Here is a 288,358-nt window from a genome sequence, read left to right on the forward strand (position 1 = left end):
GGATAGTTATTAACAGAGACTATGCTTAGTCACTTCATTAGCACCAGTCTCCAGCTATTAGTATTAGATCTATTACTTGCCAACAGTCTGTTCTCATTGCTAAAAGCACCACGCAACATGTAGTAAATTAATGAAGATAACAAATCATTCTAAAGGTTCAGAGAGTGCTTTTAGAGGGATTTTAGCTGCACTGTAGCATCTCGTGACCAGCCGTGGGCAGTCTGCTGTGTGGGTAGTCTTCACTCGCCTGCACACTTACCTTTTTACCTACCTTTTGACTTCTGAGATACTTGACCAGTCCAGGAGAGAGCACATATTTTTTCTTCTTGTCTTTGCTACAATTGATTTCTGGTGTAAGCACCGAGGTTGAACACACCACTAACTGATGGACCATACAAGTTTTATTTTTGATGAAAAGTAAAGTCCACTGTACAGCTTGCATGGCAAGTGAGCGTCTCTCCCCAAAACACATCATATGTGTTCCTGAGCGATAACAAACATGTTAAATGGGTAAAACATGTGAAAAGTAGGTGGCAAAACAATCCCACTTGAAGATCCGTGTATTAACTATTCTGGAGATTTCCCTCACATCACATAATCTTCATCAGCAGATGAGGTTTCCATGATACCTTAAAAGTTGAGCTTCATTCTTGACATTAAGAAAAACAATTGATAAAGCAATCTCACCTTTCTCTTCTAGCTGCTCCTCAGCTCCTAACCTGAGCTCCATCTGCTGACGAAGGTCCTGTGATGTGATCCTGACCTCTTCAATTGATGCTAAAAGGACTTTGAGGTGAGATTGTTTGGTCATCTGCTGTTTCCAAGGTCACGAATGAAAAATGAAACTCAATTTGAAAAGCATTCTTTGCAAAACTTCTGTGGTTTTGCTGCTCTTAAAACACCATCCCATGAGATCACGATGATCTGGTAGCAACGCAGCACCAGGAAAGCATGTAGAAGGTCTCATATACATTACATTTTGTGATTAAGACTTTGATATATGGTTTTAATGTGTGGGTTTCAAAGCCTAGTGAGCCTATCACATCCGAATCCAGGCTAAAAGCATTATTTCAGTAAACATCTTGCCATTGGTTAATGTGACCAAGGCTTGTATTAAAGCATGAGTGGGACTGTCAAAACCCTACCCACTCACCACAGCCACATAAAGCCAGCCCATTGTCTGATATGCCTTTGCATGTAACTTTGCAAGTCAGCCTTCTTTTTCTGTGATATATTATTAGCTATGCGTTATTGTTTTAAGTCAGTGCATAGAATTGGTGAGCATGCAACCTTTTCCTCCACGGTCATTAAAGCAAGTATGATAGTTGGTCAAATATTAGCCTCCCCCATCCTCACCCTCACCCACTGCCTAGGGGAGCCTTTTAGTGAGATGAGATGTTGCAAGAAAACCACGTTCTAGGTATGAACATGCCTTTTAAAATAGCTCATAGATGTTGCTCAAGACAACAAAGTTTTATGTTTTCATGCAATTACTTATTTATAATTACTGTTTACTGTTGTTGTTAATCAAGACTGCTATAAAAGTCTGCAAGATCCTAATTATGAATTACAATGATAGAATGTACTGTATTATAGTGACAGTCTTGATTAAAGGTTTAACGCCTCACTGTTTCCACTCATGTATAAACAGATAGGGGCTGGCTACAGTTAGAGAACAGCATACTAACCTTAACCACAAGGCCCCAAAATACATTTTTCAAAATTCAACGAAGATTTCGGTGTCAGGAAGTCTTAATTCAAACATGTGATCATTTTTCATCTTAGCACCTGAGACTAAAACAGCTTTTGCTTTTTTGGACCTCTTAACCAGCAGAAGCATTATTAAGAAACATTTTGCTCAGTGTATACTTCCTGCAAGATTTTCCTCTGGCTCGTTTCTTTTGTATTTCTCAATGAAAACAAGAGAACAAAAGACAGCAGCACAAAGTGGGCTGCATTGATTGACCAAGGGAGGTCTCAGCCGTACGCATCCACTGAAAGTTTTCCAGTTAATTTCACTCGCTGGGCTTCAGTCAGTTTGCCCTAAAAATAATCACGCTTGCAACTGCTGCAACATAAGTGAATGACATTAAACCCTGTAGCCTACCAATTACTCTTCAGACGATGTTAGCTTGACCTCAGCTCTCACTCTCACCTCTGCTGCTGAGTTTTCATGGCAACACAAGGCAACAAAGTGGTCCTGCAGTCACTGCATGGACTGCTGGGTCGCCAAAAAGCTGTTAAAATGCAGCAACAGCACCAACATGACCACAGCACCTCACACAGATCAACTTTGACACACAGTCTAGCCTTTAGAAGTGCTGTCTTGAATTATTGTCATGGAGTCAGATGTTGCTGCCTTTTGGGATCTATGCTAAATAATACCAGACTGCAGTGTTCTCTGTGTGGACCAATGGGTGACAGTTTGGGGTGCCCTTGGTGTGACTGTTAACAAGTCCTGCAGCTCCACTCTCTAATGTCACATTTGCACACTTTGCTCATTTCCAAGGGTTTTGAGGGCTCGTTCTGTAGGACGCAGGGTTTTGTAGGAGTACTACTGAACCCTGTGCAGGAGAAGCTGAATTTACTCGTGCCTCATCGTCCATCCTCTTACTTTTCATTCTTTTTGGAGGACCCCCCTCTGACTCGCACTCCACTGACTGCACAGCCAACCAACGTGATGAATTTCAGGCGAGCTGCGCCACCTTGACGGCATTTAATCATTGAGAAAAGCCAGGAAACGTACTCATTCTTTATCCTCCTACACTCCCACCCCGCCTTTCCCTCCGTCCCTCTGACTCTCATCTCTCCTGCAGTCTCCGGTGCGTCTGTTTGCTGTACGGAGCGGCGGTGTGCATGTGTCGCGGAGCGGGGGGAGCGCTGCACTGTTCTGCGCACTGGTTCACTGAATAACGGCGCTCGACAGCCGGGTGGTGGTGGAGGGGGAGAGTGGACCCGGACCAGGAGCAGGAGAAGCACCGTGGCTCTTGATAGCCCGCTCTCCGAAAACATGTCCGAGTTTTTTCTACTCGCCTTTCTAGCCCTGTTATCGGGATTATTTCCGTGCGCCGAGCCCTCGACAGTGTCGGACGAGGATAAAGGTAAGGATGAACCCGGGCCGTCGGGGATGCGCAGTCCGATGAAACTTGGCACCACAGGCCAGTGCAGTCTGGTGTTGTTACGGGCGCCAAACGTTGTGCAGTTGCTGGATCCCTGTTTGCCTTAAAAGGCACAATTCATGACTGATAAAGAGTTGATCACCTAAAACTGCTAATTCATTATTTCTCGTCCAGTGCGGGATGCCACGTTGGAAGTCGGTCTCCTTTCTGTTGTTGCCATTCGGGATGTTAAAAATGTTGCATTTTAACGCGTCCCAGCTGATAAACGCCAAATAACGGCGCCACCTTTGTAACGAACTTGCCCGTTTAGCAGAGCTTTTGCAGGCGCGTAGCAGCGCAATCCCACAGTGCAGCAGGTGAAAATATACCCGTGCCAAACTGTGTTTTGTTTCTCCCGGAGCTGTAGCCTTCATTTCTGCCGTGGGATCATCTCAACATCTGATGGAGACGCAATTCACAAGACCGGTTCTGCTCGGTCAACTCCAGACCTCCAGCGCAGTACCTCACAGTGGCACTCATTCTTGTGAAGCACGTTGACTGTTGCATGTCTGAATTTGACAGGCTGATGGATTTGAGGTCTGTTACTAAATTGCAGCATATCTGTATTCATGCTGAGTGCTGGTTCACGGGCTTCTCACATTCAGCGCTCTTTCCTTTTGGTGTCATATGGAATGTGAGGATCATTGAGGGTAAAGCCAGCCAAACTTCCTTCACCTATCAGGCTGTTTTATTTGCAGACTGGAGTTCAGTTTATGTTGCCTGTATCTTCAACAGCTACAGTCATTGAGCATTACTTATTGAAAGTAGTTTTATGGATCCTCAAAGCATTTAAAATCAGCAGGCTACGTGATTCCAATGGAAGTCTGAATTTTAGCTTAAATATTTGTGCTCAGGCCTATACTTCAACTTCTTTTTGTCCAGCCTTTAAATTTTTCAAGGCTCCCGTTTCATTAGAGACATGCTGAATGAATTATGAGCACAGGGTAGGCTATGTATAGTGTGACAAAGATTGCAGTCAAAGCATTTTTCTTCAACAAAAAAGCAAAAATGAATGCCTTTGTAAAACTTAGTATACCCTTTACCGTTCCTTCACTTCTTCATCCTTTAGCATAGCATTCATTCTCAAGACCTGGCTTGTTGCGAGACCGCCCCAAATGTCACTAAATGCCCCCCAGCACAGCATGGAAAACAGTGGCTTAGTTTGCTTGGCAGTCGCAGTAGGCAAGAAAAACACTGTTTACCTCTCTCTGTGCATGAGATGAAAAGATGAATTTGGCTCTTGAACTCCCCGAGGATGCCCCTGCTGTGAGAGGGGGTGAAAGAAAAGAACACACCCACCTGAAATTTTAAAAGACTCTTTGGAGTTTGCATTTGTCAGCATTGCAGCACTGGGCTTTATTAGTGCAGCTTGAATCAAAGTGAAGAATTATGTGCAGATTGGATTGCCTCATTTGGGCTACAACAACATTTAAATTGAGAACAGTTGTGCTAAGATGTATTCGGACACATACTTGGAAACTGCATCGTTGTCTGCAAACCAGTGCCGTCCTGCTCCTCTGCATTACAGCCAGAGGAAATGAAAGCTGTGTCTAAATGGACACTAATGATAATAGCATTTCTTATTTCTTCCTACACCAAAGCTGGTTGTTAGCCAAATTAGTCAGAAATTAATTTGCTTTGTGGTAATGGCGTCGTGACGTTGAATGCCAAGCAGTGAGCCCGTGGTTTCCTCTACATGAACTTGAAGCATTTCCAGAGCTCATTCATAGAATCACATTGTCTCTTTGAAGTGCCTCCACTGCGTTCCACTCCTTATCACTTGTTTCCATCTAACATTGAGCACGCTGACCCGGCCGAGCCGGCATGGCTGCGCACTGCTGATGTGACAAAACGACGGGCCCGAGAAGTTCAGACACGCCAGTATGTTTATTAGAATTGTTTTAAAAATCAAAATACCCTTGATCTCCGTCAGTGACCTCGGCACCAGATAAGCATCATGTAGCACAAACAGCTCAAGGTTGTTTGAAATGTATACCGCGTTTAATAGATGATGGTATAGTGGAAGACACAGATAGGTCCTTGCACTAATGCAGGGGAGGCTGCCTTTAGGAGCTAATTAAGTGAGATAGTATCGCAGAAGTGTGTGTGATTGCCTGTGCGTGCGTGTGTGAGTGTGCAAAGGGCAGCCACAAAATCTAGATGAAGTCATAGAGTGTCTGTGTGCAGTTTGATGACCAGTAGAGATTCACATACAAAGGAGTCTGTTGGTTTTCTTCATTTTAAACCCCTTAGACTTCCTTTTTATTTATAACGAGAGCCACCACCTGTTTAGGATAATGTTTCCAAATTAATTTAAAAAAAATGGACTGAACCAAAACTGTGAGCGTTGAGGATACTAGAGAGGATACTGTACCATCTGAATATAGTACAGAGAATTAAATTGTATATGGAAGCATGGATCTTAAAGCTGGGAGTAATAATGTTGGAGAAACCAGCAAGTTAAATGTTGGAAGTCTACAAACAAGAAATCCCATCCACTCCTTTCATGCCTCCTTCCAAAGCCACTCCTGGAAACACGCCTGAGTGCTGCTGAAGGACGAGTCCATGAGAAAAGCATTGGGGAGTGATGAGAAGACCGTTTTTTTTTTTTTTTTTTTGATAAAAATGCATAAGTAACTCTGTTAAATGCCGCAGTCAAATAAACACCAGCGAAATAACCGTCATGAACGTACCTTTCAGTCTGACTCAGCTGCCCGGCCCAGCAGGTACCGCTCACTGCTGTGGGTGTGTGCTCTGTGCTGCTGAACCAGAGTCTGTCAGCCGAGGGAGTGCGAGCTACGTGGCGCCAAACCTGAGCAAAGCCGAGCAAATATTGCGAGAGGAAGATGTTGAAGCGCTCCTGAACGTAAACGATGAACCTGGCTATTGTTAGCGCTCACAGCTCTTAAGCTAGCATGTTAGGATTGAGACATTTGGGCTGCACTTTCTGAGCCATTCTTATGTGACTAGCTCGCTATAGCTTTAGCAATATATCTGTGTTGTTTTGTGGAATGAAATGGTTGGATGGGCTTATTACAAGCCGGTAACAGCCACAGATACTGATTTATTTATTTATTTATTTAATTTGTTACAGCATTTTATTTGTTGACGTGAAAAAACATTTTAGCAAATATTACAAAAATGCTTCTAATATACATTACCCACTCCAGGCTTAATTTCTCTGTTGAAATCTGGTATTTTTTTACCACTCAGTAAATGCTTTACTGTTAGTAATTGATTGAATTGATTTGTTCATTGCTGGCCTATGACCTTAATGATGCATTTCATTGTGTTTTCTATTGTATTATTGTTCTACTTTACTGGAAACCACACAGTCCTTTGTTTAATAAGATTAAAACAAACATAAATTGATTTTTTGTAAACATGGATGATGTACAATGACTGGCTTTTCATATTAGAATTTAAAGGACAGGGCACTCCATGTTCAGTATGCTCGTCAGAAGGAATATAATTCAACCTGAAGAGCTTTCTAAAGTCTGATGATGTCATGTTCTCTGCTCAGGCCCAAGTCTTTTTCTGATAGCCTCAAGTTTCATCGTGGCAATTGCAGGATGCAGTGTTTTTGGATCTTGAGCCATACTTGGGAGTAGAAGTCAAGATATTTCAGCCTATGCTGCTTCGATTTTGACCGTTCTTTTTAAAATCTGTCCCTTGTGAGTCCTCTAACTTTATGGAAGTGCAACAGTACTGGAGTACCACTTAAACTCAGCCAGTTATGTGGAAAAAAGCCTGGGAGAGGAGGCAAAAAGCCTTAGGATAAACTTCAGGCTGTAGCATTTATTTTCTTATGCTAAGTGGTGTACAATTTTGAGTAATTTTACAGATAAATATGTTTTTTGGAAGTATATAGAATTAAAAGTAATGTTAGAACTGTTGTTTTTCTAGTTTGTATATTTGTTACCAGAAGATTCCTTATGAATTTATTAATTTTCTATATACTGGAGTGACTACAGTAAATGTTTGGCAAAACATGGAAATAAAAGCAATTACTACAAATACAGCTACTTCAAATAATAGCAATCATAAGTACTGTCATTGTGTTGATAAATATTTGTTAGGCACAAAAATGCTTGACTAATGCTCTTTTTGAAGTTAAAATTGTCCTAATTTCATTGAATCGCTGTCTAATGAAAGACAGGCTGTTGGCACAGTGTACCATTCAACAATTCATGGATTTGGGCATTCATAATCTGACATGTGCTCACTGACTATCTATAATTCTGCTTCTTTAGTGATGCTCAGTTAAATGAACGTTCATTCTCACCATTGTATCCTATCCCATTTAACAGATGCCTTGGAAACAGGAAATTGGTCACTACATTACAGTTAGACATGAAAAATTGCAACCAAATGGAGATTATGTAAATCACTTACCTTTAGCAACACTAAACCAAGAATTCATACTGTTTTTAGTGGTCATGAGGCCTTTCTATGACATTCAGTTGGTGTTATATGAAGATCAGGATGTTGTTTTTACAAAACTGCAGGGTAGTGACTAACAGTTGACCTTCAAAGGTTGGGCCGAGTTCTGTTTTCATAGCTGTTTTGCGTCTTTTTCTGGAAGGCATTGACACAAAATGAGCCCTCCAGCTGCAAGGCCTCCTTTGTAGCTCGGTTTTTCTCTCCGCATCCTGTTCTGACACGGCAGCAAAAGTGTCCACCTCAGCAATAGGTGATTCTCAGGACGGAAAGTGGCCCGCACTCACCCGGCTAACATGTCTTCACCCAGAGAGTGGAGAAACCACATGTGGTTTCCAGTTAAAGCAGATTTAGGAAGAGTAAATAAAGAGAAGGCAGAGGACGGGATGAAGGGACGGGTGGTCTGAATAGGAGGCGATGCACCAGTCAGCACTGCGTTTCTTCTTGTGCAAGTAGAAGTCAGCAAAAGGAAACTTGTGGAGTGGGCACTGGCTGGTGTTGTTATTGGCAGTCATGTCCCTCGTTCTGTACTTCAGGTGCTTTTTATTGACTGTTGCCTCACAAGTTTATCTTGGCTGGAAAACCAGACGAGTCGTCGGATCAACCTGTCAGCTGGTAACATGCTGAGAAGGTCAGCTTCAGTTTGTACACGAGCAGATGAAGCACTTATATCAAACCTCAGTGTTTTTCCCCTCAAGTGTTTCAAACATCATCCTACTCATTACTGGTTTTCAGAGGTTTGTCTCAGCTAAATGCTTAGACAGCATTTTTTGCAGGATTGCATTCAGTCTTTACGAGGTATGAAAAGACATTAAAACAGCTGACACGTCTATCCGGTGATGTCAGCTAAGTGTTGCTGTCATTGAGCTCTTACATCTTTCTCAGGGCAGAGGTGAAGTATTGCCTCAAGCTACAGGAGGCAGCAATGAAGCAGCCCCCACGCGTCTCATTACGGAGTACACTATGATGGTAGGGCTGGGCTGACTCCTGCAGAACAAAGTTATTGAATGAAGCCATTGGATTTTGATAGTGTCACCTTTTAATATCACCTCTCGCAGTCTTAATGGGTGACAATTGAATCAGTAATGGATTGGCTCAGGTTGTGAAAGCCATTGGCTGTAAATTGACTTGCGGCATTGATTAGCAGTGGCAGGAGGAGCTTCATTTTTGACCCACATGATTTGTTTGTCATGATGTTCTGCTCAGAATCAATTATGCAGGTGGCATGAAGCTTCATATTAGATTTTTCCAAAATATAATACAATCTAAAATGTGAATGACGAATCGATAAGTCTTTTTCTCAGAGAAGCCCCATCTTGCAGTAGAATCTAAGAGCTGGGCTCCGACATATACTGAAATGGCTGCTTGATAAAGAAGTGTAGATAAATTATTAACGGAGGAAAGCATAACTGTTTTATTGCCAAATATGCTAATGAAAATGGGGCTCATAAGGGCAGTGGTGGGATAAACCGCTTCTCTCGCTAGTCGAGTTGAGTATGAGGTCATTAGTGGGTGATGGATAAGATAGAAGGCATCATAAAAGGAAATGTAAGGGTGATGTAATGTGCTCTGAGACGGGGAGAAAAACCTATGCACATGCACAAGCAGGACCATCTGCTGAAACACAAATTCAGCAAACTATGAGGCAGTCTTGTCCTGTATATCTGCTCAGCGCTCAGCGTGTGTCAACGTCCAATGCAGTAGCAGCGGATGGCAGCGTTGCTCTCACCTTCCTGCATTCTGTCCAGACTGGCCCAAAGAATTGCAATTGTGGCCTTCTCTTTTGTTTATTTAGCTTTTGACCAGCTGGCTAATGTATGCACTGCAGCATACACCTCAAACATTCACCTAAATACAGGCTTAAGGTAGCAAGGACCTCTTCTGCAGAGGTTGTGTTACCATGGGAATAGGTGGTGGAGAGCACTGTTTAAATATATACAGTACAGAGAGGGAGCTGCAGTATTAACTTCACTGTTTTATAGTCTAACTTCACACTTAATTGTCAAGTCTCTTTTTTTTTTTTTCTTTTAATCTCCGGCGTCTATCCTTGCTAAAAGAACAGAGCCCCTTTGATTGATTAGCTGACTGGTTGGCATGCAGTTGGCTGACCTAAATCATTTTGGTGGAGGTGTTTTTCTATTGTTCTGGACTTCATTGGAGTGTGCAGAGTGACAAAATGACACAGAAAACGTTATATTAGTGTTATGAGCTGTCAGAGTTAACATGATGAAGCGTGCTGTTAATTTAAAAAGAGTTGAGGGCCAGGCGTCTTTGGAGGGAGCTATTCACCCTGCACAGAGAGTTTGCTCGTTGTTGTTTGAAGAAGCTGTTATACTTCTTGGCACACTCGCGTCCAAATATTAAACTGGCAATATGGACATCCCCTGGTTAATGTATGAGCCCGTGTGTACCGAGCCTCGCCCAGCCCCAATAACAAGCATCTTGCTGATTAATACTTTAAGATTTGATTCATCACTTTGTGTGGGAAGAGAACGTTTCCTGCGAGTTTCCATACCAGACACAGCAAGATTTAATTTAGGTGAATAGATTAGAGATGGATGCTCTGCTGTGTTGCAGCACAACTTTGTGATTTAAAGTGGCCAACTCTGAAATTTTGCGGACTATATATATTGCCTAGCATAGTTTTAAAATGATGATTTGCTGAATGGTGGGACACACCTGAAATTATTGGCCCACCAAATTGCGGGCAAAAGACAAATTGGCTATTGCAGACGGACCATGACCAATCTGCAGGTCAGAAGTGCTGGTGTCGAGCCCCGAGTGACAACGGTAGTGGCCAGAGGACCAGAGTGAGGGCTGCTGAAGCCTGGCTGGGGACTCTCTCTCCCAGCTGCCACCTGGCACAGACCGAGGGCTCAGGGCCCCATCATGCAGACTTGGCCCAGAAAACCAGAACAGGGGAGGGATTCATCCGTTCCCCAACAAGCTTCATTCAGCAGACAAACCTAAGGCCAGTTGGTGATGCTGCGCTGTGTCCTTTTTTAAAAGAGAAACTAGTGCACTTAAGCAATTAAAAATATTGAGCTATCTCGGTGATTCATTTTAATATACAACTCTGTAATAATCCATAATTTTTCCTTCATGAATTTAAACATAAAATGGTAATTTGGGACCAGCTGACCACAGAACTGAAGATATTTTCGTTTTGCCTGATTTGTTTTTCATTCTCACAAGTCATTGGTTTTAAAGAGCTGCAGTATATTTCAGTCATTAACCAGAAGATGAACACGCAGAATGAAACCATCTTTAGCAAAGATGCAGGGCAGTGCGTGGTGTACGGTATTTACGGAAGGCACGCAGCATTTAGGCTTTCTTGGTTCCCGAGATGCGTAAAAACCTTTTCTCATGCAAACTGTGTGTATTGTAGAGGCACACAAACGTGCAAACAGACAGAAAAACACATGCACATATCACAAAATAAGCTTTTCTAAATTGAATGTCTGTGCCCTGTCTGTGTTGTGGCTGTCTTCCCTGGCAGAGCTCTCTGTTGTGCAGTCCAGTTCGATGGAGGATAGAAAGGGAAATTACTGGCATCGTTTTCATGCCTGTGTGCAAGGCAACGAGTTGCTACATGAAAGTCATTTTTTTGTCAACTGCTATGAATTTTTGGGCTGCACTAAGAATATCCACCAGGCTGATTGTTTCAATATGAATTTGGAGGAGTCAGTTTAAGTCTGTGTCCAAGCCTGACAGTGCATTAGAGAGGTTTTTGGGCCTAAAATATTTGTGAGATGGCCACTAAAGATGAATAATTTAATGCACTTTCGTAGCATAGTGCATGAATTGAAAATCAAAGATATAACCGCACTGCTGCCCCTACTTACACCTGCAGCAAGCACACAATTCATTCAACAGCTGTGATGCCGCTGGCCCACGAGGATTGAGTTCAGACTTGTGGCAGCACCATCACTGAGTTACTTTGTGTTAAAATTAGATTGCCAAATACATCACCACCAGCTGTCATCAGTCTGATTCAGTACGACTCCCTAACATGCTTCCTAGCTGCTATTGATCTCTGATCCTCGCCACCCTCCCTACTCACACAGTGTTGGATTGGGAGTCCTATTAACTGTGTTCCCATCAATCACAGCTCGCCCATGTTTGTTTGCGGAAGTCTTTGATACGATTAAAGCAATGCTCTCACTCTCATGCTACGCAGTTTTCTCCCTTTCCATTTCTTGTGTCGGCTGATTTGAAATACATGCAGGCACTCCCCTCTGGCTTCAGTGATGTGCTTCACCGCTTCGCACCAGAGACCAGAGATTAAGCACTTGGGCCTCAAACATGTCAGCTGTCACAGGTATCTCTCACTGCTCAATGCCTGATAAGGGCAAGTTGTTTCTGAAACAGCCCTCACCAAGAAGAAAACCCCAGAGAAATAAAACCCCCTCTGGACTTACAGAGATTTAATATGTTTCTCTTAGAGTACATTCCTATGATTGCTTTTGTGGCGTTAGACATGTCAACAGTTGAAGAGTAGTGCCCACATTTCTCCTTTTAAAGAAGAAGAAGAAGAAGAAGAAGAATGGCTGGATTTTTTTTTCTATTTACTGTTACTGTTAATGTTGACTGCCCATTCTTTTAGATCAGCCGTGTCATACCTCTCTCATTCCCATGTAAAACTTTTCCCCGGGCTCCCAATTCAGGCAAAAGCACAAAGAATGAGGAGCCATCCGCAAGTAGGAGGTAGTTCCTTCTCATGGGGAAAAACAGCAAAATGGGAGCACACTGTCAAACAGACATGACGTAAATCACAGAAGTGATGCTCAGTATGACGTCCAAACTGCTAACGCTCGAGTATGTTTTCTGCAGTAACATTAGAACAGACGTCATATGTGTTTATTTATGGAAAGGTAATAAAGTTCACAGGGAGCAACTTGTGATAGTTGAATTTAGCATTGCTTCAAAATATTAAAAAAAAGCTTTCAAATGTTTTCAATGCTTATCATAGCTGCAAGTTGCAATCAAGAATCAACTGGTTTGAATGAACCATTCCAAAAATGTCCACCTCAAATCAAATAACTAACATGGAAAATATTTACTTTGCAGCCCTTATCGCTTGATCTGAGTATGAGTCATGCGCTCTGTCATGGAAACTGACTCTATAACCACAGAGTAACATCATAACTGCCTCTGTTGCTTACTGATTATATCATAGATTGAGCTTTTTAGCATACAGTTATAAATCATGAATATCAGTATTTGCATTACTGCCTTTTAATAGAATTTTACCAATAATCTGCATCTATAAATCAAAGACTTGCAAAACAGATGTGTCTGCAGAAACGCCTTCAAACATCTGTGTGTGTTTGTGTGTAACGCAGGCATGCATGTGCGTGCAGATGTGTGTTTGGAATTGTGTTGGTATGGTATGCAATAGTAATTAGGTGTAAATTGCACTTCATGCAGTAGGAGGTGGCCAATCAATGATACACAATTATCCAGTAAAGGTCACACCAGGACAGTATTCGGCTATTGGAAACACATTAGCTCACAGTCACAGTCATCATGAGACGACGGATGAAAATGTGGAGTTAATACCTGAGGTCATGACAAGATTTGATAAACCCTGCTTTGTTATAGAGAGGAGGTTGTTGGCTGAGCACACGAGACCCCTGTTGTGTGAATGTCTCACCTGATTGGTGTCGTTTGGTATTTTCATTTGGCCTCACTGACTCATCATAAGTGTGTTATATTAAGTTTTATCAAAGAAAACAGTTGCCAAGGAGTAGAAAGACTTACTAAGGAGAAATGATTTTTTTCCACCTGGCCTTGTTTCACTCACAATTAAGCATCCAAAGACATAGAAAGTGAATTATTTGTACGATTGTATAACTGTGGAACACACAGTGCCTGACAACCTGTATTAGCATGGCAATTAACTATATAATCACAGTGTGCTGCAGTCCTGTCTGCAATTATGCTGAGTGCTATTTTCAAACATTGGACAACATTTGTACATATAGTGACCAAACATAATTTAAACTTTGGCTTGTTTTATGTAATCCAATAAGTGCAGGCTGGTTTATGTTTAGCCGGGGCTCATGTGAGGTTAATACTCTATTTTATGAGACTATTGTCTCATCGTTTTAATATGCTCTCTGTCTGCCTCTCTCTCGCGCTCGCTCTCTCATGTCCTGCTCCTCTTTTCATCCCTGTCCAAGGAATTAATAGCCTTTGGTGGATAAAAATCAGTGGCATAATTCCAGGAAAGAAAATTTTACAGTTTGATGGGGCCAGGTGAACAGAAGGCAGCACAGACAGCACCAGTGAAGGTATTTTAGGATAGAAGAAAGCGGTGAAGAAGTGCACCGTTCTCTCGGAAATGTTTAATCACTATGCCTTCGTGATCCATTTCTCCATGCTGGGGAGACATTTATGTTGATGTGCAACATGCGCACTCGTTCGAAGCAACAGATTGCGCGAGGGTTGCTTTGCGACATAGGTGTTATCGCTGTTGTAATCGGTGTTGTGCCATGTTTGTTTGCTTGCTTTTGAAGTAACGGTTTGAAATTGATGTACAAACAGCAGTTAGTGCAGAGTTTGATGCTTGATGAATCATTGTCAACTCTGATTGTTCAAGCCCTTGAAGCCAAAGACTGTGTCATGTTTGTCCCAGCAGACATCACATCTGTTCTGATCATTACAGAATCACTTTATCCTCATTAACCAGGAAATGGCAGTTGTTGTTTTTGCTGTAGTTTCTGTTTATTGTCATATTAAAGAAAATGTATTATAGTATAATGCACTTAATCAGAACAAAGTGGAATAACAGAGACAGATAAAAAGAAAAAAGAAGGAACCTGTTTAAAACAGCGTGACGAATAACCAAATTAAGATGTTCTACCGTGGCCCACTGTAGACCTGAGCATATGAGGATTAAAATGAAAAAACACCTCGAGTTGAAGTAGCTGTGTTTCGGTCGGAGCCACAGAAAACTAACATCTGCAGGGTGGTTGTGCAAACGTTCACTGACAGCACAACTCAAGTTGTTGCAAGTCACGCTTAACTGGAGCTAATTTAAAAATCAGTTCACACAGATTAAAAAGAAGAAAAGAAGTTCCCATTCATAGTTCAGAATTTTCAATTTTAAAGTTTACAGTCATGAAAAATGATCTAGTAGTTCATCTTCATCTCTTTTCTTTTTTTAATGAGTTGCAAAGGCTACTAACCATGCCAGCATGCCAGTTTTTTTTCCCTAGTATGGCAAAGTCATCACCTGCTCTACTTTACCTCTGCTTGGCTAGTACTTGTTGACTTAATTGGTTGCCTTGATTAGGTTTGGGCATGAGGAGTGAGATGGGTTAGGGTTAGGGTGAGAATATCATTGTGAGCCAACCAACGGTGGAGTGGGGCGGCTCATGCTTTGAGTGTGAGCATCGTTAACTCTCGCAGGAATTAATGAAATGCAGGAATTATGGAGTGTTCATGCTCAATGCTGAACACAGGCTAGTTCAAGTTGAAGGTTGCAATCTTTATACATTTTGATGTGCTACTGTACATAGGCATAAATTCATAATTCAAACAAAAGCTGAATGAAATGCATGAATAACATGTAGACTAAAGCTTAGTTTTTCCAAGCACCACACATTGATGGTGCACTGAGCACCCTGTGCAACAGGGTATTATCAGTGTAATTTACTGTAGATTATTGGTTATTCCAGCATTTTTCTCATTTTGTCTGTAATAAAATGTAAGGAGATGGAGAAAAAGGCCCATCAGAATTTCCTGTAGTCCAAATACTTTCATCAAAGAGCTTTATTTGTCCAACCAGAAGTCCACAACCCAAAGATATTCAGGTCCTGATCACACAAGACAAACGCAACAAATCTGCAAACTGGAATTCTGTCATCTGTCTGCCGAATAGTTGCAGATTAGTTTCCTGTCGATTGACTAATCGATTAGGGGACAAATTGCTCGCCTGCATAAACAAAAGCACATTCTGATCAATGTGTCAGGTTACCAGCAGATATAAATCACAACCACTCAATAAATGTCCTGCCACATTTACATTTTGACTTTTATTCAGAGCAATAAATCCAAAAGCTGTGCCTAACGGTGAATTTGATTAATATGACAGAGTGTTGATTTAGTGGTGACTGTTCTTAAAGTGTTTCATCCCGTGGCTCATGAGTTTGGCTCAATCAAATGTACAGCAATTACATTTCACCCCCTGTTATTAACCTCCGAGATTGTACAACAATCAAGATGGATCTGTCTTCTGTGCATTAATGTGGCGAGACATGGTGATGACAGTAATTGGCTGTGCGACTCTTAGCCTAATCTCTTATGCAGAGGTAGAAATTACCTGACAAGTGGCTTCTGTAACTGAGCGACCTCTCCTGAGATGCAGCTCACCAAAGCATCCTATTAACTATGTTGACAAGTACGGCGTCTTGTCAGGTGTGTCAAGTCTTTTTGTGTGAAGCTCCTTAAAAGCGACTACAGTACATGCCAAAAAAAAAAAAAAAAGAAGGAAATTCTAAAAATAAATAGTCTTGCAAGAAGAGTGTCTTCAAGGGCTGTCATCATCAGTTGTGGCAAGCATGACATGACAGTTCTCATTTTTAGATACTCTCTTCTTGACCTTAGTCTTGTTCAGCTAACCAACATTTTCATGTCAGACTCAAATTTACCTCAGTGCTCTGATTCATCATTCGCAACAGCCGGTCAAGGCAAGGAGTACTGTATCAGCTCCCTGAAGCCTTTGATGCAGTAGCTTCAATCCAGAAATTAAGTCTGTGGAGATATTTCCAGGCAGCGTGTGTTTTCTGAGTGCACCAGTTTTTCGATTTCTCTGCCATGACGCCAAGCTCCCTGACACAGTTATCGGAGGTCAGGCTCCAGCATCTGTCTCCCCGAGACACTCACTCACACAGGACATGTCGCTTATCTGTGTGGGTACAGTATCCCCGAGGAGGTCTCAGGGTGATGTCTTTGCCAGAACTGAACTTTACCGGTGGCTAAATATAGAGATCTGAGATGGTTACTTGTGGTGACAAATGGGGATGCGCTCATTCAAAAACAATGACACCATATTGGCAGCACTATTAACCTCATTAAATCGATCTGTATCAATGAGAATGATCCGCATTAAGTAAATTGCTTCACATTATGGAAAATGGTTTTATTTGCTGTCTTGCCAAGAGTTAGATGAGATGATCGATAGCACTCTCGTATCTGTCCATTAAATACAAAGCTTCAGCCACGAGATGGTTAACTTAGCTTAGCACGGAGAGCAAAGGTAAACCGCTTGCTTGGCTCTATTCAGAGTCAAAAAAAAAAGAAAGCAACACCTAGCAGCACCTCTAAATCTCATCATGAACACTATATGTCTGGTGCCCTTGCAGTTACAGCTACAAAAGTCTAAGAACAACACATTGTGGTTTTATGAGGGGCAATGTGCCACACTTGTCCCAGTGCAGTAACTTCCTGGAGTTTTGACGTCACTTTAAAAAGTTATTGCGCCCGACCTAGAGGTAGTCTGACACATATAGCTCCCTGTGAAACCACGCTGTTTTTTGATTATATTTCATCATATTTTACAAATCAAACAAGCTGCCGCCAGTCTTTATAAGCTCCTGGCTGCAGCTTCAGTGGACAGATATGACAGTGGTGTCAATCTTCTCATCTAACTGTCAGCAGGAATAAGCATATTTCCCAAAGGAGCTGCTGTTTCTTCAGTTTTTTTATTGGTGTAGAAACGTTCGGAGGTGATGTGCACTTACAGCCTCTCGTTACCTCATATGCAGGCGAACGATCCCAATCAGGTCCACACAGCGAGGTGTACAGATTTCTAAGGAATAGATAAAGATAACCTGAGAGGACGTACTGGGAGAGAAGAAATGGGATTGGACGAAAGCGGTAATGTTAATATAACAGTACCCTTTGCAGGTCTTTATGCTATAAGTCACTGGTTTTATTGTTAAAGATATGAAACGGGGAGGAATAAGAGTCATGTTGCTTTGTTATTGCTCAGAAAAGACAAGCATACGTATTACACAGGTCAGCTCGAGTGTGATAGGAGCTTATGAATGTGGCATCTGATAGTCAAGCCCCGTTGCTCACACTGTGACATGAATACAGTCCTGCTGCAGAGCTGTTTGAGAATATAGAATGTGCAACGGCCAATGGAGCTGCGGGTCTTTTCCTCTAAATTGCTACCAAGGTCTAAATTTGGATGTTTATTCAAAGCCTGGGAGAGTCGAGGGGGGGATTTGTATCTGGCCAGTATTTTGATGTGCCCAATCTGTTTTCTGCAAAGGCAGGAAGTGTCTTCTCCTGCATGTCGAACTTGCTTATTTTGGTACAGATCATTTTTTTCCCAATAATTAGTGGGTTTTATTGATAACTTTGACAACTCTCCATGCACGTGCAAACAAGAATTGTGTCCGTTATGCGTGATCCTCAGTGAGGAAAGAGAAATGCAATTTAGGGTGTGATGCTGTCAGAGATTAAAAACGTCGTCAACCACATCAAACAACTATCACTTTAAGAAGTGTTAGCCAGCCTGTTTCTTTTAGATGAGTGGTGGGACCTTTCTGCACCTCAAAATCTTTCATTTCCATAGCCGCCTCGGTGTGAATGTCTGCTCCAGGCAGTGTTTCCCTGTGGATCACAAGCTCTTCATTATTAAAGGCCCCTTGCCGACCATCCTCCACACTTCTATGACCTAATGACTTTCTGGAGAGCGGAGCCACAGCTTAAAGCTCATCCCTGTTTTGCTCTTTCTCTGTCTTCTTCTGGAACAGCAGCCAAAGCGCTGCATCCTTGTTTTTATAACAGTTGGTAGGATGAGAAAATGGAATTGCCCTTTTGTGGCATTAAATATTGATGTATTCTCACACACAGAGTAGCGAACTAACGTTGAACTAGACAAAAGAAAGATAAGTGTCTTTTTAGGGAATGTGCAGTTTACATGAAAGAGGCAAAGTGTGTTTAAGTTTCTTTCTTGCCATCTTGTTACTTAATTTAATTGTTGCACAGAACTATTTTTTATTTCTTTTAAATATTTTTTGTGCATTTTTTACTTTCATTTGATAGTGACAAGTGAAGAGGCCTGCTGTAACTACTCGACTACCAAAACTCTCCAGGAAGTCTCATTTCAAGTGAAAGCTGACAGGTTACACACTGAATATTGTTATTGTTATGTGTTTTTAGGACATCAATCTATCTTTGTGAAAGTATTCAACACGGGTGTCTTCTCAGCAAGGGCTCTTAAAAGTAATGATACACCAGAAAGACTTTAACAAGCAGCCAACATTGTTATCTTTTTCAGTCTTTGAAAATATTTGTCTTCTGCTGTGGCATCGTTTTGCTGCTTTCAACTGGAATTTCTTTTATAAAGGTGTATAATGCAGGATTTTCCATAAAAACATTGTATAGACTTATAGAAAAGTAATCCTTCTCAATCATCACCTATGGCTGACTGGAAGTGTGTGCTCTATTTATCTGCAGAGGCCTGCCCTTTCCCTGCATTTTCTTATTTCGCTGTGCTCAGGATGATTCTGGGCTGTAACCTCTGGGCAGTGAGTGTGCAGCCATCAGCTGATAACAGCGCACTGCTGAGGTCGCAAAACGTTAGCGACTAGTCTGATACTGTAATCTGTGTCATCTGTGTGTGAAGCTCGGGAAGTTCTGCTCAAGTCTCCAGTCTGGACACAAGGACACATTGTTAATGCTGCAGTTTGATTGTTACCTGCTGTCCGTTACTTTAACTTAAATTACGTCATTATCATGACACGTGATTACTGCCTCCGGCGAAGGCTATCAGCGAGCTAGACTGAAGGCCGCGGACCTTGGTGGCTAATTAAAGCCAGTAAACCAACGATTAGCAGAACTGTTCATTCATATACACAAACAATGCCATTAAAACTCAATCAGCACATTATTTGATGAAATATTTGCAGGATACCTCATGGCTCATTGTCCTGCAGGTAGTCAGGTACACCACTCTTGAGTCGATAGCCAACACCCTTCATACATGCTGCACTTCAAGCACTCACACCAGTTTCAGTTGCTTTGCACAGTAAAGGCAGTTAATTGTTGGTTGCATGGATGCAGCTTTCCACCACTGTCCTCCGGCAAATGAGTCACTCTGTGATGAGACAGGTCTGCAATACATTTTTAGGTGTCATTCTGCAAAAAACTATATAATTTTCATTCTGTATATTTCTTATAATCAAAAAGTGTAATTTCAGAGCAAGTAATCAATTTAATGAGACGTTTTGAGTTTTCCTTTTGTTTTTGAGTTCACTCTCGACATTCAGACAGACTTGCGTGTGCACCCAGACAAGCAACACGTAAGTGATTTTTATTCAAATCACCTTGTGAGATTAAAAGAAAATCAGATTGGAAATCAGAGTCAATAGCTTGTGCTGTATTTCTTCTTTCTGAAATATTGTTTGTTATTGGGAAATACTGTAACCTGCGAGAAGCCTGCTGTGTGACTGTGGCTGAGAAGTGTTATTGCTGAGAGGAGCGATGCGGCGCAGAGGCCTTCAAAGCTTATTGAAAATGTTGAAATTAAACATCCTATTAAGTAAATAATCTTTATGTATCACTTGAATGTTGTTCTGTCTTATAACTTTGCACATATTCTTATTAATATTTGTCTTGCATATGCTTAAACTTATCGACTTTTTTTGTATTCCCCGCTCTCAATAGCACCAACCTCTGTCTCTCCCATTGTAAATACCCTGCCCCTGATATTTGCACAGTACATTACTGCATGTACTTCCTAATACACGGGCTGACTGTAACAACACTGATGCAAATAAAACAGAAGAGAAAGAAGATGTCTGCAGCTCACTCCACTCCTTCCCTCACGCACAGAGAATGTCGAGCTAAAGGATTGTGGATTGTGGTCGTATTGGATGGTTATTCATGCAGAATATAAGAGTAACTTTTGACAATTTAGCCAGTTATGGAAGTTTTTGATAGCGTTTTTGTCATTCTATTCTCTTTACAGTCTAGTGTAGCTTATGTACTGTGCTTGTCTTTTATACTGGCAGTACATTGGCAGTTCAAGAAAACAAGAATTCAGATTTCACATACACGCACAGATGGAGTTAGACTGAGAGGATGTTTTGTTACGGCTACGTTACGTTGACTTTGTGTGAATCCCCCAGTGTGGATAAAGCAATATTAAAGCCTTCAATTTCAATATTTAATGTCAGCCACCATGGTCTTGGAGCGTGCTTTAGGCCATATACATGTATTTTATGTCTGCGGCATACTTGACATGTTTTACAGTCTGGAAAATGGCATCCTACACTTTTCTTTACCCATGAGTGCATGAAAAAATCAACTGTGGCCCTTTTATAAGGAGTATATGTGCCACATTTGGTAAAGATTGAGCTATTACTATCTTTTCTACAGAGAAAACACAACAGGAGTGATATTTGTTAGTACATGTTAATACTAGTTCAACTTTGGCCAACTAAACCTTAAAACCTCATTTTGCAAGATGCATTTAGTAGAGCTAAACAATACAACAATAATATTTTGTTTCAGATTATCATTGCAATGTGCCAATCAGAAGCCTGACAAACACTATTACAGGTAGGCTATGTGCAACTGGAGGTCCGACTGCTAAATTACAAATCCTGCAATGGCGACAGTATGACCCGTCTTCACAGTAGTAGGAAGGGGTTTGTGTTGTGGGAGTGTTGGTTTATGTAGCAATGCGTTCTGATCCTCTGTTCCTCAATAAGAGGAAAAATAACTGTATGTTTATGTTTAAACGTATAAAATGTTCTGTCAGCAAATTTAGCACTAGCGCTATTTTGACCGTTGCTCTGTCAAAAACTCTGATGTCCCTGTCTACAAGTCAACGCTGCAAACAGAGTTTCTGAAAAGAAGTTTTCTAAAAGGTCAGTTTTCAGTATCCAAAAAATGCACGAGTGTGGATGAAAGGCCAAACTGCATAGAAAAACATGGATTTTGAAAAACCTGTGTACATGGGGACTGGACCATTATCTCAGCACTGATCTACTCGTCCAGTGCAAATAAAAACACCTGTGGGTTGTGAGTCTTTAAGGCAACAAAGGGCAACCACGGCACATTATATCAACCATGTCACTGCTCTAAATAGTGTTTTAGCTTTCACTACTTTCACTTTTTAGTGGAGCAACATTAATTATGATGTTGTAGAAACAACACCAACACACTGATATCAAATAATCGAAGAAGGTAGTGCTTTGCACAGTGTTTACCTGATCACAATAGCTAGCTGGATTCCTCTGTTAACTTAAAAGCAGCCCAGAAAGAAACCATGAGTTGAGTTTAGACATGTAACCAGCTGCTCATTAGCATGATGATGATTTTATTTACTGAAGTGTACTGCAGCACATGGTGCCCAGTGCGTATGGGCTTACTTGTGTGTATTTTGCGTGGCTGCTTTATATTTGTGTGGAGTTTATTTGTGAAACTTGAGTGCATACTAGAAACTCAGTCTCCATCCCTGTACAGTGCCACAATTTCCATAGAATGTGCAGTCAACTGTTAATCTCACCAAAATACTCCGAGGACTAGGCGAGAAGCATTAGAACAGCTGGAATCAAGCTGTAAAATGGAGAACCAGAGGGTGAAAAATCTCTCCAAAGACAGCGCACTGAAACATTGCGAACCATTTCAATCAGCCAAGAGCAGCAGGAGGCTGCAACTTCCACATTCAACATGGTCATAGATGGGTGCAATATGTGCAGCAGTGATAACAACAAATACCATCGTGCAAAACCCCGCTGCTGGCATGGACAGTCTGAACTTTTCACATTTCTTTGAATAAAGATAGTGTTTTGTGCTTTCAACATGAGCAATATTTATCTACATTTCTACAAAGGCACAAAACACCAACCCATGCTGAGAAGAGGACCAAGAACCCAGTCTCTGAAATACGAAACACCTCGTGTGTACATTTACACTGCTGTATGTTTTATTGCCTTCATGTTAGGATCACTTTTACATTGAACTTGCTCAGGTCATTCATTGAAGATGTGGGTCATTTGAGAGAATCAATGAGCTTCGTATACAGCATGGCAAGAAAAAACAGCTGAGGGATCCTCAGGCTTTAGTATTGACAGATGAGTCAAATGGTCATCTTCCTGGCTGACATAAGCCTCATTATTTCTAGGGAAAACTGACAGTGAGAATGTCAAAGAAGGTGGTTTGTTGCTTTGGGCTATTTGCTGGTTCTGGAAAGGGAAATCAAAAGTGTTTTTTTCTAGGAAATGTCTCATCTATAAATGAAGCCACTGCAACAAAGTAAGAGCAAGGCTTCATCAAATGGACAAAGAGAAAAAAATATCCCGTTTTGACATAAAAGTGCAGGTTGAACTTTAGTTTTTTTCAAACCCTTAATTGCAGCATCCAATGATGAACTTAATGCTGCATTTTTTATTTTGTTTTTTATTAGCAATTCAAATTCTGACTTTAGCATCACTGAAAATTGCATTACAAAATTGGTTTGCCTGATTCTGATATATTGCACCTGCCCCATAAATAAAAAGGTATGGACATTGGCTGCTAGTTGTCCCTATTACTCAACGCCTGGTTTGTATTTAGGATCATTCAGTTGAGAGTGCAGAAATACCGAGACTTAATTAAGATGTATGTTGTATATGGAGGAATACCATTTAAATAACAAAGGAGCTATATTGTAAAAGCATAGCCTCACCCTTCAAACTCAACTACTCTGCCATCGTGAATGACTTACCAGCATTTACCTCATGTGCAACAATGCCACAGATTTTTCACATTCAGAGTACTCTGACATGGCATGATGTTTGTTGCTACGCCTGACAGTGAGGCACTGTATTTTAAGCCTGTGTAGGTGTCAAACTATATGCCATTGTCATCCAGACTGACTGGAAGACAACGTACTGTCTTCAGTCGTGCCGTGACGCAGCTTTTGTGATATCATCACATCATTTTTGGCTCCGCAGAATGCCAGCGGAGAGCCTAGCTGGGGCTTTGCCCACAGCATGGGTTTACTGCTGTGTTACTATGATGGGATTTACTGATAATGTTGATGTAGTCCAAGAACCCCTCTGTACACCAGCATCCTGCCTTCCACCCCCACCAGTGCCCACCAATGAAGAAGTGGCCCTGGACCAGAAAATGGAAACCTGATACAGTGAGCCAACACATTCAGTGTGAAACATTGTGTTTACATTTAAATGGTGCCAATTTACTGCTTAAGAGCAACCATTATCAGTTCCATTGAGGCCAAGATAATTGACTGAGAATTTGATTTTCTCAGTCCAAACATGATTATGGTGTTGCTTAGTGGGTGTCTGCAAATGCTGATTTGTTGCAGGTTGTTGAAGCTGGAATTCAATCAAAGGGGAACTATTGATAAAGCTATTGCTCTGGCTTTGAGAAAATTGCACCTCAGCAGCTATTCAAAATGTTCGACAAATAGATATTGGTGAAATAGAACAACAACATAATTAGTACAAATCAAATATCTCGGAGCATGTATTTTTCTATGGGAAAAGAGGTTTTCCTCCCAGCCCTGACTGGATAGTCCTTTTTTTCCCATGGACTTGGCTGCAGTGTATAATTAGATTAGTAAAATGCATGAATATAAACATTTCGGGGGGTTTTTTTTTATTCAGATTATTTATGAAGGAAATTGATTATAAATGTGATATGCTGAGAGTGAAGGGCTGTGACACTGGGCAAATCCTCTCGCTGCTCAAATAACTGCTGATATTGACTGAATATTCTCCAGCTTTAAATAATCCGTGTCTCCGTACATCATTACAGTATCTTGTGGTTCTCTGAAGGAAACCAGTAGCAGCTGACATTGAAGCCTGTTATAAGATGTCTCAGGTGACGTGCCATAAGGGCAGAAGCAGGTGGCGTGAAGTCTTCGACACTGTTTTAGAGGAAAGTGCGCATTACTCGGTGTGGGACACTTCAGGCCGACTCTCACACTGCCTTTACACTGCACTGAAATCGTTCCCCTCTTTTCCAAACCTCGCCTTGATATCTTGGCCCCTGTTTCGTGCCAAATAAAACACAGAATATTGCCGCTCTCGCTCCACTGCAAACACACTTCCTTATTAGCTTGGCAGTTTGTGTTGCTTTGACTTTGCTGTAAGCCTCATGGAGACACACGCACAAAAAGGCAATGGCTCTAATTTAAGTGGGGGATGGTTGGAGGCAACATGGTGTAACCCTCACTTTTTTCCTTAAACAGCGTTGCTAATAAAGGAGCTTATTCATAGTACTTGCAGCAGAGTTACAAATCTGCACCACATTGTGTGTTTATGCTGCACAAATGCTGTTGCGTTGCAAAAAAACCCCCACATTTCTAATATTATTTGACAAGAGCAGGGCCTTGTTTTGTCAATCTGCTGCTTCATGGCACTGGGTGCAATGAGAGTGAGCTTCAGGAGTGTTTTTAGTGCAGCTTTTGAATTCAGTGTTTGACATTTTGTATGGTGAGTGTTGTGAGCGGGCTTGATCACAGGTGGAAATAATAGTTATTTCAGAGATTGATAAGATGCTGATGTTCACCCACAACACTGGGTGGCACATATGTGAGACGATAATACGATCATCAGTCACAAAATGCAAGTTAAGCCTCTCAAGCCAAATATTTTGAGAATGTCTAGAAATTCTGGCTGATTGATGATCATCAACTCGCGCTCTGGCATTCGCAGAACAAATTTTACATATTTCAGTGAAAAACGGATGAAATATTGTAATTTGGCTGATGCAGCTTTTTCATGTACACCCTCACTGCATGCAGGTGCATTTGTTCCTGGACTTTGACACAAGCTGTTTTTCCACCTAATTGTCAAGATCGAAAACAAACTTTTGAATGTGTGACTTTGGCGGTTTGGAGCAAATAAATCAGACTAGGCAAAGAATAGTTTCATCAGAAGTTGGAGGTGTAGGCGACACGGCTGTAATAGAGATGAAGCTTCTACTTCAGTCATCAGTGAGGTAAATGGTTGCTACATCAGAATGTGTCTTCATCTTTTTCGTTTTTACACAAAATTTTCAACATTTTCCATCAAGCTGTTCTAATGCGATACCTCAAAATGTGCGTAATAAGCGGTTGATAGAAGCACAGCTGTTTCCTTGTGACGTCATCAGCAAAGTTTTTAGCTCGTCATGCCACGTGTCGCAGTGAAGAATGAACCGGCCGTCCGCTCTGACTCGGCTGTAATGCTGTGCCATCGGAGTGGCAGAGGCATTTCAGGGAATGGTTTCTAATCATGTCTAATGTTCCATGTAGAAGTCTACCCTGTGTCTGTCCTCCCTCATCACAGAGGCCACACTATGCCGGTGTTAAGTGTGTGTGCGCGTACCTATGTGTGTTTGCAAGCCAGGGCTTGACAGCAGCACATTTGGCTTCTCAGTGGACCATGGAACTGCAACTCAGACTTGGAAGTGCTCAGATGTCTCTTCATAGCCATGTCTCTTGGCGCGTGACCTTATTCCCTGTGACATTTTCAGCCATTAATCTGCAGACGTATAGTGATGGAGTACCTCTCTGGGGTTACATTGTGCTCATGTCACACCATTTTCTAGATGGCACAGAGGTCGTGCAACCCATGTGGTGGTGATGCTACTGTAGGATGAAATTTGGCTTTAATTCAGCCAGCTGCAGGAGGAGGCTGCTGCTGAGATATTGACATGGACAGGATATTAACAGGATAAAGTGAATGGTGACTGATCCATTGTTAGTTTTGGCATTGCATTTTCATTTATTGCCACATTTTAGTCGCATGATTATGGGTAGTTCTCGTCTTGCTTTGGTCAAATTAAATATTTTTGTAGTTTTTCCACAGTGTTATGTGTGGAAGAGATAGAATATGGCATAAACACATAAAATAAGCTATAGCAGTTAATTTCTAAAATAAATTAACATTGAAAGAGATACAAGAAAGCCAAGATACATAGTGTCTATTGGATATTTGTATTACTAATTGGCTCTTTTAAAAGCTGTGCCTGCTGGAAAAAATAGTTTACATTTCCAGTAAATGATCAAAAACATTATTCTTACTCTTTAAACACCAGCCTCTCTCTTTCATATGTATTTGTTTTGAAAGATTTCTTCTTTGTTGGACTTGGTACCTCGCAGCTGAGTCATTCTCAAAAGCGATTAGCTATTTATTGAATATTTATGAGATGTGTTTTGACAAACGCATCACTTTGGAGTTGTCAGAAGTGTCATCCTTGTCCAAGGAGTGTAATCTTCCCATCACTGACGACTTCTGAATGCCTCTGCAGCAGAACATCTTAACGGAGCATCGAATAATTATCCTGACAGTTGTGCTACTTTTCCTGACTACTGACCACAACAGCTGTATTAAGAAATTCACACGCAACTCACATTTGTAGCCCTAATGGTAACACTTCAAGTCCTATTAAGCTGTAAGTAGAATATAAACATTCAATACATGGATTATTAGACATTAGCGTGTCGGTATGTCGGGAAATTAATGCATTTTAACTGCTTATCAATGCAAAATATTTATGAAAAACACTTATTTTATACCGTTTTTTGCTATATTGTCATTCATTATGTCTCCACTTAATGGAAGCTCACAGAAAGAGATTGTCCTCAAAATAAATGAATCCACAACTGCAAAGCCTTTATTAAATGTGTATATACTGCACATAAATGCCAAACAGAGGGACTTAAAGTAAAATGTTTTGAAGTGGTTTCTCAAGAATCTCCTGCAGGCTGAGTTTGTTCGTGATTTACTGTCTCTTGCAGGAGAGAAGTACCATCAGGATAACCAGACAAAGTAGGCAGATTTAGGCTGTCAGGCATGTTTCACTGGCAGTGAAAGGTTAGGCCTGTCACTAAAACAGGGGCGGAACAAAGACGACACGTACTTACAGCAGCACATCTGTCCCTTTGCTTTATCTTGAGCAGTAGTAACATTTTATGGATCTGTTGCAGACTGTCCGGGGCAGTCGTTACACACTGCTCCTCTTATCACCTGCATTCATGTCTGCCTCCTGCTCAGTGGGCATCATGGCCACAGGTTGCTTTAAGCCAGATTTTTGACAATCAGTGAAATCAGTGCTGCCAGTGGAAGACTTAAAATTGCAAACGTCTTCGGCTTTGCATGGAATATTTATATTTTGCCGGTGGCAGCTGTTGCTACAGTCTTTTATAGAAGCTTTGGCACCAAACATTCTGGCAGGAGACAAAAGTCCCTCCTCCCTCAAAAACAGAAGACATCTAATTGCACAGTGATAATGGCTCCCTCAGTCGTCGACTTTTTGAGCCATATTGCATTGTTTGCTTGTGTGAGAAATGGTGAATAATAATATGCCTTGCAGAGAGGGGACGCACACTTCGTCAGGAAGTCGGATACTAAGATCTGTTTGCTTGAGGGACAACTTTCAACTTTCAAAAACTACTTTTGTGGCTTTATTTTCATGGACGTTTGGAAAAAAAAAATTTGGATTCCAGAGGCACTCCGTCTTGACCCTACATGTGGCTGCAACCTCCATCTTTTTTTTTGGTGTGGGTATTGACAGGTGGGCCAGAGAGAAAAGCCACAGTATTACACCTCCAGCTGTTCCAATTTCTCATCTCTGCTTCTGAAATGATGCTGCCGCTGCTGTAAGCTTGAAACTGAATTAATAATGAACAAAGTCAATAGGTCTCAGGATCCTATTCTCCCATGTATCACCTTCAAGTGACTTTGCTCAGGTATTGAGGTACCGCGTATAAAAGGAAATCCTACATATTTACTGCTGCAGTTGGGACTCTGTACCCCATTACTGTGTGAAAATGTGTTTGTCACTGATGGGGAATTATAGTGCCAGACCTCAGATTTGAGCTCCTAATGAGGGAGTGAAGGGCTTTTTCCAGGACAATTAAACTCATGTCCAACAGCAAGTGACCTCTTTGCATTTGTCCCCTTTTTAAAGCTTAAAGGGAAACAACTTCTCTACTGTCTAACTTTTCTGTCACATTGCCTTTGTAGTCAGTGTGCTGAGAGGCATTTCAATTTCAGTGTGTAAGTACTCGGAAATGAGATTGTTCTGCGTCTGTTTTGTTTTGTGCAGACTAATAAAATATGCATCAGCTGGATGCTATTCGGAGCCCTGCTGATCAATACACGTGCCTGTTTTTATGAGAATTCTCAGAAGAGAGGCCTTGTCAATCTGTCAGAGATCATTAGCGAGGCTGGTGGTGTGATAGATTGTGGCTCTGATTGGAAGGAAAATCAGGTAGGCCTGACATTAACATCCCATAGCCAATTTTGCATCCGTCTCATTGTTACCAATCCATGCCGCTGAGAAACCGTTTCAGTAAACACACGCTGAGCATTTTGCATTGCTCACTGCACTAGACCAGCAGCTCTCTCTTTGACAAATACAAGGATATTCTAGAACCCAATATAAGCCTCTATGCATAATCCTCCACATATATCACTGCTGTTTGATGCTTTTTTTATTTCATTTTATTTTTTCACCCTTTATTGCAAGACAAAAGACAGAACAGGACCACACGAGGAAAACAAGACAATGAATGCAGGGTGATTCCAAAAGTTTAGTCAAATCACAAAGTGATGCTGGTGTGGTGCAACTAATAAATATAGCAAGAATGATGATACTACTACTAATATAACAACTGCGGTACTCCTACAACAGCAATAACAATAATAATACCAGTGATGCTGTCAATAACAATGCTACCATATATATGAAAAACAGACACAATTCACCATTCATCTATATTAAATAAACAATCACTGAGCCAACATGGTGAACTCTTAAGATGTGGAGATCACGTTTACTTCCACTGTAGATGACTGAGGTTCAATTCCTGACTCCGTTCAGTTCAGTCCTTTTGTCTCCAGCCAAAGATCCTCTCCTTCAGCATGACCAAAAGCATCCTTTAACCTTAGAAATTGTTTCTCCTGACACTTTTATGTAACCAGCAGGTGGAAATGCCGTATTCAATTTGTGCTGCTGTTACATTACCCCTTTTTCTCTTTTTTTCTTTTTTTCTTTTTTGTTTTTTGCAATATGTAATCTGTGTTTGTATTGTAGAATGCAGTATTCACTTGCAGCTTGGTATACTCCAGACAACATTGTGACTATGACTAAAGCTGGCTCCGGTTTATTGTTTTTATACTGACAACAAAAGATGATAGAGGAAAGTAGAATGAATGTTCATCCATTGAAACCAAACAAGGAGGCTGGGTGGAGACTCAGTTCAGAGCAGTGGAGTTCAGAGATAAACCTTTTTTATTTACCAGCGTGTGCTGCATCTCACACTCATCTATGATTAGCAAAAAGCAGTTCACCACAGTGAAAATGCATCTTAATGACCCATTTCACAAAAATTCTTTTTCACAAACACAAATCTATTGGAGCTACTTCTGCAACCTTTGAGGGTGAATGACCCGAATTTCACATCTAGACATTTAGCCTTCATGCAAAACTGCACCTGATTTTTTTCAGATTACACCTACTGCACATGAAAATCAAATTTCCAGTGTTCCAAGTTCTCTCCAATCTAACCTGCTTAAATACACAATAAGTACAGGTATGATGCATGTGTGTCTGCTGTTGCTCAATGTACAGCCATGATGAATCAGGGCAATATATTAACCGCAGTTATTTTCACAAACAAGACTTCACTGCAGATGCATCAGCCTGATTCATCATAAATGTGCACCGAAACAGCTGAAACCACCTCGAAGGTTAGCACATAATGTACCCTATGACCAATATAGATCATGGTGCATCATCAAGAACCAACTCAGCGTCTAAAATGTACAAATTTCAAAACAAGGACAAAACGTGCTGCATCTCAAACACTGGATGCTTTAAATCCACTAAAACTATATGTGATGTCGACATTAAATCAAGCTATAGAGTGTTAAATAAATTTTTTGTTCTCTTGTGAGCACATTTATTTTAGTGTGACAGGAGGAAGAGGAGATGTGACGCAACAGGTGAACATGGCCGCATGTAAAAAGTGAAGCACATTACGATCCAGAAAGCCTCTGCACAGTGATGTGACAGAAGCCCAGTTCTTTTTGGTTGCACTCATCCACTATTGATTTTATATGGAGGATGGTGTATTGCTGGCTTTAGCATGTACTGCACATGGTCTCTGCTTCAAATATTGTGCTCGTGTCATGTGTCTGTGTTGTGGCAGATTTGGATTGGATTAAAGGTGGAGTGAGTTATTCTGGAGAAGGATTGTTGATATTGCCATCTCTCCCTCTTCACACTGTGATAACACATTAGCTTGCCAGATTTAGCGTCCCTCTCGCTCTCCCTTCTCCCCTCCTCTTCCTGTGCACGAGCATGAACGCCACCTGTTGCTGATTGTCTGGAGGAGTGTGGCTCGGTCCGAAACGGCTGTGCACAAAAAAAACAGATCTTTTCTTGGCACACGCGCACAGAACGAACAGCAAGCGGACTGTGAAGAGATATTCACTGAATTTCAAATTCGGCAAATATCTGCAATCTTTCTCCAGAATGATTCACTGCACCTTTAAAACCATGGACATGCCGTGGTGATTTAGCTCCCTTCCTTCTCCTGTTAAACTAAACCCATCAGACATTTTCACACAGTGTCCAATAAAACCACACTCTTGTGCTTTTGGGCACCGAGCAGCTTCACTGGAGCAGTCGCAGATTCAATAAGTGTCTTGCTTTAGGGCACCATAATGGTACAGTAGTATTTCAAAGAAAGGGGACCTGCTATGTCTGTATTATATCTGGCACAAACAGAACATAATCCTAACCGCAGAACTGCTTGAGACTGTACCTTTACACTGGGGAATAGTGTGTGTGTGAAGAATTTCATCATGGGACACAGCAATATAAGGACTTGAAAGTAGATTGCTTTGTGTCTGGCATATAAATGGCTTGGGTACAGCAATGCATAAATTCATACAGCAGAGGACATGTGGGCGAATTGCTCCTTGTCAGTTTCATTGAAGTAAGAATTTAAGAAAAAATCATTTTAGACCGTTTTGTGATCACCCTTCATACCTGCTAATTTGGAGATTCCAAAAATGAAAAGGAAAACTTCATTCATACATTTTGAATTGTATGTCACTCAAAATAGCTTCTATTTTTCGGATGTTTGTTGGACCTTGTAGCCTCTTGTATGAAACTCGCTTTTTGACATCATTCAAAAACAGCATTGACAGTATGCCATATGAAGGCTGGCGGATGTGTTCATCAAACACACCTTGCAAATCCTGAGCACTTTCATGTTTTTTTAATATAGTTGGACCCAGCGGGAGTGGAACTTTTAACCTTGCTTTTGGCGTTCGATGTTAATGGTGTGCTCTTTTCATATTTTGTGATGTATTTTTGTGCTGAGGACCTTGATTAGACGAAGGTGCCTCTCTTGATTCTCTTTCTTTACTTACAACATTTCTAAAGGATATATTGTGGTCAGGATATGCTAATGGTATCCTTCTATCTTTCTCTTTCTCTATCTTTTTCCTTTGGCTGGAGGCAATGAAGTGTGTGTGTGTGTGTGTCTGCTGCCTGAGTGAGAACCCTGGTCAATTGGCCTGCTCAATTAATGTCTGGCTGGGTCTCTCTCCCAATATACTGTAGCAGTGAAGGGGGGAAAACACATGCTCATTATCCCTCCTACAAAACTCTGCCTCTTCCTCATTACTCTCCCATGCGCAATTAATTAGTAAAGATACAAAAGGTGATTCTCTGACAGTACAAAAGCCGCTGAAATGCTCTTATTTACATACGGACATTTTGAAAATGACAAACATGAAATCTGAAGTAGTATTTTTAATGCTCACTGCAGGATAAATCATCAAATCTGAAAGAAAATGTAGCATAAATTTCACTCATCATGGATGCTAATTACTTTTTCATCATAATGATAGTAGTGTGAGAAGATGACATATGATAAGATACAAGACTGCTGCCAATCTCAGTGGACCTCGCTGGGCCTCATTCATGGAGGAACTAAATTATGGGTGATCAAATTAAATTACTCCCCTACTCATGGAACAATTATGGCATGAATGCAGCGTGACACAGTATGACAATGGAACAAGTGCCCGATTGAATTTAGAACTTAGATGTAATTTCTTTTTAGTTGTAATTTTCACCCAGGGTTTATAATTGAAAATGAAGACAGAAAAAAGTGGTGATTGCGTGTACTTTAAAGGAGCAAATGTTTCTGACTGCTCAGCTGAGAATGCCTACAAGGGCATGAAGAATAGAAGACAATGTTCTATTAAAGCAGAGGAAAGTGCTTTAAATGTGGCATAGCCTACATGGACTCCTAACATATGGGCTGGTTGGAGAGAGAGAGGGAGAGAGGCGCTTTAATCCTTTTCTTTAGTCCATTTTAAATTAGGAGACTTGGCTAACATGTTACAAGGGGATGGAGACTATACAGCAAAAGCATCATGTCTACAAAGTGCATTGAGTGTTAGCTGTGATTACAACGCTGAAGTAATTCAATAAAGTAGTGAGACTGCTTGGACTCCAACTGTGCTTGATACTTCAAAAGTTGCAATCAAGCATATTCTGCCTGTTTCAACAGCTTTTGTTAGTGCTATCCAACTTAACACGTTTGTTAAATAGCACAAAACTGCAGCAAAATGTCATCCGCTGTGTCTTGCGGTGGAGTTTAAAGGTTGTTTTAGGGGCCAAGCAACTGCTAACTGATTTCCTGTGAGATTAGCTAATCATTAAGCAGCGGGTGGCTCCTGGCATTTGCTTCAACAGCCCACAAAACACTGCTTTTACCCGACCAAGCTGGACTTGCTCAAATTGACTTTTGACTGAGTGAAACTGCTGCTGCTGTGTCAGCTGATATGATTTGCTGACTGCCCTTGCGGAGATTAAAAGGAGGATGTATTGCTTAGCCATTAACAATCTACTCTATCCCCGGATTTGTCTATTCCTTTTAGTTAATGCCATCCTCTGTCTGAATGCCTGCAAAAAAGCCTCAATCGTAAGAAGACTGGCAAACAGCAATGACGTTCATCATTTTACATTTTATTGGTGTGACACATTCGCTGCTGTTTGAGTGTATGTGTGTGTTTCTCTGCAGGAAATATAATAAGAAGCATATAGCCACAGGTGCATGGAAGTGTCTGGCTTTCGTCCCACAGATTTATCTCGACAGCAAGGACAAGAAGGAAAAGAGAGTGTGTGTACTGAATGATTGGCAGCACTAGTGACAATTAAATTGTAGCTGTTAAGCAAAAGAGAGGATTTGGATCATGAGAGATGTCCGCTAATGTCCCTGTGAGTGTCAGCCCTGCCTCTGTCTGCTGTGCCCCTCCAGGCTTAAACGGACAAGCTTTCCTTGCGGCCGCCGACTGTAGTGGGCAATTACGCTATCGCAGCTCCGCGTCTGCTGTATTTTACCGCTATCTTTTAATTGAAGGAACGGAGGAGTCATTCTACACCAAGGATGAAGGAGATGTGTTTTACCTGCCTTCAGCTCGCTAAGAATAGAGTGGAATAGAATAAGAATCTCTAGCCGCTTCTGTAATGTGATTTCACCCTCAGGCCACAATTTTAATAGTCAGGGATAGCTCTCCCATTGAGGTTACTTTCATTTCACAGGCGTGTTGCTTCTTTTGTGCTGGCCTTGCACAATGTGTATGCGAGGTATTTCAGCTTCGTCATTAACGGTCCTGTATTTAAAAATTGCCATCACATTTCTGGAGGGGTTGCATTTATCATATCAGCAAAAGCAGTCGAGTCCAGCCGTATTTAGTTTTTTTAAGAGAACGGAGCATACAATTTAGGGTTAAAGAGATAAATGATAGAATCAGGTTATAGACATATTTTATATTTTTCCCTCCCCTGTCCTTGGCTTGCCGAAGGAAAATTCCCAAGAATTAATTGCAAATCATATTCAATTTGATTGTGCTGGCAAATGACATGCTAAATTATGCATAACTTTTTAATTGGCCGGTGGATTGTGGTGGTGGGATTTCTGCAGAGAATGTGTGACGTGAAAGGTGAGGTCATGTTGTGTCTTGCAGAGGCAGTGCTGGATGGTTTCCAGAGGTCACATATCTGAACGGTAGGGAGCTGGATACCTGCTGCGCTGCCTGTTCCCTCCACACCTCTTCCACTGCCCCACCTCACCTGCACTGCCTCTTGACAGCAGCCAGTTTACCCTCAGGCCAACAAGCGGGGCATTAACCACATGTCCATGCAACTCTGATTCTCTTTCTGTGTAAATGGTCTTAATATAGTCGCCCTTCTGACAATGAAGGTGTTCGAGAAAGGACGTGCTTTTAACCTTAATTGGTTATACTACAAATACTTTAATGGAAAAGGCCGAGCTACTTGTGACTGAACCGTTACACTTGAGATTTGAGCAATTTTTATCCAAATGTAAAGGATTTGTCAGTCACTTCCTTTAAAAGCCCAGTTTCCTCATGCATTTCCACATAAAACAGGGAGCTGCAGCAAGACTTGCTGTCAAGAGGGAGTTGAGATTTGAGAGCTCAAAAGTAGGCGGAACAAATACACAAGGATCCATCATGTCACGGAAGATGTGGAGGTGGCAAACGTACCCAAATGTGCACCTCCGATCCACCCACTGATCCTGTTAGACTGAAGGCAGACCTGCAGTTTTGTAAGACTAGCTTTATAAACTCCCCCCAAACATGATGTACATGGTCTGAACTGAAATATGTGTCTGTGAAACCTTTTTTTTACTTTTATTTTTGTTGAATTCCAATAAGTGATTCCTGACATTTAGTAAATCACTGTAATGGGCCATTACAAACTATTGCAAAAAGCTCTTTAATGTGTAAAAACAAGTGCTAATATCAGCTCCAATAAATTGCAATTAACAGACCTTTGTAAATGACTCCATTAGCTTCTCTATTGCATCGTGTGATTGTGGTCCAGCAATAGCCATCACGATGCATTCAAATTTATGGCAATAGAAAAGAGACCCCAGAGTATAGGTCCAAAATGGACAGCTAAATGTTCATTAGCAAAGTAAATCTGTGCTGTTCAGAAAAGATGTTTATAAAATGTTGCGTCTGCAGTGAGAGGCGATATTTGAGAAACGCAGTGAGGCGTGTATCCTTAAAGCCCATTCTGCTGCACAAAATCAGAGCTAATTGAATTGTGAGGAAACAAGAGAGGTTTCTTTAGATAAGGCTCAACTAAATTAGCAAAGTTGGGCAGAAAGCGTAATTGAGGCTGATAACACGACTTATTGATGAGGAGGCATGAATAAAGAATTTCCGATCTCTGAAATTTAGATATAATTAGTTACTGATTGCAAATTTGATAACATTTATAGAGTTATATGTGCACCAATTTCATGAAAGTCCATACAAGGTGCTGTCATGAATTTGCAATACAGAACCTAACCTGCCTTGTGTAAGTTGACTTTATGTAGTGGGAACAAAACGACATCTTTCTTTGTCCATCCTTCTTGGACGGCTTGAGAAGTCATTTCCACGAGCTGCAGAATAGTCTGGATGAAATAAGTTGTTTAAATACGCTGAACTGGCAGGCGCTTTCTTTTAATGAATGAATATCCCACGACTGTTTGTAAGGCAGGCTGCACACAGACATGGAACAATATATGCAATAATAATGAGTGCGTGTGAGCACAGAGGCAAAATGGCAGAAAAAATTGGCTAAAATCTGTTAAAATTGTCTTTCCCGACTTTCAATGCTGATGTAAAATTTTTGAGAGGAAACTGTGGTCTGCTTTTGAACTGAGATACTTAAGGAACAGAAGTTGCAACATCTGTGTATGCGAGCAGAGCCTCAAGCATCCATAGACTCAATTGGGCTCTTGATGCTATAATATTGTTGAAGGCCGAGTGCTTTTACAGGAATAATTAATCCTCAAGTCTCCAACTTTTTTGTAAAACAGTCTCACTGCATATATTTGCATCAGGACAACCATTAGAAAGATAATGGTTAGCTTTGTTCATTAATATTCCTGTCTCCTTCCTGCAGAACAGTCAGATAAATGGACAAAGATGCCTCCGCATTGTATTGCAACATCCAATACTTAACCCCGAACCCAATCCCTCTGTCATGATGCTGAGGTGCTACATCCTTTGGTCGATTGTGTAACACTTGCAGCAGCACTGTGTGCACTTTCATAGTAGTTTCAATACAGCAGACTTTGGACCCTGATTTAAAGTTTTTTTGAGTGTTCAAAAGGACAAAAAGAACAAAACAGAGTGAAGTGTCTCTGAAGAAAAGCTTTGTCATGCATCCTCAAGCAGCCGGATTGCAGTGTGTCACTGAATGCAGTGAAAACTGGGATAAAGAGTCATGCTTGAATTATTTGCTTGGTTAAAATGCCCTTCAGTAATGTGACTATAATGGGAGTACACGTATCTCGAAGCTTAATCCAACTACGAGTATAATTACATTAACATAATCAGTTTGACGTTTACATGGACTCCATCTTACTCACATTATGATTGGATTATCTGTGTGCATTTAGACCAATGTCAAGTCTGAAATGGCTAGTCAAGACTCTTTAACACGACTCCGGTCTGGTCATTTTTTATTTGTTGTTTCCTTTTTGGCTACTTGCTTTGTGTCTGTTGTGGCTTTTTTCTTCTTCTTCTTCTTCTTCTTCTTCTTCTTCTTTCTAATATTTTATGTTGTTTGAAGATTTAAGAAGCACGTCAATGGAGTTTGTCTGTAACAAGGTGTTGCTTCTGTTGGACATAAAGAACTGAGCAGGTACAGACGGCACAGATCAGCCTTTTGTCTGATGTTGGCTGGTTTGATAAAAGCGCTGTCCGTGGTGCTGAAGCTCAGGGCCTTGGGTGCATTGCACAGTATAGTATAAGAGGATTTTACACACATGATTTATGTGATCATCTAAAAGAAAGAGTAATTATGAGTTGTTATCTTTATCTCGTTGCCCTTTTTTTAAACAATATCACTAAATCATAGTCACAATCTCTGCAATGACGATTGTAAGACTATACTTAAAAAATGTGTTAAATCAGATTATGTGTTCATCTGAGCCTGCAGCTAAAACTGACATTCGTGTTATTTCACTGCACCTTATTTAGGCTAGTTTGACTGTATGTTGATTTGAAGTAATGTCTTTGAACCTTATTTCTATTGATGCTCACTTTACTAATGAGTCTCTTAAAAGCCAACACATGGCCAGCACACCTTGCCAACTGCTGCATAAACGGTGGACATGATGAAGGATGTTGTGCCAAGGTGCAACTGTTGCTGCCTCCCCACCTGCCAGTGACATAGGCTCCCCTCTCTCTTTTGAAGCAAAGCATGATGGGAAGACCATCTGATGGTCTTGGCACAGCACACTACGACTGAACAACGTATCGAAATGTTACCGAAAAACCGCATTGTCCAAATCGCAGGAGCAGCAAATTTTTTGATAAAGCCAAAATATGTCACAACATGCCCTTATGAATGAAGCTTTGTGGGCTCAGCAGATGAAAAAAAAATCCTGTTCTACAGACATAAGGGAACGTGCTTGTTTGGTACAAGCCCCAGCAAACATCACACTATGATTTTTACTTTTATTTTGTCAGCAAAAATGAAATGGAAAAATTCCCATTCCCGCTAAAATTGTGACTCCTATCACAATATCTGTCAAAAAAAAGTGCAGTATGATTTTCCCTTTGCACATTCTACACATTTCTGAGACACTCTGTCTATTAGTAGTGCTATCCTTGTGCAATAATACCACCTTCTGCTTTGTCAGTTATATGGAGAAATACCAATTTAATGCTGTGAGTACGAGTGGCTCTTCAAGAGTGTACTTGGTCTCTCCACAGTCGTATCAAGTGCTCATGCTGTTGGTCTATCATTCTCCTAAACATGGCAGTATAGCATCCATAGCTCTTCTGGCTGCCTGTTATAGAACTGCAAGCACTTTAAATACATTCGGATGGAGTTCAGTTGTTGCACACCTTTTATTGAGATAGGGACTATGTCAGATACTTCATATTTTTGTATTGCGATGCATCATAGGATAATGTTATTTGGCAATTTCTGTGGCTGAACTGAAACATACTTTTGCTGCTATCATCTCAGATCTAAAAGATTAATATTCTTAATGCAGCAAATAAGATTGTGCGGTAGCAATTCCAGAGACAAAGTGATATCATAATGCTGATGCGCAGAGGGAGGCCAGGATGAAACGTTTATGCCCAAAGCAGCCTCCGAGACCCAGCTAGCCTGCAGCCACACCCGCAAGGCACCAGTGCACGCCTTTCAGTATACCCTGGGGACTCGCTAAGAGGTGTGACAACTTTATTCCTCTTACATGCTGCTACATTGTGACTTTGGGTCCAACCGTTAGTCTTCAATAAAAGGAAATGATCCAATCCGGTAATGGAAAAATATCTTTTTCAACGACTACCCCTGTCAGCACATTAATCACACCATATGCCAAAATCTAGTGCAGTAAGACTTTGCATTAGCAAACGTGTTAGAACATAACTACCTAATCCCTTGCATTACAGTATTGATACAGAACCCATTGAGATCATGAACTGTGGGTTATTTTCAATATCTTGGCTCAGATTCTCAAAGACTGTGAAAAACTGCAGTCAAAATGGGTAAGGATTAACCCCCTTCATCCTCCTCCTTTGTCATAATAATTTTGAAATTCCTTCATTTTTCTGTATGTCGTGTGTGTGGAAGAGCCCGGATCTCAAATAGCTCCCCGGTAAACTGTTCACCTGAAAGCACATTTATTGTCTTGGTCCAAAACATCACAGGGTAACTCTTTTTGTCATCTCCACAACAGAACCCTGTGGCAGGGATTGATTGCTGCTCTGCTGATTCCTATGGACCCCGCTGGGCTGTGCAAATGCCTTTTGACGTGGGGTGCATTTTTAATGTGTCAACTGAGACCAAAGGCAGAATTACCACAAACTAAATTACAGGCACATTACTGTGGTAGTAGAAAAAAAGATGCATTTTTTTTAGCCTTTTGGGTGCAGTTCTCAACGTTAGGTATGGCTCATTGCCTGACTCCCTAAATGGCAAATGGTGCGTGATGGATGCAGACAGCACACAACATAATGGTGGTTTTTAAAATGCCTTTTTTTGGCTTTATGTTTTAGTCTGACAGCAGTGAAAGACACATTTTTTGAAGAGAGATGAAGACAAACAGGTCCAAGTCTTGATTCACACTTAGGACTCCACATAATAATAACTAAAAATGAAAAATAATTACTTGAAATCTTGACTGCAGGCAAAAGAGGCTCATTTATCTGATGAAGGCTGTTTCAGTGTCATGTGACCAATTATCATCTTAACATAGTGAAATGAAAGTGACAAAAGGGTTTTAAGAACTTATTTTAATGAGGTACTATTACATCAGCGCAAAAAGGTGACATTGAGTTTCATTAAAGGCTGCTACGAACAGTGTGCACTACATTTCTGAGGAAGGTTTTACAGGCGAGGCCCAGCAGTGCGCTGGGAAGCATAACTTGCCTAGCTCCCCACACCGGGGGGGGGGGGGGGGGGTTGTAAAGCGCTGCTGTTTGAGCTAGCACACTGAGACCTGACCTGCATTCTTCCCACAGCTAATGGGTTTATCCTTCACGTAGGTTGATCCCGTGGTAGGGAACTGGCGAATATGGCTTGACATCACTTTATTTTGCAGTGGCTTGATGAGCCCTGTCATGCACCATAGTTGGCTGTCCTTGGATCTGCTGAGGGCCCGGACAAAACAAAACCACCTGAATAGCAACAAAGGCTTTTACTGTCATTGAGATGCTTTATAACGTTGCATTTTCTTGGATGGTGCAGTCCTCACAGCGCTGAAGTAGTACTTATCAAAACAAACTCCTATAATGAAGCCGATCTGCGACACGTCAAATATAACTCTAATCTTTGAGAACAAAACACAGTTTTCCTAGTACACAGAAAACAAAAGGAACAGTGTGTTTACAAATGCTGTCCTCATTATTCCCAATTTCCTTTTAGCGTTCTCATAAGCTTAGCTGACCTTCAGGTGATTCTAATCATCTGTAGCTAATTACGGGTCTACCTGAGTAAACAATGTGTTTTTTCTCACACTGCCAAATAAACATTAATCATCACACACACTGAAAAGTTGTAATGAGTTAGATAACAATAATTAGAGTTTGAAGTAGGGACTATTGGTTGCACTAGAGAGGACACTCTTAGCACTGTTAATTATCAAAGGTGATATTTTCCAGACAGACAAGGGTACGTCGAGCTTGTTTCCAATGAGGGCTTTCAAGAAACTTCAGAACTCAGACAAACTGATCATAATTCAGATCAAACTGGAAATATCTCCTCCTTCATGCACGGCATTATGCAGTATGTCAGCTCATCAACTGCAGAAGAAACATTTTCTTGCTTACCCTTAGTGGCATCCAGCTCCAGTTTGTGCCTCATGTATTATCATTTGACCATACATTCCAGTCACGGAGCAAAACATCCAGTTGTCTGAAATAAATAAATATGCCTTAGTATTACAAAAACAAAAGAAGGATGCTCAACAAAAACTTAACCGCTCTGAATTTTACAGAATCCTCAAATGCTCTTTTAACTAAAAATATTCTGTCTGCTGCATGATAAAAATATTGTTTTACCCATTTCCCCCAATTATGTATAATCCAAACAAAGATGCTGCCCGGAAATGACGTTATATCCGTGCTTAGTTCACACAATGTGAAAGGGAGCTTAAAGAATTAACTATAACTTGCCTTTAGGGACGTTGCTTTCCATTAATCTTTGAGACAAAATAATGTGCCCAGAAAATGGAGTCACAGTTTGAAGAAGCCATGAAGCCCTTTGGCTCCAAAGTGATGGTCAAACAGGGCCATGCAGACAGTCTGTTTTATGTGATGAGACTTTGCAGTACAAAGTACATAATAATTCATTTGTATTGCCTGATTTGCCATTTCATGTCACTCCGTTCATTCAGACACACGAGCAGTCAGTGGCTTTTCACATGTCCATCCCGCTTATGTCATTTTCACTGTGGCAGCTGCTGCTACGTGCAGTTCGCTGTTTTCTCAACTGATGTGCTGAATTAAGAGTTGTTAATTCTGTAAGTGGACTTATAATTAATTGCACAGCTGCATTTATGTCATCCATGATAGTCACCATTTTTGTGGCCATTTTTTCATCAACGGCTTTCTAATTCTTAACCCCACAAACGACTCTATAACTGGTGACACTGTCCATCTGGTGGAAAAGACCATCAATGGGCACAACACCAGACCTATTTGAGTGGCAGAGCAATTGAGGAATTCATACAACAAATGAAAACATCTGGAACCAGGTGACTCCTGTTTCTCTTATCTACTTATGTTAATTTTAACCACATCAGTTTTATGGTTTACCCCAAACACACAAACCCGTGTTTCACTTTTTAACATGCATTTGTGCACTAATCTGGTATTTATGACAGGCCAAGGTGGCAGTCGGTGAATTGCTCACATCCAGTGTACTGTACTAACACCGCTTCAGTCCAGCACGTCCACTTTTGAACACTCTGTCCTTACATTCTGATGTTTGAGTCATACAGAGTTGTTGTATAGAAGCAGGCAGCGGGGAGAGCATTGAAAAGCTGTTACCTTGTGACTTTCACAGCAAAAGCAAAACTCTTTCATAAACTTTCATGACTGAGCACAGCGGAAGCACTGACAGTGAACCTTGCAGCTTCTTTGGTAAAAAAAAAATAAATGTGCCGCATGGAGCATGCTGACACGTCTGGTGATTTCTGAATATTCAAGTTCAAAGTTAATTTTAATAAGAAACAAGCATTTCAAGGGTAAGTCAGCTGGATGCAGGTAATACTTCTCATCCCAATATGATTATTACAACATTAATGTAGAGTAAAACTCCAGCAACGGATTGGACAAGGGGACAGGACAACTTTTGCCAAGTAGGCAAGTGGTCCAGCTGGAAGGGCATTACCAGATGGTGGATGCTAGTGGAGGGGAACGGGCAGGGGGTATGTCATAAAAAGGGAGGGAGTCTTTCAGTGTTTGGAGCTCTTCTTCTGGCAGAAGAGGAGACGTACAGCTGCAGAATCTTTGCTGAGTACTATGAATATTTTTTGTTCAGATTTGAATGTTATTGTTTGAGGAAGAAACTTTTTTTTTCCGACTTTAAACCATTAACTTCAAGGACCCTGGGTAAGTCAGGGAATAGCAACGAATGAGCTGCAGATGTTTTGTGACAGATGGGCCAACTTGTTCCTTGTGTGGGAGGTGATCCGCATTCCTATGGTAAAAAAAAAAAAAAAACAGGTCACATGCTCATAAAAATGCCATTGAAGTTCTCTGTGGTCTCCTCCATCAGACAGACTGCCATGTACTGTCGCTGTTTGCTGTTCCCTGTCACAAGGTAATAGATAAATTGATTCAAGCTTGTCCATTTTAGTCAGGTTTTTTTTGCATATGTGAACATATCTGGGTCTATAACCACAAGTTGCAAATAGTAACACTCATCCAATGACTGTCAAGTAAACAAGGGAGACCAGAGAGGAACAATGAGCGTATTAATTCTCCATTTGGTGTTGTTTGCCATCACTGTTATTAGGTGAAGTCTGTGTGGAGCCATTTCAGTGGGGGACATCACTTGATTAGAAACATTCATCAAGTCTGCGTGGAGTGGAGGGGAATGATTACCACACCAGGCCGTGTGTTTCGTCTCAACACTTCATTTCATCTTCACATTTGACAGACCTGCTCTACCAACCCCATCGCTCATGCTGTGCCAACCTGTTCAAATAAGTCATTTCGGAGTGAATTTGAGTCCCTTCAGCCCATGAAAAACATTCAAACCAATTTCTTGTTATGCACCAAAATAATTACTCTCACATTGTCACTTTAGTTTCAGCACTTTGAGTTTTCTCGCAGGACTAGCGCAGTGAGAGATTAACTAAAACATGCAAAATATATTAATTCCAGACCTCTATCATTCCATTTCCATCCATCCCTCTGAGGATGCTCGTAGCTAATTTACCCTTGAAGCTACACTTTCCTTGTTAAGACTGGAGGGCTTTTCTTTCATCTCAGCCTCGCCTGTGCTGCACTTTTCGAGTACGTCTGATGCATGTGCAGCGAAAGGCCAATGGAGCTTTGTATAGAGAGAAAATTGGATACGCTGTGGCTGCTACGTTTGCCTAACACCTGCCATCAGGTCGAGCAACATGCTTCAGTGTTGCAGCAAATGTCTCTCCAAAGGTTATTCTAAGAAGCGTGCATCCAGTAATTAGGCGGTTACCTTTCACTCCCCGCTTGTTAGAGGCATTATTCAGAAGTAAGTAAACCTGACAGAAGAGACATATTGTTGGTCTTGTGAACTATGACCAAATCTGTGAGAAGCCAAATCTGTGGGGAAACAACTGAGCTACAATGCTAGCTGTAATAAAAAAGGTCGTATGATAACATCTAAGTTTGTTTTCATCCACAGTGGGTCCACTAATATGCTATCACATACAGCACGCTGTGTTAGTACTGCTGTTGTATTTAAGTAACATAATGCTAATTTTTTTTAGTTAAATGCATATTTTGTTGCTCTCCATTAAGCTGATTTTACATTTTAGATGTGAGACAAAACTGTTCTTAAACAAAAAAAAAACAAAAAAAAAACCACATAAATACTTTGCTTGAAGAACTCTGTTCTCGACTGCTTTAGGAGGACTATAATTACACGTACTTAACAATAAACTGAAATGTGATTAAAACATGGAAATAGCTTCTCTGTGCATCTTCCAGCCATTTGCAGCCGAATCAGATCAAGGACAGGAAAGTTGGAAAAAAACGCACTGAAGCACACATTGATTAATTAAAAGCATTGAACAATACAAACAAATTAACAGTTCGCGCTTTTGACTCTGCGGAAGTCAAACATGCAGCAGAGGTCACAGTAATTTTTTAGTCTGTAGCCTGAGAGCCAAAACACAGGGGAAATAAAGTCCATAAAGCGCTCGCTGCTGCTTGTAAAGCTTACTGCTGTGAGCGTGTGGTAATGACTGAAGGCAAACTAGATGAGCGCACCGTTTTTTTATCAACCCAGAGCTTTTCTCATCTGGAGATGAGTAGGCAGTAAGAGGGGACTGTTTAGAGAGATTCTCCAGTGCAAATCAAATTTAAAATGTGAAAGACATGGGGCACATGCTCCTCCCTGCCCTCAGCGTAAATTACATCCTTGCTTTCCATCACCAATTAACACCACGCAACAGTGATTTAACAGCATGTGAATAGACAAACTAACCAAGCAACAAACATACAGAAGCATCACTGATCTATTTGTGATTTTCTTTCTGTTTTTCCTTTGAGGGTCATGGAAATTCTAGTCATTTACCAGGAGAAGTAACAAAAGAGAAGATGGTTTTTGTGGGGAAATTAGGAGCTGACAGCGTTGTCAACATTTAAGTAAAACTAGCTCTGCTGGTAAAAGGGTACGATAGCATGCTAACATGCAGCACTGAAGTTGTCTAGAATCCTCTGGGCACTCCATTAAACATAACTGGTAGTTTTCATGGTTGGAAAGCTGGAGAGAGACTGATATTAACTAATTTCTGCTTTCATGATGGATACTTTTTGGAACAGCTGAACCAAATTGCAAGCGTCGGTATCAAAATAATCTAAGCATTAAGGTCCACTTACCTGCTTTCAGAGAATTCAATACCATCTCACTGTCTTTATCCGTGCTGCAATTGAAGCTTGACTGTAAGCTCAAAAAAAGCGTTTTTTGTCAATACTGTGTGTGTTTGAATGGTTGAACACTGGTATTATTCAGGCTCTGTGCTGTGGGCACTAAGAAACTGTGACAAGTAGTGTTTCGGCATCTGGTCCTGGGGGTGGTGAGGGTTCAAGATGCCAGGTGGGAAAACATTTTAGGCAGGAGGAGAGTCACCTTGCCTGGAGGGAAGGGGGTGGGGGGGGACTTGTGCAGTTTCTAGAGTAACTCGGTGTTGGTGCTGAGGACATGGAGTCAGTGACTCATGCTGGCCCAAGGCCACTAGAGTCTATCACCTTCAGATGGCCATTTGCCCATTGGTGGAGAGACACTTTGACTGCCGGTGCCCACAGGCTCGGCCTCATGCACAGAGCAGGTGGCACGAACATGCTGCCAACAGGGACGTCTTTTTTTGGCATCAGTCTTTAATGAACTCGGAAGTCTTATCGGGATATTTCTGCTCTGCAGTGAGGACATTCACTGAACTGATTTTTAATTACAGATAGTTGTTTGAGACTTTTGATACCTTAACAGTGTGGTAATAGTATTTCTCTCCCGATGATGTCTTGAATTATTACAGAAATTATTACAGAAACAGATTCAGGCTAAAAATTGAACATTTTAATAAAAGAGACCTGGTTCAGATCATCAGCTGCAATGCGCTGCAACGCCTGCAAAGCTTTTTGCCTTGATTTGAGATTGCTAACATGAATAATGACCCGTAAATATACGTTGTTCCTCATGATGAGTGTTTAAGGGAAGATCCCACACAATGTCTGATAGCTGTTTGTTGAGATGCTGCAGTGAGCTGAGCGGTGCCTGTGTGAATCCTTGGTGGTACGTAGGGTTATTAATTGAGAACATCAATAACAACAGGCCCTGTTTCTGTCTCTCTTGAGGAGAGCATTCATCGTGTGAGGTCAGTGCAAGCAGGCAACAGAAAATAGGGCAGATTCGGTCGTAGTATGCAGGGTCTTGTTCAACTGGAAATCTCTCCTACCCTCACCAAAATGACAAAGTGCCATAACATCAGCCACGCTTTGGTGTGAAATTACTACAGCATGTTTCTGCCTGTAGTCATGTGCATGGGTGACAAATCCAATCAGGTATTAGACATGTCTTCTTTTTTTTCCCCTTTGTCCTTTTTTGTCTTTGCACATTTGCAGCACTTGTAAAAACTGGAATTAGAACATGCAGGACCTGGAACACATTACGGATTCAAAGCCCCTTTCACACGTGCAGAGCTGCCCTGACAGTTTCCAGCTACAAACTCTGTGTAATGTCCATTTGAGTGCATGTCTGAATAGAGCAGGTCATTGTCCAGAGAATTCGCAGTGAGTAGTGTAATACTGGTATTGGTGTCAACGCAAAAACAGTCATCATCCCTCCTGAACACTCGATTTCTAGTATGAGAACCAGTTGCGTGCTTCATGTGAGGGCATTTATGTACAGTGACCTGATTGTCCAGAGTTCAAAAGTAAAACAGCTTAAATTTAGAAATTCTGCTTAAAGTCCTTCACTTATAAACATGAATACAAAGTAATGAAGGAAGATATTTACACATACGTCCACATTGGGAACCTCAAAAGTGTTTGTGAGCTCAAATATCTATCTCTCCAAAACTAAAAGCTTTACGATAAAAACTTTGACCCACTGTTGAAATGGGGTCAAGTATTGACCAGATTTTGATAGCTGACTAACACAGTCCAACCAAGTAAAATGTAATTACTGGCATTGACACTGCATTATTTACCTAAGGCTCCATTAAATCAATAGCATTCCCACAGCAGCTATTACCCGGCAAGCTAAAGTGCTGATTATCATTGCATATTTCTGCATTATAGTATAGAAAGGTTGTAGCCCACTCAGAATTTGTGTGTGTGTGTGTGTGTGTGTGTGTGTATGCATATATATATATATTCATACATTTTTTGCGACAGCTCTTCCATAGCCAATGATGTTAGAATAGATTCTAAAGCATTAACGTGACTTTTCTGCCGTATATTTTAAGATGCAGACACTTGAGGTGGAGCGCTTGGATGTTTTTAAGTCGCTGCATAATTAGCATGACATTTTATTAACTAACAAGGAACTGTGACAAGTGCATCCGAGCAACATCATAAACTTTAAAGTGTTGTGCACAATAAGTGCATAGCAAGACAAGACCAGGTTTGCAAAACAGATGTTTGTGTATCTTCATAAAACTGTAATTCTCTGTGAATGCATCAACTTATCAGAGGCTTGTTATTTACCTTGTGTTGCATATTTGTGAGCAGATGGATGCGGCAGAACATTTTGTGAAATATCGCATAAATGGAATTGGGATTTTTTCCCAAATGAGAAAAAGTATGACTTTGTAAATGGTTTTATGATGCTGGTATCAACCGTCAATCACGTCATATCAGTTATTTATCGTGTTAAAGTTTAGCACAGGAAGCCCGATACAAGCCAAGAGCCATAATAAATGGTATAAATGTTGTCTCTGGTGATGAATATTCTGGCCTCATCCCTGACTATAAATTGTCATTTGAAGCACACACTGACTCCTCGTAAGAGAAGGAACACTGACTGTATTGCCTAAGGAAGCTCAATTTCCTCAGAACTGACCAAACTTTGATTGTGTATCTTTTTCTGTCAACTGTGAGGTTTTCCATGATTTGTTTTACGGCTGCAAATACTACATGCAGAAATACCCTAAACAGCATACTTTACCAGTCCAGGAAGATCATAGTGGCAAGGCAGACATCTCTGTCAGAGCTCTGTGATAGACAGGCCCCGCCAAAGAGTCTTCAGACAGACTATCCACTTCATGATGAATTTGCTCCTCTGATGTTGAGTACCATCTCCCTAAGGTCAATTAAATACACAGTCTTTTACCCATCATCCATCTAATTACTTAACACGACTCACTGTTAGATTCTATGCACAAGGTTTGCACAGTTGATTTCATTTGCTTGTGTTTCCTGTATCAAGTGCAAACCAATTATAATTCATAAAAAAAAAACTCAACAGAACTGAACTGAATGGAAATGTTTTGCTAATTTTGTACATCCCTCAGCAACTGACAAGCGTTTTCTTCCAGAGGTTTATTTCAAATCTGAAATCATATTGAACTATAATGACAACGTGGGCATTAGCTGTACATACAAAATCACATATCCGGTTTATTCATGTGTCACGTCAGCTACTTTATTAAATATCCCCCTCCACATCCACAGGAGTTCAGTCCCCTTCTCACTGTAACATTTTTGTCAAACAAAGCCTCTGTTCATGCTGGTGAGGAGGCCAGAATTTGGCATAAACAGCATGAATCAGTAGATCAATCTGACCCCATGTCACAGGTGCAGTGGTGGACTCAGGCTGCCTGAGGGGCAAAAATAAAAAAGGGCACCAGCTGCATGGGGTGGGGTCCAGCCTGCAGGAAGTCACAATGCATCTATGGTGAGACAGTTCCACACCCTGGCTAAGATTAAAATGTTTAAGATGAGCCCGATTTTAAGTCTAACCTCTGTTATAATAAATAGATAATACACACACAGGGAACTATTTATTATTTAACCATTTAGAAGAAAATTGAAGCCACCTAATTTCCTAGCATGTAGGGCAGCCTATATGGCACTGCACCATGGTTTATCCACTGGAATGGCACCCTAGAGGGCACTTGATCGTGTTTTCTTGCACATTTGGCCACCATAGAGGGCACTTTATCATTTTTTTTATCTACCACACAGGCATCGAACAGGGCACTTTTGCAGCTTTTTTTTTTTCTTTTCTTTATTGGTTCCCCAGTAGCGTCCACAAAGAAGTCACCAGTCTTCCGAGGATCCTCAAACATATGAAATACCTCTCTACATAGAACAACCATCAGCAGTCAGTCCATAATAGAAACAAAGCAAAATTGTCAGAAACATGCTCCTAAAAATAAATAAAAGGCCCCAAAAACACCAGTAACATCTGTGAAAGATCACTCAGTTTAACCATGGGGGCACCAGAGGGGCCCCTGCTCCTCAGTGCTGAATACAACGGCTGCTTGCACTTATAATGCTTCTATGCTTTCAAGAAAAACCTTTAATCACCTGTACTTTAGAAAATAAAACAGAACCACAAAAAGCTCAAATTCTAAGCAAAGCACAACTATCAGTAGCTGCTTGGAATTTGCTTGCACATGCAGCTTTGACCACATAATCGAAAGAACCAAAGAGAAACCCTAGATGTTGATGCTGAGTTTGATTACAATCTGCCAGCTAATATCTGATCTATTTTCATATTAAAATGCATATGGAGAATGATTTGCATTTAGGTTCACACGGCTCTAGCTTAAGTCAAAGCACATCAGATCCCAGCATGGTGGACTTATTGCTGCTCTCTGTGGTTGCTCTTATGTTGTTGCTCTTTGGCTTTTAAGCATGATGAATTTCTGGCTGCCAACATCTATCTTCTTTTACCCACAAAGCCCTGCATCTTAGGGTCGTTTCTTTTAGTCAGTAAAATTTTGTTTTCATGCCTCACAAATCTCTGTGGTTGTCTGGAGGACTGACACGCATTTTTGTTTTAACTGTTGTTGAAAATTACTGTTTAATTTCATCGTTCAAATGTGGCTAACTGAAAATGTCGGGGATGCTATGTGACGGTTTTTGAAAGAAACGCCATTCGAGGCTTAACTAAAGCAAGGCAGCCCGCTGCATGATCAAATCCAGGAGAAACGGTTCAGTCATCATTTCCACTTTTCTAATGTTTACATGCAGTCTGGTGGTGGATAGAGAGTTACCGCAGGATCCCAGCGGCATGCTGTAAAAGCAGTCGCTTCACAGCTACGTTGGCTTACAGGTCGGAAAGTCCAGTGGTAGAAAGTTATCCAGTGAAGTCATATGTTGAGTCTGGTGACAGCACACCTGTTTCCTGTGCAGACAAGAAAAGCAGATGTTTGGTGAGAGTGAGTCACGGCTGCGCTGCACACTGGACGGGAGTGTGTGTTACCTGTGGGGCTTTTTTCTACAGGATTTAAGTGAGACAGGTCTCTGTGCCCGAATCATTTAAGCTTCAGCGTATACCAGCTGTAACATGGTTTTTACATCTTGTGCCTAATGAGGTCTTTATCAAAGCAACATTCCCACAGCCTTGTATTAAATATGTATAAGCTTAAATTCAGGTGTTGACATAATGTTGCCTTGGGAGTTGAGTGAAGAATATGTTTTGTGCCTGAGCCATTTAACATTGAACTGTATTCCTTTGAAACTCCTCATGTTGCTTCATCACTTTCTTGTTTAGGCAATATCGCCCACAAGGAGGATGTATCTGCACTCACATGAGCATTCCCCTCCCTTTTTCCCTTTTTTAACACTGATTCACTTTGAACCACTTCAGTTTTCAATTTTGAATGACCATTTCATGTCTCCCTCCAACACCCCACTGTGCTCGCACCGCGTTGGCATCGCAACAGTGTCTTCGAGGAAGAGCAAAATGCCAACCCCCATTCAAGCCTCACAAAACAGCTACCAGCTATCTTGTACCTCTGAAAAGCGGCCGTGAAACAAGCCGTAGCTTATATTTTGACATCGCTGACAGCCAAGCTTTAAACAGTCCGGAGAAGGGAGAGGACGAGAGGGGAACATACACCATGTTCAAATTCACATTTTATGAAACATCATTTAAGGCAAAGTTTTAATGTTTTACATTATTTCTGCAGTGATTCATTAGATTCAACCTAATAAAGAGTGTTTTTTGTGTTTTTTTCTGCAGTCTGTGGAGTTTTTTCCACACCAGTCAAGGTTTGTTGTCATGGCTCTCTCCTTAAACTTAATAGAGAAGCTTCAAAAAGAGCATTTCCATCTCGCTGTCCTCCAAACTTTGCATCAAAGTACCATTATAGAATCTATCTGGTTGCCATCCAATAAGTTGTGTACCCATACAAAGTACAAAACCCACTCTTTACCTGTCATGTTTGAAAGCTTGAAAGCCTTTCTCATCTTTTCAAGAGCAGGAATTGCTATCATTTGTCTTGCAAAGCTTTAAAGCTTTCAGCTTCTTTCTCCAAGCAGGAATTGCTGTAATTCATTGAGCAACAATCAAGACGAAGCTGCAAAGTGTTTGACAGCACGGTGAGAAATGTCAGTGAAGAGTATAGGGAGGAAAGATGCTGCTTATGGTACAGTAGATGGACTGGAGCTGCCATTATTTAAAGCAGACAATGAGCAGTAATAATTGCTTTAACATTTACTTACATGGCAAGCCCACTTTGACTGTGTAAACAGGATGAGGACTAAGACTAAGCTCATACACCGTGCGTGCGTGCGTGCGACTGTTTCATTCTTAATTGGATTCCATTAAAAATGCAGTGGGTAAACAGGACTTTCATAAGGTACAGAGAGAATCAACACCTCTGGAAACACCTTGTCTGCAAAAAATGGTTATTACTTCAAGTACTCGCACTAAGGAAAAAGAGGGTGTACAAAAGCTGAAAAGTCTCTACTTTATCTGCATCTTTCAGCCACTTAATTTTGCATTTATTGATTTGTACACTATAGGAGCTGAGATAAAACTTTTTTATAGCACATGGCTTCAGACATTCTTTATGCAGATTTGTTTTTACTCTTAAACAGTGAAGTAGTGCAGCATGAGGACTGTACATTGGTTTGGTTTGATGTTTGGTGTGTTATAAATGTAAGGCTGCAGTTTTCATTCCAACAATAACAGAATCTTCCATTTGCGCTGTTCATTAACGCTGCTGTGGCATCCTGCAACCCTGATGAGGTTGTGTTGACTAATGCATGACAATGAAGTTATTGTTAAAAGGCTGAAAAGGGACAAAATAAAGCTGGATGAATTCAGGGATATTTAGTTGCAGTCAGGATAGGTTAAAGTGTTAGTGAAGTAGATGAAAAACTATGGGATATTTTCAAAGTCAGTATTATAAGAATGTGAAATTATGCAAGAGTTCGACTGCTTTACACTTTTATTGTTCATTATGCACAAGAAATTGAAATCTAAGCATTAAATGTGACATAAATATACAGATATTGAGATTCTGGGTAGGTGTTGACTCTGTCGGAGGCATCTCATTAGTCAACTTTTAAGTGCTCTAAAATGAAGTTATATCAAATTGTGATAAGGTTTTGGTGAATATGTCGCTTGAATCGCTGGGAGCCTCCACAACTCATTATTTGCATCCTTTAATCAGCCTCACCTTTTCAGCCTTGACCTCTTGTAATGTTTTCAGAAGTACTGTTGCATTAGATATCTTGCAGCCCATAATTGGTTAACACTGTAACCGGCTATGGATCGCTTAAGTTAACGCAGCTTTATGAATGGAGCTTCATATCAGGAGTGACAGTGTCCTTGATAGAGAGACAACGGAGGCAGAGAGAAAAGGAGCTGCTGGAGGGAGAGCGTGGCGCTGGTTTGAAAGCAGCAGCCAGCCAAAAGCTGATGAACGATGATGAATCTTTTGTGAAAATTTGGAAGCAAGCACGTTTTATGGACTATAAAGCATTACAGCCTGTTTTGTAAATTAGGAGCTGTTGTTTCGTGACAGCGTTAAGTGTCATCGCTAATCTGTGTGGTGATGTTCTGTTCCGTAACTGGAACCTTATCCTCAGATCAGTTTGCATAATTAGAGGACACGAGTGTGTGTGTGTGCGTGTGCGTCAGTGTGTGAGACATGAACGTGTTTTTTTTTTTTTTTTAATTGATCCGCTGCCCCTCAGAGTGTCTGGTCACGTCCCTGCCTGATATCTTAAGTCCCGCCGTTGATAGATTATCCCCCTCCTTTGGTCTTACCACGTCAGATTTTACAGACTGCTGCTCCCACAAATCTGTGCTCTATGTTGCCATGACAACTTATTACTCCTATGTGAAAAACCCCATAGTTCTTCCTGAGGCGCTGTGAGAAGACATGTCGAAGGCAAAATAATTTACTTCTGGGGGAATGTTTATTTGTAATCGCCAAGAGTTAAATTAACCTGATGCACTAATATGATTGGCTGGATTTATTTTGTTTGCATTCATTATATGTCTTTGCATCAGGACAAACACCAAAAGCTGCTCGGTGCATTCATGAATACACACACTTGTTTCCTCTCTCTGCTAACTTCTTACAAGTAAGAGCTCGCGCTGCATCGGCTCCGTGTGCTGCCGGGTTTCTGAAAACAAAATGAGGTTCTTACATCTCACTTCGCTGCTCTTTGCTTTGCTACAGTAGGGTTGTGTTTGTGCTGCATGTTTAACAAGGCTCCTAAAAGGTCACATAAGTTGTTTTACCACCTTTTCTGCTAATCAGATTTCCCCATGCTTTATTTAAAGAGAGCACATACAGCTATGCGCATCCTGCACATAAATCCACAAGTTGTTGACAGCCTTGTTAATTAGCTGTATAAAGGTCGTATACCGAGTAATAAAGGGAGCTCCGCCACAACTAGACATTGTTCTTGGTAATTTGGAGCGGTAACACTGGACTGTTATTTTCACACTTAATTAGACTGGATGGTGTATGAAAAATCACAGCTTTCAGTGGACGTTATTTAGCATTTATTGCTCATTAGCGCTGCCATATTTCTCTGTCTGTTTGGCTCAAATTTAGCGCGTATTATTTTATCATTAATCATTAAGAAGGTGATCAGCCTGGAAAGCCCGTTGCATGTAACAGTATTATAGTGCTGTTGAAAATTGAGCGAAAACACATAATTGGATTAAGTGAATTTGATCTTGCATGCAGCGCACAACATGAGGGGCTGTTCGTTTTCATATGGGAGCGATCATTAGCCTGCCATGTCAAAATAGTCATCTCATAATCTTTTAATCGTATCTGTCTGTTTTGCATGACACGGCACATCCAATGACCTTTCTATTATATTCATATATATTATTACATTTTTTTCTCCCACTACATGTCATGACTCATCCAGCTTTGACCCCTCATGCTGCACTAACTCAATAGTACAGAAAGAAGAGACGTGAGAGAGGAGGAGATGCTTAACAATCTCCCATTGCTCATTCCGTCCCTCCACCTTCAACATCGGACACACCAAATTGATTTTAATCAGGCAATAAAGTAGATTTGATCCTCCCTCTGTTGATTCACTTTCATGCCCCAGAGAGGCCGACCTGATCGACTTTTCTGATGGATTTTGCTCATAACTGCCTATAGCCCTGTTCAATACGGACAATCTCTTTCATTTTAGCTGCATTAAGAGAAGACTGATGCTGTATTGGTGTTTGCGGTGAGGTTTCAACAGTTTTATTTATTAAATACTTTGATCCTTTAATTCCCGTCTGCCTGAACAGCTCTAGAGGAAAAAGATGCGCAGGTCTGATAATGCGAGAGTAAGCTTTTTCTGATGGCTCGTTCTGAAAGGAGCTCGGATATATATACAGTCGCAGCAAAGTGACACTGAAATAATCAGTCTGCCTGCATTCGCTTGCAGATACCTTTATTCATTTTCTCTTCTTCATGATGCTGCCTGTAAATAAGTGGCTGCTCAGGGGATCCGAGCACTAAAAATACTGTAATAGACATTTTTTAGAGACTTTTGCAAGTGAAATTAAGGGGCACTTATTTTAAGATAGTTAGTTGCTGATAAGAATTGCTGTCTTCTCTCCAACGGGAGGGCCAGGTGCGATATCATAAACGAAATCTCCAATTACCTCAGACAGAACAAGTGTAACTTTCATGTAATGTAATACTCCAGTGGAATTTGACTGGATCTGTCTGTTATCCATCCTGTAAATAGCTTTCTTTTTTCTGCTGTGCTTATGAAACAGTTCTGCCTGTAACAGAACAAAGATAAGTGTGAAACAGTGAACAAGATCCTAAGGAAAGCCTTGGGGTTTTTTGGGGGAAATTAGTGAAAATAATGCCACCACTTACATTCCATCTCTGCTATTCGACAGAAAGCACCGAGTTTAGAATCAAACGCTCTGAAGGCATACAGTAGGCTGACACGCAATCCCCACAGCTACCATCTTCAAAGTCCCTGATTGAAAATCATTTCCATTTTAAAACATGACCTTTATGCAAAGTTAAAGGGCAGATGCAGCCTTCAGGTCCATCATTTCATTGCACTTTGTCCATCTTACTTTTTGCTTCAGGTTAGGATTTAAAGTCCTTTCGGAGATGTTTGCAAAACCTGAGCGTTGTGAGAAAATTGTGGGCAGTGGTGATACAGCTGCTGCAGGGAGCGCTGCGAAAGTTGACGGCAATGAATTCAGATTAAAATGTAGCTGTATAAATTTACCACTATGTTCAGACTGTGTAGGTTTGCTAAAACACAAAAGGAGCTAATGAGTGGTCATAAGTCACAATCAAAACCACAAGTGTCTAGATTTGCTTTTCCGTTGTGGGTTCATTCATGAGATTCTACAAAGGCTTGCATATGAGCCTATAGTACAAACCACATTATATATATATCTGCAGGGCAACATGGCTGTTCTTCCTGTCCTACACCTTTGGAGGGGAATTAGATATGTTTTCTTTTAGGAGCCAGATTAGTCTTTGCTTCAGGCTGAGATGTGGAAAGCATTCTGTTCTCACCTTTGTTTAACAAGTAATATGTGTTGCTTATCATTTCCTTGCTTTCATTAGCTTTGGGACCTGTGCCGGATACTAAACACACAGCGCACCCACAGACACACATACAGTAATTGAAATGTAGGGGGCTCCGAAATGCCCAAAAGAACACCACTATTTCAATTTCTAACGTGCAGGACATCACAGTAATAACATCTGTTTCGTGGTGGGGCTCTTCAGATGTTAATTTGTCACATCAACGGATCATCTCACCATAGTTCTGACCACATCTTTTTTTTGTCACTGTTAAAGGAAATCTGCAATTTTTAACAACTTGGGTTTTGTTTTCTCTGCGTCATTGCTTTCACTTCCAGCAGTTCAGATAACATTGCACTCGCCTATGTAATTGCTGAGATGTAATCTGAACATTGCTAAAGAAAAGGGCAGGCAGGGCAACAAACAGAAGCGGTCAGACGATTATAGTGGTTGCAAATACGCAGATAGTTGTGGTAGATTAGCTACAACCTTATTCAAATTTAAATGGAAAGTGAGCACACCATTTATAATTCCTCATTGTGCATGAAAACTGCGTGTGCACACCCAAGTGCAGGAGGTCAAAGTGGAACCAAAGCTGCAATTGATGTTTAAAAAGATAGTTTGGGCTGTAGTTGTACTTTCTGTGTTCATTTTCTTAAACTTTGGGGTTTTTTTACAACTCAATTGTCTGATGGCGCATGCTTATTGCCCTTTTGGCTTCATTTGTAGCGATTTAAAAGAGATTTTTTAGATCTCTGAAATTTTAGAGCAATTACTTTGAGTGCAAAATGATCACAATCAATAGAACAACAGCAGAGCTATGAGAATAAAAGTCAAGGTTAATAAACTATAGTTATCCTTTACTGGAAATGAATGTCTCATTTACAAAAGTCCCATCATTCGATTAACATGTCTTAACAGAAATTAAATCTTTACCGAAATACCAATAATTAAAAAGACAATACAAGCTTGGGTTTAACACACTTTCACCTTTACCAGAGGAAAAAAAGTTCACTTACAGTATGCTTATTGCCATATTCATAAAATCACATTCAGGAACATGCAGAGGCTTCAGTGGCTAATCTGAAAGATTTCACTTTCAGATATTTTTCTTCAAGCTATCTGTCAGTCAGCAATATATAACAAGAGGATGATGACAGCATGAAGGGAAATAATTCAATAATAGGACAAAAATAATCTTTATTTATAGCACACTTTTCATTGTGAAACGCTTCACAAAGGCAGCAAAATAAAACAGACAAGTAATTAAATAATCAGGTTTTGAGAGAAAACAGATAAAATGCACTTAGATGTATGAAAAACCAACACAGTGTAGGGAAATGTGAGAATGGGGAAAGAAAAACATGTTTTAAAGTAAATTAAAGACTCAAGCAAAATCAGCCGACCTGATTTCCTCCGTTTGTTGTTTGCTCCGGAGCCTCTGCGTCCTTGACTTCACTGTAGGGGAAGAAGTTTTGACACTTTGTAAGATGTTTGAAGATTGATTCAACTCATCAGGTTTATGCTTGATTTTAGTGCTGCAGCATATAGCAAAGTGACATGGGAAGGTAACCTTTTTATATTTGCAAATGTCCCGTAGTTGCCACATGCTTAGCATTACATGTACATGAGCATGAGATGCTGTACTGAACCACAACTTGGATTACAATTGAATATTTTACCTCTTGGCTGTACAGTTTGAACATTGCAGCTACAAGAGAAACAAATGTACTGCTATAAAATGCAGTATTGGATTTGTTGACAGTATTTTTCTCATGACTTTCTAGTTTCTTTTAGGTCCCATTCAAAGAAGATGCTATATAAGCGCATGAAATCTGAAATATATTCCCTATTTGCAGTGTCGTTACTGTGCTGTACTGGCGTTGTAAATGTGATGCAGTCAGACTAAATTAACATACTCTGATCCACAACACATGTTTTCTCAAACGCCTTATCACTGAAGCTCTTTTGTCACCCATTAAACCTTAAAGGAGAGCTGGGTGACATTTTTCAAATCAATTCCTTGTGCTGATGATGCAGAGGTATAGCAGCGGTATTATGTATGCACCTGCAGTAAAAGCTGGCTCTTGCTTTTATCTGGATTAGCGACTGTAGAGCTTCCTGAGCAGGACAATGATCGTAATCACAGCATTATAAGTCCTCTGATGACACCAGTGGAATATACGTCCAACAGTCATCCAGGTGTGACGGCAGATAGTACAGAAGCTATAACTGACAAGTGTTTACCCCTTAGTGCAAAGACAATATAAGACACAAGGCTAGTTGGCACATTATAGTCTTTTTTACCCAGTTTTCAGTGCCTATTACAGCAAATATATAGCAAGATACACTATATTTTTTTGCTAATTGATGTCCCTGGTTGGCATTTTCTCCAGTTCTTTGTTTATATCAGAGCTTAAGCAGACTCCGCCATCATGGCTAATAAGGCTGGGCTGTGTCATGAGGCACATTGGAGGAGACACGTTTCCCCGTTTCTAATGGAACGAAGCTAATCAGATCTGTGTAAGCTGACTCCCAGCTGTGCAACTTTGCAGAATTCACTGAGGAGTAAAGCGGAAAAACTTAAATAAAGGGCAAGTCCATCTTGATCACATGCTTCTATGGTCTGGTGGCAGGCAATGAGACAGAAATGTCACATTAGCAATGCGAAGTGGTTTATTACACCATATAGACAGTTAAACCTAGGTGCTGTTTGCTGATTTTAGTCCTTTAATAAACACTGCATTTTGGCTTGTTTTGCAATAGGAAATGAAAAAGGCCAAAGGTTTCTTTCCTGTGGGCTTAGTAACAAAGAGCAAAATGTACCGGATGGCAAATCAGTCTCAAAGAAAATCCTTCTGTCAGTCTCACTTAGCCATTTATCTCTTCTGTTTCAGCTCTGTGATTGCTCCTTGTGAAGAGCTTCATGAAGATGTAAACGAGTAGGCCTGCAGCATGATTCAGTATTTATACTTGATTAAAATCAACTCCAGTGGGTGATTAAGGGATAACATAAACCTAACACAATGCTTTCTCTATTGTGCTGCTTTAATCTGATTTTTTATTTAATATACTTACAGTACATGGTGGACTTGGGACTATTAAAGGAACTATTGAAATACGTTCCCCTCGTATTTTTTACACTTTCAGTCATTGCGCCATATGTGCAACTTTCGACTTCTCAACTTATTTGTGCAGTTTTAATGAGGTATCTATTTTTAGGTTTGGAGGTGCATGGGGAGCTGTTAGATAATGGACAGCTCACTTGGTGTCTGCAGTGGTACAGTGGGAGCCGGGGAGGATGTGATCCCTCACCATAACAGCTCTCAGTTCACTCCGATAATGTAGTTTAATCTGGAGGCTACACCCAAGGCACTGACATGCCCCACAGAGTATCAGCCCGCATTGGGCAAACTCAGTTGAAACCTTGACTGGCACTTCACCCCTCAGTGATGACAGAAACCCTGTCTGCTTAAGCAGCTATTACTCCACCTGATTGGTAATCATGACATGGAGTGGGGCATAAATCCCTCCGACTGCTGCTGGTTAAGATAGAGGTCTTTGAAGGGACACGGTGATTAGGTGACCTTGGATGGAGCATGGAAAGGGGGCCAGGCGAGAGGAGGCTGGGGGGGATGTACTTTTCTATTATTGGCAGTATAATGACACATTCTCATGCAAATGAAATTCACATACGTAGGCTACATTCAAACCAGTTACCACCTCAGAGCCCTTAAAAATGTGTTGAATGATTTTTTTTTTTTACAGGAGTGTCAATTCACATCAGCCTTAGATATAATGCATTTTATTTGCACAGAGTGAGATGCATTATGTTCGTCCTGTTTTCCCAAATTCAGTTGTGGTGTTGTGTGAACACTGTGGCCACAAGAACCAGGAGTCCTACATTTTCCTGGTAACCAACACACTGAGTTAAAGTTCCTGAATTTTTAAATTGGCACAGGGTTTAGCACATCTACGTTACATATATTCGGCATGGGACCAGCTGCTCCCTTAGGAGATATTGTGGATATATAGTCCTACTGTGCATTCATGGGATTAATAAAGATTTTGACATCAGACATATTCTGGAAGGTTTCAGTTTTTATATTCATTTGTTAAGATTAAAGCTTAGCCTACTTGTTCTTCATTTAATTGAATTTAATTATATATATGTGTATGTGTATATATGTATATATGCGGTTTTCTTATCTAAATACTTGGGAATAATTATAAATACATGTCATTATTTCTGCGTATGATCACCTGGAGCTGAATTAATCATCATTTAGCCCCCACACCTGTGCAAAAAAACTTCCCCGGTTCTATGTGGAGCATGCCTGATGCAGATGTAATGTCAAACGTGGTAGCTGTGCTAAATAAAGAAGCTGCTAAGAAATAAATGTTCATGTCAATCAACTGGTTGTGTTTACAGATGCATATGTGGATTTTTAGTCTGTGATATCTTGACTGGCGTCACAAATTGCAGAAGTGTGTCAACACAAGCAGTCAACATAGCACAAAATTCTCTGATATTGGGAGTCAGAAATACTTAAATTCAGTCCTATTTTTAGGTTCCTGCCAGCACAGTGAACTGTACTCATACAAAGTGAGACATATATACAAATAGTGAGACGTAGGGTTGATTCTAAATGTATAGATCTATGTGATGTACTGTGCAAGCAAAGTGAAATGCCGTCACTCACAGGTAGCAAACAGCAGCCAGCAGGATAAATGCGGTGGTTTTGAGCAATGTGAAAGAAGTATCAAAAGGACAGTCCAAATGACATTTTTGCTATTTAAACGTGTATCTGCAGTGTGAATGTGTCTGTGTTGACGAGATCATTTAATCACAATTTGGAATTACCTGTGTGCTGTATGTGTTTATTGAGCAGCTGCACTTAGACTGGAGCGAGTGTGTAAGTGAAGTATTGAATTGTTGGTAATAGTCAAATGCTAAGAAAATAATGGCCACGGTGAAAATAACTAAAATGATCCTAAAATGATTTGGACATGCTAATCCACCTGGTAATTATTTCATTAATCTGCGCAATACCACTGTTTATTAGCACAGTCCTCCAGACCCACTTGTCCTATATGTTTCTTACACATCTGATCCAATTAAGGGTAACACATTAACCCGACACCTTAATCAGATCAGGTGTGAACAAGCTTGGTTCAAGAGCACAATAGAATACTTTTAAAATCCTTGCATGCTGCGCAGTAAAAAGCATTCAGTTTACGATCAGCCCTATTAATCATTCATTGTTTACTGGTGCAGGGATTTATCCCAAGAAGCAGTTCAACCAACGTCTTCTGAAACTTTTCATATGGTGCTCCCTTTTAATAATTTGTTGACATGCCCCTGCTGTTGTAGAGAAAATAAAAGTGACCTTGCTCTGTGGTAAAGGTCAGACAGCATCTAATGAAGGCCCCAAAGTCTCATAGCATTGATTTTTTTTTTACCGACTTCACGGCAGGAATGCAGAGTTGTTCAGCGTTGCCATGGGGGATGGCCTCGGGTACGAGCTGGTTTCCCAGAGCCAGTTATACCTCAAATTCTGTAAACGCAATTAGTTCTCTTTTCCATCATTGCTTTCTCTCTGGTCTAATATAGTTTGCTACTTTGAGTTGGTTTTGTGATTTCTAAGAATTTCTTCAACTGTGGGAGGGAGGAGGACGAGATACTGGAGTGCTGCAAAAGTGACATGCACAAATAACTGGGGGCACGTGTCCAGAAGTGCTGTGACATTCTGAAATCGTTCATCAGTGAGCAGAGTCACGACGCTCTCTCTAGTCTTCATATTCTGATCAGACTTGACGTGGATGGCATTTAAGTCTAAATACCACATGGCATATGTCACTTCTAGAGATACGCTCGTAATAAAGATTCATTATGCAGGTGTGAGGCATCATTGAGATGCATCGCACCACGTTGCATCTTTTGGCAGATTAAAGATATGAAGATTAAGGGAGAGACTGCATTATACTGTTGTTATACTTAATAACCTGCTTAGTTTGGCTCATAGCCCTCTGCTCATCCATAATGCATATGACCTGCAGCTGGCCAGGACGCTAAGTCTGCTCTGACAATGTGAGGGAGTTTAAAGTCACTAATCTATGTGTGTGCATGTGCACATAAGTGGCTTTCTAGTGTGTGTGTGTGTGTGTGTGTGTGTGTGTGTGTGTGTGTGTGTGTGTGTGTGTGTGTGTGCGTGCCGGCACACTTGCAGACTTTTTCCACCCCAATACATTTGTCCTCAATAACTTGTGAAACATCTGCATGTGATGTAGTTTAACCTGTAGCCTGCCTTTGATTTATGTTACACAATCCACGTATCTTTGAGCAGAACAGACTGTAAATCACGAGTCTGACATCAGTGCTTTCGAGGAGTTACTTTGTCAAGTGTTTTGATTTACTTTTTGGGAGCACCCACTTTCTCTCCACCTATCCTGTCTACGTTTGCTTTGGAGAGTCATTTCACACATTTCCCAAAATATTCCCAGAGAGTACGAGGATGAACTTTTTACATGCGACTCTTGGTTTTACATGTGCTGCAGGTGGAAAGCAGAGCCAGGCTAGCCGTTTCCCTTTGTTTACAGTCTTTGTGCTACGCTAAGCTAACCATCTTTTTGCAGTAGCTTCATATTTAAGGTATGGACTTGAATGTGACCAATCCTCTCTTATAATGCTTGCCGAGGGAGCAAAGAAGCAAATGTAGGACTGTTCATTTTAAGGTTGCAGTGGTGGTGATTCATTCTGTCTCCAAAACAAAGGCATTTCCTTTTTTTTTTGTCTCAAACAGAAAAAGCCTAATGCATACCACATAACTGTAATGTCCTTGGTTCAATTCTGACTGGGGACATTCATTTCCTGTCTGTTGCCACACTGGCAACTATAAAATGATGGCAAAAATGTCAAAAGCAGCTGAAATAACACCACCAGCTGCAATTTTTAGTTTAGTTTTTTGGTCTTTTGCCCTTTTTAGGGGTTAAATTATCTGTATGTGTGTGTGAGAGAACATATATTTATTTATGTTTGCATATTTTCATTTGTTTTTCAGATATACTGTATTCAGTCTCTTTTTTTCTCTTTTCTCCCACACTGGCTGTTGGCTGACCTTGACCTTTGTTGAATGCAGCGCTGGTCTAATGGACTATCACCGCCATGACAAGTGCGCACACGGCTTTCTATGTAGAGCGGAGCGAGTTGGATGAGCTGCAAATACTGTAGCCTCTTCAAGGAGCAGCTCCTTCTCAACCTGCAGCTGTAAGATAGGCCTGACTGAGGAATATTCTCAGATCTGCTTTTTTCAGCTGTACAACATAGATGACGTTTAATTCACCACTCTGAGCTGTGCACTGCACTGCTGCTTTGATAACACATGTTTTGTTTGAATAGGCCTGTGGCTTACGATTTATCCACTGAACCACATTGTGAACTGTGTGTCTGATGCAATTCAGGGGATTGTAATGCCTTCGTGGTTTGTAGCTTACCTCATTGGAATATAATATTGTTTAGAAAGATAAATGAAGACCTAAGCTCTCGTGTAATTCAGAGTTTAATAGGAGAGTCGATCTATATTTCAAAATGCAGGATGAAGAGATTTGTTGTGCTGTCTAAACGCTCATGTTGCAGTATACCGGACGTGTTTGGTAATTGGGTCAACACTCTACCTCATCTAATGCAAAAAAAAAAAAAAACTTGATCAAAATATATGCTGCATGGAGTGCAAGCTGCATGGCCTTCCTTAAGCAGGCCAGCTTCCCTGTCTCTCTGCCTCCAAATAAGTCTTTGTTCCTCTGAAAATCTGGCACATTTCAAAGGCTCAGTGGCTTTTAATGAGCCACAATGTCGCACCAGCGGTGGCTGTTGGGTGTCAGGAATGAAGCTCATGATAATGTGCCCGGCTGAGTGCCACTATGTGTTCCCCACTGTTATGGTAATGGAACGAGTTTGGGTTTTTTTCCCCACTCACTGAAGGCAGCTGCTGCCTTTCTTTCTGTTTGCTATTCCTGCCATCGCCACTCATTTGATGTTTGCATAGAATTACGTGTAAAATACATAATGCTGTGTAATACCGCACCTAAATGTATCTCGTACAAATACGGCGGTGTATGGAAGAGGAACAAAAGAACAACAGAGCGGTTGCTTTGCCTCAGTGGTGTGTTTGTTCCACAGCTGCAGCAGGAGAAGCTGCTTGGAAAAAGAAGGGGAAGATGGATTGACATAAGAGGTCATTTGGTTGCCTTATATTTGGCCCCTTAGCTTTCAAGGTGAAGTGAAGTGAAAGGAGCTAAAACATCAATAGGCAACCGGTCTGCTCCGAGGTCCATGGGCAGTTTCTTTCATGGCTTCCATCGCCAGCTGAGGACATGGCCCCTCTGTCACCAACCCTCTGCTTCTCAATGGCAATCAATTCAGCTCTAAAGGTGCAGGAGACTTCTCTTTACAGACTGAGCATGCCTCTGCCAATCTCAAGCCAAGTGCGTCTTCATTGATGTTTCACTATTTCTTTTTTAAAGGGAATGTAAGTAATGCAGTCAGCATATTCAGGTCATATGCAGTATATTTGTTATGTGCTTTAAACGTTTGATTAACCTAATTATACATTACCAACAAGCTGTCAAATCATGCAGTCCATCATACTATTGAAGGCCAGTTCTGTGTTAATATTTATTGAGGATAATCAATATGCATCAAGGTTGACAGCATGTTTTGCTGAAGATCACAATATTGTGTTGCTTGATGATGGTTAAAAGAAGCATATTTGAAAAGCAGTCTGTTATTATGAAGTTAAGAGCGCTTTGGGAAATATTTTGATGCTGGTGCTGTTCAACTGAATCCACATGAACACATTTCTTATGCAATAGGCTACCTTGAGATACCCCTTTCCCCAATCAACATGACTGCATGCATTTAAATTTTTTTTTTTGAAAGGTTTGATGGCTTTGGTGAGCAATTTAAGAACGTTCCCCTTTAAAATCTTTAAAAAAAAAAAAAAAAAAAAGAAGAAGAAGAAGAAGAAGAAGAAGGCTTTGAATATTTAAAAAGAGACCTTGATTTAAATTGTAAGATTTCAGATATATTGCATCAGTGGGAATAGGAGAGGCAGAATGGATGAGATGTTTGACCTTTTCAGATTTGTCCCTGGGTAGTGAATTTGCTGGAGGGTGCCGGGACAGGGAGCAGCGGTGCGTTGAATTATCACTCAGACTGTTCAAACGCTGCAGACCTGATCTCCCACTTGCTCCACTCCCACCGCTAATGGGTTAGGAACACACCGGGAAAAAGATGGAGATAGTGAGAGAGGGTGGGAGGGGGAGCCGGAGCCTATATATCGTCACAGCATTGCGATGTGCGCATGTCCCATCGCAGAGGCGCGATTTCAAGTAAGGCAAATGACCTCAAACACATCATCCTGAAGCTATTTTGCTACTTGCTACATGGCTCTTCTTTTCCATCACATATCTGCATGAGACGTCTGCCTCATTTGGGTACATGGAGTTTGTTGCGGGTGCGACGTGCAGGCTCTGTACGCACAGCAAACTGTTAGTATGTCTCTGAGCCGTGGTCAGTGGAGGAGAGATACACCAGCTGTCCCCTCAGCATCAGATCGTGTTGAAAAGTCCGCGTCACTGTAGCCAACTTGTGCTAAAACATGAGTCTTGTCTCTGGAGTCTGTGTTAGGAGGAGGAATAATCCGGTGGATGTGTGTATTTCCCAGGCGGAGTTTCTCGGTGAGCCGGTTCTTGGCGGAGCTGTTTTGTGGGGATCTGCAGTAAAACCCTGAGAGGACTTTTGAGTTGTCTTTCTTTTTGTGGTTGCAGGTGGATTGGAACTGAACTGCTCTGGGTTTGTGGGGACAACAAATCGGACCGTTGACCAAGTGTTTTGAACTCTGGGAATGCGGGATGAGTCTTTCACGCACCCACAGCACTGCTTTGCTTGCTTGATCTAATACACCCACTGAAAACTGAATGGAGCTGTGGTCTGTTTTTTCTTTTTCGGGGCTGGTTTTTGCTGACTATTGTTTCTTTCTTTATTGGAGTTATTTCATTTCTGTTTTACTATTTCTGTTTGTCAGATGAGATTCTGATGAGTATCCCTCTTAATTTTAAAGCGTTGAACCCTCTACAAAAAGCTCTAGAATGAATAAATCTTTCCAAACAGAACCATTCATAGCATCTGGTGAAAATTGCTGTATTTTTCAATGAGAAAAATTGCAATGTCAGTTTTATGCCGATATCGTGCGGCCCTGGTCTGGTTGTCTGTGGGTTAAGCTCAGAAACAAATTACCGTTTTTGCTCACCGCTCAGGAGAAGTAGCAGCAGGTCACATTGTGGTGTCAAATCTTTAGCAAAAGCTTCTGTCATTCTGCAGTATGATCGAGCTGAGTCTCTGACAGCTACCGGCAGGAAATATGTCAACACTTTGACAGATGCTTGCTATATTGAAAGGCCATGATGACTTTTTAGTTGACTGGGCTTTCACTGAACTCCCCCAGTCCCACCATCAAATGAAAGCACAACACCAAGAAGGCAAAAAGATAAGAACAAACTTGCCAAACTGCTTTGTAATAGTTTGCCAAGGCGCGAAGGACATCATGTCTTTGTTAGAGGAGAGGAGCTGTCAAAATCACAATGCCTGGGCAGCATCTGCCTCGTCTGCCTCTTTTGGTAGCATTTTAATCTCATGGAAAGAAAATGTATGTCCTCCTGTCCTGACAAAGAATTGTGGTTTACAAAAGATGTGCTTCTGACAAAAGGGATACTGCACAGCACTCTATTGATTGCCTAAAATCATTCATTCAGCTTCACGCTGCCGTCAATGATAATGTAATAATGAGAGTCTAGCAATATGTCAGTGCCACTTCTTCTCTACTCACACTCATGTACATCTAACACACATTTTCCACTGAAATACGTGATCCACCTGTTCACTATCATCACCTCATGCTGCATCTTTTCTGTCTCCTTCTCCACCCTTTCTTCATGCCATCTGAGAAGCCATCTTGTGTGACGTAGGGGAGTTTCACTGTCTTGATGAAGAAACCTGCATCCCCGAGGCCTGGCTCTGTGATGGCGAGCCCGACTGCCCTGATGATTCAGACGAAACTGACAAAATTTGTAAGTCACTCATTCCACCCATTACTCACTAATGCAAAGCTTTCATATGAAATTCTGCCACAGCACGTCATCCGTCAGTCACGGTCACCTTTATAGAATAAGGACCCATGTTAACATGCATTAATTGTTGCTCCAACAAAAAGATATCCTTTTGAGCACCAGACCCTCCTCCCCAAAAAACAGCCTGTCAAGCAGCTTATGACAACCTATATTCACATGTATTGTTAGGCAGCGACTCTAGTGGCCATAGTCATTATGACGTCAGGTGATGCATCATTTCTGTAAACAAATATCTGCATATAAATGCAGAATGTGTAGGCATGGGACAAGAGACGTTCTGGTTTTGTACTAATCTAGTTTTGCCCAATCATGTTTGAGCAGGCTTTGACTGTATGCAGGTAAACAGTGTGTGTGGAGAGCAAAGGAGACAGAACACATGGGCTGAAATGCATTTTGCATTCTAATTTACGCATGTCAGTTCACTTACATCATATACAGAAGTTAACTTATGTATGTAACAGAAATTACTTAATGTATGCATTTTAACCCAAACCATGATCTTTTCCTGAAGCTAACCAGGTCACTGCAGTTTAGCACCTTATTTCAATGGGTGGGTTTTTTAATCCATTTTACATGATGAAGTGAGTGCTTGATGATCAAGGTACATTGAATTGATCAAATTTACAATGTAACATCAAGCTGTGATAACAATTGTCAAAGTCAGATGGACTGTGACAGACCAGTCACATACAACCTAGAGATGAAAGTATTTCTAATCACATGCTTGTTTAAAATCTTTGCATGATACCTGATTGTGGTAAAAGTAAAACAAACTTTTACTGATTGTATTTAATATTTACCAACCACAGGAACATGCAGTAATGCAGATACGAATTCTAGTTAGTTGTTTTTTTTTTTTTAATATTCTGGGATAAAGTGGTGTCAACATCTGTAGATTAGATTAGTTTAACCTTTATTGTCTCCCTTAGGAGACATTTGTTTGAGGCATTTGAGAGACGAGTAGCAGCACACATGTACAGTCAAACTTCAATTAATATGCAGTATCACACCCAGATCTATAAAACGTCTCATTATGAAGAATTCTAAAAGTGACATTGTCTGTAAGTGGCATAGTTTATTCTTCAATAAATATTTGTCCTAATAGTTTCTTCCAAAATCCCATTTGTTTTCAATGTTGGTCCTTCATACACATTGCTATGGTGCTTTGTACTCCAACAAACAAGACTCTATTTGACTGCTACTTACTTCCAAGGACAGGACAGCACAAAAGATAGCAAATCATTTCAGATGAAAACAGAAGACTTCCAGTCTATTTGAAAATGAGGTATTGGTTGGGGGTGCTGTATCATTAGGTGAACAAGTGGAAGTGCTGTATTATGCTGTGAAGGATCTGCGTGGCATATCCGACTGCAGTCATGTAAACCTTCATTCGTCCTTCAAGTCCAAATAGGTTGTGGCATGCATGCTCCTGGGTATTATTTACACTCTTCTGGGACATAGATTTCCTTTAATGGATAAACAGAGCAGCAATTTCACATTATTATGAACTGAATTAGCTTTTGTATATCACGATGAGACTGCCACTGCTGCACAGTCACAGCCGAAAAAAGGCAGCAGAACCAGATTATTAACATTCACTCCAGGTTTGCCATCACTGTGAGTTATTGGCTATAATTAGGGCTTTATAGTTTTGGCAGTGGCATCTGTAAATTGACCACAGTGCACAATAATTATTAATGCCCTAGTTTGCATGAGGTCATATATCCAGTAGGCTACTTGTGGTAAGCAATGTTTGTTGCAGAGAAAGCTCATTTCTTATGTCAAAACTATGTAATTACAGTCACCAGCTGTTAACATGTTCACAGTTGATTGCATGCTCTCTGATGTATGAATGCAACAGAGTGGTGGCTTGTTGAGTGTTGTTGTTGATTAACATATTCCCATTTCCAACTCGTCACAATGGGGCGCTTGGTCAGGACCCCTCGGCGTCACATTTTAAGGCACCACGTACCACTTTAGCGTAATTTTTCAACTTACAGGGCTCACCAGTTAGGTTTGCAGCAATAAATATGCAACATCAGGTGAGCAACATCCAGGTAGACTTTCAAAATAAAGCTTGCAGTGAACAATAATAAACACATTGTGTTTCAGTCACACTTTGGTAAGGTTTAAGTACCAAAATGACTTGGTTAGGTTTTGGTAAAGGTCATGGTCTGGCTTAAAATAAGTGTGTTACTTCTGTTATTTATGACATAAACCTGAGATGCTGCGATTGGCCAATCCAACCACCCAAACCTCCTCCATAGGTGGACTTTTGTCGCTCTTTATTTGACACATTGGGAGTGAGTACGGGCTGTCTGTAGAAGTCTATTGGACTACCCTGCATGTTGAGAAATGGCGCTAAAGGCGTACCCACTGCCTTAAAAAATTACTCCAAAGGTTGGTGCATGCTGAGATAATATAACACAATGCTGTGCCTCGAGATAAGAGGCAGGAGGTTTAGAAAAGAGATGGAGGGATGGACAGGCAAACGCAGACACAGGTACTGCTGCATATTTTCTCTTTGAGGCTTTGATGTTGATGAAGTGAGCTGCTGCTGATTTTTTTTCATGGCTGCGTGTATCGGTCCACCTTTAAGATCTCATGCTTCTTTTATTGAATGGCTAGTTTTTTTCTCAAGTTATTCCACACGCGTCACCTCATGTACGTCAGATTTATTTCCCGTGAAGTACTGTCGAGGAGTGTTGAGAGGAGCAAATGTTTTCGTTTTTAAAGGATCACTCCATATATTTTACTGATGGCCTTTGGTTTCTTGGTCACAGGGAGTTCCACTCAGTCTGTGAAAACAGTTGAAAATTAATGGTGTCATCAGGTTGCTCTTATCTTGGCCTTGAGAGTTACATTTTTTAACGGAAAGCTTGAGTTACAAATTGGAGTTATGGGCTTTGACAGACGTGGGGATTTAGGAGGCAGAGCGCTTCTAATGAAAAGCAGTATCCAGTTCCTATACATGAAATGTAAGATCAAGTTTTTTTGACGCTTGACCCACATTAGGGACTAAAATTCATGATATTTCGGCCTCTGCTGCATAAATTTGGACCGTTCTATTTTAATATGTCTCCACAAGTCCCTTAACTTCATGGAAATGTAACATTAAATCACTGGAGGGTTCCTTTAACACCCTGTCGGCTGAGCAAAACATTAGCAAAAAGGATCATGTTTTCGGTAAATAACATGGATTAGTCTTTCAATGTGAAGGACAAAGGAGAGCAGTGACATGGGTTTGGTGGATGGTAGAAACATTTAAGTTCAGTTTAAAGTTAAAATCCCATTAATGCCATAGATTCTCTGTATGTAAATCTGGGTACACTGGCAGCAGATTTCTGATATTCTCTCTGATTGGATTCTCTGTCATCTCTGATCTTTCATCCTCTGTTTCACCTTACCTTTGTGAAACATGTTTTAAATATAATAGATATAATATAACCTCTACATGGTTGCTGTGGGCCAAGTCGTAGGCAATTAATTATCACTTCAATTAATGTTGGCTCCATTTTATTTACAGTGCCTGCAGAAAGAAGCTTTTGCATATTCATCTAAGGAATTTGGCACTGCTCATTATCATGGATTATGTATTGATAGAGGGGGGAATTAGATCAGCTTTGCCCTGCAAACAGATGACGGGATTGGAATGTATCCTGCCTTTTTAAATGATAGCAAAGGCTGCAGTAACCTTTGAAAAAAAGATCCTTATATAGGTTGATATGCAGTGAGCGAAGCCATAGAGGATTAAAATAAAAACGCAAAAAAAATCATGGTGCAAAGCCATCAGTGCTTAAATTTCACTGTGAATATTTGGGGCATTATACAGAGGAATTTATTATCTTCTGAAAACAGCACGGTAATGCATTACACTCTCGTCATCTAGAAGTATAAAAATATGGGTGCCACTGATGGCCCCGCTCCTCCCTGCTCTGGCTCGGTCAGGGAGATGTAATCACTGCATCTTCAGGGCCTGTGGGGAGGAGGGAAGGGAAGGTGGCCTTGGATTGCAATACCTAGAGACTAGAAGGAGGGACCGCTTTATCCACTCAGCCGCGGGCCTCACGGGACTGGACAGCTGACGACAGTTATTCAGGGAGCCGAGACAACAGCCTGCGTTCAGGAATGGCTAAAGAAAACCAAGCAAAATGGCAATTCTCCAATTGTGTGCAGTTCAAGCAAACGCTTTCTGTGCAATAAAGAGTCCAACCTCTCGGATAATCACATTCCTAGTTTGTGCATCATACTTCAAGGACGTTGAAATGTCAGAGCTGTCTGGGGACATACAGATCGGCTGTTTGCTGTGCATTTGAGATAAAGTGGGACAGCTATAATTCACTTTCTGTAAATATCTTTTCTAATATAATTTTATAAAAACTGTCGCTGCTAATGGCTGTCAACACGCAGCTCTCTCCCTGTACTGATGCTACACGCTTGCAAACACTGTCTTAGAACTTAAATCCTTCATGAATCCTTCAGGAAAGGATTTCATGGACTTTTGGCTCGTCTCAGTAGTGCTGCCATGAGGAGCTTTGTGAATCTGGTGGACGTGGAGGCCAGCGAATCCTTTGATTGAATTGTCACTCCCAGAGGAAGAGACAATAAAAGGGGTCAGTAGCTGACTTCAAAAACATGGTCCCAGAAGCTGTGTTTCATAGCTGTAGCTTGGCTCGACCCAATCAACACCGATGTTGATCTCAGTGTCCTCAAGGCACGGGGGAGGAGAACTGTTCAAAGACAGCTCTCTCTGGGGTTCTTCCATTTATTCCCCTTCCACGACAGGGGAGGGCATGTCTCCGTATGCCATCCTCTAAAGTCCTCAGATTCTCTATACTGAACTCATCAGCACCCTACAGAGAGCTTGAAAACAAGCAGCGTGAAGATCCAACATGGGGCGCAGCATCTTTATCTCATGGTTATGCTACTGAGTTTATTTTAGTCACTGATTTCTTGTGCAGCTCGTGCTACATATTTAACAACGGTAATGTCGTTCTGAAGAATCAACAACCCTGATTCCAGAAAGATGATGTGCTGTGTGAAATGTAAATAAAAACAGAATGCAGTCATTTGCAAACAAGCTGTGTTCACTGACAACAGTTTCATGCCGTGTTCCCGAGCCCATGTAGTACTGTATATCCAATCATGTGTTCACAAAGTGGTGAACCTCACTCCATCCTCGCTTGTGAAATCATGATACTATCACCACTATCAACTTTCCCAGTCTTCTGTTGCTCCTGTCCCAACTTGTTTGAAATATGTTGCTGCATCAAATCCATAATCAGCAGATATTTACAAAAACAACAAAGTTGATGAGGGAAAACATTAAATGTATTGTCACTGTACTGTTTACAGTTGAGTATATGTCAAAAAAGATTAGCAAATTATCACATTCTGTTATTTCGCACAGCATCCCAACCTTTTGGGATTGTATATTTGGAGTATTGTCATGGGTGTAGTTTGTAGAACAGGTGAACCCATTTACCAGCATGAAGTCAGTTTGTCAACTGATCAGAAACACAGAAAACACACATTTTGGATTTTTTGTTTTGCAGAACTGTCCCATATCAACATTCTGGTTAACAGCTTTTCAACAGCTTTGTTTGTCTGTATGCTGTTCTGGCTGTGCCTTTAAGGACCACTCGTACAGTAAGCGACAGACAATCACAGTTACATTCCTCTAACCATATTCAACCAGTGCACTTGTTTTAATTCTGATTGTGAAGTGCATTTCTTACATGTGAAACTCACATTGCCATTTAAACATTTGGAAGTCGCTGACAAAGCCCCTCTGAAAACACTGCTTAGAAGTGCAGAGAATATTTGATCTGTCTGTCTGTGATGAAGCTGCAGTAACTATAGTCAGTGTATTTTGGGCTGCCTATCAACATCCTGCAGGGTATTTTATCTGGCAAGTCCCATATTGAAATAAATGTATCACAAATGTGTGTGCTTCCCATGAGAATTGGCGCCAGCAGGATGGAGGTTTAGGGGGTAATGTAGCGTAGCACCTTGTTATTGAGCTGAAGGACAGGGCCTTTTGCATTATGTAACATTTATTTTTCTTCTTCTCCGTCTCTCCCTCACCACCAACATGTAACTCTTCAGTTGACTCATCAAAACCCCCTAAAACATGCCAGTATTACAAATGCAGCAGGTTTAAATTCAAGTATCACTCCTGCATTTTGTGAGAATTATTCACTGTCTATGAGACCATTAAATCTGCATGAGTCTGCGTTCACGTTGTTGTCTTCTGTTAAGATGAACTGCCCAATTTATCAGAAAAGCACAGGTTATGTTGTCATCGCACTATCTCTACAACATAAAGAGTGACTGAGTGTTAGTGCAGGGAGCGTTAATGGATATCATGTTTGCTTTCTCAGGCCTGTGTCTGACGCCTGAATCTGATTTAAGATCAAATGCAGCACATTGTCCTTGCTATCAACGTATTTAACCTGCCACACATGTATCTTGTGTGGAGGCATCATAATCAGCTGACTTTCGGAGCAGGAGGCATAAGGCTTTGAAACAAGACTTTTAATTTAGTGTTTCTTTGCCTCTCCCTCCTTTGCATTTGGAACAGAACTTATGTACACTTCCTCAGGCGTGTGCCATCTGCTTTACCCGTAGTTTCAGTGGGCGGGGAATAGACACAACAAATGTTGTGTGTACTTGTGTGCATGCGTGCTTGGAAACATTCATTCCTGTGAAGGCAATATATACACTGAAGTCTCTGTGATGAAGACCGTTTTTTCTGTCAAAATGTCAGAGAAGAAAAGTAACCTTTTCCCTTAGCATATCATTAGCTCATATTCAGTCCTTTGCTTGCTGCATTGCCCCTGTTTCTGTGTGTTTTCAACAGGTCTTCATACCAAAACAATAGAAAAGATTCCCAAAGCAACACATATAACCATTGGAGAGTACGTGGTTAACCTTGTGAAATGGTCACAGTTTGGTAACACACCAAAAATACTTGGTTAGGTTGAGTAAAAGATCATGGTTTAGGTTAAAATAAATATTTTAGTTACATAAGCTCTGTACTTACGTTAACTTATGTTACGCACATGATCTAAGTTAAGTATGTTATGTAAGTTAAAATAAGTTTTGGTTTCATACGGGACACCAATAACAGTCTCGTGAGTCAAAGACTTCTGCATGTGGACTTTGTCCCTCTTTGTACTATGTCAGCTGATTTCCTGCTTTGCTCCCTTCATAAACACTACAGCCCCTAGAGGTCACCACCTCACAATAAACATAAATATGGATCCTAATAAGTTGCTTGCATACTTTAATCTTGCACCTGCTCCATGTCTTATCTGCATCAGAAGTGACGGACTGATAGGACTACATTACAGCTTTGTCTTTGCTCTCATAGCCCCAATCTCAACAGTTACACCTCGCTGACACATTTTCCTTTTCATATTCCTTCATAGTACAAGTATTATAAAGGACAGCATAACAGGTTGTCACCTGAAGAACCAAAGAAAAAGTCTTATTTTGCAACTCGACATGCTCGATGTCACGTACCCAGTGTGACATTTAAGTACTAAAGTCTACATTATCCCCCTGCTGCTCTGGCAGAGAACAAAGCATCACAGCAATATGAGCTTTAAGTCAGAGCAAACACAGTGACACATACTTAACCATGACACCCAATGAGAATAATAGCCTGTAACTTTGGCAAGATGAGTGCTGTTCATCTCACAGTTATACAGTATCCAGGACTTTGACTCTTAATGAGCCTGACTCAGTGACATTGGCCTTTATTTATTTAATAATCATAAATAATGGGTCGTGTAATAGATAGTGAAGGAATGAGCCAATGCCTTCTCTTACAGCCACCCTATAAACATGGTCATAGCTCGGTGATTATTTCAAGGGAGCTGGGTTAGTGCCAGAGGATATTTAGAGAAAAATACATGTCCTCCCACTCGCTGTGTGTATTATACCATAAACATGGTCCTCGTTAAAGATGCCTTCAAGCCAAAAAAGATGGATTTACTCTCTTATGATCAATTGATTTACACTATAGGCCTGCATAGCAGTTTGGGCCCCGAAACTAATTACATCGTGTGAGATATAAATAAAGGCAAAGGTCAAGGATTTTCACCAAAACTATTGTAATTTAATGGAGGGATCCGAGGCCAAGTGAAGTAAGGGCTCTTCTGTTTTATTTGACATGGTTAATTCGCAGCATCACCCACTTACAAAATTCAAACCATGCTTTCTCCTGCCTTGATCAAAGATGTGGCCAAGTCTTGACAACAATAGCAACAAAGCAAGCTTGGAGATTTCCACCTTCATTGAAATTACAGTAGAAATACTATTTGAAGATGAAGATGGACTGATCTCCAAAAGTCATATAGATGAAACTTCCTCTTCAGCAATTTCAGTGCATTTTGTTATGTACAATTTTAGAATTAAATAAATGAATTGAAGTTTGGGCACCCCAAGAGATTTGAGCTCTCAGATAACTTTCACCAGAGTCCTGACCTTAATTAGCTTGCTAGTGCTGTGGCTTGTTCACGCTCATCGTTAGGAAAAGCCAAGTGATGCAGATTTCATGGCTTTATAAACGCTGTGACTCCTCAAACCTTGTCCCAACAATCAGCAGCAGTGGGCTCCTCTTAGCAGCTGCCTAGCACTCTGAAAATTAAAATAATTGATGCCCTCAAAGCATTTTCATGTAGGTGTAATTAAGAAATGGCAGTTAACAGGAACAGTGGTGATCAAGTCGAGGTCTGGAACACCTAGAAAACTTTCAGAGAGAACTGCTCAGAGGATTGTTAGAAAGGCAAATCAAAGCCCCTGTTTGACTGCAGAAGACCTTCAGGAAGATTTAGCAGACTCTGGAGTGGTGGTGCACTGTTCCACTGTGCAGTGACACCTGCACAATTATGACCTTTGGGGAAGAGTCATCAGAAGGACACTTTCCTGTGTTCTCATCACAAAATTCAGCACCAGAGGTTTGCAAAGGAACAAGCCTGATGCATTTTGGAAACAAATCCTGTGGGCCGATGAATTTAAAAATGAACTTTTTGGCCGCAATGAGAAAAGGTACGTCCGCAGGAGAAGGGTGCTGAATTTCATGAAAAGAACACCTCTCCAATTGTCAAGCATGGGGGTGGATCGATCATGCTCTGGGCTTGTGTTGCAGCCGGTGGCACGGGGAGTATTTCACTGGTAGAGGGAAGGATGGATTCAATTAAACACCAGCAAATTCTGGAAGCAAACATCACACCGTCTGCAGGAAAGGTGAAGATGAAAAGGATGGCTTCTACAACAGGATAATGATTCTAAACACACCTCAAAATCCACGATTATTCACTGGGCAAAGTAACTTCATCAGCACCACTCATCAGTATCACTTTTAAATGTCTAAAATTTCAAAATCATATTATCAATAATCCAAGAATGGGTAAAGAGGTGGAGCGTGGGTGGAGCTGAGGCAGCCAAATGAAGCCTGTTTGCGGAAACCGAGCAGCCAGCTGTCACTCAAAGCAGCCATGCCCATAATTATGCATAACTTGAAGCCTTAATGTCATTTAAATGAGCTAGTTGTATAGAAATTCACCCCCTGTAAAGTTGTCATGAATAAGCAGATTAGAGCAATATAATTTTTTGTACCAGGCTGTAAACAACATGTACATCACAATCTCATTGCATCAGTGACATTAGTTTAGATGACATTATCACAGTTGTGCATTCATTTCTTTGATAAGCATTAAATACTAAACTGTATATTATATCCTAATGAGATCATTCTTCTTTGCGAATATTGGTTTTAGCCTCTCTAACTACAATATACTGAATGTATTATTCATTTGAAGCTGGCCCCAGAACAATTAGATTTGAACATTTGCATAATGGTTGGTCACAAAAATATCTCTATTGACTAATTATGTCGCTGTTTTCCAAATAATGATAAATTGGCCTTTTTGCTGTTTTTTTGTTTGGAGTTTCTGAAGTGCAGCTTTACTACATGGTCCCGAGGCTGCTCAGTGCTCTCTGTGGACTGATGTATTGATTCTTTATTATACAGTAGAGCCTGGATTTCACAGATGCCAACACGCAGCTTCATTCCGCTGCACAGTGGCAACATTTTTCCTCTTTTTCAAATAGATCTGATTGAATACTCAGCATCATTTACAGCAAATAATAAGCTACAGCACACAGGAAATGAGGTGTCGGAGGAGCTCCGTGCATATTACTTTTGTGATTTTGCTCTCAGTGAATCCACACAGTGCATATAACATTTAGCAAATAATATTGATTTGCCTTGCTGAGGTGGCTGAGTTTGAGTGAAACCATGTACTATGCTGGAGCAAATCACTCATTTTAAATGTTAGTGTGATAGAGTAGAGCTAGATATCTGCACATCTGTATGAGTGCTGCCTTTTAGATGGAATGCACACACAGCTATGAGCATACTATGCAGTAATATACTGATATATTTAGGAGGAGAGCTTTAGTAGAACTTTTTTTATATTGAAGAGGATTGACACAAAACAATACATAACACATCTTTGCCTTTGAAGAAATCAGGACCAGTGAGTGGGATTTGGTTTCGTGTCCGTACTTGTTTGCTGTTTGCTGCCTGTTGTTGAAAATATGTAGTTTAGACTTTGATAATCAAAAAAAGAATCAAACAAGTAATCATGGTGTGAGATGTAGACTAGAATCTGCATGTAAGGCATGCAGTTTGCCGTGGGAGTGTTGTGTGGAATGAATTTCTTATTACAACAGTGTAGTGGAGTGTGGTGTTTCTTCATTAATAACCTAATTGTAAAGATTCAAATGTGAAATTCACTAATCACATTTACTGATCCCATTAATGCTACTTTATTTTGGCTTATTGGTTTGGGCTTGTTCTCTGCGTTCCAATAAGTTAGATGGGAGGGTGAATTTCGTCTGTGTGTCGTGTGCATGGAGAGACTGGTTGGACATGTATTAGCTTGGGAGCTTGAGATGGGGAAGACGGCTGTATTGCATGGCCAGATAACTTTTGATGATCAGTTAATGTCATCAAAATGGCTGTTTTAGTAATATTTGACCTTTTTGATGTGAAATTATGCGTTGTAAAGTAACTACTGCTTTCAGTAACTAATCAAATAATACAGTCGGCTTTCCAGTAACCTGAATAAGTAGAATTGGCCAGTTATATATATGTTTCAAATAACTTGCCCAACACTGTTAGCAAGTTGGATTTGAAATGAAAGTGACTTTTACCCTTTAAGGCTGATTGATGGTGTTCTCACTAACTGTATGTTAACAGTGCTCAACAGTGTGTCAGACAAGTAGCCAATGCAGCACAATACAGAAACACAATGAGCCTTAATGTACAAACAAGGCAACCAAAGATATTTTTAGAGCCAAACATGCCACTCTTGTTGATTGGCCAAGTCTGTCTGGCCTCAGTCCACGTCAGCATGTGTTTCGTGTGCTGAAGACCAGACTGAAGGTGTAAAGCTGCCGAAACGAGCAGGAACTGAAGATGGCTGCAGTACAGGCCTGGCAAAACATCACCCAATGCGAGCCATGCATATCCACAAAACATGCAAAGGGATGCGCCTTCTCCTACCAGGTAGCCAGTTCATACTGTGCCATTGGCTGTTTCTCACTAGCTCTGTGTGATTAGTTAGGAGTCTAATTATTTCTCACCGTCCTGCATCTACATCCTCCTCTAAGCGTGTTGAAAGTCACAACATTCAGTCCCATGGCCACACAATAAGTTTGTGTCTTTCAATTTCTGTGAAGAATCTCAGTCCTTGGAGCTTCTGACTTGTGGAAAATATATGTCTGGGATCAGACAAATACAGCGAAATAAGCCCTTTTGGCTGAGTAAATCATTTCAAATGCCAAGGATGTAAAGGTCACACAGGAAAATAATTCTTTAAAGAGCCCTTTGTGTTAAGACCACTGCATCTCTCAAAAGAGGAACATGCTGGTATGAGCTGTAGTTCACAATTGGTCAAATGCAGCTGCATTGTTGCTAAATTCCACTCTTGTTTACCTCATTGTACTTTATTATGTGTGCATTCCAGCAATCCACTTCATTGCCATGGAACTGGAACATCTATAAGTTTCAGCCTTATACTTCAAGTGACGCACATTGTTCAGGGGAAGCTGGGGGTCAGAAGGTAGAGTGGCTCATCCACTGATTACAGGTGGTGCTATCCCCACCTCCCCCTGTCCACATGCTGAAGTGTCAACATGAAGAACCCCAAATTGCTCCCGATAGTCAGGGCAGCATCCTGCGTTGTAGCTTGCTGCCATCGGTGTGTGGGGGTGTGCGTGAATTGACAGAAACCTTGTAAAGTGCTTTGGATAAAAGAGCGATATAAATGCAGCCATTTATTTATTTACCATTTCACGACAAGCAGCAAGATAAGCAGCGTGCCGCCACACATCCAGAATTTGTCCAAGGATTGTTTGGGTACAAACGGCCCATGCACTGGATTCAAGCTGAGATATGGAGAAAATGGCCCGCCAGCAGTACTGTTACATGACAGTTATAAATATATCATCCCTTTCCATCAGTTATTCAAGTTAAGCCACAGCATCGGAGAGCCCAGACATTTTATAATCCAAACATCCTCAAGCTTTACGCATGACAACAATAATGACATCACCAGGCAGACAACATGCAAAGGTGAAGAGTTCATTGTTTTCCATGAGTTCTTGATGCTGCAGCTTGCATTCACACACACACAAATACACAAGGAGGCACACAAGCAGAATGACTGCAACATTCATGCCTTTTAAACGTTGTATTTATTCTTCCACACCAGTGACACAGTTTATGAGCCCAGAGATTAATGTTAACAACATTGCAGCACTTCTGGGAATTCCTTCTCTGTCATGGTTTGCTTTCATGAGCTGCTCGTCCTTGAATTTTGTGAAAGTTAGCCGCTTACCAGTTAACAACAGCAAGAAGTGCGTGAACGTTTCAAAATGCTGATTAGCTTTCATTTCATGCACATGTGACTCCTCCCTAACCAAACATGCTGTACAGTAATAATCAGTGCTTGTGTTCATTGTGCAACTGACAGACAAAAATCTAAAATTGTGAATTTCTCTCTACACTGTTGTGAGAGGTGAAAAAAATACATATTCTCTGCTTCCTGCCCTGGTGAATTTGCGATAGAGTGTAAGACATTATGTTAAAAGGTTAGTCATCACTTGCCTACAGGCAAAGTAGCTGCACCGAAGCACAGTGCAACCAGTGAAAACTATTCCTGCCTGTGCTGTTTTTGATATTTTGGCTTAGGTTCAGATTCACCTAAACGATTTGCACTGCCATCATGCTCATGATTAGATCGGTGATTTATGTAATAATAATGAGGTTAGGGTTGAAAAATTGAGCGCATACAGTAACTAATGTCATTGTAATTGTGGCATTCACCAGAAAAGAGCCTGTTGCCATTAGAAAGCCATTATGGGAAGTCCACATTGTATCGGGACGCTATTTTGATGATCAACTTTAGCTATAAATGAAGAAAATGACATCATTATTTCTCAGCGATCTGATGAATCCCCATAAGTAGAAGTTCAAGGAGCTTCCCCTGCTGATAGGTCCTGGGTTAGTTTCTTTTATGAATTCATTATTCCGCACAAACTGGCAGTGGTTCAGATTAACATGATTATCATAATGAACATAGCTGTGGAAATTCTCCCCTAGAAGCCTTTCATTTTACATTAAATAGAGGTATTAGTTTGGCCCAGCTGATTCCTCCTCATTCACTCCTCAAAGTAGGCAAATACCAGCATGATTTTTAATTAACATGTCCTAAAATCTAAAAATCTTGCTAGCAGCCCCGACAGACTGCAGTGTTCATTAAAGCCACAATGCAGAGGTGTTGATAGGTGTGAATGTGAAATGTGATTCTGCTTTCACCCTTGACGCTGACCTGCTGCACCACTCGTGTCATTTCTTAAAAGTCTTTGCTGCAGATTATGTTTTAGGTCTGAAGCTCATCTGCAGTGCAATTATGACACTAGTATGAGTTTGCTCGCAGTCCTGCCAGTGATACATGTGCAGTATTTACACTAGATGGGGATGTTTTATCTAATTTATAGTTGTGTTACTGTAAAATAAGACATTAATAAATATTTATGCTGAACTTAAATGTTTCCCGCTTTTCCTGAATAAGCATATCACAGTGTCATTTTTTTGAGCTCACCAAGGGAACGTCTGCCTTCCACTCAAGGTGTTATGATTAAACTGGTATTTAAGTGTGCTCGCCCATTTCAGTTCTGGACATTATTCATTTATCAAACCATTACTGGGACTGTGCAGTTTTCATCTAAAATAATTGGAGGTTTATACGTCAGAGATTGCCTTATACAGCAGGGACCTACTACGGTTTATCTGTTTCCAGCTTTTTTTCTATCTATCTATGTATTTATCTGTCTGTCATGAGCCATTTGTATGTTGAACTTTGTTGTGTTAACGAGCACAGTTCTAGCTTGCACCAGTGTGTGTGAGAGTAGAAGTTTCTAAAACATGACCTGATTTCAAGCAACTTCACAGTCATTGCAGCGCAGGATATTTAGGGAAGTATGAAACCAATGTGTCCTCAAGTTCTTTTAAAACCTGCTTTTATTTGCTTCTGTTCATGTGTTTCCATTAACTTTGTGTGCATTTGTGCTCCCTCTAAATTCTAATAATGACACTTAGCTTGCTACAGTATAATAACTTAAAGCTGTATATTTATAGTTTCACTTATTCCGGCTAATTTGACCTCCTCTATGGACAGCGTGGGCGTGTACAAACTGTATGCCGAGTTAGCTTGTAAGTTATTCATTCTTAATAGGTCATGATGTGCTGTGATCTCTTATAGTTTCCAGCATGGCTCAACCAAATGTCAACCTGAGCAATCCAATCAGCCAGAATGAGAGAGAAAAAAAAAAAAACAGATGTGTGAGTTTACTGAGTTTTTAAAGCAGAAAATATTCAAGAAAATTACACACGTCTTTTCATAAAGGACATTTTGATATGTCACAGTAGGAAATGAAAATGATGGCTGAATTTGATTTAGCTACTTGAGTTTCAGGGTCTTTGTGTTGTGTGCATGTGGACTCACCTTCACACTGTCATGACTTACTGGGATACTTGAATATAACAGCTGCTGTAAGTGGCACCTGTGCTTTCCCTGCTATGACCAGTCCAACTATCTGCTGTGAAAAATACCCATTCTACAGTACTGAAATAGATTGCAGTACATTTCAAGGCACAGTTAGTAATTAAAGCCGCTATAGGTAAGATTTGAAAAAGTCTGACTTCGGTGCCATCCCAGTGGTTATAAGAAAAAAGACATTGTGATAGACAGGCAGTGCAGGCTGATCTGTTCCTCCCTCTCTAGCCGACCACTGAGATGACTAGAAGCAACATGCAGACTGCACCGGTTTTCACCACAAGATTAACCTGAGAAATGATAGAAATAAGAAGAATTCAATGCCGGTGGTTTTACAAACTAAATATATTTAACATCTGCTGTCATTGCATTTGTTTAAACACTGTAAATCCAGAAATGCAGCTTTGAAATACCTGACCTTGCAACATGCTGTTGTAATAATGTTGTATGCATTACCTTCTGAAGATGCTCATCTCAGCTTATCACTAATGGTCTCCTGGGAGTTGTAACCACTTGTGTATTTTTTATTTGCCTAGAGCTAAAACTGAACTCATTCCTCGCACATGAGATTCCACCTTTGGTCAGGCTGTAACTGAGTGCACTGTGGATTGCTTTCAAGGACCTTACGTGAACTGAACATACAGTATGCAGGTCGCTGCCTTTAAGCATCATTCAGCCATCATTCCACACCTTGGAACGGGAAGCTAAGGAGAGAGAGGCTCCAGTGTAGCTGTCAGAGGATGTGTTACACGGCACAGTGTACTATCCTGTATGTACGACTTTGAGCAATCATCCAACATAGTACAGTAGTTTGGGAATTGACAGAGGAATTCTGAGCACCTCAGCCGTTGAGAGACCATCTGTGTATCCCTGCATGACAGATCAGAGCCGCTGAATATTCATGCGCCATCCCTCCCCTTATCACATTAGATTAGAACCCATGTGGCGAGAAAGCAAGGGGAGAGGCTGACAACACTGTTACTTTGTCAGAGACCCTTACAGCTGTGTGTTAAATAGTACATTTGCCAAATGGACATGTGCTATGGTGCGGCACTGGGTTGAACGTTCTGTGGCACTGTGCTCCGAGTGAAAATTTCCTGCATAGTGTGTAACGGTTTCACACTAGGATCCACCACTGATTTCAGTTTGAGTCCAAATGTGTGACATTTAAGGAATGTTAACACTTCGTTTTCATAAATAAAAGAAATAAAAGAGCAAAGTGTGGAAATGCAGCATGCACATTTACACTTTTTAAGACCACTGGCGATATTTTGAAGATCAGAATCCTCTGTGTATAGCGAGAAATGAGAATTTAGAAAACGAGTTAAGCCATTGTAATATGTACTTTTTAATATTTACTGTATGTATAATTAATTTAACAAATAGATTTTTGTTCACGAAGGCTGGAACCATAAAAAAGTCCGTTCCAAAAGGAGCTGGAAGAGAAATGAGAAGAGCGATGCTTTAAACACGTTTTGGAGGCTAGCAGATGAGGCTGCCAGTCTGCTCATGTATGAAATATGAACTCTGAGAGACAAGGTCACTTACCTAAATATGGCATAAAAATAGTGTGAATTACTGGAGCTTGAAGAGATAGCCAAGAAGTATTCATTAGAGCAGGAGATCTCCTGCTACCCTTTGAAAGCAATAAAAATGCTTGGGAGGAGAAACTAATATGAGTCATTATTGTGTCAATACAGACGCACAGCTACTTGTCCACAGATCCCTTCTGTAAATCAGCCGGAGATGGCAGTTCTCATTGTAATGGCCACATTAACTGCAGTATCTCTTACCTTACACAGTAGAAACGGATGCTGTGAATAAGAAATCGCCCAATCAAGATGGCCCAAGTGCGCTTAGATTTGAGTTCCTCAGGGTGGGAGAACTCGGGGGGTTTGTTACAGATCCCCTCATTTGAGCGATAAATCTTCCCATTAAGTGGCTCCAACGGCACATTGGTAATTGATATCAATGTAGTAAGGGTGCAGATGTGACACATTTACAGTGCTGCTGCACTGGTCAGCTGTGTTTTATGTGCTCCTGTGGCCGCCACATGAATGAGGGTCACCTATGTGCCTCATGAATCCTTAAACAGCTGCTCTCTGCCGTTTGCCTGGCTGGCAGGGAGAGTCGGGCAGTTTGTTATAGGGCTTCACCAGTGCGGCTGCAAAGCAGTGTGGCGAACATCTGTTCTGTGTAACGAACAATGCTGTGAAGTAGAAATATATTTGCATATGCATACGTTCTGCCTCCTATAAAGAGGTCTTGAGGTATCAGCAACTTTACTCAAAAAATACTGGGAAGAAATTGTTTACCTGCAAAAATTTCAAATGTTAATGACAATGAGATATGCAAATGAGTTTCACGTATGGTCCTCAGTCACTGTATGTGCCGCTCCATATGCTGAAAGAACATTAAAGCTCATTTGGCTTTGCAGTAAACTCATACAGTACATGAATTGTGAATGTTGAAATCAGTGGAATTACAGTTTTTTGACTCTTTGTTGTTCTCTTCCATCTCTTCAGGTGCACAGGAGGTGGTAATCAGATGTCCCCTCAATCACATACAGTGTATCGGGACAAAAAAATGTATTCATTTCAACAAACTCTGCAATGGAGCCAGAGACTGTGAAGATGGCTACGATGAAGGGGTTCACTGTCGAGGTGAGTGTTAATACATCCTGACTCTTCGCCTTGGGTTGAGAATACATAAATTAAGAGGTATTCTCGTTATTACGTTAATTAATCGGATGGCGCTCATCTTGTTTGGATATTTAAGACTGTGAAATTCGCTTAACACATTAAATCTGTATTACATTTGTAAAATATATAGCTGTGGAAAATGCTTTATTTTCATTCCCTGTTAATGCGCTTTGCATAAGATATTCATTACACCAAACTTCAGTCAAGTAAATTTAAACTAAAGTGTGCGTTTAGATGATTGCAGGAGTTTAAGGATCATTTTCACATTCACTTTGATAAGCCGCTTAATCTATTCTTTATATCGCTTAAATTCAACCTTTAATGCGTGGTGGTTGATAATATAAATGCTAATTTATGAAATGTTGGCTTGAGCTGTCACTTTCCAACTTTCGTGGTTGAACTGGTTGCCAAGGTTACTTCTCATCATCCTTCCTGTCAGGGCGGGCAAGAGACACAGTGGGATGGCAGCACCAGGTGTTGTGTTGTACACAAGTTTTTGTTGTTGCCCGCATTCTTAGCAAGCATACCAAGCTGCTATGGACACCTGGCTCCTGTGATAAGTCAGCGTTTGCTCGGTGATTGCTGCAGTCTTGGCACAACGGTAGCCTCTCTCTGGCAGAGGCCACAACCTTTTTTGACCTGTAAGACAGCTAAAGTCATGCTGGCTTTGTCTGTGCGAGGTGCGAGGATATGGTAGCCTCTGATTCGCAGCTGTGAAGAGCCCAAGCGCCTGTTTGTTGGCACAGAGCAGAGAACTCCTGCTCCAGTGTTGCACTCCTCACACTTCTGCTTGCATTGATGTCGACTTTTTGCTTGGTGGATTGCCTGGGACCAGAAAGTATAATTAAATCAATATTGATTGAAGTGGGAAGACATTGTAACAATATGCAACATTGTCTGTTTTGGTTTAAATATTGCCGTTTAAGTTTATAGATCCCCTAAAATGCTCCCAGCATAAATGATGTGTTTATACAGTACAGCCTTTCTTAGAGCGTTGACGCCTATAATGCAACTGCAGCAGCTTACATTTTATGCTACTTTCCAGATCTGCCTAATTGTGCCTGAGCTACAAAGTGATCTTCAGGGTTAACACCTGAAGGACCGTTCCTGTAACTAAACAGCACCGCATGATAAAGGGTCTGCAAGCCTGGTTCAATTACTGTGTTCATGTCATGTAGGTTTAATGAAAACGCAAAACACAGCTTGGGAGAAGCGCTCGAGTCAGCACAGGTAGAACAAGCAGGTAGTTTTTGCAGGCTGGGATATCTCCCATTCACGCTGCCAAAGTGTGTCGACACAGACAGACAAATGGAAGTTAATCCGCTGATGCTGGAAAGACAAGGTAATGAAAATCTGAATTATCAGCTGCTACGTATATCAGCTGCCTTATTCAGCTTTATGGTGATGGGAAGAAATCCTTCACACGTAGCACATTACTAACCATCGTGATGAAACGTTTCATACTGTCTCTCTCCGTTACAGATCCCCCATAAGAAAACTGATTAGAAACTAATATAATATACTGCTGGCATGCAATTAAAACATGATGGCAGTGAGCCTCACATTTCTGTATCTTACTGGGAGTAGTAATGAGTCACAGTCTCCCAGAGAAATTCAGATAAATTTGGGAAGAAAGAAGGCTTTTTTCTGTTTTTTTTTTTCTAATGAAATTCTGTACTTTCGAGTGTTTCTTTATTTTAAAGAGGAAACAAAAGAGTAAAGACTTCGTCTGACTACATAAACTTTACGTGCCAACCTTGTGTTGATATCACAAAGACAAAATAAATAAAATAATAAAAGATCATTTTTCGTTTTTGGCTCCTTTCAAAACAACATCTTAAAATGACAATTGTCTTATAATTATATCACTGTTAGTCAGAAATAGAATTCATATAGCTCATAATTAGTCAAATCTTAAGCTTAAAGTAGTTTCACAGCCCGTCTCTCTCTTCCTAAATTAACATGCAATGAGTTAAATGAACGAGAGCCACACTTGAATTATCAATAAATCCAGAAGCACGTACGTTCTCCTTATGCATCAGTTTAATTTGGATGTACCGCTTTGCATTTTAAATGTTTCGTTCGAGGCGTCAGGGTTAGAAAGTCAGCCATCTTAAAGCCCAAGTCTACCAAAGAGGGGATCTGCTGCATATTTCATTCTGTGTCACTCCATACTTTCTCTCACAGGAAGGACAACTTTCTGTTTCACTACATTTTGTTGTAAATTGAGTTTTTTTACTCTCAACATTTCATTCCATTAAGTGATGTGAACATGAACGCAACTCTGCTTGTGTTTGACCAAGATTTGGGGTTATTGACTATGAAGTCACCTTCCGCTATTGTCTCCTGTTACATAACCTTGCTGCGGCCTTGCATAGCCCTGAAGAGATTTTACATTCTTCTTGCCAAATATGTGCCATTTCACACATCCCTTCTCAGTGTTTGGGGAACATGGCACCTCTGTGTTCTAAATTCCTTTAAAAGGCACTTTCTGATGCGTACGAATGTGTGATCTGAATGCTAACAATCCACCTCTGAATGCGACGCTGCAGTCAGCTGCTTTGACTTCCTTGCCTAAAGCGGTAGAGAGATTGATTCTTTCGCAGGGAATAAATTAGTCTGGTAGAAAATGGGAGTTTATTTTCTTTCTACACATTTTGTGATTTCATGTGAAAGATAACACTGAGCTTCTGTGGCACCAACCTTCTGCTTAAGTTCACTCAGGGACACTGTACAGTATGCTTAGTCCCGCATGGACAGACCAAACTCATTGGGAAGCAGGAGAAATTGAGGTCACCAAAGAGAAGTTTTAGGCAACCAGCTGGGTCTCTTACAAACTTTTTTTTCCCTCCCTTTCCTGCCCACCTCTTATGAATATACATGGCAAACATCCCGAGAGGCCTTGATATGAAGGTGCCCATATGGAAAACCACCAAACTCTGTTCGTTCACCTTCAGGAAACTTGCTCATTCTTAATCTCATGCTCATGGCTGTGCCGTGGGATCTCTGAAGTCTCTCCTGCTTGCATTGAGGAAGGCTTAAATAAACAATTCAACAACTTCAGACTTCTTATGTTATCTTGAGGGAAGTCCCAGAAAGTGAGCATAAACAAATTTCCTCCTAATGAACATGGTGAATAAAAAGAACAGCCTGGAGCTTAGAAGCTGAATTTGGAGACTTTGTCAGTGGCTTGGCATTAGGTCTCCTAGATTTAAAAATTAAAGCTGAATTTTGATGCCAAGCTTAATCCATGTCTGTTCAAATTGTTTCCTACATGTTTTCACCAAAAATGTGTAACATATTAAATTAGTGACACAACAACGCAGCAGCTTTTGTTGTGGGGACAAACCATGACAGAATAATTGAATAGAAACAATTGTCAGCACTAAGCTCTCGGGTTTGCGCTCTGCTTCTTTGAAACAGAGGAAGAATCTGTATCATGACGGCACATTTACAGCAGCGTCATCAGAGATCGCAGACTGATGCCAAGTCAACGCTGTAACATCGTGAATGTCAGCGATGCACCCTTGACTTTGTATAGCACATGAAATTACATAACTGAATAACAAAAACTGTTCATTTCCACAGCAGCGTGATTATAGTCATTTTTATTGTATGATAATTGTTTTCAAATTTAACAGGTCATGTTTATTGCTTAAAACATCTGAGCTTCATTTACTGAATTTTCTCCACCTAATATTGCTTCTTCTGACTTCCCCCAGGAGTAATATTATGATTTTGGTAGTTAGACTGCAAAATTTTAAACTCATCCAGCCTAATTTGTCTACAGACAGTTGTGCCATCAGAATATGCTATATATGATTTTTATAGCTATACTGTATATGTGCCATTAATATGCTAAATTCACATTAAAGAGTCTACATATTGGCTTTAATTACTTGAATGCTGACACTTGCTCATAACTGTCACTTTTCTGTGCAGAGTGAACTCAGCCGTTTGCGTGCGAGAGCCCAGACAGATCACCAGCATTAAGTTTTATGAGTCAGATACAGGTGATAAAAAACATCAGAGCCTGGGCACAGTTTTCATGGCAGTGTGAATATTGGCATAAACAGGGCTGTGAGTTTGTTTTCTTGACCTTGCAATACAGTTCTTTGCCCATTTATGCAGTGTTTTAATGCCCTCCTCAGTGCACACGATGCAAAGGTTGGAGAACAGGCACTTAAGTGGGAGTTGAATGGAAATTATAGCGCAACACTCTCCAACCAGTAATTACATGTAGATGCACGTTAAGAATACATGTTAAAATGAATAAAACATACTGCAGTGTGATAATTTGCTAATCCTTTCTGGCATACACTCAATTGAAAACTGTACAAAGATAATATATTTAACTTTCACTCTTTATCGTGAGTTCAGTAGCATAGAACACAATGAAGCGAGCTCGGAGTGGGCCTGTCTATTATCTGTGCAGGAGGAAAATCTGAAAAACACGCATAACAAAGCAGTGAGAAAATTCTTTCACTCTAAAGAAGCTGCAACCCCGTTTAGAAGAGAAGTTCACACACTGTATTAACCAAATCAAACAGATTTGAGTGGTGATCTCATATAAGGGGAGCACATCTGAGTCATGCTACTCTCATTTCATTTTTTTCATTATTGTCAGTGTTACTTTAATTAGGAATATGAGATTCTCCCAAATCCAATAGGTTTATGTTATGACCATGTTATACAAAGACAATATATTTAATGTGTCACCTCATCAGTTTCATTGATTTTTGTAAATATCTGCTTATTCTGAATTTGATGGCAGTAACATGTTTCAGTTGGGACAAGAGCAACTAAAGACTGGGAAAGATGTGGAATGCTCCAAAAAGACCTGTTTGGAACATCCCACAGGTAAACAGGTTCATTGGTAACAAGTGATAGTATCATGTTTGGGTATGAAAGAAGCATCCTGGAAAGGCTGGAGCCAGGTTCACCACTTTGTGAACACATGATTGGATAAAGGATGTTACTGCATGGACTCAGAACACTTTGTGTAACTGTTCTCTTTGTTTGCACTTCTGTTGTGATGATTTTTTCTTTTTCATCACATCTTTGTCAGTGCTAGACTGAAATAAAGATCAAATACTATCATGGGAAAAAGTATTTAGCTGCCTTAGTTTTCTTTGTCCAAATAGCACAAAGCCTGAATCTACAAGCATTTCAGTTATTGATTTTGTGTGGCGGTTAATACTGCTTGATTGTCCTCTATGTCTTCTCTTTATCTGAACAGAAATGCGCCTACGTTCGTCCTGTGCTTCTCACTAATTCGGAGTGAATTTTTCATCCATAGCACAGAATTGGTTGAGCCGTTATATGTGTAAAAGGTGTCTGCTAATATGAGAACGACATGCAGCACACGTCTTTAAATTCTACTGACATTTAGGCAACACATTAATAAGCGCTCCGGTATTTTTATCCCTGACAAAGCTCGACCCACACCATTACATTCATCATTAATAACCTCATTTAGTAATAGCTCGTGATTACTTGACATTTACTGCAGAATCAGTTATCATCATTTGTTGATGCTGAAGTGCGCAGCAGAAAAAATTCCCACTTGCACGGAAAACAGGTCACTTTGAATATCAAAAACGATACACGCACACAATAGATATGATTCGTGCTTTGTTAACCTTCCAGCCTTAAAAGTGAGAGGTCTGTGAAGCTATTTCAGACAGCTCGCGTCACAATGCGAGAACCACAGTGTGACTGGGACTCAACTCACATACTGTACACACATATCCACAGCCCCACTCTAATGTAGTGCTCTGTTTAAGCTGTCACGCATGTGCTCGCTCTCTCATTGCCAATGAAAGAGCTGCTTCGCTGCTCACAATACAACCATGGCTGCCACAGTTATTGCTGGCGCTCGCTATTCCATTTCATCCCTGTGTAGGCTCTGATTCTGAGGCTTTTTCCCCCCCAGTGGGGAATCTTGCTGCTCCCCGAACTGTCTCCTCTCTCTCTTTGTGCTAAGCTTTCAAGTGTATTCTCTCAGGGAAAAATGGATCAATGTTCTGTATCAACTATCTAATATCTGCTCTGTCTAAATTTGGTTCACATTAGTTGAACGAACTAATTTTCTCCATGTGCTTGTTAACGTTTGTGGATGAGCTGGAAAATGCATTATCACAAAGCTGGAAACAGGCTGTTTTTCTGAGCTTGTGAAAAGTTGGCTTTTTAGAGATGCATGGTTCTCACTGGACATGCGATGATCTTATCGAATATGATGCATTACTGTATATTGAACTACCCAACAGTATAAAAAGTAGTTAAAATTAGTGTAACCTTAAACATGTACAGCAGTAAAATGCAACATACACATTAATGCAGCAGTATATTAATCCCAAAACATCAGATATGATAGTAAAAAACTGACAGAGAGCATTTTACAGCAGAATGAATGACAAGCTACTTGAAAAGTGACGTGAGCTAAGCTACCAGCTGGCTGTAGCGTTTACTACGCCCAAGTTACTTCTGCTACTTTTTTAACATTGAGCCAGCTTCAAGTGGAGATCAATACAACTGTCAGTCAAACAGATAGGCCGGCAAAAAAATGCTAAAGGTCAACTGTGTGAGATTTAGTTGGCAGATCTGTTGGCAGATCTGTTGGCAGAATATGGCAGAAACTGAATATAATATTTGTGAGTATGTTTTCATTAGTGTATAATCACATCACAGTAAGAATTGTTGCAATTTTGTTGCCTTAGAAAGAACTTTTTGTATCTACAGAGAGCTCAAGTCCTCTTCCTTGGAGTCTGCCATGTTGCACCACCATGTTTCTACACTGGCCCTAGAGAGCACCTTTCATATTTTTTAGCAGCCACCATCAGGGAGCGTGAGGCGAGGGGTCTTCAGTTGGTTACAATCTACAATCTTATCACTAAATGCTGCTAAATCCTACACACTGGACCTTTAAGTCTGGTTGTTTATTTCACAATAAGTTGTGCTCTCTGCTGTCGCTGCTTCAAAACCAATTTAACAACAGCAATGACAAAAGTCATTTTCACATACTAACAAAAAGCAGATGTCAAGACTGTGAGCCCAAGGATTGGTGCGCGATGTCACCCTCATACGGAAGCGCTCCTGTCAGCTACACAAACACGTGGCGATGGCGTGCCTCTCTGACCCTGAGCCATTTTATTTCAGAGCAGCAGAAAGCTCTGAGGCGCTTGAGCTTCAGAAATGCTTGGGAAATTGCATCTTGTGCAGATGCCATGTGATCAATAAAAGAGCGGAGCTACTGAAAGGCTATTTGATTCAGAAAACAGCAACGCGACCTCCATGCTACTGACAAATGTTGTTAAACTAGTAATGCTGCTACTTGTTGCACCGTGACCGCCCAAGACTGTAACAGACAGCCGGTGAACAAAATCTCTCAGTTAAACTTTGAAGTGCATCGTATCATCGTTTTAAGCTCATCGCCTTAAAAGAGTTGAGACCTACAGGGGTTCACAGTTGTGAAACAGATTGTCCTGTCAGTCTGTGAAGCTAACATCAACGTTAGCTCAAGCAGCTCCAGTGCAGAGCTGTCAGCACTATCATTAGGTGTTGTCAGTCTGATATCAAAATATTGTCAGATGTGATTTGCCAGCACTTTGTTATGGATGGCCAACTATGCAGCTGTTCACAATAAATATAATAAAATTTTTAGTCATTATTAAATTTGAGTCATGTCAAAAAGCACTATTATATCTAAATAAGTGTGTGTTAGATTGGTAAATGTTTCTGGAATACCAGGCGAATTTGCTTCAAAATGAGATAAGTTGGTGATGATGTTCCTAATTTAAATAAGTAGACACCCAGTACAGGCCTGTTGTTAAATTCATAGAGAATAATCATCATAATTTCATCTTAAAAATTGCAATATTGATCCAAAAAAAGTACAGTTTCTATCAGTAAGCTTTCCTCAGCCCCAAAACCACTATGAACCTCTCAGATTTCACTGATGCATTGGATTATTTTTTGTAATCTATCAGAAATCTGGGCTGTAACCAGTCAAACTTCCCTCCATTTTCAAATGTCCCTGCTTGTCCTGAAAAAGAAAATGTTCAGTGCATCCATATTTAATCGTATCTGAGAGGCAATAATGAACTGGCACAAAAATCCATGTTTCCGTTTGAATTGAAAGTGGATCTTGACACTGAAAATATTAAAAGTTAAGCCATCATATCTGTGTTTACTCATACACACTGAGAATTGAGTACTACATGCAGGATATTGGCTCTCATCTGCAAAAAAAATAAAAGACTTGTAAAATTAATAACAAGGTTTGTGACACAGAAAGGAAAGACGGATGAGTGAACACTGTCACAAATTGGTTCCTAGAGCCATCGTTGGTTATAATTAAAAATCTGATTGGACTCTGACTGTCAACCTGTGCCAGTTTCACTCACTCCGACAGAAAATCGTCAGCAAAAATAATCCTCTGAATGCCGCCGAATATCACCGCGATGAGGTGCGGCTGCCTCTCACGGCACTGACAGGCTCTCCAGTGTGTTTGATTCCAAAATATGTGGATCTATTTCTGCCACGTAAGGGTAATCTGGACTCTCATGCATTGACGACTTCCATGTCATAGCACAGCTTGTCGAAGGCAACGTGTTTGGGATTTAAATGACAGCTGCCTTCTAGAGTGCACTGGCTGAAAACTAGCAGAAAAAATCTCATTACTGTCGTGGCAGTGAGAAAGCGTTGTCTCCCTGGTTCACACCATGATCGTTTTTTTCTCTAATGGGCTCTGACTCTGACATTCTGACACTAAAAATAATATAGAAAGCATTAGTATACGTTTTTCTTTGTTTTCTTATGATAAAGCTTCTGAAAAATGAACAATGTCAAACATGCACCTTCCCTCCCACCCTCTGTCTCTGAACAACATTCAATTATCTCACTTGATTAACTTTTCATTACGACAACTCAAACAAACAAACACTTTTCTCCAGGGTGAGGGAGCCTGTGATAAGTGTTGCTCTCGTTCCGAAATGACTAGCCATGAATACAGCTCAATGATTTTTTTTTAGTGTTTCTCAGTAGGTTGAAAATGTGCTGCCAAGCAGCCTTGTAGACTGTAACGTATTAGCATATTTATTAAATTTTTGCCCCTCTAATGGATGGAACATTTACAGTAAGTAGTCAAAGTGATCGCTCTCTTCTCTCCAGTGGTACTCTGCAATGTGCGGTGCTTTTTTATTGTGTTATTCTACCTCACTGCAGTCACTTTACCGGAGAGGATGAGGCTGTAGTTTTCAATAGTGTTTTTTTTTTTCCTCCTTCTGCTTTTGATACAGATGCATCTGATGATTTAAAAGTCATTTCCGAGGAATTTGTCAAAGTATTACATGACATTAAAGTCATCTAATTTTAAATTCTGTGTCAGATTTTGCTTTGCTTTTTGATGAGTTGAAGTTCCATGCCTTGTTATCCTGGTTACACTGGTTAGGATTGACTGTCAGGCCCCACTACACACTATATAAATAACAGCCGACACGACACTGGCAATCAATATTTCATGCATCTTACTTTGTTGTTGCACAATCTGGCAAGATATTGTCACTCATATCATTACTCTCCCTAATATGAGGAAACAATCTGGTGTCATCAAATCCTATTACGGAGGATTTTCTTCCTCAGGAGTGGTTAGAATTAAAATTTCATTGTTTGCTGGGAGATTTCGACACCCACGCCCATAATGTTTCTTCCAATATTTAAGGGCATGTCAGAAGCCTGGCAGCGTACCAGTTCTCAAATCCCTGAGCGAATTGTGCTTTGAGGGATTAACAGCATTTACTGTCACATTTGAGCCCTAGTTTGAGCTACAGGATTACAGTTTTTTTTTTTTTTAAACTACATGTATACGTGCATGTATCTCTCAATTTCCTGGGAAAATTATACCTTCTAGACCATCCGGACAGCTCCATGTCACATCAAAGCTGGCACACTTAAGCTTCTCAGATAACTTTCTAAAGCCTTGTCAATAAATGGTGTCACTACAATCATTGCACATCTTATACAAATAATATTTCCCTGCTCACACTTCTGGAAACTCTTGAATGTTTGAACCCCGGGGAATTCATGACCCAGTTTCATCACTGTGGAATCAATCTTGTCATTCCTGCCACCCAGAGGAAACCAGCCCCAGCTACAGACCTACAGAATGGGTTAAGTCTCTAATTTATGGGTGAGAATTCCACTCATTAAAGGTCCTTGAGCCAGGCGTGGGTGAACCGTCTGTGTTGGGTTTGCATCTCAATTTGGTCCCACATTAATTACGGGCCTTGACTGCAAACAGTTCTGAAAAAGACTAGCGATTCACGGACAAAGACCATGGCCATCCCAAAAGGGAAGCCGTAATTAGGCCAGATGGGGCAATCTGACTGTTAGCCTTGGGTTAGCCTTTTCTCGCCCGTGGTGTGGCTTCTTGTTTGTATTGGCAGAGGAACAGTGCCACACTCACCATTCATACTCTGCCATCTGTGAGGTTGAATGTGGACAGTCTGAGAAACTTCAGCTCAAGTGGTCTGTGAGATAAATGTGTGACTTTTTCTTTGACTGATGCTATTACATCCCTAATAGGAAGATATTGAATGCTACAGTAATTATTACAGAAAAAAAAAAGAAAAGTTTAAGTGAAATTTGAATTCTCACTTCTGTGCAAGGAAATAAACTGTAATGAAACTGCAACTGTTGTGCATATTATGCCATTTTTCTAAAAAGAGTAAAACCATTTTTAGATGTTTTTCCCCTTTTTCAACAAGCAACATTCATCCTTCAGGAGGACCCATTTTTGGGTGAAGTTGGTATTCCACTCAGAACATGGAAGCCTAGCTTGCTCACATTAACCTTTGTTTTTAATACACCCTCTCTTTTGGTCATGTTATATAAATACCTGCTAAGTGACCGGAAGCTCCACACAGCTCAGTGTCATGTTAGCTAGTGCTGACTGTGTCTGTTTCATCGATGCAGTTGAAGTCAAAGAGAAGCAGAGCTTTAATGAAAGATGGAACAAAGCAATGGCTAAAGACATCAGCCTCACATCTGGTTTACTGCCTGTGCAGCGTGGGGGCTGAAGTCATATTACAAAGTGTCTGCCTGCAACGATACTGCACCAATCAAATTCCAGTAAGTCAACACTAATAGCAATGCCACTGCAGACAAAAATAAACCTACATTTCTTCCTTTTGGTAATTAGCATTTTCATACAGGTCAAAACAAACACGAAATTTAATTTCAGTTTGATTTTAAAGGCCATGTACACTAAGAGGTTTATCATCTTATAACACAACATTATCATGGCTGCTCAGGCTGAGTTGATTACATGACCTGACCATTCATCACGCATTTGAACAGTATCTGTGCTCTGGCTGGTCCCCCTCCCCATTGTGAAAACTGGACCTCACAGTTTATGTTAGTGCAGTCTGTCGGAGACGTATTGACATTGCAAATTTCCAGATCACTGATAGAGTTTAAGCAAGTCATAATTTTCTGAAAACCTCCATAACAAAGCGGCAGAATCTCCTGTGAGCTTCACATATCTCAACCCAACATTTTTTATTTTTTTTTACCAGGCATAATGTGAAAACAGATGGAATTAATTTTGTGCAATTGCTGGAATCATTCTGTTGATACATCTGATTAGAGCAAATTAGACTGCAGTAGACTGCAAATTAGACCGGGCTTGCTGTTGTGAATGCATTAGCCTCTGTGTTTCAGACTGAGTAACATTTAACCGCGTATTTCAGTCATTCCAACATTTTTCTACATGGTGAAAGGATATAAGGTGACTAGGCTCACGCTGTTTCATATTTCTGCATGTGCTCGGAGCGTCAGCAGCAGGCGCTTCTTTTAAGATGCAATCATACTTTTAAGGATGAACAAATAAAACAAATTAAGTATGCTGTTTCTGACGTCGTCTTTATGGTTATAGTTCATAACTTGAGTGTACTCTTGGTCGATGCATCTTTCATCGCAGCTGTATCATCCCTCCTTTGCAGGAGACTGTATGTAAGAGGTATATTTTCATTAGAGCCAGTATGTAATAAAAAGTTAGAAAAGGTATAGATCATAGTATATGAAAATCTTTTGTAACTCACTACACAAAGTGTCTTTCTTCCACATCCAGTATATTTGCAGACCACAGTATCAAGGCCACAACATTACTAGTGACTCATGCTCTCACAGGTTGCAATGCATAGCTCTGGATATGTGAAAAGCATCAGGCAGGCTCAGCGGCAGATATACAATCCCTGCAGCACTCAGTGTTTGCCAAGAGGGAAAGCTGATCATCTGGCATCTTTGAGCAGATAAAAGGATTAGCTTTGAATATCGTCAGCCCGGCATGTAGTCATTTTGCATACTGCTTCACAACAGGGAAGCGTGCTAGTTACCGTACCACGCGATGAATAATAATGCCGAGGTCACATGGGGTCCACACACAAGCTTGAGAACGGGTAAACAGAGATGCATGGAAGCAGTTCTTGACCCACCTGTCAAGGGCTATCCGCCACCTCAGCGTTTGACCACACATTTTTCATGATTTTCTTTTTTCACGAAAATATGTGCAGGAGTTCATGTAGAGAAGGGATGTGACCTAACGGAGATGCGTTATTTGGATCTGAATGCAATCTCTAAATCACTAAACATCCTCTAGCTTATTTTTGCCCACTTCCTGTCTCCTGCTTTTGGCCTGCATGAGATTTCAAACACGAGTAGCCTGCAGATTTTTTTTTCTAATTAGCAGGGAAGCTACAGTTTCAAAAAGCAGCTTTCTCTTACAGCCCTGCAGAGCCATCATAAGTGGCGGCCAGTCAGGAACGTGCTTCATACAAACCCATTGTTTTTCTTTGATTTGACTGACACACACCAATTCGAAAGTGCAAAGGGGGGCAGAGAAAGTCTGTTTACACTGAGCCATTCAAATGCTAAAGTTAGCAGCCAGTGTTAATGTGTCCATCCAAGCAGACAAATTTACCAGCCTGTGGCGCTTTGTAGGTGGGTTTAATTCTGGTTATTTTCAACTTGGGCCTTTTCCGAAGCGATTGCCATCATGATGGCTGATTGTATTCAATGTTTTGTCGTTTCATTGCAGAGCATTGCCACGAGTGCTGCTCTGTAGTCCACCCCAATATGTCCTGCACCATCTCACGCCATATAACCATCAAAATAACCTAAACACATCCTCATCCACTGAACACGAATGATTTGCTTTTCCAGCTAGCTGCTAATATTCACAGAAATGGTGTTTTTATGGCAGGCTCAGATGGAGTGACCCTTGTGACATTTCGCATACGCTTGAAATAGCCTATAGTATGTAGTTTCCCTGTTAACAAAAGTTATGTGAAAGGATGTGTCTTGACCACTTTTCAGCTCTGGTTGTCAGTTTGGCCTTCATGACATGAGTGGCAGGCAGCTGCCATCGCTAGCTCCCACTGCAGAATAGCTCAAGAGTGCCCGCAGGTTTAAAGGTTGTATCTGTAACTTTAAAAACATCCTCCAGATCTCTGATAACAGACACATGGACAATATGGCCAAGGCTGGGAAAAAAAAACAATTTAGATTCTGTTCAGCTGTATAGAAAGAGCAAGCTCAGGCTGAAATGCAGCATGTGTACTGATGTCACTGCATGTTTTTTTAGTTTGCCCCTACATGGCAATAACTAAACATGAGTAATTCAGAGCTGAACAAAGCAAGATAGATGCAGTGGTTTTATATTATGTCATAATCTGCACCACATTATCTGTGCTGGCCGCATTAAGAAATGTGTTAACATTGCTAACCAACAGACTGTTGCATTCATTTTCAAAGGGTAAAACTTTAATGGTCTCTTGCTAAATGGAGCTGAAAATGCACTTTGAAACTTTGGCAGCCATGAAGTGAGAGTATCTTGTATGTTTTTGTGCATGTTGCTTTATCCTCACTATCTGATTTATTTATTTTTTGTCATAAAGATATGTGAAATCCTTGGGTTGTTGTTTTCTTTTTACTTTTTCGCAGCTGTTAAAAATAAATTCTTATACAATTCAAATACAGAGTAAAAGACTCAGCTTCCATCCTTCTGGTGTGCAGACAAACATAATGAGAGCTGTAAGGCAGTACAGACGCAGGTGCTCAGTTATAGACTATTAACAGAATACCTTTGCATTACTGTTGAACTTTTCAGACTCAACAGATGTCGTGCGCTGAGATAAGCCCTCCCATCCAAATAAAGGTTTTGTCTTTACCTCAGTAAAGACATAATCTCGCTGTTAGTTACTTAATTGATTCAAATTAGTTGTATATGAACATAATGTTGAGGAGACAGGGTTGACTCTCCCATGGTTACGTGAGTGCAGTAAGCTCTCCAACAGGAGCTGGAACTTTCAAACTCTAACAGTTTCTTGTCGGCTTTAATACAGACATTGTGGAATTGTTAGGACCTCGCTTAACTTCTGGCTTTTGGTCTGGTTTGGTGGTTTAAAAACTCTCTCTGTATTGTAAAGAAGTCAACTCACGTCCAAAAAGGTAGCTTAAGGTCTGTGTGTCTTCGTGTGGATAAAATGAGTTGTTTTGTGAAAATCTCTCCCACATGCATGGTTTGAAACTTCTATTTTCTGTGCAGTTTGAAGCTGGGGTGATTTCCGCAGTCAGAGAACAATTTAGCCTCATACTGCTACATCACTTGGCTCTTTTTTCTTCTTCACACCGAGCAGGAGCAGCTCACGTGTGTTTACGGATCTGAAATGACTCTGAGATGAGATGTCCTTTGATACACGGACAAACAGTAGACAGGCTTATCTTTTCAATTATGATCAATGGAGACAAAATGCTGTGTTTCAACTAACTCAAAATATTCCATTATTCATGTGAATACAGACATCATTTATATGATAGACATATAGTCGCTTTTCATATTTGAATGGAAGAAAAAAAAACGTGTGCATGAATTTTGTTCATGCATGAACAAAATTTTTATCTGTGTTTGCAAAGTCTTATATTCTGAATCGAGATGTATCCCCGTGTGATGAAAGCACTCTTTGTCTGGTTCTAGCACTTAATTGCTTTCATGTGGTGAAGAGTCTTATTTTGTCTGTCACCTAGTGTGTCTAAACTTCACTTGGCAACTTTGGATGAATGCTTGCACATTTTTGGTGTCATACTCTTGTTGTGGGTGGGTATGTAATTGCCACAAAATGATTAATGTCAACAACATAACCTTTAAACACAGAAAAGCAGCGCCATGCCTCTCTCGAATAGTTTGTTTCCACATTTCCTTTAAAGTTTATTGAGCTGCGGCTCTTTGCTCTTCCAGAGTCATTTCACCACTATGAGCCAGCGTGGAGTATTAATAAATATCAAAGCAGACTCTCTCTGGTCATGGAAGACCAAAGGCTACAGGGCATTTACCATTTCAATCCTTCAGTGTTTGCTTGTTCTTTATCACCTCAAAAATGAAAATTCAGTCATTTTCCATTCAACCCCCTGTCAGTCAAACCTCCTCTGAGGGCTATATGAAAACCAAATACACAGACAGTTCACCCTATACTTCCATCTCAGCCCTCTCCCAAGCTGTGAAAGGTAAGAGGGCCACTGTTTTACAGTCTGCATATTTTAATATCAATAACAGTATTTTGTACGCACTTCAGTGGAGCTTTTAGACTTACAAGTTGTATTTTCCGACTATTCATTGAGTAATTTCATTGCAAAACAAATGAAAACACTTTGAGATTTTAATAAATCCAATTTAACTTCAGTGAAGAAGTGCAGTCAAAGTGTTTCATGCTTCCGGCTTGTTAGTCAACAGTTACTCCCCACATGTCATTGCTATATTCTTCCCTTCACTTAGAAACTGTTTTTATGATTATCAGATGACACATTGGTCTCCAACAAGCTCTCACTGAGATTTATATATCTCTCTCCAAACAATCCAGCCGCACCATTCATCTCAATGTGTCAGCGAGCCAGAGAGAAAGTTAGATACTGTAATGAAAAATGGACCTTTGAGAAATCAGTAAGTGTTTAAAGGCATCTGATCCACTGACATCACATAATCCAGCTCTTAAAAATCAAAACCGAGGACTGTGTTTTCATTCAGAGCGTAATGATAACTGAAGCTTTGATTGTCATTCAGTTCCCACTATGCTGTTGAATGTAAATACACCCTGTCAAGAAATGATTCAGTCTGCAAATGCAGTATTTCATAATGTCATGAAATGGTTAGCACAGGAAACACAAAGGACTTTATCTTTTGGGCAGTGAGTTGACATTAATTAATGTGCAGCAGTGGCATATCAATCTCTGCGCAATTAAAGCTTTGTTTTGAGGGTTATATTTTCAGTTGTTCCACTTATTCTGCTGGTGCATTCATCATGCCACAATTAGCTGTTCTTTGTTCCTTTCTGTGTAAAGATTAGTGCTATACAGAGCATCGTCACCAATCACAACATTCAGAAATTACATGGGAAATGACAATGTTGGCACTTCCTGGGGGCTGCTACCAAACAATCAATGCGTCAAATGATGACTTTTAAACGGAAGGCTGGTAATAAGCTTTAATCGTTCAAATTTAAATGGAATTTATGAAACTTGCATTTTGGTGTCATTTAAATTACACAGTAAAAGAGTCACTCACTCTGCTCTTCCTCTGTCTATATGTCTGTATCTGGTGATATTTAATAGTTGACAGTGACATTTCTTTCAGTTATTTTTACATTCCCTCCTGTAGCGATCCTGTAGTTAACAGTTAGACAAAAACTTCTTTCCTCTAATAGTTTCCAGTATATTCACACATTTTCATTTCCATGTGGTGATTCATCGAAACTCTTGTCTAAACTTGTGACGGTCAAATGACATGGGAGCAGTTGTGACTGAAAGTGTCACGACAAGAGGAAAATCAAGAGCATAATTTCCCAAATCAGAAAGTCATTTCCCATTCCACCTACCCTTTCATACCCTTTTTCTCTTATTCTAACCTTTTCTCTCTCTCTTTCCTCCTGCAGAGCTCCTGTCAGCCTGCCACGAGCTCCGGTGCCGCTACGGCTGCGTCATGACGAGAAACGGCACCTTCTGTTTCTGCGCTGATGGCTTTGAGGTCGGCGAGGACGGGACGAGCTGCAGAGGTAGGATTCTGCTGCGTTGGTGGGGGCCTCCTGCCATGGAGCCCCCCCCTGCTCCAAGTCTCCCTTTGCCCTCGCCCAGACTTCCTTCAGATGAATAAGCAGGAGGTACTGGGTATATGAGAACCATCTGTCTGTAGGCCGGGCCTCATGCAGAGTGCATTACACCCCCAACACACGTGCATATGCACACAGACTGTATGTACAGGTCACAGTTTCTCTTTGGCTCTTTCTCCCCCTCTTTCTGTTCTTCATATGTGCCACAGGCCTGGTTTCTGACAGCCAGGAGGAAGACAGGATTTTGCTGTCAAAGGTGCTTCTAGCGTTGTAGTTGGACTCTGCACACACCTTATACCAAAGACATGATGTAAAATTGCATAATTATGCTGGAGGAAGGGGTTTAACAAAGTGGCACAGCTTCCTGAATTTGATCCTGTTCGGGGACGACATGAGGAAGAGCTGTTTGTAGGGTACTGCAGCTCCAAAAAAGGCTCATTGGTTGTAAAAGTAATTATGCCTGAGGTGCCAGAGTGAGGCCACATTAAGTATACTTTATGTATTTGGGTCATGTTTGAGCACACCTAATTTGTTACAAATGACTCTCCTTCTTTTTCCATAAGATCATGATGAATGTGCCATGTATGGTGCATGCAGCCAAACCTGCACGAACACCTACGGGTCATACAGATGCAGCTGCACAGAAGGATACATCCTGCAGCCTGACAGGATATCTTGCAAAGCCAAACAAGGTGAGCGGCACACTTGCATTGGGAAACAACATAATCTGCATAGTATGTATGTTTCAATTCTAATAATAAACAGGGCGGTTTTGTTCAGCCAGAGTGGAATTCGAGCTTATCATTGCCTTGGTGCTCACTAGCTTTGGGAGGGCAAGATTAATGTGGTTTAGCAGTGACCACATCTATCACCCACATGGGAATGGGTAGACGTGGTCAGGCCAGGATAATGATAAAATTAATGAGCATGAGATTTTAAGTGGGCGCAGTCTGGAGTATTTTGTGCGGAGACAATGCCCAGCGTCACCCTGATTTATGCTAATGCCGGATGCCGGTAACAAATCTGTCCTGATGAGTAAAACAGCCTACTTAGAAATAAAAAAACACAAGAGGTATTGTGTTTTGGTGGTCCACCGTCCACAAGTAAACAAGCTTAACCTTGTGTGGTATATATTTGTGTTATGCATTGAACAATAAAGTGAAGCAGATTTTTTTCAGGGCGTTGTCACTATGGCATATATGGGTTTTAAATAGCTGGAGGCCCAACACACCTAGCTGGGGAGAACACCGCTGTTGGAGCTTTTAATCAATATGACTGGTGTCCTACCAGGAATAAACTGAATATGATTACCCATAAACTTAACTGAACCCAATGCTCACATGCATTAATATTAATTTAGCATAGAGCGATAGTGGTACGAGGATAACGATGGGGTTACCATTAGTTGTAAAAGCTCATGAATATAAATTTCAGATAGAGCTCTCTGAGACCAGAAGATGAGGAGCAGCAGCAGGGAATGAAAAACATATTAAGGTGTTGAGTGTTAGATTGAAGTTGAAACTTTGCAGCACAAATGTTCTTTTGGAGGATTTAATCTTGTTTTGATCGCTCCTCATTTGCCTGAGACTAACATGAAAGGTGTCGTGTTTTTTATTCTACTTGTATGACATGTTCCTTTCCTGCTACAGAATACACACAGTATCTGCTTTCTAAATCACATCCTTTTTGGGTTTGCTTTCATGATGACGCCCCTTAGCTTTGTATTAATTTGTCATGGTACTACAGTTATGTTGCAAACATTCACCCGAGAGAAGTGCACCACCGTCAGTTTGCAGGCTTGATAGCCAATTAGCTGGTCAGCTACACCACATTAAACAGCATAAACTTACCTGCAAATATCACTTCGGTCCATTTATTGTAGACGCTGCTGTGGTCTTTACTCTTCAATACCACTGCTTAAAAGACATTGTCTGTTCATGGCTTTTAAGCTACAGAGCAAGTTTGTTTACTTTGTCTCTCGTTCCCCTGCCAGAGCTCAGCCTGTCAGCTGCTGTCAAAAGCAGACGCTTCTCCGGGGAGAGGAAAGGAGTGTTGGTAGCATTATTTGTGACTGCAAAAAAGGGATGACATAATGTAATTTCAGTGGGACTTTAAGCATGTGAGGCAGAAAACAACAAGCAAAGACACTTATGGTATTGTGAAATGTACTGTTTCATGGTCTGTTCCAGCAAACTTTGCCATTACTGCTACATGAGCTAACATTTGCTATGCTTGATTACGAGTCAGGACAGACATCAGCCTGGTCAAAACCCCATCTACACCTTGGAGTGGGAGAAAAATGTCTGACTACTAAAAGTTGATTCAGGGGGATAAGAGGAAGCGGTTATGTGACCAGACATTCTGATTTATTACCTATATTAGGAGAGTAGCCCTTGACTTGAACTTGTGTGGGAGATCAGGATAAATAAGGGCCCTTTTTAGGGGGTGAACCTGATGTCAGAGAATGTGCACGGTCAATTAAGCCCATAAAGCAGCTTATCTCAGTTTTACTGCCATGGACTGTCCTGCTTTGACTCGCAGCTGGAGAGAAGAGCTCAGAAAAAGTCAGCCACTTTTGTGTTTCTCAATGTGTTGTGTTAGTTCAAATCAGTCAGCTTTGAAAATGATTTTCTGTTTGATTGTTTTGGTGCTGTTTCATCCAGTGTTTGAGTTAGATTGTACTCTTTCTTTCTTTCTTTTATGAGGTTTTTTTTTTTTTTTTTTTCAATTTGTGTTTCTACCTCTGATGGTGAAAGGTTCTTTCTTACCAAGGCATGCTTGCTGTCTTATTTCATTTCTGTTTTTTTTCTATTTCTCTGTGTTTTTTGGCACCATTTAACCCCATATTTGGAAAATATGTTGCCTCTATTCCTTTTAAATGTAGTCTTGTCTTTCACTGAGGTCCGTTGATCTCTTGATGTTTCAGCTGAACAAATTGTGCCCTGAAATAAAGAAACTGATAGCATCCATATTTTCCCTTTCTCTCAAGATCCTGGTGACAGCCGTCCAATGCTTCTCATTGGTGGTTCAGATCGTATTGTCATCACCCACCTAAATGGAACAGGCCTCCAGCCCCTGAGGTCCCTGAGTGTAAATGGAACGCTGGCATTGGATTTCCAGCACAACCAGGAAAGTGTATGCTGGGTTCTGTCTGCAGAGTCCTCTGGGCATCTCCGCTGTGCTGAAACAAGGAATCTGCGAGGATTCACACGGGAGCAGGAAATAAGAACACAACAAAGTTTGCAACGTACGTTTTCAGCTCCTCGTAGTTTTCCTTCTCTTCCCTACCGTTCCTGATAAATGTGAGTGATTATCTGCTGTCAGATGGTGAACACTCTGACCTGCACGACTGGCGGTGCATCTTTTCAGCTGAGACACACATCACCCAGGTTTCTCTCGCACACACATATGCTCACTCTTCTTTCTGCCTCTCTTTTTTTCCTCTCACACTCTAACCTGTGAGCTCTCTGTCCATCCCTTCATTATCCGTGCAATTGAAAGCAAGTTAGACTCAGCGGTTTTGGCCACTCACCTTTCCCCTACAGCCGTACTTCAAACCTGCAGGCAGCACCAACTTAGCTACTTCAAAAGTGCTCTATTCCTCCTTTTACTTGATCTGACTCTGATTCTCACAAATATCAAACATTTTTTACATTAAATATGCGTTATTTTCACTGGCAGCAATTTGTCATTTATAAAGGGTTTGATATATTTTAATATGGGTGCATTACACAACACCTACATCAGAGGTGTCAGGTTGAACTGTCCTTTACAAAAACATAATGCAAACCAGCCACTCAGAGTCAGAATTCTCAGTGGACGTGATGTAATTTAAAGGGGCACCATACCAATTTTACCTTTCAAGATCATCATGATGAGCTTTTGAATGCTCTGCTCTGCCTCTCGGTGGAGCTTTTAAATAAAAAGAAAAAAATCCTGATAATGTCATCAAGGTCATCTCGTCTTGTGCTTGCAGTCTAGATATTTTTAACTGAAACCTTTACAACCTGAGGCCATGGAGTTTAAAAGGTGTGGGCACGTACCCGGTAGGGAGGATCTAACAACATCTATTGAGCTGGACCAGGGACTGACAGATTGAGTTTCACAGCCTCTGCTGCTCTGCTACACAAGAATCTAACCCCTGTTTGTTATTGCAGATGTGGAGCACCTGGCCATTGACTGGCTGACAGGCAACTTCTATTTTGTTGACCGAGTCACAGACAAGATATTTGTCTGTGACCACAGTGGCGACACATGTGTTACTATCCTACAGCTAGACCTGCTGAATCCTAAAGGAATCGCTCTGGATCCTCTCATGGGGTGAGTGTTCTGCAGCCTATATAATCCACCATCTCTGAAAGCCCCGCAAAGCTCATTTATCATCATGCATCTTTTGTTAAAAAAAAAGGAAAAAAAATCACTATGCATAACAATTGACTCGTCTGGTAGAATGTGAGCGAGTTACAATGAAGGGATTTAAATGATTCCCCGTCCTTCAACTCTTTTCTCTTTGAGCTGTGTAATTTGGTGGATAGTGATGCTTCAGACAGCTTCTACTGTCGAGACATTCATTTGTATTCACTGATTTCACCCCACATCCCTCAGTAGAAAATGCCCCTGCAGGACTTTCCATTACAGGATTTTTTTCCTCTGTAGAGATCACAAAAAAGCTGAGCAACTGTGGAGTAAAAAATATCCCCACAGTGAAAACTGAAACATTTACAGCATGTGGTTGACAGTTACATGGATCTCTATGTTGGTGAACTTGCTATGTAGTTTTTCTAGTAGTTTCCTTTAAAAAAAAAAACAAAGTAGATAAATTGCATGTAGCAGCGGTACCTGAATGTTAACCAGTTATCAGTAGCTCAAAGTTTTTTCTGCCCTCCAGTAAACAAGAGGAGGACAGGAGGACAGGCACCAAGCTTAGAGGCAGAGCACATGTTTAATGATACAGATTTTCTGAGAGAGACTTAGAAACCATGATACACTAATAATAATGACGATACACCTTTTCTTTGTAGTGCTGTAGCTCATAGCGCAGTAATGACCTCCAAACATCAAGAACAATGGAAGCACCTTGCTGCTGTGTACCGGCTGTGTTAAACTGCATCATGAGTCGCCCCCCACGCGGCCAAGACGATGTAAACTTTGAATCTTAACAATAATTATTTTCATCATTAAAGTGGAACTGCGTCGCTTCTTTGTGGATTTCCAGTATATAAACTGTACTTTATTCAGCAGCTCGGGTTACCACTGTAAGCCATGGGGTCGAATCAATATAATTAGCTGCTGCTTTCTTAATGACGTGGACAGTTTTGATTTGGTTCGCAGCAGCTCTGAGTTCTCATTAAATGCTGGTCAGCCATTGGAAAGCAATATAGCTTTTGGTAAATAACAGTATACTCATACAGTGTACTTAAAGCTTTTTGACTGCCTCTGAATCACCTCACAAAAGCAAGGCTGATTTTTCTGTGACTCTGTTGTAATTGCACATGACTCGCACACATATAAGTGCCCATTCTGCTGTGTGTATTGAGGGATGATAGTATGGATATAGAGTCTGCTGGCCCACAGGGGAGCTGGACACGCAGGCTGCTGGCTAGATTGACTGTTGAAGACAGAACTTTTCCAAGGCTTCTCCCTGCTTCTAATTGGTGAGACATGGGTACAGCATTTTCTGAAGAAGTGAGCCTGAGAGAGGTCTGTCAGCCTGGAGCAATGGAGTGAAAACAAACAAAATCAGGGAGGTGTTAGATAGCAGCACAGCGTGAGGAACAGCGTTTATAGAAAACGCTCTGGTTTGGCAGTCCATTTTTGTTGTTATTTGATTCTATCTCTGTCTCTCTGCCTTTCTCACTATCAAATAAGACTTTTTATTCTTGCTATAGGAAAACTTTTTGATGGACAACCTTTTCTTTTTTTTTCTTTCAAAAGCTTTTTTGAGGAGTTTGATTGACAGTATTGTTTGTTCATCAATTAGAATTCTCATCAGCATTTCTAAATTTAAGCTACTTGTGAGGTTTTTTTTTTTTGTTTAGTGTGTTTATTCCTGACAGGAATGGATGTACTTTGTTTCTGAAAATCCGATACAGTTATAGAGAGCAAGATCGGTGAAGCCTACAGTAGATGTTGTTAAAAAGTATCTTGGATTCACTGTTGATCAGCCTCTGAGTCAACCCTGTCCCCTTGGAATAATGTCTAAATACTCTTCATTTGTGGCATCATGGGAGAGTCAGATTGATTCATCATCTGGGCACAATTTCATGTCAACCATCCACTAGTTGTTGAGATATTTAAGTCTGGACAAGAAGTGCTGGCAATTGCAGAACCTTTACAATATACAATACAGAGTTATTTGTTGTATTTTTACTGTGAAACGTTTCCTCCTGCATCCAACTACAAACACCTTACAGCTTTCATGCCACTGAAAGAAATAATCATTCACAGTTTGTCAAATTGTATTGGGAAAAACGTATGTAAAGCAGGTGCATCTCAGTCTGAAAACTGCAAATCTGAAAAAAGCAGCTGAAGGAAATTAACTATTTCCTGCCTCTGCTGTTTAAAATGAACAGAAAGCTACTACTAAAAGAAAAATAAGAGCACAACCGGAGAATAATGCCTTTCATTAATTGTCAGTTCGAGTGTCTGTTCAGTCTTGTTTCACTGTAAGGCACATAACCATGTTTCCCTGGTCCCATGCTGTGTGTTTTATCAGGGGTCCTCATTTCCAGAATCCAACATGGATCTCGTTGTAGCTGCAGAATGCACTAGTACAGCATCAGCACCATCCTAATCCCAGAAAGCTATCATTTGTATGCCACGTGGAGGTGCACCTGTTTGGGGAACTGGGTTCCTCGCTGACGCTGACAGTTTTTCAGCGCAGCCTGGTCTCGGGTTCAAAGGGCAGCCCATCTCTCCCCTGACTTGACTTTTAAGATTAAGTCGGCTTCCCGTCGCTCTCTGGCTGGCTCGTTATCATTGGACGCTGTTGGAGCTCCGTCCTCACAGAGCCACAGCAAGACAGCGTGGCAAGCCTTCCATGTTAATTACTGTGTGTGCAGACTTGAGCAGTTTTCAGTACTTAAAGTAGCAGTCCGTAATGTCTTTCAGTTAAAGGACATTTCAGTTATTTGTCTGATGTTATTCAGTCCCTATTGTACGGACCAAATTAGACCACATGTAACACCTGTTTTCTCAGTATCAGTCTTATATTCGTCTGGCTCCCTGTGTCTTTTGGAATTGATTTTCAAGCCTCACTCTTGGTTTTTGAGCTACTAAATGGTTTGGCTCCTCTGTGCATCACACATTGTCTATCATTTTATGTCTGCTCACATATCCCGAGGTCCTCTGCAGCATGTCTTCTAAATGTCCCCAAAATTACCACAAAGGAAATGGGAAATGCTGCTTTTATTGTGTTTGCCTCCAGGTTATGGAGCTTCTATGTATCAGAGAGGCAGCCTCACTTGGAGGCATATAAAAACATTCTGATGCTGTTTTTATGCCTTTGCACTGGCAACAGTGGCCAATGGCATTGTGTTTTTGGGTTGTCCATATGTATGTACGCTAATTTAAATACATATATATCTGAGATGTATATCTGCGATGTTCATCCCATTATAGTGAAGGTGATATCTCAGCAATGGCTTGAAGGAATATCTTCAAATTTGAAGTGATTAGGTTGTCAAGACGGTCAAAGGTCAACATCATTGTAACGGCATGTCCCATTTTCGTCAACGCAATATCTCAAGAAGACCTGGAGGGAATTTCATTACGTCTGGTACAAACGTCCACAGGATGAACCAATTAGATTTTGATGGTCAAAGGTCACTGTGGCCACTCAAAGCACAATTTTGGCCACAACTCAAGAATTTATTTGTTAATTATGGCAAAACTATCATAGGTTAAAATGATGAAGTGATGACATTTTCTATCCAAAAGGTCAAAGGTCAACTTTACTGTGACATCATTATGTAATGCAAAAAACACTTTTCTGGCCATTCTTGGTCAAAGGTCACTGTGACCAACCAAAACACATTTTAAGCCATAATTCAATGATTCATCCGCTAATTATGACAAAACATCACACAGACATCTCATGTTAAATCGATGAAGTGATGACATTTTATGTCCAAAAGGGCAAAGCTCAACTTCACTGTGACATCATCATGTTCCGCAAAAACACTTTTCTGGTTATTTTTTAAATACCGTATTTTAGGAATACATCCGGATTAATTTTAATGCCGACTTAAATTAAATTCATTATGATGGTAACGTGACAGACAAATAAAGAGAGCATTTTTATGTCACCATGAAATACATCAGTTAGTAAGGCAGCTGCTCAGGTGCTGTTGTTTATGATTGTAGGGTATAGCTTTTAGCTCGTTCGCTTGCTAGGCTGAAACTCCTGCTGCTGCTTTAAAAGAACTTGCAATCAGCTGAAACATCAGTGTTTCCCATACCATTTACCACACTACACTATTCATGTCAGCACCTCCTCACAAAGCATATGAACCACACCTACGGCATCAACCGACTCGACAGGCACACTCTTACACACACACACACACACACACACACACACACACACACACATTCTCCTGCGTATACCAGCACCTGCATTTACACACACACACACGGTCTCTCTCTTTTTCACACACAGACACAAATCCTCACCGTGCTGTGCAGGTGTTGTCCTGATAACACAGGAAATGGAACGGCTGCATTGGAAAAAAAAAAAGTATTTAATATTTCATCTTCTCTTTTTTTGGCAACGAAAATGAAGATACTTTGTTTTTCACCAAGAACCTTGTATTTTGGTATAGTCACAGTTAGTGCTTGTCAGTGAAATTAACACCAGAGAAACCTTGAAATCAAGCAAATTGTGATCACTAGGGGGCAATGCATTACAAAGTTCTGCTACATTTGGCAGTAACTAGAAATTACAAATATAATTATTTATTAACACTGTGGCAAAGCTGGTTGAACATGTACATCCAGCGTGTGTGAGTCTTATACGTACAAAGAGAAAATGGTTACAGTGATAATATTTGACAGCTGTCTTGTCTCACACTGCCACAGCAACGCTAAAATAATAGCAACAATAATGGCAGCTCATACCAGTGACTACACTTTTCAGATTGAGTTTTATCATGTTGAACAAATGAGACATAGCACTACCTCGAGCAGTAATGAGTATTTTAAATTCATACTTTGTGCTTAGGTGAAGCATACTTCCTCCATCACCATTACTGTTAGTGTCTCTAAGCACTAACCGTTGTCCACCTCAAGCAGAAACAGAGCTTGCGCCATTGTATGAATGTTAGACAAGTATTCTCTTTTGGCTCTGGTTTGGATAACCAGCCCCCGAGGAAAAAGAAAATCCAGGCCTTTAGATGGCTACATGCCCAAATTTCTGCCCTGTTCACTTCTTATATGATTTTATTTGATTTTGTGCTGGGCAGGTACAGCACACAGTTGAATGGGCTGAAAGCAACATGTCAGCTCCAACAGTTTTCTTTCTTTTTGCTTTTTCAATGTCAGGTCATTGGAGTAATTTGAAAGATAATGTAATTATACCACGTACTTCCTCTACACATCTGGCCTTGGTTGTAAATAAAAAGGTTACTGGTTGTCTGAGACATTTGTAGCAGGCCTGCAGCAGGTGCGCAGCTACAAGTGAGGGGAACGCAGGCACCAATACGTGATCATAATTGATCACGAATTTTATTTCTTTCATTAAATCAGAGTGTGCTGCTCTGAACTTTTGATGCTGCGAAACACTTCATGTATGTTGATTAGAACAAGGGTCACCAAAGTGTCCGTGATCGAGGCCAATGGCATCACTGTAAAGCTCCCTTAATGTACATGACATCATAGCAATTTATGGTAAAGTTCAGAATCAGTTATGTTTTCATAAAAAAGACCATTTTCTAAGCCCTGTCTCCCTTAGCTACTGTTGCTATGCCAGTCAGTCTCTGGTTTCACACAGAACATAATGCAGTTAACAATGCACATTTACCACTCACAAGTCTTGGTCATTTCTGAAACAATGGCTCCTTGATTTCATAAACAAGAAGACAACAGACCTGACAACCCTCCCATTTTTCTCAGGATTCTCCCTTGTTTTACCCGTCTTAGCTGCTTTCCCCCGATTTAAATGTTATCCAGTAAATCCCATATTCCTATCCCTTTTAAATAAAAAAAGGTCAGCTATAATGTTGATGGGAGACTTGACATGTTTGATGTGTTTGCTGCATTTCCATCCAGTAGAGCAGGTGCCAGTATGTAGCACATTAGCTGTAACACCAATTGAGAAGGAGTCTCTCAAATGGCACTTGCCAGTAAAACAAGAAGATGAACAAATACAAGAGGGACAAAGGTAAAAGGGATGCAATACCTGCCAAGATGGCTCGAAGATTATACAAGTATGACCGAATGGGTGGAGGCTTACATGTACTTAATGAAGAGCAACGTCAGTCAAAGTCATGTTTTTTGTAAAATATGCATAAGTGGACCCAAGAGGTGCAGAAACATGCTCCACCATTGACTGCATTTATTTCTCTGCCGTCCATTTTCATAATCACCCCCCTTACCAATTGTCTCACTCAGAATCACAACTGAAGCATAATGCGTAAGTGATGTCCCTCAAGTTATGCATTGATAGACTACGGGCTGAATTTATATACCCTTTTGTGTTTTCATTTGTATACTCATTTGTGTAACTCAGGGATGTTCACAGCATTTCACTTTCAACCAGGTATCTGATTCTGACCACTTAACTGTAGTCACTTAATGTAGGAACAAGTTATTTTAAAGCAAGCAGTTGCCTAGTGCCGATTTTAGGATTCACTGTGTGTACCCTTGTCTAAATGTGGTAAGGGTGGTGGGACAGCCCAGGGAAGAGGTGTCAGAAAATTTCCCTTCGGTGAGGGTTGCCAACACGCTGTCATGCTGCCTGAACTAATCTCATGCCAAATAAGAGGAGGCCTCAAATCTGCTCCTTCATGACTCCTGCTTTCTGTGCACACAGGACAATGTCTGAACATCAGGCTTTAGGAGACAGAGGTGCACACACATACCGCTCCAAAATCAAAAAACGCCCTTCATGTAGGCTGGGTAGTTTCGCCTCACTTTGCGCTTCAATTTCACATCTATGACAAATTGAAATGTTCGATTAAAACAGGTTAGGTTAGATGAATTATTCTCACCAACAATGTCTCCTCCGTCCACTGAATGTAATCTGCGTTTTGCCAAAACATGGATTGTTGTGTTGTAGTGGGCTGTATTACATTGAGAAAATGCCCAAGGAGTGTGTGTTAAAGGAGGCAAGAATGTGTTTGAAATCATAATAAAAATCATAATAATTTGATGGATAATGCTAATAATTAGTGCTTATTCATTCATTTATACTGCAATATTTATTGATCGACATGTGACCTTAGACTCATTCAAAGATTTAATTGCTCAGACCCACTGACCCTTGAACATCCCCCGCTGACATCTGAATGGGCAGCAGACAGGCTTGACAGGCCAGTGTCTAATGAATGCATCATTCTGCATTGGTATTTATTCTAGCTCGTCTTTATCAGACAGTACATTGGTTAATAGCTTCATTTAGCTGCCAAGGTGTCAGACGAATTGCCTTTGTAGTCTTATCAGTAAATATGTGTGAAAGCACGTCTGACATAATCAATAAGAAGAAAAATGATAAATACAAACAAAATACTTCAGCTAAGAGCTGTTTCCCTTTCTTCTATATCTGGACAGGCTTTCCAGTTTAATCAAGTCTAATTCGTTTGTTGTCTGGACAAAATTATTCTGCGGGATCCACTGTCTCTGCACATTGTGTTTTGCTCCATTTACTTTTCATACAGTTTTACTGTTTGTAGATGAAGCTGCTTGCCTCCAGATTCTCCCAAGAGTCACATTTTTCAAAGCTCCGTTCACCCCTGTCCTCCTGACTCCACATTTCAGCAACAGAATGTAGCCATAAATTCACTAGTATGCAGCAAAATGGTCTCTGAAATGAAAGATTTTCTGGGCAAAATACCCTGGTTATGTTTTGTCTCCTGATTTTGGCTGTGATGTCTGGAGATGGCAAGCGTGTTGATCAACCATATTTATTCATCATTGATCATGATTATTGACTTGACTTTTCTTCTACAGAGGCTTTAAAATTGTGAATGTAGCTGCAGAATGTTTCAAACAAATTTCTTTGGGGTTGAGTAGCAATGACCACGACCCCTCCAGTGAGTAATGCAGGCTGAAGGAGGGGTTGCAGTGAATTGTTGCAGAGTAATACAAATGTGTACCTGCTGAACAAAAACAGCATATACCAGCCTAAAATGGCTGCTGGTCTTAACTGGTGTTATGCTGGTTTACTAGGCTCTGTGAGCCGGTAAAGCTGGACTTGCTGGTTTGTCAGTATGGTTGGCTGGCATGGTATGGCTGCCACCCAGTCATGCTAAGCTGGTGTCTGCTGGTCAAGATGATTGGGCAGCCGACTGACTGGACTGACCAGCAAAGCCCAGCTGATAAGATGGTCAAGCTGGTTAAGATGTTTGGAGGCCACTCAGTTAGATTGTCCAGACTGGACTGCAGCAAAAGCCAAGCAAGACTTGTAATAGACTCTGTTCCCCATGAAGAGGGAAAAAGCAGGTTGAGAAAATGAATTAACACAATATTTTTTAGAGGATTTACAGTCCCAGAGCCTGTGATCAATTCACCCCACGAAGAACAATGAAACATGTAAAAAATAAACAGGTGTTTCCCCAGATTTAGTTTCATAGTTTATGCAGAAGAGAAGTTAATACCCTTAGTTTAGCACATTAGATTTAAAGTTGCACAGTGTGGTTTTGGTAACACAACCAAGAACTTTTTTTTCCTGAACAACACAAATGTAGACTTGGCATACGTATGTGTTGGAAATTTTGCCAATTAGCTTAGGGGAGGAAAAAAACATTTTTTTTCCCATGATAACTGATTTCACATTCAAGCAAAATAATTAGTCGAATTTGTTGGAAATGTGTCTCTGTCATGTTTCCAAATATGACTGTACTTCATGCTGCTGATTCTCAGTAAAACCGTATTTGGACATTATGGTTTCTTTGAGGACTAAAGATACTATGTGGGAACCATCAGTTCATATATGTATTTACATATAAGGTATATACAGTCAGTGAGAGAAAAAGGAAAACATGGGATCAATTTGGTATTCCCTATTACAGGCCAGTTTGGATCTACTTGATTTGATCTACAAAAATAGTGCTCAAGTATTTCACTTCTTTATGATGAAGCAATGACAAAACTGAAATAAGCAATAATCAGCAAACTGGAAAATTTTCCACATTTTTATGCATAATTGATATTACTCAACATTTAACTAGGTGATAGAATCACACTCTTTAAGTAATGAGCTGGAGTTTGAGTGGTGCCTCTCATCTTAATTTCTATTTAACGAACTGAAACAGGATTTAACAGCAGTTGGTCATGATGTGACTGTGCATTCACGTGTAGAAGGAATTTTGAGTCACGAATCATCATGGCTGTTTAAACCCTGAATTTTATAATACTGTTAACACTAGTACACAATAGGAGAAACGCCTGTATGGGTACATGTGCCCCCTAGCAGGCACACATACACTCTCACACAACATATGGACTGTGAAAGAATCTTCTTCTTTATGCCTGAAATATTCATACACACAGCACACTGTTTGCCATACAATATCCTGGAGGTGATAAAAATGATGCCAGTCGTGAGGATTTCTAACGTGTATAATTAGAAAAAAATCCCGTTTAGTCCAATTTTCTAAGTCTCCATAGTGAATGGTTGAATTTCCGAGTGTCAATGAATGCACCTCGAATTCGCTGTCCAACCGACGGTTGTTCCGCTGTCGTACCATCAGGTAGGTAAATACGTTACTTCATGGATAAAACTGACATTGAAATTGGCACGTTAACAGACATGAAGATTACACATTAAAGAAAATACAATATCTATGTTACATTACTATTCCTAGAATGTCAGCTGAACTGACAACAAAATAAAGTTCAAAGTTGTTTTCCGGCAAATACGAAACGTGTCTGTAAAGCTTGAAAATGGAAAAGGTGGCCATGTTTTTAATAGCACTTAGCTATCGGCTAGATACTAGCTAATCCTCATATCCACGTAAGAATAAGTTTTTAAGGCCTAAATCCTAACTCAATTGCATGTGTGTGTCTTAGTGTTTCCCTAGTTTTAGCTGTTAGCCAGCATTAAGCCAGGTAAAGTAAATGTAACTGTCTTTCTGCCCTAAGCTTAATTAATAAACTAGCTTACACAGGTGGTTGTAGTGGACATTTGTTAGCTGCGCTCTCAAGGTTGTTGGTTATGTGTCAACTTTTGCTCATGTAGTGTGTTATGTGGATTCAAGTGTGCAGAATAGAAATATTTACGGGGTTTATGTTCATTCTTTGACACTTGTGGGTAAAAATTGTGATACCTGTTACAGTTAAGATTGAGCAGATTTGCCAGCTGTGTAACTCACACACACACACACACACACACACACACACACACACACACACACAAGCAGAGGGAGAGAGATAAGACAAAGGTAACATCTTGTTTCCTCTGCTTGACAAAGTTCCAGAAGCTGCGCCTGTTTGGTGAGTAAATGAACATCTGAACTGAAATTGACAGTATCGCTTGACTGTGGATAACTGTCCAGCTCCCTTAGATTTAAAAATCCCCCCCTAAAGGGATTTCAGTGTAAGAGATGAGGGACGACTTTCACACTCACTGTTCCATGGAAAAAATGCATCCCAGAGTTGAGCCGAGGCTAATATGAGGGTTCAGCAGTTTGGATTAAACAAATCAAGTGGGCACCTTCCAAAGTTATATTTAATCATAAGTCATTATGGTCTACAGGTAGTGTTCTTTACTCCAAAGCTACCAGAATGTCAAAATTGTGTTACCGCGCTGTGTTACTGCGCTGTTGTGAATCAGCAGCCTGTTGTGTAAGGCCTTATTATAGGTGGAAATATCAAACACTTAATTTTTCTGTGTTGTCTTTCAGGCTGTTTCCATTGGTGGCGGCAGGGGCAGGATGTTGTCATGGGGAGAAATTGAGAGGAGGAAGAGGAGCGTGAAGCAGATACATAACGAAAAAATCAATTTTGTTAAAAAAAATCAAAACATTGAGTTTATTTTCGGGGGTCTTAAGTTTTGTCATGAATATGAATTTATTTTAAACTTCAAGCACCGCTATGGTTTCTGTTTTTAGATTATTATATAAGTATTGTTACTATTGTCATAAATGGCTCGTTGTTACTTTCATCCTAGTTTATATTGTTATATAATGTGTGAATTGTAGTTATTGTTTAACTAAATAAAACATATGAATGGTTATACTCAAATTGCTTCATCTTTAACAGATTTTCTTCACTTCCATGTACTTTGTTTCAGTAGTTACTTGTTCATGATGTGCTGTGGGTAGCTGGCTGAAATTCACTATGATCATCCATCCTCATCGCTGAATACATGCCAGCCTTCACCAGCTAACTGCAGTATATCACTATAGGCTGGTTACCAGCATGACCAACACAGACACCAGCTTAAACCAGCAGGTCACCAGCAAAAACCAGCCACATAGGGTGGTTACCAGCATGACCAGCACAAATGCAGTTTAAACCACCACCAGTATACACCAGCAAAAAAAAAAAAAAAAAAAAACATGGGCTGGGCTGGATGCCAGCAAGTTGACCAGTTTGCCAGTCTATTTCAGCAGGGTAGGGAGTAAGTATGTCTGTCCATGTTGTGCTTGTAATTTACTCATGTGGATGAAATAAGAACAAAGCAGAGAATGAGACTGCTCTCTCAACAAAGCAGACATTATGCTTTACAGAATTTAATCATGTAAACACTCCCACTCTGCAGAATGCTCTTCTTCACTGACTATGGGAACGTGGCCAAGGTGGAGCGCTGCAACATGGACGGCACCAACCGGACTCGGCTGGTGGATTATACGATTGAGCAGCCTACTGCTGTGGCATTGGACGTGGTCAAGAAGCTGGTGTACTGGGCAGACGCCTACCTGGATTACATCGATGTGGTGGATTACCATGGCAGGAACAGGCACAACATTATCCATGGGAACCAAGTGAGTGTTGTATTTCACTGTAAGCGGTGCTTTTTGTCTTTCATGGCCTCCACATCATAAGCACTTTCTCCCTCTTCATTTGAGAGACTCCAAATTATTACATGAGAGGAGCTTTTTTGGTTAATTTTCTCATTTAGGGCACCAAGCATTATCACTGCAAGACAGGTGGAGTATTCACTGCTTGTTGTTGTAATTCGCTCTTCATTTTCATATAAAATGTATTTTGAATGGGGAATAGATGGTTTATTAAATTGACGGAATTTAACCACGTGTGGCTGTCTTCCAAATGAGCGTATCAATATCCACTGTCCTGTAGTACACTTTTGAGGCCTTTCATCACAGATTATGACTATTCATGAAAACACCCTTTCAAGCAACTTAGACTAGATTTATGAGGGGGAAAAAAACATACATTTCAAGCACCTTATTGTGTATGCAGGTGTTCTTTGCATAATATTGCCTCCTCCATTAGTCTTTGGCCTCGTCAAACAGAGGATCTTCACCTTTTTGTCAGTGTCATTTTCCAAATAAAGTTTCTTGATCTGCAATCTGTATATTTCAGTCATTTTCCCCCATTTTTTTCATAGTTTCCTCACAGTAAGACAAAAAAGTGAAAATGAATAAATAAATATGAAATTTCAACTCTCAAAATATCCTCTGTATATATTTGCTATTGTGGTCGGGATAAAAAAAATCTGATTGGCTGGAGAACTGGATTGATCCTACCTAATGTGACTGTTGTAGTCCTTGTTGAGTACTGCTCAGGAATAATTTTAGGCAAAGTGAAGATGACCTTCACTTTGCTATGATTGCTACACAGTGTAGTGGAAAAACAAGAATTCAGTCGTTTCAGCTTAATTAAACTTCTTGTGTTAATTGTGTACCACAATGATGCTTTTCTATTTTTCCTCTTATGAGGTTGATCCTGTCATCATATTCAATCCAGCTGGTGCACAAATTAAATATGCTGTCGGTAAAGTTAGGAAGTAGCAAGTACAGTCTATGCACACCCTGTATGTAGTATATGTGAGGTTGCTTTGAATGTTCTCTTATAAAAGCACTGTGCCAGGGCCACATTCCATTGGGAGAGATGGTTGAGTGGTTGTAATTTACTTATTTTTTCCGATGCATGTTTCTTGGTGCCCTTGATGCTAAAGTGTGACCCAGTGAGCTTAGGTGTGCTTCCTGTGAACACAGCTCATCTGGCCATGTCGCTTTGTGTGTCAGCCTGCTAAATGTAGCATGGAGGCTGTGGTGTCAGGGCCAGCACTGTCCCTGTGGAGTTCAGCTTTCGACCCCATGTGGGCTGCCAAATGTATAGACAGGCCTACCACCTGCTCCCACCTCCCTCATCCTTCCTGTATGATTAAAGATAAAAATCCTCTCATTAATTTATTTTTGTTTTTGTTTTCTTTGTATCCCTCTTGAGGTTTTACTTATTTTTGGCTTCAGGGATGATGTAAAATAACACCATGGATCCTCTTGTTTTTTAGGTGTCGTACATTTATGCATTAGCTGTGTTTGAGGACTACCTCTATGCTACCCACTCTGACCCTTCCAAAGGGAGTTCCTCTGTGGAACTGCTACAGATCCACAGGTTCAACATCTCAGCGGAGAGCAGGACACTAGCCAGCCTGGGGAACACTCGAAGACTCCGTGTTTACCACAAACTCACTCAACCAAGAGGTAAAGGACATTTTCTATGCAGGTTAACACGCAAGTATGTGTCAGAATGTCCCTCCATCTTGTGACTAACAAATTGGAGTCTGTGTTTGTACAAAAAGAGGATGCTTCATTGGCTTCTAATGATTTCTCTGTCATTTCTGATTTTGTCAACAGTCAGGAGTCATGCATGTGAAACACTTTCATATGGAAAGCCAGGTGGATGTTCCCATATCTGCCTTCTGAGTGGCAGCTACAAGTCCAGAACCTGCCGCTGTCGTACTGGCTACAGCCTGGGCTCTGATGGACTGTCCTGTAAAAGTCAGTGCTCTTTTTTTGCCTTGGTTGTAAATACGTTGTGTGTGTTTGACTATGTATTCTTTTCATTGAAAGGATTGTCACTGGCAATGCCTCCTGTTCTTCATGAACAAGAATCCTGACTTATGACTTATACCTGAAAAGGATGTTTTGCATCAGTGCTGTTTTTGATATTGACATGCGCCTGTAAAGGTCATGTATCACACTAGAGCCGAGGGTGTTCCACACATGCTTCAGCTGTAGAGTGACAGTGATAAAGATGAGCACTGGTAGACACAGACCCATTTGAAAGTGACATTCTACTATCGACCTGTCCCGAGCCTGATGGATTATTGCCATAATGAGGTTTTAAGTTTGTCTGCATTTGTTGGTTGGTCTGATCAATTGCTGGACATTGTGTAGTTGACAATAAAAGCAGAAGATCAAATTGATGACACAATCTGAGGGCCCACCACTTTTCGATCGGGGTAACGAAGCATTGGGAGGCTTGGCATGACACATTTGATTTATTCCCCTCTCATAGATGTTCTGATGACACCAGCTATCTTTCTCTTGCTCGCGCTTTCCTCTCCCTAAGCATAATGAGATTTGGCGCTAAATGGTAGTGCTTCTTCATACAGCAGTCACTGTGGGGTTTGATATCTGGGTCTCTTGCAATGCTTAATTGTCTCCTGGGTAGTTGGTCTCTCCCTCACAAAATGATAAATTGAAGTGAGGCATGTGTGGTCCTCACCCCCAGCATCCCAGTCTCTTGGGTAGGGGCTTAGAGCGAGGAGAGGTCTACTTCTCTCACTGGAAGCCCTCCTTCATTTCTCCGCTTGCATCTCGAGAGGATCCCAAAGGGCTCGAGAACATACAACCCCCTGAGCGGCTGGCGGGCCGCCGAGGAGTTGCCTCAGCTTTCTAGGCCTTCTGTTTGCCTTTCTACCCAGACACCATGTTATTTTAGATCAGAAGCAGTGTTCACAGCCAAGGTAAGTATTGCCATTGTATGTTTGCTCAAGCATTTTCCTTTTCCTACTGTCAAGGCAGCTTTGTAGCAGGAGAATGATTGAAAGTGGAGAGTATAGTCATTGGCACTGATTACTGGCTCCATTTAAGTGAATGGATGGCCCTGGCTCTGGCTCACATATAAGAACAATGTGGCCGGTAAGAGGGTTTAATGCTGGGATCAGCCTTGATGAATTAGACCAATTAATTGACAATCATAGTAAAAAAGGGTCCGTCCTTTCTTGCTTTGTAGAACCCAAAAATGATCTCTTCCTGTTCTACGGTAAGGGACGTCCCGGCGTCATCCGAGGCCTAGATATGAATGTCAAGTCCAGCGATGAGCACATGGAGCCAATCGAGGACCTGGTCAACCCTCGAGCCATCGACTACCATGCAGAACTGGGACACATTTACTTTGCTGACACCACCAGTTTCCTGATTGGGAGGCAGAAAATAGATGGAAACAGCCGAGAAACAATACTCAAAGATGGTGGGTCTAAATGGTTTTTCTTTTACTAACTGAAGATTTCCCTAGAATAGATGAAGCTGACTATAGGTAGTATTTTATATTTGCAGTTCTTTTCTGACGTTAATGTAAGGTAAAAGCCATTTCACATGCATTTTATCTCTTTTAAAGAGGTTTTTCTAGTCTGCCAAAAGAATGCTCCATAGACAGTTCTCAGTTTTTTATAATTAAAAACATTTCACCAGGAATAAAGAACCCTAGATTTCATTGTTAAAAAATAGTTCATTACCGCTGAGTGACAACAACAAAAGGTCTTACCAAACAATGTTTCATTGCCTGAGTGATTAAATAAACAAAGGAACAGCAAAAGAAAAAATATTTGGAATGTGATTTTACTAATATTAATTCCTTGATGATTACATTCATAGTAATTTCCCTTTGTGGCTCCATGGGCAACATAAACAGATGTTGCTGTTTGTACAACCAATCAAAGTCATTGTACTTTTCATAGGACTTTATGCACATCTTAGAAATATTAAAATGAGATAATGTATTTCTAATAATGTATTTGGTGATTCTGTTGAATCCTGTGCTGCTGATTCTGTTGTAGAACTGGACAATGTTGAAGGAATCTCTGTGGACTGGATTGGAAATAACTTATATTGGACCAACGATGGCTACAGGAAGACAATTAGCGTTGCCAGACTGGAGAGCGCCTCCCAGACCCGGAAGACTCTATTGGAAGGGAATATGTCACACCCCCGGGCCATTGTGGTTGATCCTCTTAACAGGTCTGGAAGAAATATAATGTGATTGTGTTGTATGAAAGAGACACTTAAAATTCTCCGTCAGTAGCCACTAGCTGTTTCAAGCAAATCTAAAATTTATATGATCTCACTTTAGCTCACCAGTTTGTTGCATAGAAGGTCAATTACCATCAGATCCTGCATCTAGTTAAATCCTGCCTAAATTAAAGTGTTAAATGAGGGTATCTGTTTACTTCTCTGAAAGTGATTTAGTGATCATTTTGGATAAGTGTTGGCTCTGGTACTAAGCTCTGTTGGTGTGGTGAGTGTATGGGCTTTGCAGAACTGGACCAGTGCAGCACTACAGATACATGTATGTGTCTGTCTGTTTTTTTGTAATGTGTCGTAATCGGCATGGGTTTGATAGAACTGACATCTGGAAGCAGAATTATTTAAAAAGATTTTCACCGAACAAATTAAGATTAAACGTAAATCCTTAAAAAGCTGTAAAATATATGCCGTGTCAGTTTGTTTTTGCATCTCTTTTTGCCTCAGGTGCCAATGCAGGGATTTAATCAGTTTTTTTACAGTCAGCTTTTAAGCACAACCAATGTAGTCTATGAACCGTGAAGCAGGAGAGAAGTTATTTGAAGGGAGAATACGTCTGTGGAGTGCCATGGGATGATTCATGGTATCCAGATTTCTGAAAGCATCTGACAGGCGCCGCTTGCCTTGTTGTTGTTGTAAATACATAAAGTACATATGGGGTATATGGTTCTAGTTAGCAGAGACCACTGTTCCTTTTTGTAGATTATATATCACTTTGCTTCAGATGTTAATCCTGAAGATCATCTGCTTCAGCACACATCTGCTCTGACTGATGATCGCATCATGCGCCTTTCAGACGAAAATGTGTAAATGTGGGGGGCATGTTCTGCTACCCCCAAGTAAACCAGCATGTTTAAAATGAGATAACAGCTGTTGTTTTAATGAGAACAGGGTTGTGGGAGTTTTTTTGATGAATAAGATGGTGCCTCACCTTGGTGCTTGAACCTAAAATGCAGCTACCAGTCCTTTCTCTGTAGTCCTCATGCATCATCTCCTTTACATTCCTGTATGAATTTAAATATGGAGAACCCCACCAGCAGAGATGGTATTTTGAGGAGATGCCACAAAACTCAAATTCATTGAGTGTCTTAAGGATCTTAAGGATTAACACTTTAAGGCTTAAATCGTATTAGCACACACCAAATCCGTAACAGTCAGAGATTAGTTTTCAAGCCTCAAGAGGGTTGTTCCAAACATTTTGCCATACACAGCTGTTTCCCTGTTCCACCAAACCAAACCTTCAAACTTACTCTTACTTGGTTTTCATTCATTTTCCTTCCTCTTGTCTTTATATTTATCAATACTTTACTGTATAGGTCCTGAATTACAGCCACATGCTGCACATATTGCATTGGATTTGAGGAAATTGACCCTGATCACACTGATTAAAAACATGCTGATTTATATCAAATCTGTGCCCATTCCTCGTAAGTGAAAAAGAAAATGAAATGACCGTGCTGCGAATGCAGCCTTGAACTTTTGAGACAAATGAGGAAATAACACGCAGGCTTTTTTTCCAATTTCAGCCCTGACAGATACACTGTAGCACCTATGTTGGGTGTGGGGAATATCATGTCATGTTTTTGTATAAGGATTAATAACGCTCACTTCAACCCTCCCACTGATAGCACAAATGATTAGAAAAGCTAGTTTTGGGCTTCTAAGCGAACAGTCAGCCAGAACTCGACAGTCCTTTGATCTCTATCTGCTCTGCTGGAAGGGTCTCTTCACGTAAAGTGGATGCCCCTCTCCAACTGATTTCTTGACTGCGTTCTCGCTACCTTATTTTCTGCTCTGTTTGCCACTTCTAGTCTGTGTTGACATGATAAGGACTACTAGTGTCAACTTAACAGTGTCATTGCCTACCTCTCTATGACCCCCTTTACACCTGGTATTAAAATGTGGTCTGAATCTGGACATGTTATGAGGATAAGGAAAAACACATTAATGCAAGGTGTAAATGTGTCGCCACCGGATTTGCCTGACCATGTCTGGAGGTAGTCTGGCTCGCACTGTGTTCGGGTCTTAGGTAGGAGTAAATGCAATCTGTTCATGCTGGCATCCGTACACAACCAAACACTGACACAGATATTTGTTTTTAGCCAACATGAAAAATAGGTTGTTGAGTGAGCAAGCGAGAAGGCTGAAAGAGACGCGCCTCTAATAACTGATTAGAAGTCTATTCTGTGTCATGGAAGTGCAGAAAGTTGCGTTACTCAACAGAAATGCATGAAGAATGAAAGCAATATGGATGGGAAATGAATGATTTTGAATAGGAAATAATCGTGTATGCATTGCATTCATCTGTGCAGCTGATCAGCTGTTAAGAAGGCACTTAATTTATGTCGTCTTTATACATTAATTTACGTCGTTTTATACAAAGAAGCGAATAACTTAATGTATTTCATTTGCAGAATATACGAGAAGGGACAAATATTGAAGAATTTTTTGTAGACTGTTACACAAAGTTTATAGAGTTTTCTCTAACTTAGCAACTGACAAAATTCCATGTTTGTTTAAGGCTTTTAATTACAGCGATCCGATCTCAGTGAGGTTAACAAGAAAGCATTAAAAATACCAGGTGTAAACACAAAGATGAGATCAGATCGTTTATTATCCGGATAGTGACAGTGATCCCGTTTTAATACCAGGTGTAAATGGGGTTTAGCCTAACTGCTGAGAATCTCATACAGTTGTACGAGAGCGTTTACATATGTAACTCATTGTCACTTATTTTCATAGACAGCTGTGTAGCAACTTTAATGCATGGGATTTTAACCAGCTTTTGCAATTCATTGTTTGTCTTTAAGTTTATTTTCACCATTCCCATTTGCCAATGTTATGTTTATTTCTAAAATACATTTCATGATCAGTACGTGTGTACACGCTCTGAAGGTAGAATAACAGATCACATTAAATGAAAATAGGGCTGAATCTAAAGATGAGTTTTGTTATCTTTTAATCTGCTGATTCATTGATAATGGTTTGGTAGGTACCCAGAGTCCAAGGTGATGCTCTCAAACATCTTTTCATCCAGCCAACACTCCAAAACCCAAAGATATTCAGATTACCAAGCTGCAACCTTTAAATTTTTCCCAATTATGCGAAAAAATTACTTAAACAATTAATCGATTATCGGGATTGTAGCTGAAAGAATAATATGGAACATGAGTAATTATCACACATTGGTTCTCTACAATAGAATAAAAGACATTTTTACATTTTTCTTATTGTGATGCATGGTGTCCGTCAGTCCATTTTACAAACTGTGTACGTCAGTGTGCATCTGCATGCATGTGCTGAGGATTGCTGAATATTTCAAGAGCTCATAAAGATGACTATATGACAGAGGGAGTCTTCATTCACCTCCATATCCCATTCTGTTTCATCTTCCCGTAGCCAGCCCTCTATCATTGATGAGAAACAGGGGGCCACATGGCTCAGTCAGCAACACTCAAACAGAGCAAATCCCCTGGGCATGGTTACCAGAGAACAGATCACGTCAAATCGTTGACCCAATCACATTTCAAATACCACAGCCCACTGAGACTTGCAGTCTCGGAATACACGAGACACACTGAAAACTTTTTTTTTTTAGTGGGGAATATGAGACTTCAAACTTTGCCTTGATGTGCAGTCAAGCAGCACTTAAACTTGATAAGCCTGAATAATTTCTGAGGCTGTGACGCACTCTCTTTTGATTGCCATGGCTGTTTGATTATTTGGTTTTACATATGGGGAATATGGATTCCAGAGTGTTTCCATTTCAGTCGGGGACAGTCTTGTCATGATGTTAAACCCAGTCTTCTGGACTAATGGTTATACAGTTGTATTTGGCAGAATGGGTTGTATTCAATATAATGTTCGCTGTATGAATCAAAGCAGCATGTGAAATATTCAATGGGGAGCACAGTCATGCTTTCCCATGGATGTACAGAACAGAACCCACAAGACACATTTCCCTGTGAGATGGAATAAATCACTTTGAGAGAAGCCCGCAAACAGCTGCTGTCAATTGTGTAAGAAGTCAAAGTGTGAGGATGCTGATGAAGGAACCAACAACCGGAACTGTCTAACATCAGTGTCAAAAAGTAAGGGCGCATATGAATGAAGACAACTGAAATGAATTAAGTTTGAACATGGGATGTCATCAGTGTTTTGGTCTGGTGGTGATCTATTGACTTGCATGACTTGCAGGTGCTGCCTGAACTAAAGCAAATCCTTATTATGTGTGCAATAATTGTGTGTATCTGTATGTATGATAGCTGGATGTACTGGACAGACTGGGAAGAGGACGAGGTCAATGACAGCATAGGGCGTATAGAGAAAGCCTGGATGGATGGATCCAACCGCCGCATTTTCGTCACCTCCAACATGCTGTGGCCCAACGGTCTAACACTGGACCACAGCACCAGTACCATGTACTGGTGTGATGCCTACTACGATCACATCGAGAGGATTCATCTCAATGGGACTGGAAGAATGGTGAGTTTTCTGAATGTACAGATCATGCAGAGAAACATATCTGCAGGAATCCTTTTTGCGGTGATTCTAGTAGACTCGAGGGTGCGTGTAATATTTTAAAGTCCTCAATAATCAATACTGAATAAACGTGTTATTTTAATTAATTTGTCTTAATTCTATTGTCGACACAACCTGTACTAATTTTTATACCTTAAATATATTGACCAATCAAATCATTAATAAGTAAATATGCAATTAGAATTTGTATGGCTTTGTTAATCAAGGCATTAGTAAGTCATGGCAAGTCAGATCACAGCAGAATCCTGCTATATATTCATATTGTTACTATGTTCATTAGATATGAAATCAGTGTTTGATGTTTCAGTTTCAGATCAATATTACATGTTAATATCAAGATCCAAAAGGGAAACAATGTTAATCCGCAAAGCAGCGATTGAAAACTGCTCCCCGTCCTACAACAACTGCCAACAAGACAGCCCTTCATCCCCAACTGCTCCTGCAGACTGTAGTTGTACTGGCATATTAAACTAATGAATTATTTGCGAATGCAATTCAATCAATGCCAAGATTCTAGCAAACATTATTATATGCAGACAGCACCATGTGAATAAATTTGTGCAAAGAAACTGAATCACATTCATCATACACTGTGATCAAATCATTTCTAAGCCCATATTCAAACAGCTCGAACCGTGTTTGAGATGATTTTTTTGTTGCTGATGGTGTCTCTCCTTAGCTCTCCTAATCTTTTGATTACACTGTGTGTTTGCTTCATGTTGCAGGTGGTGTACAACGGAAAAGAGCTGAACCATCCGTTCGGAATCTCTCATTATCGTAATTTCATCTTTTGGACTGAGTACATGAACGCGTCGGTCTTCCAGCTGGACTTGTCCACGGGTGATGTCACTCTGCTGCGGAGCGAGAGACCACCACTCTTTGGCCTGCGTGTCTACGATGCACAGAGTCAGCAAGGTTGGTTGCTTTTCCCTCATGTGCTTCGCTAATAGACAAAGTGGCTATTTTGCACAGAAAAATAGAACCTCTGTGTGCTGTGTGTCCAGGCACTTCAATCCCCTGAACACATTTCTTTAATGGAGAGCGCTTAATATAATATATACGCCAGAGATTTCGCCTATGCGCCTATTGGTGTCAAATTTCATGGTGTGAACCAGCGCATTGATCAACACTGACAGTGACTTTAAAGTCACTTGAGGCTCCACTTTGTGATGTTAAATAAGGTGACCAGGATTTGGTGGGGTTTGCTCAATTCTGTAACAAATGATGATGGATTCGTGCTGTTAGAAAGCTGAAAAGAACAGATAGGAGAGGAGTCGGATGTGGCTGACCCTTGCAGCAGGCATTTTGTTTTTGTTATCCCACAATAGGCATGAAAAAGCAGTGCTCAGACACCCACGGCACAATCAGGGGAGGCTGATGTTTGATACTATTGCTCTAAATGTGCAGAAGTGTGTTTGTACACAGTCCAGTGACGTCATCTAGACTCACGACACGAGTTTGCTTCATTCTCAGGACAATTATTTTCATACAGCAACGTTAAAGCCATTGATTTTGAATTGGAAAGTGTCATGCTGCGTCTGTGATGCAGATGAATGGCTGACTACTGCAGGCACGGCCTAGTTCACACCATACAGAGAATTTTTGCTGGACATTTCTCCATTGTTCATGTCACTGAATAGATTAATTGGCTGTCCAGTCCTCTGAGTATTACTGATTGGCTCTTACAAAACCAAAAGCTTTATCTCATTGGTTCAGGCACCGCCTTTGGGCTGTGTGTTAAATGGAAGTGACAAAGGTGTCTTAGGCCTTAACTTTGTATGTGACAGTATTTTTTTCCTTTGGACAATGTCGGCTTTGTCCGGAAAGACAAATTATTCCCCCAAGAAGGATAAAAATGTCAAATGTCCTTCACCCACACTATTCCCAATAATTCACTTGACATGTGGTTATAGATCACATGACTTACACCTGGCATGTCTGTCCGGGACAGAAAATTAGTTTTGTACCAATAAGATCATTTATTTTTGCAGGGGTAGCAGTGACCCCTGAACCTCTGCTGTCCACTGCACAGAGCAAAAATAGACAAAACAACAGAAAACACATGTCACTTTAGGAGGGCTTTGGAAAATGTATCTTTAAATGAGCAAGACACCTTATTTTGGATCTATTCTCCAGGTGACAACGCATGCAGTGTGAATTATGGGGGCTGCGGTACCCTCTGCCTTGCCATCCCAGGAGGCAGAGTGTGTGCCTGCGCTGACAACCAGCTTCTGGAGAAGAACAATGTCACCTGTGCAGGTAGGAGGACATAATGAATCAGACAGACCGAGAGGCCTGAGATCATCCTGTCCCACTGTACTGTAATCCTGGAATCATCCCATGGGACAAAGATCAAATAATAACCTTATCTATTCACATGCAAATCAGCTACGAAACAAATAAATACAAGTGGGAAATCATCCCAGTGGGTTCCCAGAAATATACGAGAAATCCCAGTAGTTACACATCAGGTCATGAGACATTATTAACATGTTTTTTGTGCTATTATAGCTATGCCAATAATTTCCCTTAAACACATATTTCATGGGAAGTCTCTCGTTGATTTTGTCTCACTGCTGTTTCTCCCAGAAGCCTCTGGCAGTCCATTAGAGCCACAGCGATGTAGAAGTGATGAGTTCCAGTGCCATAATCATCGCTGCATACGGGCCTTGTGGAAGTGTGATGGAGATGATGACTGCCTGGATGGAAGTGATGAGGAGAGCCACAGCTGCTGTGAGGATCTTAAAATAAGTCTGCACTGCTGGCCACCACGCTGCATGCAAATACACAAATACATTGTAATGTCTATACGTATATTGTGCATGTTAATACAGTTACATGCACAACCATGCACCAAGCAAGAAAAGCACAACGTTTTTAAGGCTGATTCTCTCTTGCTGTTCTCTTCTGTGTTCCTAAAAGTCACGGTCGGGGTAAGTTGCAGTGAAAAGTGTTCCTGCTCCACAATGCTATTTCCTCTTGTGCTCCTGCTGAAGTGGTTCTGCTCTTTGATAAATCGGCTGGATAAACACATTGTTAGATGCTTGGATGCTTTTTTTTGAAGGCAAAGCAAAATAATCCAATCCTCTGCCAGAATGATCAGAATTTCTAAATCAATTATCTGCTCTCCAGAGATAAGATATCCAAGTGCTTCAACAATCTACTAACTTGGTTTGTTTTGGTGGGTATAGAGTCTTACTGAGAATTTACTGAGGCCAAATTCTTTACTTGAATGTGGATGCCAGTTGCACTGTATCAAGGGAATGTTGTGTTTAGAGGCACTTGGTTTGTTGGTCCAGTGATGTGAAAGTGGCCTTATACTCTATAGAGCAAAAATCAAAGCATTAAAACCACAGAACAAATATACTTTGGACCACTATAAAAATGTTATGAGACTCCATTACTCTCTATTAAAGGACAAACCACCAAGGAGAAATATGAGTGAGATTCACCTTTAAAACAGCGTTCTCGTTTATGACTCCTAACATGGTTTGTTAGATTAGTTGAGCTGTGGACTCAGTGAAATCCCACTAAGAAGCTGCGAATACACGTGGATTTTTTTTTTTTTTTACCTTGACAAAAATCAGATGGGCTGGAGGAGTCTTTAATATCAAGAAAGCATTTCAACTACCGTGGCTGTGTATAGGAACTGAAGAGATCTGTGACCTTTTATACTCTCAGTAAAGGCTTTGTGAAATATTCTTCATTGGTTTAGCTTTCTTATTACCTCCATCAAAGGTAAGAGGTTATGCTTACCGTTTGCTGTTTGCACTGTTTGCAGACAATCACACCTGTCCCATTGATCAGTTCAAGTGCAGCAACAATCGCTGCATTCCCAAACGATGGCTGTGTGATGGAACAAATGACTGTGGTAACAACGAGGATGAGGCCAACACTACATGCTCAGGTATGTACTGCACCACATTTATGTTTTTCTTCAGCTCTATTTCTACATAGTCTTAAAATGGGATCTGTATCCAGATATGTTATCGGGATAATAAATCATCGGATCTCGCCTTTGCCTTTACACCTGGTATTTTTAATGCGTTCTTGTTATTCTCATTGAGATCAGATCTCTGTCCTGCAGAGAAGGTTTTGTGAGTTGTTGAGTTGGGGGAAACTTCATAAACTTTGTGAAACGCTGTCTACGGAAAATTTCTAATTTTTTCCCCTCTTGTATATTTGGCAAATGTAAAACATTAAGGTATTTCTTTGCATAAAAAAATATTATGTCAGTTTGTCCCAGTGCACAACTGCAGACAAGATAAATTATATGCCTTGTTAACAACAGATCAGCTGCACAGTTGAGTGCAGTGCACACTGTTGCAGACAGTTATTTCTTCCCGTACATCATTAATTTCCCACCCGTATTGCTTTCATTTTTCATGCAGTTCTGAATCTTTTGGTGATTTCATGACACAGACTAGATGTGTAATCTGTATTTAGAGGCCTGTCTCTTTCAGCCTTGTTGCTTACTTGCTCTCTAAATTTGAACAATTTATATTTTATACTAGCTAAAAGCAAATACCTGTGTTACTGTTAGGTGTTGTGTACAGATGCCAGTACATCGTATGGATTACATTTACATCAACCTAAGATCCAAACACACCGTGTTCCAGACTACCTCCAGACTTAGTCAGGCAGATCTGATCACATTCTCATCACGACACACTTAGACCCTGCAGTAACAGGCCTTTTTCCATATACGAATCAAATGTCTGGATACAGATCATATTTTGATACCAGGTATAAATGACTCAGTGTAGCATTGGCTGCCGTTTGATAATTTTACTATTATATCAGATGAATATAAAAGATTTTCTTCATTGTCAGCAGTTAAGCAAGCATCTGTCATCAGTTATGATTGGTTGTCTTTGCACACTGTTTGATTTTCAATCTGTTTACGCACCAATACATTGTGGATTCAGGATCAACTGTTCAGATGATTCTGTCCTTTTGTATTTAAATTAGTAACACATTGCAATCAAGCTTATGAAGACTGTAAGAATTAAAAATCGAGCTCTCTCATCTATACAGTGAGGCATAAATCATTTTTCCCTAATGTATTTTGTTCATACCCTCTCACTTCAGAGGCTCTTCGCTCATCAGATCTTGAAAAGGATGTCCGGTCTTGTCACGACAGTCATCACCATTATCCCTTGTGGCTCTCGAGTAGTTTCAGTACAGTGCAATCAATCTCATTGTGCGAGAGCACTCCCCGGTATCAAAGAGCTGTAGCACCTATGAGAGGAAACTTTATATCAGGAACACTTACAGTATACTGCATCACATTGCCTCCCATGGCTTCAATGATGTCTCTCAGGAGCTTTTAATCCTTAGAGGATCAATTAATGAGCATTAGTAAGAAGCTGATGAACGTTCCTGCATTGTCAGATTGACATGCATATCCCACATCAGCAAGACATCACTTGTGTGCCGTCCATTCATGTTCACCACGGCTTTGCAACATGTGACTGACGGTCAGTCAAGCAACTGCACATTTCTAATGGGCTTCACATCGTCCGTGCTGTGCTGTGTGATGGAGTGATAAAAAGTTTGTACTGGCCGGACATTGACATCCTTGGTGATGTAGTGATCATTAGACTTGTTTTGCACGTCCTGCATTGACTCCAGTGTGCACGTGTGATTGAATTAAGCGGCTTCTCCCTTCTTTCTCAGTCCAGTCCTGTCAGGCTGACCAGTTCTCCTGCCAGAACGGACGATGTATACCTCAAGCTTGGAGCTGCGACCGGGAGGATGACTGTGGGGATACGTCTGATGAAATATCATGCAGTGAGTCACACGTGGCTATTTACCTCATATTCATTCATTCACTGCTACTGCTATTTGTGTTGCTCTGTTTGGTCAAGATGTATAAATAAATAGGCCAGCTGAGTGAATGAATCGAATACTAATCAGGGCATTTAGGGAAATCTCTTGTTGTTTATTCCTCACAGTTAGTAATATTATGCCCAATTTAATGCTACAATAAATACAGTTTCTTACTGCCTTATCGAATATCTGTGAGGGGTGATAGGGTTGTCAGTTAACACTAATGATTCAATGGCTACGTCATCAAGCAGTGAAATGTCGGGACTCACTCTCCTTTCTGCACTTGGAACTGTCAAAGTATGATTTTATAATTTACGTGGTCAGCTGTGCCAGGAACGTGTCAACATCTTTGCAGTTCTCACTAATAGAGGTAACTTCAGGTTTCACCTCTAATGGGTCGACAGATCAGAACAATGTGTGCTGAGCAGCACTCACCATGGATAATTTGAAGTAATTTGATAAGTGCATTGTAAGAAAATTTATTTTTTGTGCACGTCATGTTCTTAAAAGCACATCACAAAACAAAATAATTGAAAGGCTAAGCTGATGGAAATAGCTTGACCTGTGGACTGTAGACATTTTACATAAATGTTAGCACTATGTTACAATATATAAAGTAGAGAACTTTGTTTTCAACCAGCTAGCAGGATGGCAATGACTGTCGGTTGCTTGGCCTCTCTGTTGGACCACAAAATATCTCAACAGTCAAGTCAAATTGATTTGTATCGCACATTTCATACAATGAAGGAAATAGGATGGATTGCGATGACATTTGGTACAGATATTGTTGTTGCCCAGAGGATGATGGTGGTGATTTTGGTCCAGACTATTGGACAGGTTGACATTCATTGTTCCTGGACAATGAATGAATCTAATTTTGGTGATTTCCCTAATTTTTGCCTAGTGCCACCATGAAGGTTGACATTTTTGTTTTTTGTTGAAATTTAAGGCCAACTATCGGATGGATTGTAGACTCTTTGTCTTGTTGTGTGACTCCTCAGAGTGTATTATTGTGCTTGTACTAAGGCCAGTAATAGAGAAAACAGATTGGAGGCTGTGATGAGTCACAGTCAAATCATCTGTTTGTTGCATTAACATGTATGCTACCATGTAGCATAAAGCTAAAGTATGGTATCTACCAACAGTTTAATGTACGTTGTAGTCAGATTTAGGACATTGTGACAGACTTGAAGGGCCTGATGTGATGTGTCCCGATTAATGATTGTGACAGATACGTGCGAGCCAATCAAAGTATTTTCCTTAGCCATGTTAAAACAAGGTATGGAGAAAGGAAACACTCAAGTACTTCTGAAACCTCTGATTTTTTGTGACTTCTTGAATATTTTGCTTGTCTGTTTTGCATGCACCACTTTATTCAATAGGGAGAGTTTTAGGAGTTCAATTATTGATGCTGTATTCTTTGGACCAAAAACTAGACATGTCCTCACCGATGGCATCAGCTTAGAGGGGTGGTGCTGAGTAAACTTTTGCACAGTGGTTCACTGTTCTTAAGTTGTGTCTCGGTGGTATTATACATGCATACTGTCAGCTACAGTTAGTAAACGTTAATCCAGAACCCTCTATGTTCTGGATTATTCTTTGAAAACATGAATGAGAAAAATGCACGCCACGCTATGATGGCCTGAGCTTTTTGGAGTTCTTTGAAGAGGTATTTAACCTTTCTAATGCAAGAGAAAAGAGCGAGTGTAAAATATGTTTTTAGCAGCAAAGTTGAACTGGATGAATTACCAGCACATATTTAAAAGATGGGGGTAAAGGTTTTAAGATTCCTCTTTAATCACTCTTTGTATTCAATCAGCCTTTTACAGTGATTGATGTTTGCCAAACGCTGCACTCTGCTGTATCGCCTCAGCCTTCCTTTGTGTGTCCTAAGCTGCTTCAATACTCAGTCACAAACAGCCAGGGTGTAAGCAGTAATTAAAGTTCATGCTCGGCTTCATTCAATCATAATCAAGCTGTGCCGCAAAACATATTCTCTCCCATACTGTTGTCTGAGCTTCCTCAGGCATTACTTCTCTGTAGGCACTCTACTGTGCAGCTCTGGCAGCTCACTTAGCTTCAGTGGAGCTACTGTGGGTTTTGGAACACCTGAAGCTCAGTGGTGGCCGCCTTAGAGATTGATGCTAATTTGGATTTTGTTTGTCAGTAGTTTAGTAGTTGTCACACAGTGTCTCATATTGGGCTCTCTGTTCACTTGAAGCCGTCATTATTTATGGATGCCAGTGTTCCATTTTTTTGCCAGGCTCACTGTTTACTTGAAACCCTCATTATTTATGGATGTTTGTGCTTCATTTTTAATGAATGTTAAATTCCAAACAGTCATGTGCTGTCAGTGAGACCTTACACATTTGTGGGAAATACAGAAGACACTTGTCTGATAAAGACACAATATGTCTCCTCGACAGTGCCTAAGGTATTCCAGGCAGCAGCAGCAGCAGCAGTAGCATATGCCAACAAATCAATTCAAATGTAGACTTGCATTTCAAACTGAAGTCAATAAAGCTTCGGGCATCCAGGATGGATATTTGAAAAGTACTGTATGTACATTATCTCAAAATTGGAAACAAGAATGATATCTGATGAGAATACAAATGTTCATCCTGGCAATGTCATCAGTCCACAAAATGCAGTCGACTCTGTATTCCTATATTTACTGCAGCACTGGTGGAGAATATTGCTGCTGTACTGTAGACCAATTTAGTTCACGAAGTCTCCCTGACTGCAGTGATGGATGTTGAATCAGCTATTGACCGACTACAGAGGTGGTAATTTATTTGCTTTCACCAGCTTTGAACAACCAATGTGGACTCAGCTCATAGTAGTTTCAAAGTGTATCCTCTGCATATAGACCATGTTGTACTCGCAGTACCTTGTGCAACCCAACAGAGTTGAATGATTTTTTGTTTGTTTGTTTGTTCATTCCAGGACTACACATGTTTTCACATAAACAGTTTTGCTGTTCAAAGCATTGATCAAGAGAAGACACGTGAAAACAGTCAACAGCATGAATTAAACATGCCTGTGCAAAGCCCCATTTTGTACCAAACACTAATCACAAGAGGAATTTCAGACTTTTCTCGAGTGTTTTTTTTTCCTCTCCCATCCTGGACAATCTGTAATTTCAACTCTGAGAAGTATTTCTGAAGATTTAGCACTTTACCTTTCAGACTGGAGATGGGAACTTTAGTTTGTCACAGTGTTGTGATCACCATATGTTATAGGGATGTCAGTGTCAGTCGGTTGGTTGGTCAGTCCACTACATTGGTTCAGGCTGAGATATAATAGGAAGGCATCACATAGTTCCTGTTGGATGCACTGCTATGGCATTTTGTACAGACATTTATGTTTCCCAGAGGATGAATCTCAATGACTTGGTGATCTCCTGACCTTTCCTCTAGCGCCAACATGAAGTTTTTTGTTTTTGAATTAAAATGTCTTGAAAACTATTGAAGGCGTTACCTTGAAATTTGGTACACATATTCATAGTTCCAGGTGGGTGAGTCCTAATGACTTCAAAGATTTCTTTTAGTTTTTGTTTTGTGCCACCAGCTTGTCAGCTTCCACAAAATTTGGTAAAGACATTTGTGGTTCCCTGGTTCTGGTCCTGGTTAAAAGAGCCTCACCTCTTTTCATCCCCTACTTAAAAAGCTTTTTGGTATTTTTATACATTCTATGAAATGGCTGCACAATTACAGATGGCTCTTTCAGTGAGACCTTCAATCTCAAGAATCTCAATCAGAATAAATTTTCGACATTTTCCATCATTTTCAATTAGAGTTATATGACGAAAGTTATATAATACCACTGATAAAACTTGAATAATGCAGAGATAAACTTTTCTCCACAGTGAATGAATAGGAGGGTACAGTAGTGTAGGTTGTAGTAATTGAGAATGGCAGTGCAAAGATGTGTTTAGCTTGGACTGGAATTGAGTTTGATGTGTACCTGTGAACAATCCTTTCCAGCCTTCCCCACCTGTGAGCCCCTCACCCAGTTCAGCTGTTCCAATGGTCGATGCATCAGTGTGCAGTGGCACTGTGACTCAGGTGAGCACATGAACCTTTTGAAGATACTCATCACCAAAATCAGATTTAGTTCACGAATGAATTGCTGACTCTACCATTACATTTATCAGCCATGGTATTTTGGTGCGTTTGTGAGGTCACACCTTTCATGTGTGTTTGTGTATGTGTGCAGATGATGACTGCGGAGATGGCAGCGATGAAGTCGCCTGTGCCCGGTCCTGCTCGAACAACCAGTTCCAGTGCACCAGTGGCCGCTGTATCCCAGACCACTGGGCCTGTGACGGTGACAACGATTGTGGAGACTACAGTGATGAGAACGCGACCTGCAGAGGTGGTTCAGCACGTAAGAACGCCTGCGTTACCTTTTAAAATTCTGTCAAGTGTTCATTCAGATAGGAAGAAGGTAGACTAACATTTCCCCCCTCCAGCATAAGCTGGCTCTTATTATTCATGTTTCATATTGAAATATTAGTAGCATGAAGTCAATGTACTCATAATTACCCTATTCTATATTAAAGTCCTTTTTTGCACAGGACTAGTATAACTGGGTGATTTAGAGTTATCTCCCCAAATCTGTGTTTTGTGCTGCTAATTCGCTGTATTTTACTCAAATTTACTGACATAATCCCCAAAATTTGATCTAAAGGCTCTGTGTAACATTAACATTTCCAAAGGGGAGCATTTGTTCTTCAGCAGCCACATTAGTAATAAAGTTTACAGTTGTTTTGCCCACTTTCTGCATGTGTTTTAGGCATATGTAAATACACATTTGCAGCTCATTTAGATCAAGTAACAGATGTGCTTTTGCTGCATGACAGCCATTTATTGCACCAAACCTTTTCTGTCATCACTCACGTTAAATGTCGATCTCACAGCACAGATGTTGACTGCTGTACATCTTAGAGCCGCGATCAAATTTCATACTTGTTCAGTTGTCTGACAACAGAAAACATCACATGACCCCTGGTTGCTAATTTGCAGGGGAATTTGTCCTTACAGACATGATCTTTTTCCTAAATTATTACAAATTACTAGAGATACCCAGGTAATGCTACTTTTGTGCAAATAGGGCTTAAGTCATCACTGGGGTTTACTCTGTTCTAATTACTTGAAAGATCTGCCTCATAGCAGAGTTGTCTTGTATCACCTTTATAAGAGTACAAATGCCCTTATATCTGTTTTATTGAGGTAATATTTCATTTGCAATTCAAATCATTGTTTGAATTTCTGCGTTGTAGCCAATGATTAATCAGCTTGTGTCCAACAACTTTCTTTTCACACTCACGTGTGACTAATCTTATCTCGTCTCTGTTTGGGTGAATTTTACCATCAGGAGTTGAATCATTTAATCTAATTACCACAGAAACCTCATGCAAGCTCCTAGAAACTCACAGCTCACTTGCTTGTCACTAGAATGTGTAGACTATTCATCAAACCATTTGCTGATGGGAGCTGCAGTCTTCTCTACTCCCCCGTGTCTGCTTCTGCTTTTACCCCAGGGGACTGAATCTGTCTTAGCTTTGTCTCGGCTGCTGAAAAAGTGTTTTTTGGGTTTGACTTTTAAGATTTACACAAAGGGTTAATTGGATTCAGGCTATTATTTGTACTGAATTAATAGCATTAATTAAGTCAATGCATGTTGTTGTTATGTTGTATGTTCTGCTGAAAGCATGACATATCACAATATAACTGATGAGGAGCCTGTTAGATCTTGTGCTAGTTCTCTTTTTGTCATTTGGTTTAGAACCTCTTGTTATATGATTAGAATATACAATTTCAAGCCTCTTAAAATGATACGAGAAACGTGTGATGTATTTATGCGTTCATTACCATCGGAGGATATGTCCATTGACTCCGAGGCCTGCAATGCAACACATGCAACATTACCGTGTAGTGGCACAAGCTTCTTTTTGAACCCCCGCTGGAGAAAGACATAGTGACCAGAGTCATTAAACAAGACACAAACATCTGGGAAACATTAACCTTAAATGCTGGAAGTGATATAACTTCCGTCTTTGGAACTGGCTGACCTGTTACGGCTGCCAAGTGCCCTGCTTGCACAGATAAATATTTGTACACAGTACAAGATGTCTTGTAAAATTATACTTCAGTGCTGCTGTGGCTTTGCCCATGTCTGTGTGCTCCAGAGGTGTGAATCAGTAATTGTGGAATGACTTTTTGTTTCAGTGCTGCCAACTGTGATTGAGTGCAGTGGAGAGGAATTCCACTGTGTCACAGATGGAACCTGCATTCCAGAACGCTGGAGATGTGACGGAGACAAGGACTGTGAGGATGGGAGCGACGAGAAAGACTGCGAGGGCACCAAAAGGATGTGCGACCCCAAGGCCAAATTTACCTGCAAAGACACAGGTACTTTTTACTTTTGTTCTGTAGTAGTGAATGAATAGTTGATCTTACAGATTTTACTTGACTCTGAAATATCTTCCAGAAGTTTTAGATAAAGTCTGTCATTCATAAACTCCACCATAGAGTTGATTTTTACACTTAATTACTGAGCTGACACTGATAATTTTGGTTGGTCTGTGGTATAAAATCAGGCCCTGAGGCGTGAAAACTAAATTCAGCATGCATTTGAATTCAGTAAGTAAATCTTGCATCATTTGCCTGAGACAGATGTTAGTTTTAGCACCGTGGCAGCCTGACCAAACTAATTTGAGCATGAAGGACAGTAACACACAGCAACTAACAGCTAGCAGCCATACGAGCTGACTTAATATGTATAGTATTATATACAGTTCATATGAAGATGCATGGAACAAAAACAGAATTTCCTCATTTTGTTGTGTGCGTGGGTAACATCATGGAAAATTAACAATCGTCAGAAACAGTCCTGATTTTCACTTCTAAATTTTCTTGACTTCGAATATAGCCTAAAGCTTTCCCTTTCATGAGCAGATAACAAAAACTATTCCTTATACAAAAAAACTGCATTGTATCTGCTTTGACTTTCACATGATATGACTTCACATTGAAAGCTGTAATAAACATCACCTCGACCGATTCAAAAAAGATCATTCTCTCTCATGCTTTTGCTCGGTGTAAGAGAGGAGGAAAGTAGCTCAGTCGTTTCATGAACATTTTTGTGTGTGTATCAGTTATAAATGAAGCTGCCAAATGGCTCTCTTGCCTTTCATAAAGTCTTCACTCTCTGACAGGCTCTAGAGGCTTAACCATTCAACACTTCGGAGCAGCGCAGTGAAGTTTGCACGTTCTTGTTCGACCAATTAGGACAAACCATTTAAATGGGATGTTTAAACTCCCCATGTACTCAAACCCAGCATCCACTCTCTTTCAGCAGCAAAAATCAGAAGGTCGGAGAAAGATTCATTTGCTTTCTGTCTTTAGCTCTACAGCTTTCTGTTCATCCCTTGACAGCATTATCAAGAATGGAGGCAATGCTGCGTGGTGAAGGGTTGGTTAGACCACACAATTATTATTCAGTCTAATACTGCAGCGTCACACCTCTGTGCACTGGTGCAGTTCGCTCTGTCCTCCCCAGAAGAGCAGAGTCCCCTCTCCAGCAATATTCAAAAGGCTTTCTGAAAGGGGCCATCTTAGCATTTCTGATGGAATAAAGGGAGAAAGAGCTGTATTTCTTTCTTTCAGATAAAACAAAAGTGTGAGACCTATGCCCAATTTGAATGCTGGGTATGTGAATGCTTTTTCCTGACCATTCCGCCTTTGGGGATGGATGCATTTTGACATGTGAAAGATAAACCTCAAACAAAGATAGGAATTTTCAGTGCGGAGCTTGTGCTCAGTGCAATGATGCAACAAAACGTACTTGGTTTAGCCGCCCACACACAGGTTCATTTGTTAACATGTCCATTTGAAAAAGATAGGTTGGGAAAACAACAAGAAAACTCGAACAAAGAACAGCTGAGCACACAGTAAGAGTGTTACAGAAATGGACTGTCCAATCTCTCCCCTTAAATGTAATGGAATTGAGGTACTCTATCTTAATAAGAGAGGGATGAAATATAAGTTACTCCTGTAAATGCAGGCATTTTGAGCTTCTAAACTGGGCACTTTCACCCCAAGATGGTTAAATGAAGAATTAGAGTTCCACGAGACCACTCATTTTTTTGAGAATAATAATATTAATTTTATGGAAAGGAACTGCATTTTAAAATTTTTATTTTGCCACTGAAAAACTGAGCTTCGACCTGTTTACCTAATGACACTTCATCACGTGATGTCCTAATGTAAAAGAAAACATTTTGATATGATGATTGTTATGTTGTATGCAGAAGCAGCTCCTGTTTCAGGCCCTGAATTATGTGCTTACTGGTCAGTCTGGGAATGTCCTTCTCAGATTCAGAGCTTCCAGTGTTTACAGCCTCAGTCCAGGTTCACATCCTCAGGCATAATGGATGGGGTTTTTGTACTAGTCTGTCTCCTGCCCATCACTAGCACTAGCAGGCTGGCTTGGGCATGCAACTAGGTACACTCCTGCCTCTACCCATATCCCTGTATTACCCTTTGAATATGTCTGTGATGGTTTAGAGAAGGACTCTGTGCTGTGAACAGTGCGAGTAGCAAAAGTAATTCACCTCTGTCTTTCTGTCAACCGTGCCTGATTGTGTTGACAGCTACTGGCTGTTCTAGGGCAGCATCTCTCCTGAATGGTAGCAGATTAGGTTCCCTATGGAGTTAAGTGTATTATATTGAGGACCTAGTAGTTACCTTCATCCTTTAAGTGTTAGATGGATGCATGTACTGATTATCAATACACATGCCTGCATGCTCTGAAGCATGCAGGCGCTCCTCTGCAGTGGGGAGCCTGTTTGAAGGCTCTGTCTGTACTTACAGTTACAATGCATAACCTTCATATTCGGCTGTGAAGTGAATCTGGATTTTTAATTAATTCGTATGGAAGTCACATGCAGGTTACAGGCACCAGAGTCTCATTTTATGTGTGCTTTAGAGAAACATCTAAAGGTGCATTAAACGCAGCAATTATTTATTGTGCTTGAATATGAAATTCAAATAAATTCAGCAGAAATTTTTCTAAATAAAGAAGCTTCAAGAAGACCGTCTATCGTATTAGGCGTTAATGCATAAAATCTTCTGAGTAACACAACAAGAACATGTAGAGGACGCCAATAAATATTAAGATCTTTATTGAAATACCAACTTTAATGATGAGCAAAGCAGAAAAAAACAAAAAACAATCACAACAACTGTGAATTTACACATCCATTATTTAAAAATAGATCTTCAGCCATGCGTAGAGGAGGGACCAACATAAATAAAAAAGTTGCCAGCTCTGTAGGAGATCCATCTGTGAATGTGCTGCATTTTTGTTGAATTAAAGATGAAACTTTTAGAGGTTGGAGCTTTTCTATATTTGGAAAGAATATGAAAAATGTATTTCCTACTCAAAATAATAAGTGATGGTTATGTTTAATAAGCCTGCTCAGAAGTACTCTTGTGCCTCCCAGAATAAAACCCTGTTTTCATGTCCATCTTCATCCACATCCTGTCCCCTTCTTTGCCTTCTGCAGATACATACACTCAAAAAACTCGTCAGGTTTAAATTGTCCGGTTTTCTTGCTGTGTCATTCAAGGTGGAATTGCCAGTATCAAGACTTGTTAACTCAGTTCTGCAAATGATTAACCTCCTTGGCCACATGCATTACTACAAGGACTCTTGAAAGGGAGCATTTCTGCGTCCCAGGTGTCGTCCATATTTTGTGTATGGGAAAGCTTGTGCTCTTGAAAAGACACATAGGCACAAGTTTGTATCTTCATATGTACAACTGCACTGGCATCATGCTAGGCATTTAGAAAATGAAGGGTTAAATCAGAGGCATTACACCAGTGGGATTTTGAAATCTTGTGATGGAGACAAAAATACAATAGCGGTATGCTGCGATCAAAGCGTAACCTGGGAGAGTGGAAAAAATGACACATACTGATATCTACATTTTTTTCTTCCTCACCCCCCTCAGTGGTCCACTGCCTCTTTCTAATCTACACAGTGAGGAAATTACAAATTTCGCTCTACTGTATATATCAGCATAAGGAATATTGAACTTGATCGTGGTTTTCATCATCTCGCACGTTTAGCACAGAACTGAGAGTTTGTCGTTGAGCGACGCCTCCTTTGGAAAAGCTCATGGTTACTCAAATCATATGATTGAGCAACTGAGGCAGGGAACATTTTTGTGAACCCCATCATTCCAGTCACATGAATGGAAACCACAATGAGATTAAATTGTCTGTACTACAGTCTGAATATTGTCTGAAGTTGGAACTGTTAATACTTAAAAAAGTCCGTGTCTGCCTCACATCTCATTCTCTGCAGGCAAATGCATCACAAAGAGCTGGGTGTGTGATGGGGACATTGACTGTGAAGACCGCTCAGATGAAGAATCCTGTGAGTCTGCTGTCTGTAAGCCACCCAAGTACCCTTGTGCCAACGACACCTCTGCCTGCCTCACCCCCGATAAAATCTGCAACGGCAAAGTGGACTGTGCAGACCGCTCGGATGAAGGACCCATCTGTGGTAATGTTTGTTTTGTCGTTGCATCTCACCTCTTTTTTTGTTCATTTTGTTTCGTCATCCTGCAAGATGCTAAAAGTGGTACTCAAATATACTACAGAGCCAAAAGTCTGTGGATACCAGAGCATTGCAGGCATCTGATTGCTGAAGATCTCATTTCACCACTATGCACATTAATATGCTGCTCTAACAGCTGCCGCTCTTCTGGGAAGGCTTTCCACAAGACTTTGGAGGTTAGGCGCTGGCCTGACTCACAGTCGGGGATCCGGTTCATCCTGAAGGTGTTTGATGGGGTTCAGGTTATGGCTCTGTGCAGCACAGTCAAGTTCTTCCCCACTAAGCCTTAAAAAAGGCTTTTTGGACTTAGGCTTGAGAGTTCCATCAGCCATCCATTTTCATCTGCTAATCCAGGTCTGGGTCGTGGTGGCTGCAGGCTAAGCAAGGTAGCCCATGCAGCGTGTTCCTCTGTTTTGGCCTTTTTAGCCTTTCACAAACTCAGACACTCTGTATTGTTAAAAATATCACTGTATGCTATAGCATTTAGATTTTCTGCAGTGGAGACTGGCAAACCCCTGACTGAGAGTACACTAAAGTATGTGGATTATCTGCAGTTTCGTATATAGTTTCTATAGTAGTTGAATTGTGAAGGTTACAAAACACTCCAATAGTCCAATAATGATCAGTCACACAGCAGACAAGTGGACGCAGTGTTATTTCCCATCTGTTGAGCATACATATGTGTGCTCAGTATGTTCCAGTCATCATTTTGGCTGCAAATACTGTTTCTGACTGAACTTCTGACAGTTCAGGAGGGTGACAGAGTAAGAGTTATGTGATTTTTTTTTTTTTATCCTTGAAGCTATAAAAACTTGTGCATGAACATTGGAATCCATTGTTACAGACAAATTTCAAGCAGACCACAGCATTTTATTGCCACACTTCAAGCCTGCAGGGGGATAAGTGTTTGGTACTCAAAAGATATATTTTGGGTGAAGAATAACTTTAAAGTGAGGAGACAAAAAACTTTGTTAGGTTAGGTATCTTGGACTTTGCAGTGCTCCCACTGTGTTCGAGTTTGTGATTGCCATTTCTTGCGATGATAGAGACACTGGAGTTAGTGAAAGCTTGAGCACATTCATCTCTGCACCTCTTCATTTAAATATAGCACTTTATTATTATTAGTTTACTTTTTATCAGCTTAGAGTTGCGATGAAATTAATTAGAAAAATTGAAGCACGGTCACATCCTCCTTATACCTTTTCACCTTAGAGGTCCAGGACATGATACCTGTTGAGGCACCTCACAAAAATGGCACCACCTCTGCAGTCACCTCACCACTTTAATTTTCATTCCCGTTGAAGAATATCCTCCGGTGGGGCCCTGCTATATCCTCTCCTTCACATTCAGCAGCTTAGAGCCCGACAAGGAACTGGCATGTGTTGTCTCAGAGACCGAAGGGACAGAACATGAGGTAATACTCCGGCTTCCTGATGATGGCAAAAGTGGAAGTGTTTGTCCAGCAGCCTTCAGAGGGAAGAAAAGGATCTCATGTGATTAGCCCCAGCCATCTAATCTCTTAAAGTGAGCAGTGTAAACATGGAGGTTCATTTTCTAGAGCAGCACTAACCAAGCCTCAGGGGTGGGCTTCAGGACCTTTGAGTGTCTGTGTTATCATAGCTTGTAGACAATTATGTGTTCAGAGGCACCTTAAGGGTCTGATCTGCACCAGCTCAGCAGGACTCCCACCCACCATTAACAAATGTGACCACATTCTCCATTCCCCACTGCTGAGAGAGTGCTATGTTGTTTATGGCCACCTTGAAAAGATGGAAAAGAAAAGAGACGCCAGACCAGCTTCATTTTCACCACTATACCTTTCCATCTTGACCTGGCAGCTTCTAATAAGAGACAGACGTCCAGGTCAGAAAAACAACTTTCTAACAGAATGAAAGAGCCTGAAGTTAAGACTTGTCTGTCTTTATATCACTTTTGAATGGAGCAGTGCAAAGTGTTCTGTTTTCTGTTTTGTTTTTTGAAGTAGTGATGGAAATAACAGCCAGTCACCTCCGGGTGAGACTAGGGAGAGCCTGCTGTGTAAAGGCTCTCTCATTATACAACACCTTTATGTTCATTACAGTGTGAACACATTCTTTAGGCTTGACGCATGATCTCCAGCTCTAAGTTGAAAATACTTTTTCCTTATTTTCAAACATAAAACCTTTCAGATTTCATGTACTTATTGTCAGTTGGTCGGTCTGTAAGATACTGGTGTCTTTCCGAGCCACTGCATATGCTGTATTTTCCAAATGCTCTTTTAAACCTCCATCTCTCCTGCAGTGTCTGTACAGTTTCTGAATTTTTTTGGCCTTTCTTCACCCCAGATATGTGTCTCGTAGCCAGAGGGGGCTGCAGCCACCAGTGCACCGTGGCACCGGGGAAAGGGGTTGTGTGTTTTTGTCCCCCTGGGCTTCACCTGGACTCCAGCAACAAGACGTGTGAGGTGGTGGACTACTGCAGCCGTCACCTGAAGTGCAGCCAGGTGTGTGAGCAGTACAAGACCACAGTGAAGTGCTCCTGTTATCCAGGATGGATGCTCGACCCAGACGGAGACAGCTGTCACAGCACAGGTAACACAGTCTAGCTTTTTTAATATTTGTTTTAGTGATGCTGTTGGCTGTCCTGAGGGTGAGTGGCTGTGGGTGTGTGTCTGCAGTAATATTACATTTTATCCTAGGGCACACTAGAACTCTAAATTCTTTGATTCTGAGTTAGAATCATTGTTCTTAGACAGTATTCACAGCGTTGGTCCCTTGAAAAATATTAGTTTGAAGCATTACTGGTTAATGCAAGATTCACTCATAGTTATAGGAAATGAAAAGGAAAACAAAAGTCAAACTGCAGCACGGGAAGGTTCTTGTGGTAGTGTCTGACAAAGTGGAGAGGTGGTCTGAAGAATAGTAATAGATGGTGATTTAGAGTACTGTCAGGTCAAATTCAATCAGCTTCAAATCTGAAGAGGCGTCTGGGCGATGAGTCCTGTCTGTTTCTATCTGTACTGATGCTGAGTGAAGGAAGTGTGTTCTCCCTTCTCAAACCAGCAGTGCCTTGTTACTGCATTCAGTTATGCAGAAGTCCACCTCAGGCATAATCCCATACAAACACAAATGTTTTGCCAATGTAGTATCACATTATAAATTCAAACTGTCCGCTATTCTCTTATTGAATAATCCATTTGACGAGGCCGCTCTGTAACTGCTTGAAATACGGTAGTTACACACACATGCTGTTGGCTTGTCACATTCAGATTTATGGACCTCGTTTTGATTACTTGCTTCTCTATTTCACTCCCAAGATTGATGGCAGTTGCAGCTCTAATCTTACATTAACGCAGGGAAAGAATACACAATTCTCTCTGAGAGGCCGATGAGAATTCTACAGCTTCATCATAAATCAAATTTTGCATACAAACACAAACATTCCAATTTAATCTTGAGAGAGGTGTTATTGGATTCTTTGTGAAGTCCTGAGCACACATCCGCGCCTCCTTTTCCTTCGCACACCTCAGTAATAAAATCTCTCCGGTGCCATTTTAGCTAGTTTGGTTACAACACTGAAATATGTCAAAGAAGCAAGGACACAATTTTAATTGCATGTGTGCAAACAGCTCTGTTCCCTAAAGTATGATTTAGTCCAGAGTGCTGTGAAAATAAGATGTGTAAAAGGCCATTTTTCGAAGTTTGTGTGTGCATATGTGAGTTCTGTGTGTTAATGAATTAGCTTGAATGTGTGCAACTGGGACGAATTCCAAGTTTTACTTGTAAAAACATTTCCCAGAAGCAGAAATAATGTTACTGATTGAGTGAAACCTGTTTCGGAGGCTAGAGAAGTTCAGTATGCAGTATGCACCGCTGCCAGCTTTAGGACTTGTCAGTAGATATAGTGACTTCTTAGAGACTCTACAAAATATATTTTGCAGAAGAGACTACTAACAAATGTATCTACTTTTTCAGAAAATGGAAAAATGTAATGTGTTGATTCCCAAAGTGTTTGACAACAAATTGGTTTGGCAGCAACTGATGCATATGAATTTGCACTACATGGTGGTATAAACCAGTGAGATACATTTGAAAGTATGTCCTCTACACTGTGGATCAGCAGAGAGAGAGCTGAGTGAAATGAACATATGGAACTAAATCAAGGTCAATTGTTTCAGTTCCCCAGCAGTTTGTATATAAGCAAACCACTATACCATATTTTGGTGCAATTCTTTCAAAATAGCTTGCAGTACATACTGTGCATTGCATGCTAGTGTCATTCAGTATAACCCTGCTGAGGTGATAGGAACATCAGTTATTTTGCAATTCTGCCCGCTAATGCTGCAGCGTAGAGCTAGCAGCAGTAATACAGTGTCACATACAAAAGTCACTAAATGCCTTTTTCCCAGCAGAAATTCTGACTTCATGGTAGGAAAAGCACAGGGTGTGTACAGTAAGCAAGCGTGCACAATGCTCGGACTCTGAAACAGAAGCAGTTAAATGGAATTCAGCCATCATCTATTATTTACACCTTTCTTCCATAAAAAAAGGCCTGATGGTCTCAGTGGTGTGCAATAAAGTACACCATGTCTGTTGGCTTTGTTAAGCATGGCAAACAAATCCAATAAATGTGTCCACTTCTTTTTCTGTAAAACTAGCAACCCATGCTGTTAGTAAACAAGAGGAACAGTCTTATTAGCTTGTGCTTGACTACCTTATGCAAGTATTATGTCTGGGGAGTTATTTTGCAGCTTTTAGCTACAGTATTTCCTCAGAAGTTAGCAGGTAACGATGAGCAATTTGCTCAAAACATCGCTCAGCCCTTGATGGCTCCTAAAAACAAATACTGTGCTTGTTTCCTGTCTCTCTCCTGGGCCAGATCCATTTGAGGCTTTCATCATTTTCTCAATCCGGCACGAGATAAGACGAATAGACCTTCATAAACGGGACTACAGCCTGCTGGTGCCCGGGCTGAGGAACACCATTGCACTAGACTTCCACTTTAATCGCAGCCTCCTTTACTGGACAGATGTGGTGGAGGATAAGATCTACAGGGGAAGGCTCTCCGAGTCTGGTGGTACGTGACTACATAAGTACACATAACCTATGTGCGCAGACATGGCTGTAATTCTCAGACTGTGCTGATGTATAGGCTAAAGAGAGCCATGTCTTCCTCATCTGTGTTCGAGCAGCTATAATGGAAGTCTGAGATACTGCCAGTGATAATGCTCTGTTTTATTCCACCGTCTTGACACGTACTCAGCTCTGACACACTGAGTTGATATTGTCTCTCTGTGAAAATTTATCTCAGGTTGACCAGAATTGAAAAATGCTGCAGGACCAGAAGTCTTCAGCTGGTTGTAGTACAGTATCTCCCCCTCATAAAATGATGAATCAGAACTTCTCCTTTTTTGTGGGTGGCAGTACACTCACTGGGTTCCCTTGCCTTTATTTCCCTCTGTAGAGCTGAAGAAATCACCTCTTAGCTGTACCTATTCCACCCTTTTGTGAGACATACATAAAAGCCTCCGCATTGGAGAATAATTGTAAACAGCCAGATTGTAGATATTGTGGGAAAACCTTTCTACCGTGCTTAATGGAACCCTGTAGAAAGCAATCTTCCTTATATGGAAGAGCTTTCCTCAAGAGTTTTCTGAGTTTCCTCTCCTGCTTTGAGAATGTCTCCCCAGGCAGGGTAAGAAGACACCAAACACGGATGCTGCCCCTTGACCACAGTGTAACTTAATATTCCATCGTCATGCTATTTTGTTGTTGATATTGTTGTTTTAGGGGTGACAGGGATTGAGGTGGTCGTGCAGCATGGTCTGGCCACCCCAGAGGGCCTGGCTGTAGACTGGATCACAGGGAAACTGTACTGGATTGACAGCAATCTGGACCAGATTGAGGTAGCCAAGCTTAACGGAGATATGCGCACCACACTGATCGCCGGAGGCATGGAGCATCCACGGGCCATCGCTCTCGACCCAGGACAGGGGTACGTTATGCTCTTACTCCCACATACACATACATGCATTTTGCATGTTTTCTTTCTTTTTTTTCTTTTTCTGTGCTGATGTTGATATAAAGCCCTTTGTAGCCTGTGTTAAAAAATGTGCTATATAACTAAATTTTGACTTAACTTACTTACTTTACAGAGCCTGCTGGTAGATGTGCTATCCATCAGGGATTGCGATTATTGGAATAAAGTAAAATTACAACCACCTTGTATTTCTCACTTCCGCATCTGCCATGATGTATGAAGATGTCTGCTGTGTTAAGGCCCATTAAGGCAGCAGATATAGAGTACATCAATAACAGTGCTGTGAGCTCCATTCCAGTAATGACAACTGATGTAGCTAATACTCCCCCCCCCTCCCGACCATTGCTTCTGGTTTATACGCTGTACTACCCTGCCACTCTTGGTCCCTGGTAATGTTTTTCTTTCAAACATTTTAAGCAAGACCTTCAAACAAAAAGCCGAAATATGGTTTGTGTTTATTTGTGCCTCATTCCCCTCGGGGCCAATTTTGAAAATCTTGGTTGTTTATCCCGCTGAGAGAGACATGGAGAGAGAGTGTTTGCAGATTGATCTGTGGTGCTGAAATAGCAGCCTTTCCTCTGCCCCCAGTCAACAAGCAGGACTTTAGAGAAAACACAGCATCTATTACAGTTACATTGATTACACGGTTTTTTTTCCTGCCATGACAAGTGTTATGATAAGATCTTTAATTTGTTCAATTAGATTGTTGGACGATGTCATACTGGAGGTAACAGGTTTGACTCGTTATTGGCCAGTGATGCGACACATCTGGGAGGATTTGGACTGTGTGAGAGTTTTGATGAGATATCTTATGATAAGAAACATATTTCATTTTATAAGCATTGCATGTTTGCATGTATATGTGGAGTCCTTGTGTGTGTGTTTCAGAGGTGGTCAGTAATCTGTATGTGTCTATACGTGTGTGTTTAGTCTAGGTTTTTCTTACTTTTTAATCTGTTAATGAGCTTTATTGAACACTCAGTGGTGTTATAGAGACTCATGGGAAGCCCATGACAATACATCATAATTGTTGAGCATTTTGTCATTGTAGTTAAGTGAAGATAAACATCCATTATCCATTAACCCGCTTATCCTTTAGAGGGTCTCATGGGGCTGGGCAGATTAGATCCTGGACAGGTTGCCAGTCAATCACAGAGCTGACTTATAGAGACAGACAGCCGTTCACACTACATGCAATTTAGAGTCATCAATTAACCTGACCTGCTGATCAGCCTAGTTCAGGACTGAAAGTGCTTTAATCCAGTGTTCAGATCATAGTTGTGGGGGTGCAGGTCCTGGGGGGTGATGGAAATAACTTCAATAAAATTATTTGAACAGCTCAGCGCCAGGCGTGGATCATGGACATGAATCAGTGCACTGTCTCACACATGGTTTAGATAAATTTGTCTCAACTGAATCACGAAATCCACATGTGAGCACAGAACAGCCATCAATCCACGATCCACTCGTGCAAAGCACAGATAAAACAGATGTTCAGCAAAAGCACTGGCCGATACTGATTTGTGGAGCAAACAGAAAACAATTGTCATTTTCTGTAATTATTCCCACACAGGTGTCAGTTTAAAAGTAAAAAAACAAAATTATGTTCAAAATATTTGTGTGGACCATCCACTGAATATTTATTCAAGTGTGCATGGCTGGAATTTTTATCCATGGAGCCTTTTTATGTCTTTCCAGCTGATCATTGAGAATTGACCATGGTGTTATTTCGTACTTACATTAAATTGATTTGGCGGCGGAGGACAAACATTATCAGTTCTCACTGGAGTCTACATAAGGTTAATACTTTATTGTAGGCATTGTTACTTGTCGAATTGAAAAAAAGATACAGTTGTAGAACACAATGTAAAACACATCTACTGTGTTTTTACTGCTTCCACACTTCCAGTGTTGTTACACAATTAGTTACCACATGCAAATGCAGTTAGATCACAAATAATGCAATTTGCACGACTGGCAACGTTCTCCCCAGTGTGCATGCTGTTGTTGCAGTGTTAATGGTTTCTGTGAGACCATTAGAATTCAACTTGAAAATAATTTGCATGAATCATTGGCACATTTAAAGAACCAGGATGTAAGATTTAGGGGGATCTATTGGCAGAATATGGAGGAAATGGAATATAATATTCATATGTTTTCATGAGTGTGTAGTCACCTGAAATAGGAGTTGTGTTGTATTTACCTTAGAATGAGCTGGGAGTGGGTCCTCTTCCACATAGTCCATCATGTGGCACCACAACAGACCACTATGGTCTGAATGTCTGTTGCATTTTGTGGGAGGTTCACACTTGAAAAGGGAGGGGTGAGGTAGGGGGTATTCAGTAAGTTGACAACAGCAACCTCCACAATCCACTAAATCCTACGCAGTGCTTCTTTAATACAAGGTTAACTATTGAAATAGTGAGTGTCATTGCCTGCATTATCATTTGCTTTTTCATCATAATAAATTTTCCCAGGGTTGATTTCATTGTGCAATAGGTGTACCTTTGCACTTTATTTTTGTGTTCTATCATGTACAACTATGTGCACATACTTTCTAAAAGGGTTTCTTAATAATTTAAAAAAAAAAAATCTAAAAGTTCAGTGAAATTAGAACTCTTTCTGAAAAGCAGTATAACCAGTTTGTTGTCTATTGAATATAGTTTTAATATATCATGCAGATAAGAGTTGTTGCTTAGCAGCAGCTGCTGTAAATCAGGGACGTGAGTTCTGCCGGGAGAGATACTGATTTTAAAAATTTAGGGGCACCTGAGCGTGGTAGAGAAAAAGCACTCACCCACCACTGCAGAGACCCAGGTTCATCTCCCAGCAGCTATGCCTCTGTTTTGGCCGGACGCCCCAATAACTCCAACTGACAGTGTTTTTCAGTGCAAATAGGTGATGAAGCTGGTGAAGGATCATGTCCATGTCACTGCACTGCGACTCTACTGGTTGGTCAAGGCACCTGGGTGGAAAAGGGTGGGCAGAACAGCGTGATCCTTTATACACCTGGAGGTACAATCAGTGTTGTGTAAGCTCACAGTCCATAAGAGTGAGCTCAAAGTTCATTTCACACAGATTAAAATGAACTGGTTCACATTCAGTTCACAAGTTTGAATTTTCAGTTCACAGTCCCAAAAAATGAACTAGTTCACGTTGATTTCATCAGTTTTTTGTTTTTTAGCTGCAAAGGCTGCGGATCTCCTACATTTTAGTCCGTCACAGGTATGTGTACTTGTCCATGGTAGAATGTATAAAAGTACATTTACTCAGATACTTCACTTGCAAATTTGAGGTGCTGGTACGTTACTTGAGTATTTCCCTTTTATGCAGCTTTATACTTCTAATCCATTGCATCTCGGAGGCAAATGTTGTCATTTTTACTCTACACTACATTTGTCTGACAGCTTTAGTTGCTAGTTACTTTTCAGATTCAGATAGATTTACGCTCTTTGTGAGGGCAATAATTGAGACTTATTCCTATGTACGTCCGAGACATAAGGCTATTGCAGACAACTGCAACATGCCCACAACCAAACAGCCCGGCCTTGGATATTCTGATGTTCCTGTTTCCTGTTTTGGAATCTGAACCACACATATGACATTCTCATGCAAGACAGGTGGTGATGGTAGCTGCCTCTTGCTGCCCTGATCCTCTTTAAATGTAGGCGGTTAAGTTTTTTTTTTATGGTCTAAAAAAAAAAAAAAAGAAAAAGCCCAAAAACAGTTCACTCTCGGTTGGATCATCTTGGCACAACTCAACATCTCAGCAGCTGCTCTCCCAATGTCTCCCAGGTGTGTTGCATCAGCCCATGTGTGACTTATCGTAACACTGTTTATTGACATTATCAACATGTTTTGCCTGCTTTAAAAAAAAACACTCCACATATAAATGTTGGTCCATCCAGGTACTTTCCAGTTTGATTCATTTCTATACATATAAAGATACAACTTGAAGTAGTTGTTTACTTTCTCTGAGTATGCACTGCAGCGCTGGAAACAGTTTAGTCTCTTCCTGTTCAAGAATCCAGCGTTATTTAGATGATATATAGTAGTATAAATTATACAGGGGGAAAAAAATGAATCAATTTTCTCTGTTGTAAGTGTGTTGCTGGTATTTCACATTTGGTACTTACTTTGGATAAATGCATCTGAGAACTAGCCAGTGGTTGTATACTGTGGCCAGTACATTTCAGATTAAAGCAAAACCCAGACGTTCCTAAAATCAATTTAACACTCTTAAGACATGAATAATCTGCTCATGCACTCTCTCCTATAGTACTCTTTCACATTTGGGAGGATGACTACATTTCATGGCTGTACAGAGTAGGATTAATGGGTGCTTTTGGTGCCTAAAGGCGCATTTCCATTCCAGGGCAATAATTCTAATCTAATTACTTGAATCCACTCAAAGGAGTGGGTCATTGATCAGGGAGGCCTTATCAAGTGAATAAGACTATTGATCTGGACAAGGATATTTCTTCCTAACACTGTTACGTTGTCGTCAGTATGTGATTTAAGGTCGAGCAACCATTTTCTCCTTCATTGTAGCCGACTTTGTGGACCAAGGCAGGACAGGCGGCGGAGGAGGAGGCGATGTTTGCTGGGTTTGAGTAGGACTCTGTCGATGGTCACATCAATGACGGTGTTTTTAGGCCTCATTGAGCAGTGAAAGGTTATAATAAAACAGATGGCCTCCCATTTCCAAGGCCTGTCGCAGATGTTGAGGGTTGCACTGGATCGCTGGAGCTGCTCTTGGACAGTCATCACTGCCTCTGTTTGTGTTGATGCATACAGCATTGTATGTATGTAATTACTGTGTTTTGCAGTATAATAGAGCTGACAAGTACAAATGGCTGTGAAATTGCTCTCAGATGTTTATGATTTCTAACAGCCCTTTTTACTGCATCTATGAAAACATTAAAATTGTGTAGTGTGTATATAGTTGCTTGTCCTCATTAAAACAAACAATCAACCATCAGTACTAACTGTCGCCTTTGGGTGTGTGCTCAAAGGATCCTCTTCTGGACTGACTGGGATGCTACTTTCCCCCGAATTGAGGCTGCATCTATGAGTGGAGGAGGCCGACACATTGTGTTCAAAGATATGGAAATTGGCGCCTGGCCTAATGGACTGACTCTGGATCATTTGGAGAAGAGGATTGTTTGGACAGATGCACGGTATACCATTAGAGTTTCCATGTTGTGTGCAGAAGCATTCACACCTTTTAAAACTTTTCATGCATGTACTACATTAGATAGTGCGAACGATTCACCATTCCCCGAGTAAAAATGTAACTGGAATCCCCATTCTCCCAGTGGGTATTAAATAATGGAAGACATATAATATTTAGAGATCTTAGTATAATGGCCATATTTGGTTTAAGTGGGTCTTGAACAATTTAATAGTTCCATCAGTGGACTGGTGGGTTACACTTTGATCTTCCTACTTCCACTGTTCCTTTTCAAGGCATTTGAAGAGCAGTTTAAACTTTGATACGGCCCTTTGTGTTGGTCTCTTTTGAACAGCTCCGACGCCATTTTCTCTGCACTCTATGATGGAAGTGGGGTCATCGAGATCCTCAGGGGCCACGAATACCTGTCCCATCCCTTTGCTGTGTCTCTCTTTGGAGGAAATGTCTACTGGACAGACTGGAGGACGAATACTTTAGCGAGGGCCAATAAGTGGACCGGGCAAAATGTGACAGTCATCCAGAAGACGAGTGCTCAGCCGTTTGACTTGCAGATCTTCCACCCCAGCAGGCAGCCTCAAGGTGGGGACAATTTTTCTGGCACTCACTTTGTCAGCTGGAACCAGGTCCATATATAATTTGTCAGTTTTGTCAGTCTCCTGGGGTATTTGCAGCAGTGACAGTGCTTTATTTAATTTGGCATAGCAGTTATACATTTTTAAAAGCACAATGCCTCATGCTTGCTTAATTTCTGAGCCTCTGTAAATTTATTTCAGCATCACTAATTCAGACCTTAAAAATCACGAACTCTAAAGAATCGCCTTTCAGAAGTGACCAGTATGATTTCTGAAATCAAAACGATTTTAGAAAAGTAATCATTTCTTTTTTGGTATGTATATGTAGACTTGTGCACAAAATGGGATTAAAGGGCAGACTCACCATGTCCAATCATCTGACACCCTGTAGCTCACCAAAAGATACGGACTAAGTATGAATTATCTTTTAAAACAGAATTCATTGTCATGTTCCGTTAGGGGGAAAAAAGCGGCATAATGTAATTAATTTCAGCTTCTGCTTCTGCCTTCATTTGGACTGTCAATCAGTGAGCATGTGTCTGAATGACAAAGGTACTCATGCAGAGAATTAGCTAGCTTGAGTTAATGGCACCTCTGAATGTGTTTTTCTCACCATCCAAATTATTCTAATTGGCTCATAGCACTATTTTAAAGCTTTTTCTTCTTTTTTTACTGAATGTGAATAAAAGGAGCCGCAGAATGAGAAACCACATCAGCCAGAGAGTAATTGTGGCATATCCAACAATCAAATCAATTAGTAATGTGAATTATGTGTTGTGGTGGCACGAAATATATGAAATAGTTCTGAAACCTCATTAATATTACCAGCAATTTCTTTTCAGTCAATGTCTCTCAATCTGTATCTGTCACAGTGGAACAGGTAATCAATTTTGTGAAACGCTAAGTGAGCCAAGACTGTGACCACAAAAGATACACTGCTGGTTTGCTGTCTGACAGAAGGCCTACATATGTAATCCAGTCTGTATTTGATATGCAGATCAGCTTGTAAGATACACTACCAAGCTGAAATTAATGACATGAAATCTGTTTTCAGTTGGCTTTATTTTTTTTCTCAGTAAATAGGTTGTTTGAAATTGATTTTTGATTGATTTGTAAAGTAGAACCTCCACAAGAAAACACTTGATTATGGAACATTTAGATCATGTTTGCCAAGACCACCTAATTGATGGATCAGTGTCTGTCACAATTGCCTTTTTCAGCAGTGCCAAGTTTCAATTTCATACCCCTAGCTTTCTGCATATGTAAGGCACCATCCTGAAATAGGCGTTATTATGGTTTTAATCGGGTTTGCATCTGCTGTATTTGGTGATTCCGCTGCTTCTCCAGTGTCTCACAAGTTAATTTGCTTGTTTCCGTTCTGCATTCTGCATTCTCATGACTGTTCACCATAGATAAGTGTGAGCAAAGGGGACTGCTTTCCCAAAGAAGACAGTAAGCGTGCCTAATCCTATTTAAAAAAGCTCAACAGAGGGGAGCTGGCTATTATCCACTCCAGCCAGAACCAAGGCCTAGAGCTGCTTCACTAGACCCTGAACATCTGGACCAGAGAAAAAAGAAAGGGTGGATAAAGACTAGAGAAGTGAAGACCAATATGCAGCTGGTCTTGGGAACCGTTCCGCAGGTGCCACAGTGGACCTCCACAGGGACTATAAACAGCCTGTAAATGCATTGTGTGCCACTTGGAAGACAAGGCTGTGTTTTAAAGTTTGAAAAGGTAACAAACGTTTGCAGATTAAGAGGCATATTCCCAGTCCCAACGATTTGCAGCTCCAACAGATAATAGGTTGATTATAGACAGAGCATCACAAAGAAACCTTCATGTGTATCCATTGCATCATTAAACAGCAGAAAGTAGAGAAAATTACTTTTTTAAGATAATAAAATCATATTAATATTGATGCATTCTTGGAGAACAGTGTGTAGTTATTAATATGAACTATAACACATGCTCCCATAGTCATTATTGTTAGTGCTACTAATCCATCCATCCTTTTCCCTTGTATTCATCTGGTTTGAGGAGCTTTACATGAACAATATTTATGCCATTTAAAACATACAAAGTTTGCAGGTGGACAAACTGTAATTATCATGACAAATATGATCGTCTTTGAAATAAATATGTACAACAAATATATGCCTCAGTGGAAAGAAACACATGCATACTAAATTGTTTTGTCACCACACTGCATGACTTTTGCATTGAAAATGAGCATTTTTCTTTATTTTTAGGGAGTACCACCATTTCTACTGCCTTGGCATAGCAGTGGGCTCATTTTTTTAATTTATTTGTTGCAAATACATCTGACAGTTTAGAGCAAACAAACACCTTGGCTCTGTTGTGGCTGCCTGTCATCCCTCAAGAGCATGATTCGGGTGAATGCAGCGCTGTTCAGATGTCTCCCTATTAGCATACTGAGTCAGCTGGGTGCTGTTTCCAGCTCACAAAGACAGAGCTGGATTTTTTTTGTCTTAAATAAGCCACATTTGTGATGCAGTGGGGTTCTCTGAAGGAGCCCGGGAAATGAACTTTGAATGAGCTTGTTTGACATGAATCATCCAGGGTAGATGGAGAAATGGATGTGTTTGATGCATGAAATGCGACTTTAGCATGACGGGAAAATAACTGAAATGCGGCTGACTTTCTTTAGGTTTGCTGAGGTGATTTATTCTGAGGATAGAGTAAGAAATTTGTGCAAACTGACTCCTTTAAATGTATTGCTCCTGTAAGATCACTGTTTACTTTAAAGCTGTTGAAATTCGGCTTGTTGTGCTTGTCTAGGAGAAACTGTGAGCAGCTTATGGTCTTAAACTGGATATCCTGCTACCCTACAGTAACAGGGTAACTCAGATAATGTCACACATAATTCCTGACAAGTGACAGAGTAAACAATATATCTTTTCTAATTTATTTCCACCTCGCTTAATCGCTTTAGACCCATTTCAACAAAAGATCAACTGAAAAAAACCCACATTAAATGTCGAGTTCGACGGCTCTTCAATCGTCTTCTAGCTGAACGTTTAAAATAAAGCTCCTTGTTTTGGTTTTCCTACTCCTCTTGCTAAATTTCCTGATGTAGTGGGAGTTTTTTTGTTTGTTTGTTTTTTTAAATATTACAGTAATGACCTTATTGCAAAATCCATGTCATGGCAAAACATGGCACCAGTTTTGAGCGGTGATGAAACTGGTTTTCTGCCCACCTGTAGGTTTAAGGTATGCATTTTCTTCGTGTCACGTTGCAAAGACTTTTAGTCCGGTTCACATCCAGTATTTATCCCCATATATCGCTTTGCTTGTCAAATCAGATTCTTATGCTGAGTGCTCTGAAATGTTCCCTCTCTTTCCTCCCATCAGCCTCTAACCCATGTGAAGAGAATGATGGACGTGGTCCCTGTTCACATCTGTGTCTCATCAATTACAACCGCACTGCATCCTGCACCTGTCCACACCTGATGAAGCTTTCACCCAACAAACAGTCTTGCTTTGGTGAGAAAGAACACCTTCCTCATTTTTCATGCTTTCTCCTTATGTTAGCAGTGAAATTAAAGGATACTACGTAAAAACAGGAGAGTGTGTTGTGCTTTACGTGGGACTTTCTGTGCTTTTGATTGGCACCATCATTTACATCAGCCTGTCATTATCCCACTCCACCTGGACTCTGACAAAAGAAAGTACACAATGGTGCATTTTCTTGAATGATTGATTTCATAATTATCTCATCAGTGTTGAAAAGGTTCCTCCTGTATGTGCGGCGGTCTGAAATCCGCGGTGTGGACATTGACAACCCTTACATGAACGTCATGACAGCGCTAACAGTGCCAGACATTGATGATGTTACGGTGGTGGACTATGATGCCCAGGAGGAGAGGATCTACTGGGCAGACATCAAAACTCAAACCATCAAACGAGCTTTCATCAATGGCACCCAGCTAGAGACCATCATTTCTGCAGGTGGGTGCATTCCAGACATCCATACAAAATGCAGTGTCAGAGCTGTGTGGTATGTGTTCCTCTGTATGTGTGTCCCAACCAGTATTGATTAGCGGGGACACACATGCACTTGTTGCAAGAGTAGAAAGCAGTGCTGCCTTCTCCCCAGAGAGATTTTGTTTCTCTTGGTCATGGGGTGATACATATTATTAATTATATTATAGTAATTCTTGTAATTAATTGTTGTCATTAATCATGCTAATTTATTATTGTTATTTCCTCTTTTTTGATGTGACTGGAAGGTGCAGCAAATATATAAGTTACAGTATACCTTAAAAGTGTAGTCATTTTTTGTTAGATGAAGTATATTTACATTTAGCATTAGTTTTTTTTTTTTTTTTGTGAAGCACATGGGTGTGACTGTTTTTTAATGCTTTGCCTACCAGACATCGTGAACTGCCGCGGTCTGGCTTTAGACTGGCTTTCCAGGAACTTATACTGGCTCAGCTCTGAAAATGACGAGTCACAAATCAATGTGGCTCGCTTTGATGGGTCCCTGAAGACCTCCATCATCCACGGCATTGATAAGCCAAGGTGCCTTGTAGTGCACCCAGCCAAAGGGTAAGTAGATTAGAACAGTCTGTGCACTTCATCAGCGCCTCACCTTCAATGCGTCGTCTTAGAAAACCTGATGACAGACCCCACCTGTGCTAAAGAGGGATCACAGCCGTGTTGTTTTACAATTGTCAATTGTTTGCGCAGATCTTTGCAAGGTTGTGAAGTGGAACAAAATCTATCGCCTTACATTCAATTTTCATTTAATGACAGCTTAACATTCATGTTGTAAACCTCATTATATCTTGTGCCTAATTGGACCACTATTTACCTCACACCTCTTCACACAGAAAAATCTATTGGACAGATGGCAACACCATTAACATGGCCAACATGGACGGGAGTAACAGCAAGGTCCTCCACCAGAATCAGAGGGATCCTGTGGGTCAGTATGAGAGCTGTGTACAGTACACTGAGTTATAACTCCTATTGAGCTGTACCTCAAAATGTGGCAGAGACGTGTTAAATGACATTCATTTTCAAGTTCTCTTCATTCAGTTTACATAAACTCAGTATGTATACATGCTGTAATCTGATTTGATCTGAATATAAATAACCAGATTAAAGCATTTACATGGTTTACATAAGTCAGTTTCTCCAACACTTGATTTGTTTGATTATTGGGCCTGTTTTCTTGAAGAATGTGTGGCAGCACTCTGCAAGCAGCTTTGTACCACAAAACGATAGAAAATTGAGGGAATTTGTCATTGTTGTTTGTTTATGGATTCAATTCATGTATTTTAACTCAGTTAAATTTTAGAGCATCGACAACTGTGCCACTGCAGACACCACGTTGCATCTATGTTCACTTCATTCCCATAATTCCCCTATTTGAACCTTCATTTTACAAAGACGACCCAGTAAATTAAAGTTAATAATCTCAGCTCAGGTCTGACTTTTACAAACAGATTCAGTAATGTCTGCGCATGTTGACATTTTCCCCATTTCGACAATGTCAACAAGAACAAGAATCACTGTCAGTCAAAGAACACCCACCTCCTCAGCAGTGATGTTATCTCAACAGGCAACGTCAAAGAAAGTTATCAGACTCTTAGGGTTAAGGTGTCAAAGTGTCTGGTAAAAACAAGGCAAGGAGGGATTGATGAGCCTGTTTTATTATGTTGTTATTGTTTCCAAGGTCCTATGTACCTAAGTAGATCTCAAGATCATATGTTCCCAGGCTCCAATGTTCCCACAGTCCTTTTTTGAACCCCTAGAAATCCACCATTGTAGTATTGTCACTTCACTCAAAACACCTTTTTAGAATGACCGATTACTGAAATAAGAAAAGGGGTCAATAAAAGTAAACAACTATAAAAACAATTTTTAAGAAATCGACCTAGGACAGCGATTAGGATGATTGTCCACACAAGTTCTTTCGAGCAGCTGTTGAGTTGGATTGGCATATAGGTGTCTAACTGGCAGTCTGAACCGTGCAGATATGTGAGGCTTTCTTGGAATCTTGGTGCTTCTTGTGGATATTAGAGGTGCATTTCTACATAGCAGTCTTGCATAGCACACACAGCACTGGTTCTTACCAAGAGCATGCTCACTGTAATTCATCAGAACCACTGATTAGTCACTAATGCCTGATTTTCTTCACATTGCTAAGGCTGTAATTTATAGTAGACTGTTTTAGTGTAAACTATCCCCACATGAGGCATGCATAAGTGAGTACTTGAAGCAAAAGCAATAAGCTGGTCTTCATCTCTTGTTGCTGTTGTCATACAGCTCAAGGTCAACGCCCCCCCCAACACCCCCCCCCCCCGTCACACAAACAACTCCATTGTATTTCTTCATTCTCCTCGGCTTGTCAGCAATCCAGATAGCAGGGCGCACCATATTTCACTGGCTTCATTTATGATTATGGGGTAGTCCTGGGGACAAGCATAAATTAATGACGCATTGTGACTGTGAGTCTGCCAGACATAAATTCAACACATGGTGTGAGACAGTGAGTTGTTCAGAGGTCCACAATTGGAACTGCTTTCAGTACATACAGTGGTATTCTATGAAAAGCGTTCACGTTAGCCAGGGAGGAAAAAGCAGTCAGTCTCACTATTGTTCATTTTTCATGCCAGCTGGAGCTCTTATGAAGAGCCAGCAGACACATGAACAATTCTATTAGCCCTCACTCAACCAAATGCATCGAAACTGCAGTATGGAAATGCCATGGTAATGCAGTTCTGAAATGTACTGTTAAAGTATCGTCAAAGGCAACTTCTGTTTCTTATGTTGCATATGCAATGTGGTCAACTGAATATCATCCATCTGATGGAACTTAATGCAGTACAAATTATGGGGAGGCAGCTGTTTTTATGCCTCCATTCTAGCAACAACCATGACCAGAGGCATTATGTTTTGGGTTTGTCCATCCGTCCGTCTGTCTGTCTGTCTGTGAGTTTACGTAGCTTCTTTGCAGCAACATCCATATTTGAAGCACCGTAGTCCACCACAAGCTCATTGGTTTTGCTGATATTGAGTTTCAGGTCATTGTCATTGCACCACGTGACCGAGCTCTCTATCAGTCCTCCGAACTCCTCTAAATCTAAATAAAGAGTGCATGTTTATCACTGGAATTTAATCACTGGAGTCATACATCATTTCAGAACAGTGATAATCTTTGTTTGCTGTCATGTTAATATTTTTATGATAAAATTTTTAAGTGTTTACAAGTCACATGTAGCATGGCTAATCTATAATTAGCCATGCTACATGTGAATCTAGTTTTGTTTACATTTTATGTTTTTTTAATCCATTTATTATTTATTTTGTATGTGTCTGATAAGTGTTTTCTTTGTGTTATTAAAAATTCTACCACATTTTAAAGTCAAGTTCTGTATCCCAACGAATCCTAGCGCAGTGAGTGCTAACCTAACCTGGCGTCTGCTCTTCACTTGTCTTCCTCTCAGGTCTCTCAATAGACTACACTGCCAACAGTCTCTACTGGATAAGCTCGGCCAATGGCACTATCAACAGGTGCAATCTGGATGGCAGTGGGCTGGAAGTGCTGGAGACATTAAAGAGGGAGTTAGTCAAAGGCACAGCTCTGGCCGTGATGGGTGAGTGGAGCTTGTCACGAGTGCATCAGATTGCCATTGGGGATTAGTCAGAGTGTGGAGGGATTACGTGTTTAACCAGTTAAGTGGCTGTAGAATAGAGCCAGTGCTTGCAACAGTTGTGCTTCACTTTGTGTGAAGTAGCTGGGGCATTAGATAATTAAAACAGTGCAGCAGTGATTGATGATTGATTTTCTCACCCCTTTCGTAATGAAAAGGTAGGAGGATGTTCATTATGTGTTGATTCGTGGTATCGCTGCTGAATGCAATGTGTCACGCCATCCATCAACTCATAGATTCATTTAGAAATCTCCTGAAAGTCAACATGTTGTGGAATAAATTCTTACCTTTGGCTCACGTTACAGCACTCTTTAGCTCACAACATGTGGCTCTCATCTTTTCCTTTGTTCTTTTTTACATGCATAGAGGCTTCCGATTAGGACCATATGTACGTGTTAATGGAAACACGTGCCACGTCTGCTATTACATCATCAACCTCAGTTATTGGTCTAATAATCCGATAGGTATTTGGGCTGTGCCTGTATACTTCAAATAGGTGACAAATAAAATTTCATTCATCTCTCTCTTCTCTTTTTTTTTCTACACAGCCGATCAGAATTTTAAATTGTCTCACTTCCACACTGCTGCATTCTTGACAATATTGGGAAGCTTCCCAGCGAGCTATGCAAATGCATTTTCCTTGCCAAGACTGGTAATGAGAAAGGAGCAAACATACTGAACAGGGAGTTGTTGGTTATGTGCGTGTGTGTTTGTGTTTGGACCGATGTGTAATTTGTATTTTTTAAGAAAAAAATAAAATCAAGAGTGTTGTCAGGGTGATACTTTGTGTTCGTGAGGCATGTTATTAATCATGGCAGGCTTTCGTCTTCTATGTGGTGGTATCTGTCAGTATGTGCAGAGAGCGTTAATTACACTGCTACAGAATAGCACAGCAATGGCAGAATGGAATCCCACTGTTTTGTGAGTTGTTAGCATACTGAAACTCCAAGCTACATCTTTTTGGTTCATTTTGAAAGGCGTTTCGCGCAGTAAAGACACTGACTATGGACGGCTTTTTCATGTATGGACAATAGAGACTTCATTATTGCCTCTCACAAATGGGAGATAGAACTCAAGGTGACATAGAGTAATGGCTTGGTTCCTGCACACTAGCAGGTACAGCAAAACAGTGAAATAATGTCTGCAAGTCTCCATCAATCACAATTAATGACATTTTGCTATGTCGAGGAAATTGTTTTGGATGGTAGAATGAACAGCTGTATTGTTATTGTTCTTTGGTAAATAGAGAAATTTCACAGTGGTTCAACAGGACATTTGTCGCATGGTAATGAATTACTCTGTATAGAAGATAGCAATCTAGTGGATTCGTTCACATTTACTTGTGTTTTTCCAAGCATGAAAGTGTATTTAACAGTCATAAGACCTATTCTAATTACTGCAGATATTGCAGCTTTTCATATAATCTAGGCATAAGATGATTACATGTATGTCGAACAAATGACACCAATTTAACATGGCAACATTAATGTTAACTTTAAAAAATGTTGCTGAGCAAATAGCACGTTTAAATTTCCTCTTAGGCTGAGATTAATGTCTTACATTTGCTGTAATAGTCGCTTGTTGTTCGTTATGTGACAGACATTCAGTTTCTCATATTGTACCAAGATGACTTCCTGTTTTGCTGTAGGCCATTGAGCATATACATTGATACCACGGAGCATCAATATATGGTCAGCTGAAAATGGGGGGGGGGCGGGGAGAGACAGCAAGACAGCAGCCAGGCATGTCATTTTCAGATCCTGAGCTCTTTTTGCTGTTGGCGAGTGAATGGACTATTGGTGATAGCCATTACTGAGAAATGTCCCTTCTGCAGATGTTTGTTTTGTCTCCATGGGGGAAGATGCAATTAAGTGGATTTGCTGAGCATTCACCCTGTCTGTTTTTACTGTATATCTCCTCTCTGCTTCTTCTTTGTCTAACTAGTTCAGCAAACTGTCATTATGGAATAACAATATGGAATGATAACTAGAATTAGTACAGTATGAATATGCAGATAAAAACATGTGCTGTCTGCTTTGCGAGAGGAATGACTTGTTAGTTATCGTTAAGTGAGTAAGGGTAATTAAAGGCTCTTAAATTGGAATTAATCTAACAATTGCTCTCTCTTTTCTGGTCTGGAATAGCTTGATTGATCAGTTTGTTGTGCTTGAAGTGGTTAAGGTTACTTCAAATCAGCGTCATGTGTAAACAAGGAAAGCGAGCATTCTGTCAGGATCTATAGCTCCCTCACAGCAGGAGGAGGAGGCAGCTAAAGGTTTTGTAATTGTTATTCTATGGCAGTGATATATGTGGAGTGCAGTTCTATTAGAGGCATCGGAATATAGAGTCATTTTGTCTCTGATTCCTGCAGAATAAACATATTACCTATACAACATTTATAATGATACATTCACGATTGACAGACACAAATAAACCGTGAACATCAGCTTCAGAGAGCAAAATTATCTCTCTATTAATTTGATGAGCATGGAGCAATGTGTTCAAACAAACATGTTATGGTGCTCGCATGTGTTTCTTTGTGGCTTTTTCATTTTGGCTGCATTAGTCTAAGCAATTTCTCGAGCTGGTTGTGAAAAGATATACTGTAATGAAGGCGTTGTTAGTGACACAAGGTCGATCCACTCAGGTGCTGGGGATCTGAAATAATTGCATTGGCTTGAGGGAAAGGTGAGGACTTTTATTTAGAAGGTATGGGTGATCAATCAGTCTGGAATCAAACTAGCAGTTGAGGTGGAAATTGAATATGATGTGCCACAAGTGAGAGATCACAGCTAACCAGCGGTCCCTGCGGTTTCAAATTAACACAGGGTGCAAAGCTTATCTCGGCTAGCGTGCCCTCCAGGGTCAAATGTTTTGTAAACTGCTTGTAAACTGTCATTCTCACTCATGGGAATTTGTCTGATTTGTAGAAACCAGTTTTACCTTCCCTCTAAGGAAGACATTGAGCCTGAAGCTATTAACGCATGGGGAAATTGCTTTTGTGTGTGTGTGTGTGTGTGTGTGTGTGTGTGTGTGTGTGTGTGTGTGTGTGTGTGTGTATGTGTGTGTTTTATTCCAAATAATTCAAAAAGGTTGAGATTAAGAAAATAGTGTCACCAAAAGGGCACTTTTTTTCACTTGTTAGGGAAGATGAGCCTTTACAGTAGCCTGTTTTAATGTTACTCTATAGGTATGAATTTGTCTTTCCATCATGTTGCCTATTTTAAATTATGCCTCATCAGTATAATGGTCCATTTTTACAATTTTGGCCCTTTCAAATAGGGCTAAAATCACGTCCATCTCCACACCATGTAGAGAGTCTATTTTCAGGCAAGAGGAGCCTCTTGACTCTTTTCCACTTTGCACGTCAGTAGGATTTTAAAATTGAGAGTTCCTGTCACGTCTCTAGACTTTGTAGTCTGTGGCAAAAGGCCTGGACTGTGCATCACTGATTTCTGCTGAGGGCAGAGATGGGGGTTGGAAGATAGTGTGGTGGTGGTGGTGATGGTGGGGTGTGCGGGGGTCAGGTAGCTATTGTGCACATGCCTCTTAACAAAGACACACTCATTACTTATGCTTATGATGGCAGCACTACTGAAGCCTGGAGGTCCGCTGTCACACCGAGGCAGGCAGGCCAGCCACTCTGTCAGGGAGTGAAACATCCAGTGTGTCCTCATGCCTAATCCTCAGACTAGGTCATTTTCTAATGACTCCCAAAGAAACATATTTATGTAAATTATTTACATTGGGTGAGGTAACTTACATACGTACAGGAAGTTGAAATACTTTTGGTTTCACGCGGGAAACAAACAGTGGTCTCCTGGGTTAAAGTGTTTGGCCCCTCCACGTCCACCCACCCTCCTCCCTACGTGGACTTTCCCGCTCTTCATACTACATCACGCAACTTCCTAATTTGCCATAATTAATATGGCCACTAGAGGTCAGCTCCTAACAGTAAACGTAAATATGGGTCTTAATAAGCCCCTGGCACAGATGACCTATACAGCCGTCAAGTGTTTTGCTTTTAAAGTCACGGATTGGCTGAAAAAAGAGAATTTTAACTCATGCAACATGGTCTTATAAAGTACAAATTCAAAGGTGAGGTTTAGAATCGCTAAACGCTTTTATGTTGTATGTTGTATGTGCAGATCTCCCTGAAAAGGTTCATATAAGAGCCTTATTTGGTGTGAAAACCCTTTCCAAACATCAAAGTAACAATGTTTCAAGGCTTCAAGATGCATGCATCATCGTCAGCAAGTGGGCAGAGCAGGAAACAGGGCATGCCACACTTTAATCTCAAATCAGCTCAGAGAATGCTTCAATTATTAAGGGGCTTTACGGCATAAGAGTGCCAGCCTCGGTGGATTAGAGTGAAAGCTGATTTTGCACTTGGAATTGGTGATGTTGGGGGGTATTTGATTGTGCTGTAGTATTTTTGAAGACTTATTTGCATCACAGTGTGATTTGCATGACTTTCTTAGTGAAAAAGACTAAATTCTGCAGTCATTACCTGAAGCAAGAAGTGCCATTGCATTGCACTTGTATTGACGCTGCATCTGCGGTCATATTTTTTAAGCAAATTACGCTGATGGTTACAGGCGGAAAACTCTGGTGGGCGGATGAGGAATCGGCACAGCTGGGAACAGTTACCAAAAGAGACGGACGGAACCTTGCGATCCTGAGAAACAAGACAAGTGGGGTGGTTCATATGAAGGTGTACGACAGGGAGGCTCAGAAAGGTAAGGCTCACAGATGTCGTCACACCAGTCCACAGATAAAGACACAGAAACACACACGCCCTATCCACACTGATACCTTACTGCTTGCCTTTTGCTGGTTGTGCTTAACATTCAGGAAGAAACCCGTGCCAGATAAACAACGGAGGATGCTCACAGCTCTGCTTCCCCACTTCTGAGAACACCCGTAGCTGCTCCTGCACTGTTGGCTACAACTTGCGTAGCGACCGCATGTCTTGTGAAGGTAGGTTTCCCAAAATATGTACTCTACAGCAGCCAATACACTCCCATCAGCATTTGATTACTTGGCATGGCAACATGTTTATAATCTTTCTGCATGTTCAGTGTTCAGTGCATGTGTTTGGTCTATATACAGGTCACAGGGCATAATTTCTGATGATTTAATACCTCTGTGTAGGGATTAAGAGGTAATTTGTCGTTCTTCAGGTGTTGACTCATTTCTGATGTATTCCATCCACGAGGGAATCCGGGGAATCGCTCTCGATCCAAATGATAACAGCGAGGCTCTCATGCCCATCACAGGAACACTGTTTGCTGTGGGAGTTGACTTTCATGCCGGTATGATACCATGCAACACACAGAGGGATTTGGGTGGTTGAATCAGTGTTTGATATTGAGTTTAAGACAGCAGAGATCCACTGAAGCTTGAAGAGTTGTTTTGTCAGACATATGGTTAAATGTATAAATTGCATGTCGTTCCTGGTTATCTTAGGTAGAAATGTGAAGTCGTTTTGGCGGTTTTTAAATAGCTGTTAGCTTCATGTTATATACACACACACACACAAACAGTACACACATTCTTACATAATATTACACAACATACTTTTCTTCCCTTCCTTTATTTCCTGCAGTACAAATCTTTTCCTCCCAGTCTTAAACAGTGAGGGGGGAGTGAAAGGTCTTTGTTATACTCTGCGCTAACCTTTTGAATAATGGTCTGTGTGCTTGTAGAGTGCAGCACAGATGAAAGAGTAATAAGTTCACATTACAGGGGAACCTCAGCATGAATAACATAAAACTATTTCCTCACAAGCCTCTGAAACAATCCTAACACAAAGCAATTCCCAAGATATTGTGTCAAATGAAGGTGCCGTAACATCAATCGCAAAACATGAACCCAATAGCTTTTGCTGTCGTTTGTTACATCCCTGCTTCTTTCCACATAATATATACGATAAGAATGATGCATTTATTACATCAACAAATGCTATGAATAGACTATAGGCTGCTAGCATTCCATATGTGTAATAGGTTGCCACTGAAGCATGATAACAAAAGCTGTGTAAAGGAAATTGCATAGGCACACAACTGAAAACAGAAACAAACTGCATACACACATGGGTTGATATACTGAGGCTGTGCAGCAATTCTTTCCAGAAAAGCAAAAAATTTGCAAAAAATGAGAGTTGGAAATGCAATATATGATATAATAAGGTTGCTGAAACTGTTTTAGTGTTACTAACCAACTGACTGTGGCAGAGGCACAGATCAACAGACATCTCCTGTCATTGAAAGGGACTATTATCTAATGAAGGGAGAAAACAAAGCCAGGGTAACGTCCACAGCAGTATCTGTGAATTGTGTCGAGTTACCGGGACATTGTTTTTGAATTGTATTGTTTTTCAGTGCAATGAAAACCACACAATTATGTATTATTAGACATAATTATTATGTATATTCACTTATTGGGGTGTCAGCAGAGGTTTAATGACCTGAAATCCTTCACTGAACAGAAAATCAAAACTATGTGCATGGCTACTGGGGGTCAGAAGTCAGGAAATGTTTTCTTTTTAGCCATGGTCAGTTTCTGAGTCCAACACTCTGGCTCAGAAATATCTCAACTACAAGACAGATTGTCATGAAATGTGGAACAGATATTCATGATCTCCAGATGGTGAATTACAATGACTTCGGCAATCCCCTGACTTTTCCTTTTGAGCCCCCATTTGAGGGACATTTATGGTTTTGAGTGAAATGTCTCAACAGCTATTGGTTGGATTGCAATGACATTTGGTACACAAATTCATTCCCTCAGGATCAGATGATCAATTAAGTTGTCTCTTAACTGTTCCTCATATGGTGCCATCATCAGGTCAAAATTTTAATTAGCCCGATAACTTATTTACTTATTTCTGTTATGGAAAACAGCTGCCAAGACTCAGCTGTACATTTTATTTCTAATTAGCAAGTGTACACGAATCTGGTATTCAAATTAACACAACTGCAAGGACACTCTTAAATAATTAATGCTAGTTAATGATGGAAAATTACAGTAATATTCTATAGATCTTACTTCTTACTTCTATAAAAATGCTGGTGATGTTCATGCTCACTGTTATTACATATATAATCACATAATTCTTGCACTTCACTGAACACATGCTACCAAACATGCTGGGTCGCTGATTATAGTAATTGTCATAAGTCAGTCTACTGTCTGATTCTGAAGCTGACTGTCTTTAGAGGTCAGTAGCAATCTTCATGGTTGACCACCACTTTTTGGAAATAAGCCCAAGACAAAATCAGACATGTCCAAAGCACAGAACAAGATTACTAATTGTCCTCCTATTTTGTGCAGGTGAACATGCAAATGCATAACTAAGCCCGTCCTAGAGCAGCAGCTGAAAGCTCATGCACATCATTTACATGTCATTACAGAAGTCAGGCTGCTAGAGCAGAACAGATGAAAACACTGCAACTGTATGCTGTAATATTTGACCTATGTGTTAACAGAGTGTAGGCAGCGAGAGCAAGAAGTGCAACAAACATATCACGCCATCTATGCTCCTTACATCCTGTACACGGCCAAGCTGCCAGGCACACACAGAGATGCTCTTGAAGACTGCACCATAAATAAATTATGTACTATTTTATATGCTTGTGTAATAAACCAGTAAAATCAGAAAGGGTCCATAACAGTTTTACCAACACCATGTTTTGCATGAAGCAATATACTGCCCTGTAAAATTTGGCCCACAATTGCCTTTCCTGCTCAGGCACTGTATGTCAACAAAGAGCTGTGGATGAACAGTGTGGGTATTTTCACCATCATACTTTATAGTCCCACACAACATTTGGTGAAATGGACTGTGCTGCAGTAAAATGTGCTTTCATGAGCTGCTTTGTTTGAGGGCAAAACTGCTTTTGTGGCAGCCGCATTCATCACCTGATTATCTCTTGTCATTAACTGTCTGTTTTGCAGGAAATGACACCGTGTACTGGACAGACATGGGCCTGAACAGAATATCCCGAGCCAAACGTGATCAGACCTGGAGGGAGGACATCGTTACTACCGGCATCAGTCGGGTGGAGGGCATCGCCGTTGACTGGATCGCCGGTTAGCGCAGAATAGAATAGAACAGAACAGACTAGAAAAAACCATTAGTGTCTGTCAAAAAGTAACAGACCAAATGCGTATTTAAAACACATTTAAGAACATACACACGAACACATAGAATAGGTCTTGAAACTGTTGAAACTAAAACTGACAGTAACAGTGTTTAACAGGTCAGAGTACATCGGCTATTTTAATCTCAACTCCTCGAGCCCCGAAGTCTGGTACTGTACACTGTCAAACTGGTATTGATTGGTGACAATTCTTATTTTATGCACACTGCTTCCCCTTATGGCATTATTTAGATGTGTTTGATTTAATTTGAATTGCTAAAACACATAAAGCCTTAGCGACAGAGTATCCTCCACTTAAAATCATTCACAGAGCAAATGTGTGTGCAAGATTAATGTCAGTATATGGGTAAATTCATGACAAGACCTTTGCCCACGAGTATCACTACACATCTAATCTATTTTCATACGTGGTTATTGCTTTTTTCTACACAGGAAACCTGTATTGGACAGACCATGGTTTCAATCTAATAGAAATCTCCCGTCTGAACGGTGCCTACCGCTCGGTGGTCATATCTGAAGGACTCGATCAGCCGAGGGCCATCGCTGTACATCCACAGAAGGGGTAAGCCGTGACTTTATTGTGTCATTTTTAGACCTTACCTTTCTTAATTCTGATACATTTTGTTGTATTTGTCTTTATATTTATAATTATTTGCAAATTTACTGCAGAATTTAGTTCTCAAAATTTTTCACATACCGTTGAACAATCCAAATGTGGGGACAATTTGCAATAAATGTTTGTTAGAGGAATCATTGGCAACAATATTTGCCAACTAAATCAGGTATTTCTTAACTGTATTACTGTTTTTTCTTGTACACACTATAGTGCAGAAATCAGTGTGTTTGTGTGATGCGATTATGGGTATTATAGGTATCTTTTCTGGACTGAATGGGGCCAGAACCCCTGTATCGGCCGCTCCCGTCTGGATGGTTCAGACCAGGTTACCTTGGTCAACTCAGGCATCATGTGGCCCAATGGAATTTCCATAGACTACGAGGTATAGCTGTAAACAGATACACAAGCACCGTCACCAACACCTCTCCACCCCACTCACACATACTGTACTTCTGACCTCATCTCCTTTGTGGCTGAAATAGGAATTCAGTTTGTGATATGCATTTTAATATTGCTTTCCAGGAAAATACATTATACTGGTGTGACGCTCGCACAGATAAGATTGAGAGGATAAACCTTGAGACAGGTGAGAGCCGGGAGATTGTACTGTCAGTGGCCAACGTAGACCTGTTCTCAGTCGCTGTGTTTGGGCCTTACATCTACTGGTCTGACAGGTAATTTATTATTTTCTTAAATGCACACACATGAAATGGCCTGCAAAGCCTGCTATACTAACCTGGCCATAACCTTTCCTTTCAAAGGTCTTATGTGAAAATATGAAGAACAGCAGTTCCTCATAATGAGGCTCACTGCCTATTTTTGACAATACTCTAGGCAGAATACAGTGTCATCAGCAAGGGCAAGACCTTCCTCACCCTTCAGTAAAATCAGACACACTTAAATTTAATGAAGCCTCATTTCTTTTCAAGTTGGTAGCTTTATGCATTGTTATACCCCCGCAGTTTTGTTTGACAGACAGACAGGTTTTAAGCTCTTAAGATACTGTGCATAAGAAATATACCAGAAATACCAGATTGTTAAAGGACCAGTGTGTAGAATTTAGTGGCACCTCACCTCGCCCTCTGCAGAAACATGAGGGTGCAACATGGCACATTCTGTGAAAGAAGACCCGCTCCCTCTGTGTATATATACAGAGCTCAATCTAAGGTAACTAAAGCACAATGATTCTTATTTTCTGATTTCTGCCAATAGATCCCCCTAAATCCTGCACACTGCTCCTTTGAATAGTTAAGCAGGTCTCTTGTGTTTGTCAGTTTTGCATGTTTTTAACCTGTCTTGCATGACTTGAAGATCAATCATCATCATTCTCTCCCCTTTAAACAGGAATGACTATGCAAAGAAGCTGTTACCTTTATTGTGTGTTAATCTGAAACATCTTGAATTTTATGTTGGGACTGCCTGACTCCAGTCTTTGATTTTACTTTACGATTGTCAAATAAAATGATCTGCCTTTAACCACTCGTTTTGTCCCCCTCGTATCCTGGTGTACTTCAGGGCTCACTCTAACGGTTCAATCCGACGTGGCCTCAAAACTGACACCAGTGAGCCTGTGACCATGAGGAGTGGTCTGGGGGTCAATTTGAAGGATGTGACAGTCTTCAACAGAGGCAGAGAAAAAGGTGGAGGTTTGGTCTTTATAGTCTTATTGATTCACACATTGACTTTTACTAGTGAAGTCCTTGCCTGTGCTTAGTTTTGACAAAATTGGATAAAATCCACTTTGCATATACTTTATCATTGCTGCACTGCTCCTATGATTTTCATCTGTAATGTATAATCATGTATAGTTTTAACATGATCACAAGGGGCCTAAACTGAGTCAAACAAGTAATTGAACATGTGTTGGGTTTTTTGAAGGCACAAACCCCTGTGTCAGGAGTAATGGAGGCTGCCAGCAGCTGTGCTTCCACCTGGGGAGTGGTCGCCGGACTTGCTCCTGCGCCCATGGCCGCTTGGCAGAGGATGGCTTCGCCTGTGAGCGCTATGAAGGTTATCTACTCTACTCCGAGAGGACCATACTGAAAAGCATCCACCTTTCAGATGAGAATGACCTCAATTCACCTGTCCAGCCTTTTGAAAACCCTGCTTTTTTCAAGAATGTCATAGCCCTGGCCTTTGACTACAGTCAGAAGGCAGCGGGGACAAACCGCATCTTTTTCAGTGACGTCCATTTTGGAAACATCCAGATGATTAACGATGACTGGACAGGAAGATCTATTATTGCAGAAAGTAAGTGTATTTCACATTCCCATTGTTTTTACGTTATTTGTATGCTGTCGAGTAGTTGAAAAAGCCAGCCACTGCACACATACACTTGCACTACACACATATGCAAATTTCAAGAGCTTCACATTTGCTGCATGCTCTGGTGGCAAGGTTTGACTGCACAGGTATTGTATCCCTGTTGGGCTTGGGCTTTAGAATAGTTTGGTAATTGTGTTACAGGATTAGTTGGCGTGTTTCAGACGTGTCAGTCATCCCTCTCTTGTATGTGTCATGGGAAAGGTATGCTTCAATTTGAATCAATACAGCTGTCTAAACGGCCACATAACCACTCACATTTCACTGGGATGTGAGCACTGCCAATATGCTTCTATGGTGCACCGTGACGCTCATAGATCATAGATACTGACAGAAGACTGTAGCTTTAGCTCTTGTGACGTGCTGCTCTCATTATCCTGAATGGTGTAGATAAGGTGTGATTTTTAGTTCAGTTTTAATCATATTGGACAACCTTGTTAAGAACACAATATCCACGTAGCATTAATAGCATGTATGTAGGTAGCATAGTATTAATAGCATTTACCTCGACATAAACATTTCCTCCTCCACTTCTTTTTTTTCTGCCATTGCTCCTCTGAGAAGACCATTTAATACTAAGTCAGTAGGGTATAATACTCACGTTTGAAAGCTTTCTGCTTACTGACTGTCACAGATTGAACGATGGGACCAATCCCTCTCTATTCCCTCACTAAATCTCAGTCAGTCCTGTCTTGATAAGCATGACTGGCGTCAGATGAACAGCAAAAGCCTCTGTTCTGCTCGGCTAGCATCCTCTGCCATTCTGTGAGAGCTCAGCACCTTCCCACCCCCTCCTCACACTAGGAGACTTGCAGAGTGTTACTGATCCACTCCCACCCAACCAACCCGACCCATCTCCCACACCCCTGCTGAGGGAGCTGTCTGCATATTTATTTATCTTCTAGAAATGAACAAGCATTATTAAGAACCATCTGTCGGGATTTGTAAGTGTCCTTCACACCTTGGCACTTGCAAAATGCAAAATCAAAGCGGTGCAAATAATTAATTTGAGTGCAATTTTAATTTTTGAATCCATAATGCATGCCTATGTAGTGTTTTCTTAGGGCATGGGCAACGCATTTTTGTATTCAGCTATATTTTACAGAACTGTGTTTGGATACTCTACCTTCCTTGTTTCCAATTAGCTTATTCAGTGTTGAGTGAAAGCAACATGTCCGTCTGGTCTATACTCCTTTTGATGAAATCACCTCCTTTAGGCAGCTTCTAACCCTATACTGTATATCAAAGCCAGAGTCTCATCTGTTTTCCTCTAAAAGTTTCTGCCTGCATCCCGTCATTGAGGAAAGGTGAAGATGTTAATCATCCATATTTCCCTAATTAAACTCCATGTCCCCCATTAATTACTCCTTCGCCCCGCCAACAATTTGTGAGAAATTCTAAGCTGCCAGACGGCTTTTATTGCAAACTATTAATTAGTGATTGGCTGACTCAGGTAGTGTCTTAAGTATTCTAGACCATGGTTTATAGTTCTGTGGATAAGGGATACAGCCAGCTTCCCTATCATCAGTCACATGTTTGCCATTAAAACAAATTAGGGGATGCATTGACACATGACATTCTGTGTGAAAACACAAGAGATACAAAAAAAAGATGAGGTCAGGCCCAAGATATTTGCCAAATGACACAGATGTTATTCAGGTCTCTTTTGAATTGTCCAATTATCAATGTTGTTGCTGTCATTAAGTTAAGAAAAGAGTAGAAGGGACTCCTTTGTCCTTTTAAAATGTGATTCTCTTATGAAAGATAATCTCTTGTTTTGTCAAACAGTGAACAAATGCACTTCCGCAGAGTAACACATGAACAAACACACTCACACACACAGAATCTGGTTCATGCAGGTAATCTTTCCAAAGCCCTAACAAATCTGATTTCCTATCTGGTCGACAAACTGTGATATCTGACAGCTTCGGGTCCAGTGGCTTTGTATAGCGTAGCTCTATTGAATTTTAATAAATGTCCTACATCTGATTTTTCCATTCAATTTTTGTGGTTATCTGTTGCAATAGGAGGGACCGTTTATGTTTGGAATTCATTTTTTATTTGTTTGTACTGGTTTTTCATTTTCTATTGCGTTTTGCATGGTGTCAACATTTTTTGCTGCTTGTGTTATGTGTTGTTCTATGTTTGTGTGTGCTGTTGTTTTGTTTTTTTTTCATGACTTTCTTCATTTTCCTTTCCTAGAACATAATGGAAACAGTCCCCCAGTCACAGGCTTCCACAGACACCCTACAGTGGTCCTTGGGGAGCAGTAGGCATATTCATGTACATGAGTATATGACAGCTCAACAACACTGTGTTATTATTATTCCGACCTTCTTCAGATGGAGCTTGTGCAGTATTGAAACAGCTGAGGTCGTATTCAGTAGGTCATCTATGAGGCCAAAAAAATAAAGTAAATAATCAAGCGTGAATATGGCCATTTTTTCCTTCTGCCATCACTGTTTCTCTCTGGAGGTTAATTCTCTGTCAGTCACATTCTTGTACCAACCTGGGAGGCTGCAAAGGCCTTTTCATATTCCGTGTTTAGGAAATTGGTTCATGATGAAAACATAAAGTATTCAGTTACTGAGTGACTGCTGCATCAACAAAAAGCTGTCTGTCCAGTGTAGTGAGGCATGAAGTCCTTTCCCTGTCAATCACCACAGAATTCGAACACAATTGGAGCCTGCCATCTGTTTCGAGCAAAGTCAATGTTTTTACCTAAATCTGCACTAGGCAACTTTGCAGTTTAATGGCCTCAGATAGCAGAGGTAGATGACTCTCAGTTCCTTTTTGATTTGGGTAGATTTCACCACCCAAAGGCCACACAACATGATATCACTATATGCTCCCCAGACCTAGATTTCTAGAATGACATTATCTTGTTGCATGTTTTGTATTTACTATCAAGTTTCCTTTGGTTATTCTGCACTGAGGGTATTTCTCACGTATACTTTGCACACAGAAGATGCAATACACTTTGTTGCAACCATTACTTGGAATGTAGATCAATAAGACAGATGTGTTTCATGCGTTAAGGCCTGTGTTTTCATAAACCCGTGCTCTGATGCATTGTCTGAATTAGGTTCCTTGGTTGGAATTTGAGCAGAGGTGTTGTGTGTCTGTTCTTTTAGATGTGGGTTCAGTGGAGGGCCTGGCCTACCACAGGGCCTGGGACACCTTGTACTGGACCAGCTCCACTACCTCCACCATCACCAGGCAAACTCTGGACCAGAAACGAGTCGGCGGCTTTGACCGGCAGGCCGTGGTCACTCTCTCAGAGGAAGACCATCCACACGTCCTGGCCCTGGATGAGTGTCAAAAGTCAGTAGCTCTTCAAAGTCTCCAAATACTCTCTTGCTCACTCTCTCTTTTCAAATGATTATATTGTCTGTTAAGCCAGAAATGTCCAGACCTAAGTTCAGCCTTTGATGCTGTCATTCACATTTTTATTTTTTATGATGATGAATGTTCAGTCACTCAGTTTTATCGTCACTAGGGGTCATCATCCTGCTGATGAGCTTTATAGAATATGCTGACGATGCCACACTCTGTATTGCTATTGATTTTCCTTATCTTAGCCCTGTTTAATTGAATCAAATCAAACTGAATAGGAAAAAGACGGTTCCTGTTTCATGGTCCAGAAGAGTATGTAAGAGTATGTTGCAAATGGGCTTGACTATTGCGATACATTGCTCCCAGGTTTTCTCAGACAGCCTTTTAATAAATTACTTACAGGAAATCAAAAGGTTGCTGCCAGAGTTTTAACTAGAAAAAAGAAAACACACTGCCTTTCAAAATGTACACACTGGCCTCCTATTATTTTTATGAAATAAAATATGAGATTCTTGTACTTCTCTCAATAAATCTATTCATGGACTATATTGTTGATATGCTGCCAAGATATGTCCCAGCTAGAGCTCTCAAATCCACTGACTGTCTACTGCTCACTGCACACAAATGCAGATACAGACAGTGCAGACAAATGGAATTGTCTCCCTCTCTATCTGAGGACAACAACATCAATTTAGGCTTTTAAGTGCATGTTGTGGCGGCTTTTTCGCCTCTCCTCTACCCTTTCTCTCATACTTATCTAGCGGCTATTAACTAACCATTTTCTAATGAATATGTTTTGCTCATTTTGATAAATGATCTAATGAAAATGCAGTAAACTACATGTCAAATTACAACATTCTTTAATTCATACATATGTTCATGTATACATGAAACATTTTAACAGCTATTTGAAGGCCTTATTTATCACACCACAAGGCACAATTATTGCTTTTCAGCAATCATCTTGGTGACTTTTTTTTAGCTAGGATCCATTCAGTGCCAAGGCGTTGTTGCAGGATGCTGTTCGGAGCTAACATATCCTGGTGTAAAATATGTTTTGGTGAGCATTTCCACACTTAAGGTGTAAGTGGTCTGATCACTTTTTGAGCTGCATCCCTGGCGTTTTGAATATCTGATTTAACAGTTTGATTCAAGTGCCAGTTTAAAAAAAGCTCAGGGAAAAGATGTTTTCTGTTGTTCAAAAAATAACACATCAGTATTCCTGTCACATCTACCTCAGACTTTACACTTGCATATTCATGAATATAAAAATGTTACTGTGAGCAGTCCGAAAAGAGTGAGTATCTTCCTTCACCCGTTGTACTAACTAAATTAATTTCTTGACCTCAGACTATATCCTGGGTTGGTAATTTGGCACCATGTCCATTCCACTCCTGAAACACTGTCTGATAATTAGAATTCAGACTCAAGTAGCTAATTTGCAGTCCCTGGTTGTGACTTCTGACCAGAATCCTTATTATTGCACAAGAGTGGACTTCCATGACTTCATCATTGAATGAAGTGAGACCTGAGGGCTGAAAAAGTTTCTCACACAATTTGAAACATATCCACCTCTTTTTTATATCGTGTATCTGCAGAGCTGTGGATTTAAAATGTGCACCATCTATTCTGCAAACCCTTATAAACCAAGATATAATTATTTGTGTTTTTCATGTATTTAGAAGTCCTCACAGAGGGGAATTTGAATTAGTGACCTATATCTCACGTCTTGGCAATTAAGGAATTATGGTCATAACTGACTTACATGACTGCAGAGACCTCCAGCAATTTTCATTCAGGACAGCAGAATGTTCCTGTTCATTAGTGTTTGTTTTTCCTGCATGGCACAGAGCCTGATTGACATGTTGATAGAGCAGTTCTTACAAAAAGCCTCATTCCTGCTCCCTCATTTAATTTCAGATGACATGTATTTGCCCCGTAGTTCTTGCTGAGGTGTTGCAAATTCAGAAAAGTATTGAGATGAAATAATGCTGCTTTTGGAAAGGAAATGATTAGTCTGCTCACTAGTAATTACATGTTTGGTTTGGCTGTCCTCTTACATTTTAGCCTGATGTTTTGGACCAACTGGAATGAGCAGAGGCCGAGCATCATGAGATCCACCTTAGCGGGCAAAAACATGAAGATTATCATCAGTTCTGACATCCTGACACCCAATGGGCTGACTATTGACCACAAAGCAGAGAAGCTCTACTTTTCCGATGGAAGCCTTGGCAGAATTGAGAGGTGTGACTACGATGGTTCGAGCAGATATGTGAGTATGAAAGTAAATATTATTAATTGTGGTTGCCCAGTTTCAAGCAGTGGGTTGTTTCTGTCTGTAAAAATGATCTCTTTCTATTTTTCATAGCCCTACTTTGATTTCTGTCATTATCCGCTGTAAGGACAGTGTTTTGATTACAGTTCCACATTTTTCTGTCGTACCCTTTAAAATTCCTATGAATCAAATAGTGTTTTTTATGAAAGAGACCCAGTGACTCACTAGTTAGAATCTATTTTACGCATTTGTCTCTCAATGACGGGGATGTTTCATTACAAAACATCTGAGAACTATGGCACATATTCAGGGACAGGATGTCAAATTGATCCAGCTTTTTATCCTGAAATGAAACATTTTTTTCTATATTTCATTTCATCTCCCATCCCTATTGAGCTCCCAGAATATGGCTGTCTACACAGCGGATAGGATCTGAAATACCTCTTGATGTTCTTTCTGACATTCATTCTCTGAGGGTACAGATAGTTTCTTTAATCACAGAAGTCATTCCCAGTTAAAGTAAGGAACCTCACAGAGAGTTCTTATTTTGTTATGTATAACATCCCATCACTGGATATACTGTATATCCACTGTGTAAAAGATTACAGTAGAAGGTGGCCTCTTTTTGCTAGGGATTTCAGTTTTTGCTTGACATGACCTCTGCAGCTCAGCACCTTGGCCCATCTCAATTAGTTACCCATATGTTTGCTGAGCTGGGTCACAAGGCTCAGAAAGTCTTCACCTTTGGGTCCCCACCAGCCCTTGCTGCAGTCTAATCCTGCTAATGAAGGCTTTGCTGTTAGAGCGCTCTGGGTGCAGATCCTCTATTCCAATTAAAATGTGTAAATTGAACAGAGGTAGCTAATTGTCAACTTGAGCACTCACCCAAACTGCGGTTGTGTAAGACAGTCCATCCATTATATACAAGAAGCTTACCGTGGAGACGGAAGCTGAAGGCTCCTGATCACTTCATTGTGTTCTGATTGTTTTATTCATTTCGACATTGGTCTGCTAAAATTGCAAAAGGATGCAAATTTCATTTTGGAATAAAAAATGGGTACCATGAATGCAATAACTCACATTATAGACCACCATTTTTGTTGAGTCTAAAGAATGTAGACTAATGGGAAGCGGAGTGTTCTCGAGGGCCTCGCTACCCCTCTTTACTGCAGCAGTGCCATTACATGCTGACAGCGTGGTTGACAACAGAGATGAACAGGAACTGTGGCATGGCTCACTCCCCCATGTCATTTTGAGAGTGGAAGCCCATGTTGTTAATGAAGGCAGTGCCTCACAAAGAGCAGCGGAGTTTAGGTTTATGAGGTAAGATGTCAGCCTGTTTAGCAGGGAAAAGATGGCACGAAGAGAGGGAATATAAAATGAGAGCTGTCTGGGAAGACTTAGTGTTGTTTGGGTTCAATGTCAGCTGTCTGCTCTCTGGGCATGTTTGCGTTTGTCATGTAAAACCGAGGTAATCAGTTTGGAGCTTGTCGACATGGACTTATTTTAGCGTTGTTGAATAGTGAGAGAGTGATAAGAATGCATGAAATATGTTCACATTTACCCAAAACATGAGTTCGGCACAAAAGTAATGGGTGGCAGGCTGTAAACCTAATGTGTCCCAAATCTAATTTCCTATCAATATGTTCCATCGTACCTCATCTGGCGTTCAGTCTTTCCTTCTTTTCCTCTGTTGGTCTATGTCCCTCACTCTCCTGATTGCCAGTTGTTGCTTCCACACGATGGGCTCCTTTAATCAACACCTGTTCTATTAATCCCAGTGTGGCACAGGGCTAATGTGATGCTGCTTCCAAACCTGTCCCACTTAATGGCTGAGACTACAGAGCTGCTGGAGGCCCTGATCCCCCCACACAAGGCTGCATAGTCCCACGAGGAGGCATCTGATGGATTCCTGCCTCCCTGCCAGTGACACTGTCATTTACTCCCCCAACATCTGGGTTAAGCAGTCATGTGGGCGGTGGGAGTGATGTGTTGATTAATGAGTCGAAACATTATTCTCCACATTTATTCCTGGGGGTCACACTCAAAATTCAGTTGATGTTTTATCCAGCCAAAATTTGAAAACAGTTAACGGTTTGCAGATGGAAGTGCAAATATTGACAGCATGAAATGTATGAATTCCCCTTGTCGTCGGTGTATCATCTACTCTGGCATATAGAATCAGTCACATACACTGTAAATGTGCTAGTAACAGAGTAGCATTTGGAAGCACAAGCCTTAAATGTGAAAAGCACAGTGGAAAGCAATCCTAACATGTGCTTTGCTTTAACATTTTTAGGTCATAATTAAATCTGGACCTGGAAACTTCTACGGGCTCGCTATCTATGCAGATTTCATCTACTGGTCAGACTGGGCCCGCAGGTCTGTGCTGCGATCCAACAAGTTCACAGGCAGCGACACCAAGGTTCTTCGAGCAGATATACCTCATCAGCCAATGGGAATTATAGCTGTGGCCAGGGACACAAACAACTGTGAGTATTTAAACACCTGGGGATGAGCTTAGTTTAATGACTGCTGGTTGCAGTGTTGTGTCTGCAAATATTTATGTATTATGTGTTTGCAGGTGCCTCTGTGTTCATGTGTGCTTATAGGCAGGGGTTTAAACATGTGCATATTCATTGGACAATAGACCAAAATAAATATGTTTGTCTGTGCACTTTTTTCTGTTGCAAAATGAGAACATTAGAGTAAACTGCACTTGAAGAAAGCTGGCGGATTTTGACTATTTGAGGTCAATACCAGTATCAACATTTTTCAAGGCGTAATGTTTTGATTCACAGCAGCCGAAGCTTATCTTTCACTTCATCAACCTGCGCTCCGTCCAGGGATTACAAATGGAAATTAGCTTTTTGCCTATCTGGTGCAATAAATGTATTGTGCAGTGTCCCTTTTAAAGAAACAGTACAATGAAAATAAATTGAAATTAAAAAAATCTGATAACACATCAGCTGAGATTCTGTTTTTGACAAGATCATAAACAAACTTGTTTTCCAAGGTTTTCTTAAAGGTTGTGTTTCATCATTTGGGACAGGGATATGCATTGAGGCAGGGTATTTACATTTTCTTTATATGCAGTTGACCAAATAGCTTTATTGTGAATGATCAGTCATGGTAAATAAAAAAAAGTACATTTTAAACAGTTTTAATTGTATGTGACGGAAGCTTCATGAAATTATAATGAATATCTTAAAATAAATGCACACATACAGTAAAATATAATATACCTGAATTGAGAAAAATGTCATTTTCAGCAAAAGTTGGCAGATGATATCAGCCCAGTGGTATATCATACAGGCTCCTTTAAATAAAAGCAAAATATTTCATGATAAATGAACATGGTCTAATTTAGAATGGCTAGCAAGCTAAGTTTCAGAGGTAATTAATAAAAAAAAAAGAAGCCTATGTTGTAAAGGGAGTCTCTAAAGTGTTGTGTAAAGTTTAATTTCCAAGTAGGACAAAGGGAAGTGGGCTTAGGCGCGTCCCACTGGTTGCTGTTCCTAGTTTATCTCGTCATGGGAAATAATCACATCCCATGACCTGCATGGGCACAGCTGCAAGCCTGCAGCATAATGTGCAGTGACCAGCAGTGGTGGAAATGATAATCAGTTTATCTTTTTTGGGCTTTAATTTGTTAACCTCTTATTGCATTTGCCTTGTCATGAATATCCTGACTATAAATAATCATATAAATGGTATACCTGAGCTGCAGAACAGAAGAACAGTTTCCTCTCTCATGAATAAAATACACATGGCTTAAGGGCAGGTAATAACAGAAGGTCTCCAATGGACACCCATGTTTCTGAACACTTACACTTGATACTACATCTGTTGTTGCTAAGCTTCTTTTCTACATTTTCTCTCAGGACTAGGACTAGACTAGCACTTGCGTTTTCTTTCACAGGTTCTGCCTGCAGTGTGGTCATGCAATTTAGTGCGTTACATGATTCCCACAGAAGCACATGCAGCTTTTTCACAAAGCACCCCAGGCAGAGAGAGAAGTATGCAGCATTGGAATACATTTGCTACCTGTCAGAGTGGATAGAAGTCAGTGTCAGGACAGGCCTTTTATTCACATGTTGACTACAGTATGATTCTTTAAATTGCACCAAAATGTCAGTTCAACATTTCACACTTAAATCAGCCAATAAAAAAAAAAAAAATCTACAAAAGATTTTTTATTATTGAAGAGATTTCTTAGCCTTTTTTTAATTTAGTGGTGTGTCTCATGTTCCTGTTTGTAATTGCAATAAGCGACAATATCATGCCGTAGCATGTCACATCAAGACCTTTCCATCTCAATTGTAGTGGAATTTTACAAGGGAAAAATCTATATCAGCTATCTCACTCATTAAAGTAAAGATCTGTTTTGGTCTCAGGCCCTCAGATTCAAAAACCAAGAGTTCCTTTCTAGATTTACTATTCAAATTACAAAATTATTTTTGATGTCACATAGTGATAATGCAGTAGATGAGGAAGGCTGAGGCTAAGTGTGCCCAGCAGAAATCTAAGCCTCAGTGCTTCCTCAGAGGATCCATGAACGTATTGAACATCTGAGACTGGTGACATCTCGAAGAGAGAGCGTGCCCCCAGGAGGTTTTCCTTGACTTCTTCTGACCGCCTAATCAGTTTTGTTTGATTGTTATTGAAGGTGAGCAGTCCCCATGCCGACACATGAACGGAGGCTGCGGCGACCTTTGTCTCCTGACCGCGTACGGGAGGGTCAATTGCACTTGCCGTGGAGAACGTGTCCTGTTAGATGACAACAGATGTGTGTGTAAGTCCACAAATGCTAACCACTGCAACCATCAGTACTAGATATTGATTGTAACTGCACTCTGTGTGGATTAGATGTTTTAAAAACAGTCATTGTCTGCATTTGTATGCATAGTGTAACCTGTCCAAGATCTTATTATAAAGCGTTGATATCTTTGAATTGATTCCTTTCTAAATAAGCAGGAAAGCATGGACAGCTGCTGTCTCTTCCTCTTTGACTGAGCACTGAGTTTGTAATGATTCCAGAAATCATAGTTGCTGCTGCTGTGGAAATACAGCTATAACGCTGTGCCACTTAAACTTTATGCAGACAGCGGAAAACAATAGGCACATTATGACGTGCCTATTGTGCTGACATTGTTCTGATGATAGAACAAAGTCATCCTGTCTACAAAGATAATATATTGTATATAATCTATCAACTTCTCTTGCTCCGGGCTCTTTCTTGTCATCTCACACTTGAGACAACAAGAAGGGAGTCCGTCTGCAGGCGTCAGAATAAACTCACAGAAAGACAACGAACGACTCTGTGCTTTTTAGTACAAAATTGCCAGAACAAACCACAGGGTGCCGCAGCTACCTGCGTAGCGTCACGAGAAAAAAGTAATTTGATGGTGTCTTGCTTCCTAATTTGACATATTCCTGGATGAAATTGAAATACAATGTGCGGATAGACCATAAGGTAGGAGGAGCTGTTCAAACGAGAGACTTTTGGCTTGACTAAAAATGGGGAGTGATTCAGAAGAGCTGGATGGTCGCCTGGGTGTCAAGGTAGAGGATGACAGGCTTTCTACCACACCCCAATTCCACTCATTACACAAGCAAGAAGAAGTTTTGTGTTTTTTAAAGTTCCCTAAGTCCCCCCTTTTTTTTAAAAAGGAAAATTTTGTACGCACACAATATGGATCTTATGCACACAAGTTAAAAACTTGTTTCAATGACCTTTGCTTCACCTCTGTCCTTATTTCCTATCTTCTTTTTAGATGATGAAAACATCAGATGTCTAAAAACTTTAAAATCACCTTGTTGTTATTTGACTACTACAGTTATCCCATAATCATCACTTATTTATCAAAATCATTAAGAAATATCTTATGCAATGATTGTGGTAACAGTATGACAATAGGTTTTATAGTATGTGGTTGTCTCATAAATATATGAATTCTAGTAAGAGTAGTAGATACTATGAGCAGTATTTAAGAGTATTTTTGGATATTTGATACTTTCATTATGTAAAGAGAGGACAGGAAGTGAGCAGAGAGATGAAACAAAGTCATCATCTTGTGCACACACGATAATAACTTAATCGCACAAGATAATAGCTTGTTCGCACAAGATAATGGCTTGGGTGCGCAAGATAAAAACATATCACCTTAAAGGACTTTAGGGACTCTGTAAAATCACAAAAAGTACAATGTTGACACCCACTGTTAAGTCAGTGGACTAGATCAAATGAATATCATCATATGCGAGGCATTTCACAGCCAGACTTCCTTCAAAGGTTCATGTACAACGGTAATTATGTTGCTGAATGCAGTTGTAACTTGTGCCTTTGAGTTCACTCGTATTGAAGATTGTCCACTGTAAACAGTTGAGTCATAGTTCATCGCCCTTGTCGTCTTCTTCTGCAGCAGAAAATTCCTCCTGCAACATCCACACTGAATTTGAGTGTGGGAATGGCGAGTGCATAAACTACCAGCTAACCTGTGACGGGATAGCCCACTGCAAAGATAAATCAGATGAGAAGATGCAGTACTGTGGTAAGAAACACTTCATAGCTCTGTCTGAAGCATTTACAGAATGCAATGTAGTCTATCTGGAATTTACAAGGCGTACTTTACCGTATTAGTCCCAATTTTAGCTAGGATGTATATTGATTCCTTTAATGAAGGTAGATTACCTGCAGCTTTGTCTGTGGCATCCATTCTTTGCTTCTGAAGAAGGATAAAGACCCCACTTCTTGCAGCAGCAACAGTTTCACCTTTAAATGTAGATTATAAGATATTAGGTAAAGTCCTGTCCCTCCATCTCCATCTTTTGTCAAACAGGCTTCACTTTAGGGAGACACCCTTTTTTCAACACTAAATGGTTACTCAACATTATTTAAGCTCCCTCATCTAACAATCCTGAAATCAATCCTTCTTCTATACTCTTCAAACCCTATATCTTCTCTTCCCCCAATACTGTCTCCAGAAGAGTGAATTATTTAGCATAAAACAACTAGCAGTAGCTGGGGGTTTTGTCACTGGCTCCTTTAAGGATTTGCTCCTCAAGATGTTTTAGCCATCTCTGGATAAATGTAAATCAGAGATGTCTAGGTGGGCTTTCCTTCCCCTATCCCTTGTGGGCCTAATCAATCTCATAAAAATGGTCATCTGGCCCAAAGTTTGCATCAATATATCCTCTTTCACAAGTCTTGATCAGCAGCTGCCTGCGTTCAGTTGGAATAACAAGCCTGCCTGCTAAAGAGATCAATTCTTCAGCTCACAAGTGGAAAGGAAGTCTGACATTTCCAAAGTTTCTCCACTGCTTTTGGGCCTATAACATTAATGACCTCCTGTGTAGGGTCAGTGGGAGTCTTCCTGACTCCAGCCCACCCTGGGTCCACACTGAGACACCATCTTCTTTCTGTTCTTAACATTCTGTAATTTGCTGTCAGCCTCCCAGAGTGGCCCACAAAGTTTCAGGCAACCCAGGTGTTAGTACTATTAAGATCTGGCTCCAGTTCAGGAAACAGCATGATCTACACAGAGCCTTCATCCTTGCACCAATTTTCAATCATCACTTCATCTCTATCAGTTAAATGTAACTTGCCCAATAGCCATCTCTTTCCTTCCCTCCCTTTCCTTTCCTCCATTCAATAAAAAGTTGTTTAAAAAAAAAGAAGAAGAATGTGTATCAGAAAAATATGTTGTTTCCATTTAGAAGTCTTGTAGAAATAATAGCTAAAAGCACCTGTTGACCTGTCTGTCATTGACATTTCTGGCACTAAAAAGTGGAAAGTAATTGGTCATTTCTAACACATTTCTGAATTTTCACTGTGTTCAGTTAACAGGAGCTGTCGGAAGGGTTTCAGGCCCTGTTACAACCAACGCTGTGTGGCCAGCAGTCGTTTCTGTGACGGGATCGATGACTGTGGGGATAACTCTGATGAGGCTTTCTGTAGCAGTGAGTCACAGACTTTTGATCTCCTGTTCAAGCCGCCCTGCCTCTGAGGGCAGGATCCAGCCACACTAATGCTTATATTAATACGGCATACTAGGCCACATGCTGTGCTAAGCCTCCACTGTCTAATGAGCCCCAAGATCATAAAGAGTTCACAAATTCAAAGAGGCTCCCAACCCCCGCTATTAATAGCTGCTTTTGAGAGGCCGGACAATACCTGGTGTCCTGTCAACATCACCGATTTTGTCTTGACCTTGATGGTGAAATAAATATGTTCAGTTGTGTTTATTTCTGTGTTGTAATTGGACCATAGTGGGAAAATATCAAGGTTTAGAGACTCTTAATACTGTTCCAAGCTGATGGAGCCCACAAGGAGACAGAGGTTTTCTCATAATTCACGTGGACCTTCCAACTCAGCACTTTGGGATTTCAGAAATGACTTTATCTCCCCATGGCGTGCCTTCTTCAGCCTTGTGTTTTTTTCATGGGACATCAACAGTAACTATTCTTTTACCATTAGAACCACTGTGTACTGCAGAGATGTGAAATGACCAGAGCCATTGTGCAGTGGTTGGTAAACGAGCCACAAAACTAAGTTGCCTCTCTTGCATATTAAGTGTGATTTGCTCTTTCACAGCTCTAAGAAGGTCATGGCATTCAGGCAATTTTTACAGCACAGCCAGTTCAACCGCACAGTTACTGCCACTCATCACAAAAACTTCTCTGTCTGGCAGCTTTCAACCTGGAGCTAATTTTAACCATCCCCAGAAAGACGTTCTAAGTGTTGTTGTGAGCTGTACCTGTTACTGTCTCTGAGTGAGTTTCCTCTTATGTTATCTTTTTGTAATGCTTATTATCTCCTCCAGATGTCACGTGTGGCTCATCAGAATCATCGTGCAAGGATGGCAGCTGTGTACCCAGCTCAGCCTGGTGCAACCAGGTCATTGACTGTGCTGATGCCTCAGATGAAAAAAGCTGCAGTAAGTCGTGTAGCCTCTCATTTGCACTGCAGTTAGGGCAAAATAAGAATGTAAACACACAGCTCGAACTGCAGCAGATCAGATGGATCCAGTAACTTAAATCTGTGCTGTTGCCTCAGATCGGCTTGAATACTGACCCTCTCACCTTCACCTTCACCCCTGCTTCCGTCATTACAAGACAATTATTGTGATGCTGTGTTTTGTATTCAGACCACACCGACTGCTCTCACTTTTACAAGCTGGGGGTGAAAGAAAAAGGTTTCATCAGCTGCAACTCCACCTCGCTGTGCATACACCCCTCATGGATCTGTGATGGTGCGAACGACTGTGGAGACTATGCTGACGAGACCAACTGCCAGGGTGAGAACCCAAAGCGAACACACACACAAAGACACACATTTTGCATGTGCATTCAGAGACAGATTAAGGAAGCCAGCTTCAATTAGAAGAGACTTAAGACAGATGTCGTTTTCAGAGATGATTATGACAGAGGAATAAGAGATTCATAGAGAGCTTAGGAAAGATAATGACCTCAATCATTGCTAATGCCCAGAGGGCTGATTTGGTTTTGTTGCTCGTTCCAGTTTCCCATGGGCAGAAGTGCGAGGAAGGCCACTTTGCTTGTCCAAGTGGGAACTGCATCTCTAGCGTGTGGCTGTGTGACGGCCAAAAAGACTGCGAAGATGGAGCTGACGAATTCCAGTGTGGTAAAGCAACAAATCTTACCTCCTGTGGAAGAGCTTCTGCACAATATACTGAAATGATGTTTTGTTCTCTACAAGGTAGAAATAGATGAGGTATTCAGTCGCTGTCCACAGCATTGTTGGCAGTTAGAAGGATATTCATTTTCCATTAACAAGAAGCTATTTGTTGTAATATTTTGTCATTTAAATAGATCTGGGGCTGTAGTAGATATTACATACAGTATATAAGGAGGAGACAGAAAGACAACAGATGGTTGTTTATAAAGCTTAAGGCAATTTCTCTTCACTTTGTTTTGCTCCCCCTCATTGTGTGTTTGAGATTTCACAAGTGGGTGTAGCAGCTTGTTTGAAAGTATTATTCCAGCCCTGAATTCAGAGTGAAGCTTTCGAGGACACACGTTTTTTTTCCCCTTCTCTCTTTGAATTATAATAGACAGCACTTCCAGTGTAACAATTAATTAATGAGCCATCAGTCACTGAAACGCTTATATTGAAACTGGAAATGTGGGTTCAATCAAAAGTGGTACAATATGAAAGGATTACACATTACAATGCCACTCCTCTACTTCCCTTACCAGAGGCAGCAAGAGCATTCTTACTCATGCTTTGATCCATGCTAATGTATGCAGCACTTACTGTGACAAAGTCAAGATCTCTCCAATTAAACAGGAAGACCATAATTAAGTCATGGTATGGATTAATATAATTTCCCCTCAAAACCAACAGCTTGCACACATACCCATTCACATGACATTGCTTTTGGCACCAGAGCAAAATTGACTGGGATCTTCGGTGTAGGTGATCAGAATAGCTGTTAAGCTTCATCGCCATCACACACACGCACAAGGTAATTACATCTGATGGAGAAATCCACACACACGCTGTCGAAAGACTTGCTGCCTGCGTTTGTATTGTGTTAGAAGAAAGCAAGAGGGAGTTCAGTTTTTTGGTTTTCGACCGAATACCTGCAAAACTAATTACAATCCCATCAGGCTCAGCTGCACTTTGTGTTTCATGCTAACGAGAAAATGTCAGCATGCTACCACACTAAACTAAGATGGTGACCATGTTAAACATTATACTTGCTAAACATAGGCATGATATCATTATGAGCACGTTAGCATGCTGACATTAGCAGTTAGCTCATAGCACCACTGTGCCTTAGTACAAATTCACAAAGCCAGTAGTGCGGCTGCAGACTTTAGTCTTGTTTATGTATGATTCATTTTGCCTTCAAACCAGCCAGACATTAGTAGGCTGGGACTGATGACATCAGGGATAAATTTCAAGAAGAGTAACACGAATAAAATGTGACTATGGAACTGAGATGTCTTTGCCTTTGAGAGTGTTTGAGTAAGATATTGCAGATCTCTCACTTGTCTGGTTTGCTCTTCCTGTATAATTAACTAGCACCTTTGTTCATATTTCAGTTGCAACAGATAGAGGAAGGCAGTTCAGTGCAATTCAGTTTCATAGTTAATGCTCTTCGAGTTATCTGATTTATTTTTGTAAATTGGCCATGAATGTTGTTAGAGAGATGCATAACACATGAACACTATTTCCATTCCTTTATCTAAAAATGTAATTTGTGCCTGTGTGAAATGATAACATCCCATGCTTCAAATGAGCTTATATCAGAACTGATATGAATTATGCCAGATTTCTATGAGAAGTTCTGAATAGCTTTTTCAGGACAAATAGACAATATTCCCATTCCTCTGACTTAATTACCATATAAAAAGCTCTAGCCACTGATAATCGGACTGTTAAGGCGCAGTGGTTTCAGGAAAATGTCATTAGATTTCAGAAATTTCAAATTCCACATCTGCTTAGATGAAATAGTCACTTGTCACTTGACAGTGCATAATGCACTTTTAGACAGTGTGAAACACTATTGAAAATGAGACATGAAAGACTCTCTTTGATACTTTTAATGTGCTGTAGACCTGCTATTTTGTTAAACACTTGAAGCAGCTGTTTGCAATTGAAGTGCAAATTTAGTATCATGTACAGAAAGTCTTGACAATCCTGGTTTCAAGATTCAGCCATTTAATGTTTATCTCATCATTATCTTACATCATCCTATCAGGGTACGCAAAGCGGGTGTGATGTTCAAAGTCTGACAGAAAGGAAAGCAAAGTGTGAGAGACCCCCTCGTCCCTGCCCCCCACCCTCAGTACGATCCATAATTCCTTGTTCTGCAGTCTGACCTGGAGCACACTTCCCCCCTTCCTTCTTCTCAACATCTCATCAAAGCTCTGGCAGACTTTGCCAGGCCTGACATCTGAGAGAAAGAGACCACAGAATGACTCCCCAGGGGGAGTGGGTGGCTCAGTGACACAAACTCAGCACAGATTATGAATATATCCTCATTTGACATAATAGCTTTTACACAGTGATCAGCCGAGCGCTCTCTTCTTTGACATCCAAATGTTTCTTGTCACCCCTAGCAGTTTAGTTTCTTTTCAAATCAAAGGGACAATAAATCTTGATAATTAATACTTAAGTGCTTTGATATTTATAAAATATTTCATCTAGACGCTGGTTTTGTGCTAAGTTGATGCTTTTATTTTCCTGCGCAGCAACCATGAGCATTCATCAAAATGTCCTCTCTTGTGAGAGAAAAGGAAAAACATATATATTTACAGTCCTCTGTGTGGCAGCGACACTCATGCGTGCTGCTAAAGAGAAAAACTACAGAAAACAATAAAGCCAAGGGGCAGGTAGAATCCAGCCCACTTGTTGTGTTTTGATTAAAAACACTCTGCCCCTTCAATAGGGTATGCTGCTTTTGTTGTTATTTCCTCCTCACTTTGTTTGATTTATGACGGTGAAATTCCTTTCCAACTACCCTCTGCAGACTCGTCATGCTTATGGAACCAGTTTGCCTGCTCAAAGAACAAGTGCATCGCCAAACAATGGCTGTGTGATGGGGAGAACGACTGTGAGGACGGCCTTGACGAGAGCGTGCAGATCTGTGGTTAGTGCCCTTTCAGATGTCACGGGGAATCTGCTGTTGGTGTAGAAGGTCACATCCACTATATTACGTATGACAGCTCCGTGTGTTAACCTGAAGAGCTGGAAATGAATGGACAGGAACGAAACAATCTCATTGAGGCAACAAACGGGAATGCAGTGCATTTCTGATGATTCGTGTGGGCACTGAGGCAAATAGATTTTTTTAATCACTGAGGCCCAAGAGGCACAGTTATTTCAATGGGCAAATGAGATGTGTGTGTAATGAATTCTACACTAAAATAAAAGGAATCCAACCACAATACAGAGACAAGAACTGCTGTGAACATTGGTTGTATAATTGGATTGTAATGGGGTGTCAAGGAAATATTAATGAAATGGCCCGAAGGTTTCCCAGACACACTTTTTGTCAAAAGCAAGATATGCATTTTAGCTTTACATGCCTAATTGAGCTACTGTATTTACCTTTGCTTCTCAGTGCAGCCATTTTTTCCTACTGTTTTCTTTTGCCTTAAAGGGCAGTCCCAAGATAAAGGAGAGTATTGCTGACTTAAAGAATTCAAGTAAATAATTGTTTCTCACAGTAGCACAGTTTTCAGCACACTTTTTTTGTTAGCTTGTGTAGGGGGAACTTTTGCCCAATGAAAATTTGCTTAGGTCATAAATAGGTGCCAGTTCAAAACCAGAACCATCTGGTGTCTTCTTTGAGGCCAGAAAGTGTGATTTCTTGGAATTAATGGTGAAAGTTCATTCATAACAGAAGGTAGCGCCCTAGCAAAACAAAATACAGTACAGTATCGTTTGTTCTTCTCTGTGGTGCATTTGATCCACTGTATTCTCTCAAACTCAAGCATGTGGTCCTGTTTTCCTCTCAGGTTTGGTGACGTGTGCTCCAGGACTGTTCAGCTGCCCTGGATCGTATGCCTGTGTTCCCAAACGCTGGCTCTGTGATGGCGAAAGAGACTGCCCTGATGGGAGTGATGAACTTTCTGCAGCTGGCTGTGGTAAACTCTAGTTCAGCACACTGAATAGCTCCTGACAATTATGGAAGTTTAATTTTATGTAGTGCCAAAAAATTTATTAATTAATGATTGCTTGTCTTATTGTGCATGTTGAATTTTAGACTACATTGTATAAACCCCTGCCCATAGAGCCTGACACCAACTAAACACCTACTGTAAATCCCTTTACAAATGTTACTCCAAGCTAGAAAATGAAAACCAGTATAAAGTGGGAAGTAGTGTACAATGGAAGTTTTTGCACAATTTCACCCTTCTCTCAGTGGTGTAATCTGGATTGCCTTCCATAAATTGTTACTGGACCACAGAGACTAGCGAAGTAGCAAAAGGTGCACTGATGTTGACATTTTACACATGTTGCATGCCTTGTTCAGAAAAAAATGTTTAGCAATTAATTAGTCCTTGAACCTACTTCTCTTCATGCATTAGCACCCAACAACACGTGTGATGACAGCTCGTTTCGCTGCAGCAATAAAGCATGCATCCCTCAGCGGTTCGTGTGTGACCACGATGATGACTGTGGAGACGGGTCTGATGAGTCAGTGGAATGTGGCAAGTAGATTTATCTCGCTGTCTCGCTCTTAATATTCACCAGCAGTGTATGACTATGACCTCACTGAAAGCTGCACTCGTCAACTTGAAAAAGCAGTTTCCTAACATGGCAGTGGTGGACTTGTTCTCTTTTCTTACTTATACCATTTGAACTCTGCACATTTCAAAATTCTCCTTTGAGGAAAGGGATTCCCGGTGATAGTAGAGAGGCATTCAAAGGAATGAGAAGTTGAGGTGCGTAAAAGTAAAATTTGCTATGCTAGTGGAGCCCAGAATTCAAGTCCAGTTTATACATGGGTCCACAAACTGGGAGAGACCCTACTTGGAGGACCATAATTTAACAATTTTGACGCATTGTGCGAGGGGTTAACAAACTCTGTAGGGGACCACACTTCTTTCACAAAGTGGTGAACCTCAGTCCATCATCGCTTGTGAACAACTGGGCCTTTTCAGGATGCCCCTTTCAAACCCAATCATGATACTATCACCTGTTACCGATGAAACTGTTTACCTGTGCAATGTTCAAGTGTTTAACTTGGTAATATGGTACCTGTAAGCATAATGACACATGGGCTTTATTTGGGCCTGTACAATTTTTTGCGTCTCAACTAGAGGGAATTCACAGCCTTGACTTTCTGTGACTTGGGCTGATGAAACATGTCTATCTGTACTTGAAATATGGGTAACCCTTTAGCTGTGAACACCATTATACCTCCAGATGGCTTGATTAATTGGTTTATTAGCAATGATTCTCTATACTCTGTGAGCTTCATTGCAATATGAACCATGGCCATAGAAATCTTGCCTTATTTTTCACTATTTGCACTTAATTCCGCCAAAGTTAAACCCTAAAACTGAAGCTGTGACACTGCCAAGCCCAAGTGTAACTTAATGAAAAAGCATGTCTCTCTTTCTTAAGTCTATCGCTCCTGTGGATCAGAGGAATTTCGCTGCAGGGACGGCCGCTGTCTTCTCAGCTCTCAGTGGGAGTGTGACGGCTATGCAGACTGTCCAGACCACTCTGACGAACTGCCTCTGAACCTCAAATGTCTGGCCGCAGGTAAGACTGCTGTTTGGCTCTCAGCTGGAATCTCTTCATCAGTGTCACCAGCAGCAGCACTCGCCTGGGAAACTGGCAGGGACATATGGCGGCGGCAAAAGGCTCGCAGAGAGCTTCCTTGAAAGGAATTAATCTGTCAAGATCCATTGTCAGGTTAAAAAACATTCCCCAACTTTGCTGAGAAATTACAGGGCGTTTAGCCAGTGACAGTCATGTCTTGCTCTTTTTAGGAAGCTTGTGCAATGGCTCCTTCTTCATGTGCTCCAATGGACGCTGCATCTCTGAGAGGAATCTCTGCGATGGGAGAGATGATTGTGGAGACCGGTCAGATGAGAGGAACTGCAATGTGAATGAATGCTTGAACCGCCGAGTCAGTGGGTGCACACAGGACTGCCAAGATCTTCCTGTGGGATACAAGGTAAGTGACTATTGAACAGTCACGGTTCAGTACCTTGGAGGGACATTCTATCGCAGAATCATTTGTTGGCTACAGTTGGTCTGTGAACCCTAATTCAGCTTAAACCAGGCTGCAGTAAAAATTGCAGAAGGATATGTAACAATAGGAAAAATACTTCAAATAACCTGCGAGCTAGTCACTGCAGTTTAGTGCAAAAGCAAACACCCTTTAAAATGCAAACTCAGTGATATATATTATAATATAGCTATAATGTGTCCTGCTTCTGGCAGTGTGACTTGCATTATAGTGTTGAACCTCAAGTATTTTACTCAAGTCTGACATTTTTTCTGATCTGCAGCTCTAAGCACTAGTATCATTAGAAGCAGGTACATTGTGGAGCTTATATTAATAATAGTGTGGACATGAATGATGAATGACCGATAATGAATCAAGCCTAACTTTGCACATCATTAAACAGATAAAGATGGGTGGGAGCATACATACATACATTCAGTCTCTCACTTTTCGAATAACCTTGAACAGTGTAAGGGGAGTTTAATGATATGCCAACAACTGTCAGTGCTCCCTCACTGTGCTGGCCGGTTGCGCTGTGCCTGGCATTGGTAGGGTTGCATCCAGGTCAAGGCCACGTCTGCTGGAGTGTTCCGGCGGCCATCACTGTTGTCAGACGATGGTGGTTTATGCCTTCGTCCCTGGATTTTCCTCTCCTGCTTGTCTGTAAGACGGTGCTCACTACATCAGAAAAGTGGCTGAAAGCACAGAAAACCTCTCTTGGCTGTCATGGCAGGGGCAGTGCTGGACAGAGAGCACATCAATGCGGACCCTTAGCTCATCCATTTGTGGCCTGTACAGGGAGATCAGCAGAAAGGCCCTCAAGGTTATAACTTTGGATAAGAAAGGGATTTGCAGTGGGTCCACAGCAGCTGATACAAGCACTCTGAGTTATTTTGGGGGGCCTTGGTCACTGAAGTGTGATGGAATTTTTGAGTAATGGCACAGTATGTCTGTATCATGGCTTTGACGTTATCATATTTGCTGGATGCTTCATTGCTTACCTGCATGACTTGGTGAAAAAGGCATTGGAGTCTGAAATATATTGCCTGCTATTCCAGATTGATCTGTAATTATTATAAGGGCACACCTTGTTTAAATGCACTGATTTTTACAATGTAGCTGCAATGAAGCACTGTATAAAGAAAGAACTCAAATGTCCAGTTTTTCAAACATGCTGCTTAACAGCTAAACTGAGGCTCTTCTCTCACATTTCCTGCATTTGTGATCAAATCACCAACATTATTTGGTTTTTTTTTCCACGTTTTTTATGTCATCAGTGTAAATGCTGGCCTGGTTTCCACCTGAAGGATGATGGGAAGACTTGTGTGGATGTTGATGAATGCTCCACTACCCTTCCTTGTAGCCAGCGCTGCATTAACATGTATGGCTCCTACAAGTGCTTGTGTGTGGATGGCTACGAAGCCTTGGAGCGCAACCCCGACACCTGCAAAGCTCTGTCAGGTCAGCCTGATTTTTGATCCACTCGCAGAATTTCAGTGCATAACTTTGAGTCCTACGAGTCCTCTGATGCCGCATGTTCCTCATTTCAGCTGAAGAGCCTTTTCTCATTATGGCGGACCACCATGAGATCCGGAAGCTGAGTGTGGATGGCTCAAATTACACCATCTTGAAACAGGTGAGTGATATCTGCATCACCACCTTTGTGCCTGTAGTGACATTTTCACAGGGTAGATGTTTTTGCATTTAATTTTGAATCCCGCCTGCATCTGTCAGGCTGAGTCTAGAAGCTATATATAAAGAAAGAATGGGTCATTTTTAGTGTATGATGTCCGAGGATAAAGATAACTTTCATAAAGACACACTAGTGTTGAAAAGTCTGCTTGAAGGCAAGGCAGGTTTATTTATATGACACTATTCAGTCAAAAGACAATTCAAAGTGCTTTTTCAGGGGCATAGAAAAACCCCAAAAATATCAAGAAAACATTAAAATTGCATGTAAAAGACAATAAAAACGAAAAGTGAAACCAAACAAATACAGTTTCAAGAAATTACATTCAAAAGACAAAAAAAAAAACAATAGCAAGCCAGTAAATAGTTTCAGATTTAAAAGAAGTGATGTATCTTAATTTATTGGAAAGCTGCAGTAAACGGTGTTTTCAGCCTTGATGTAATTGAGCTGAGAGTTTTAACAGACCTCAGGTGTCCAGGAAGCTTATTCAACACTGAGTGAACCTGTCCGAGATGACCTGAGGGGTCTTGAGGCTTTGTAATGGACAAGTAAATCAGAGATTATTTGTTATTCAGGGAATATTCAGAGAAGCATTCAGCATTACTGATTAAAAAAATTACAAATGCAAATACATTAAGTGCAGTGTTTAAACCAGAGTCAAATGCCTTGCCTGTGCACACATGCTTGGTCAATGAAGCCGATTCTGGTTGTGATATGGGCAGAGGAAACTGGTCATTCTGAGTGGCAGAGAGCAAAATCACACTATTGAGGACAACATGGACAAGCTATTTAAATTATGCCCAGGTCATCACAGCTGCTCCTGTTGATTATTACAAATGGTAGGCTGTGATTTACTGAAAATCAACCAGTGGGTATCCTGCAGTCCCCTCTCACAGTCAGATTAACCTCTTGACTCCACGTGCTCTACTGCCTGTATCGGAGTTCTCTTCTGCAACAACTCACTTTAATCACAGCCTGTTAGTGTTAATGGAGGCTAGGAAGGGAAATGTGCACATGCCTTTGCTAAGTGGTGGTGGATACCTCACTGACCTCATGTCGCTTTACCACACCATTACATACCGTGTTCAGATTATATGTTCGTGATGTTATGTGAATTGCAAACGATCCAGTCATTTGCCTTGGGTGTTGGTTAAGCTGTTAGCATACATTTGTCCACAAAGTCCACAAGTGGCTGACAATATCGTTTCATCACTCCAACACATTGTTAAAAGTCATTCTGTTTATGTTCTCCCTTCCAGTTTAAACATTTCACTGTGGTTAATTATACCTGAAAATAAGGTTCTGGCCCTCATCCAGTGGGGAACACTTTTCCTTGGGATAACATTTTTACATTAAGTAAGTTAGGCTTTCCGTGAGCTGTCACGGATGGCTGACAGTGAATTCAGGTTACAAAATATGCATAGATAAAATAACAAGTGTAGTGTGGAGAAATTGCTTTATGCCGGAGCGGTGTTCTACATGAAGCACAATATTAATTTTTAGCATGTTGCCACCAAGATAGATAGAAACGATCCCCAGTTTAAAGCTGTAAAGTGGGAATCATTTCTGTTTAAAGCTTGTGTTGGTAGCCAAAAGCCAAAGTGAAGTTAAGTCCGTTGGCAAACAAACTTTGATGACTGCATCCGGCGCCCTAAGGTTTTACTGTCAAATATGTCTTGTTCTAGAAAGAAAAGTGGTTGAACGTGCGGAACAGGAAATCGATAGTACATTGATAGTGTTGTCAGTATGAGTTCTCGCACGAAAATAAAGTGTATGCATGCACTTTTATAAATGCTATGTATGCTATTTTTTTACATTTTCATATTTCATATTTTTTCATATTATTTTCAGAATCTAATATTAAAAGCTTGTGATTCATCTTGTAGTTGGTTGGTTTCTGTACAGTCTGCAGGGAAAATGAATGGAGAACATCTCTGGATAGAGGCACTAATAAAAGGGGCACACTGGTGTCGTCTCTATAGCTGATGTTTGGAGTGGAGAAGGGTTCCCTCAGGACACATTGGCGTCTGTCTGTGAGGGTGTTGATGATCTGATGAAGATGTCTCATTTCGCCTGTCAGATTATCTGACACCTTTTCTCGGCACCTTCAGTGCGAGACAGCAGGGTGGGGGCACTTGTTTGGTGAGCGGCTCTGTCTGACTGACAGTGGGGTCCTGTGAGCGTGACAGAGAAGGGAAGTACCTCAGTCTTCTGCTTTGATAGGACTTCGACTTCACAGAGCATTTCAGACTTCAGTCCTTCAAGTGCTCTGCATAGCTGAAAGAACTGGAACCTATGGGAAAACCACTTACATCAATATTGACGCCGCAATAAATGTCACATCACGAACAGAAAATGTAGAAGTTTAGCTTGTTTTTATGTGTTCCTCATCCTGCTGGTATGTCCTCCTGTAGGCGTAAATTAAACTTAACCTCACTGGATTGGTTTGATCTTTTTCAGTGTGACACGTCAGAACAGGAGTCCTCTGTCAGTGTCTACACAGGATGCATTCAGGCACAGTATTTTGTGTAGGCCACCTGTGTTTTGGCAGCTCTCAGAGCACACAATCACTGCAGTTACGTACGTAAAATGGAAGAAAACTTGATGGACTTGAAGCACAGAAATACTTCATGTTCCTTTATGCGCTGAGCCATTATACCGCCTGTGTAGACAGCTGTATTGATTAATCTAGGAGCATATCTGTCAGACGTGTAAATGGGATGACTGAAAAAAGCATCTGAAATGCCTCCTGTGTAGACGAGCTGTTAGGGTTAATGTCAGTCTATCTGTTAATGGTGTTTGGGTTCTGTATGTCACAATAAACAACAATTGCTCATTAAATCTATTAAAATCTCCTTCAATTCAGGCCTTAAGCCATTACATTGTTTGGATCTGCTGTAGGGAAGGAATTAACATGGGATTTGCAAACCCCTTATTTTACAGACCTCTATATCAACATAACTTTACTGATGACATTATGTGAAATTTAATAATTAACGTTCACTGTCTTGTACACCTTTTGTTGCCAATGGAAGTGTCTTCTGATAATTTTCTCACCCTCACAGAGCACGCAGGATCCCTTATGGTTTCATTTTCATTAAACTAAAAGTGACATTTTTATATAGCTGTACTCTCTCTCCTCTGTCATCTCAGGGCCTCAACAACATCATCCACATAGACTTTGACTACAAGAAGGAATTTATCTATTGGGTGGACTCAACCACGCCAACCGGTCGAAGGATCAACAGAATGCGCCTCAATGGGAGTGACCTGAAGGTAGCACAGGATTTAGTTGCTAAAACTGCATGCCATATGGTGCCTTGTGCCTCTTTATCCAAGATTCATTGCCTTTACGTAGCGTGCCCCCAGTTCAACCATCTTTTTTTATACAGCTGTATTATTTTCTGTGTAATTCATTTGAATTATCAACAACTTTTTTCTATTGTAAAGAGAAGTCATCTCTTTAAGTTTGGAAAGCCAAGTATGTTGCTTAAGTGCCTCATTATCACTGCTCAGCTGATGATGGGTGCCCTTTATCCCTTTATATAGTCAACGTAATGGATTTTTTCTGTCTGCAGCCAAGGGCCTGTTAGCTTTACAACAATGAATGCGTTTTAGTGATAATTGGAATATCACCAATGGCTTTCAGATAAATGGAACAAGCCTAATGGTACAATGGTTCTCTCTGGTGTAATCACCAAGGTTTGTCAGGGTCATGGGATCGGAGCCCAGACATGGGGGACACTGGGACGTCAGCAGAACACCTGCTGGGCCCCCATCCCGCATCTCATTAGCCTTGGTGTGTGGGGGGCATTAGGCTCATTCAGCTCAATTACTTCCACAGTCTCTGTTTGAGCCACTGCCACAGCTTAGCAAGAGGACAAACTGTCTGAGACACAGAGCAGGGAGCTTCTCACATTTGGTTAATTAAAAGAGCAACTGATATTCAGTGCTACTGGTAAAGGCTTGCCGTACGAGCAAGGAAAGACTGGGAGCAGAAAGTATTTCTGTGGATTTTTCTGATAGGATTTTTATCTCACCAAGACAGAGATTAATTGAATAATGTTTAATTAAAACAGTTTAGTTTAGTCTTTTATTTTCATTTTTTCATCTGATTTTAATAGTGAACCGCTGTTGCACTGCGCTCTTTGGGTTGACATTTGATGCATTTTGCAGTTAACACTTCTGGAAATACGCACAGTGGTGTCACAGATGTCACTGATTTTGCATTTGACAGCTGATAGAAAACAGCCACCATGGCATTAATGAAGCAGCAGTTGGATTTACCTTCAACATCCAAAAGTAAATGTATCTGAGTCCACACTCGGTGCTACGCCATCATTGTTGAAAGAGTCATTGTTACATGTTGCTATAGTAGCAAAAAATGGGCATTTACAAGGCATCAATACCTTTGATGAGCCTTCTGAAGAAAATTTCAGTTTTGTATTAACTTGTTTTGACTCAAATGGCTGAAAGCATAACGGTTTGTGTCAGCCCAAGGTGACTGCATATATCAAACGTACTCTGGATTCATCTGGTCTTTATGATTTGATGAGCCATATTCAAACACTGACATTCCTCACAAGTTCACCTTCAGTTCCACATGAAACTATGGTTTTTAATCAATACGGTGAGGTGCTATGGGTAAAGTGAAGCAGGGGGATTTTGTATGAAGTATCAGCTCCTTTTTGCCTGAAGAGACAGTTTTGGTGGAAAATTCTGCATAATAAGTGACATTTAAGTGACTGTTTTAAGCTCAGTTTGGCCCAAATTACTATGGAGGGGACAGCCTAGTCTTTTGCCCAGACGATATATTTTCTTACAAATGATGACAGAAAAGGCTTCAAAGCACATCATGTTCCTTGATCACAGATTGCATGGGTGCTGGGATTTTTTTTTCTTTTTGTTAAAGGGGTATATTAAAGGCATTGGCTTTATCTGCCAGCTGGCTCAATCGTTGTTTATTCTGAACAACTGCTTTTGCAAACTCAAAAGGCAAGACTATCTTGGGGATATTGATGGAGTTCCTAGATAGTTCCTAGACTTTGTTTACTTTAGTTAAATGCCTTCACATATAGTTTAACCAAATGTCTCACTGAGATGAGCACAATGAGATGAGAACAAGATCATTAAGGAGTGTCTCTCTGCTGCCCTCTGCCCTACCCAACCTGCTTTAATTACAGTATTTACATTTCTGCAAATGATGAATACTCATAAAAAAGGTATTTTAACTAATGTGTCCTGAAGAAATATGCAGAGTTCTGCACTGTTTGGTTATTGCATTGAGGTGGGTGAAGTGGTGCAGCTTAGTGTGTGTTCGCACAGATCAGGCACAGTGCAGTTTTATTTTTTCATTACATTTGCATGAAATTGCATGTGCGTATTCACCGAGTCAGACCACCTCATATTGCGCACACAGGTGCAAAGAGCAGAATTCAGAGCTTTAGTTGGTGGAGGCACTCTCTTAAAAATTCCAGAAAAGAAATGTTTCATGCACATTGACTGTAGCTTTTGTGTCTTGTGGACATTGGCTTTTTCACTGTGATCCAAACCAGCAGCCAGCTCAGTTGTAAATGTTCAAACACACAATTTGAATGTGAATAAGAGTCACTACAAGTACTGAGTTAGATTAATTATATTCTTACTCATGCCAGGCACAACTGTAGCCGTCATATAGCAGCAGGAATGATTTGTGCACTCCATCTGTACTCTCTAATTTGAGAAATGTGCTATGCATAATTATGCATGGGTCAAACTACACTGGTACCTTAATTAATTAGTAAAGTCTTTAGACACAGCTCCTCGGTTTGACAAAATAAGTGCACAAACTACTGTGCTTTTCTTCACACCAGACCAGTAAACTCTTTCGCATAGAGTCCGAGTGAAATCATTTGCATTACGGCCGGTATCACCAGAATCCTGAGCTCCATCAAATCATGAAATATGAAAGGAAATCAAATAGAATGCAAAAGCAATAGGCGATACTGTGCACACATAAACATGACTAATTATGAAAAGTGAGTAAAAGAAACACACACAGCAGACCTCAATAATGGAAACATATTTTATTGTCATACTCGTTACTGAAGATAACCTAATTTTACAGTGACGACTTGAAAATCCTACACTATGATGCACACGTAGAAATGACATTTGAAATTTACTCAACTTTAACAAACATCATCTGTCTTTCCAAACCAATTTTGGCTGCTGCATTTTAATCTCATCTGACACAGTGTTCTTTATGTGACGCATTTATTGAGGAAAAAAAAAAAAAAAAAAGCTTCTGCTCTGCGGTTGTGGTCATCAGTGATCATCCTGCAGTGCCCTTTTGCAGCTTTGCATCACAGAGGAGATGAATGTGTAGCCATTACTATGGCAACACATGTAGACCAGATTTCAAACAAATCTGTATCACTCATCAAAGGAATGTTCATTTTAGCTGTAGCTTTGAAAGTATGCATACAACCAAAAAATCAAGTCCCCTCCCTTCATGCCTCCCTCCACAACTGCTCCCCCAAAACACATGAACGCACACTGCCTGAATGCTGGAGGTTGAGTCCACGAGAGAGTGTCAGGGAGAAGAGCGTAGTGTATCGTTGTTTATCCAGCTGCCCCGTGTGTCATTCACTTGTAAGAAAGCACCTGACATTATCATAATGAACCTAAGCAACAAACATGGCATGTCACCCCAAAAACAGACTCAAACCAGATAATCGCCTGCCGGCAGAAGCCGTACAGCAGCCGTGGCGTCACTTCAGGCCTTTCAACCCCTCCTTGAAAAGCCATACTGATGTCGACTCTGGTTTGACTCCTTTTGGTTGCAGCCTTTCTTCTTCTGTCTTTCTTTTCTTGCTTTGTTTGACTGTGCAAGCTGTTGCAGGTAGAAGTGGAACTTGAATTTTTGGCCGTGCTTCTCTGCCATTCTTGCGTGACTAGCTCACTAAAGCTTCAGCAGATATATTGCTGAGCCTTGTGGAAGACTCCTGTCATGTGCAATGAGTCTGCAGGCAGAGTGCGTGTGGGTGGAAAGGCGGTTGGGCCATCTAATAATTTCATTCTGGCCGAACAAAATGATTCGATTGAGTCATTATAGGTCTGTGACAGCCACAGACACCGGGCTTTTTTTTTAACAGAGCATTTTATTTGATCGCTGTTGGGATGTAAAGACAATTTCAACCAATGTGACAAAAGGTTTGTTCTTGACATGCTTTACATCTGTGAAATTTGTTTTTAATAGTTCTTTACATCATCCATGGAAGAATTCAAATCAATTCTAAGGTGCAATAGACAAACCACCATACTGAAACTGATCTTCCTGTCCGTGCGTCACTAGATAGTCCACAGAACAGCAGTGCCCAGCGCCTTGGCAGTGGACTGGATTGGAAAAAATCTATACTGGTGTGATGCGGAAAGGAAAACACTGGAAGTGTCAAAAGCCAATGGCCTTTACCCGACCATTCTGATCAGTTCAGGCCTCAAGAACCCCTCTGATCTAGCTCTGGACCCTCAGGCAGGGTAAGTATATTATGATGGTTTTCTTAATAAGCATTGATTTCACAGCTTTAGGGAGAAACGGGATAGAGTAACTCTTTGTAGATGCTTAACCTTGAAACTGTTTGACTGTCTTGTTTGAGGAATGATTTTTTTTATCCATGTTTGGCTGCTATACGTCGCTCTTTAAACTGTGCTGTATTTCTGACTAGGTACGTGTTCTGGGTAGACTGCTGTGAACCTCCTCACATTGGACGTATTGGCATGGATGGCCGAGGGCAAACGGTTATCATTGACACAGAGATCTATAGTCCCACTGCTCTCACTATTGATTATACCAATAAGAGGCTCTACTGGGCAGATGACAACCACATCCTGCTTGCCAACATGGATGGCACCCAGAGACGCAAAGGTGAGACTAAAAGTTAGCTGAAAAGATTGATCCCATTCTGTGTCTGTCTGTTAAATAAAAGGCTGCAGACAGCAGCTGCTTAGCTTACAGTAGCTTAGCAAAAAGACTAGAAACAGCTCTACCTGCTCCAAATCTGACTTTCACTTTGTGTTGTAGATGTTAAACTCTAACTCTTAGACGGTAAGGATGAATGAATGTCTACTGGAAATTTAAAGATGATGCACAGGGTAATAGAAATTTAATGGAAAATATTTAAAATCACCTGTTCTGAATGTGACTGAATGGAAGTTTCAACCCTTGTTTCTGTAAATTATCAAGGAAATTTGTACTACAGGTACCACACAATTAGCAGCACCCGGTTTGCTAAACTGAATAAAAGAGAATTTAATTGGGGCTTGCCATGGCCTTTTGTCCCTCTCCAGTATCCTATGATCACATTCAAGGAGTAATGGCCCTGACTTTGTTCGAGGACTTTGTCTATTGGACGGATGGGAAGTCCAAATCATTACGACGTGCTCACAAGACAACTGGCGCTCAAGGGATGGAGCTCCTCAACTCCTGGCAAGCCATCAAATCCATCAAGGTCTACCACTCCCTGCGCCAGCCTGAAGGTATGAAGTCCATCTGGCACTCATGTCCATTCTATCCTCCCATGCCGAGCAGTTGTTATTGGCCTGCTTTATGGTGTTAAGAAGGAAATGGTTTGTGTAATACAGCATGAACTCAGTTATGTACTTCTGTCCTTCTGTACAGTACCCAAACACCAGTGTCAGATTGCAAACGGAGGATGCAGCCACCTGTGTCTTCTATCCCCTGGTGGGGAGCACAAATGTGCCTGTCCCATTAATTTTTACTTGGCTGCTGACAATAAAACCTGCCTCTCCAACTGCACCTCCAGTCAGGTCAGCTACTCTTCTCTTCCCTCCCAATTCTATGTTTAGTTTGACCATGTTGTTGCTTTTCTTTCCTGATCAGTACTTTCCCCCTAAAGGCAAATTGCTTTACTCTCATATGCTTTCCTCTTCTGACATGTACTGTAGGTCCTCGGAAATGGTTGTGTATTGATTTTGACTTTGGCTTTGAAGAATGTTGAAGCTAAAACGGAGAGTCAAGTATTCATGTTGACTTCAAATTCTGTTTTTTCTTTCATATTTGTCCGCGGCACTAATAGTTTCGCTGCGGGACAGATGAGTGCATCCCTTTCTGGTGGAAGTGTGACACAGTAGACGACTGTGGGGATGGATCAGACGAACCTGCTGACTGCCGTGAGTGTAATGTTATTCCAAGGTTGGCTTTAAAATAATGCTACACCAAAGGAAGTCATCTGTTATCTTGGTGAGCTTTGAGGGATATTGAAATTGAATTGGAACTGAAGGGGCTTAAGTTTCCGTCTTCGCTGATTATTTAATTTCAGTGTAATTGCTTTTTTTGTTGTTGTTGTTTACATGGTTAGTATTTCACCACCTGTGCCTGCCTTGTCACACAATGTTCTGCACCTATTTCTGTACTCTGATTGAACTGTTAAATTGTGCACCCTGAGATATACTTATGATTTCCTTTCCAACAGCGGAATTCAAATGTCAGCCTGGGCGTTTTCAGTGTGGAACTGGCCTTTGTGCTCTTCCTCCATTCATCTGTGATGGCGAAAATGACTGTGGTGACAACTCAGATGAAGCCAATTGTGGTAAAGATGGAACAGCTATTACTGTTTAAGTCGGAAATCTAAGAGGTTCTTTTTTAATTTTGTGCACTGTTACCTCTTTTTCCCCAGAGACCTGTCTTACTTACAGAATCAGTGTGTCCAGTGCTGTCATGTCTTTTTAGATTTTTTCTTCTTGGTACTATTTAGCTGTAAAACAGTTTGTGGATAAATTAATTGGTTGATCAACAGAAAGTTAATCAGAACCAGTTTGGTAATTCATTCTTTGAATAATTCATCATGTAAAAATGCCAAATATTTGTTGCTTCCAGCTTCTCAAATATGAGTATTTGCTGTCTGAATTGAAAATTTTTGGACTGTGGGTTGTTTGTCAGACAAAAAAAACGACCTCAGAAACACATTTTATGTGTATGTTAACAATGCATAGTCTAAACAATCCAGTTCATTGAAAAAATAGCTGATTGTCCAATAATCAGACTAATAATTACCTGCAGCCATTTGCAACAAACCACACATGTAAAATGCTTCATTATCAGGATCAAGCCTTTTCAGAAACTGGCTGTATTGTAGGTGGAAGCATTAGTGCCAGTATTATTGATGCTTTGCTTTGTTTGGACTCCCAGCACTTCTTATTGATGCAACCTCCCTCTGCTCCTGCCTGTTTTCTCTTTCAGAGACATACATCTGTCTGTCAGGCCAGTTCAAGTGCACCAGGAAACAGAAATGCATCCCTCTTAACCTGCGCTGCAACGGTCAGGACGACTGTGGCGACGGAGAGGACGAGACGGACTGCCGTAAGGCTGTCCTGCATTACTACTTTCAGACTCATTGTCTTAGAAATGACTTCAGTGAACTTTTAGATGGAGTAGTTTATGAGTATTTTCCAGTTTGATTAGTCTGTCCCAACATTGCAGCAAAAACTGAGATCACTAATGTCAGGTTGTTGATATTTTCATTTTAAAGACATAATCTAGTGGATTAAGATAATTCACCTTAAGAGTCGTTTAGGTTAGTTTATTTGTGTGTTTGGACAGACTATATGAGACCATAGTTTTCATTAGGTATTCCAAATGCAACGCGTGTTATGGCCAGTTCCTGTGAAAAGGGATTAGATGTTGAATCACACAAAGGATAAGAGCAGATTTTCTCTGCCATGATGCAACTCATCAGAATATCAAACCCCATTCAACTCTTTCAGGCTGCTACATTTGTCTTGCATGTGATTGCAAGAGGGCTGAGAGTGTGTGTGTGTGTGTGGGGGGGGGGGGGGGGGGGTTAGGAGGAGAAAGAGATTTAAAAAAAAACGTTTTAATTAAAGTGACGCTAATTACTTCACCCCTTCTTAGACTTCCACAATGATTGGATGTGGTTTTGAATGCACTTTTGTAATGAGCACTGCACCACTGAAATTAAAATGCTGTCTGAAACAATGTCAGCTTTTATAACAAGCAACAACTGCCACCTTGTTATACTGAAACATTGACGTGAGGTAGATATATGCACTGTTTTGGAGAAATGAGTGCCACCCTTACCGGTTCTTATAGCAATGTAGTTGTAATGATCGCTCAGATTACACAGATTATCTCTACAAATCCAGATTTCTGCCACGGTAATGATATGGATTACCTTCCTCTTTCACACACACAGACTCTACCTGTCTCTCTTCCTACAGCTGAAAGCACCTGCTCCCCAGACCAGTTCCAGTGCAAGGCCTCCATGCACTGCATCTCCAAACTCTGGGTTTGTGATGAGGACCCTGACTGCGCAGACGGGTCAGATGAGGCTAATTGCGGTGAGTTGTGGAAACCCACTTAACCATAAATCACACCTCACTTATTTTTCAGTTAAAGTGGGAAGAATCTGATTCAATCTGAATTAATTTTACGCTTGGCTTCACTCTGGTCTGACTCAGTCTTTCTGCTTGTTCTCACCGCCTGTCTCATTGTGCTGAGGGAGAATGCCATGAAGGACAGCTGTCCCTTTCGTCAATAAGAGCTCAGCATTATGATCGCAGTTTGCCAAGCATTCTTAGCAGCTGTCATGTTTGAATACTGACTTCACACACACAAACACACACACACTTAATCAAAATGAGTTTCTTCTCAATGCCACAAAACCGTTGTTACTTGGGCACAACCTTGGAAAACTTTTTCTTCCGCAGTAGAAAAAGGATTATATTTGCTTGACGTGCCTTCGTAAGGAGCCAGGATTCTTCCATCAAGACAACTCCACAATAATGCAAAGCTCTATAAAATTTTATCACATAGAAATAAGCCATTGGACCCGTTCCACTGTCCTGTTCCAAAAGCAATAAGACAGATGAAACCACCATTCCTTCTCAAATTTTCAAAGATCAAATACATCTTGAGTCATGAAAGTTGATGCAAGCTGTCAGCTTTGTTTGCTGCCTACATTGTTCATATATGGACAATATCTTATTTATGCATCTCACCCCCTGTTGTCTCTAAATACTTTGCTCAGACTTAATAAAAATGTTAATTCTGAAATATCTGAAACCGAAGCACCAGTCCACCACTCATCCCCCAGAGGACTGATTATCATTATTTTTTAAGAATTTACTCCTTTTCATCATTCTTTTAATTTGCTGTTGAGGTTTCTACTTGAAACCTAAAAGCAACCTAAAAGTACAAAATGCAAAACTAATACCAAAAAACCCCAAAACTTTTGGAATTATTGTTTATGTGACAGTATTGGAGACTTGAAATGAATAATGCTGTCAAAGACTGAGAACAAATGCCCGTTTGCAACTATACAGCTCTTCACCAACAAAAAAAAAAGAGCAGCTCTTTATCGACTCCACCTGAGTCATGCTGGAGTATGGAAGTGGAATGCTACAGATAGATAAACATAAGAGGAAAAAGCAGTGGCACACACCCAAGGACACAAATGAATGGCACATTGTTGATCATTTGCAGGCAGTGATGTGTAATAGTAAATGTTACGATGTACAAAAATATGCCTACTTTGGCCACCAAGCCTGTGTGGTAATGTGACTGAAACCAGTGTGTTACTGCATGCTTGAACTGGCTGCTTATCCTGTACAAACATGTCAGTTTTCACTGCTTTTCTACTGTATATTTGCTTTTAGCCCCGTCCTCCTCTCTCACGGTTCAAGTTGGTCAAGCTCTCCAGTACTTGTCATTCATCCTGATGAGCTGTCTGTCTTTAAATGATGTCTGGTGCGAAAACAGAGACTATCCATAAATCAACCACAGCCAGGCTGCTTTTCTATGGCACGTTTGGGATCACATCTTACTCATGCTCCACTACTGTTGCTCCTGTAACTCCCTGCTCTGTTGTCACCAGCCTCAACTTGGTAGTCACAGCGTAATTCACTGAACCACATGCCCACCTTTTAGTTTGTGCCGGGGTCAGATTGATATTTTTTTCATAAACAAGCTTAATGTGAGAATAGTCGCACAATAGGATGTGTGTGTAAATGTGTCAGCATGTTTGTACGTGTTTTTTTGGAGGAGGCTATAGGAGGTGATATGTGTCACCTACCAAACAAACATATGTGTGCCTACACAGGCCTGAGTGTGCGTGTGTGTGTGTTTGTGCCAGGTGTTGCTGCTTCATACGATAGGTGTTACATTAGAAGAATAAGACGTTTGGCTGTCAGCAGTATATGCGAGTTGCACAACGCTGGATTTGATTGTAATTAAAAGAGTATTCATGCTTTAATGTTTGAGGCTTCACACCTTCTCTCCATAGATTCCTTTGTAATTTTAGATTGGCTTCATGTGGATGATTTGCTGCCGCTTTAATGTCAATTAACTCGAGAAGGCCGTGATGTAATATTGGGTAAATGTTTATCCCACTTTGTAGTTTACTGATGTTTGGCTTTGGCCCCCTCAAACTGTATTATCTGCAGTGTTCGTCAGCATCTTCATCACCGACAAACTTCTCACCACTCTGGTGCACACGGAAGCGCTAACGCTGCCTTACAGATATTTTATTTTCACTTTGAATTACCTCAGACTGTTAAAGGAAGTTTTGCTTGTTAGCACTGTAATGAGCTCTGACTTGGCAGGGAAATATTGCTTTTTTTCCTGTGTCACATCTTTTATATGCTGTAAGTGACTGAGCTGCTTGCTAATGAATTGCTGCCTCGTGTGTTCTGCGGCTGCACTTCACTTTCCCTCCTGATTCTCTCCTCCTGCTGTCATGTTGGAAAGAGATCAGGCAGAATCTGCCACCCTCCTCTTTTGACGCATCTCTTCTCTAACTGATAACAGCGTTACGTTGGCCATTATCCCTGATGATGTCTGCACTGAAATGACTTTTTAAAAGGAGGCTCTCAGTTTGACTTTGAAAACCCATTCTGAAGAGGTGTTGGAGGGAATATCAAGGCATCTGTTCCTTTTGAAACAAATGCAGATATTGCGGATAATACCAAATGTGGCCCTTACTGTTTAACACCAGCATGCCCAATTTGGTTTTAAGACTGAAACGCTTCAGGTCTTCCCACAACAACTGCAGTCCACTGTTGACACAAGCAGGCAAGCAGATTCAGTTCACAGAGCAAACACACCAAATAAATAGACAAAAAATAAGACTCTCAAATGCCATTTTTTGCATTTTGTGGTGACATTTTGTAGCTCGGATCCAGACCTGTGAATCTCAATCACCTGTTTTTCTGAATTTTTCTCTCTGATTATCAGGCTTGACATTTTGAGTAGCAAGCATTACCTTCATTTTGATCCAAGTCTTGCCATCATATTTACTTTTGGCTTATGTGTTAAAGGTATGCACTGCTTTCACACCTTGTGTACAAGATGATTAGGGCTCATTATTGTTACTTTTCTCTCTTAGAAAATCTATTTCTGGGTAATATATTCACTTATTCAATGAGCCGTTTTCATCACAAGAGGACATATTTCACTTTAAACTGTAGAGATCAGTGTCCTCTCACAGCAAGAAGCATGGGCATAAAATAATCATTTGGTCTTTTTTAAGAAAAGCTCTTTCTATTTAAAATGCGAATGATGATATTCAGTAACAGATGTCTCTCTGTTGCAAAATGATGTTTCTTTTTCCAACAGAGAGACATCTGACATCTGAATATCACGTTTGGCATTTTAAATAATAGTTGCTATAATCAAATGAATAATATTAAAGACAAAGAAGTGGTGAGCTGATATCAGGACAGCGACTAAGGCGCTGTCACTTTCTGAAAGAGCTGACATTTAAAATATCAATACATCACTGTCAGGACGCAGAGACACAGTTTGGGTTCTGTTTATAACAAAGCCATTATCTAATTCTTCAGCATTTGTTGTGTTCAGAAATTCTCTTGGATGCTTTTTTGAAGAAAGTTCAATCTTGCCAACTTCCTGTCACAAATTCTGCTGAGGATTATTGGTAGCACAGTCAGGTATTTCATCTTACGGTGTGTTTGCCTCCGGAGTGCATACTGTGTTTTGAACTCAGTGTCAGAGTTGCTAAGGGAAACCCTGAGGAAACGATGATTACACGTAGAAAATATGATAGCTCGCACACTATTAATATTCATGCTCTTTGAAGCCATTTTCATCTTCATGTTTGTTTGCTCCTGATGAAAAAGATGAAAAGACCTGCGGACCTCATGAATTCCACTGCGAGAATAACAACTGCATCCCAGACCACTGGAGGTGTGACAGCCAGAATGACTGTGGAGACAACTCAGACGAGGAGAATTGCAGTGAGTATCTGACTCACTTCACTTTCTGTCAGCTCAGTTTGTTCCTTCATATACACTGTTGACGTTCTACACACACTTAGGCAGTGAAGAATTGGACACCTGAGTGCCCCTCCTACCACCGCAACCCCCCTAACACCTCCTTTTGTCTTTCTCTCACTTACTCACACACACACTTTTTATCAGTACACGCTGGGAAATGTTTCCCACTATCGAGTCTGCCAGGCTCAACTCTCTTTAAAAACATACTCTTATTATCTGTGCAATTTCTGTGAGATTCGTGAACTCTTGATATCATCTCTGTATTTTACCAGGAACATGTTCCCTTTTTTTAGATATTCATCATCACTTTTATTTGTTAACACTTATTATTAAGCTACACATATTCACCTTTGACTAGTTGATTATTAGCATGCACATTAGTAGCATATTAACTCTTTATTGGTCATTTATTAATGCCGTGTTCTGCGTGACTGTATTCTTCAACGACTAAGACATTAACAGAGTTTTCCCTCATTCGCCTCCTAATTAGTGCTCACTGACAGTAAGTAAGGAAGTTGTTGTACATGAATTACGATGCTGATACGTTAACCCTAGCCCTGAATCCCAGAATAAGGCATTAATAGGTGCATTATAATGACAGACAAAGAGGAAATATGCTACTAATATGCATGCTAATAAGCAACAACCCTTTTATTTACTCATGGAATGACACTGATAACCCACCTCATTAGATTGTGGATCTTTTGTGCGTCCTTGTGTGTCTGCATGCGTGCGTGTATGTCAGAGAGAGCGAGAGAGAGAGAGGAATTGTTGAGTACATCATATGAGTATTTGCATGCCTTCTGTGTGTTTTTGCTGTGTATGCATCATTTGTGTGATTTATCAGGTGCTTATTCCCCATACCTATTAATGTCACTTAAAATGCAAATAAAAACCAGTCAAGTGTTGGATGGCAAAGAATTAAGCAGGTGGACCAGCAGACAGCGAAGAGGCTGCAAATCAGATTTTGCTGCAATGCCTGCTGGGAGTCTCTGTTGCAGCACAACTCATAACACACACCCTGCGCTAGCTAACAGTCCATGATAACAAGGGGAGGGCCCAGACACTGGATGTGATGCAGCTGTTTAGCTGCGCCCTAATATTGTCCTCGGGGACAAACTTGCACTAAATGGCAGCTACAAGATTTTTGACTTCAGGGAGTATGTTGCCCCCACCATTTTGAAAGCAGCAATGAATGTATTTACATCTTGATCAGCTTTGCCAGTTTCTACACTTCAAATACAAAATGACTTAATTAGCTGAAACGATGGTTTTGCCAAAGCATTACAGAACATTTGGCCGATAACAGCATCAGGGGATGTATGTTTGCTGTGTATGCAGTTTGTCATGATTTTGTTGTTTTATTTTTCTCAATTTAGAGCCAGTCACCTGCAATCACAAGGACTTCGCCTGCGCTAACGGGGACTGCATCTCCTCCAGATTCCGCTGTGATGGAGACTATGACTGCCTGGATAATTCGGATGAGGCCAGTGTTTGAGATATGTGTACCACTTTCTTAAAAATCAAAGAGGAAGGTAGACCCACATGAGTGCTGCTAATGAGGCACAGATATTAGCAAGACACTAAATTAAGAGTAAAGTAGTGCGTGCTTCAGAAAAGATCCAAAAGAAGAAGCCTTTCAAAGCAAACACCAACACCGCGGATATTTTGCCTTTTCTGGCATGTTGCCCTTTGTCGTTGTGAGTAGAAATCATGTGCAGCACTCTTCTTCAACAGCCATATGCTTACCAATCTATTGCATCTTCAGTACAGGCTGTGACAGAAATTACAGGTTGACACAAAATGGACCACTATAAAGACAATACAAAGTTGGAAATTGCAGTGTACACAGACTACTTGACTGTATATACATATGGATTCTGTAGTTTAGACTGTATTTGAAATGTGTGTCAGTGTCTGAGTTTGGAGCTCAAGCACATATTAAATATCCCAATTGGAAAGGGAAGATAAATTGGACAGGTATATTGCCACTTGCAAAGAAAATAATCCCATTTTAGGCACTTATTGTGTTGATCCAAATCTCCTCGTCATGGTCGCTACATTCCAAAGTACTGCTGGACAGAAAATATCACTGTGATGAGTTTTTGTACCTTCAAGTACATTAGTGCATGAAATACCTTGTGTTTATTTGCTTCCGAAAATCCTAATCCCCATCCCTTTCAGCAAACCAAAGTCTGCTTGTTTTGTTCAGAAATATGCTTGAATGCTGTATCTTAATTTCTAAATCTTCAAATTTCCATTGTAAATTTACACTCTTGTAATATATGAAGAAATGAATGTGAAAATGTGCCTTTATCTCGCACTGAATCATGTGAAGAGATTTTTGCAGGATTCGTACAAAGAATGCCCCATCAGTGGTACTGACAGTGCAATGCTAAACTCAAGGACAAAGGCTTGTTATTCCGACTCATTATTCTTGTTAATTTATTGCTCTGTTCAACATTTGCACAGCAAATTGTATGTATAATCTCTCTCCATGCAAAGCAGTTCAACCCTAATTAACCCTTTATTATGTGTCTCCCCTGTGCCCGCTTTCTGGGTCAGTGCAGGCAAATAGTTTCAGGAAAGAAAGTCTTTCAATCAGCATTATAATACACAATGATTATTAAATTTAGTTATTCATAGTGGCCACCATTGGGTAGATTGCCATAATTCAAAATGTTGGAGACACTGAGTTTAGTCAGGATTTTTCACAGATTTAAAGTGTTTTCTTCTGCCAGCCAACATGCACTGTACACCCCCTGATTGCAAAATAGCTGGGGCGCCGTGTAAAATGTCAATAAGACTGAAAGCAGTCATTTGCAAATGAAATGTGTTTAACCACAATGGTTTAATGAAGTGTTCCTGAGCCCATGTAGTCATTTTCTTCATCCAATCATGTGTCCACAAAGTGGTGAACGTCGCTCCATCCTCGCTTGTGGTCGACTGAGCCTTTCCAGGATGCCCCTTTCACACCCAATCATCACACTATCACCTGTCAACCTGTTTACCTGTGGAATGTTCCAAACAGATGTTTTTGGAGCGTTCCACATCTTTCCCAGTCTTTAGTTGTTCCTGTCCCAACTTATTTGAAACGTGTTGTTGCATCAAATTCAGAATAAGCAGATATTTACTAAAATCAATCAAGCTGATGAGGTCAAACATTAGATATATTGTCTTTGTGCTATTTTCAATTGAGTGTTTGTCAAAAAGGATTAGCAAGTGATCACATTCTGTTTTATTTATGTTTTAAACAGCTTCCCAGCTTCTTTTTGGAATCAGGGTCGCATGACAATCTTATTATGACAGTGATTTTCTACCATAATTATGTTTCCACTATATTGGTTTACAGAAAGGCTGCGAGGAACGCTGTGCAGACGACCAGTTCCGCTGTCACAACAACCTCTGCATCTCGCTGAAGTGGCTCTGTGATGGCCAAGAGGACTGCAAGATGGGCGAGGATGAGAGAAACTGCCAGGGAACAGGTGCGAAGCCAGTGTCCTCTGGTTTGTACAATTGTTTCAGGAGGTACTACTGACTTTTTCTTCTGGACCTTGAGCTCCTGGAATATTTCATTTTCTTTTTTGGAGCAGAGTTCAGACAATTCAGTAATTTTTATTATTCTGCTCAAAGTAAAGGTTTTCTTGTCACTGACAATTACTTAGTGAGATGCTGAATGTGATTCTGTGAAAAACTCAGCGCTGCTATGTGTAAGGTCCCTGCAAAGTGTGAAAGCTGCACTCATGACAACTAAGTATAAAAACATAACCTTATCAAAGTTAAACAAAGCAGTACCCTATACTTTCTATAATACCCTGTAGTATGGCCATAAATCCAAAGTTTTTAACATAAACTCAGTAGGAATTAGTTAAAGAAATCATATCATAAGACAGGACAAGGCACTGTACAGTATCTGAAAAGAATGAAGAAAAAGACTATGAAAATGTCACAGTGATTTTCAGAAACATCCCCAATTATCTCAGTGTTTGCCGAGGTGCCTTAAAAATAAAAGGTTCTGTAATAAAATAGGAGGTAGTTTTGTGGAGGAGTGAAAATGACCTCAGTTCTGCGGCTTTGCTTTGTGCAGTTCTGCTGTTCATTACTGGCAAAGTACTGAGAAGCACTTTATTGAGCGACAGTACACAGTATGAGCACTTTGATCTGCAGGACAACTTCACACCGTCCTTAGCAGAGACAAGTTCCAATAATTTCTCTCTAACAGCTGCATTTACAGTCAGCATTACCTTTAGTTTCCCACTTGTTTATAGAACACATAGCTGAAAATACGGCACCTGAGGGATTTCTTGTTGAGGAAAGGCAGCTTGTTGACTGATATACTTTGCCCTTCTCCAGCAGTCCCTTCTTGTTCCGTCAACGAGTACGTGTGTGCCAGCGGAGGCTGTGTGTCAGCCAGCCTGCGGTGTGATGGACATGACAACTGCCTGGATGGCTCAGATGAGGTCAGTGCAACATGATTCCAAAAAGACAACCAGAAATGTTTTTTCTTTTAGTCGTGCAGCTTCACACTGTACAATGTTGTGCTGCTTGTCCAACCATGGATCAACTCAGGTTAAAACAAGTCACTCACTGTTTTAGTTTCCTCTGATTGCAGCTGACAGCGTCACTAAAAGGGACAATTTTGTTGTTTCTATACTGACAGATTGGCTGTGTGAAGGAGTGCAGGGAGGATGAGTTCCTTTGTCTTAACCGTGCCCACTGCATCCCCCGGCGTTGGCGCTGCGATGACGTGTTGGACTGCATGGACCACAGTGATGAGGAGAACTGCAGCCAGGGTAGGCATGAGCGCGACCTCACGTGTTAATGTGCTGCGTTTGATGACTGATATATGGGTTTTTGATCCCTGAGGGAACAGAAATGATTCTCATATGTTAGCTCAAATCTTGACGCTGCGGAGATTATCACTGAACAAATAAATCATGTGAACCATTTCAAAGCATTAAATTTGAAGGAGACAGAACAACAGAATAATACATGACAGGTAAGTTGAGAGCACACATGGCAGAGGCAGACATTAGAAATACAATGAGAGGGAGAAGTTTGAGGTGAGATGAAAGACAGAAATGGATTCAGACGCTGCTTGTGAGGGGGAAAATGATCCGGGGCTGTCTGTATCATTATGAAAAATGATCTGTCACATTTTTTCATAGACAGTTTTTGAGTCAAATCTTCTACAACCTTGAACCTTTTCTGCCTAATTCACGTGTAATTCAGAAGTCTTGGGAACTTGTCTGTGTAATTGCAGGGTCTTTCTTCTGCCGGGCTGATGAATTCATTTGCAACAACACGCTTTGCAAACTCCACGCGTGGGTGTGTGACGGCAAGGACGACTGTGGAGATAACTCTGACGAAGACATAGACATGTGTGGTGCGTGAAGTTGTCACTCATAAGCTCTTTCTTTGAAGACAAGTGATGCATATTTTATAAACCAGTTGTTGTTGGGGGTTTTTTTGGTCTGGTTTGGTTTTTTTGAAAGATGTCCATTAGCTTTCCATGTCTTTTCGTCTCCAGCAAAGCTTCCCTGCCCTCCTACAAGGCCGTTCCGTTGCCGAAACGATCACGTGTGCCTGCGTACAGACCAAGTGTGCAACAAAGTGGACGACTGCGGTGACAACTCGGATGAAGACGAGTGTGGTGAGCGCAGAACGCACCAAAACAGATCTGATGTTAAATCTGCGCTAAGCACATTGTTATGTGAAAACATGATTAAATCTATCCAGAAAAAAAGAGAAGCTTTTTTAAGTGATTCTTTTCTAACCTGTTCATCATCTTGTGAGCACTCACATTGACCTTGTGAGCCCCTGACAGGGTCCTGAACCAGCTGGATGTTAATAACATAATACGTTTTTGGCCTCTCAAGCCCATGTGGAATACTTTGGTGTGTACTATCAAAAACTGATCAGGTTAAAGCTGCATAAACCCTAATGCATGAAAGGATTCTTGGCCGTGACTTGACTTGTGTCTTGTATTTAATGGACTGTGTGTTGTACAATCATACAATCCTGCAGTTTGAGAATTATGGAAAAGCATATTTTGTGTTCTGATTTGAGATGTAACATTTTTTAGACCAGTAGTTAGCTACATGTGCTGCATGTGTGCTACATGTGCTGCAAATTGTTACCATTGAGTATGTTTACAAATGGAAGAAGTAGTGAAGTAGTATCCTGGATGTAAATGAGACATGTACAGATTGCACTGAAAACACTCGCTTTATATTTATTTTTTATTTTTTTATGTCGAAAATTGGCCTTTTATTTTCTCTAATATGCCCAAAGGCATGACTGCTGCCAGCCCTCTTGAACGATCACACAGAGCAGCCAGGAAAGGAAGGGACAAATCACTTCTTCTCATCTTTCACTCTTTTCATTCCCGCTGTCCTCCATTCATCTTCCTCTCTGATTCCATTGATACATCCATCCATCTCTTACCGCACTCCATTACCTCACCATTGTATGCTTCTTCCCTCCATCCATCCTTTCAGTCTCACCTTAATTCCACCTTTCCCTCCATCCACCTCTCTCTCTCTCTCAGTTTTGTCGCTTCCCTTCCATCGCTCTGCTGTGCTTATGGTGGACAGGTTCAGTCTTTTTCTGTTTATTTTGTATTTAAAGATGAAAATTGTCCAATTAATTCAAGTAAATTGATGACCCAAAACAAAAATATGCAAAGTAACTCTGCATTTTGTATTTTTATTTATTTATTTCTTGTATTTATGATTTTTCGAACAGCTGTCTCTGTTTGCATCCTTTATTTTGAAAATGGCTACAAATTGTCTGACTATTATATATCCATTGTTAGAGCTGAATCATTCAGAAAGAAAAGGTGTTTACAAAATGATCCATTTTGCAGCATTAACCAAGGTAACCTGAGACATTAGACCTTTTCATTTTCAAAATGCAGTGAAGTAAAAGTGAAAGTAATAAGACAGATAAATACTGTAACTGTCAGTAAGCTCACTTCTCATTATTGCACATTTCAATATTTCCATCTTCCTCTATAATATCTTTTGAAACTGGAAGAAACATATTTGTACTTTAATATTTGGTCTTGCATGAGTTCAGTTACAAGTTCTTGCCTTTTCAACTGACACGGTGTGTGCTGAAGCAGAGATGGTGGCTGGAAGACCTCGGCCTTGTGGGAAGACAGAGTTCACCTGCGGTAACCAGCGCTGCATCCCAATCCAGCTGCAGTGTGACCTTTTCAGTGACTGCGGCGATGGCGGCTCGGATGAGCAAGACTGCAAGGCCTGTAAGCACAGCGCCGGTTGACTTGAGCAAACACATCAAAGAATCATTCTGAGGAGATGAAAAGTAGCGAATGTCACAATGATGTTATCAGGATGCTCAAGAGCTCCTCATTTTAAATGTGGTGTTTTCTCATGTATGGTAATATATGTATGCCCATGTTTGAGTGGTGTTGTGTGCTCAGTGAAAGACAATAATGCCCTCTTGGCTTTTGCACATCAAAAGAAAAACACAGCAGGTGTGTGCGATGCAGTGGACTGAAACGTAATCAAAGTCCTGTCTTTATTTGTAGTTTCCAGTGGAGATGTATGTGGGAAGAAAACAAATCCGTGTGGAGAAGATGCGATTTGCAACCAGACAAATGTTAATGCTATATGCCAGTGCAAAGCTGGCTTTAAGAGGAACCAGAAGACGGGCCAATGTGAAGGTAACGCACAATCATTTCTTTCTTGTTTTTCCCCATTGTAACAGTTAACAATACAGCAATTGCTACTTCAATCACTACTATAATTTTTTTTTTTTTTTCACAGGGGATTAATTATTTCTTGTCCTTAGATCTACCAGGTTAAGATACGGCATGAAGTAGTTTGTTGTTGCGAATACTGTCAGGGTCACGTATGAGAAGATATTCACTGAGGCTTTATTATAAGTTAAAACACATTATGATTTCAAGAACCACTATTAAGATGTAAAATACATCTGCTGAGAGCCGGCAAGTTTGTTTGTGTCAGTGGACACACAGACTGATAGTCCCCATAGTATTATGCTGATATCAGAAAATATCATCCACTGTTGATAGGCTTTAACAGAGCAGATGTGTTGTAGGTAAAGGTATGGTTGGACATGTGAAATAAAGTACTGGTAACTGAGAAACACCAGTAGATACGTTTGGAATATAGAGAGATATTTGCTTTCCAAATGTTGCAGTTTTGATCCCGTCTCTCACCCACGCCCTCTACTTAAAGCATTTTTCTTGCTATGTCGACTTCCACTGAACTTATAAATTTCAGACGAAGCCATTTTAGCCTTAAGAGATGAGAGTTTTGATCATTCCTTCAACCCTCCGACCTGGTTCTCGTTTCCCAGTTGATTGGCTTTTTGTCTGGTAGTCACTGCCTCTATACAAAGAGAAAGCGTCATTTACTGCATGCATATGATTTCTTCTTTACAAATGGCTCTAGGGCACCACTTATCATGGAGAAAACTGAAATAAGGTTCATATTGTATTATTGCTTATGCATATCATGTCCTCGCCATGGCTACTTTTGGCCTTGGCCTTGACCTCACTGTTCTGTGTTTGAATGTATTTGTCGTCTATTAGCCGCCGTCATGCATCATGAAGTGTTTCATCAGTGATGAAAGATTCCCGTTCCAAAGCAACTCTTTCTTTCTCTTTATTCAGAAACGAACGAATGTCTGCAGTTTGACACATGTCCTCATTACTGCACAAACACGAAAGGGTCTTTTAAGTGCACATGTGACCGAAATTATAAGGAGATCAATGGCAACTGCATAGCAAAAGGTACAATCCTGAAGTTTATTATCCAACATCTTTTGGTGTACTGTGCATACATGCTAAGTTGGTGATATGACCTCATTATAAAATGCTTAACTGTAATTGTGTGTACTGTTCTTTAATTGTTGTCTAATACCCAGAATGGAATTTAGCCAATTTCTTTTCTATGTTTTGTTTTGTTTTTTTTTACATATTGTTAACTCACCGGGCAGGACCAGAAGATCGAGTGCTCTACATAGCTAATGATACTGAAATCCGAAGTTTTGTGTATCCATTTAACCAGAGCTATGGACACAAACTTCTCACTCACATTGAGGACAATGCCCGCATTATTGGGATGGATGCTCTGTTTCACCAACAAAAGTTTATCTGGGCAACCCAGTTTAACCCTGGTGGAATTTTTTACAAAGACACTCTAGAAAGAAGTCAAACTAAAACAAATGTCAGAAACATTGTAAGTATATCCAACCTTCTCTTTTTAAAAACATCAAAGCAAATTTTTAATGAATGGTACATATTTTTTGTCATCTCAGTGGTTTAGAAAATATGGTTTGAAAGAATTGCTTTGTTTATAAAATGGATGTTTAGGCATCAGTAATGGCTAATATGTTTAATTTTGACCTTTTATCAAAGATATTATTAGCATTAAGGTAAAAAATGAAAGGTGGTTAAAAAATTAATTAACCTGCATGTTAAGTTGTTTCATAGATAATAACAGACTGCACTGTATTAAATGTCTCCTCACAGTGTCTTTAATGAGGCACAAGCATGCATGAATGTTTGCACAGAGCTTGAATAGAGCACCTGACTTTGTGGCTGTTATTGGTTGCAGTGTTCAGACTTCCGTCGACCCAGAGATATTTCTGCTGACTGGATCACAGGCAGCATTTATTGGACTGATCACTCTCGGATGCACTGGTTTAGCTATTACACAGCCCACTGGACTAAATTACGATATTCCATAAATGTGGGGCAACTTAAGGGACCAAATTGCACCCGCTTGATTACTGATATAGCGGGAGAGCCATATGCTATCGCTGTCAACCCAGCCAAGGGGTAAGTTGTGCAGTTATTCTCTTTTTGTACTATAATATCTGAAGACACAAATAGACAGATGTGCTATACTACAAATATTCTGATAGCACATTCAGTCTTTTCACCAGAACACTAAAACTCCTCTACCACCAACTGCTATCAACAGTGAGGGTAACACGCCTTGCTGCTGCCGCACAATAAAAGCCTTTTACTGGCTAAGCACTGGAATGTGAAGCAGCTGCAGGCACTGCACCCTTGGCCATGAAGACGGCTATGAGATGCTAAATCTAAACTGACAAAAACATAAAGACGAGGACCTTTTGTCTTTGCACTTTTCGTCAGCGGATCAGTTTTCAGTATTTTGGGAAAGCAGTGTTACTTGGAAAATGTAATCCGTTACCCACTGCTTAATGAGCATTGAAAATGTAAGATCATTATCAATTCCTCAGCTGCAGTGGAAGCAGCCTAATCAGTAACATTACCTGTTACATCGTTAAACATTACTCAGAGCGGCTCCGTCAAAGGTGCCGTCCAACAAGAACAAAGACGCCACACCCTCATGTGGTTATGATACATCACTCTCACAATGAATCTTGAGGTTTTCCAGATGTTCCCATCAGCCGCATCACCATCTAATACTTCATTAGTGGGCAAGTAAAGATGTAAGAGCATTACTTGTACTCAATGTGCATTCATTTTGTAATTGCACTCATATGAGGCCTTTAGATATTACATCTATATATTACAAGGATTTCTAAGAATCTGTAATGAGATAGGTTGCATTAGCTGTGACGCAGCTGGACATTATCAAGTTACATGCTTGTTATATGCATTCATTTATTTGACTGTAAACAAGTTTATTTCTATGCATACTGTCTAATTCCATAATTCCACAAGAAATTGTTGTCCTATTGCAGGATGATGTACTGGAGTGTAATAGGTGATCACTCCCATATAGAGGAATCAGCCATGGATGGCTCCTTACGCAGAGTGCTCTTGGAGAAAAATCTTAGGAGACCCACCGGTACGTCTTTCTTACTTCATCACTCACTGTGTGTATTCTTGAGGCCGGATAATCATGTTGAAAGCATTTCCTTTCTCATTTATGAAGTTGGTTTTTGGGATATTTTAAAATGTTCCTTGTTTACATTCGTGTTTTCACCAGCAGTCTTCTTCTCTGCCCTTGCTTGTAAATGCAGTATTTCTTTGCATGTTACTGCTGCCAAGTGTCAGTGAGGGTGATAGTATGAAACCACTGGCAGGAATGCGTATTGTGTGTCATCACAGGCTATCTACAGGTTACAGTATCACTGCCACAGTGTAAAAGATGAATCTTTTCTATGGCATATATACTACATCTGTGTGTGTGTGTGTGTGTGTGTGTGTGTGTGTGAGAGAGTACCATAGAAAAAGGATAGAGCTTACATTGCTATTCACAACAAGGATGTTACCCCATCACAAGCACAAAAGAAGAAGTTCACAGAATAAAACCACAGTAGCCTGCGTGACACATCTGATGCACTGCATGCAAGTCTCTGTAGTATATATGATACATTCAAGCCATTGACTATACAAAGCACTGTTGTATGTAAGATGTGGCCTGCTTTGAGACTGTGTACGTGTCATCAGGTTGTCTATTATGGAGTATGTATGACCCATACACTATTGTATTACTATATAATGTACCGCTGCACCGTGGTGAATATACGTATGCTTGTATGTACTACATTAATGCTGTAGATTATGTATTGAACAGCCAGTGCAGCACAGTACGCTGCTAATATATGTAGCTTTAAAGTCAAAGCATCAATCTGTGCTATGCTAATCTGGGTAAAGATAACAGCAAGGATGTTTTTCAGTAAGGAATACCTTACAGCCACTCAGAATCTGTTGGCTTGTCTTTAGGGATACACTTAGTGGTGATCTAGTTTTGAAGAGCTGCTTTGGCCTCCTTTAATTCGAGGGACCCACACTCTGTCTTGGTTACAGAAAGAGGAATTCATCATCGGCGGAAAAACGCAATCCTATTTAAATGCCCTAGCAAGGTGCTCAATTATCCAGTCAGACTTTTGGGAGAAAGTAAAAGCGAGTCAGGTCTAAAAGTGTAATGTAAGCACGCCTACACTCTGCCATCAGAGCTGCAGAGAACAACAAGATGGCAGATCTACTGCGTTATTTTGACACGAGCAAAACGGATGTTGTATGCAAACAGCCAGAGGGAGATAAGAACAAAGGAAATCTGTCTCCGCATCCTGTTGATCTGCTACATACGTATAAATATTCTAACCTTAAGGTCTCCTGCATTAATGGATTCCATGATGATCCCTGTGTAATTTGTCAGGTAAATAAATCTTCTTCCTCATCCTCCCGCAGGGCTGGCCATTGATTATTTCAACCAGCGATTATACTGGGCAGATCCTGAGCTCTCACAGATAGGGAGCATGAGATTGGATGGCTCGGACCCCCTAGTGACAATCAGTGACAGACACGGTAAAGCCAAAAGCACAGCTTCTTCTTTTAAACACACAGTACCCAAACTTCACTTCGGTTTCCTCAACTTTTTTATTGTGCAGCGGTATCACTGCCTGTGTGTCTCAGAGGATGAGCTGCTAAATAATCTGTGTTTAGATCAATCTGCTCACACTGCACGTTCCTGCTCGATCCACCACCGGATATGAACTTCCATTATCCCAAGGCTGCAAGCCTTCTGATGGGGTTATTTAATGTTATCTGCTTTTTTGTATCTGCTGGGTTTACAGGAATTTCCCAACCATACAGAATTGATATATTTGAAGACTACATCTATGGAACTGGACTAAAACACGAAGTCTTCAAGATTCATAAGTATGGCAAACAGTCAGTGGAATTTCTCAATTTGGGGATGGAGAAGCCCACCAATGTTTTGATCTCCCACCGTTACAAACAGCAAGATGGTAAGTTGCTGTGACAGCTGATCTCTTTTTTTCAGTATCAGCCAAAGAAAGCCATGTTTATAAGCAACACAGAAAATATAGCGTAGGCTGTACTACAAAAGGTAAAATATTCAGCAATATTCAGTACGTCCCACTGGTCCTTCAAATGTGTCACTGGAGTTCAGGTGTGTGGTTGAAGATTTCAGGTAGGACGTAATGTGAGGGGGGACAAGTTGGGCCAGAACAAACACTCAGACAGTCAATCAATACAACTCCGTCCTGCGTCTCACTTTCCTCGTGCAGTAGACCAACTTCAGCTATTTGTTACATCTCTGGTGTTAATGGTTATAGAGCTTCAGACAGCTCAGTCTTGGTCAGTTTTTCACTTAAAGGGCAGCTGTTCCTTTTCCCCAGAGGCTCATTAAACCAGCCCTGTAGTGTGTAGTCTGTGGGCAGGAGATGTGCACAGCCTGCAAGAAGCTATGACATGAAGGCCTGGTATCTTCAGCAAAACCCGAACAACCATTTTGATTTGTTCTGCGCTTGTTTCCAAATGTGTTGTGTGAGAAATCTGAGCACTGATCATTTTTAATATATGCTGTATGTACCAGAATCATAACAAGACATCTGTCTAAATCACATTTGCAAGATATAATTACAAATCAATTTTATTGTGCCAGTTTTAAATGCAGGTTTTTGTGTAGACTGTTGACTTCTGTGCAGTTGATTTTGCCTCTTAAGTGCTCTTGTCTCGTGTTTTTCTTTAAATTCAGACAGTCATTTTAAAGCAGTGATTGCCAGACCTCTTTCATAACGTACACATGCTGATTATCAGCATCAGACCTATTACAACCCACCTTTGTGCAAGTGCTTGTAATTTTGATTAATTCGGGGCACTTCTTCATGAGATGTTCACATCATTTTGTTTACCCACGGTAGGCGGCAGCCAGAAGAGCACTTCAAAGTGCCACTAATCAATTAGACAACAGGGAATTCTTAGCACGTCCCACAATCGTTGATTATTCAATCTGAATGACGTGAAGTTATTCATATGCTTTAGCCTTGTGCCTCCGTGGGCTTCAAGAAAATAACACCCTTCAAAACAGAAATTAAAACACTTGAAATAAATGGCTTACTCTGAGAAAGAACAAACACACTTTTCACAAACAAATGGGTCTTTCTCATCTCAGGCCAGACTGACAGATTATCTTCTTGGCTCGTTTTATTTTCTTCACAGCATCAAATCCATGCCTGAGAATGTCTTGTGATTTCATGTGTCTGCTCAACCCAACGGGTGCCAGATGCACCTGTCCAGAGGGGAAAGTGCTGGTCAATGGCACCTGTAGTGATGCCATCATCTCAGGTAGGCCTACTCATACATCTTCATGCCGCAGTTAAGATGGGAAGTTGTTGCATGATGTAGCAGCAGCGATAATGGTGGATGCAGTGCGGCTCATAGAGAGACTGCTGTTAGCTCTGGAAACATTGTGAATCTGGGGTGTGTGTTCAGGTGCCTGAGCTGCCTGCAGCTTTTGTACTTGCTTTTCTACTTGAAAACTCTTCTGCCTTTGTTGCGATCCGACGGTCGTGGACTGCTACACACTTGCAGCACAATAAGTGATATGGACTTTGCCGTTGTGAAGGTGAACTGTGCCGCCCCCCCTGCGAGAATGGAGGCCGCTGCTTAGCCAACGAGAAAGGAGACTGGAGGTGCTACTGCTGGCCTGACTTTTCAGGGGAGCGCTGTGAGGTCAACCACTGTACAGACTACTGCCTAAATGGAGGCACCTGCATGGGCTCGCCCCTGGGTAAGTCTGCTTCAGATCTTAAGCATGTATTCATAGATGGTGTGTGTGTTGGAATCCTGCAGAGTCCTTTATATTCCGCTCCGGGAAGACCAAACTTGCTGGGAAAATTGCCACAAACAGAGTTGTCGGCCCATTTTGTCTTGCATACTGACCCAGTGCATGACAGCGTTCAGCCGCATTTGTCTTCCTTTAAACCTCTGCGCCTTTCTCACTCCAGTTTAAATGTGCAACATCATTTGTAACATGTGCCAGTTGAGCAGTTTTGTCATTGATGCTCCTGTCGAACAAGCCTCAAATATCAAACTTCTTTCATGGTTTCTGGAACAACCAGCTCTACCCCACAATTTAAAGACTACTGTGAATATGCTGAGATGTCAGTGGTGGAATTGAATGTACAGCCGTTTTAAAAATGCTGTCACTGATTTAAAAGTCTTTACATCATCTTACCATTACAGCAATTATCCACAACATCTCCATTTCCATTCCATAGAAAACAAAATCCACCACAGCAATCGCCCTGATACAAAAAGTGTGGCTTATGTTTCCACATAAATGTTTTGTAATTGCAGAGCCCTATTCAAGTGCTTCAGATTGATTAAAGATGTATTCATTGAGTGACATCCAGTAAATAAAATTAGAAGCTAACCAGTGTGTTTTGGTTTGAGTGAGTCATAGCAGTTGCGACGAACAGTTGGAGGGCTAAAAATGTGGCTTTTGATTTGTGATTGTTTTGATTAGATGTTTTTTCCTTCAAACCTTTCAGTCTTCCAGTATTTAAAAAAAAAAAATAATATAAAGGCTGTTTGTTTTGTTTTTGGCCTTTTAGAAAAATATCTGCTCAACAGATAATTAAATACTTTTTTTTTTTTCTGGTTAAATTTATAAATCTGCACAATGTGACATAAAAAGACGCTAGGATAATCACTGCTGCTCATTAAACAAAATGTCTGTCAAGATAAGAAGCATCGCGTTGCGTGCTGTGGGCTCACTGCAGTAAGGCGTCAGGACTGAATAAGAGAAGGCTGGGCTCCTACTCATGACAATCAGTTTTATTTTCTTCTTCATTCACCAACATGCTGCACCGGGTGATGAATTGTATTCGTGTTTATGGTAGACAGCTGAGAGGAAAATGAAAGTGTTGCGATGTTTGTTATGCTGCTGCAGACGCAGTGCCTTTTGTTTCATTCATGCTCGGCAATTGTTTTGGTTGATATTGAATATCCGTCTAAGTGAGTGACCAAAGATGAGCAAGGGAGCAAACATAGTCGAATGGATTTCCTCCAGTCCGGGCTTTGGTGATAAAAAGGGAGTGAAGGCAACCTCACAATCAATTAGAGGCTGGATAATTTCCAGTTTTATCTATAAAAACACAAGGTGTCATTGAATTCCTGCTCCTCTGTCCCTTTGAGTGGTTTACCCACACAGTAATGGAACTTTTGGCAACAAAACACATATTTAAACCAGTGACACTCCCAACTGTTCTCATTTTTCTGTGGTTTTATGAGATATGTTTTACAATTCAGATCTGTGAGTCTCCAAGCTATGACTCACTGCGTTGTGCAGTACGGGTCAAATACCCCATCCTTTCCTGAACTGCTTTTATATTGTGTATTTTTTTCTTTTTAGTGTTACAATCCACAAAATGACAACAAAGATAAAACCAAACTTTTGAAATCTGCCGCTTGTTAGGTAACCAGAGAAAAAGAAAGCCTGAGCCTGCATGTCATCGCAGTTTTTCCACAATGTTACTAAACTGACACCACTGAATCCCCACCTCCACAGAAAAATGCTAACAGCTAAAGTAAACTTGGCATGCCGGGCTTACCTATGCAATTCATTCCTTGGCAAACTGGCAAACAACAAGCAAGGCAAGGCACAATGCATGTAAATGTGCCTTTTTTAGGAAATGTTACTGAACACAACGGTGTAGTGAGCTGAAGTCTGCGATGTTGCATCAACAACAAGCATCAGCTGGTATACAGCAGCTTATCTGATGCTAAATACACTATAGGTTGCTTACCTGTCCAGCAATCCAAATTTCCATCAGTATGGATCATTTTCTCAACCTGAAGCTTACTCCAACTTTCAAATTCAGGTTGTGCACCAGTGTTCACTTGACTTTTAGAGAAATGAGAGCAAGTGCTAAGCACACAACGGGTAGTTCAGCTTGCCTGGGAGTTTTAAGCTTTTACAGTAAAAACACAAAGCTGGGCGGCCTGCCTGTTTAGAGAGCTTACAGCCCCTGCAGCTATTGATTTGACAGAGAAGTGACTGGAGGCAGCATGATTGTCTCTTGGACATTGCAAACCCAGATTATCCCAGCCACAGAGTTGTGGAGTGTGAAATTACCAAGTAGTGTAGTGTGACCTACATAGCGAGACCTGTATCCATGGCAAGTTTGTTGTCTACTATGCAAGCAGTCGTGCCTGGCCAGCGACAGTTGTTGCCTTCTCTGAACACTCCTTAACCAAATTGTTTCCAGCTGCTGATAATGTGTTACTTTTACTATCAATTAATCACACTCATTTCGCTCCAACGGTGCAGTGGGGTGCAGCACAAAGCTTATGTGGAAGTAGATTTTTTATAGTGCTGGTGATAACTGTCACCAAAACTGCAAAAAGAAGTGGGACACACTTATGCGCCTGTAGCACATGCTTGTGGTTTGCATTTGTACCTATATCTCATTTCATCCTGTGAAATGGAGATAAAAATTTCAGCATTGTGGTGAATATTGAGATGAGCCTGAAGCTGAACTCCATTCACAGCACGTACTGATCTATTTTATTCTATATGCTCCAACTCTTACCCACAGGCTTGAGCTCTGCAATATTAAAGCTGCTACACTCAATATCTTTATATCAGCAGTGGACCAAATGGCTTTGTGCATGTGTCGGTCAGAGTGATGAACACACAGAGAATTATCATCTTTTGATTTTGAAGGTCACCTCAGCTCTTTGCAGACTTCCAGCGTCTTTCAGCTCAAAGTTTTGGTTTTGACTTGACTGTTATGGTTCACTCTCACTGCTCACATGAACCTCAATTTCAGCTGCAGCTGTGTTCAGCAAAATGGTGATAGACCCCTCTGGGGGACGGGCCTTGGACGTTGTTTTTGCAGGGTGTCTGGATTCACTACTAAAATCTGAATTGTAAAACACCTTTTGGCCTGTGGGTATCATCAAACATTTACACAGTGCACAGTCACATGAGGGGTTTCACTGGTTCGTGTGTACCTGATCCACAAGCAGCAGTGTTGTATTTATGGTTAGGTACCTTAACTGGTAAAGGGGTGGTCTTTGCTGGTAAGTGTGGTATTTAAGAATTTGTAAGATTAAAGAAAGGGCTATAAAAACATGTTGGAAAATTAAAAACATAAAAAAAACCACTGTAGTATTGAGAGCAGCTTAAGTGTCTTTTTTCATTGTTATGTCCTCTGGGGTCATCTGGGGAATCAAAAATAAGACCGGACACAATATGCATATAATTCCAACAGTGTGTTCTCAGTCTGACCACGATCCTCGTCCTTGTCAGACATGTCTGGATTATCTCTAGCAGGGAGGCATTCAGGAAGCATCTTAATGACGTTACACGTTCAAATGACCTCAAGTTGCTTCCCGATGAGGGAGCGGTGGTTCAACCTACGGTATTTGCATCGGTATGAAGGAAGCAGGTTAAGATTTGCCTCATAAATAAGGATGTCACTGATTAAGTCTACACATGGATAAGGCAGGCCAACCAACCGTAGCGTACAGGGAGCAATGGTGAGTTAAAGGTTTTTGGAGAATGGTGCAAATGGTTGTCTGTGGCACAGAGGAATTTATGGCAGGATTTAGCTGCACTGACAGTACTCGTGCGTAGGATCAGTGCATTGTTGGTTTTGGTCTTTTCATGCTCTCTTAATCTGTGTTTTTCTTCCTTTGTCCAGGTAAGCCTACGTGCCGCTGTCCTGTTGGTTTCTCAGGGCCTTTCTGCGAGAGGAGGATTTGTGACAACTACTGCTTAAATGGGGGAACGTGTGATGTCACTCAGGGGAACCAGCCAGTGTGCCGCTGTATGGCAGAGTATACTGGGGACCGGTGTCTTTACCGTGAGTCATGCACCCATTACTTTGTGGCAGCAAACACAACAAATGATTATTATCATGCGCTCGGCCCTCGTATGATTGACATTCGCCTTTCAAGTCTAGCCGCAAGAACAATCACAACAAAGCACTGATTTAAATTCAGTTATGCTGCATAAAATCTACAGAACTAAGCATTTCAAAGTTCACACACAGAGTGTGGAACAAAAACAACCCCCTAAAGTATTTTCTTTCTACAAACACCACATTTGCCTCTATTTGCAGATAAACAAAATCAAACTACTACAATCAAATAACCTGTGGGTGTATCTGTGCTGAAGTGATAATGTATTTTCTTTTGCGTTGCTTTGTCATAATTGTTTGTGGGAAAACAATTTCAACTGCACATCATTAGTACATTCCTGCCGCTGCTTGCCCAAGGGGTGATATGTTTTCGTCTGTGGCTAAGATGTCATTTGATGTGGATAATTAACTTCCATTAAAGCCCTGTACAGTTCCAATCAAACCAGCTTAAGCTATGTCCCCGGTTTCTCATTACACACCACCCTCTCTCTCTTTATGTCTCTGAATGTGGAACAGACATCTGTCACCACTACTGTGTGAACTCCAAGGCCTGCACGCTATCCAGTAGTGGGTATGTGGAATGTGTGTGTCCTGCCAGGTTTGAGGGAAACAAGTGCGAGGTGGACAAGTGTCTTCGATGCCACGGAGCTCCGTGCCTCATTAACGAGGAGACAGGAGATGTGGTTTGCAAGTGAGTGCTCGGTATCTGCTCGCTGTTCTCGCCTCGTCCCTTTCGCTGTAATGCTATGGCTTCATAATGTTCTTTATTTATGGAAAAGCCTCAGTTCTACGGTGTATTCTCTGGTCTCTGTTGCCATATCCGCAGGCTGCTGTGTGAATGAATTGATTTGATTAAATCTGAAAAATTTATTGGGCCACACGCACCCTACAGCAATTTAGGTTGTGATAATGTCAGTGAATGAGAAGCCAGGTGAACTCGCCTTCTGCGTTTGAATTATGCATATGTTTGACAAAACCATCACTGAGTCATTTTTGCTTCTTGTACAAGTATGGTTCTCTGCTTGCTGCTAGTATCCATTATTTCTTCACCCTCCAGTTGCACAAATGGCAGAATAGCACCGAGCTGTCAGCTGTGTGACGGATATTGCTACAATGGAGGCACCTGTCACCTGGACCCCGACACCAACCTGCCTTTCTGTCAGTAAGTCACTACTTAATGGGTGAAGGAAAGTGGAGAAAAAAATTGAATGTTCTCCACTATTATTCACACTCCTACTGTTTCCATTCAAATCCTGGCTCTGTGCCCCAGAAAGCCTGGCTTTAGATCACCAAGGGATACCATTTCCCTGCTTGGATAACAGCACAAGATAGATGTCTTCCTCTGGAAAAAAATCCTTAAGTTGAGGGAATTTTTGATGTCACTGTGTGGAGGCCATGGCACAGCAGGAGGCTGAGTTCCAGTACACCATCTTATGCTGTGTGACACCTCACTGTGGCTTAAGGTTTTTAGGCAGATAAAGAATGGTTTCGAAGCCCCTTCAAAGCTCGCTATTCTGAACATATCACACTGTTCCTCCTTGCGGTTAAGAGCTGATGTCAGGACTCTCTGACACTCTTCAGTAGTAGGTTTTAGAAGTTTGCTCTCTAAAAAAAGAAGCTGAGGTATGTCAGTGGCAGAACATGCCATGAAATCCGACGGCAAAAACTTGAAACAGACAAAAGCTTGACTGGCAGACAAGAGGAAATCATTGTGAAAGACTACCCAAAGCACTGCCCACAGATTAATCCCACCTCGGCTGTAATCACATGCAGGGCTGTGTTATCTCCAAGGAGGAAATTGGAAATCCATTTCAAAAGCCAACTCTCAATTTTTTTAACAGCCCATTGTCCACTATAGTTAAATTGAAATTTGTGGTCATCACTCACAAATTCCAGGGGATAGAATCAATTTCTATGCAAATGATCCCATCTTACTCGTCGAGGTTAACAGATCCTGATAACGTGGTTTATTATTTGCTGCAAAGAACGGAGATTATGTGAGATGATGGATATGACTGTGTCAAGAAATCATAATGTTTGACCTTAATACTCTGACTAAATGTATATTTCATCAAGTCTTCCCAAAGCAAAAACCTTGCAGGGCAGAGCTGCTTCATTCGTAATGAGAACTCTTGCATTAAACACTAAAAGAGGTTAAAGAGGTTTTTCAAAATGCATCGGCTCGGCAGTAAAGACAGATACGGTCAACTCCAAGCCCTCGCCACCATTCACTGAGAATTATTGAAATATTCTTTTTGAAACTACATGGTAGCTCTTCACAGTGCAGAAAAGCTCAGTTTCTTCAACTGTGTCGGCCAGTAGTTAAACTAAACAGTATTTTTGGCTGGATTGTTACTTGCCTCTGTTGTTCTTGACGTGGCGCAGTGTTCATGTGTCACTTTGACACTTTCTGCTCTTGAATATGATTCTTTCCAGGCCAACTATGATAATACTTTTAAAGGATGATCTTTGCAGGATTTGCAAACAGTACACAGTGGTTTGAACAGGCCTCATATTCCTCTCTAATGAACTGAGATAATATGGTTTTATATTTAAAGTTTGGCTGGACTTTGCTTTATTTAGCCTGATCCAGCTGCAAAGGATTTTGCTAACTTCCTGACTGTGTGGGTTACTTTGCTGCACAGTTACACACAGCTCTAAGTTTTAGGTCCAAACATTCCTCTGCATTTATCGACAATCCCCCGCTTCCAAATACTGTAAACTTGTTCTGCACTGATGCCGCAGGGTTGACCCAGTTCAACAAAATGCAACAATTTTCAATATTTTTGTCAAACTGCAAAACGATTATAGCGAGCTGAAGTCATGATATTATGTTCAGGATATCTTCTGTCCCACTCGATTCAGAGACTGTTGACTGACTGCTGACATTACCGTATGATTGTGTTCTGTGTTTTTCTGTCTTCTGTGGCAGGATGTGATATTAACAGTATAATATCTTCTACAATGTACATGTAAGACTCTAGCATCTTATACATTTTGATAGTTTGACAATTTTTGCCATCCCCAGCTACTTAGAATGAAGATAATGTTTGTGAGTTGTTTCCTTCAGTTAATGGCAAATCTTTGTTCTGAGTCTTCTTATTACGATCACAACCTTATTTGTCAAGAAAATACACACCTCAGAGGTGAGAGCGCTGTAAGAGGCTCTTCTCGTGCAGATATTCCCCTCACTTGGTGAGCAGTGAAATTGATTTGTGTTCATATTATTTATTCTGCTAATTTGCTCGATGCAGACACAACATTGACTCTACTCCATCTTATGACTGAAGCTGCTGAAAGGGATGAGTGTGTCAGTCTCCATTCATCAAGCAGCCAACAGTTCAACAATATACATTCTCTGGGCCCTTTTATCACTCCCAACACAATGTTTTGCAGCTGCACGTCAGGGTTCAAGAACCAACGTTGTGATGAGCTGGCCAACCCCTGCGATTACTTCTGTCAGAATGAGGGGATGTGCACATTAACAGCTCTTAACAAACCACGCTGCAAGTAGGTCCTTCTCACCTCTCCAGCTGTATTCAGAGCCCACTCACCCCCTTTTGTCTACACCCTCACCCCAGCTCCATCTGGCTCCATTTCAGCCTCAGTCCAGTACATGGGCTGTTTGTCACAGTGCCACCTTGTAGCAACTTATCATGTAATAAGTGCTGGATAAAGAAATGACTTATTTAATCGTAATAATGGACAGATAACATGACATGACATTACCCAGGGATTATTATTTCCCCTAGATTATGATCACATTTCATTCTTTGTGGACAGCTCTGTGGCTTTATTTAAGTTGTTTTCAGCCATTTGGTTGTGACTGGTGCGTGCTCAGAGTACAACAGGTTAGCTAACTAACTGTAATTAGTAAGTTTAGTAAGCAAATGTTTTCTCACTCGCTCATTTTATCTGTTGTAATAACATTGACATATTGTACGGATTAAACAAATTCGACATAATGTGTTAATAAGTGAGCTTTAGAGGTGCTGGTACACAGATTTTCTTCCCTTTGGGCAGCACCAAGCTAGCTGTTCACCACTGTTTTCAGTCTTTGTGCCAAGCTAAGCTAAGCTAAGCTAACCGGTTCCTGACTGCAGCTTCATACTTACCGTACAGACATGAGAGTGGTATCAATCCTCTTCACTAATTGGTGGCAAGAAAGCAAATCTTCCTAAAAAAAATCAAGCTATTCCTCTTATATCACTTAATTATTATTAACATTTTTAGTGGTCGAGGTAGCAGCAGCAGGTGGAGGATCAGTGGATGAAGACTTTTCTATTTTTTAGTCTCATTAAACATCCTTCACTTCAAGCTCAAACTTTTTAAAATTCTATATTGAACAGGTATCAGCTGACACAGCACTTATTACATTATCAGTCGCTGCATGACTGTACCGTTGCTGCCCCTCACTGCCAGCCATCCACCCATGTCGTGCGGTCATCACCCACCATACAGGAGTCGGGGGGTGGGGGGGACTAAAACGTGACACTGTCTATGTGATGTGGGCATCAGTGTGTGCATTTGCAACCTGTGCATGATGGCAAGTTGAATATGTTCGTTAGTGACCAGTCGTCACGTCTGGGTATAATTTACTGGGCTGAATATCTCACCTGGTATTGGTGTAAATCTTTAATGCCTTCAGAGGTTAAGAGAATTTCTTCACTCCTTTAGGAATTAGGCTTTTCATGGTTTATGCTTCCCAAAGGAGATCAAACTCCCCGTTGCCCCCAAATTTCCCATTAAAATTCATGTCGCTGTGACATTTCGTTCTACGAGGGCGTGATTCATTTCCAGTATGTATGGGGCTGCATTCTTATTTTTTGATAACCTGATGTTCTGATTCTTAGAGTGCATGTAACTTAGAGTAATTTCATTCTGTCATCATCCAGTCGCACCCACCAGATCAGTCATGCTTTACAGAGCCATCTGCGTCAGTCGTGTGAAATTAGATATCACCTCCTCTAACAAGGGTCATACATCATGCCCATCGGATACCATTGGAACACAAATGAGATGACGACTTGTTGTGCCGCTTTCATCCTTTTTTTTTTTTTTTTTTTTTTTTTTTTTTCCTACACTGAATATTCAACATGTAAATTCACACACGCTGTTTATGGACACAACATGTGTATACATAGTGCTCTCTCTCCAGGTGGTGTTTTGTTTGTCTTGGATCAAAGCACTTCATAGCAAGACTGAATCATAATGTGTTGTATATGTAAGCCACGGTCACATCATAACGTAGCTCATTTCCTAAAGGTGTTTTCTCAGCTGTCTTTTTGCTCGAAGAAGTCCTCTGACGGTAGTTTATTTTTACTCTCTTTTGACCTCTGTCAGATGTTCAGCCAATTGGGCAGGAACACAGTGTGAGAGACCCGCCCCTAAAAGCAGCAGATCAGACAACACCAGTGGAGGTGAGTGCCTCGTTATCAAACCAGCCTATTAATAAACGTATGTATCATAACTTCTTCATCCACACATTTCTACAGGCAAGTTGACCCTCACTCCACCTCGTGCCACACAGCTGGACTCGGTCCTGATTGGCACCCGAACTAAAGAATTACTGAACTCCATCCAACCGAGCCAGTTTGCAGTATTTGAACAGAAAAGTCTACAGTCAGCAGGTTTACCTCGTTTGAATTAGAGGAGCTGCTGTTGCTGTTGCCGACCGTTCAGAGTTCAGTAATGCGGCTGTTCTGTTGTCAAATTGATTTGAAGTAATACGCTGAAACCTCTTGTGTAGAAAAAAGATCTAATCCTGATTCTGAGATCTGTGTGTCGTCTTACCTTTGAGACTTTTTTTTTTTTTTTTTTTGCAGATGTTCATAATGAATCTATGCATTTTCAATAACATTACAGCCCATATGTACCGGACAGCTGTTCTGTGAATGAAGTGAAGTGTGCAGGCAACCAAGCCAAGGAAGGAAAATGTCTTTGAAAAATGTTTTTGAAAGTGGCCTTTTTGAAGCCACAGTCAGGCATGGCGACATACGGTGTGTCACCGTCTGAACACATCTCATCTCTCCACACCACCTCTCCTCTGTCTGCCTCTCAGGGAGCATAGCTATCATCGTGCCTCTGGTCCTGCTGGTAATCTTGATTGTGATGGTGGTAGCAGGTGTTTACATCTGCCGACGGAGGCAAAGGTAAGCAAATAAATAATGAAATAGAAATAAGAAAGAGCTTCTAAGCAGCAACAGATGATGAGAGATCCAACGCCACACGGCTTTGAAGATGAATGGACGTCTTTGCTTTAGAAATGAAAAGTTTGTTTGTTTCAGCGTGTTCAGCAGGACACCTCTAACCTCTGCACTCAGCCTCTCATTAGAATGCAGCTTTTTTGTCTGCCCAGCAAAGTTATGTACTCCAAGTGAGCCAAGTGGTGTTATGCGATTTGTTGTGTGGAGCCGTATCATGTTAATGACGGCCGGCTCCGCACACCTCAGGGGGAAGCGTGTCCAGAGGCAGCCCATGACAAACGGAGGGATAAACGTGGAGATTGGGAACCCGTCATACAACATGTATGAAGTGGACCACGACAACCATGCTGATGCAGGCAGCCTGCTGCGACCCAACTTCACGCTGGACCCTCACAAGGTTGGCTTATTGATGTTGAATTAACGATGCTAACAGCATCCTGAAATTCACAGCTGTGTGAAATTAAACTGGGTGCTTTTGTCTTTGGTGGTTTCTCATCTTCACTACAAAAGTTTCATGTTTTAACACGATCCCTTTCACGTTATAACAACATATTTTTCATGTTGCTCATTGTGATGAGATTTTCGCTATTTCTAAATGTGATTTTAATTAGCAGCACATGCATTTGAAGTGATGTATGAGAAACTTTTTAACTCATATTTGAGTTGCCATGTGCTTTCGTGTCCTCTAATACGACCTTGATAAACAACGCAGTGCTTGAAAAGAGAGAGAAGAGCTAATTTGATTGTCCTTCATTCATGCTAATCCTTATTTACTCCTGCTAATTATGAAACATGGTGCAGGAGCATCACTGCCACACCACTATCTCTAGTCATGAGAAGAGTGACACTCTGTCGATTACACCTAACTGAACCTGCACAATCACCTGTGCTTCAACTCATTAAATCTGCATCCGAGGATGCGAAGACAAGTGTGTCTACAACAAACTTTAAAGACCTTGAGTAACTTCATCAACCGGCAGTTCCAAACTATTTTCCAGCTTTATGAAAATAATTTTGTGGTGTGTTCTTGTCTCTGTTCCAGTAACTGTGATAATGTGATCTCTAGCATCGAACTGCATTAGCTTTTGCAGAGATTTTCTGAAAGCCGGTTGTGTGCAGGAGTGAACCAAGAGGACTCTTCATCCGACTGTTGATTTATTCTGCCCTCAGCCCCACACTAACATTCAGCATATCAAATGAATCATAACACCTTCACTGATGTCGTTATCTAGCTCACCTGCTGAAGCTTCAAACCTAATGCTGTCGCTTCTTGCCCTGCCAGCTTTGACATGTGCTTTTGTCAGTCCAACGTGGCTGCACTGGATTTTCAGCAGAGGCACGCTGGCTTGAATGTAAACCAGCTTCTGCGTTCCACTACGCCCTCTTGAACCCCTCCTTCCTTCGCCCAGTGCAGTTTTACTTTGAGTTAAGCAGCAGTCATGTAGTCCAAGGCTGGACAGATTCTAAAGTTTGTACACTGTGACCGTGCATCATGCGTCAGACTGTTTGGTGTTAGCTGTGTTGCACTGTGAACAGAGGTGCTGCTTGTTGTGTTGCAGGGCTGGTGTGTACAGTCCAGTGACCCTCGCACCTTGGGCATCAATTCTGTGCCCAAGGAGGTAATCCCTGGACAGGTGACTTTTTCCTAAACTTCACTTCATGTTTGTCCTAAAGGGGAAAAGAAATCATCCATTTCACTGTGTGCACTGTGCAAGTGTTTTAGACAAGCTGATATGATTTCCTGTAGCCTGCTAAATATATATCAGAGTGAGTCAGAGTAACATCGAGTCATCTGCAGCTGTTTCCTGCATCATTTTGTGAGATAAGTGCTGAAATATTAATATAATGTTAAAAAAAACAACAAAAAAAAAAACGCCACTAAAGCTACAACTATACTTGAGGATGTAGACAGAAAACTGTGCCTGCATGGCTTCATGTTTAAACTGGCTTCTACCTGCATGTTGTTGTCTGTTACTCTACTGTTGCTCGCTGGGTAACAACCCACAAACGCAGTGTGCATGAGTCTTGTGCTTTTCTTTGTGCTGCTTCAGATAAACTCAGATGTTTTACCCACTTTGTCGAAGCTTGATTATCACAGTGGACTTTCCTTAAAGCTGCACTAATCAGCATTTTCTCATTAACATGAGCTCAGTTGATTCTCTGCAGTGTGACACAGGAGGTCGCTTGTGGTGATGAACCCACAGAGAATTATCCCCCAGCTCTGCAGTTCCCCTCAGCGCTGCACAGTGCTTTAGTTTAGCTCTTACTGACCTTGTCTCCAGACGCAGCAGGCGGCTGTCTCCGTCAGACAAGCTCTGCCCTGCCCAGACAACGTAAGCATGGTGAAGCATATAGAAGCTCAAAACAGCTGGAAGAAGAGTGAATACTGGACTTAGACTCATCAGATGTGCTGTTTGCTAACTGTAATACAATCTGTCAGATGTTGTGTTCTCAGATTGCTCTACTGCCCCCAAGTGGCCAAAAATCTATGATTGCAGCTTTAAGAATCCCACTGTTGTAAATTAATTTCTATGAGTAATTGTTTTTCCTTCTTCCTCCTTTCTTGTACAGCCCATGAACTACTCCAACCCAGTGTATGCAAAGATATATATTGACGGGCAAAACTGCCGGAAGCCGGTCATCAGTATTGACGAGAGGAGAGAGCTACTCCCAAAGAAACTAGAGGGGACAATTCATGAAACCGCCGCATAGCCTAACTTTACACTTTGTACTTCTTTTTTTTACCACAGTGTACAATGTATAATATGAAGGAGGAAACAAGAAGTTTTCTATTTCCAACGAGGCTCTTAGGTTTTACCAGTTTAGCATCAGCATAACGTCCTTGTTGGTGTTGCTGAAGAGTTTGATTTTCCATTTACTGTTTGCTTTCTAATGTTTGTCAAACATAAGTTATACAGCGCTGCACTGTATACTGTATGACACTGAAGTAAAGCTGCTGATTTGCAAAAACTTTATTAACACCATAAGCCACACTTGTGCACAGTTTAAACCTTAAAATGCAGTGCTGAAATTTGTACCCATACCTGTTTCTAGTTAAAGTGGAATATGGACTCCGTGTTACTTTGTGAAGGGATGAAGGCAGGTCGGCTCAATTTTTCTGAACAAATCTAAGTGTATCGTAGAGAAGAGTTAAGTGGGTTGTTTCTTTTCTTTTTTTTTTACATGTCATATGATGTACGGACCACAAAGCTTCGCAATTGAGCAGTGAAGCTTAATATTTTTGAGGTTTTGTCTTTTTTTTTTCCTCCTCGTTACCTGACGGATCTACTGACTGGATTCCCAGTGAAGGCCATAATATGAACGTGATCTTTTTCTCACGCTGTGTGTAACTCCATCGGTCTTCTGTCTTTCCCATTTCCACGGATATCAACCTCCCTCCACCCTGTTTCGAGAGTAATATAACACATGAACTTATCTTTTGGTGAAAGAGATTGAAGCCCACCTTGAATGTTCCACGACCAGATTTCCAGATCCTGTACTGTACACTGACAAGACAGATACTGAATACCATATTTTTCTAGGTCTCATATCTCAACAGATGGATTAAAAATGGAGACAAGGAAGAGATTTACCACACCTACTAAAAGGGTATGAAGAGTTATTATAAAACACATCTGTTACTTCAGAAGAGGAAGATGATAAATATAAGAATTTTATAATTTTGTATTTGATTTGTATGTTGTTTGGCTGCTTGTATTTTGAAGAAATGTATTAAATGTAAGTAATTTTTATATAAAATGTAAATCGATATTGAATAAAGGGGGCTTATTTCCACTTTGTGTCCCTTTCTTGGGCCACATGAGCTCTTGTAGTATAGCTGGATAATAGTACTGTATATATAAAAAGAAAAGCATATCTGCAGTCCTGTCAGCCTATTCAACCAGTGATCCAGTGAAGTTATATTTCTTTAGCTCACATGGCCACTGACCTGACAAGTCAATCAACAGCGAGCGCCTTTTACCTGCTGCGCTAAGGAAGGTGTCTGATGGGGGATCATTGCCCTCCCTGTGTGTGCACGAAGGCCAACACCATTCATTACCTGGAGGCGGGGGACACAGCGTCAGCGCCACCCGCTGAATGATAATTCAGTCTCCTTTTGCTTTACTTACAATGGCTGTCTCTCCACGCACTTCACCTCCTGCCTCACCATGGCAACCAGAGGAGGCAGCGGCACTCCTGCCCTCTCTCCTTCTGTCTGCTATCGGCTGGATCTGCCAGAAGGCCCGGCCCACCGCGTTTTGACGATGCTGCAGATTGATGCCTCAGCTTCCTTAACTGTCCTCCACAGTAAACCTTCGCAGCAATACAGACGCCATAACACGTATGTTTTTATGGATAAGCCAATTTCCTACCAATCCCAAACTCCAACCATCTTCAAAAACATTACTGTCAATTTCAGATTGATGAGCGGATATTCCTTTAGTCCATGTAGTCATTAACTTTAACATCAACTGTGGACACTGAAAGAAAGGGCGCAAACATAAAGTGGATGGCCGCTTTTTAAATCTCCTCTTTGCCTTGTAAGAATCAGTAAAAGTGCTGAGGACTCGATGTGGATGTAATGGGACATGTTTCTCTTGGATAGAGACAAGCTGAGTGTGCTGAGAGGAAGAGCAAGTGCTGCACTGCTGTATGAAGCTGTATTTTAAGCCCAAAAAATTAAATGCAGTGAGCTGCCTCAGTTGTATTAAATGTTGGATTTGTCTGCTCTGACTGTCTATGAGGATAGAGAACTTTTCTAATGGTGGTCTACGGAGGCAAGAGGGGATTCTTTTTCTTGCCGTACTGTGGTTTGTCACAAGGGACCAAGGGGCAACCAGCAGACTCTGCTACTCCATGTCCTGTTTTCTCAGTATAGTTGTGAAGATGGAGTTCAGGGTTCTGGAAGTCATTAATTAATAGAGCAGCCAATGTTAGGTCACTGGCATTTGGAGCATTTCCATAGCTTGGATGGACATGAAACTTGGCACAAAAGATGAAACGCTCTCTTGGAAAACGTCTGGTTCTTTGAGAAAAAGCCAAACGTACAAGCCTGTGTTCAGAAAAACATAAGGAGAAAAATCAATTTAAACTCCCCAAGAGCCTTTCTGTGAGAGACATCCGTTCAGCGAGCTAAAGATTCTGCTGCGCGAATTACTGCAGTGAGCAGACGCTAAACATCATGCAGGTTAACTCCATTCACTTCTCAACTTTGGGTCGGTTTTAGAAGAATTTGGAAACTTGTGTTTCATTGGCTGCACTGATTCACACGTCCATCTGTCTTTTGCTCTATAACTTCTCCGTACAGCTGATAGCATAGCATTTACAACCATCTGCTATACCAAACTGGTGGAATCAAAGCAGGGGCTCTCAAAAACAATGTTGAAATAATTATAACTGATGGGCATTAGATAAACATATACGAGTGCAGGAGCCTCCTGTGTTTCTGTGCCTATTCAGGATGTCATAACTTTACATCAGTGATATAAATATCAGTGGGCTCGAACATGTCTTCAGTGAGTCTATAGTTGCTCAGCGGCTTAGTAGGACAGTAAGAACGTTTTTTTCTATTTCTGAACTTGTTCTTAACAAATTCATGGCAAAGTCATTCATTTGAAAGAACCTTTTTTGTGCCCGTGCAGAGCCCTGACAGCCAAGATTTGAGTACCGGCTGCCTGAAAGCATTACATTGACAAAATAGTATTTAGAATCAAATGTGGATGAAAACAGACTTGGATTCTCTTCCAATATGATTGTAATGTCACAAGAAATCTGGATGTTCAGCATCAAACTCTGAAGTTTGATGTCAGTGTTTCCTCACCGGATCTTTAAACGTACCAAACATCCCAGTTACATCATTGCAAATAATTTAAGTGTTTTCAAAGTCACTATAATAAAATGTTGGCATTGTACATTTCTGCAAAGCACAGAAATGTTGAATTTGTACATTTCATACCTATCATATCAACATTTCTACAACAGGTATCAAAGTGCCATAGTTCAGATTTCCTGTGCTTGTATATGAGCTGAGATTCTCATCAGGAGGAGGAGGAGGGGATGGAGGTGGCAGCTCCAGATGAGTTTGTGGTGGAAAACCAGGTATTTTAAGCAAAAAACATTATCTTTTTCAAACCCTAACCAAGTGAATTTTTTGCCTAAGCCAAACCAAATCTTAACCACTGTGTTGCCACAACATAAAACTGAAAATTGAGGCGTGAAGAAATGTAAAGTTTCAACATATTTTTGGTTTGCGGAAACGTACAATGCCAACATATATTCCGGTGATTTGGTTGAATAATCTCAACTTCACTTCCTCACTTTATTCAGATTGGAACTGTTTGCAGATGAGTGCCGCAGGATGATGCTGAAAACTCAGAAAAAGCCGGTAGGTGGGTTTTGAGTGGGGATGACTTTGTCACAAATGAGGTCAAGCCTGAACTTCAGTGTTGAAGTGCAGTCACTGAAGTCAACCACCAGCCATGCATTGATTAAATAAATAAATAAATAAATAAAAAAACTGGGAAACTGTTTTGGATCGTTAAATTTCCCGATGATTCTTCTTTTACCATTGTTTTATATTTTCATTTTGAAAGCTGCACACATTGGCAGCATAAAATGTTGATGGATAAATCAATAAAAAAAAATACACTTTTTAAACATGCAGATTAATTGAGGCAAAGTGTTGTGCGATGTAGAGACTGCTGTAAATAGTATGTGCACAGTACATTGAAATTCACTCCATACTACACTTCAGCTAATGAAGACCTCCAGCTCTGCAGTGAAAGAACTCAGCTGCACTGGGAGAAGTGCGGGAAGGACCGCGGGCCCACTCAGTCGGCCCCCAAAGTGCTTCAAAAGAAGAGAAAAACTGAAATTTGAAAACTGGTCCTGAACTAAGAGACGCTTGGCGCGCCCCTCCCCTCACCTTGCCTATTGATTTATTGTCTCTTTTCCACTTAGCAAGCATCACCATTCTCCTGCATAAACATCAGAAAAACCCAGAGGGCTCATCTCTCGGACAGAATCAATAACGGCAGGAGTCGTATTCACATTATAAACATCAGCTCCTGCATACTCATGCTGCAGCCTGTACCAAGCAAAGCTGCTTATCGCTCCGTGTGCAGCAAGACTATGAGACAGACTGAGACAGGAGGAGAGACTGAGAGAGAGGAGAGGGATGATGGGAACAAACATACCTCCAGTTAACTTATCTGACAACATCTCAGCACTCACAATGGGCATTTTAGCTTTTCCCTGTTGGACGGGGATCAGCAGGTGATGCTAACTCTTTTTCTTATGATTTATAAGTGAATTAAAATGACTAATGGCCAAAAATGTGTCTCATGTTACTGATGCACCACAGAGTGACATAATCTGCTAAAAGAACTGAAGACTGAATAGTAGAAAAAGACCAAGAGTCTCTGCAGTTTGTCCATTTTTTCAGATGTTCCATTTCCAGTTTTGTCCTTTAACTTCCTGTTGCTGCTACCGCCTATAAACTCAAGTAAGTCCTGATTGGCTCACACAGCCTAATATACATTTCTTAGAACAGGCAACAGCAAATATATTATTGTAACTGATATATAGAAGGCTGTTTATGTGCTGTTGTTCATGTGGAACCCCACAGTTTATTTCTTTAGTATAGGCCAAATTCAACTTAATTCAGCTGACAAGTCAATTTGCAAATGCATCCTTATTTCTTTATATGCAGCCAACATTTATATTCCAAATTCACTGATTTAATATGTTTCTGCAAGCCACAGTATGCATAATTTACTACTTCATGGCTGCAGCACAAAGTTACCTGCAGTGGGACGTTAGTTTGCAAATAGCTCAGCTGTCTTACATTATGTTCCAGCAGTACATTTATGGTGAAAAAGATAAGAGCACTTATGCTCACTTACCAGTGCAGTGAGTGGGGTTATTATTAATGACTGTTATTATCATTATCTGAAGTTGCAACACACGGTCACTAAACCTGCTAATTTTTGCTTTGTTGGTGGTGGTTTCATGAATATGAATGAAAATACACTTTTTCACCCATCTATGTAATATTGAATAAATATTTTGCTGATTTAATTTGAATCATTTGCTTGGTACACAATGTTAAGCACCTGTCACGAACATCTGGACTGTGTACATTAGTGTAACTCACCAAATGAGTCAGACTCTGTGTTTTGGATGAAGAAGTATTGTAATACACATTTTAAAAGGCTGCACTCACACAACACCTGTTATATTATAAAGAAATAAAAACCTACAACCACAAACCTACCGTTTGTACTCCTGTGCTATCTATGTTTAACATTTGCTAATATACATTACATCTGGGTCAGGAAAATGTCCCTCATCTTCAAATATCAGTGTGGACAGGTATGTGAGTGCTGAATGGTGAGGCCCTATGAAAGAGCGCCTCTCAGATGTTTCTCTTGTCAGGAATATGGACACGTTGCAGCAGTTTGCAGAGCAGTCTGAGGATGTGGGAGATGTGGACAAGGACAAGAACGCATTAGTATAGTATGGGGGGTGTCCAGATAGAAGTAAGGAAGTAAAAGCGGATGAGATCAGAGCAGAAATGGGTTTGTCATTCACTGATCATCTGATAATACACGCCAAAATGGAGGCAATGCAAAATGAACCACAGCAGGAAGAAACTGGCACTGTAAATAGTGAAGCTACTACAATCCAGTAGGTGGCGGTAATACAATTTATATGGATGCCAGTCGCTGTAGAGCTCAACAGAAAAGAAGAAAAAGAAGAGTGCAAAGGTCAGAGGACAGAGGCCATTTTGAGACTAAGGTGTCTCTTTCGAGTGCATGGTTGTTGGAGTTACACCGGAGAAAATGTTGAAGATAAACATGTTAGGATGTCTTTGTTTGGATTATTGTGGTGTTTTTGGACTAAATATGTTCCTTGTTTGGATCGTTTGGACCGTTGCCAGTGTAACCGGCTCCTGTTCTTGGGAGTGGTATCAATCAGCAACTTCTCAGGTGAGTTGCCTCATTTCCATAACCGCTTGTTTGCTTGTTGTTGGCGTTGATTGTACTGGCTGTTGTGATTGCATCTTGAGTCATCATGATTCATATCAGTGGAATTACAAGACTGATAGCTTTCCATCGATATGTGGTATGAGTACAAACTTAAACGTCGCGTTGTGTCAATGGCGTTAGCCTTAACTCTCCGAAGACCCGCGGGTGAGCCAATACAGTCCTACTAAAGCAAAAACATGTTTTAGCCTGCTGTGCCTCAAAGGAGTACTGTTATCTCATTTAACCATAGCTGGTTTTCGTGCTGAATTTAAAGAAACACTACAAATAAACTCAATTAGCACCATGGTACATAATGCAGGTTCAAAGCTTTTAGCTTTAGTATGCTAGCCAAACAGAGATTTGACTAGCTAGTGTAAGCTAGGCTAAAACGAAGCTCTCAATTTTAACTGAAAATATTCATGAATGAAATATCACAAACAGGAAAATGTTCAGTGTTTCTTTGGGCTTTATTGCAGATGTCGGTAATGTTAAGCGACAGTCCTTTAACTTTTAATATTGCATTACTTGACTAGCAATTCATGGATGCTAACATTACTACTTGGCTAAAGTGTTAATAGCTTCATGAATGTTGCCATTATATCTTTCATAATTGTTCATATTAACAAACAGTGCAAACAGTAAGAATCAATTGTTTTATTTAAGCTCATATATCAGCAGGTTTGGGCTGGGAGGTAGACCTGCTGACCTTGTAGAAATAATTTTGAAATCACAGGCAACACAGACACGGTTCATGAATCAGTTTTAATACCTGGTCTGCACTGTCCTACAAAGACCTGTAAAATGCATACTGAAGCTTTGCTACCCACTTCCATTTATCTCATTTCCTACAGAAGGGTACTTTGTTCTAAAAATGTTAGTCAACAAGTCGTTGTATTTACATGCAGCAGAGACGGCCTGAAGTGGAGGATGTTCTGTGTCCTCGCTCCTGACTAATGACTGGATTAAGGGGGAAATGGGGCTGAATTGTAATCCCCCACGGTGAAAGCTGCACTTTCAGTAAGCTTGGCCAATAAATCTGTGGGAGGGTCTGCTTTTTCTTTGGCAGCTTTTGTGTTTCTGCAACAGTTCTGCTCCCGGTCCTTGATCACAGCAGTGTGCAGGGCTAAAGACCGCATGCTGATTGGGTACTGCACATTTTATCCCCTTAATTCTGACACTGTGACACCTGTATTGACTACTGGGCACTTTTCAAAAAAAGAGATTACAAAGTGCTTTTTAGAGAGCAAGAGAAAATGAACAAAAGACAAAGTAGAAAAAATAAACTAGGCAAGATTAAACAGGCTAAACAAGACGCTAACCTAACCTACTTTTACTCATCAACATGCAAGAGAAATCTTTTCCAGTAACCTGGTTCAAAACATAAATGTTAGCACACCAATGAAATATTATATTTGCACAAAAGTAGTTAGAGTAGATCCTGTGGACTGTCTTAAATTTCTTGTATCCCAGACTCACATACTATGGACTTATACTCGCTGATACTATGGACTCATTATCATTTGTATTGTTTTGCAAAAAAGCAGCACAGTACTCAATATTGCCTTTTCAATCCTCAGATATGTAAACCACACAAGTCCTCGTACCTGGAATACAAAAAAGGTGCACGACAAGCATTCACGACAAAAACATGTTTGATGTGTATTTCATTTGAGGGTGAAGTGATGACAAAAGGTGATTCGAAAGGATTCATATAGGAAATGCACAATTCATAACACACACCTTGGTAGATAGAAACATGCATATACATACAGTAGAAACATGTACATGTATTTCTGTCCTTGGTGAATAATAATAACATAAAATTGAAATACAATTTCAACACAAATACAAACCCAGTGTCAGTACCCGCCTATCTCTATGCCCTATAGCCCTGCAATTGTAGAAAATAAACAGAAAAACAAACAGATTAAATTAATCAGTGTGAAGATTATCAAACTATTGCCATAGCCCCCCCCTTTGATATACAAAGCATACCACAATCTCACATAAAGTCATGCACATACACACAGATGTAAGATAAAACAAGTAACGCCTGTTATTGCACAGTGAGCTAATAAAGCTGCTAGAACTTATTGAACTTATTGTATCCCCATCCTACATTATTTACTAATTTTGGCCCCAAAATAATTCCCTTCCTCTATGGATTCTCAAACTGAATGTGTTTAGGTGGCAGCTGGTTTCTGATTAGGTGCACAAGAGTCACCAGGATTACACTGAATCTTTGAATTAATGAACTTTTCATGCAAAATTGGCGCTAACTATTATTAGAGTCTCTGCCAATTACTATATTGACAATAGTTGTGCAAATAAAAGTACCTGTGCATAAATGGTCCATTCAATTTATTTATTTATTTTAAACAAGAGCCTGAAAAAAAAAAGACTAGGAAAAGGTTTTGGGTGATACATGCTAAAGGTCTTGTTTTAAAATCTCGATCATTAATAAAGTCATTATTCACACGACCACAATAGATCTTATGTCACAGGTCGAGCTTGACAGTTCATCCTTGATCTTGCCGGAGCTTTTTACTGCACTAAAACACGGGGTCTTTAGAACAGTTGAGTCGGTGGACCTTGAGTTGTCAGCTGAGAAGTTCTGAAAGCATGAAGAATAATGGAAAGGTTGAAAGAAACGATCGCGCATTAAACTAAGTAAGATACAGTTCTTTATGAGTATGTAACTTAAAATGGGTCAAAGCTGACTTTCTGTTTGCTTCCTGGGTGAAAGTCCTGTGTTTGTTTAAACCATCCACCCACCCCACCTACTCCACATATGGACATTCTTGCTCTTTACACTATGTCACCTGACTTCCTCCCCTGCTCACGCCATAATTACTACTGCCACTAGAGGTCACTACCTAACAGTAAACTTGAATTTGAGTTGTAATAACCTACTTGCAGCCAACCTGCGTGGCCCTTTTTTCTGGTGAGGATAGGCATTCCCGAGCCCATGTAGAAATATCTGCATCTGATTGTTATTCAAGACCAGAGGTTTGAAGCAAAATAATGGAAAATAACAAAATAAATGTTAAGCAATTAATTAAAATCATATCTCCTGTGATTGGATGGGCACAAAAAGGAGGCACAGACTCATAGTCTGCATTTATTTGTGACTCTCACATCTGCATTTGCACTAGTTATAGAAATGGTGTCCTGCAGAAAAGGAGAAACATTCTGGATCTGTGATTTAGGAGATGATAGCAGGTTTTGTGGTGCAACATTAATGTGTGAACTCAGCAGCAGCAACACACAGCACTCGCTGCAGCAGTTAACATCACCATGACGACGCCAATGACAGGGAAATAAGCCACATTAAACCACATTCACCCGGGGACAGGATCGCTGTAAATGATCCCCAGCTACACTTTATATTCAACGTCGGCAACAATTTATTGACTGATAGAGAGAATTTGTTTCAAAATAGAAAATGTGATGCCTGAAATTGACGAGGTAAAACAGTGAATATAGTGTATATAGCATTAAATATAGTGTATATAGCACATCTCATTCTGCTTTATTTATGTTTCACACAGCGTCCTAACTTTTGGAGTGAGGGTTGTACATATAATTAGTTTACGGAAGGTTCGTGTTTCCAATTTAACCCCAATAAGACATTGACCGCAGCTATTAGCCACGGTGTGCATTTGAAAATAGCCACAATCTCTGCCTCTCTATTTATCCTCTTCCTCCCTGTAGATTGCCTCCCAGATGTACTAAATTAGAGAGAGGTTGTGGAATCACGACGGCTGTATGTAGCACAGTTCTTCCTTACCTCAGCAATGGTCTGTGAGTGGGAAATTAAAGAGGTGGACTGGATTCTGATGAAGCCAGATATGCATGGCTGGAGTGATTGCACACAGGGTAGACATACCTGACCTGTTAGCCACAGACTGACCACCTTCATGGACCATTACGCATGATGGATATATACTGTACTGGCAGACTATAAGTGTGCCAAGCGAATAGGGTGATGTACTCCTCTCTGCAAACATGCATCCAAGCAGGAATAAAAAAAAGTTAGCAGTACAAAAGTAGCTCAGGGCTCGCTTTTGTTTCTCGATTCCTCAGTGCCAAATTAGTGATTCCTGTCTGTGGCCTCACCTGGATCCTTGTAAGGTGGACTAAAGCAGGAGAACAAATTCAAAGCATCTGGCTGGTCAGGAAGAGCAGCCCTCATCTCTGTGCCACGATCGCAATTGGCAAGTCTGTCTGGCTGCAGCAATAATCGCACTATTGGTTTAAATCCACTTCATGTCAGTCGCACCAGGCCCTGCCAGCTTACAGGAGGCAAAAACCTGCTGTGGTAGCAGATGTTGAGGAAATGATATGTGTTTTTTTTTTTTTTTTTTTTTGGAGTCTCTGTTATTTGAGCCCCACAGCATGGAAGGAAGTGCCAGAGCTCCTGACCCTTTCCACTGTGAGAGGAATGAGGGGTGATGGTCAGAGGAAGTTCAGTTCAGTTCAGTTTTGTGGCCTGGCATCATGGATGCTGGGTAATTGAGATTCTTGCCCATGACTCCTCAAATTCGTAGAACTCAATGCACGTATCCGTCTCTGGAGCTGTGGTCTTAAATGAACAGATAAAACTCAGTATTTTTCTTCTGATCTTTTGGGATCTGTCAATGTGAATGTGAACATTTTCATTTTAAAGCCCGCTGAGTTTAGATGTCTGTCTTGTTCTGGGTTGTACGCTGTGTAGTTTCCTGTATGCTGCCTTTATTGTCATGGCAATAAGCTTAGAAGAGACTCTCCCTCAATCTAATAACTTTAAGTAGAAAGAAAGAGATTGGGGTGGAGCACTAGGACCCAGAGAACGAGCAGAGACAATAAAAAGGGACTGGGAGCTGACCCGGGCCTTTGTTCCTGCACTGTAACCTACCTGAGAGACAGCAGCTGATGCCAGCTTTTGTCTGCTAAGACCAGGTTTGATTTGGGTTATTGTGTGTGGTGAGGGACAAAAACCTGGAGTGATTGCTGAGATACCTCAGCCGAGAAACATGATTCCTGTCACCTGCATGCAACAGTGTTCTAGTCTGGTAATTGTTCCAAACAGCCTAAAGTGCTAAAGAAGGCCAAGCTCTTTTTTTTTTTTTTTGGTCGTTTGGTCATCAGGTTGTGGCATGGCTTTTTATTTTTGCTGTGCCAGACAGCGGCAGAGAAGCTGTTTTGAAACCATGCCTATTTGCGTGCTTTGAGTCACCCCAGCCTGCTGTGTGCAGGAGGCTCTTGATAGGTTTGGTAGGTGTTTGACTGGGTGGTGTGTACCGTAGTGATCATATATTATACATATGTTTTGACCCTGCAGATAGACCAGTATGTTTTGAGAGAGAAACGCTGAACATATAGATAACATAACTCCTCAGAGCACCTTCAATCAAAGGAGGAAATATTTCCCATTTCAAGTAAATAAAACATTCATTATTAGTGTAGCAGCTTCTGGCTCCGGTGTAGATTTTTATACCTGCGTGTAGCTTTAATTCAAATGTGGAAATTTACACATTTTGTACTTGACTGTGTACCGTGCCATTGCTAATGCTTTAATAATTTTCTTGCTTCTTTCTGAGAATAATTGAAACCCTCTGTGCTCTACTGGATCCCACATTAAGTTCTGTTACTTCCCTGACACTGAAACATGATGCATTATTATAAGGGAATTATGCTTTGCTCACTGCACAAGCTGTATCAGACCCTTAAAAAACATTTAAATCAGCCTGTAAATTGCATATAATGCTTTCCTAATCATAGCAGTATAAATGTATTGAGGCACTGGTAATATCTTTGGTAAATATTTTACATGAATAATCATTGCACAATGTTAGAATACAAATAGAGGCAAACAAGAGAATAGATATTTTCGCAATACACACAAATATTGATCATGCACACAAAGCAGTGTGTGTTCACAGTGTTAAATCTCTGACCTCACCCAGCATAAATATGGAGGAGGTCTTTTCAAACCATACTATTTCTCTGCCATTCTGTTGCTAGGATGCTTACTTTTCCTGAGTAAGCATTGTAGAAAAAGAGTGGTTGAGCAGGGGAGGAACAGATCTACCTTTACACTTTTACGTTGTTTTTAACAAACACAATCTTTTACTTATGATGAAATAACAGCTACAGCGTTGTACAATATGGTCTTGGTGTAGGATATCTGTGCAGCGTTTTCATCCACTGGTTAATAAATGGAAAATCTGATTAATTCTGTAGTACATTTTGCAGCGATGTGTGTATAGCAGCTGTCTCTGCATGTGAGACGAACATGGTAGCAATAATCAGACTTGGACAAATATATTCAAATATATTCAATTTTTAGATGCCAGAGAAAGAAACATACTTTAGATTTGGTGCATTTCTCAAAAACCTTCTAGCCTTGTAATATCAGTGGTGCTTTTAAATTGGCTGAAGATAATCACATGCTCCCTGATTGTTACAGCACCGTGTCAGTGGCACTTTGGCATCCAGACATTTTTTGACTCTCGATTTGCTGCTGTGGTGTGCTGCACACCAGACTTGATGTCGTCTACTTAGTCTTTCATTTGCAGTGTTTGAATGTGTGCATGTTTGCTGTGTTTGCCAAAGCAAAAAAAAAAAAAAAAGTGTACACATTTTGTATCCCTGGAAACAAACAGAGCAAACAACAAACAATTCGCAGTGTTCACATTGTGTTTGGACAGAATGAAGATCAAATTGCACTTTCAGGAATAATGGCTTTATTTTTGTCTACCTGCCTAGTGCACTGATGACATCCTCCCTGAAGAACTACTCAGGGACAATATTGTTTTGTCTGGGCTCTTGGAAGCGTGTTATCTTGGCTTTGTGTGCATGGTTTGATATTTTAAATGTGGCACTGACAATCAAAGGAGTCGACAAAATTGCAGCACAAAGACTGACTGAAAAGATGGACGAGGGCTCTTAGTCTTGAGGAGAATCACTGAGTTGTATATCGAGAATATGTATGAATATACAAGCAGTTTGGCTGTAACTAAATAGACATGCAGTGTATGCATTGAGCTGAAGCTGTAATCCAGTAACCACCACACAGTTTCTGTAGTGTGATGTCCAGCAGTTTGTTCATTTCCTGTGTCACATGTCGTCTTAAATTAGGAAATCCCTAACTTTCTTCCAAGGGCACAATGGTCAGTTCAAAGCGGGGTTTGCCAAACTGGCCGTGTGGTAGAGGGTCATTAGGGCCTCACCCATGGGCATCCACGGTCCTGGCTGTTTGGCCATGGTTTAATTCCTGCTCTGATAATGTTAATTACTGTTAACATGATTACAAATATGTTGGTATGTGTTTGGTGGTGTTTTCTGTACCAGGTCTGTGTGCAGGTTGTTAATGTAACAATAGTAATAGTTTAATATAGAAGTCAGATCAAATGGCTTTTATATGTGTTATGTGTATGCACTGTATGTTATCTGCATTGCATCAAAAGCAGAGCTAAAAAAAATCTGTGTAATTGCTGCACAGCTGCAATGGCTGCATTCAATTTAATTATGTTTACCAGCATTTAGTTTCATCATAAATTTCCTAACATCAGTTCACAACAACAAGAGCTTTTGAGGTTTGTTCCCTGCTGGCTAGTGTGTCGGTCGAAAACCAAATGGAGCAGTAATGTGTGAAATATTGTGGTGTTTCAAACAGCTATGGATGCACAAAGGAGCTCGTTCTGTACTGTTGAGCTAGTAACACCTGTCCACTTTAGAAGGAAATAACCAGGTGCATTTAATCAGACACTTTCCACGACATAGATTGCATAGACTTTATAAGTGCCTGCTGTACCATGGAGATAAATAAATAATAGGAAATATATACATGTACAATTAGAAGATCCTGGACAGTATTTATTTAATGAGAGGGACTGTGTACAGTAGATGTCAAATGATGAAAACATACTGAACAAGTACGCATATATTCACAAATCCCGGTCCATGCTGATATATACTGAAGCTGTGAGAGAATGGAATATGAAAGATCAGAAGTGAATCACATGCAGGAGATAATTGTGCTGCTGTTGTGAATATGAGCGGTAAACTGCATTAAAGGCAATAATAGGAAGTGTCCTTGGGAAGGGCTCCAGCTCTCTGAGAGTGACCTGAAACCTGCAGGAAGAGTGTGAAGCCGGGTGACTGGGCAGTGGTTGAATAGTCTTTTTGCTTTAGAGGGTTCCTAACTGAGTGAAATGACCCAGAAGTATCCAAGTGGCGGCCTCCAAAAGAGCTGTTTGAATTCTCTAAATGCTAAGAAAAGGTGCTTCACTGCTTCCGTTCTTTTCCACTTTAGCATGGAACACACTGGACCATCCTTTATGAAAGGAAAGAGATAACGCTGTCCCACAATTCCTTGTGGCGGCAACAAAGCGAAACAGCATTCGGCTATTCATGACCAGTCACATGACACACCCACAGCCTCTATCAGCCACACAATCTTGAAAAGATGCAGTTGACTGAAATATTTGATCCTTTGGATCTTCCTCAGGTAATGCTTGCTAGAAATGTTGTAATCTAAATGTTGTAACCCTCATGCTCACCCTCAATGATGTGCTGGGCCATCTGCAGAGCTCTGTGGCTGATGTGCTGTGGAGTGAACTCCTCTCTGATGATCTGAGGACGGAGGTCTTAGACTAATCTTCCTCAGTTGCCTCAGACAGAAGAACTGCTGTTATGGCTTCTTTTGTACAGTCCAAGTTTACTCTGTCCCTGTGAAAGGAAGTTTCTAACCCAGCTGTTCAGGGAACGGTTCATATCCACACCTTGGTATAGTGAGAACAATATTTTGCAAAGGACACTGTTTACATTTGAAACAAATAAGCAAGCTGATAACAAAGTAAACAAAAAGCAGTGTATTTCCTCCAAGTCAAAGTCTGTGAGTGTGTAAGGGGGGCAGCTGCACTTAGGGTAAACTGAAGACACATACAAGGTCTGCAGTAATTTCATGGATGAAATTTTCAACATGATTCATCAATTACTGTGATGGCAGAAACAAGGTAATTTGATTGGTGGAAAATCATTGAATAGTCATTTAAGTGAGGGTCTTTTAACCAGTACACAAACATTTGTAGAAGGTCAAAGGAACTTCTTTTCTAGAAGATGATTTTCTATTAGACTTTAACCTTTAATTATATTACAGTTTAACCTTTAACACCCTGATTTATCATGGTAAGTATGTAAGCTAATTTTTCAGAGCCAAACATTTATCCATGTTGAAACCTAATACCATCCACCATCACCCTGCCACACAGAGGGGAAGCATTCAAGACAATTAATTCAACAACCATGACAACCAGTGCATATGGTAGCAAAGAGGCATCAGGCAATCATCTGGGTAAATAGCATATTTTATCTCACTGCAGGCACCGTATGGGCTCCTCCTTATTCAAATGTTTAAGGAACAGAAGAGAAAAACATGGATGGTCTGTCAGGTTTCTAAGCTGTGCAGTTATTTGACTTGGCACTATATTTTTCTTGCATCTAACGCAAGTCAGTAGGATCAAGACTCTGGATTTGAATCTGAACCAGTGGGCTGGAATATGAACTGAAATATGAATGATTAGAAAGAAAAGCTGCAAGGGACCTGAATAATTAAAAAAAAGTTGCTGTCACTGGCCATTTCCTCCGTCAGTGTGAAGAGTAAATGGCTATTTGTAGCTCGGGAAGATGCTCTGCTGCATTGAGCTTGATTTTAATCACCAAATACCATAAATATGTTTGTACACAGAGACTGAAGCTACTTTATGGATTGTGCACAGTATCTGTATTGGGGTGCACAGCACAGTTTGCCTTTTTTGTTGAATTTTTTGTGATGCAGAATTACAGAATTTTAATAGAAACACTGCAATCTGAAATTGTGATCAGGAGCGGTCCAACTCAATAACACACTGACTTTGTGTTGAGTAAAAGTGAAGCAAGAGACAAAAGGCAAGTAATCTATCCAAAATAAAGATGGAACAAAACAAGATTAAAAATATAGATCAGGTGTAATAAAATGCATGAAATGAAAACAAAGTACAAATAAATGCAACAAAGGAAATTAAAGTGCTGTGGAGAAACCAGTCAATCAAAGACAGCAGAGCAGCAGAGTTTTTAATTTAGATTCGAAGGAGACTAGACCTGGGGCTCATCTGAGATCATCAGGAAGTTTCTGTGCAGCCTGGTAGCAAAAAGCAGCACCAACGTTTGGTTCTGACTTTCTAGGTTGTATCAGCCGACTGCTTCCTAAAGATCTGAGGGCCCTACTGGGTTTATGTTCCTCAAGTAGATCAGAAATGTGTTTCCACACAAGCTTGCCGAGTGACTTATAAACTAGCTGCGGCACTTTAAAATCTATTCTATAAATAAATGAAGCCAGTTTAAAGATTTAAGAATAGGAGAAGTGTGCTTAGTTCTTCTGGTTCTCGAGCAGTAATGTTGTCAATGAGCTGAAGTTGAACTGTTTTTTTGTGAAGACCAGACAAGAGTCCGTTACAATAATCCACCTTGCTGGAAATGAATGCATGAAGGACTTTCTATAAATCCTGACCTGGACACAAGACCTCTCATTCTTGCTTTTTATTTGAGAAAGAAGATGAGACCAAACAAATCATTCCTGAAGAGTGCGGTGGTCCTCCTCCGGGCCAAAAACTAATACAGTATACAGAGAATTCATAAGGAAGGTTTTGCTTTGGCTCCATATCCAAACTGTATATTAAAGTGGGAACTGTTGTGTTTGTTTAAATCTGATCGAAAATGTGCGTGTGCGTGTGTGGGAGTGCACATGTGTGAAACTGCATTGGATGAACAAATAATTAATGCAGCCTTCTGTTTGTTAGATGCAACCTTGAGGCTGCAAAGACACACTGTGGATCAGGGGTGGGGAAGCTTTTTCCTATCAAGGGTCATTTCACTTTTTATAACATCCTTTGAGGGCCATCCTGAATTATTGAACTCACATCACACTAACCTCTAATGCAATGACTGGAACTGCTTTGGTGAGGTGTCTGTTTCAGATAGCGATGATGAAGATGGTGCTACCTGCAGCTGGTTTTCCTGGTTCGGTCATTCAGTCTTGAGCTGAGTCAAGTCTTTGCAAGAGTCTGTTTTGAACAGAACTGCTCACAGTAGTAGGTTGTCCAAAACAGGGATGAAAACTTCAGTGCATGTCTCCTCTGAATGGGAACATCCTCAGGACGTAGTTTACAGTTCATAGAACTCGAGCGGAGGGAGGTTGTTGTAACTTGCTTTGAGCTCATCATTGCTTTGCAGCTCACTGATTTTGTGTTGTAGGTTGTCAGGCACATCAGCTGATTCCACATTCCACACTCAGCAGCATAATCAGATGTCTTAGCAGGCTTTTGTTTCTTGCAGAGTAGGAGAATGCACAGTGTTATCCCCTTTCCAGCTTTCTTTTTTTTTTTCTTCGAATTAGTTCACATTTGAAGGCAAAATCACACAGCCACGTGCTGTCAGCTCTGCAGTTACAGAAGATACAGAAGGTTTTCCCTTCATCTCTATGAAGCACTCCAATAATCTAACAGTTATAGCTGCTAAATACTAGCATCTTAGTATTACAACAGAGAAGCACATAAATAGTCACTACACAGGCAATGCATACCAGTGAAATGAAAATAGTATTGTCTTGTGAGTGCCAACTCTATGGGGAATAGCCATAGAAGACTGTTTAAGCCATTGTACCAAGAGTTAATAGTCTGTCTACACTGATAATTGTTAGATTGTTTTGTTAAAGCATCTCAAATTGGCAGCATCATTAGGGAAATCACAGTTTCTGCTCTCAGTGGCCTTAGCCATTATTTCTTTTTACGAAACTGTTCAAGCCTTACCCTTAGGAAGAAAGTCTGAGAATGTCAGAACATACAAAAGCAAAACCAAGAGGAGCAAGGAGGAAATGGAAAGATTGGGCAAGCCAGATCATTCATCCCAGCTTAATGTGTCCGTTTTTGGAAACAAAAGCTCTCCTGAATAAGGAGGGAAGAAATAACGTGCCATCTCCTCTTTGCAGATTTATAGTGAATCAAAAAAGAACAAAGCAGAAGTGAATAGAACAAATTAATTGACATGAGGACATTTTTTTTGTGATTCATGAATCTGGGATACAAGCTGAGGATCACGTGAATATTTCAAAGCAGTAGAAAAGCATTGAAATATGCAACCTCCAAGCTTTGGAGAAACTGTCTTTTACCATACTTTGAAAAGTACAGCAAGGAAAAGCTGTCCTCTTTTGCTCAGCGGATAAAACTCGGCTGATTCACATGAATAACTTCACCTGAGGTGTCATTAGGCCTGCAATCACAGCTCTCACGCATTCATGTTTTAAATGATTCCTTGCTAAGTAGTTTTAACACCTTTGTGCTTTAAAAGGTTGCTGCATCAAAAATGTCACATTCATCTTTTCTTCCTCTTGGAAACACCAGGACCAGTTAATATACCACATCCATTGCTACATTTTGTTTGGCACTTTGTCTGTCAAGTTGTCTCTGGCGGTCATTCTGTTTGCGGTTAGTCTGGTACAACCAGTTTAAGCTAGTCCGCTGCGTTGCTTCAGCAGAGGGGGAAAAGACAGCCTGGCTGGTCACAGAGGGGGAAAACAGCAAACCATTTTGACAGCTAAAGCTGATGCTTGTTCGACAGCCTGGCTACCGCTTCTAGAAGATAACTGTTGAGGTTCCTCCTCCTGGGAAGCTTCTGTACACGGGATACAATGGCAACATTAATAGTATAAGAGCATGATGAAGCTCTCGTTGATGTGGGCACAGCATCTGTTGACACCTGTAGGATTCTGAAGGGCCTTGCAGAAAGCTGAAATCAAGCCAGAAAATCCAGATGTGAGCAGAGGGGTAAAGCTTAGATAGACTGAGCTTGCAGTAGTGGTACCTGTTGTAACAGATGCTGCCCAATAGATGTTTAAATAATGACTGAATGGGCTGAAGTTTACACCACCTCTTGTGTTTGCTTTTAATGTTATGGCACATCCACAGCCGTGTTCGCTTTCTTTTCTTTTTTTTTTTTTTTGTTACAGCAGCATCACACACAACACTTCTGTCAGTTTGATGGACAGCTGCTTCATGGGCCTGCCTGATGACATCTGAACTCTTGTGCGATTGTGAGATAAGGCGCGCTATGATCGATCGGGGTCATAATGTAGTCTGGCCAGAGTTTCTGGCACTGTGATTGTGAAATGTGACACGCTGACAATCGTTCAAGACAAAAAAAATGGTGTAGTCTGAGCTGAGCCTCAGACATGTGTAGTGAAATGAGAATGAGTCCACTGTTAGATGAATATTAGGAGTTGGCACATGGAGATAAACAGTTGGTGGCACTAATTGTCCAGTTGGGTTCCTTGAAACATTGCAGAAGAAGATGGTGCAACAAAATGATGTGATTAGAGCACCAGTCAGACCTCAAGCAAATGAATATGACGTGGAAAACCTAATGGAACGTCGCATAGATGTTTGTTTAATGTCATCTCATCACTCCACACAGATGTATTCACTAAGCCTGTTTCTATTGCACTTTCCTGCATCCCCCCCCCCCCCCCCCCCCCCCCCCCCGCTGTAGATTTGACATTTCTGACACTTTTGCAGTGCTTTTAACACTGGAACTTGTTGTTTGGAACAGTCAGGGTAAGCTACTTTAGAAATTAAGGAAATATTCTGCTTTGAGGACAAATACTTCATATCGTCTTCACACATCAGCCCACTCCTGAATCTACTAGCTTTGTCATGAAACTACATCTTAATAGCCCATTGATATTAAGTTCTGTCTGAAAAGAAAACTATTGTCAAGGACATTGAATACCTCAGAGGGCAAAGCACTGAAAAAGTACAGTATGCTTGGATGGCGATAATTTGCAGGAAGGAGATGATTATACCAAAAGTGCAGTGGTGGAGAGTGAATCAGCTGGAACGTAATGTTATGTGCCAATAACTTTGAAAATTAAGTTCTTCATAAAATAGATCAATCTCATCCCCCCATCATCCTCCGAATCAGTAGACCACCATGTTAATATTTAGGCAGCAGAAAAAGAAAAATTATGTCAATTTACACGTCAGTCGAGGAAAGTAGCTCACACTATATAAATAACAAGGCTTCCAAACTCGTTCATAGATAAACCCCTCATGGGAAAGGGGGCTACTGTAGCTTTTTCCTATTAACAAGAATCTTTTAAAATACGAATAACATGAGGTGAAAATTGTTTGCAGTATCTTCTTTCTTTCTTTCTTTCTTTCCTGCTTCTATATATGTATATTTCAATTTTAGTAGCTAACTTTATGTATTTCATTTTCTGTGGCAGGACATCTTTTAATATATCTGTCATATAATAATAATCAGTTTTACTGTAACTTCCCACTGCCATTCATTTCAAATTTTGACTGCAGTGGAAATGAGTTTTGTGACTTTTGTCATGGTTTCAAAGTAAAATGGATTTGGTAGAGCAGGTCTCTACAGGGGAAAGCATACTTTCAAATTTTGGCTACTCTTGAGGAAATGGTAACAATTTCTTGGTCTGAGTCAATTTCTCAAGGTGCCCTTCCAAATAATTTGGCTTTGGGTCAATGTCAACCTCAATTTAGTCTCTAGAGGGTTAGACATCCATTATAAAAACCTTACAGATGTTACTATCTGCTGTTGCTTTGCTGAAACAGTTGGCCATAGCTTGTAAAAAAAAAGCCTCAATATTGTGGATGTGCCAGAATACATAAGAAGCAAACTAATGGATGAGTGTTATTTAAAGTACACCCTCTGAATTAAAGTTTCTTTTGCCAATTGAAGATGACTTTAACTGTGAAGTTAAAAAACACACTTGACAGAAACAAAATGAAACTCGTCAAAACCGTCTTGTCTTTCCAGTTCTACAAAAATCATTAACCCAGCTTTCCTTCCCTGTGTTAGATGTGAAAAACTGGCCAACTAGCTAACAGCAGCTAGCTCATGCAAGACAGTAAGTAAGGAGTAGAAATAGTAAAAAGAAGGAAATAATCAAAGTATGTCTTCTTTTGATTCCAGGGCTAAAAAAAACAGCAAAAACAAATTGCAAAAATGTCCATACGAGATTTAAACTTCCAAAAAAACATCTAATAACTACATCACATTCACAATGCTGCTGCCACAGTCTCTGCTCATTTCTAAATGACTTGACGGCCAAAGGCACAAAACACTTAGAATATAAGTGAATATAAACATAAATTATTAACAAAGAATATAATCGCAGGAGGTCCCTTGAATAGTAAGGAAGCAGTCAGATTGTAGTGCCTTGGGTAAGAGCCCTCTTGGCCATAGGGCAGCAGGAGTCCATGTAGATACTTTCCCAAAGATCTTTATAGCACTGAGGTTAATAAATAAATACTCTGCAAGATAATAATACAAGATTAATATTTGCTGCTCTGCAATTTAAAAAGAACTGTGTTTTATGGAATTACAAAGAACCAGATGGAGAATTTTGAAGAAGTTGTGAGTGAGCAGCACCGAGCTTCTGAAAGCCCAGGAGGGTTGATTTCCACCTGAGATCATCTCTTGAGAGATTGGGACAATATTTCTGAAACAGCATTTCATTCTTTTGGAAATGAACTTCAGTGAGCACAATAACCAATGGTGGATGGCAGATGTCTGGTTGTTTTCCCATTTATTTGTGTGTGTGTGTGTGTGTGTGTGTGTGTGTGTGTGTGTGTGTGTGTGAATACTGTTATCTATGCTAATACATGCTCACATTACCCATTAAATCTGATGCAATACCATTACATCTTGTGCAATTTTTAATTTGCTGTATATTTTTTCAACTGTGCAGTAGCGCTGTATTTATTACCCATACTGGCAACAGTATTTTTTTTTTTTTTACATATACTTACGCTTTTTATGCAACAGGGTTTCTCAAGTACAATTTCAACATACGGCAGTGGTAGTTTTTCTCCTAAGAATATTGGCTATGGTATTTTTATGAGAAGTAGTACTTTTTTATGGAAATTAGTATTTTTGTAATCTGAACATAATGCTCATATACATAGTTTGTTTTTGCTTTTTTAATACTTGCTGGCTGTAATGACGTGTGTGTGTGTGTGTGTGTGTGTGTGTGTGTGTGTGTGTGTGTATATATATATATATGTATGCCTTTTACTTGCGGACATTATAGTCATTCCACTGAAGCCATCTGAGTATTGTAGTGTTTGTAATGTTGAAGAAATAGTGACGGTGCTGTTTTCCACTCAACATGAAATCCCCGAGTGTCTTACAGCCTACAGCTAGCTACATTCAGCCAACATCAAACCAATTAGGAAGGTTGCTTGGAGAAAGCATAGCTTTTGGGCCCATGTGTTAAAGTTTGTGAAACTACGGCGTTGTTAAAGTTTTTCTGAATTGATAAAGTGATTGGCTGCATGTTGATTTTCTATTTTATAAGTCCGTCACTTAACAATTACAATAACAAACTGATTGTTTATGATTACAGTGTCTGATTATCACATTGAATTATAGAAAATGATTAATTTCATTCAGATTGTTTCTGGGAAATAATCACATCAAGTGGTGAATTATCAATTACAGATACATGAGTACATTTTTACTGTGATGGCTCACTTCTGGTGGAGACTGAATAAATTAAAAATGATTTGACAAAGCCAATCAAACACATTTAAACAGTATGCTGACTGCATCATGCAGTGCACCCACTGGTCTTCATGCTGTGTTTTCTGTTCAGAGCAGGGGTGGGGAACCTCCAACCCATTTGATTCGGGCCTGTGAAGCAATTCATGAATACAAAAAAGTAGTTTTTATTTTTCAGTGATATAGAAAATAACATATAATAGAAGACTAACATGTCCTTCCAAGTGGTCCCAGAATGCAGCAGACATGTAGATATTACATCAATGGATCAGAGTGACTCTCAACAAAATGAAAGTAGATGTCATGCTTTCCAAGTGAAATGGACAAATGATTATTATTATTATTATGATATGTTGAAGTAAAAGACAAGCCAGCATGCCAAAGTTAGTTTGTGCGGATGCACTCATGGTACTGAAAAAGCACACGCACAATAGGTAAGAAGCTGAAATCTCGTTGAGAAGGAGAATTTGAAAGTTGTAAAGTAGGCATGTAACGATTTGCCGAATCTCGCGATATCGCAATAGAAATATAGCTTGATGCTGTCGTGGGACTGTGATGTTATCTACTGTGACGTTAGCTGGTTATTTACTGTCTCTCCTTGTCAAAAACAACAGAGAGCGCTACCATAGAGGTCAACAAGACAGACTCTGCTTATCCTTTGTGTGTAAGGCAAGCTCTGCTAATTGAAACCCAATGAGGAATTTATGGATGAACGTCCTGATAGCAAAAAAAAAAAAGATTGGTGTCTGTCTGCATGTGTGTGTCGGGAAAAATGGACTGAAACACAAGCCTGCTCAGAGTTGGTGCAGACAGCTGCAGAGAATAAATTGAGAGTGCATCTGTTGCACGAGATGTGAAAAATGGGTCTGATAAAGCTTTTCAGCAAAATCCTGGTCAAAAGCAATCAGCACACAGGCGATAATATTGTAAAATAACGTATTGCTTTCAAATGACAGTAACTAGTAATTTGTACTATATTAAATTTTGAGAGTTTCTTACCCAACACTCATTCTGGATGGACTGGCCAGGTACACCCAGGTGCACCAATACAAACTCCACCTACCAGGACCTGAAGGGAGACACGAAACACAGACCGCAGCCCAGGGCAAGCAGAAATCGAGGTACCTGAAGTGGTTCACCTTCCTGTTGTCCCGACACCACAGTGTCAGACTCTTCACTCCTCCCAGGAGACCCTCTGATCCTGACTGATGACCAAGCCTACCGAACTTTATTAAGGTGTTGGAATCAGAAGTGGCCTCACAGTCTTGTGTGTACAGGGAGTGGGGGGGCAGGGCTCAGACCACAGCCTTGTGCTGCTCTCACTATTTATTATCCATATTGGCAACTGTGTTTTTATAAACTGTATGTATTGTGCATATACATAACATAAGGACTAAATTTCCTCTGTGTGGGATCAATAAAGTCCTATCTTATCTTATCTCTCGTGTGGTTGGGGGTGGGGTGATGGTGGATGAGGTGTAGCTGCCCACCCTTACTGCCTGTGGTTGGCCAGGCAGGAAGTCCAGGATCCATTTGCGCAATGTGGTATTAAGTCCCAGGTGCATGAGCTTGGTGATGTGCGTGGTGATGAGCCTGGTGGGACCTATGGTGTTGAATGCTGAGCTGTAATCAATAAACAGCATTCCCACACAGTTCCCCTTCCTGTTGTCTCAATGGGTGAGCGGAGTGTGCAGGATGTAGGTTGTGGTGTGGTGTGGTCAGTCGATCTGTTGGAACTGGTCTGGGGTGCAGGGTAGTGTGCGGAGAGCTTTTGGTTTGAAGTATTCATTTCTTGAATTTTACCTTGTATCCTATTTTCCCTATTTTTTTTTTTTTTTTTTTTTAATTGTAACTGGAGCTTTATCAAATCTGAGAAAGTAATTCTTAATGATGTCACCAGAGCTTATTTCTGCTTGGGTTTAATGGCCACCTATTTGTCACAGAGAGCCTGAGTTATATGTAAGGAAGATTATTTTGGTTCCACTATGGGAAATATTAGGTCCAGTAATGTTAGAGCATGACCCATACTGCAATAGGTACTAATAGTCAGCTGCTTCTATCCTGTGAGTCCCTGAACTTAATGAAAGTGCAGTTCTAACCTTTGATTGAACTCTGAAATCTCCTGCACAAAACTAATACACATTGGATACAAAAACCTAGATTCTTCTTTATTTTTCCCTCATTTCTATATTATCTGATCGAATATTTGCACTACTGTTGAAACCACTGATTTGCATGTTTGTATGATGATTGTTAAATTGTTCAGTATCAACTTTAGCAATTACTGGGATTAGAAATTAATTAAATTGCATGAATGATTATATGTCAGTAGAAATTATGTTGCAATCCACGCTGATGTGAGGCTTCCAGAATAGTGCTACTGATCAGATTCAGATCACACTCCAAACATCAAATATAAACAGACAAGTGTAATCTCATTACCATAGCAGCTTCAGGGTACAGTACCTGTGGAGACAGAAATTAATATGAAATTGTTGCTGGAATCTTGCATCAATTTCACAGCAGGACTTTTTGGCTCTGTCACTTTACATATTCCTCCACAGGTGACCACAAAAACACCACACGCCGTGTTTGAGAGGAGGATCTGAGGAGAGAATAGGGGGCGTTTTAAAATCTGCATTCCGACTCTTTCACAAGCCTCGGCTTGCTAACGTGTCACCTGGCAACAGCGAGTGCAACATTACCATCACAGAGAGGGATCAGCATCATTTTGGAGAAGAGGAGGCAGAGGGATGATGGGCAGGGTTGCAGAGGGGCTATCCCAGCACACATCGGGTGAGGGGTGGGATATACCCTGGACAGGTTGCCACCTATGGGAAATTTTTAAGTCTTAACCAAACTTGCATGTCTTTGCGCTGTGGGTGGAAACCAGAGCACCTGGGAGGAAACCCCCACATGTAACAGAACAACCTTCACTTTATACTTGGAGACTCCTGTTTGTTCCCACAGTCGAAGAAAAAAAAAAAAAAAAAAGCAGGTTAGGTTAGTTGATGAATCTAAATTGCCCAGAGGTGTAAATGCGAGTGCAAATGTTAGTCTGTCCCTACGTGTCAGCTTTGTGATTGGCTGGTGACCTGTCCAGGGTGTACCCCGTCTCTCATCTAATGTCAGCTGGGATTGTCTCCGGCTAACCCTGTGCAGTGCAGCAGTGCATTATAAATGGTCATCATTATAAGCCAACCTTAATGCTTTGTGTTGTATTTATGTCAGATCCCATGTTCAGCCAGCACTGAAGAAATGTCCGCACCAGCATTATGGATGGGATTCATGTAAGGGAGGCATAATTTAACCTAGTGCACTCTAGATTAGGATCCCTGTGTTTAAATTTAAGCCCCAGACCACATATGGTATGTATTGTAATTTTCCTGATGATGGGCTCAACGTGGCACCTCTGGCCGAGTTAGTGGCAACCAACCTGCCACAGTTAGATAGCAGATCGATGCTATTCTGCAGCCTATTACTGTACTGTACAAAAACTTACTGCTGATAAGTAATTGTAAGTCACAGCAGGGGTTAAGCAGTTACTTCAGCTCAAAGTCTTTGAGGCTAAGCATGTATTTAAAAACCTGGAAACAAGGCATTGTGTAAAAGTTTGGTCTCAGATTCATGCTAGCAAACTGGTGTAATTAGCATTATTTTCACTCTAATCAGAATCTCTTAAAGAATCACCTTTTGTTCCCGTCCATAGCTGTTGGGTGTTCTTGACTCATTCTTCGTTTCACTCATGTAATTATTACTTATGAGCTAAATGGGAAATAAATTCAGTAGTCCATTAATGGAGAGGGAGGGAAGGGACGAAGCAGAGGAAAACCTTTACTGAGCCGACTGTATCACAGGAAATTGTGCTGCTTCGAAATATAAATGTTACCCCCACATTTCTTTCATGCATCAGTGGCGATGTGAGCAGTGGCTCAGCAGGGCTTCTGGAAGCACTCAGGTTGGGAGTTCTTTTGTAATTGTGGATACTAAAGAAAGAGGGGATTTAATGAAACCAAGCATGGAGGCAACAATAGAGGAAAAGTGTCATGCTCCTGCATTGTTCTCTGACTCACGTCTATGGTCATTAGGGAGAGGTCATTGTAACTTCTTTGAAATCACTGTGTTTTATAATAAGCCACTGGGAACCGGCTAAATGCTTGCTGTTCCACTGCTTTGACTGTCATTTTTACAGTTCAGTAAGAGGCAGGTTACTAAAAGTTGAAGCAGAGCAGATCACATCATTTTTGACAGCTGGTAGTTTCCATCGTCTGTGTTGTGTCCTATTGTTTAATTGGAACAAAGAACTATCTGCTGTGAGGATAAAGGTATTTTGTATTTTTATTTACCTTACTTCAGCAACATCTTACCCATCAGTGATGTGCTGTTGCCCGCTCTGCTTGCTTTGGTCGCTCATTATATCTGAGAGGTGTTGGAGGTTTGAAGCGCTGTAGTGGGATTGGTTCCAGTGGGACCAATATACAGTACATGTTGAATGTGTCGTATTATTGGTCGTAAATTCTCCAGGAAAAGCCTGGGGACGGGTGTGTACCTGTACTGTAATGGCTCAGAGGGAAAATTCATCATAATGGACATTTCCATAACACAGATTCCATTAGTTCAACAGGATCGTGTCAAAGCATACTGACACAATGTCATGAATTAATCCATTTTTATCTTATCGCTGAGTTTTAAAATGAATTGAACAGCCAAGCACATGTTTCAGTGACGACTGTTTCTGTTTCGCAGTGCCATGAAAAGTCACATATCAATCAATCGTGTCCAAATCAGTGGTTTTTGTGTATTGCTAAATAACAGATAATGATCTCATCAACAGCAGCACAAAAGATAAAATCTGGGGCAGAGGTCTGATAATCATGCATCTCAATTACAATCATTCACACCTAGTGTTAATATGCAAATGGTGACATCTGTTGCATAAGATGGATTGTAGACGAGCAGAGTTAAATTCAATTTGCTATTAAGTTACAATTTTAAAATTTACTAATATCCTCCAGTCTAAAATGACAGCTGCAGAAGCTATCATTTCTGAGTAACGAGCCAAGCAAAACACTTCCCAAGATTTCTTTAGTACAAACAGAGCTCAGCAAACGTCAAGTCAGAACATCTGCTTCATTTTTATCTTCTCATCTTCTTCATTCATTACAGTTTAAAAGACACACCTTTTAGTTCCTCTGCAGCCAGAGCTAATTTCATTAAGCTGCTTCCTCCTGTCCTCACTCCTCCGACTTCCAGCCCAGAAATTGATCAGCAGTTCGACACCGTCAAGGATGTTCCAGCCCTTTTGAGGAAATACAGACGCATTTTACCTGGGAGTCTTTCACTGGACGTCAACACTCGACGGTGACGATCTGTTTATTGATATGGTCACAGCAGTTGATCTAATTACTACTGTGAACTAAACAAACTACAGCACCAACTGCTGCTATAGAGTTACACCGGTTTTTCTATGAAGTAAATAGTATAGATGTATGCATACAATACTAATAATAAATGAATTATAAACACGTTTGTCCAGCTTGTTAAAAGGCTCTCTCCTCTTACATCCCTATTGGCCCATTCAGGACAGATATATTCTAAAAATCTAAAAACGAAGTTTTCTCCTGCAGTTGGTCTTACCTTTGGAAATAAAACTAAACTTACTGCATAACATAATCATGGTGTTGTGTTCCTGAGAGTCCTCTGTGTTGGGTAGATCTTAATGTCACTTCAGTACGCCCCAGTTTAGCTGCAGTTCAGCTGAACCGGTGCTTGTTTTGTCAGAGCAATTTATGTTGAGCTCTCAGTGATGGAGCAACAGTCCTACATTTTCTCTGAGTTCGCTGGTGATGTTTTGAAACTCAACACAGTTCATAGTTAATGAGCTGGTGAAATCTGGGGAGTGTATGATTCTGCTGGGTGCTAGAAAATAATCAGCCAGAGCATCATGTGGTAGAGATGGAGCTAGGATGAAAAGAGGAAAAGGCTGCATTAATGGCTCTTCGAAGATTAAGTCGAGAAGACCTCGAGATAGGGCAGGCAGGGTATGTCTAGATAAGCCAGATGATAGTCACATCCATACATTCAGTAATTATTTTTTTCAGTATTCCATGCATGTATGAAAAAACCTTTCAGTCACACCAATATGACCATGAAAAGCAGTTGGGGATGATCAATCATGGGCAAAAATCGAAATTAAAATGCTAATAGGCCACAAATCATTCTTTATCATTATTGGCCCCTGTAAGTAAAATACCAGTCTGCAACTCACATCAATGGTAGAAGCCTGTGAAGATCTTCTTATCAAGGGTGTCAATTAATCATCTGCAGTTAATTTTTAATTAACCGGAGGCATCTCTCGACCATTTGAAAATCGTCCAAATGACTGCCTTGGGATGGACTCTCAAGGGCAGCAGGTTTAAATTATCCCAGCCAGAGTCTGTTTCATCTTTGAACCTGAGGTCAGCCCAACTGCAGAATATCAAGGCCCATCAAACATAGCCTCACATTTGTCCCGACAAGCACTTCCTGTGAAAGTAATGCATTCTGACAGAGAAAGGTTAGCTATGGTTAATAGAGGATAACATGAAATACGTAAATTGAAGATATCCCCCGAGAATAGACCTAGTGAATGATATACTGTATGCAGAAATATTACCCGTTTGTGATCAAAGCCATTGATGACCGTGTCACTCAGTAGACTGAAGGATTTGCATTATTAAACATAAAAATAACTGGATTGTGTCACTTTGATAACACTTGAATTGGAACTCAGGCCCATGCCTGGTGAGCACTGTAATTTGACAGTGTGAATAGTGCGAGAGAGGCTGAACAGCCACAAAATCCTTCACTGTTTGAGATTTATAGCCTCTAATATTGTAATTCTGAGGGTAAAAACAGTGTGGCAGCGTGCATGTATCAATGTGTTGTGCAGCTGTGCAGGTGGGAGCTATAGACATTTTTCTTTTTTTTTTTTTTAAACCTTTATTCATTCAGTTAAGTTCCTGTGAGAACAGCACTTTTTCAGGAAAGCCCTGATCACATTCACATTTGGAAGCCGCTCTGTCTGATCTGCCGAGGGCCTTGATCAAGAGCACCTCAGGGGTGCTAATGATTGAGGGGCAAGTGTCGCTCTTCACTAATGACCTTCTGGTCACACACTCACTTCAGACGTAACACAAGACTTATTGTATGTCAAGTGTGAACCCCCAATGCATGCTGGACTGCTTCCCTTCATCCTTATCCCCCCGTGATGCCACAAAATGCCACCACAACAAATGAAGCTGCGATATTAGTAGCAATACAGAATTCGCTGCAGTGTTTTTTTGTTTTTTCATGTTAAAGACGTGTTCATCATTAATGGAATACTTTTTCTTTTAACTGATTTACCAAGATGGAAGAGGTATTCATCTTGTACATAATAGTAGAAATACCACAATGTAAAAATATTTCTTTAAATGTAAAAGTCATTTATTCAGAATTTCGCTTAAAGAACCAGTGCGTGAGATTAAGAATAGTGGTTTTTGTTACCTTAGAATGAGCTCTTTATGAGTACAGAGGGAGTGGGTCCTCTTCCATGGGGTCTGCCATGTTGCACCGCAGTGTCTCTAGTGTCTCCAGAATGGAGACCACCTGCTCTAGAGAGGGCCTTTTGTGTTTTTCGTTAAGTTTGCAGACACAGTAGGTTCTTTTACATGCTTACTTAAGTAAAAATATCTCAGAACTGCACTCAATTACAGTACTTCAGTACATGTGTTTAGCTTACCTTTTACCAGTGCCATTTTATTATCATTTATTACCACATTGCAGTGACGAGTATGGATTAATTTGAAACATCAATTTGGTAAAAGGTGCTTGAGATTCATAGCAAACATTCTAAATATTGATTGACAGCCCTGGATACAGTCATTCTGGCGTGTAAAAAGCGCTTTATAATTGACCATCAAATGGTTGTGAGTCAGTTAGTGAATATGAAATTAGGTGATACCATTAAGTGGCATCGCTACATAAATTATTGCAATTTTCAATTATAGGCTTTCCAGAGATAATTCACTTATTAAACAGTTCTAACCTGATGTTCATACTTTGTGTATTCTCATATTTTTTGTATGAACCACATATAGTGACAAGCTTTTTGAAGCTAACTATAAAGTTCTGTATATATGATATCTGTGGTAATGTATCAGTCACATGACAGATCAATGCGTTGTATATGAGGAAGCCAGAGACTGCCTCAGGCACCGCCCTGATGAAAGCAAGTTAAGGCAAGTAAATGACCGGTGAATAAAAACAGGCATACTGGAGGATTCGTGCAACATGTTGATGGACTTTCAGCTCATGCTGGTCTGCACCTCGCTGTGTCTGAACGAACATCCTCTCAAGACTGAGACAGTGGACCATATTGCCTGCTGATTGCTAAACGTATGCTGCTGTTCCTCACACAGGCTTCACCGTCTAACAGGTTTCAAATGGGTCTAAACCAATTATCACATTTTTGTTGTGCAGAGCAGCGATGTGTAAGATTGTATTCAAATTTCCGGTGGGATGATGTGAGGCAGTTACCCAGGCTCTGAAGAAAAACTATGAAAAATGGAGGTAGCCCAAATGAATAACCAAGTGTTTTGAGGTTTGTTACACCAATCAGTGCTATCAACACCATTCCCCCCCTACATTTTACAAAATAGAGAAACCAAAAGGAAACCAGTTGGTCTTTAATAGACAAAAATGTAGAGAAATAAATGCCCCTCTGTCTGAATGTATTCCATTTTAAATATCAGTTCCCAGTTGGGATAGTTTATACTTAATGGTTGTGGGTTGTGTGGAAGCCTTCTGCTTATCAGCGGTGTCAGCGTGGCATTAACGCTGAGCTATAAATCCCGAGTGATCAAAAGTCAATCAGCTCATACAGTCGACAGTCTAATCAATCATTATGAATTCAGTTTTTTTTCCCCCAAACGATAGCAGTTACATAACTCCACAGTCAATATGAATCACAGATGTAATTATTCTATCAAACATGCATTTGTATATATATATATATATACACACACATGTAGGTGAACTACTGGCACTCTGCAGATTGCTGCAATGTCCTCCACATTTTAATGTTTATTTACACGTTGTTAGTGTTTGAATTCACTCTGTGTTAACAGTCCTTTCACATGTGACATCATCCAGCTGGAAGGCCTTCGTGAAGCTCACACTCCAGTAACCTGCCACTCATCAACATGCAAATTGTGCCTGTGTAATCTGCAGCTCATTCTCACTCACCTGTTGCTAATACGGTTAAACTGCAGCACTGGGGATTGACGTAGAGGAGCGCCGTCCATCTGGAAGTTTAGTTTCCAATTAATAGCCAGGAATGTGTTTCGCACTGGGAATGTCAAATCTTTGTGTTGAGTTCTTGTATACATATTTTTTATATATATATATATATATATTTTTTTTTTTAAGTATTTGAGGTTTTGGAGTAGTGTTGTAATTCAAATGTCGTGCATCTTTTAGGCGACTAGAGTGCAAGCTGCCATGATAGTTTGTGCTTGAGTAGAACTAAAACTGTATTACATTTTTATTTATCACTCTTTTTTATTCATGTTTGCATTTTCCTTTTTACAGGAAATACACATTTATCCCTCAACACATTTGTTTTTAAACATTAAGTTTAGAAAAAGATTATTCTCTACATTTTCTGACATGCAAAACAAAAATGTTCCACATGATAAAGATGGCTGATAGATTTTACAGCCATGTATTTTAAATCCTTATTATTATTATTATTGGCATCATATTGTCCTCCTCCTTTATGAAGAACGTAGCTTGCTTTCTTTCAGAACTGAAAGACTTGCAGCACAATGTCATCTTGACTTGAGTTTGTCTTCCACAGTCATCTTGTCATAAGCAGCTCTGTAAATCCCTAGTTTTGTGTACTAGCTGCCCCCACCATATGGGCTGTCATTTGTAGCATGGGATGGCAGCAAGCCAGGGCAGCACACGGTTCAGTTTCTCCCTAGCTCACATAAAGCTGCATCGCTGCCAGCTGCCCAAAAAAGTCCAGGCAAAACATATACACAGATCTTTTTCATAAGCGCTTATCTCCGACTGCTTTCTAGGAAATTTCATCAAGCAACCAAGAGTTCATGAAGCCAGACTTTACAGCCAGTTGCATGATGTAAACAATATTTGTTCAGAATAGATTAAACTTCTTTAAGGTAACCATCTGTGATAAACCACATACATGATTGTGTAACAAGATCACGCCGTATACAGATGCTGTGATGTGGCAATTACACGTAATTGCCCAGTTTTCCTTGAGGCATGGTAATGACTTTGAATGGAACGGGGTCTTGAGTTTGTGGACTATGGTACGTTAACTTCCCCCCCGGTGTGAACAATTACAATAATGTAAAGCGGGGCAAAATTAATCACCAGTGGAGCTTCCTCCGAGGTTAAACTGTTCAAGTTATTTTGTGAAGTTTCAAGCAGGCTGTTTAATCAGGCCCAGTAGAGTTTGATGTCTCTCTGTGGGAAGCACAGGGGATCCTTCAGCTCGGCAAGAAACCAGGGCCTATGGGAGGGTAATCACATACTGACTAAAATAATACGGCACACGCATACGCAGTCAGCCAGGCAAGCTCATTAAATAATAACAGTAGAAACCTTCATTAGTATTTCCTCGGGTATTCATCACTAGGTGTACCCCCTGTAATGAATGAGGGACGCACATGATTAACGGCAGACTGTGAGGCCTGCTGGGTTAAGTTCAGTGACAGAAAGGCGCTGGCCTTGAGTGTCTTTTGTGCTGACAGTAAAACAGGGACACTTATGTAAGGGTGGCATATTGAAGCCAAACAACAGCCTCTCTAGAGTATTTTCTTCCAAAACAGAGGACAGAAACATTGAGGAATTAAACATTTTTTAGTACTGCATTATTTATGCTGTTTTTTATGTAGGGTTCTGATTTATTCTTGTATTATTTTCAAGTGCTATTTAGTGCAGTATGTAAGGTTGCGAGTGGCACCAAGCTAAATTATTCACGTTTTTTCTCTATTTAATGAAGAATGATAAAATCCATTATCTAATAAGTAGTTTAAGGCATTGGGTGATTTTCATTCCTTGACTTAAACTGAATGCAGGCAGTCATTTCATGGTCAGAGCTTACTTGTGAACGAGCTGTCTGAATGTCTCGTTCAGGGAACCGTAGTCTCTACAGTAACCAAATGATTTCCTGTTCTACACCTTTACTGTCATTTTTCTAGGTCTCCTCTTTATTGTTTTATCCAGGGGTAGCGGTGTCAACCTGTCAGCCAGTCAGTCTGTCCACCATAGGTTGCAGTGGTATTTTATACAGACATTCATGTTCCTATCGACTCTAGTGATCCCCTGACTTTTCTTCTTGCGCTTCCATGAGGTTGACATTTGGTTCAGAATTAAATATCTCACCAACTATTGGATGAATTGATCCCAAGAGGACACATGCTAACAACTTTGGTGGTACCCTAACTTTATCTTCAGGGCCACTATCAGGGCAGTTTTCACTTGTCAAATATGTCAACATCTACTACATGGATTGGCACAAAATTTGGCACAGATATGCACGCTGCCCAGCCAATGCATCCTGCTGACTTTGGTGATCCTCTGACTTTTCCTCCAGTGCCGCCCTCAGTGTGACCTTTTGGTCCTGGATTAAAATATCTCAGCAACTATTCCTTGGTTCACTGTGTTATTTGGTACACACGTTCATTGTCCTCAGAGGGCGAATTGAATAACTTTGATCTCCAGCCTCCTCTTGGCAAGTGCCACCATTTGGTCAAAATATCCACTTATCCTCCAAAACTCATGACACTCCCATTAACCTCTGCTGTGCTTTCTGTTTAGTGCTAAGATTTGTTGCCCTCGTGAAGCTTTCAGTTGAAAGATTTAAGTCTGTAGTAGATTATTTTGCATTGAACACCATTATATTATAAGGTGTACATAATATTTTGTCCCTTTCCTATTCTGCATTCATGTGGCAACACTGTCAGACTATACCAGACCTCCTGTCAGACTGTCGCTAACTGGATTGTAATGCAACAAATAGGGCAGGGTTCGGAAACATGTTAAACTTGCTACTGGAGTCTCGCATTAACTCGCAGTGTAGCAGCTCTGTGTTTTCTCTTCACACACTCAAAGATTAGGGTGTGTATGGTCATAGCATAAATGTATGAGCAATGAGGCACTGGATTCAGACAATGTTCCTTGTAGTGTGATGTCTTAAGCACAGTTCTTCATCTGACTGTGCATTGGCATATGAAGGGAGCTGCTGGCTTGTTTGTTATTCTGTCCAAGAGCATGTGAAATGAGAGTGAACAGACTTTTAACCTCCCTCTTGGGCCCATGGGAACTGCTCACTCGACAGTCACTGTGCCTTACAGCAGTAGATGGCCCGTGGAGATGGCACCACATTCACAAACTGCTTCGGCGTGACCACCAATGTCACTTTTTCTGCTGAGAATGTGGAAGCAACTGCCCCTATGCATTTTTTTTTTGCTGGTGTTTTCATTAAAAGAATGAGGAGGTTGCAAGACACCTCCTTAATATTATCGCTCTCATACTGCAGTTGAATGACAATTTAAAGCCGTTGCTTTCCTGTTTGAATTGTTTCAGAAGTAATCACTATAGGTATACTCTACTGAACGACAAAAGTTAGGACTAAAACATAAACTAGTACCATGTTTTGTTTGAATTAGTGTGTTTTCAGGCCACGGCACAAAATGTGAAAACACAACAATAAAGCTAAAAAGGACACACTTTTCTAGGTTGAACACCAACACTGCCATTACTAAAAACACAAAGGAGTGTCTGAACACTGCTGCGTTGCTCCTCTGAGCTAATGGAGTTGATGGCATGGCTAAAGATAACATGTCCTCTACCCTCCTCCAGGTAAATCCCCTCATCAATGTTTCACACATTAGGTTGTTAGGGAGGGATCCAGGTCAAAGCCTTGTTAGATCTCAATCTCAGTCAATTTACACAGGATGACGGCTTAGAAAGATACAATCAACAACCTCCTGGCACTGCCGCATGGATTGCTAATTAATTAATTTAACCCGGGCCTGACAAAGGAGAGCTTATGTGTCAGCATTGTTTCATCAGTATTTAATAAATGACTCAGGAGGGCGAAAATATGCTGCTAACTATAGCTGCACAAACAGGAGGAGGTGTTGCAAATGCAAAAATGTAAATGACCATGATGAAGTATGGCCACAGTTTTCACAAATGCCGTCTTTGAAGTGCTTGCATAGACTTTCTTCTCATATCCTCCAATATGAAGATGAAAGGTCTGTGGTACTGTGTGTGGCACCACTCCATAGATCCACATTAGACGCCTGACTGACAGAGAGGATGTAAACCCTCACTGTCGGTGCCACAGAGACCATGTTGTACTCATTGGAATTCACAGAGCTGTCCCCAATCAGGGAAGCACATTTATTTCATTTCCATACACTCAATCCCATTCATTTACACTGTCTCTGGTGTATCTACCCAGAACATGTACATTCACTTTTAACAATCATAGCCAGTGCTTGGGGAGAGCCACTGCTGTGGAGAGCTTGAACCAGGAAATCAGCTTATACTGGTAATTAGTTTGCCCATTTGCTTGCTGACAGTTGAACTGCTTTCATCAAAATACCACAGGATGAGGTGATCGTGTTGCCAGCCGGCAGTAGCACATTGGCCTTGGTAACTGGTGATTGCCAGCCACTCCCAGGGAAACAAGTTCTCATACCTGTATCTTCCTAACTATCGATGTCATCTATTTAGCAGGGGATGAAATTCCATCTCCTGTGCACATTTTCCCTCCAAAGAAAACAACCTGTCTGTGACGGAGATGTCAGACCTCCTGATTATCTGTGTAACAGTGCTTTGTCTGCAAGCCAAGGCCAATATTGTGAGTAATAAGGGGAAAAAAAGGCTTTTGAACAATGTCAGCTTGTTTCCGCAGGTGTCCACAGTTTTTTTTCCCCCCTCTGAAAGACTCATTAAATTTATGCAAATGACATTGTCACCCCTTGAAACATGCAAATGCAGTTCTTGCATTGTGTTATGAGAGCTCTGCAGAGAAAAGTGACATTTTCTGTCCTCCTGGCAGTATAAATAGTGGCAGCATTTTGGTTGCCGACAAGGTCGGTAAGTAATTTTGCCTTAATCTTATTTCCTGTTCTCTAAACATCTGTGGATGTTGTTTTCATTATATCCCTAATGAAAAGAAGAAAATATAGTGGACCCACAAAGGAATTGCCTTATACAAATACATAGGCGTGTGTAAGTATCCAAACAATATACCAGCAGTTATCATCTTAACCAATCAGAAATTCTTATCTCCAAATTTGGAGTCTTTTACCGCACTATCTTTGCGATGCTCTTGAGTGGGGGCATTCAGAGAGGCATTTGGAAAGCAGGAAAAATCGATCATTAATTGCAGGCCTGAGATGTTTTAGTGCCTGAGATATAACGTGTAATTAATGACAAGGTAGTTTAAACCAGTAGATGCCTTCTGCTTCTGTATATACTAGAGTATAACCCAACATACTCCGTGTAGACGTTTGATATAAGCTCTAAATGATGTTTATTTGAGATGTGTGATAAGTGCTTTAAGAATACACTAACAAAAGAGGTCATGTTAGGTGGATATCCAGCTAGGCAGTTATTTTTGTGTTTAGCTTTAACTGGTAATACTGTGACTGAACAATACCCTACTTCAGTTTTAGTTTCATCTGTATTGCAAAGTGTCTACAGCCGCACTAGTAATGAGACTGCAATTTACCGTGACAGTGCTTTGAGTTAATGTTCTATTTTGTATAGGCTTTGCCCTCTAAGGGCTGTTGCTAGTGGGCAATTGCCTCTCTCAGGTCCTCATGTACATAATAAAAAATATGTTGGGGATACCAAAAGCCAGCCTATTCTTCAGCTAATGTTGGTGGAGAAAAGGCTGATCCTCAGGGGGTTACATCTATACTGATAGAATCTGAGCCATAAGGGGACAACCACGTGGATAGCTGACATCATACCCAGCAGACGGATCACTGACAGGGCCTTCAGCACTGTGTGGGTCACGATGTGTGGCAGCAGAGAGTTTCGTGCCTGGCTGGGTACTGCTTTGCTCTCATGGAAACTAAGTTATTTTGCACACCCACACTGAGATCTTTTGACTTGTGACTGTCGAGTCCTGAGAGTGGGCCATAAGGAACAAAACCCAGGTACCTTTCCTTCATACTTGGACAAAGTGTCAGTGGCAATGAAGGGATGCGTTCCTCCACATCTCCACGAGTGCACATACGTGCAGGGATAAACCCAATAGCAACAGCTCTAGGAGGGCCAAGGCTATAAGAAACAGAACCACTGTAAATATATTGATTAGCTTTAACATAACATAACTTTAACATAAGTCTTTATATAATAATATTTAGTCGATATGATGTTTTGTTCACTACTTTTACATTGTAATAAAGTAATGATGTGATTTTCCTTAACTGCAGGTTGTAGGATTCGGGCAGTGACTAATGATGAGATGAGATGGTGCACAGAGCCATCCTCAACCTTCACCAGCCACCACTGCTGTCGTACTTTAATTGGTCCTGCCTGTTTGTCCTTTCTTTCTTCCTTCTCCCCGAAGTACAGTTTATCAGTTTTTTTTCCTGCTCCGTCTGTGCCTTCCATGATCCCATCCTTGCCTCCAGTCTTGGCCACACATATTGTATTTACAACTAGACTGTTGATGCCTCCAGTGAAGCTCCACTGTGGCACTCCGAATAGCCCACGAGACCATCTGCATATTGCTGTATCGTCTCTGTCATCCAGATCTTCAGGGTCTAGTGGAGCACCAGCATCTCTAGGCTTTGGTTCTGGCTGGAGTGGATATCAGCCAGCTCCCCCCCAGATGAGCTCTTTAAAATAGGATTAGGTGCGCTTACTGGCTTCTGTGGGAGCACAGTTCCATTGGCTCCCACTTATCTGTGATGAGCAGTCATGAACTGATGGTAGAGGAATGAGGAGCAAAATTTAGAAAACAGCTCTCACACTGCTTAGTTTGTTGTTGCTGATCTGTCTTACAGAATAACCTGGGTTCACCTATTCTTTCAGGAACAAAGGACACAATTTATCTAAGTACCGCGCCATGGCTTCTGCCTCCTGGGTTGCATAGGTACCATTCATTAAGTCCTTTAAGTGGCCAGTTGGTTTCAAGACCAGTAAATTCAATTATTCTCACATGAGCATTTCTCCCATACGGAAGACATTTTAGAATTCACAAAACAATATTGATGAAAAAGAACTGTCATTTAAGATTAATGGGATTTAGCATTGCTAGTTAATTATCTATGGTAGCTTCAAATTACTTCATTACTCACTTTCTCAACATAGTTAATGTGGCTAAATTGAACTTGAGAGATGACATAAAAAATATTTGAGATGGTTTAAAGCAGGGCTGAGTGATTCAGTATTTTTATGAATCAGCTTGATGTGTTTTATTTATGTTTTGTTTTTGTTATTAAAGTTATAGTGGATGAAAAGGCACCACAGGAACTAAGATTTGACAGAGTAACAGTTATTTCAAGCAGGCCATCAGTCTGGTGAACACTTACATCAGTCAGATGCTGTCAGAAAAGGTCCCTGTGCAGTAACCCTGTAACACTAGAACATTCACTTGCATTGCATTGTCACTGTCAATATAAATCCTACCCACTGTCTCTACAAAGACTTGTACATGAACATTTCATTTTATGTTGCTCGTCACTGGTGCTTTATAATATTTGTATATGTACACCTAGCATGCTTGATAGTCTGTTGTAGCTATAAACTGATGGAAAATGGATTTTACTGTAAATATTGAACAGAATAGAAGAATTCATGATCAGGAAACCTTGTGCAGCGTTGAGCTTGAGCTTCACTTTGTTCCGTATGACCTTAGTTTTACACGTCCTGTCAGATTATCTCAGTTGAATACATGCCATGCAAGAAAGTCACAGGCAGCATTATGCTCTTAGGTGTGATCTCTGACCCAACAGATGTTAATATCATTCTGTGTGCTAGTTCCTTGGAAGGCTGAGAATACATTACTGTGATTCTCAAGGTCAGGCAGAATACAGCTTTCCATATGAAATTCTCTTGAGTCTCTTTCCCATCACCATGGGGAAATCCTTGAAAAATAACCCGGGGAACTGCGGCATGGTTGCAGTGACAGACGGTCACATCAAGTCCAAACTAAGGGTCTGAATTGGCTTGAAATTCTTTGTTGGCCATGTTGTTTGATAACTCCTAGATAAGACATGCAGATTTGGCTCATCTATCTTATTTGCAAGGCAGATCAGAAGGTTTTTGCTTGGTATTAAAATACATTCGTGAAGCCTTTATGAAATATTTCATTGTGTTGCTTCAAAGCTCCATTTTCTCACCTAGAATTTTTCAGCCAGTTTCTCCTTGGGACCCAGCCATGCTTTTACAAGTGACATTTCCATTTTTATAACGTGTCTTTGATGGAGTTATTGACATGAATATTACATAAATATTCCCTCAAAGACAGAAATTGTTATATCAAGGCCTAGTTTTAAATTCCTGCTATATTTTATAACTGAGGTCATATTTGCAAGGTGCTCTCTTTTGATCCTCCTTTTATCTCTTTTTAGTCCTTCTGTAACAAATTCATAGAGATTTTTAAATCAGAACATCACTTAAAAGTCCAGTGTGTAGGATTGAGGGGAATCAGTTGGCAGAAATGTAATATCCATAATTATGTTTTCATTACTATATAATCAACCTGAAAATAGGAATCATTGTTTTTGTTACCTCAGAATAAGCTCTTTCTATCTATAGAGGGAGCAGGTTCTCTTCTGCGTAGCCCTTTATGTTGCGCCACCACGTTTCTACAGTAGCCCACGAACTTTAGAGAGCGCCTGCTGCGTTTTAAGCGGCCTTGTAGGGAAGGAACAAGATTCTACAGCCATGAAAGCAACTGTCTGAGGCTGTATTTAGACACAGCGGTGCTTTGAGCTAAAAGCTAACACGAGCATGCTAACACTCTCATAATGACTGTTAAAATGCTGATGTTGGCAGGGAATGTTTACCATGCTCCCCCTCTTGGTTTAGCATGCTAACGTTTGCTACAGCACAGCTGGGAATATCAGTAATTACCAAAATAACGTAATAAGTTCTGATGCTTGTCGAGACATTTTACTAAAAAAACAGAAAGGTCAAACTCATGTGGAGCAAGGGAGAAGTCAGGGGCTCATCAAACTTACTAGGCATCCCCAAATTGGTGTGGACCAAAATGTGGGGGCAACTGCCAACTGAGCGAATGTCTGGCATTGCCATTCATGGAGCCACATCGTGTGCGTGGCTAAAAATTGGAAATTTGATGGATGGTCCAGTGGTAGACTAAACACAGGAGGCTCGCTTTGTCTGCTCTCCAGCTTTAATCTACTCATTTGTAATTTTTTATTGTTGTCCTATCAACCTTCATAACTGGCAGTGCTTGTTTTATGTGACGACAAAACAAGTTGGTTAGGTGTCACTAATTGCATAATAAATGAAATGTCAAGGTTATATCTAAGAATTAAGGCAGTGCTGTGTCAGGTGGTAAGGTCATTTTGAGTGATAAAGGAGGGAATGTTCAGCCCTTTCAGCTCCATTTATACAGCAGGGCATTCAAAAATCCTCCTTTGCATATGATGACATTTATGATATGGCCCAAAGGGAGACTGCATATTATAAGTAAAGTCATTGGCCACCTTCTCCAGAGAATTGTGTTAAGCCTCAAATGAGAAGCAATGACAGTATTTCTGCCAACATTTTTATGGTGAATGTAGAGCTTTGTGTGAAATACTGGGCTGGATCAATACTGCCTCTCTCAGGATTTTTTCAATTCAAGATAACCTTATCCCAGCAGAGAGGGCGCCCCTACCCAAAGCACTTGATGTGAATGACAAGGAGCTGAGGCCTTTTTCCAAAGAGGCTTGAATCTTTTTGTCATTGTTGCCAGATAAGAGAGGAAATGATGTGGAAAAACACAAGACTGCAGCACCTAATTCCTCTCCTATTGCTTATTATTTCACCAAGGTCATTACATGTGAAGCCCAAATATTCATTACTAGAATGTCACATGCTATCAAAACAGCGCCGTAGTTTACGGTTCAGAGACAGATGAAACAATAGAGAAAATGAACAGCTGTGTGCCTTAATTAATGGCACAGTCTATCCAAATTGTGATGATGCTTCTTTTTGATCATGGTCTTGACTGAATGACAAAATAAACACAGCCTTGCATTATTTGGGCTTTTGCTGTCACAGCTGCCACATTATTTTATTCCTTTTTTTTTTTGGTGTGTGTTGCTGTTTTCTTAATGATGCATGTTTCCTCCTTTTCCCCTACTTAGGGATTCTCAACTCCCTATGCACTGCACAGTCCTAGTTACCGCTAACCCTACTGTTGACCTGAGGAGGGCTGCAGACAGACATGTGATACCACTGTGACATGTCACCAGCTGTTTCTTTTACCTGCCAGCAATGAGCTTCACAGGGTATAATGCATGAGAGGGTCGTGCTACCCCCCCGCCTCCCCGATTTCCACCCCACACTGTGCAGGCGCCCTAACTACCCAGCCAGTAGTTAGATCCCTCACTGGCTTCGCAGTTGCAAACAGTCCCCATCAATCAATGTTTATATGTTTATTTGTGTCTGTAATAGATAAAAGTATTTTCACTGACAAAGTTTTTTAGTTCAAAATAATTTCTCTTACTGCAGTGTAATTGCAAGAATGCCTTGGTGAGATGGTGGTGCTTTCTTGAGAAGTCAACTAGCCCTCTTGGTGAACCCACTCACATATGGCCTAATGTCTCATAAAGCACAATCTCCATCAAAAAGGGAGGTTGATGGTTTTCATCCAGGGGCCTGATCGCCAATAACCATCCCCGTATGCAGTTCTTATCAGTACTGCTCCCACCTCCTAATGCCAAAAGAAGATTTGAGCATATTCCATCAGCTGATGAACGTTTAATGGCTGTGGTAACAAAGTCCTCCTTATGGTTATTGTCGAGCTCTGATGTTGGGAGCTGACATTTCAGTCTCAGAGTGTGACTTTCACAATGTGGAGGTCACTACCTGCCGCATCCCCACGGCTCCACTTGTGTAGGAAGAAGCTTGGCACATTGAAATGTCTGGTTCACTCCCTCTCACAAACAACTTAAAGGCAATCCCTCCAAAAAAAGGTTCGAACAAATACATCTGCTGCATATCCGATCAGCGTGCAGCCAGGCCATGCTGTTTTTGGAGATTTCCTGTGGTTTCAGGTCTGCTGGAACACAATGGGGTTTTGCAACTCTTTCACACAAGGATTTCCATGAGAGAGCTATTGACTTATTGTTTCTTCGTCTCGAATGAGCTGCTTGTAATGCAATGAAAAGCTTCTGCTATCCTCCATCGATTGCCAAAAGTATGTGGATAACCAAGCTTTCCACCCATATGTGATGACCATCATGCTCCAAAATCATGGGCATGAATTTGAACAGGTGTGTCCACATACTTTTGGCCATGCAATGTACGTTGAAAAAGTATATTCAGAGAATGAATCTATATTTATATAAAAATATCTGTAAGCTGTGTCATGTACACTACCCACCCCTGTGTAATTATTGTAATACAGTATGTGCCAAACCAATAGGCCACTTTTCAAATCTTCTCGACTAGTAAATGAGTCAGTAAATATCAAATATATATTATTATTTATGATTAGTGTTCATGCATTACAACAGGATACAGTAGGATTATGTGAAAATTATGTAATAAAGAGGATCAAAATAGAAATTTGCATCAATATGTGTTGACTTCTTCAGTAATCTAACAACTTCTCACTAATTACCACTGAGCACTTTGACTTGATTGCCAGTTGTTTTGCATGCTTCAGGTAAGGTCAACCAGCAGACTAATTAGATGAGTGATTAGCTACCATCAAAGTTTTATTGCTTATTTCATTTCCTATCAGGAGCATAGAGCGTAAGTTCAGACGAGGTATAAACTTTTTCTGAAGCTAGAGATCATAAAAATAGCTGTACAGTGTGATTAAATCTGCTCCTGGTGGAGGATGAATGACCACAACTCTGCATACGGTGTTAAAGAAATAAACCTATAGGTCACCAGTCCTAATTGTTTAATTGCGCAGATTTATTTATGAGAGACACAATATCATCAAATCAATTCATATTAAACATATACTCCTTGATTAGTTGTGTTAAATGTTGATTTTGTTGTCATGAAGACTGAATGATACACACCCCAATATCAGGCACTATCATTCATACTCTTTACACGGGAGTTACTGAATTATTCATTGGTGTTTTAGTTATTCATAGTCCAGCTAGTGGTGACACATAACCTCCCATATGTATTGCATAACAAGTGTAATAAGTTGAAAACAAAGCAAGAGCACTTCAGTATGACTGATGTACGGCACAGCCTCTACAAGCGATGCTTTCAGCAATAGCCCGGAGTAGCCTTCAGTTTTGTGTATCTCATGTGCATGTGCAAGCAGGTTTAAGGAAATAACATGGAAGCATCTTATTTATTGCCTCCAATTCAATCCTGTATCAGTAGTAATAGAGTATATAAAGTACGTCATATGTTTTCGTGTTGCCAATTGTTCATTCTTAATATAATCATTCATTTTTTTTGTATTTGTTGCTGATTTGTCACTAATTCACATATCTCTGTTACACTGGTAACCAGCACTGTTAGACATATATCAGCCATATTAGTTGGTCGTGACTGTTTCATAAGCCTAATAAACAAAATGCTGACTCTTTTTTTTAGTCAGTATTATTTAAGCAGTGCTCAGTTGTGGTTGCAAGTGACGTAGAAATGTCAGAAAAGTGACTGCTTAATAGAGAAAATGTCAGTGAGGTTACAAGTTATGTGCTAAACGGTGCTTATAGAATCTTTGTTTTGGCAAATATGCTGAAACTCAATTCATCGCATTATAGCAGTTTCCCCTCAGAGACATGGAAAAAGAAATTGACAACACTAGAGGGGACGAGAGACAAAGCAGACTCATGAAAGGGCTGTCAGATATTAAGTTGGACTACGGGGCTGCTGAAAGGTCTCAGCCTCTCATTCTACCCAAGGCAGTGCCTGAGCCAATGAGATAAAGGCCTCTGTGTTTGTCAGAGCCAATCAGTAATACTCTGAAGAGACCCAAGCCAATTAATCTCTTTGGTGACATGAGCTTTGGAGGAATGGCCTGGTTAACTCCTGGTGGCGTGCTGAGTCTGGATCGAAACCCTGCTGCTTTCCTTTCATCCCACGGCAGGCGAAGCCCTGACGTCCCCTGCAGCAGGGAGAACTTTCTAGAGGTTTTGTCTGTTTGAAACTGTACCTGTTCTTTCAAGCGCGGAAAAGACGAGCTCTGTCCTGGAATCACTTCAGCAATCTTTTGAAGAATTTGCTGTCAGAATAATTTATGCAATGGGAGTATGCAGACACTTACAGCATCTTTCCAGCTCTTTTTTGTTCCTCTGTAGTGACATGCTAGACTAACTGGCAGACCAAAGTGTCTACTCTCAAACCTCCTGCAGATCAAAGCCAAGGAGACAGTTGGGTGTTCCACATCCTTTTCCAGGTCTGGATGTCACATTGTGTCTTGCTCTTTCTCTTCAGTCTCTTTGAGTTTTGTTGAGACTGCCTGACAGCAACCACGCTAGGCCTAACAATTTGAGTAAGCCTGAGGGGCACGAGCGTCCTCAGCATACACTCGAAATGACGGAGTCAGTGGTGATTGGTGTTAAACGATGTGGATCAAACAACCAAAGTTCAGGGAGAATAAATACATCACAATGCTAATCCGCTGCTCGACATCATCCTTTCTCTGCAGAATAACCACAGTGTTTTTTTTTTTTTAACTGCGTGATTTGATTTGAATGTAATTTAATTTAGAGAATGGAGCCAATCACATACTTGAACTCGAAAGCACCCATTGAGTACATCTCTTTTCTGGCACAGCTGTGGTTCCAGCCCATATTGCAGCTGAGATTAATGCTGTGAACATACGGTAATGCACACACTGTTTTTCAAGGTGTTCTCTGTCACAATTGCAGGGAGGGGGAGGAATAATATATCATTAAGGCCCGTGGTTCGATATGAGACAACAGTGGTGAGGAGTGACTTTCACATAGAATACTAATACATCAAACAGTTTTCCACCAACGACCGTTGCCGAAAGCAAAACGCTGCACAGACTGCTTATGTTTCTGGTGAATTTTGAATATTTGAACACCGTTTTCCTCCATAATCTGGTGCTTGGGCTGGATCACGTCTGAAAACACTACCTGTGTTAGAAAGTCAGAGTCTGAATACACAGAAAATTATGTTACGTGATTTAAAACTAAGTGACCAGGAGCTTTCATTGTCATTCTCCAGAGCAAAATGTAATTGTGTCCTATATTAATGAGTAGATCATTTATTCATCACTATAAATAAGAAATTAGCAACTCCTATATGAAAACTGTTATTTTTATCAGCAACCGTGAACCTAGTTCATCGTTTATTTACACCCAGACCTCAAGTCTTTTTTGACCCTCATACAGAATTTAGGGGAAAGTGCTCTTTAATAAGTTGAGCAATGTTACAGGCAAATACGCACTCCAGTACGCTGCTGGCTTCGTGTCATTTGGCAGAACTCGGTGCAGCAGCGGGTGCTCTACATTAATTTAAAGACTAAACAACATTCTCAGGAAAAGAGTGGTAACCAACAGCAGTCTGTAGGAGTTCATAAGCGGATGAGGCAATGTTTTGACAGGACCCAAGCCCCCTGATAACCAAGCATAACAGATCTGTCTGCTCTATTTGTCCATCTTTGCCGAGTGCATAATCCTACATGTCTCACAGCCAAACGAGCCTCACTATCAGTTTGATATATGAAACAGAATGTGACAGAGGGGGTAATGGAGCAGGCGTGTTGCCTTCATGCATTCAGGCCGCATACTCAGAACACTTTGACGCCACTTGCTACCCATCAGCCCCCTCTCCGCCTACACGCCATTCTGGACAAGACCTGAATCAAAAAGAGGTCAGGATGATTGAAGATAATCTTGTGTCTTATCATGTTGACTAAGATATGATGTGACACTGTGCAGAAATGGGGGTTGGGGGTGGGGGGGTAGTGGGGTGTTGGGTGCAGAAAGACAGAGGAGAAGATGTAAATGGTGTTGAAACAGGAACAGAAGCCTGAAGCTCACCGTGGGAGTTCCATCCACAGGGGACAGATCAGCTCTCATGAAGAATGCTCCGCAGTTAGAGAGGTTTGCATGTGTGTTTGTACAGGGTGGGTAGTGGGGGGCGTTTGAGGGGCTGCATATGACAAAGCATAGCCGCGCTTCATCACACTATCTCCATTTTCAAAGCTGTCCCTCTTCAGAGGAGATAAGCTGCATGCTTGGTTTTCATATTCAACTGGTTTCTGTGTAACTCAGTATCCATTTAAGTCATAGGCTTGTCTTCTAAAGCTCCATCTACATCATACTGCTTGTACACCACTGCGTCAGCATAAATTATAGAAAAGAATCGTATTAGTCAAAATGACTATTTGCATATCCCGAATTAGTGTAGAGGGCATTATTAAAACCAACACACTGAGCCATTTATTTCCTCCAGTCATAAATGTGGTATCACAGAAGCTCTTGGCAATAAAAGGAGGCATTAATATTTAGACCAGGAAACCACTGTGTATAGAAAAGTGAGTGCATTTCCAACAGCTAGATATCTAGTGGGCAGCCGCAATAGCAGAACAATACTCAACCACAACCCCGCTTGGAGAGGAGCAGTATATTACAATATCTCTTCACCTCCCAGGTATTGCACATGCGATACGTTCAATAATGTTCGAACCCCCACTCTGCCATCTATGCACCCAGAAGGCTAATTGCCTGGTAAACAAACAACTCGAATTGTGTTATACAGTAATAGGAGATCAGCTCTCTGCTGAGGTGAGATTATGATGACAGTGAATCAATGGGCTTCAATAACAAGGCTCTGATTTAAATCCTCTGTACGGCCAGACATCCTCGCTGTCTAAATGTAGGCATCAGTGACCCTTTTTTCACATGCTAATGAGTGATGCAAAAGGATTAATAGCTGCCGATGCTTTCTTTCCACTCACCGCCTTGTCAAGTTGAAGTGTTCGAACTCCTGTAGTGGCGATGTTTAAGGTGAAATGGGCGGAGCAATTGTAGGCCACATGTAGAATTGGTCATGATGGTTTTGCAAAGTTTCCACAACATTCTGTATGTGTGTCACATTGTTTTCAAGCCTTGTTACCTGAAGATTACGTGGCCAGGTGTTGAGATTTGTTTCTCTCAAACAGCATTAGCTGGTATCCACTTTTTGATACCTTTAAAGCTCCTCCAGACTTTACAGCATTATATGTTTGACTCATTTTAAAATGAACGATGTGCACAGGAGAGAGAATCTAAC

At 40.7% G+C, this 288,358-nt stretch overlaps 1 protein-coding gene across 1 annotated transcript; it reads left to right on the forward strand.

Moving 5' to 3' along the window:
* The first annotated feature begins 2,751 nt into the window (after nt 1–2,751).
* Nucleotides 2,752–241,034, forward strand: lrp1bb (low density lipoprotein receptor-related protein 1Bb). The gene is made up of 91 exons (XM_076746483.1): nt 2,752–3,101; nt 84,686–84,823; nt 101,845–101,964; nt 102,582–102,710; nt 105,008–105,265; nt 106,176–106,338; nt 117,938–118,160; nt 119,654–119,846; nt 120,000–120,143; nt 121,384–121,620; nt 122,207–122,387; nt 126,716–126,935; nt 127,718–127,907; nt 129,129–129,251; nt 129,582–129,725; nt 130,774–130,899; nt 132,672–132,785; nt 136,811–136,891; nt 137,043–137,213; nt 139,058–139,240; nt 143,202–143,402; nt 145,781–146,026; nt 148,314–148,511; nt 149,225–149,429; nt 154,490–154,654; nt 155,003–155,247; nt 158,614–158,745; nt 158,983–159,210; nt 159,636–159,810; nt 160,095–160,189; nt 162,717–162,866; nt 167,522–167,662; nt 167,778–167,903; nt 168,107–168,238; nt 170,883–171,017; nt 171,521–171,650; nt 171,960–172,086; nt 172,227–172,378; nt 173,220–173,344; nt 173,583–173,954; nt 177,161–177,350; nt 179,430–179,634; nt 181,937–182,129; nt 184,307–184,432; nt 186,063–186,191; nt 187,480–187,599; nt 188,463–188,576; nt 188,787–188,936; nt 189,161–189,283; nt 192,141–192,260; nt 193,132–193,260; nt 193,705–193,827; nt 194,747–194,887; nt 195,118–195,305; nt 196,637–196,820; nt 196,910–196,995; nt 200,203–200,325; nt 204,386–204,567; nt 204,756–204,955; nt 205,378–205,566; nt 205,709–205,857; nt 206,127–206,220; nt 206,523–206,639; nt 207,290–207,409; nt 208,288–208,407; nt 212,203–212,319; nt 213,738–213,844; nt 215,711–215,843; nt 216,712–216,818; nt 217,019–217,151; nt 217,622–217,744; nt 217,889–218,011; nt 219,485–219,625; nt 219,914–220,048; nt 221,024–221,143; nt 221,350–221,591; nt 221,970–222,193; nt 223,090–223,196; nt 224,546–224,662; nt 224,932–225,105; nt 226,322–226,447; nt 226,728–226,892; nt 230,815–230,976; nt 231,550–231,724; nt 232,091–232,195; nt 234,430–234,543; nt 236,377–236,453; nt 237,095–237,185; nt 237,486–237,636; nt 238,799–238,873; nt 239,811–241,034. The coding sequence occupies exons 1-91, from the start codon at nt 3,011–3,013 to the stop codon at nt 239,949–239,951; spliced, it is 13,809 nt and encodes a 4,602-aa protein (XP_076602598.1). The 5' UTR covers nt 2,752–3,010; the 3' UTR covers nt 239,952–241,034.
* Nucleotides 241,035–288,358: the final 47,324 nt, after the last annotated feature.

This window comes from Chaetodon auriga, chromosome 13, assembly GCF_051107435.1.
Source record: "Chaetodon auriga isolate fChaAug3 chromosome 13, fChaAug3.hap1, whole genome shotgun sequence".
In the NCBI taxonomy this organism is placed as follows: Eukaryota; Metazoa; Chordata; class Actinopteri; order Chaetodontiformes; family Chaetodontidae; genus Chaetodon; species Chaetodon auriga.

What these genes read in the sequence shown, in the direction of transcription:
- lrp1bb (XM_076746483.1), top strand. Translation starts at nt 3,011, where the DNA reads ATGTCCGAGTTTTTTCTACTCGCCTTTCTAGCCCTGTTATCGGGATTA. An exon ending in TGAGGAGAACTGCAGCCAGG is followed by an intron (nt 217,152 to 217,621) that starts GTAGGCATGAGC and finishes GTGTAATTGCAG; the next exon opens with GGTCTTTCTTCTGCCGGGCT. An exon ending in ACCAACCTGCCTTTCTGTCA is followed by an intron (nt 232,196 to 234,429) that starts GTAAGTCACTAC and finishes AATGTTTTGCAG; the next exon opens with CTGCACGTCAGGGTTCAAGA.